Source organism: Procambarus clarkii, chromosome 65 (assembly GCF_040958095.1).
Source record: "Procambarus clarkii isolate CNS0578487 chromosome 65, FALCON_Pclarkii_2.0, whole genome shotgun sequence".
NCBI lineage: Eukaryota > Metazoa > Arthropoda > Malacostraca > Decapoda > Cambaridae > Procambarus > Procambarus clarkii.
In genome coordinates, this window is record NC_091214.1 from 188,639 (window position 1) to 476,996 (window position 288,358).

Here is a 288,358-nt window from a genome sequence, read left to right on the forward strand (position 1 = left end):
AAGAACAGCTAAAAAAATGAAATGAAAAAAATAAAAAAATAAACTATACTTATGAAATGAACAGTATGGTAAACAACACAGCTCAATTTCAATGCAATGTCACACAAAATTATTAAATCAAAATGAAAATAAATTGAAATCTATGAAAATTCAAATTATCAATGCAATCGGAAATATTGAAATAATATCGCAACATAATATAGTGTGGGTTGCTCTTATGTGCAACAGACGGTGCTGTTTTTCAAAAAAGGCATGGTTTTACCTGTCACAAGTGTGGCATCTATACTTATACTCACGAAATGAACGGTATGGTAAACAACATAGCTCAATTGCAATGCAATGTCACAATAACATTTAATAACAATAACATTTAAATATACTTTAAGATATAATCTAGAAGAAAATAAGAACATTGAAACGGTTCATGAACTCGATTTCAATAAAGGACACTATGGGGAACTTTGAAAAACAGTTAATGAGTATAATTAGACAGACTTGTTGCTAGGCAGAGGAGTAAATAATGAGATATATGGCAAATTTTGCAAAATATACGGCACACAAACATTCATACCCAAACAAAGCAAAATGCTAGGTAAGAACAAAGCAGTTGGCCCGTAGGGGAAAGGAGATACCCACAAGACTGGAATACAAGTCATTAACAAGCACACAAGTACTACACCACACAACAACCGCACTACTACCAGAACTGGACGAATCACTACCAAAAAAACACATTGCACATCACTACCAAAACAACACAACACAACACAAGCATTGGCAAAGAATTATAGACCAGTTGCACTAACATCCCACATAATAAAATTATTTGAGAGTGATCAGGAGTCAGGTTACTAGTTTTATAGAGACCAATGACCTCCACAATCCAGGCCAACAAGGATTTAGAGCAGGAAGATATTGAAATACCTCTTACAGCTATCTCTCATGTCCTCTACTTGTACAGTACAGCTACTTGACCATTACGACAAAATCACTGAGATATGAGATAATGATGACACTAACCTCATCTACTCAGACTCCAACCCACTCATATTAAATAATGATGTAAACAATAAATTAAAAAAAAAATCCATTTATTAATGTCAACCAACAAACTCCCACTAAACATAGAAAGGACCTACAACATCTTACTTGGGAGCAAATCAACAAATGCAATTCATCTACAGTTACACAATGTTAACATCAGAAATAAAAAAGATGGTAAGTTCCTTGGTCTATACTTAGATCTGCCCGAAACGCTATGAGTGCTAGTTGCTTTGCAAGAATGAATAACTTCAAGTCATTGTACTCTCCCCCAATGTACCTTCTTGTATATAAAGAAAAAATAAATAAATAAACAAACACATAATAAATCAATACTTACTAAATTTTGTCTATTATGTAGCAAAGAAGCAGGTCTACGGAAGGCTTTTCTGTTGAGTTCGAAGCCCAGATTACTCGTGGTCTCTGAAATAAGTTAAGATTATAAGTATAAAATTTATAAAACCAAATAATAAATCCGGTATTGCACAATTTCAGATGCAGACGTACTGAATGATATATCAGACTGTCAGCATGGTATTCGATCTGGAAGGTCCAGTGTAACGAATTTACTCAGTTTCTATGATCGAGCCACAGAGATCTATAAAGAATTCTGATCAAGAAAGAGATCTAGGGGTGGTTTTAGATAGAAAACTATAACCTGAGGATCATATTAAGAACATTCTGCGAGGGGCCTATGCTACACTTTTTAACTTTAGAATTGCTTTTAAATACATAGGTCAAAAAGTTTTAAAAGTTTTAAAAGTTTTTTAAACCTCTCGTGTATCATGAGTGTGTTAAAGCTTCAGATGGTGCATTCAGATGATGAATATTACCTAGTTCCTTTATCTGGGAAGAATGAACACATATTGGTGCATTCGGATGATAAAAACTAACTACTGTAGTTCAATTGATCAACAGACTGTATATCATATGCAGACTGTATGTGGATCTGCGGGCCACTCCAAACAACAGCCTGGTGGACCAAGCTCCACCAGGCCTAAAGCACAAAGTGATATAGATGTGATAGAGAAACTAGGTCAAATGGAGGAGTAGGTCTGTATATTAAACAGCACCTGACGTGCACAGAGCTACTAAACTCAATGTGGTGGTAGAGTGGTGGGGGGGGGAAACATTGCAGAAAAAAACAAAAATACAATTTGGTCAACAAAACAGCATTGTTTAAAATAGAAGACATGGGTTGACATTTTGGGGGTAAGGTAGGTTACATTGAGTTAATTAGTTAGTACTTAGTTTTTATCTTAAACTGGTTGGGAGAGGTACAGTGTTGCTGTGCTGGTGAAAGAACACCTAAAGGTAAATTAAATAATGATTGCGAATCCACAAGAAGTTGACATAATAGCGCTAGAGATCTGCAATCAGGATGATAAACTTTCCTTAAAGAATTTGACAAACACTTGCTGATAGGACATGAAGTAAATGAAATGTATGTCAAGTTTTGTGAAATATATGATAAAAGCACAACAAAATTTGTACCAAAGGAGAGATGCAGAACTAGGAAAAGGGGTTTGTTCAACAGAAATTGCGAGAGGGCCTGAGACCCAAACACACACAAGTGGAATCGATATATAGCAAGAGGCCAAACCCCCAAACATACAAGCGATGCAAAGATGCGAGAAACAGCAGCAGCATTAAGGAGAGGGACTTAAGGACCATAAATAAAGTGTGAAAATAAACTTGAGTAAATTTTTTTAACTACTCTCGACAGTGAAGAAAAACAAATATTCAGACGATTTGTGTTAGAATCATTAATCTTACACTTTCGGTCATATTCAACAACACAAATACATACACACACATTCCTGTTGCTGTAGCAAGTGAAGAATTACACACACAGATCACAATAACGTGATGCATCAAATGAACAAATCCACAAGGGCCGTGACGAGGATTCGAACCTGCGTCCGGGAGCATCCCAGACACTGCCTTAATCGACTGAGCTACAACAGGGTAAAAGGGTTGAAACCGAAGTTCTACTGAACTTACTGGATCCCATAGCCTCTCCGAGGCACAAACCAGGCTTTTACACAACCCCCCCCCCTGCACCCGAGCTATGTCAACAGGCCGTTCTCCCTCTTCGCCCTTACATCATCACACACAGATCACAATAACGTGATGCATCAAATGAACAAATCCACAAGGGCCGTGATGAAGATTCAAACCTGTGTCCGGGAGCATCCCAGACACTGCCTTAATCGACTGAGCTACGACAGGGTAAAAGGGTTGAAGCCAAACTTCTACTGAACTTCCTGGATCCTTTTACCCTGTTGTAGCTCAGTCGATTTAGGCAGTGTCTGGGATGCTCCCGGGCGCAGGTTCAAATCCTCGTCACGGCCCTTGTGGATTTGTTCATTTGATGCATCACGTTATTGTGATCTCTGTGTGTGATGATGTAAGGGCGAAGAGAAAGAACGACCTGTTGACATAGCTCGGGTGCAGGGGGAGGGTTGTGTACAAGCCTGGTTTGTGCCTCGGAGAGGCTATGGGATCCAGTAAGATCGTCCTTCCTTTCTTCCCTAGAATCTGGATGTAGCAGGTGCTCAATTGTCAAAAGTGAAAAATTTGGTTTATTTAACATACACGCCATAGACCAGCTTGGGAAAAAAAAGTTTGTAAAACCCAGGGGCCATAGACCGGCTTGGGAAAAAAAAGTTCTTAAAACCCAGGGGCCATAGACCGGCTATGAAAGAAAATTTGAGAAAACCCTGGGGCCATAGAACGGCTATTTAATCCCCTTGAACGGATAATCATCTGTATCAAACCTTATTACAGGTAAAACCAGTAGGCAGTCTACTGTATTTTATCAAACCCTTATTAGAATAATAGATCTCGTAATAATTTTGCAAAAATAGTGGCATTTACTATTTTTAAAAGATTATTAAAAAATTTACTGATATGGTGCATTCGGAAGACAAACCCAATTTTTCACTTTTGACAATTGAGCACCTGCTACATCCAGATTCTAGGGAGGAAAGGAAGGACGATCTTACTGGATCCCATAGCCTCTCCGAGGCACAAACCAGGCTTTTACACAGCCCCCCCCCCCTGCACCCGAGCTCAATTGTCAAAAGTGAAAAATTGGGTTTGTCTTCCGAATGCACCATATCAGTAAATTTTTTAATAATCTTTTAAAAATAGTAAATGCCACTATTTTTGCAAAATTATTACGAGATCTATTATTCTATAGAATAATGCATATAAATGCATATATGCATATAAATACAAAACAAGTAAATGTAAATAATTTTACCTTGCACCTAGATCCACCAAGCCTGTATGGCGCGCGTTTCAGTACTTCGGAAATCTAGAACTATCTTGAATCTCTAATCTGCAATGAAACAATACATATTATTGCACTTACCAAAACATGGATGAATGTAGAAAATACAGAACTATTAGCTGAATATCAAATAAATGGATTTAATCTATTTCACACAGATAGATATATTAGATATTATATTATATTCCTTTCCTCCCTAGAATCTGGATGTAGCAGGTGCTCAATTGTCAAAAGTGAAAAATTTGGTTTATTTAACTTACACGCCATAGACCGGCTTGGGAAAAAAAAGTTCGTAAAACCCAGGGGCCATAGACCGGCTTGGCAAAAAAAAGTTTGTAAAACCCAGGGGCCATAGACCGGCTATGAAAGAAAATTTGAGAAAACCCTGGGGCCATAGAACGGCTATTTAATCCCCTGGAACGGATAATCATCTGTATCAAACCTTATTACAGGTAAAACCAGTAGGCAGTCTACTGTATTTTATCAAACCCTTATTAGAATAATAGATCTCGTAATAATTTTACAAAAATAGTGGCATTTACTATTTTTAAAAGATTATTAAAAAATTTACTGATATGGTGCATTCGGAAGACAAACCCAATTTTTCACTTTTGACAATTGAGCACCTGCTACATCCAGATTCTAGGGAGGAAAGGAAAGACGATCTTACTGGATCCCATAGCCTCTCCGAGGCACAAACCAGGCTTTTACACAACCCCCCCCCCCCCTGCACCCGAGCTCAATTGTCAAAAGTGAAAAATTGGGTTTGTCTTCCGAATGCACCATATCAGTAAATTTTTTAATAATCTTTTAAAAATAGTAAATGCCACTATTTTTGCAAAATTATTACGAGATCTATTATTCTATAGAATAATGCATATAAATGCATATATGCATATAAATACAAAACAAGTAAATGTAAATAATTTTACCTTGCACCTAGATCCACCAAGCCTGTATGGCGCGCGTTTCAGTACTTCGGAAATCTAGAACTATCTAGAATCTCTAATCTGCAATGAAACAATACATATTATTGCACTTACCAAAACATGGATGAATGTAGAAAATACAGAACTATTAGCTGAATATCAAATAAATGGATTTAATCTATTTCACACAGATAGATATATTAGACCGTGTATGTTAGGTAATACCTAACATACACGCCTCCACACACACTACATTTGAAATGTAGTCTCAAAAAGACTACATTTCAACAGCAAAGATTACTCCATAAAAAAATAATTAAATTATTGACCAACATGAGAGAGGGTTAGCCAACATGAGAGGGTTGTGTTGATTGCCTGAAAATATTTAAATTGTTTAATGTATTGAATGGCATTTTTCAAGTTGCAACATTTTTTAAATTACTGAACTAGGTTCTAGGCTTTGCTAGGCTTAATTCAATTATTACAGATAAGCCTAACCTAGCCTAGAACCCAGTGGGTTTTCTTCCTATTGGGGAGTGTTGTACATGCCTCGCCTCCACATACACACTAGCACAGCCAGGCCTCGCATCCACATACACACTAGCACAGCCAGGCCTCGCCTCCACATACACACTAGCACAGCCAGGCCTCGCCTCCACATACACACTAGCACAGCCAGGCCTCGCCTCCACAAACACACTAGCACAGCCAGGCCTCGCCTCCACAAACACACTAGCACAGCCAGGCCTCGCCTCCACATACACACTAGCACAGCCAGGCCTCGCCTCCACATACACACTAGCACAGCCAGGCCTCGCCTCCACATACACACTAGCACAGCCAGGCCTCGCCTCCACATACACCAGCACAGCCAGGCCTCGCCTCCACATACACACTAGCACAGCCAGGCCTCGCCTCCACATACACCAGCACAGCCTGGCCTCGCCTCCACATACACACTAGCACAGCCAGGCCTCGCCTCCACATACACACTAGCACAGCCAGGCCTCGCCTCCACATACACCAGCACAGCCAGGCCTCGCCTCCACATACACACTAGCACAGCCAGGCCTCGTCTCCACATACACACTAGCACCGCCAGGCCTCGCCTCCACATACACCAGCACAGCCAGGCCTCGCCTCCACATACACACTAGCACAGCCAGGCCTCGCCTCCACATACACACTAGCACAGCCAGGCCTCGCCTCCACATACACACTAGCACAGCCAGGCCTCGCCTCCACATACACACTAGCACAGCCAGGCCTCGCCTCCACATACACACTACCACAGCCAGGCCTCGCCTCCACATACACACTAGCACAGCCAGGCCTCGCCTCCACATACACACTAGCACAGCCAGGCCTCGCCTCCACATACACCAGCACAGCCAGGCCTCGCCTCCACATGCACACTAGCACCGCCAGGCCTCGCCTCCACATACACACTAGCACAGCCAGGCCTCGCCTCCACATACACACTAGCACAGCCAGGCCTCGCCTCCACATACACCAGCACTGCCAGGCCTCGCCTCCACATACACCAGCACTGCCAGGCCTCGCCTCCACATACTCACCAGCACAGCCAGGCCTCGCCTCCACATACACCAGCACTGCCAGGCCTCGCCTCCACATACACCAGCACTGCCAGGCCTCGCCTCCACATTTAAACCAACCAAGCCCACAAATACGTTAACATGGACCAGCATTACACCGTCTAACATACTCTGTCAGATGTAACAACTAAATTTGTGAATTCAAGACCAAATCTATTGTATAACACAGTGTTAGTACGAGAAAAACATTACTTACATTCGAAGCCGTGTTTTAAAATGGCGGCGGTCTTGTACTGACGCTCCAAACTGTGTGTTCGTTTGCGTATGATGAACGTGTGACAATTTACTACAACAATTATTTAATTATTCTTATTCTTTATTTTACTATTTTTAGGGTACATGAAATTTCAAACTTATTTGAACACAATAATATAATTGCATTGTCATAACCTTTATATATTACGGAAAATACGATGACATGAACGAAGTCAAAGTGAAGTTGAAGTCAAAGTCATTCGCCGAACGTATTAGTCATTTTTTTTCTCCCAAACGATAGGGGATAACAAATCCACAGAGAATATAAGTGTACAGTAAAGTCAATTTTATTCAGGAAAGTACATACATAGTTGATTTACAAACATAATGTTGGATTTATAGATAGAGCTAGTGCATAAAAATACCTAAAGCCAATATAGTAGGCATATAGCATTTCAGGCAACCGGGCAGTATATATGGACCCCTTACTCAAATCTCTGAATATGTTAGATATTAAGTCCCTGCACATACTCTCATGTGTATTTTATATATATAAAACGCTGCACTGTAATGTCAATCCTGACCTTAAAAGCTTCCTAGAAGGTTGTAACAGATCCCATGAGCACCACACCAGAAACAAATACCTATTTGATATTCCAAGAGTACGACTTAGTCAAACTAGAAATGCTTTACAAATCAAGAGACCTCGAATGTGGAATGACCTTCCCAATTATGTTAAAAACTGTACCTCTCCCAACCAGTTTAAGATAAATAAAGATAAATTTATAAGTTAAGAAAAATTCCACAAATCAACAACCCTGTTACTGACCCTGTATTTACCCAAGTCTTTCCTAAATCTAAACTTATCCAATTTATACCCATTGTTTCGTGTTCTATCGTGTGTTGACAATTTTAATACCCTATTAATATCCCCTTTGTTATATCCATTCAGGAAATTGTGGTTGATCTCGAACCCATTGATAATGTGATGACTTATACAGAATTTTGTAACTATATCATCAAGATTGTAACCAGCTTAGCTAAATGTAGTGTGGGGTTCAGTCCCTAAGCCCATATATGTGCCTCTCTAACCATTTAGGTTACAGGGCAAAAACATAAAAACAAAGGTAACTGCAGAAGGCCTATTGGCCCATACCAGGCAGCTCCTATCTATAACAGATAAACACTAAGTACTACCTAATTAACTCAATGTAACCTACCAACCTAACCCCCAAAATGTCAATCCATATCTTTTATTTTAAACAATGCTGTTTTGTTGACCAAATTGTATTTTTACTCTTTTTCTGTCATGTTTCTCCCACCCCTGTTTTTTTCCCTTTTTTCTTATTTTTTCTCAACATAATTCATACTTTAATTAGGCGGATCAGGACATCACCTGATCAAACACATCAAACATCGTTTGACCACCATCAAACACACACATTTCGTGTGTGTTTGACGCTCACTGATATGTACCAGCGTTGTTTTATATATGGTGCTATTCTATCTTACGCTTTGTTGCTCTTTTTTACCTACGGGCTCATAGAACATTCTATTGCGAAAACATTGGCACAAAAATGAATGACGTACATACAATAATAATGTCAGGACAGTGAAATAATTATAAACTTTCAAAGCGCTGTATCGCCCATGTGTCGTCTTGTCACCAATACTGGGTAACAGTTCCGCCACTTCCCACACTCTTGCGGGTGGGCAGCGACCATTATTCTACGTTTATATTCATATCACCGTGTTGGGAATTTCATTGCGAGTACATTGATACCAAAATTAACGCTGTAGGACAAGTGTGGAAGTGATAACAATCCCAAGAGTAAAAACATTTTGTTGCTCTTGGGCACTCACGGCGAGTCATCTACGTAGGTATTTATTGGGTGCTGGTATTCATATAACTTTTGGTGACCGTTTTTGCTGATGTTCTTCTAGAGAATGTTATTGCGAACACGTTGGTACCAAAATGAAATACATAGCTCGAGAACTAAGGTCAGGAGAGTAAAAAGAGTATACACATTTTTGTTTTGACGCTTAATTAAGGTTATTGTGAGTACTCATCGCCTGCCTAGAAACTGGAACTAGTAATTCCATCTATCATCATACTATCATACAAGAGGAGCCACACATCTATGGATCATCCAATAAAACCAGCAGACTTCTAGATGTTACTACTGCTCGGCTTAGACTCGGTTACAAGTATCTCTGGGAATTCTCATTATCTGCTGATGTAGACCTGACCAAATGTAAACTGTGTCAACAAAATTATTCGCACACCCTCCGTCACTATGTGATGGAGTGCGAAAAGATACATGAATTTAGAGACAATTCTATAACCAATGTTCCAGCGATGTGTCAATATTTCATTCAAAATGATCTGCTACCAGAAATTTTAGCCAAATATCCCCAGTTTGCTAACTTAGATAACAACTAAGTGATTGTAACCTATCCACCGCTGCCCACTGGATGGGGGACGGTGTGCAGGACAAACATATAAATTTTGATACTAGCTCTCCACATATGTCAGTTGCTTAACACTTTAGTGCGCACGGCACTAGCTGGAAAACCAAGCGGGTTGTGCGCGCGGCGTTCTGGGCGCTCAAGCGTAAACACAAAAAAGTTTATAATCTTTTCACGCTCCTAACCTCAATTCTCAAGCTACGTTTTTCATTTTGGTATCAATGCGTTGGCAATAAAATTCTCTACAAGATCATATGCATAAAATGTCACCGAAGCATTTGGTATCCCACCACGAAGTAAATAAACACGAAGATGACTCGCCGTGACACCCAAACAGGAAGTAAATGTTCATACTCTTTCGTTTGTTGCCAGCCTCACAGTCATCCTACAGCGCTCATTTTGATATCACTGAACTCGCAATAAAATTCCCCACCCAGACATATGCCTATCAATGTCTAATTATGGTATCGGGTGACCTGCACGAGTGTGGGAACTGGGCGAAGCGTTAGCCGTGATTTCAGCAGGGACGACACTGTTGGGATGCAGTGCTTTGAATGTTTATACTTATTTCACTGTCCTGACATTATTTCTGGAGCTACGTATTTCATTTTTATAGCAATGTGTTCGCAATAGAAAGTTCTATAAGAACATGGGTAGAGTTGGCCAACACAGCATCAAATAAATTTGCGGGGAATAAAATCTTACGCGTGTTTGTACCCGTGAGCGTCAAAAGTTTTTACTTTGCTCACGTTTTTCAAGTTTATACTTGTTTCACACCGTTTTTTTTTTGTATAGTGTTCGACATAAAATTCCCTACACAGACATATGCATATCAAATACAATTCCTTGGAATTCACAGCTGTAGAGATGACGGAAAACACACAACCGGAACCCGCTCTTGACACTCCAACTCACACCCGCAACACCCACAAAAAAAGTTTCTCTTGTTTCGTGTATACTTACTTTAGTTTTCGTGCTACAGTTCTCATTTAGGTATCAAAATATTTCTAAGAAAATACACTACAATACTGAAACAATCTAAGACAATTATGTGTACTTACCAAAGCAAAGACGATTGTAGTAAAATAAGTTGAGCATTTTATCTCCACTCCACCTCCTTCAGGTACTGATTCCTGAAGTTGCTCAACAGATGTTCCTAGGTGGAGTGAAGCTGATGTAGGTGGTTATTTCATGTCCACCCAATATACCCTTTTCCTGTGATAAGTGGTGTAACAAGGTATGACGCAAAGTGGAACATCGCATGTCTTGCACGCTATACCAGTTTCCTTCCTGATACCCGACTTTGAACACACTTCACACCTGCGACGTTTGGGGATTTTTACCAGCTCATGTTTCAATTTATAGTTCAGATCGAGTCTCTGCTATAACAACACGTCGCTGTTGTCTCTGGGTTGGCAATAAACTACTGTCTGAATCGTCGCTCTCACTATTGTTTTCAAACACTAATGTGGAATATGAATTATCTTCATCAGATTCAGCTTCAGCACTAGGTGTAGACGTGAAAAGAGGGCGCCTTACACCCGACGGGCCAGGTGTTGACGGGTCAGCAGCAGGATACACAGGACCAGTGTCATGATTTATGTCTGGAGCATGAACTAGATGTGGAGATGGTGTAGTTGTTGCAGGCCACTCTGCCTTGTCAAATTTCAATAAAGACCAAATAGCAACTTCATGGAACTAGAGCAGAGTTAGTTTCCTTCGATCATCTGTGTTGGCCTTGTACAATGCATAAGCGTTTTGCAATGCCATTTGCAAGAAATAAAATGTTATTTTCTTGGTCCACTTGTAACATTTCCTGGCGAAATGGTAATACTTTGCCATTTGATCAAAGTGGTCAACACCCTTCATGAACTTATTGTAGTCAACAATTGCCTGTGGTTTGTTCACCACAACCTGCTGTAGTCTTACTGTTCCATCTGCCCTGCGAACTCGTTTTCTTTTCTGAACTTTCTTTGTGTCTGCATTGTGTAGGTTGGGCGAGGGGAGAGCCGAGGGGAGGCCGAGGGGAGAGAGATCCGATTGCTCCACGTGACAACAAAACAATGGGCCTGTCACGTGACCCAGTAGGCCGACGTGACTTGCGGCCTACCCGAGAGAACAGGAATTTCATGGCGCGGAGTTTGAAACAAACCCCAAGTAAATCGGATTTAAACTGGATTTTTTACAAATATTTTGAACCGCACCGTAAATTTACGTCGTGATCCGACAAGCGGTTAGGGAAAACGCCTGTAATTCCAAGTCGAAAATCCAGGAAAGTGTTAATTTAGAACCTGAACTTGAGGTCGATCTCGAACCCATTGTTGATGTGATGACTTATATTGAATTTTATAACTAGCTCATCAAGATTGTAACTTGCTTAGCTAAATGAATTGTGGGGTTCAGTCCCTGGGCCCATTATGTGCCTCTGTAACCCTTTCCACAACCGCCCACAAGATGGGTATGGGGTGCATAATGGGGTGGGGTGTCTTGACCAAACGTGCCACATCAAAACCACAAGTTGACATTGAATGTGAATTAACAATGAGACAAGTAAGATTTATACTAATACATTTATACTAACTCTGTTGAGCGTTGACCATTTATACATCAAATCTGTTGATGTGAGCACTTTAGTTTAGTCTGCCGTTTAAAGAAAAAAAGAGCATATCAATGGTATATCACAGAAAACGAATTTATCATAAACTCATGTATTTGTCTTATCATATTGAACTGCATTCATATTTTTAATATATAACAATATGAATATACAAATTTCTCTAAATCCCCTACCATGTTGGAATCTGTGGAAATGAATGAGCAAATGTGCTGGCTGAAGGCGCTGAAGGAAACCACATTGGTTTCATTTTGGATACAAATGTCCATGGAGATTCAAAATGGAAACTAATTATATAGTTGAACCTGCAGAGAGGAGTTTAAGAATCTGTGTTGAGAGTGATGGACACAGCCTTCACAATTATACTTCAGAGAATGTAAACATCTAAGAGTCATTAGAAATATGTGTAGAATAATAAACCCTACATTGTTTGAGTTAGGGAAAACACCATTTGTGATATATAGATACTATAGCTGTTCCTAAAGATTCACCCATTTTGCACCAGCAAGATAACATATAAGATTTTAAGAGTTGACGAATGTTAATATTCTTGTTTGATAAACTGTGAACTTGAGACATAGTTAATAAGAACATTCCAATTATAACACAACAAAAAGTTTTCAGAATCTTTAACACCACTTTCCAGCAACTTATATAATTTATATAAATTATTTTAGGGAATAATACATAAATTATATATTTAAACATGATATAGTGTTTAGTGGAATGCATAAGGAGTCAAATTGTGTTAAAAAGAGCGATTTTTAGAAAATTTGGAAAACTACTTTTTTCTGTTCAAATTATAACTAAATGGATTTTAAAGGTTTCACTCAGCCAATATATATCATTCACAATTTATTAATGAATTTTACAAAAAAACACCATAAATTTTATATTTAAACATGTAAAAACTATTTGTTTTACATTTGGAAGAAAATAATTGTAGAAAAACAATTTATAATTAAACCTTTGTGTTTGGATTTTTTGAGTAAAAGTTTCTCAAAGCTCTCCAGCACCATTCTCAATGCAAATCATTCCCACACCTATGGGAAGAGATAGGCGAACGTTGTGTAGATGATTTGTGTTTGCTGGGTGGGTGGCGGGTGGCGGCTGGTGGTGGGTGGCGGGTGGCGGCGGGAGGCGGCTGGTGGTGGGTGGCGGGTGGCGGCTGGTGGTGGGTGGTGGCAGGTGGCGGCTGGTGGTGGCTGGTGGCGGGTGGCGGCTGGTGGTGGGTGGTGGCGGCGGGTGGTGAGTGGCGGTGGTGGGTGGCGGTGGCTGGTGGCGGCTGGTGGTGGGTGGTGGCGGGTGGCAGCTGGTGGTGGGTGGTGGCGGGTGGCGGCTGGTGGCGGGTGGTGGCGGGTGGCGGCTGGTGGTGGGTGGCGGGTGGTGGGTGGTGGCGGCGGGTGGTGAGTGGCGGTGGTGGGTGGCGGTGGCGGCTGGTGGTGGGTGGTGGCGGGTGGCGGCGGCTGGTGGTGGGTGGTGGCGGGTGGCAGCGGCTGGTGGTGGGTGGTGGCGGGTGGCGGCGGCTGGTGGTGGGTGGTGGCGGGTGGCGGCGGCTGGTGGTGGGTGGTGGCGGGTGGCGGCGGCTGGTGGTTGGTGGTGGTGGGTGGTGGCGGGTGGCGGCGGCTGGTGGTGGGTGGTGGCGGGTGGCGGCGGCTGGTGGTGGGTGGTGGCGGGTGGCGGCGGCTGGCGGTGGGTTGCGGCTGGTGGTGGGTGGCGAGTGGCGGCTGGTGGTGGGTGGCGGGTGGCGGCGGGTGGCGGCTGGTGGTGGGTGGTGGCGGGTGGCGGCTGGTGGTGGGTGGCGGCTGGTGGTGGGTGGTGGCGGGTGGCGGCGGGTGGCAGCGGGTGGTGGGTGGCGGGTGGCGGCTGGTGGCGTCCAGCTGGGACACACCCTTCACCATTGAAGGTCTGAGAACAACTAACCATATGTCTCTCTCACCCACCAGCCCAGTGTTGCCAGCTCGCGCTCTCAAAATGTTTCCTTCAAAGATTGTATATTATCTTTGAACAACAAGTTTGATTATCAAGGAAATAATGCATATATTATTGTCACATTAATACTGTGCAATATCTTATTACATTCCTGCTAAATAATTATAATTTGAAACAGGACAAAAAATCCAACATATATATAAAAACCAACATTAGAGATCACGAGGCCTAGGCCTCGCCTGTGACCACACATCCTGCCTCCCTGGCCTGCTACTCTCTCACACCTCACACTCTTAACTCTCTCATAATCACTCTCACTCTCTTACTCTGTCACTCTTACTCTCTGTCACTCTTACTCTCTGTCACTCTTACTCTCTGTCACTCTTACTCACTGTCACTCTTACTCTGTCACTCTTACTCTGTCACTCTTACTCTCTGTCACTCTTACTCTCTGTCACTCTTACTCTCTGTCACTCTTACTCTCTGTCACTCTTACTCTCTGTCACTCTTACTCTCTGTCACTCTTACTCACTGACACTCTTACTCTCTGTCACTCTTACTCTCTGTCACTCTTACTCTCTGTCACTCTTACTCTCTGTCACTCTTACTCTCTGTCACTCTTACTCTCTGTCACTCTTACTCTGTCACTCTTACTCTCTGTCACTCTTACTCTCTGTCACTCTTACTCTGTGTCACTCTTACTCTCTGTCACTCTTACTCTCTGTCACTCTTACTCTCTGTCACTCTTACTCTCTGTCACTCTTACTCTCTGTCACTCTTACTCTGTCACTCTTACTCTCTGTCACTCTTACTCTCTGTCACTCTTACTCTCTGTCACTCTTACTCTCTGTCACTCTTACTCTCTGTCACTCTTACTCTGTCATTCTTACTCACTCTCAGTCACCCTTACCCATTCATACTCACTCTCTCACTCTTACTCTCATACTCTTACTCTCAATTACTCTTACTCTCAATCACTCTTACTCCCAATCACTCCTACTCCCAATCACTCCTACTCTCAATCACTCCTACTCTCATTCTTACTCTTACTCCCAATCACTCTTACTCTCAATCACTCTTATTCTCATTCTTACTCTTACTCTCACTCTTACTCTTACTCCCAATCACTCTTACTCCCAATCAGTCTTACTCTCAATCACTCTTACTCTCAATCACTCTTACTCTCAATCACTCTTACTCTCATTCTTACTCTTACTCACTCTTACTCTCAATCACTCTTATTCTCATTCTTACTCCTACTCCCAATCACTCTTACTCCCAATCACTCTTACTCTCAATCACTCTTACTCCCAATCACTCTTACTCTCACTCTTACTCTCAATCACTCTTACTCTCAATCACTCTTACTCTCATTCTTACTCTTACTCACTCTTACTCTCAATCACTCTTATTCTCATTCTTACTCCTACTCCCAATCACTCTTACTCCCAATCACTCTTACTCTCAATCACTCTTACTCCCAATCACCCTTACTCTCAATCACTCTTACTCTCAATCACTTTTACTCTCAATCACTCTTACTCTCAATCACTCTTACTCTCACTAACTCTCAATCACTCTTACTCTCACTCTAACTCTCAATCACTCTTACGCACTATTACTCACTCTTTCTCTCAGTCATCCTTACTCACTCTCATACTCACTCTTACTCTGTCACTCTTACTCTCTGTCACTCTTACTCTCTGTCACTCTTACTCTGTCATTCTTACTCACTCTCAGTCACCCTTACCCATTCATACTCACTCTCTCACTCTTACTCTCATACTCACTCTTACTCTGTCACTCTTACTCTCTGTCACTCTTACTCTCTCTCACTCTTACTCTGTCATTCTTACTCACTCTCAGTCACCCTTACCCATTCATACTCACTCTCTCACTCTTACTCTCATACTCTTACTCTCAATTACTCTTACTCTCAATTACTCTTACTCCCAATCACTCCTACTCCCAATCACTCCTACTCTCAATCACTCCTACTCTCATTCTTACTCTTACTCTCACTCTTACTCTTACTCCCAATCACTTTTACTCCCAATCACTCTTACTCTCAATCACTCTTACTCTCAATCACTCTTACTCTCATTCTTACTCTTACTCACTCTTACTCTCAATCACTCTTATTCTCATTCTTACTCCTACTCTCACTCTAACTCCTACTCCCAATCACTCTTACTTCCAATCACTCTTACTCTCAATCACTCTTACTCCCAATCACTCTTACTCTCAATCACTCTTACTCTCAATCACTCTTACTCTCAATCACTCTTACTCTCACTAACTCTCAATCACTCTTACTCTCACTCTAACTCTCAATCACTCTTACTCTCATACTCACCCTTACTCTCAATCACTTTACTCTCACTCTTACTCATTCTGTCACCCTTACTCTCACTCTTACTCTGTCACTCTTACTCACTCTCAGTCACTCTTACTTATACTCACTCTTACTCACACTTACACACTCTCTGGCACTCTCACTCACCTTCAGTCACTCTTACTCACTCTTACCCACTCTCGCTCACTCTTACTCACTCTAGTTAATAAGAACACGCCAATATAAGACAACAAAACGTTTTCAGATTCTTTCTCACCACTTTCCAGCAACTTTTATAATTTATATAAATTATCTTAGGGAATAATACATAAATTATATATTTAAACATGATATTAGTGTTTAGTGGAATGCATAAGGAGTCAAATTGTGTTAAAAAGAGCGATTTTTAGAAAATTTGGAAAACTACTTTTTTCTCTTCATATTATAACTAAATGGATTTTAAAGGTTTCACTCAGCCAATATATATCATTCACAATTTATTAATGAATTTTACAAAAAAACACCATAAATTTTATATTTAAACATGTAAAAACTATTTGTTTTACATTTGGAAGAAAATAATTGTAGAAAAACAATTTATAATTAAACCTTTGTGTTTGGATTTTTTGAGTAAAAGTTTCTCAAAGGCTCTCCTGCACCATTCTCAATGCAAATCATTCCCACACCTATGGGAAGAGATAGGCGAACGTTGTGTAGATGATTTGTGTTTGCTGGGATGTTGGGTATAAAAAATTCGCAATTTCAAACGGCGAATACGTGCATAGAGCATGAATTTGACTCCAAAATATGGCTCAGGCCTCAAAATTGGGATATATGGGATTTTTTTTAAAACTGCAGGGGAGTTTGAGCAAAATGTGACTCACTGCCGCTTTCAGGACTTGGCATATGTTGGGTATAAAAAGACGTAATTTCAAACTGCGAATACGTGCAGAGAGCCAGGATTTGGCTCCAAAATATGGCTCAGGCCTAGATATTGGGATGTTTGTGATATTTTGAAAACTGCTGGGAGGTTTGGGACAAATGTGACCAAACGCCACTTTCAGTACTTTGTATATGGTTGGTATAAAAAAAGTCATAATTTCAAACTGCGAATACGTGCAGAGAGTCAGAATTTGGCTCCAAAATATGGCTCAGGCCTCGAAAGTGGGATATTTGATATATTTTGAAAACTGGAGGGGAGTTTGTGCAAAATGTGACTCACTGCCGCTTTTTGTACTTGGCATATGTTGGGTATAAAAAGTCGTAATTACAAACTGCGAATACTTGCATAGAGCCAGAATTTGGCTCCAAAACATGGCTCAGGCCTCGAAATTGGGATGTTTGGGATATTTTGAAAACTGCATAGAGGTTTGGGACAAATGTGACCGAACGCCGTTTTCAGTACTTCGCATATGTTGGGTATAAAAAAGTCGTAATTTCAAACTGCGAATATGTGCACAGAGCCAGAATTTGGTTCCGAAATATGGCTCAGGCCTCGAAATTTGGATGTTTGGGATATTTTGAAAACTGCAGGGGAGTTTGTGCAAAATGCGACTCATTGCTGCTTTCAGTACTTGGCATATGTTGGGTATAAAAAGTCGTAAATTCAAACTGCGAATACGTGCAGAGAGCCAGAATTTGGCTCCAAAATATGGCTCAGGCCTCGATATTGGAATATTTGGGATATTTTGAAAACTGCAGGGAGGTTTGGGACAAATGTAACCAAACGCCGCATTCAGTACTTGGCATATGTTGGGCATAAAAAGTCGTAATTTCAAACTGCGAATACCGGCAGAGAGCCTGAATTTTGGTCCAAAATATAGCTCAGGCCTCGAAATTGGGATATTTGGGATTTTTTGAAAACTGCAGGGGAGTTTGTGCAAAATGTGAATCACTGCCGCTTTCAGTACTTGGCATATGTTGGGTATAAAAATCGTAATTTCAAACAGCGAATACATGCAGAGAGGCAGAATTTGGTTCCAAAATATGGCTCTAGCCTCGAAATTGGGATATTTGGGATATTTCGAAAACTGCAGGGGAGTTTGTGCAAAATGTGACTCACTGCTACTTTCAGGACTTGGCATATGTTGGGTATAAAAAGTCGTAATTTCAAACTGCGAATAAGTGCATAGAGCCAGTATTTGGCTCCAAAATATGGCTCTGGCCTCGAAATTGGGATGTTTGGGATAATTTGAAAACTGCTGGGAGGTTTGGGACAAATGTGACCAAATGCCGCTTTCAGTACTTTGATTTTGTTGGGTATAAAAAAGTCGTAATTTCAAACTGCGAATACGTGCAGAGAGTCAGAATTTGGCTCCAAAATATGGCTTAGGCGTCGAAATTTGGATGTTTTTGATATTTTGAAAACTGCAGGGGAGTTTGTGCAAAATGCGACTCATTGCCGCTTTCAGTACTTGGCATATGTTGGGTATAATAATTCGTAATTTCAAACTGCGTATACATGCAGAGAGCCAGAATTTGGCTCCAAAATATGGCTCAGATCTCGATATTGGAATGTTTGGGATATTTTGAAAACTGCAGGGAGGATTGGGACATATGTAACCAAACGCCGCATTCAGTACTTGGCATATGTTGGGTATAAAAAGTCTTAATTTCAAACTGCGAATACGTGCAGAGAGCCAGAGTTTGGCTCCAAAATATGGTTCAGGCCTCGAAATTGGAATATTTGGGATATTTTGAAAACTGCAGGGAGGTTTGGGACAAATGTAACCAAACGCCGCATTCAGTACTTGGCATATGTTGGGCATAAAAAGTCGTAATTTCAAACTGCGAATACGTGCAGAGAGCCAGAATTTGACTCCAAAATATAGCTCTGGCCTCGAAATTGGGATATTTGGGATTTTTTGAAAACTGCAGGGGAGTTTGTTCAAAATGTGAATCACTGCTGCTTTCAATACTTGGCATATGTTGGGTATAAAAAGTCGTAATTTCAAACAGCGAGTACTTGCAGAGATCCAGAATTTGGCTCCAAAATATGGCTCTAGCCTCGAAATTGGGATATTTGGGATATTTCGAAAACTGCAGGGGAGTTTGTGCAAAATGTGACTCACTGCCGCTTTCAGTACTTGGCATATGTTGGGTATAAAAAAGTCGCAATTTCAAACTGTGAATTCGTGCAGAAAGCCAGAATTTGGCTCCAAAATATGGCTCAAGCCTCGAAATTGGGGTATTTGGGATATTTTGAAAACTGCAGGGGAGTTTGTACAAAATTTAACTCACTGCCGCTTTCAGGACTTGGCATATGTTGGGTATAATAAGTTGTAATTTCAAACTGCGAATACGTGCAGAGAGCCAGAATTTGACTCCAAACTATGGCTCAGGCCTCAAAATTGGGATATTTGGGATATTTTGAAAACTGCAGGGGAGTTTGTGCAAAATGTGACTCACTGCCGCTTTCAGGACTTGGCATATGTTGGGTATAAAAAGACGTAATTTCAAACTGCGAATACATGCAGAGCGCCAGAATTTGGCTCCAAAATATGGCTCAGGCCTCGTAATTGGGAAGTTTGGGATATTTTGAAAACTGCAGGGAAGTTTGTGCAAAATGTGAATCACTGCCGCTTTCAGTACTTGGCATATGTTGGGTATAAAAAGTCGTAATTTCAAACTGCGAATACGTGCAGAGAGCCAGAATTTGGCTCCAAAATATGGCTCTAGCCTCGAAATTGGGATTTTTGGGATATTTCGAAAACTGCAGGGCAGTTTGTGCAAAATGTGACTCACTGCCACTTTCAGTACTTAGCATATGTTGGGTATAAAAAGTCGTAATTTCAAACTGCGAATACGTGCATAGAGCCAGAATTTGGCTCCAAAATATAACTCTGGCTCGAAATTGGGATGTTTGGGATATTTTGAAAACTGCATAGAGGTTTGGGACAAATGTGACCTAACGCCGCTTTCAGTACTTCGCATATGTTGGGTATAAAAAGTCTTAATATCAAACTCCGAATACGTGCAGAGAGCCAGAATTTGGCTCCAAAATATGGCTCAGGTCTCGATATTGGAATGTTTGGCATATTTTGAAAACTGCAGGGAGGTTTGGGACATATGTAACCAAACGCCGCATTCAGTACTTGGCATATGTTGGGTATAAAAAGTCTTAATTTCAAACTGCGAATACATGCAGAGAGCCAGAATTTGGCTCCAAAATATGGTTCAGGCCTCGAAATTGGAATATTTGGGATATTTTGAAAACTGCAGGGAGGTTTGGGACAAATGTAACCAAACGCCGCATTCAGTACTTGGCATATGTTGGGCATAAAAAGTCGTAATTTCAAACTGCGAATACGTGCATAGAGCCAGAATTTGACTCCAAAATATAGCTCTGGCATCGAAATTGGGATATTTGGGATATTTTGAAAACTGCAGGGGAGTTTGTGCAAAATGTGAATCACTGCCGCTTTCAGTACTTGGCATATGTTGGGTATAAAAAGTCGTAATTTCAAAGAGCGAATACGTGCAGAGAGCCAGAATTTGGCTCCAAAATGTGGCTCTAGCCTCGAAATTGGGATATTTGGGATATTTCTTAAAGTGCAGGGGAGTTTGTGCAAAATGTGACTCACTGCCACTTTCAGGACTTGGCATATGTTGGGTATAAAAAGTCGTAATTTCAAACTGCGAATACGTGCATAGAGCCAGAATTTGGCTCCAAAATATGGATCTAGCCTCGAAATTGGGATATTTGGGATATTTCGAGAACTGCAGGGGAGTTTGTGCAAAATGTGACTCACTGCCGCTTTCAGTACTTGGCATATGTTGGGTATAAAAAAGTCGCAATTTCAAACTGTGAATACGTGCAGAAAGCCAGAATTTGGCTCCAAAATATGGCTCAAGCCTCGAAATTGGGGTATTTGGGATATTTTGAAAACTGCAGGGGAGTTTGTACAAAATTTAACTCACTGCCGCTTTCAGGACTTGGCATATGTTTGGTATAATAAGTTGTAATTTCAAACTGCGAATACGTGCAGAGAGCCAGAATTTGACTCCAAAATATGGCTCAGGCCTCAAAATTGGGATATTTGGGATATTTTGAAAACTGCAGGGGGGATTGGGACAAATGTGACCAAACGCCGCTATCAGTACTTGGCATATGTTGGGTATAAAAAAGACGCAATTTCAAACGGGGAATACGTGCAGAGAGCCAGAATTTGACTCCAAAATATGGCTCAGGCCTCAAAATTGGGATATTTGGGATATTTTGAAAACTGCAGGGGAGTTTGTGCAAAATGTGACTCACTGCCGATTTCAGGTCTTGGCATATGTTGGGTATAAAAAGATGTAATTTCAAACTGCGAATACATGCAGAGCGCCAGAATTTGGCTCTAAAATATGGCTCAGGCCTCGTAATTGGGAAGTTTGGGATATTTTGAAAACTGCAGGGAAGTTTGTGCAAAATGTGAATCACTGCCGCTTTCAGTACTTGGCATATGTTGGGTATAAAAAGTCGTAATTTCAAACTGCGAATACGTGCAGAGAGCCAAAATTTGGCTCCAAAATATGGCTCTAGCCTCGAAATTGGGATGTTTGGGATATTTTGAAAACTGCATAGAGGTTTGGGACAAATGTGACCAAACGCCGCTTTCAGTACTTCGCATATGTTGGGTATAAAAAGTCGTAATATCAAACTCCGAATTCGTGCAGAGAGCCAGAATTTGGATCCAAAATATGGCTCAAGTCTCGATATTGGGATGTTTGAGATATTTTGAAAACTGCAGGGAGGTTTGGGTCAAATGTGACCAAACGCCGCTTTCAGTACTTCGCATATGTTGGGAATAAAAAAGTCGTAATTTCAAACTGCGAATACGTGCAGGGAGCCAGAATTTGGCTCCAAAATATGGCTCAGGCCTCGAAATTGGGCTGTTTGGGATATTTTGAAAACTGCAGGGGAGTTTGTGCAAAATGCGATTCATTGCCGCTTTCAGTACATGGCATATGTTGGGTATAATAAGTCGTATTTTTAAACTGCGAATACGTGCTGAGAGCCAGAATTTGGCTCCAAAATATGGCTCAGGCCTCGATATTGGAATGTTTGGGATACTTTGAAAACTGCAGGGAGGTTTGGGATAAATGTAACCAAACGCCGCATTCAGTACTTGGCATATGTTGGGCATAAAAAGTCGTAATTTCAAACTGCGAATACGTGCAGAGAGCCAGAATTTGACTCCAAAATATAGCTCTGGCCTCGAAATTGGGATATTTAGGATTTTTTGAAAACTGCAGGGGAGTTTGTGCAAAATGTGACTCACTGCCGCGTCCATTACTTGGCATTTGTTGGGTATAAAAAGTCGTAATATCATACTGCGAATACGTGCAGGGAGCCAGAAATTGGCTCCAAAATATGGCACATTCACCGAAATTGGGATGCTTGGGATATTTTGAAAACGGCAGGAGGGATTGAGACAAATGTGACCAAACGCCGCTTTCAGTACTTTGCATATGTTGGGTATAAAAAAGTCGCAATTTCAAACTGCGAATACGTGCAGAGAGGCAGAATTTGACTCCAAAATACGGCTCAAGCCTCAAAATTGGGTTATATGGGATATTTTGAAAACTGCAGGGGAGTTTGTGCAAAATGTGTCTCATTGCCTCTTTCAGGACTTGGCATATGTTGGGTTTAAAAAGTCTTAATTTCAAACTGCGAATGTGTGCAGAGAGCCTGAATTTGGCTCCAAATCATGGCTCAGTCCTAGATATTGGGATGTTTGGGATATTTCGAAAACTGCTGAGAGGTTTGGGACAAATGTGACCAAACGCCACTTTCAGTACTTTGCATATGTTGGGTATAAAAAATTCGTAATTTCAAACTGCGAATACGTGCAGAGAGTCAGAATTTGGCTCCAAAATATGGCTCAGGCCTCTGAAATTGGGATGTTTGGGATATTATGAAAACTGAAGGGGAGTTTGTGCAAAATGTGACTCAATGCCACTTTCAGGACTTGGCATATGTTGGGAATAAAAAGTCGTAATTTCAAACTGCGAATACGTGCATAGAGCCAGAATTTGGCTCCAAAACATGGCTCTGGCCTCGAAATTGGGATGTTTGGGATATTTTGAAAACTGCATAGAGGTTTGGGACAAATGTGACCAAACGCCGTTTTCAGTACTTCGCATATGTTGGGTATAAAAAATTCGTAATTTCAAACTGCGAATATGTGCAGAGAGCCAGAATTTGGCTCCAATATATGGCTTAGGCCTCGAAATTGGGATGTTTGGGATATTTTGAAAACTGCATGGGAGTTTGTGCAAAATGTGACTCACTGCCGCTTTCAGTACTTGGAATATGTTGGGTATCAAAAGTCATAATATCAAACTGCGAATACGTGCATAAAGCCAGAATTTGGCTCCAAAATATGGCTCTGGTCTCGATATTGGGATGTTTGGGATATTTTGAAAACTGCAGGGAGGTTTGGGACAAATGTGACCAAACGCCGCTTTCAGTACTTCGCATATGTTGGGTATAAAAAAGTCGTAATTTCAAACTGCGAATACGTGCAGAGAGCCAGAATTTGGCTCTAAAATATGGCTCAGGCACCGAAATTGGGATGCTTCGGATATTGTAAAAACTGCAGGGGGGATTGGGACAAATGTGACCAAACGCCGCTTTCAGTACTTGCCATATGTCATGTAAAAAAAATTCGCTATTTCAAGCTGCGAATACGTTCAGAGAGCCAGAATTTGGCTCCAAAATATGGCTCAGGCCTCGATATTGGGATGTTGGGATATTTTAAAAACTGCAGGGAGGTTCAGGACAAGTGTAACCAATCACCGCATTCAGTACTTGGCATATATTGGGTATAAAAAGTCATAATTTCAAACTACGAATAAGAGCAGAGAGCCAGAATTTGGCTCCAAAATATGGCTCTGGGCTCGAAATTGGGATATTTCAAAAACTGGAGGGGAGTTTGTGCAAAATGTGACTCACTGCCACTTTCAGGACTTGGCATATGTTGGGTATAAAAAGTCGTAATTTCAAAATGCGAATAAGTGCAGAGAGCCAGAATTTGGCTCCAAAATATGGCTCTGGCCTCGAAATTGGGATATCTGGGATATTTCGAAAACTGGAGGGGAGTTTGTGCAAAATGTGACTCACTGCCACTTTCAGGACTTGGCATATGTTGGGTATAAAAAGTAGTAATTTCAAACTGCGAATACGTGCATAGAGCCAGAATTTGGTTCCAAAATCTGGCTCTCGCCTCGAAATTGTGATGTTTGGGATATATTGAAAACTGCGGGGTGGGGGGGACAAATACGACCAAACGCCGCTTTCATTACTTTGCATATGTTTCGTATAAAAATCGTAATTTCAAACTAGGAATACGTGCAGAGAGCCAGAATTTGGCTCCAAAATATGGCTCAAGCATCGATATTGGGATGTTTTGGATATTTTGAAAACTGCATAGAGGTTTGGGACAAATGTGACCAAACGCCGCTTTCAGTACTTCGCATAAGTTGGGTATAAAAAAGTCGTAATTTCAAACTGCGAATACGTGCAGAGAGCCAGAATTTGGCTCCAATATATGGCTTAGGCCTCGAAATTGGGATGTTTGGGATATTTTGAAAACTGCATGGTAGTTTGTGCAAAATGTGACTCACTGCCATTTTAGTACTTGGCATATGTTGGGTATAAAAATTCGTAATATCAAACTGCGAATACCTGCAGAGAGCCAGAATTTGGCTCTAAAATATGGCTCAGGCACCGAAATTGGGATGTTTGGGATATTTTGAAAACTGCAGGGGGGATTGGGACAAATGTGACCAAACGCCGCTTTCAGTACTTGGCATATGTTGGGTATAAAAAGTCGTAATATCAAACTTCAAATAAGTCCATAAAGCCAGAATTTGGCTCCAAAATATGGCTCAGGCCTCGAAATTGGGATGTTTATGATATTTTGAAAACTGCAGGGGAGTTTCTGCAAAATGTGACTCACTGCTGCGTCCATTATTTGGCATATGTTGGGTATAAAAAGTCGTAATATCAAACTGCGAATACGTGCAGAGAGCCAGAATTTGGCTCTAAAATATGGCTCAGGAACCGAAATTGCGATGTTTGGGATATTTTGAAAACTGCAGGGGGGATTGGGACAAATGTGACCAAACGCCTCTTTCAGTACTTCGCATATGTTGGGTATAAAAAAGTCGTAATTTCAAACTGCGAAAACATGCAGAGAACCAGAATTTGGCTCCAAAATATGGCTCAGGACTCGAAATGGGGATGTTTATGATATTTTGAAAACTGCAGGGGAGTTTGTGCAAAATGTGACTCACTGCCGCGTCCATTACATGGCATATGTTGGGTATAAAAAGTCGTAATAACAAACTGCGAATACGTGCAGAGAGCCAGAATTTGGCTCTAAAATATGGCTCAGGCACCAAAATTGGGATGTTTGGGATATTTTGAAAACTGCAGGGGGGATTGGGACAAATGTGACCAAACGTCGCTTTCAGTACTTCGCAAATGTTGAGTATAAAAAAGTCGTAATTTCAAACTGCGAATACGTGCAGAGAGCCAGAATTTGGCTCCAATATATGACTCAGGCCTCGAAATTGGGATGTTTGGGATATTTTGAAAACTGCAGGGGGGATTGGGACAAATGTGACCAAACGTCGCTTTCAGTACTTCGCATATGTTGGGTATAAAAAAGTCGTAATAACAAACTGCGAATACATGCAGAGAGCTAGAGTTTGGCTCCAAAATATGGCTCAGGCACCGAAATAGGGATGTTTGGCATATTTTGAAAACTGCAGGGGGGATTGGGACAAATGTGACCAAACGCCACTTTCAGTACTTGGCATATGTTGGGTATAAAAAAGTCGCAATTTCAAACTGCGAATACGTTCAGAGAGCCAGAGTTTGACTCCAAAATATGGCTCAGGCCTCGAAATTGGGATGTTTGAAATATTTTGAAAACTGCAGGGGAGTTTGTGCAAAATGTGAATCACTGCCTATTTCAGTACTTGTTATATGTAGGGTAAAAAAAGTCGTAATATCAAACTGCGAATACGTGCAGAGAGCCAGAATTTGGCTCCAAAATATGGCTCAGGTCTCGATATTGGGATGTTTGGGATATTTTGAAAACTGCAGGGAGGTTTGGGACAAATGTAACCAAACGCCGCTTTCAGAACTTCACATATGTTGGGTATAAAAAATTCGTAATTTCAAACTGCGAATACGTGCAGAGAGCCAGAATTTGGCTCTAAAATATGGCTCAGGCACCGAAATTGGGATGTTTGGGATATTTTGAAAACTGCAGGGGGGATTGGGACAAATGTGACCAAAGGCCGCTTTCAGTACTTGGCATATGTTGGGTATAAAAAGTCGTAATATCAAACTGCGAATACGTGCATAAAGCCAGAATTTGGCTCCAAAATATGGCTCAGGCCTCGAAATTGGGATTTTTGAGATATTTTGAAAACTGCAGGGGAGTTTGTGCAAAATGTGACTCACTGCCGCTTTCAGTACTTGTCATATGTAGGGTAAAAAAAGTCGTAATATCAAAATGCGAATACGTGCAGAGAGCCAGAATTTGGCTCCAAAATATGGCTCAGATCTCGATATTGGGATGTTTGGGATATTTTGAAAACTGCAGTGACGTTTGGGACAAATGTGACCAAACGCCGCTTTCAGTACTTCGCATATGTTGGGTATAAAAAATTCGTAATTTCAAACTGCGAATACGTGCAGAGAGCCAGAATTTGGCTCTAAAATATGGCTCAGGCAAAGAAATTGGGATGTTTGGGATATTTTGAAAACTCCAGGGGGGATTGGGACAAATGTGACCAAAAGCCGCTTTCAGTACTTGGCATATGTTGGGTATATAAAAGTCACAATTTAAAACTGCGAATACGTGCAGAGAGCCAGAATTTGGCTCCAAGATATGGCTCAAGCCTCGATATTGGGATGTTTGGGATATTTTGAAAACAGAAGGGAGGTTTGGGACAAATGTAACCTAACGCCGCTTTCAGTACTTTGCATATGTTGGGTATAAAAAAGTCGTAATTTCAAACTGCGAATACGTGCAGAGAGCCAGAATTTGGCTCCAAAATATGGCTCAGGCCTCGAAATTGGGATGGTTATGATATTTTGAAAACTGCAGGGGAGTTTCTGCAAAATGTGACTCACTGCCGCGTCCATTATTTGGCATATGTTGGGTATAAAAAGTCCTAATATCAAACTGCGAATACGTGCAGAGAGCCAGAATTTGGCTCCAATATATGACTCAGGCCTCGAAATTGGGATGTTTGGGATATTTTGAAAACTGCAGGGGGGATTGGGACAAATGTGACCAAACGTCGCTTTCAGTACTTCGCATATGTTGGGTATAAAAAAGTCGTAATAACAAACTGCGAATACATGCAGAGAGCTAGAGTTTGGCTCCAAAATATGGCTCAGGCACCGAAATTGGGATGTTTGGCATATTTTGAAAACTGCAGGGGGGGATTGGGACAAATGTGACCAAACGCCGCTTTCATTACTTGGCATATGTTGGGTATAAAAAAGTCGCAATTTCAAACTGCGAATACTTTCAGAGAGCCAGAATTTGACTCCAAAATATGGCTCAGGCCACGAAGTTGGGATATTTGGGATATTTTGAAAACTGCAGGGGAGTTGGTGCAAAATGTGACTCACTGCCGCTTTCAGGACTTGGCATATGTAGGGTATAAAAAGTCGTAATTTCAAACTGCGAATGTGTGCAGAGAGCCTGAATTTGGCTCCAAAATATGGCGCAGGCCTAGATATTGGGATGTTTGGGATATTTTGAAAACTGCATAGTGGTTTGGGATAAATGTGACCAAACGCCGCTTTCAGTACTTCGCATATGTTGGGTATAAAAAAGTGGTAATTTCAAACTGCGAATATGTGCAGAGAGCCAGAATTTGGCTCCAATATATGGCTTAGGCCTCGAAATTGGGATGTTTGGGATATTTTGAAAACTGCATGGGAGTTTGTGCAAAATGTGACTCACTGCCATTTCAGTACTTGGCATATGTTGGGTATAAAAAGTCGTAATATCAAACTGCGAATACGTGCATAAAGCCAGAATTTGGCTCCAAAATATGGCTCAGGCCTCGAAATTGGGATGTTTGAAATATTTTGAAAACTGCAGGGGAGTTTGTGCAAAATGTGACTCACTGCCGCTTTCAGTACTTGTTATATGTAGGGTAAAAAAAGTCGTAATATCAAACTGCGAATACGTGGAGAGAGCCAGAATTTGGCTTCAAAATATGGCTCAGGTCTCGATATTGGGATGTTTGGTATATTTTGAAAACTGCAGGGATGTTTGGGACAAATGTGACCAAACGCCGCTTTCAGTACTTCGCATATGTTGGGTATAAAAAAGTCGTAATATCAAACTGCGAATACCTGCAGAGAGCCAGAATTTGGCTCTAAAATATGGCTCAGGCACCGAAATTGGGATGTTTGGGATATTTTGAAAACTCCAGGGGGGGATTGGGACAAATGTGACCAAACGCCGCTTTCAGTACTTGGCATATGTTGGGTATATAAAAGTCGCAATTTCAAACTGCGAATACGTGCAGAGAGCCAGAATTTGACTCCAAGATATGGCTCAAGCCTCGATATTGGGATGTTTGGGATATTTTGAAAACTGCAGGGAGGTTTGGGACAAATGTAACCAAACGCCGCTTTCAGTACTTCGCATATGTTGGGTATAAAAAAGTCGTAATTTCAAACTGCGAATACGTGCAGAGAGCCAGAATTTGGCTCCAAAATATGGCTCAGGCCTCGAAATTGGGATGCTTATGATATTTTGAAAACTGCAGGGGAGTTTGTGCAAAATGTGACACACTGCCGTGTCCATTATTTGGCATATGTTGGGTATAAAAAGTCGTAATATCAAACTGCGAATACGTGCAGAGAGCCAGAATTTGGCTCTAAAATATGGCTCAGGAACCGAAATTGGGATGTTTGGGATATTTTGAAAACTGCAGGGGAGTTTGTGCAAAATGTGACTCATTGCCGCTTTCATTACTTGGCATATGTTGGGTATAATAAGTCGTAATTTCGAATTGAGAATACGTGCAGAGAGCTAGAATTTGGCTCCAAAATATGGCTCAGGCCTCGATATTGGGATGTTTGGGATATTTTGAAAACTGCAGGGGGGATTGGGACAAATGTGACTAAACGCCGCTTTTCAGCACTTGGCATATGTTGGGTATAAAAAAGTCGTAATTTCAAACTGCGAATACGTGCATAAAGCCAGAATTTGGCTCCAAAATATGGCTCAGGCCTCGAAATTGGGATGTTTGAGATATTTTGAAAACTGCAGGGGGGATTGGGACAAATGTGACTCACTGTCGCTTTCAGTACTTGGCATATGTTGGGTATAAAAAGTCGTAATATCAAACTGCGAATACGTGCAGAGAGCCAGAATTTGGCTCCAAAATATGGCTCAGGTCTCGATATTGGGATGTTTGGGATATTTTGAAAACTGCAGGGATGTTTGGGACAAATGTGGCCAAACGCCGCTTTCAGTACTTTGCATATGTTGGGTATAAAAAAGTCGTAATATCAAACTGCGAATACCTGCAGAGAGCCAGAATTTGGCTCTAAAATATGGCTCAGGCACCGAAATTGGGATGTTTGGGATATTTTGAAAACTCCAGGGGGGATTGGGACAAATGTGACCAAACGCCGCTTTCAGTACTTGGCATATGTTGGGTATATAAAAGTCGCAATTTCAAACTGCGAATACGTGCAGAGAGCCAGAATTTGACTCCAAGATATGGCTCAAGCCTCGATATTGGGATGTTTGGGATATTTTGAAAACTGCAGGGAGGTTTGGGACAAATGTAACCAAACGCCGCTTTCAGTACTTCGCATATGTTGGGTATAAAAAAGTCGTAATTTCAAACTGCAAATACGTGCAGAGAGCCAGAATTTGGCTCCAAAATATGGCTCAGGCCTCGAAATTGGGATGTTTGGGATATTTTGAAAACTGAAGGGGAGTTTGTGCAAAATGTGACTCAATGCCACTTTCAGGACTTGGCATATGTTGGGAATAAAAAGTCGTAATTTCAAACTGCGAATACGTGCATAGAGCCAGAATTTGGCTCCAAAACATGGCTCTGGCCTCGAAATTGGGATGTTTGGGATATTTTGAAAACTGCATAGAGGTTTGGGACAAATGTGACCAAACGCCGTTTTCAGTACTTCGCATATGTTGGGTATAAAAAATTCGTAATTTCAAACTGCGAATATGTGCAGAGAGCCAGAATTTGGCTCCAATATATGGCTTAGGCCTCGAAATTGGGATGTTTGGGATATTTTGAAAACTGCATGGGAGTTTGTGCAAAATGTGAGTCACTGCCGCTTTCAGTACTTGGAATATGTTGGGTATCAAAAGTCATAATATCAAACTGCGAATACGTGCATAAAGCCAGAATTTGGCTCCAAAATATGGCTCTGGTCTCGATATTGGGATGTTTGGGATATTTTGAAAACTGCAGGGAGGTTTGGGACAAATGTGACCAAACGCCGCTTTCAGTACTTCGCATATGTTGGGTATAAAAAAGTCGTAATTTCAAACTGCGAATACGTGCAGAGAGCCAGAATTTGGCTCTAAAATATGGCTCAGGCACCGAAATTGGGATGCTTCGGATATTGTAAAAACTGCAGGGGGGATTGGGACAAATGTGACCAAACGCCGCTTTCAGTACTTGCCATATGTCATGTAAAAAAAACTCGCTATTTCAAGCTGCGAATACGTTCAGAGAGCCAGAATTTGGCTCCAAAATATGGCTCAGGCCTCGATATTGGGATGTTGGGATATTTTAAAAACTGCAGGGAGGTTCAGGACAAGTGTAACCAATCACCGCATTCAGTACTTGGCATATATTGGGTATAAAAAGTCATAATTTCAAACTACGAATAAGGGCAGAGAGCCAGAATTTGGCTCCAAAATATGGCTCTGGGCTCGAAATTGGGATATTTCAAAAACTGGAGGGGAGTTTGTGCAAAATGTGACTCTCTGCCACTTTCAGGACTTGGCATATGTTTGGTATAAAAAGTCGTAATTTCAAAATGCGAATAAGTGCAGAGAGCCAGAATTTGGCTCCAAAATATGGCTCTGGCCTCGAAATTGGGATATCTGGGATATTTCGAAAACTGGAGCGGAGTTTGTGCAAAATGTGACTCACTGCCACTTTCAGGACTTGGCATATGTTGGGTATAAAAAGTAGTAATTTCAAACTGCGAATACGTGCATAGAGCCAGAATTTGGTTCCAAAATATGGCTCTGGCCTCGAAATTGTGATGTTTGGGATATATTGAAAACTGCGGGGGGGGGGGGGACAAATACGACCAAACGCCGCTTTCATTACTTTGCATATGTTTCGTATAAAAATCGTAATTTCAAACTAGGAATACGTGCAGAGAGCCAGAATTTGGCTCCAAAATATGGCTCAAGCATCGATATTGGGATGTTTTGGATATTTTGAAAACTGCATAGAGGTTTGGGACAAATGTGACCAAACGCCGCTTTCAGTACTTCGCATAAGTTGGGTATAAAAAAGTCGTAATTTCAAACTGCGAATACGTGCAGAGAGCCAGAATTTGGCTCCAATATATGGCTTAGGCCTCGAAATTGGGATGTTTGGGATATTTTGAAAACTGCATGGTAGTTTGTGCAAAATGTGACTCACTGCCATTTTAGTACTTGGCATATGTTGGGTATAAAAATTCGTAATATCAAACTGCGAATACCTGCAGAGAGCCAGAATTTGGCTCTAAAATATGGCTCAGGCACCGAAATTGGGATGTTTGGGATATTTTGAAAACTGCAGGGGGGATTGGGACAAATGTGACCAAACGCCGCTTTCAGTACTTGGCATATGTTGGGTATAAAAAGTCGTAATATCAAACTGCAAATAAGTCCATAAAGCCAGAATTTGGCTCCAAAATATGGCTCAGGCCTCGAAATTGGGATGTTTGAGATATTTTGAAAACTGCAGGGGAGTTTGTGCAAAATGTGACTCAATGCCGCTTTCAGTTCTTGTCATATGTAGGGTAAATAAGTCGTAATATCAAACTGCGAATACGTGCAGAGAGCCAGAATTTGGCTCCAAAATATGGCTCAGGTCTCGATATTGGGATGTTTGGGATATTTTGAAAACTGCAGTGAGGTTTGGGACAAATGTGACCAAACACCGCTTTCAGTACTTCGCATATGTTGGGTATAAAAAATTCGTAATTTCAAACTGCGAATACGTGCAGAGAGCCAGAATTTGGCTCTAAAATATGGCTCAGGCAAAGAAATTGGGATGTTTGGGATATTTTGAAAACTCCAGGGGGGATTGGGACAAATGTGACCAAACGCCGCTTTAAGTACTTGGCATATGTTGGGTATATAAAAGTCACAATTTAAAACTGCGAATACGTGCAGAGAGCCAGAATTTGGCTCCAAGATATGGCTCAAGCCTCGATATTGGGATGTTTGAGATATTTTGAAAACTGCAGGGAGGTTTGGGACAAATGTAACCTAACGCCGCTTTCAGTACTTTGCATATGTTGGGTATAAAAAAGTCGTAATTTCAAACTGCGAATACGTGCAGAGAGCCAGAATTTGGCTCCAAAATATGGCTCAGGCCTCGAAATTGGGATGGTTATGATATTTTGAAAACTGCAGGGGAGTTTCTGCAAAATGTGACTCACTGCCGCGTCCATTATTTGGCATATGTTGGGTATAAAAAATCGTAATATCAAACTGCGAATACGTGCAGAGAGCCAGAATTTGGCTCTAAAATATGGCTCAGGAACCGAAATTGCGATGTTTGGGATATTTTGAAAACTGCAGGGGGGATTGGGACAAATGTGACCAAACGCCTCTTTCAGTACTTCGCATATGTTGGGTATAAAAAAGTCGTAATTTCAAACTGCGAAAACATGCAGAGAACCAGAATTTGGCTCCAAAATATGGCTCAGGACTCGAAATAGGGATGTTTATGATATTTTGAAAACTGCAGGGGAGTTTGTGCAAAATGTGACTCACTGCCGCGTCCATTACTTGGCATATGTTGGGTATAAAAAGTCGTAATAACAAACTGCGAATACGTGCAGAGAGCCAGAATTTGGCTCTAAAATATGGCTCAGGCACCAAAATTGGGATGTTTGGGATATTTTAAAAACTGCAGGGGGGATTGGGACAAATGTGACCAAACGTCGCTTTCAGTACTTCGCAAATGTTGAGTATAAAAAAGTCGTAATTTCAAACTGCGAATACGTGCAGAGAGCCAGAATTTGGCTCCAATATATGACTTAGGCCTCGAAATTGGGATGTTTGGGATATTTTGAAAACTGCAGGGGGGATTGGGACAAATGTGACCAAACGTCGCTTTCAGTACTTCGCATATGTTGGGTATAAAAAAGTCGTAATAACAAACTGCGAATACATGCAGAGAGCTAGAGTTTGGCTCCAAAATATGGCTCAGGCACCGAAATAGGGATGTTTGGCATATTTTGAAAACTGCAGGGGGGATTGGGACAAATGTGACCAAACGCCACTTTCAGTACTTGGCATATGTTGGGTATAAAAAAGTCGCAATTTCAAACTGCGAATACGTTCAGAGAGCCAGAGTTTGACTCCAAAATATGGCTCAGGCCTCGAAATTGGGATGTTTGAAATATTTTGAAAACTGCAGGGGAGTTTGTGCAAAATGTGAATCACTGCCGATTTCAGTACTTGTTATATGTAGGGTAAAAAAAGTCGTAATATCAAACTGCGAATACGTGCAGAGAGCCAGAATTTGGCTCCAAAATATGGCTCAGGTCTCGATATTGGGATGTTTGGGATATTTTGAAAACTGCAGGGAGGTTTGGGACAAATGTAACCAAACGCCGCTTTCAGTACTTCGCATATGTTGGATATAAAAAAGTCGTAATATCAAACTGCGAATACCTGCAGAGAGCCAGAATTTGGCTCTAAAATATGGCTCAGGCACCGAAATTGGGATGTTTGGGATATTTTGAAAACTGCAGGGGGGATTGGGACAAATGTGACCAAAGGCCGCTTTCAGTACTTGGCATATGTTGGGTATAAAAAGTCGTAATATCAAACTGCGAATACGTGCATAAAGCCAGAATTTGGCTCTAAAATATGGCTCAGGCAAAGAAATTGGGATGTTTGGGATATTTTGAAAACTCCAGGGGGGATTGGGACAAATGTGACCAAACGCCGCTTTAAGTACTTGGCATATGTTGGGTATATAAAAGTCACAATTTAAAACTGCGAATACGTGCAGAGAGCCAGAATTTGGCTCCAAGATATGGCTCAAGCCTCGATATTGGGATGTTTGAGATATTTTGAAAACTGCAGGGAGGTTTGGGACAAATGTAACCTAACGCCGCTTTCAGTACTTTGCATATGTTGGGTATAAAAAAGTCGTAATTTCAAACTGCGAATACGTGCAGAGAGCCAGAATTTGGCTCCAATATATGGCTTAGGCCTCGAAATTGGGATGTTTGGGATATTTTGAAAACTGCATGGTAGTTTGTGCAAAATGTGACTCACTGCCATTTTAGTACTTGGCATATGTTGGGTATAAAAATTCGTAATATCAAACTGCGAATACCTGCAGAGAGCCAGAATTTGGCTCTAAAATATGGCTCAGGCACCGAAATTGGGATGTTTGGGATATTTTGAAAACTGCAGGGGGGATTGGGACAAATGTGACCAAACGCCGCTTTCAGTACTTGGCATATGTTGGGTATAAAAAGTCGTAATATCAAACTGCAAATAAGTCCATAAAGCCAGAATTTGGCTCCAAAATATGGCTCAGGCCTCGAAATCGGGATGTTTGAGATATTTTGAAAACTGCAGGGGAGTTTGTGCAAAATGTGACTCACTGCCGCTTTCAGTACTTGTCATATGTAGGGTAAATAAGTCGTAATATCAAACTGCGAATACGTGCAGAGAGCCAGAATTTGGCTCCAAAATATGGCTCAGGTCTCGATATTGGGATGTTTGGGATATTTTGAAAACTGCAGTGAGGTTTGGGACAAATGTGACCAAACACCGCTTTCAGTACTTCGCATATGTTGGGTATAAAAAATTCGTAATTTCAAACTGCGAATATGTGCAGAGAGCCAGAATTTGGCTCTAAAATATGGCTCAGGCAAAGAAATTGGGATGTTTGGGATATTTTGAAAACTCCAGGGAGGATTGGGACAAATGTGACCAAACGCCGCTTTAAGTACTTGGCATATGTTGGGTATATAAAAGTCACAATTTAAAACTGCGAATACGTGCAGAGAGCCAGAATTTGGCTCCAAGATATGGCTCAAGCCTCGATATTGGGATGTTTGAGATATTTTGAAAACTGCAGGGAGGTTTGGGACAAATGTAACCTAACGCCGCTTTCAGTACTTTGCATATGTTGGGTATAAAAAAGTCGTAATTTCAAACTGCGAATACGTGCAGAGAGCCAGAATTTGGCTCCAAAATATGGCTCAGGCCTCGAAATTGGGATGGTTATGATATTTTGAAAACTGCAGGGGAGTTTCTGCAAAATGTGACTCACTGCCGCGTCCATTATTTGGCATATGTTGGGTATAAAAAGTCGTAATATCAAACTGCGAATACGTGCAGAGAGCCAGAATTTGGCTCTAAAATATGGCTCAGGAACCGAAATTGCGATGTTTGGGATATTTTGAAAACTGCAGGGGGGATTGGGACAAATGTGACCAAACGCCTCTTTCAGTACTTCGCATATGTTGGGTATAAAAAAGTCGTAATTTCAAACTGCGAAAACATGCAGAGAACCAGAATTTGGCTCCAAAATATGGCTCAGGACTCGAAATGGGGATGTTTATGATATTTTGAAAACTGCAGGGGAGTTTGTGCAAAATGTGACTCACTGCCGCATCCATTACTTGGCATATGTTGGGTATAAAAAGTCGTAATAACAAACTGCGAATACGTGCAGAGAGCCAGAATTTGGCTCTAAAATATGGCTCAGGCACCAAAATTGGGATGTTTGGGATATTTTGAAAACTGCAGGGGGGATTGGGACAAATGTGACCAAACGTCGCTTTCAGTACTTCGCAAATGTTGAGTATAAAAAAGTCGTAATTTCAAACTGCGAATACGTGCAGAGAGCCAGAATTTGGCTCCAATATATGACTTAGGCCTCGAAATTGGGATGTTTGGGATATTTTGAAAACTGCAGGGGGGATTGGGACAAATGTGACCAAACGTCGCTTTCAGTACTTCGCATATGTTGGGTATAAAAAAGTCGTAATAACAAACTGCGAATACATGCAGAGAGCTAGAGTTTGGCTCCAAAATATGGCTCAGGCACCGAAATAGGGATGTTTGGCATATTTTGAAAACTGCAGGGGGGATTGGGACAAATGTGACCAAACGCCACTTTCAGTACTTGGAATATGTTGGGTATAAAAAAGTCGCAATTTCAAACTGCGAATACGTTCAGAGAGCCAGAGTTTGACTCCAAAATATGGCTCAGGCCTCGAAATTGGGATGTTTGAAATATTTTGAAAACTGCAGGGGAGTTTGTGCAAAATGTGAATCACTGCCGATTTCAGTACTTGTTATATGTAGGGTAAAAAAAGTCGTAATATCAAACTGCGAATACGTGCAGAGAGCCAGAATTTGGCTCCAAAATATGGCTCAGGTCTCGATATTGGGATGTTTGGGATATTTTGAAAACTGCAGGGAGGTTTGGGACAAATGTAACCAAACGCCGCTTTCAGTACTTCGCATATGTTGGGTATAAAAAAGTCGTAATATCAAACTGCGAATACCTGCAGAGAGCCAGAATTTGGCTCTAAAATATGGCTCAGGCACCGAAATTGGGATGTTTGGGATATTTTGAAAACTGCAGGGGGGATTGGGACAAATGTGACCAAAGGCCGCTTTCAGTACTTGGCATATGTTGGGTATAAAAAGTCGTAATATCAAACTGCGAATACGTGCATAAAGCCAGAATTTGGCTCCAAAATATGGCTCAGGCCTCGAAATTGGGATTTTTGAGATATTTTGAAAACTGCAGGGGAGTTTGTGCAAAATGTGACTCACTGCCGCTTTCAGTACTTGTCATATGTAGGGTAAAAAAAGTCGTAATATCAAAATGCGAATACGTGCAGAGAGCCAGAATTTGGCTCCAAAATATGGCTCAGATCTCGATATTGGGATGTTTGGGATATTTTGAAAACTGCAGTGACGTTTGGGACAAATGTGACCAAACGCCGCTTTCAGTACTTCGCATATGTTGGGTATAAAAAATTCGTAATTTCAAACTGCGAATACGTGCAGAGAGCCAGAATTTGGCTCTAAAATATGGCTCAGGCAAAGAAATTGGGATGTTTGGGATATTTTGAAAACTCCAGAGGGGATTGGGACAAATGTGACCAAAAGCCGCTTTCAGTACTTGGCATATGTTGGGTATATAAAAGTCACAATTTAAAACTGCGAATACGTGCAGAGAGCCAGAATTTGGCTCCAAGATATGGCTCAAGCCTCGATATTGGGATGTTTGGGATATTTTGAAAACAGAAGGGAGGTTTGGGACAAATGTAACCTAACGCCGCTTTCAGTACTTTGCATATGTTGGGTATAAAAAAGTCGTAATTTCAAACTGCGAATACGTGCAGAGAGCCAGAATTTGGCTCCAAAATATGGCTCAGGCCTCGAAATTGGGATGGTTATGATATTTTGAAAACTGCAGGGGAGTTTCTGCAAAATGTGACTCACTGCCGCGTCCATTATTTGGCATATGTTGGGTATAAAAAGTCCTAATATCAAACTGCGAATACGTGCAGAGAGCCAGAATTTGTCTCCAATATATGACTCAGGCCTCGAAATTGGGATGTTTGGGATATTTTGAAAACTGCAGGGGGGATTGGGACAAATGTGACCAAACGCCTCTTTCAGTACTTCGCATATGTTGGGTATAAAAAAGTCGTAATTTCAAACTGCGAAAACATGCAGAGAACCAGAATTTGGCTCCAAAATATGGCTCAGGACTCGAAATAGGGATGTTTATGATATTTTGAAAACTGCAGGGGAGTTTGTGCAAAATGTGACTCACTGCCGCGTCCATTACTTGGCATATGTTGGGTATAAAAAGTCGTAATAACAAACTGCGAATACGTGCAGAGAGCCAGAATTTGGCTCTAAAATATGGCTCAGGCACCAAAATTGGGATGTTTGGGATATTTTAAAAACTGCAGGGGGGATTGGGACAAATGTGACCAAACGTCGCTTTCAGTACTTCGCAAATGTTGAGTATAAAAAAGTCGTAATTTCAAACTGCGAATACGTGCAGAGAGCCAGAATTTGGCTCCAATATATGACTTAGGCCTCGAAATTGGGATGTTTGGGATATTTTGAAAACTGCAGGGGGGATTGGGACAAATGTGACCAAACGTCGCTTTCAGTACTTCGCATATGTTGGGTATAAAAAAGTCGTAATAACAAACTGCGAATACATGCAGAGAGCTAGAGTTTGGCTCCAAAATATGGCTCAGGCACCGAAATAGGGATGTTTGGCATATTTTGAAAACTGCAGGGGGGATTGGGACAAATGTGACCAAACGCCACTTTCAGTACTTGGCATATGTTGGGTATAAAAAAGTCGCAATTTCAAACTGCGAATACGTTCAGAGAGCCAGAGTTTGACTCCAAAATATGGCTCAGGCCTCGAAATTGGGATGTTTGAAATATTTTGAAAACTGCAGGGGAGTTTGTGCAAAATGTGAATCACTGCCGATTTCAGTACTTGTTATATGTAGGGTAAAAAAAGTCGTAATATCAAACTGCGAATACGTGCAGAGAGCCAGAATTTGGCTCCAAAATATGGCTCAGGTCTCGATATTGGGATGTTTGGGATATTTTGAAAACTGCAGGGAGGTTTGGGACAAATGTAACCAAACGCCGCTTTCAGTACTTCGCATATGTTGGATATAAAAAAGTCGTAATATCAAACTGCGAATACCTGCAGAGAGCCAGAATTTGGCTCTAAAATATGGCTCAGGCACCGAAATTGGGATGTTTGGGATATTTTGAAAACTGCAGGGGGGATTGGGACAAATGTGACCAAAGGCCGCTTTCAGTACTTGGCATATGTTGGGTATAAAAAGTCGTAATATCAAACTGCGAATACGTGCATAAAGCCAGAATTTGGCTCTAAAATATGGCTCAGGCAAAGAAATTGGGATGTTTGGGATATTTTGAAAACTCCAGGGGGGATTGGGACAAATGTGACCAAACGCCGCTTTAAGTACTTGGCATATGTTGGGTATATAAAAGTCACAATTTAAAACTGCGAATACGTGCAGAGAGCCAGAATTTGGCTCCAAGATATGGCTCAAGCCTCGATATTGGGATGTTTGAGATATTTTGAAAACTGCAGGGAGGTTTGGGACAAATGTAACCTAACGCCGCTTTCAGTACTTTGCATATGTTGGGTATAAAAAAGTCGTAATTTCAAACTGCGAATACGTGCAGAGAGCCAGAATTTGGCTCCAATATATGGCTTAGGCCTCGAAATTGGGATGTTTGGGATATTTTGAAAACTGCATGGTAGTTTGTGCAAAATGTGACTCACTGCCATTTTAGTACTTGGCATATGTTGGGTATAAAAATTCGTAATATCAAACTGCGAATACCTGCAGAGAGCCAGAATTTGGCTCTAAAATATGGCTCAGGCACCGAAATTGGGATGTTTGGGATATTTTGAAAACTGCAGGGGGGATTGGGACAAATGTGACCAAACGCCGCTTTCAGTACTTGGCATATGTTGGGTATAAAAAGTCGTAATATCAAACTGCAAATAAGTCCATAAAGCCAGAATTTGGCTCCAAAATATGGCTCAGGCCTCGAAATCGGGATGTTTGAGATATTTTGAAAACTGCAGGGGAGTTTGTGCAAAATGTGACTCACTGCCGCTTTCAGTACTTGTCATATGTAGGGTAAATAAGTCGTAATATCAAACTGCGAATACGTGCAGAGAGCCAGAATTTGGCTCCAAAATATGGCTCAGGTCTCGATATTGGGATGTTTGGGATATTTTGAAAACTGCAGTGAGGTTTGGGACAAATGTGACCAAACACCGCTTTCAGTACTTCGCATATGTTGGGTATAAAAAATTCGTAATTTCAAACTGCGAATATGTGCAGAGAGCCAGAATTTGGCTCTAAAATATGGCTCAGGCAAAGAAATTGGGATGTTTGGGATATTTTGAAAACTCCAGGGAGGATTGGGACAAATGTGACCAAACGCCGCTTTAAGTACTTGGCATATGTTGGGTATATAAAAGTCACAATTTAAAACTGCGAATACGTGCAGAGAGCCAGAATTTGGCTCCAAGATATGGCTCAAGCCTCGATATTGGGATGTTTGAGATATTTTGAAAACTGCAGGGAGGTTTGGGACAAATGTAACCTAACGCCGCTTTCAGTACTTTGCATATGTTGGGTATAAAAAAGTCGTAATTTCAAACTGCGAATACGTGCAGAGAGCCAGAATTTGGCTCCAAAATATGGCTCAGGCCTCGAAATTGGGATGGTTATGATATTTTGAAAACTGCAGGGGAGTTTCTGCAAAATGTGACTCACTGCCGCGTCCATTATTTGGCATATGTTGGGTATAAAAAGTCGTAATATCAAACTGCGAATACGTGCAGAGAGCCAGAATTTGGCTCTAAAATATGGCTCAGGAACCGAAATTGCGATGTTTGGGATATTTTGAAAACTGCAGGGGGGATTGGGACAAATGTGACCAAACGCCTCTTTCAGTACTTCGCATATGTTGGGTATAAAAAAGTCGTAATTTCAAACTGCGAAAACATGCAGAGAACCAGAATTTGGCTCCAAAATATGGCTCAGGACTCGAAATGGGGATGTTTATGATATTTTGAAAACTGCAGGGGAGTTTGTGCAAAATGTGACTCACTGCCGCGTCCATTACTTGGCATATGTTGGGTATAAAAAGTCGTAATAACAAACTGCGAATACGTGCAGAGAGCCAGAATTTGGCTCTAAAATATGGCTCAGGCACCAAAATTGGGATGTTTGGGATATTTTGAAAACTGCAGGGGGGATTGGGACAAATGTGACCAAACGTCGCTTTCAGTACTTCGCAAATGTTGAGTATAAAAAAGTCGTAATTTCAAACTGCGAATACGTGCAGAGAGCCAGAATTTGGCTCCAATATATGACTTAGGCCTCGAAATTGGGATGTTTGGGATATTTTGAAAACTGCAGGGGGGATTGGGACAAATGTGACCAAACGTCGCTTTCAGTACTTCGCATATGTTGGGTATAAAAAAGTCGTAATAACAAACTGCGAATACATGCAGAGAGCTAGAGTTTGGCTCCAAAATATGGCTCAGGCACCGAAATAGGGATGTTTGGCATATTTTGAAAACTGCAGGGGGGATTGGGACAAATGTGACCAAACGCCACTTTCAGTACTTGGAATATGTTGGGTATAAAAAAGTCGCAATTTCAAACTGCGAATACGTTCAGAGAGCCAGAGTTTGACTCCAAAATATGGCTCAGGCCTCGAAATTGGGATGTTTGAAATATTTTGAAAACTGCAGGGGAGTTTGTGCAAAATGTGAATCACTGCCGATTTCAGTACTTGTTATATGTAGGGTAAAAAAAGTCGTAATATCAAACTGCGAATACGTGCAGAGAGCCAGAATTTGGCTCCAAAATATGGCTCAGGTCTCGATATTGGGATGTTTGGGATATTTTGAAAACTGCAGGGAGGTTTGGGACAAATGTAACCAAACGCCGCTTTCAGTACTTCGCATATGTTGGGTATAAAAAAGTCGTAATATCAAACTGCGAATACCTGCAGAGAGCCAGAATTTGGCTCTAAAATATGGCTCAGGCACCGAAATTGGGATGTTTGGGATATTTTGAAAACTGCAGGGGGGATTGGGACAAATGTGACCAAAGGCCGCTTTCAGTACTTGGCATATGTTGGGTATAAAAAGTCGTAATATCAAACTGCGAATACGTGCATAAAGCCAGAATTTGGCTCCAAAATATGGCTCAGGCCTCGAAATTGGGATTTTTCAGATATTTTGAAAACTGCAGGGGAGTTTGTGCAAAATGTGACTCACTGCCGCTTTCAGTACTTGTCATATGTAGGGTAAAAAAAGTCGTAATATCAAAATGCGAATACGTGCAGAGAGCCAGAATTTGGCTCCAAAATATGGCTCAGATCTCGATATTGGGATGTTTGGGATATTTTGAAAACTGCAGTGACGTTTGGGACAAATGTGACCAAACGCCGCTTTCAGTACTTCGCATATGTTGGGTATAAAAAATTCGTAATTTCAAACTGCGAATACGTGCAGAGAGCCAGAATTTGGCTCTAAAATATGGCTCAGGCAAAGAAATTGGGATGTTTGGGATATTTTGAAAACTCCAGAGGGGATTGGGACAAATGTGACCAAAAGCCGCTTTCAGTACTTGGCATATGTTGGGTATATAAAAGTCACAATTTAAAACTGCGAATACGTGCAGAGAGCCAGAATTTGGCTCCAAGATATGGCTCAAGCCTCGATATTGGGATGTTTGGGATATTTTGAAAACAGAAGGGAGGTTTGGGACAAATGTAACCTAACGCCGCTTTCAGTACTTTGCATATGTTGGGTATAAAAAAGTCGTAATTTCAAACTGCGAATACGTGCAGAGAGCCAGAATTTGGCTCCAAAATATGGCTCAGGCCTCGAAATTGGGATGGTTATGATATTTTGAAAACTGCAGGGGAGTTTCTGCAAAATGTGACTCACTGCCGCGTCCATTATTTGGCATATGTTGGGTATAAAAAGTCCTAATATCAAACTGCGAATACGTGCAGAGAGCCAGAATTTGGCTCCAATATATGACTCAGGCCTCGAAATTGGGATGTTTGGGATATTTTGAAAACTGCAGGGGGGATTGGGACAAATGTGACCAAACGTCGCTTTCAGTACTTCGCATATGTTGGGTATAAAAAAGTCGTAATAACAAACTGCGAATACATGCAGAGAGCTAGAGTTTGGCTCCAAAATATGGCTCAGGCACCGAAATTGGGATGTTTGGCATATTTTGAAAACTGCAGGGGGGATTGGGACAAATGTGACCAAACGCCGCTTTCATTACTTGGCATATGTTGGGTATAAAAAAGTCGCAATTTCAAACTGCGAATACTTTCAGAGAGCCAGAATTTGACTCCAAAATATGGCTCAGGCCTCGAAGTTGGGATATTTGGGATATTTTGAAAACTGCAGGGGAGTTGGTGCAAAATGTGACTCACTGCCGCTTTCAGGACTTGGCATATGTTGGGTATAAAAAGTCGTAATTTCAAACTGCGAATGTGTGCAGAGAGCCTGAATTTGGCTCCAAAATATGGCGCAGGCCTAGATATTGGGATGTTTGGGATATTTTGAAAACTGCATAGTGGTTTGGGATAAATGTGACCAAACGCCGCTTTCAGTACTTCGCATATGTTGGGTATAAAAAAGTGGTAATTTCAAACTGCGAATATGTGCAGAGAGCCAGAATTTGGCTCCAATATATGGCTTAGGCCTCGAAATTGGGATGTTTGGGATATTTTGAAAACTGCATGGGAGTTTGTGCAAAATGTGACTCACTGCCATTTCAGTACTTGGCATATGTTGGGTATAAAAAGTCGTAATATCAAACTGCGAATACGTGCATAAAGCCAGAATTTGGCTCCAAAATATGGCTCAGGCCTCGAAATTGGGATGTTTGAAATATTTTGAAAACTGCAGGGGAGTTTGTGCAAAATGTGACTCACTGCCGCTTTCAGTACTTGTTATATGTAGGGTAAAAAAAGTCGTAATATCAAACTGCGAATACGTGGAGAGAGCCAGAATTTGGCTTCAAAATATGGCTCAGGTCTCGATATTGGGATGTTTGGTATATTTTGAAAACTGCAGGGATGTTTGGGACAAATGTGACCAAACGCCGCTTTCAGTACTTCGCATATGTTGGGTATAAAAAAGTCGTAATATCAAACTGCGAATACCTGCTGAGAGCCAGAACTTGGCTCTAAAATATGGCTCAGGCACCGAAATTGGGATGTTTGGGATATTTTGAAAACTCCAGGGGGGGATTGGGACAAATGTGACCAAACGCCGCTTTCAGTACTTGGCATATGTTGGGTATATAAAAGTCGCAATTTCAAACTGCGAATACGTGCAGAGAGCCAGAATTTGACTCCAAGATATGGCTCAAGCCTCGATATTGGGATGTTTGGGATATTTTGAAAACTGCAGGGAGGTTTGGGACAAATGTAACCAAACGCCGCTTTCAGTACTTCGCATATGTTGGGTATAAAAAAGTCGTAATTTCAAACTGCGAATACGTGCAGAGAGCCAGAATTTGGCCCCAAAATATGGCTCAGGCCTCGAAATTGGGATGTTTATGATATTTTGAAAACTGCAGGGGAGTTTGTGCAAAATGTGACTCACTGCCGTGTCCATTATTTGGCATATGTTGGGTATAAAAAGTCGTAATATCAAACTGCGAATACGTGCAGAGAGCCAGAATTTGGCTCTAAAATATGGCTCAGGAACCGAAATTGGGATGTTTGGGATATTTTGAAAACTGCAGGGGAGTTTGTGCAAAATGTGACTCATTGCCGCTTTCATTACTTGGCATATGTTGGGTATAATAAGTCGTAATTTCGAACTGAGAATACGTGCAGAGAGCTAGAATTTGGCTCCAAAATATGGCTCAGGCCTCGATATTGGGATGTTTGGGATATTTTGAAAACTGCAGGGGGGATTGGGACAAATGTGACTAAACGCCTCTTTTCAGCACTTGGCATATGTTGGGTATAAAAAAGTCGTAAATTCAAACTGCGAATACGTTGAGAGAGCCAGAATTTGGCTCCAAAATATGGCTCAGGCCTCGAAATTGGGATGTTTGAGATATTTTGAAAACTGCAGGGGGGATTGGGACAAATGTGACTCACTGTCGCTTTCAGTACTTGGCATATGTTGGGTATAAAAAGTCGTAATATCAAACTGCGAATTAGTGCATAGAGCCAGAATTTGGCTCCAAAATATGGCTCAGGTCTCGATATTGGGATGTTTGGGATATTTTGAAAACTGCAGGGATGTTTGGGACAAATGTGATCAAACGCCGCTTTCAGTACTTCGCATATGTTGGGTATAAAAAAGTCGTAATATCAAACTGCGAATACCTGCAGAGAGCCAGAATTTGGCTCTAAAATATGGCTCAGGCACCGAAATTGGGATGTTTGGGATATTTTGAAAACTCCAGGGGGGATTGGGACAAATGTGACCAAACGCCGCTTTCAGTACTTGGCATATGTTGGGTATATAAAAGTCGCAATTTCAAACTGCGAATACGTGCAGAGAGCCAGAATTTGACTCCAAGATATGGCTCAAGCCTCGATATTGGGATGTTTGGGATATTTTGAAAACTGCAGGGAGGTTTGGGACAAATGTAACCAAACGCCGCTTTCAGTACTTCGCATATGTTGGGTATAAAAAAGTCGTAATTTCAAACTGCGAATACGTGCAGAGAGCCAGAATTTGGCCCCAAAATATGGCTCAGGCCTCGAAATTGGGATGTTTATGATATTTTGAAAACTGCAGGGGAGTTTGTGCAAAATGTGACTCACTGCCGTGTCCATTATTTGGCATATGTTGGGTATAAAAAGTCGTAATATCAAACTGCGAATACGTGCAGAGAGCCAGAATTTGGCTCTAAAATATGGCTCAGGAACCGAAATTGGGATGTTTGGGATATTTTGAAAACTGCAGGGGAGTTTGTGCAAAATGTGACTCATTGCCGCTTTCATTACTTGGCATATGTTGGGTATAATAAGTCGTAATTTCGAACTGAGAATACGTGCAGAGAGCTAGAATTTGGCTCCAAAATATGGCTCAGGCCTCGATATTGGGATGTTTGGGATATTTTGAAAACTGCAGGGGGGATTGGGACAAATGTGACTAAACGCCGCTTTTCAGCACTTGGCATATGTTGGGTATAAAAAAGTCGTAAATTCAAACTGCGAATACGTGCATAAAGCCAGAATTTGGCTCCAAAATATGGCTCAGGCCTCGAAATTGGGATGTTTGAGATATTTTGAAAACTGCAGGGGGGATTGGGACAAATGTGACTCACTGTCGCTTTCAGTACTTGGCATATGTTGGGTATAAAAAGTCGTAATATCAAACTGCGAATTAGTGCATAGAGCCAGAATTTGGCTCCAAAATATGGCTCAGGTCTCGATATTGGGATGTTTGGGATATTTTGAAAACTGCAGGGATGTTTGGGACAAATGTGATCAAACGCCGCTTTCAGTACTTCGCATATGTTGGGTATAAAAAAGTCGTAATATCAAACTGCGAATACCTGCAGAGAGCCAGAATTTGGCTCTAAAATATGGCTCAGGCACCGAAATTGGGATGTTTGGGATATTTTGAAAACTCCAGGGGGGATTGGGACAAATGTGACCAAACGCCGCTTTCAGTACTTGGCATATGTTGGGTATATAAAAGTCGCAATTTCAAACTGCGAATACGTGCAGAGAGCCAGAATTTGACTCCAAGATATGGCTCAAGCCTCGATATTGGGATGTTTGGGATATTTTGAAAACTGCAGGGAGGTTTGGGACAAATGTAACCAAACGCCGCTTTCAGTACTTCGCATATGTTGGGTATAAAAAAGTCGTAATTTCAAACTGCAAATACGTGCAGAGAGCCAGAATTTGGCTCCAAAATATGGCTCAGGCCTCGAAATTGGGATGTTTATGATATTTTGAAAACTGCAGGGGAGTTTGTGCAAAATGTGACTCACTGCCGTGTCCATTATTTGGCATATGTTGGGTATAAAAAGTCGTAATATCAAACTGCGAATACGTGCAGAGAGCCAGAATTTGGCTCTAAAATATGGCTCAGGAACCGAAATTGGGGTGTTTGGGATATTTTGAAAACTGCAGGGGAGTTAGTGCAAAATGTGACTCATTGCCGCTTTCATTACTTGGCATATGTTGGGTATAATAAGTCGTAATTTCGATCTGAGAATACGTGCAGAGAGCTAGAGTTTGGCACCAAAATATGGCTCAGGCCTCGATATTGGGATGTTTGGGATATTTTGAAAACTGCAGGGGGGATTGGGACAAATGTGACCAAACGCCGCTTTTCAGCACTTGGCATATGTTGGGTATAAAAAAGTCGTAATAACAAACTGCGAATACATGCAGAGAGCTAGAGTTTGGCTCCAAAATATGGCTCAGGCACCGAAATTTGGATGTTTGGCATATTTTGAAAACTGCAGGGGGGATTGGGACAAATGTGACCAAACGCCGCTTTCATTACTTGGCATATGTTGGGTATAAAAAAGTCGCAATTTCAAACTGCGAATACGTTGAGAGAGCCAGAATTTGACTCCAAAATATGGCTCAGGCCTCGAAGTTGGGATATTTGGGATATTTTTAAAACTGCAGGGGAGTTTGTGCAAAATGTGACTCCCCAGCAAACAATTTTAGGTTGCCACAACATATCTGGAAAGTATTTGAAAGTATTGGAAACGTTTGTTTTATCGTATCAGATACGATATTGTGTGTGGACTTAAATAGGTTTCCAAAACTTATAACCAAGACATATGTATCTAACACTAATTTGAGATGTTGTGGCAACTTTACACTCCTAACATGAGTCATTCATAATCCATTCATATACCAATATGAATCTCTTATGAAAGGTTTGAGCCAATAATCTGAACCCTTTTTACATCTTTGTGTTTAAAGTTAAATTTCTTGAAATTAAATTATATTTTATATTATATTATTTTTATTATATTTTATATTATATTATTATTTTCAATTTAAATATTAAAACCAATTTAAGGGTAAAAAAAATCTAATAATTTATATTTCTTTTATTATTTACTAACAATTATAATTATTTACTAACGGAGAGAGGGGAGGCTGTACGGCAGAGAGTGGCGGCTGTGGCGGACAGTGGCGGCGGTGGCGGATAGTGGCGGCGGGCGGACAGTGGCGGCGGGCGGACAGTGGCGGCGGCGGGCGGACAGTGGCGGCGGGCGGACAGTAGCGGCGGTGGCGGACAGTGGCGGCGGGCGGACAGTGGCGGCGGTGGCGGACAGTGGCGGCGGTGGCGGACAGTGGCGGCGGGCGGACAGTGGCGGCGGGCGGACAGTGGCGGCGGGCGGACAGTGGCGTCGGGCGGACAGTGGCGGCGGTGGCGGATAGTGGCGGCGGGCGGACAGTGGCGGCGGGCGGACAGTGGCGGCGGTGGCGGATAGTGGCGGCGGGCGGACAGGGCGGCGGCGGGCGGACAGTGGCGGCGGGAGGACAGTGGCGGCGGGCGGACAGTGGCGGCGGGCGGACAGTGGCGGCGGGCGGACAGTGGCGTCGGGCGGACAGTGGCGGCGGTGGCGGATAGTGGCGGCGGGCGGACAGTGGCGGCGGGCGGACAGTGGCGGCGGTGGCGGATAGTGGCGGCGGGCGGACAGGGCGGCGGCGGGCGGACAGTGGCGGCGGGAGGACAGTGGCGGCGGGCGGACAGTGGCGGCTGTGGCGGATAGTGGCGGCGGGCGGACCGTGGCGGCGGTGGTGGACAGTGGCGGCGGGCGGACAGTGGCGGCGGCGGGCGGACAGTGGCGGCGGCGGGCGGACAGTGGCGGCGGCGGGCGAACAGTGGCGGCGGCGGGCGGACAGTGGAGGCGGCGGGCGGACAGTGGAGGCGGCGGGCGGACAGTGGAGGTGGCGGGCGGACAGTGGAGGCGGCGGGCGGACAGTGGAGGCGGCGGGCGGACAGTGGAGGCGGCGGGCGGACAGTGGCGGCGGCGGGCGGACAGTGGCGGCGGCGGGCGGACAGTGGCGGCGGCGGGCGGACAGTGGCGGCGGCGGGCGGACAGTGGCGGCGGCGGGCGGACAGTGGAGACGGCGGGCGGACAGTGGAGGCGGCGGGCGGACAGTGGAGGCGGCGGGCGGACAGTGGAGGCGGCGGGCGGACAGTGGTGGCGGCGGGCGGACAGTGGTGGCGGTGGCGGACAGTGGCGGCGGTGGCGGACAGTGACGGCGGTGGCGGACAATGGCGGCGGTGGCGGACAGTGGCGGCGGTGGCGGACAGTGACGGCGGTGGCGGACACTGGCTGCTGTGTCTGGCGGGCGGTGGCGGGGTCTGTGATGAGTGGTGGCGGCTGGCGGTGGTGGGTGGTGGCGGCGGTGGTGGTGGGTGGTGGTGGCGGTGGCGGCGGCTGGTGGTGGCGGCGGTGGTGGTGGGTGGTGGTGGTGGTGGCGGCGGCGGCTGGTGGTGGTGGGTGGTGGCGGCGGTGGTGGTGGGTGGTGGTGGCGGCGGCGGCTGGTGGTGGTGGGTGGTGGCGGCGGGTGGTGGTGGGTGGTGGCGGCGGGTGGTGGTGGGTGGTGGCGGCTGTGGTGGGTGGTGGCGGGCGGTGGCGGGCGGTGGCGGGCGGCGGCGGCTGTGGTGGGTGGTGACGATCGGCGGTGGGGGGGGCTGGTGGCGGCTGGCGGTGGCGACTGTGGCAACGGGCGGTGACTGCTGATAGCGGGCGGTGGTGGCGGGCGGTGGCGACTGTGGCAACGGGCGGTGACTGCTGATAGCGGGCGGTGGTGGCGGCTGGTGGCAGGTGGTGGTGCCGGTGGTGGCGGCTGGTGGTGGTGGCAGCTGGTGGCGGTGATGGCGGCTGGTGGTGGTGGCAGCTGGTGGCGGTGATGGCGGCTGGTGGTGGTGGTGGTGGCGGCTGGTGGTGGTGGCAGCTGGTGGCGGTGATGGCGGCTGGTGGTGGTGGTGGTGGTGATGGCGGCTGGTGGCGGGCGGTGGCGGGCGGTGGCGGGCGGTGGCGGCTTGTGGCGGCTGGTGGTGGCGGCGGTGGTGGGTGGTGGTGGTGGTGGTGGGTGGTGGTGCCGGCTGTGGTGGGTGGTGGCGGTGGTGTCGGCGGCGGCTGTGGTGGGTGGTGGCGGCGGCGGCGGTGATGGGTGGTGGCGGCGGCGGTGGTGGTGGGTGGTGGTGGCGGCGGCGGTGATGGGTGGTGGCGGCGGTGGTGGTGGGTGGTGGTGGCGGCGGCGGCTGGTGGTGGTGGGTGGTGGTGGTGGGTGGTGGCGGCGGGTGGCGGTGGTGGGTGGCGGGTGGCGGCTGGTGGTGGGTGGTGGCGGCGGGTGGTGAGTGGCGGTGGTGGGTGGCGGTGGCTGGTGGTGGGTGGTGGTGGGTGGCGGTGGCTGGTGGCGGGTGGGGGTGGCTGGTGGCGGGTGGCGGCTGGTGGTGGGTGGTGGCGGCTGGTGGTGGGTGGTGGCGGGTGGCGGGTGGCGGTGGTGGGTGGCGGTGGCGGGTGGCGGCTGGTGGTGGGTGGTGGCGGGTGGCGGCTGGTGGTGAGTGGTGGCGGGTGGCGGCTGGTGGTGGGTGGTGGCGGGTGGCGGCTGGTGGTGGGTGGTGGCGGGTGGCGGCTGGTGGTGGGTGGTGGCGGGTGGCGGCTGGTGGTGGGTGGTGGCGGGTGGCGGCTGGTGGTGGGTGGCGGCGGCTGGTGGTGGGTGGCGGCGGGTGGTGGGTGGCGGCGGGTGGCGGCGGGTGGCGGCTGGTGGTGGGTGGCGGCTGGCGGCTGGTGGTGGGTGGTGGCGGGTGGCGGCTGGTGGTGGGTGGTGGCGGCGGGTGGTGAGTGGCGGTGGTGGGTGGCGGTGGCTGGTGGCGGGTGGCGGCTGGTGGTGGGTGGTGGCGGGTGGCGGCTGGTGGTGGGTGGTGGTGGGTGGTGGCGGGTGGCGGCGGGTGGCAGCTGGTGGTGGGTGGTGGCAGGTGGCGGCTGGTGGTGGGTGGCGGCGGGTGGCGGCTGGTGGTGGGTGGCGGGTGGCGGCGGGTGGCGGCGGGTGGCGGCTGGTGGTGGGTGGTGGCTGGTGGTGGGTGGTGGCGGGTGGTGGCGGGTGGCGGGTGGTGGCGGGTGGCGGCTGGTGGTGGGCGGCGGGTGGCGGCGGGTGGCGGCTGGTGGCGGCCAGCTGGGACACACCCTTCTCCACTGTAGGTCTGAGTACAACTAACCATATGTCTCTCTCACCCACCAGAACAGTGTTGCCAGCTTGCGCTCTCAAAATGTTTCCTTCAAAGATTGTATATTATCTTTGAACAACAAGTTTGATTATCAAGGAAATAATGCATATATTATTGTCACATTAATACTGTGCAATATCTTATTACATTCCTGCTAAATAATTATAATTTGAAACAGGACAAAAAATCCCACATATATATAAAAACCAACATTAGAGATCACGAGGCCTAGGCCTCGCCTGTGACCACACATCCTGCCTCCCTGGCCTGCTACACTCACACACCTCACACTCTTAACTCTCTCATAATCACTCTCACTCTCTTACTCTGTCACTCTTACTCTGTCACTCTTACTCTCTGTCACTCTTACTCTCTGTCACTCTTACTCTCTGTCACTCTTACTGTCACTCTTACACTCTGTCACTCCTACTCTCTGTCACTCTTACTCTGTCACTCTTACTCTCTGTCACTCTTACTCTCTGTCACTCTTACTCTATGTCACTCTTACTCTGTCACTCTTACTCTGTCACTCTTACTCTCTGTCACTCTTACTCTCTGTCACTCTTACTCTCTGTCACTCTTACTCTCTGTCACTCTTACTCTGTCACTCTTACTCTGTCACTCTTACTCTCTGTCACTCTTACTCTGTCACTCTTACTCTCTGTCACTCTTACTCTCTGTCACTCTTACTCTGTCACTCTTACACTCTGTCACTCTTACTCTGTCACTCTTACTCTCTGTCACTCTTACTCTCTGTCACTCTTACTCTGTCACTCTTACTCTCTGTCACTCTTACTCTCTGTCACTCTTACTCTGTCACTCTTACTCTGTCACTCTTACTCTCTGTCACTCTTACTCTCTGTCACTCTTACTCTCTGTCACTCTTACTCTCTGTCATTCTTACTCTCTGTCACTCTTACTCTGTCACTCTTACTCTCTGTCACTCTTACTCTCTGTCACTCTTACTCTCTGTCACTCTTACTCTGTCACTCTTACTCTCTGTCACTCTTACTCTCTGTCACTCTTACTCTGTCACTCTTACTCTCTGTCACTCTTACTCTGTCACTCTTACTCTGTCACTCTTACTCTCTGTCACTCTTACTCTCTGTCACTCTTACTCTCTGTCACTCTTACTCTGTCACTCTTACTCTGTCACTCTTACTCTCTGTCACTCTTACTCTCTGTCACTCTTACTCTGTCATTCTTACTCACTCTCAGTCACCCTTACCCATTCATACTCACTCTCTCACTCTTACTCTCATACTCCTACTCTCAATTACTCTTACTCTCAATCACTCTTACTCCCAATCACTCCTACTCCCAATCACTCCTACTCTCAATCACTCCTACTCTCATTCTTACTCTTACTCCCAATCACTCTTACTCTCAATCACTCTTATTCTCATTCTTACTCTCACTCTTACTCTTACTCCCAATCACTCTTACTCCCAATCACTCTTACTCTCAATCACTCTTACTCTCAATCACTCTTACTCTCAATCACTCTTACTCTCATTCTTACTCTTACTCACTCTTACTCTCAATCACTCTTATTCTCATTCTTACTCCTACTCTCACTCTAACTCCTACTCCCAATCACTCTTACTCCCAATCACTCTTACTCTCAATCACTCTTACTCCCAATCACTCTTACTCTCAATCACTCTTACTCTCAATCACTCCTACTCTCAATCACTCTTACTCTCAATCACTCTTACTCTCACTAACTCTCAATCACTCTTACTCTCACTCTAACTCTCAATCACTCTTACTCTCATACTCACCCTTACTCTCAATCACTTTACTCTCACTCTTACTCATTCTGTCACTCTTACTCTCACTCTTACTCACTCTGTCACTCTTACTCACTCTCAGTCACTCTTACTTATACTCACTCTTACTCACACTTACACACTCTCTGGCACTCTCACTCACCTTCATTCACTCTTACTCACTCTTACCCACTCTCGCTCACTCTTACTCACTCTAGTTAATAAGAACACGCCAATATAAGACAACAAAACGTTTTCAGATTCGTTCTCACCACTTTCCAGCAACTTTTAAAATTTATATAAATTATCTTAGGGAATAATACATAAATTATATATTTAAACATGATATTAGTGTTTAGTGGAATGCATAAGGAGTCAAATTGTGTTAAAAAGAGCGATTTTTAGAAAATTTGGAAAACTACTTTTTTCTGTTCATATTATAACTAAATGGATTTTAAAGGTTTCACTCAGCCAATATATATCATTCACAATTTATTAATGAATTTTACAAAAAACACCATAAATTTTATATTTAAACATGTAAAAACTATTTGTTTTACATTTGGAAGAAAATAATTGTAGAAAAACAATTTATAATTAAACATTTGTGTTTGGATTTTTTGAGTAAAAGTGTGTCAAAGGCTCTCCTGCACCATTCTCAATGCAAATCATTCCCACACCTATGGGAAGAGATAGGCAAACGTTGTGTAGATGATTTGTGTTTGCTGGGTCATTGCCGCTTTCATTACTTGGCATATGTTGGGTGTAATAAGTCGTAATTTCGAACTGAGAATACGTGCAGAGAGCTAGAGTTTGGCTCCAAAATATGGCACAGGCCTCGATATTGGGATGTTTGGGATATTTTGAAAACTGCAGGGGGGATTGGGACAAATGTGACCAAACGCCGCTTTTCAGCACTTGGCACATGTTGGGTATAAAAAAGTCGTAATTTCAAACTGCGAATACGTGCATAAAGCCAGAATTTGGCTCCAAAATATGGCTCAGGCCTCGAAATTGGGATGTTTGAGATATTTTGAAAACTGCAGGGGGGATTGGGACAAATGTGACTCACTGTCGCTTTCAGTACTTGGCATATGTTGGGTATAAAAAGTCGTAATATCAAACTGCGAATACGTGCAGAGAGCCAGAATTTGGCTTCAAAATATGGCTCAGGTCTCGATATTGGGATGTTTGGGATATTTTGAAAACTGCAGGGAGGTTTGGGACAAATGTGACCAAACGCCGCTTTCAGTACTTCGCATATGTTGGGTATAAAAAAGTCGTAATTTCAAACTGCGAATACGTGCAGAGAGCCAGAATTTGGCTCTAAAATATGGCTCAGGCAAAGAAATTGGGATGTTTGGGATATTTTGAAAACTCCAGGGGGGATTGGGACAAATGTGACCAAACGCCGCTTTTAGTACTTGGCATATGTTGGGTATAAAAAGTCGTAATATCAAACTGCGAAAACGTGCATAAAGCCAGAATTTGGCTCCAAAATATGGCTCAGGCCTCGAAATTGGGATGTTTGAAATATTTTGAAAACTGCAGGGGAGTTTGTGCAAAATGTGAATCACTGCCGCTTTCAGTACTTGTTATATGTAGGGTAAAAAAAGTCGTAATATCAAACTGCGAATACGTGCAGAGAGCCAGAATTTGGCTCCAAAATATGGCTCAGGTCTCGATATTGGGATGTTTGGGATATTTTGAAAACAGCAGGGGGGATTGGGACAAATGTGACCAAACGCCGCTTTCAGTACTTGGCATATGTTGGTTATAAAAAAGTGGCAATTTCAAACTGCGAATACGTGCAGAGAGCCAGAATTTGGCTCCAAAATATGGCTCAAGCCTCGATATTGGGATGTTTGGGATATTTTGAAAACTGCTGGGAGGTTTGGGACAAATGTAACCAAACGCCGCTTTCAGTACTTCGCATATGTTGGGTATAAAAAAGTCGTAATTTCAAACTGCGAATACGTGCAGAGAGCCAGAAGTTGGCTCCAAAATATGGCTCAGGCCTCGAAATTGGGATGTTTGGGATATTTTGAAAACTACAGGGGAGTTTGTGCAAAATGTGACTCATTGCCGCTTTCATTACTTGGCATATGTTGGGTATAATAAGTCGTAATTTTGAACTGCGAATACGTGCAGAGAGCTAGAGCTTGGCTCCAAAATATGTCTCAGGCCTCGGTATTGGGATGTTTGGGATATTTTGAAAACTGCAGAGGGGGATTGGGACAAATGTGACCAAACGCCGCTTTTCAGCACTTGGCATATGTTGGGTATAAAAAAGTCGTAATTTCAAACTGCGAATACGTGCATAAAGCCAGAATTTGGCTCCAAAATATGGCTCAGGCGTCGAAATTGGGATGTTTGAGATATTTTGAAAACTGCAGGGGGTATTGGGACAAATGAGACTCACTGTCGCTTTCAGGACTTGGCATATGTTGGGTATAAAAAGTTGTAATATCAAACTGCGAATACGTGCATAAAGCCAGAATTTGGCTCCAAAATATGGCTCAGGCCTCGAAATAGGGATATTTGAGATATTTTGAAAACTGCAGGGGAGTTTGTGCAAAATGTGACTCAATGCCGCTTTCAGTACTTGTCATATGTAGGGTAAAAAAAGTCGTAATATCAAACTGCGAATACGTGCAGAGAGCCAGAATTTGGCTCCAAGATATGGCTCAAGCCTCGATATTGGGATGTTTGGGATATTTTGAAAACTGCAGGGAGGTTTGGGATAAATGTGACCAAATGCCGCTATTAGTAATTGGCATATGTTGGGTATATAAAAGTCGCAATTTCAAACTGCGAATACGTGCAGAGAGCCAGAATTTGGCTCCAAATTATGGTTCAAGCCTCGATATTGGGATGTTTGGAATATTTTGAAAACTGCAGGGAGGTTTGGGATAAATGTAACCAAACGCCGCTTTCAGTACTTCGCATATGTTGGGTATAAAAAAGTCGTAATTTCAAACTGCGAATATGTGCATAAAGCCAGAATTTGGCTCCAAAATATATGGCTTAGGCCTCGAAATTGGGATGTTTGGGATATTTTGAAAACTGCATGGGAGTTCGTGCAAAATGTGACTCACTGCCATTTCAGTACTTGGCATATGTTGGGTATAAAAAGTCGTAATATCAAACTGCGAATACGTGCATAAAGCCAGAATTTGGCTACAAAATATGGCTCAGGCCTCGAGATTGGGATGTTTGAAATATTTTGAAAACTGCAGGGGAGTTTGTGCAAAATGTGACTCAATGCCGCTTTCAGTACTTGTTATATGTAGGGTAAAAAAAGTCGTAATATCAAACTGCGAATACGTGCAGAGAGCCAGAATTTGGCTCCAAAATATGGCTCAAGCCTCGATATTGGGATGTTTGGGATATTTTGAAAACTGCAGGGAGGTTTGGGACAAATGTAACCAAACGCCGCTTTCAGTACTTCGCATATGTTGGGTATAAAAAAGTCGTAATTTCAAACTGCGAATACGTGCAGAGAGCCAGAAGTTGGCTCTAAAATATGGCTCAGGCCTCGAAATTGGGATGTTTGGCATATTTTGAAAACTGTAGGGGAGTTTGTGCAAAATGTGACTCATTGCCGCTTTCATTACTTGGCATATGTTGGGTATAATAAGTCGTAATTTCGAACTGCGAATACGTGCAGAGAGCTAGAGTTTGGCTCCAAAATATGGCTAAGGCCTCAGTATTGGGATGTTTGGGATATTTTGAAAACTGCAAGGGGGATCGGGACAAATGTGACCAAACGCCGCTTTTCAGCACTTGGCATATGTTGGGTATAAAAAAGTCTTAATTTCAAACTGCGAATACGTGCATAAAGCCAGAATTTGGGTCCAAAATATGGCTCAGGCGTCGAAATTGGGATGTTTGAGATATTTTGAAAACTGCAGGGGGGATTGGGACAAATGTGACTCACTCTCGTTTTCAGTACTTGGCATATGTTGGGTATAAAAAGTCGTAATATCAAACTGCGAATACGTGCATAAAGCCAGAATTTGGCTCCAAAATATGGCTCAGGCCTCGAAATAGGGATATTTGAGATATTTTGAAAACTGCAGGGGAGTTTGTGCAAAATGTGACTCACTGCCGCTTTCAGTACTTGTCATATGTAGGGTAAAAAAAGTCGTAATATCAAACTGCGAATACGTGCAGAGAGCCAGAATTTGGCTCCAAAATATGGCTCAGGTCTCGATATTGGGATGTTTGGGATATTTTGAAAACTGCAGGTAGGTTTGGGACAAATGTGACCAAACGCCGCTTTCAGTACTTCGCATATGTTGGGTATAAAAAAGTCGTAATTTCAAACTGCGAATACGTGCAGAGAGCCAGAATTTGGCTCCAAAATATGGCTCAGGCCTCGAAATTGGGATGTTTATGATATTTTGAGAACTGCAGGGGAGTTTGTTCAAAATGTGACTAACTGCCGTGTCCATTATTTGGCATATGTTGGGTATAAAAAGTCGTAATCTCAAGCTGCGAATACGTGCAGAGAGCCAGAATTTGGCTCTAAAATATGGCTCAGGAACCGAAATTGGGATGTTTGGGATATTTTGAAAACTGCAGGGGGGATTGGGACAAATGTGACTTACTGCCGCTTTCAGTACTTGTCATATGTAGGGTAAAAAAATTCGTAATTTCAAACTGCGAATACGTGCAGAGAGCCAGAATTTGGCTCCAAAATATGGCTCAGGCCTTGAAATTGGCGTATTTGTGATATTTCGAAAACTGCAGGGGAGTTTGTGCAAAATGTAACTCACTGCCGCTTTCAGGACTTGGCATATGTTGGATATAATAAGTTGTAATTTCAAACTGCGAATACAAGCAGAGAGCCAGAATTTGGCTCCAAAATATGGCTCAGGCCTCGATATTGGGATGTTTGGGATATTTTGAGAACTGCAGGGAGGTTTGGGACAAGTGTAACCAAACACCACATTCAGTACTTGGCATATGTTGGGCATAAAAATTCATAATTTCAAACTACGAATACGTGCAGAGAGCCAGAATTTGGCTCCAAAATATGGTTCAGGCCTCGAAATTGGAATATTTGGGATATTTTGAAAATTGCAGGGAGGTTTGGGACAAATGTAACCAAACGCCGCATTCAGTACTTGGCATATGTTGGGCATAAAAAGTCGTAATTTCAAATTGCGAATACGTGCATAGAGCCAGAATTTGGTTCCGAAATATGGCTCTGGCCTCGAAATTGGGATGTTTGGGATATTTTGAAAACTGTGGGGGGGGGGGGGGGTTTAGGACAAATACGACCAAACGCTGCTTTCATTACTTTGCATATGTTTCGTATAAAAAGTCGTAATTTCAAACTGCGAATACGTGCAGAGAGCCAGAATTTGGCTCCAAAATATGGCTCAGGCCTCGATATTGGGATGTTTGGGATATTTTGAAAACTGCATAGATGTTTGGGACAAATGTGGCCAAATGCCGCTTTCAGTACTTCGCATATGTTGGGTATAAAAAGTCGTAATATTAAACTGCGAATGCGTGCATAAAGTAAGAATTTGGATCCAAAATATGGCTCAGGCCTCGAAATTGGTATGTTTGGGATATTTTGAAAACTGCAGGGGAGTTTGTAACAAAATTTGACTCACTGCTGCTTTCAGTACTTGGCATATATTGAGTAAAAAAAGTCGTAATATCAAACTGCGAATACGTGCAGAGAGCCAGAATTTGGCTCCAAAATATGTCTCAGGCACCGAAATTGGGATGTTTGGGATATTTTGAAAACTGCAGGGAGGTTTGGGACAAATGTGACCAAACGTTGCTTTCAGTACTTCGCATATGTTGGGTATAAAAAAGTCGTAATATCAAACTGCGAATACCTGCAGAGAGCCAGAATTTGTCTCTAAAATATGGCTCAGGCACCGAAATTGGGATGTTTGGGATATTTTGAAAACTGCAGGGGGGATTGGGACAAATGTGACCAAACGCCGCTTTCAGTACTTCGCACATGTTGGGTATATAAATGTCGTAATTTCAAACTGCGAATACGTGCAGAGAGCCAGAATTTGGCTCCAAAATATGGCTTAGGCCTGGAAATTGGGATGTTTATGATATTTTGAAAACTGCAGGGGAGTTTGTGCAAAATGTGACTCACTGCCGCGTCCATTACTTGGCATATGTTGGGTATAAAAGTCGTAATATCAAACTGCGAATACGTGAAGAGAGCCAGAATTTGGTTCTAAAATATGGCTCAGGCACCGAAATTGGGATGTTTGGGATATTTTGAAAACTGCAGGGGGGATTGGGACAAATGAGATCAAACGCCGCTTTCAGTACTTCGCATATGTTGGGTATAAAAAAGTCGTAATTTCAAACTGCGAATACGTGCATAGAGCCAGAATTTGGCTCCAATATATGGCTAAGGCCTCGAAATTGGGATGTTTGGGTTATTTTGAAAACTGCATGGGAGTTTGTGCAAAATGTGACTCACTGCCGCTTTCAGTACTTCGGTATAAAAAGTCGTAATAACAAACTGCGAATACATGCATAAAGCCAGAATTTGGCTCCAAAATGTGGCTCAGGCCTCGTAAATGGGAAGTTTGGGATATTTTGAAAACTGCAGGAGAGTTTGTGCAAAATGTGACTCACTGCCGCTTTCAGTACTTGGCATATGTTGGGTATAAAAAGTTGTATTATCAAACTGCGAATACGTGCAGAGAGCCAGAATTTGGCTCCAAATTATGGCTCAGGCCTAGAAATTGGGATGTTTGGGATATTTTGAAAACTGCAGGGGAGTTTGTGCAAAATGTGACTCATTGCCGCTTTCATTACTTGGCATATGTTGGGTATAATAAGTCGTAATTTCGAACTGCGAATACGTGCAGAGAGCTAGAGTTTGGCTCCAAAATATGGCTCAGGCCTCGATATTGGGATGTTTGGGATATTTTGAAAACTGCAGGGAGGTTTGGGACAAATGTGACCAAACGCCGCTTTCAGTACTTCGCATATGTTGGGTATAAAAAAGTCGTAATTTCAAACTGCGAATACGTGCAGAGAGTCAGAATTTGGCTCTAAAATATGGCTCAGGCAACGAAATTGGGATGTTTGGCATATTTTGAAAACTCCAGGGGGGATTGGGACAAATTTGACCAAACGCCGCTTTCAGTACTTGGCATATGTTGGATATATAAAAGTCGCAATTTCAAACTGCGAATACGTGCAGAGAGCCAGAATTTGGCTCCAAGATATGGCTCAATCCTCGATATTGGGATGTTTGGGATATTTTGAAAACTGCAGGGAGGTTTGGGACAAATGTAACCCAACGCCGCTTTCAGTACTTCATATATGTTGGGTATAAAAAAGTCGTAATATCAAACTGCGAATACGTGCAGAGAGCCAGAATTTGGCTCTAAAATATGGCTCAGGAACTGAAATTGGGATGTTTGGAATATTTTGAAAACTGCAGGGGGGATTGGGACAAATGTGACCAAACGCTGCTTTCAGTACTTCGCATATGTTGGGTATAAAAATATCGTAATTTCAAACTGCGAATATGTGCAGAGAACCAGAATTTGGCTCCAAAATATGGCTCAGGCCTCGAAATTGGGATGTTTTTGATATTTTGAAAACTGCAGGGGAGTTTGTGCAAAATGTGACTCACTGCCGCGTCCATTACTCGGCATATGTTGGGTATAAAAAGTCGAAATATCAAACTGCGAATACGTGCAGAGAGCCAGAATTTGGCTCTAAAATATGGCTCAGGCCTCGAAATTGGGATGTTTGGGATATAATAAAAACTGCATGGGAGTTTGTGCAAAATGTGACTCACTGCCGCGCTCAGTACTTGGGTATAAAAAGTCGTAATATCAAACTGCGAATACGTGCATAAAGCCAGAATTTGGCTTTAAAATATGACTCAGGCCTCGAAATTGGGATGTTTATGATATTTTGAAAACTGTGGGGGAGTTTGTGCAAAATGTGACTCACTGCCGCGTCCATTACTTGGCATATGTTGGGTATAAAAAGTCGTAATATCAAATTGCGAATACGTGCAGAGAGCCAGAATTTGGCTCTAAAATATGGCTCAGGCACCGAAATTGGGATGTTTGGCATATTTTGAAAACTGCAGGGGGGATTGCGACAAATGTGACCAAACGCCGCTTTCAGTACTTGGCATATGTTGGGTATAAAAAAGTCGTAATTTCAAACTGCGAATACATGCAGAGAGCCAGAATTTTACTCCAAAATATGGCTTAGGCGTCAAAATTGGGATATTTGGGATATTTTAAAACTGCAGGGGAGTTTGTGCAAAATGTGACTCACTGCCGCTTTCAGTACTTGGAATATTTTGGGTATGAAAAGTCGTAATATCAAACTACGAATACATGTAGAGAGCCAGAATTTGGCTCCAAAATCTGGCTCAAGCCTCGAAATTGGGATGTTTGGGATATTTTGAAAACTGCAGGGAGGTTTAGGACAAATGTGACCAAACGCCGCTTTCAGTACTTGGCATATGTTGGGTATAAAAAGTCGTAATTTCAAACTGCGAATACGTGCATAGAGCAAGAATTTGACTCAGGCTTCGAAATTGCGATGTTTGGGATATTTTGAAAACTGCAGGGGGGTTTGGGACAAATATGACCAAACGCTGCTTTCAGTACTTGGCATATGTTGGGTATAAAAAGTCGTAATTTCAAATTGCGAATACGTGCAGAGAGCCAGAATTTGGCTCCAAAATATGACTCAGGCCTCGAAATTGGGATGTTTGGAATATTTTGAAAACTGCAGGGGAGTTTGCGACATATATGACCAAACGCCGCTTTCAGTACTTGGCATATGTTGGGTATAAAAAAGTCGTAATTTCAAACTGCGAATACGTCCAGAGAGCCAAAAATTTGGCTGCAAAATATGGCTCAGTCCTCGAAATTGGGATATTTGGGATATTTCGAAAACTGCAGGGGAGTTTGGGCAAAATGTCACTCGCTGCCGCTTTCAGAACTTGGCATATGTTGGGAATAAAAAGTCGTAATTTCAAACTGCGAATACGTGCAGAGAGCCAGAATTTGGCTCCAAAATATGGCTTAGGCCTCGAAATTGGGATGTTTGGGATATTTTGAAAACTGCAGGTAGGTTTGTGCAAAATGTGACTCACTGCCGCTTTCAGTACTTGGCATATGTTGGGTATAAAAAGTCGTAATATCAAACTGCGAATACGTGCACAGAGCTAGAATTTGGCTCTAAAATATGGTTCATGCCCCGAAATTGGGATGTTTGGAATATTTTGAAAACTGCATGGGAGTTTGTGCAAAATGTGACTCACTGCCGCTTTCAGTACTTGGCATATGTTGGGTATAAAAATTCTTAATATCAAACTGCGAATACGTGCAAAGAGCCAGAATTTGGCTTCAAAATATGGCTCAGGCCTCGATATTGGGATGTTTGGGATATTTTGAAAACTGCGGAGTTTGGTCACATTTGTCCCAAACCTCCCAGCAGATTTCAAAATATCCTAAACATCCCAATATCTAGGCCTGAGACATATTTTGGAGCCAAATTCTGGCTCTCTGCACGTATTCGCAGTTTGATATTACGACTTTTTATACCCAACATATGCCAAGTAATGGACGCGGCAGTGAGTCACATTTTGCACAAACTCCCCTACAGTTTTCAAAATATCATAAACATCCCAATTTCGAGGCCTGAGTCATATTTTAAAGCCAAATTCTGGCTTTATGCACGTATTGGCAGTTTGAAATTACGACTTTTTTATACCCAACGTATGCCAAGTACTGAAAGCGGCGTTTGGTCACATTTGTCCTAAACCTCCCTGCAGTTTTCAAAATATCCCAAACATCCCAATATCGAGGCTTGAGCCAGATTTTGGAGCCAAATTCTGGCTCTCTACATGTATTCGCAGTTTGATATTACGACTTCTCATACCCAAAATATTCCAAGTACTGAAAGCGGCAGTGAGTCACATTTTGCACAAACTCCCCTGCAGTTTTAAAATATCCCAAATATCCCAATTTTGAGGCCTGAGCTATATTTTGGAGTAAAATTCTGGCTCTCTGCATGTATTCGCAGTTTGAAATTGCGACTTTTTTATACCCAACATATGCCAAGTACTGAAAGCGGCGTTTGGTCATATTTGTCCCAATCCCCCCTGCAGTTTTCAAAATATGCCAAACATCCCAATTTCGGTGCCTGAGCCATATTTTAGAGCCAAATTCTGGCTCTCTGCACGTATTCGCAGTTTGATATTACGACTTTTTTATACCCAACATATGCCAAGTAATGGACGCGGCAGTGAGTCACATTTTGCACAAACTCCCCTACAGTTTTCAAAATATCATAAACATCCCAATTTCGAGGCCTGAGTCATATTTTAAAGCCAAATTCTGGCATTATGCACGTATTCGCAGTTTGATATTACGACTTTTTATACCCAAGTACTGAGCGCGGCAGTGAGTCACATTTTGCACAAACTCCCATGCAGTTTTTAAAATATCTCAAACATCCCAATTTCGAGGCCTGAGCCATATTTTAGAGCCAAATTCTGGCTCTCTGCACGTATTCGCAGTTTGATATTTCGACTTTTTATACCCAACATATGCCAAGTAATGGACACGGCAGTGAGTCACATTTTGCACAAACTCCCCTGCAGTTTTCAAAATATCAAAAACATCCCAATTTCGAGGCCTGAGCCATATTTTGGAGCCAAATTCTGGTTCTCTGCACGTATTCGCAGTTTGAAATTACGATATTTTTATACCCAACATATGCGAAGTACTGAAAGCGGCGTTTGGTCACATTTGTCCCAATCCCCCCTGCAGTTTTCCAAATATCCCAAACATCCCAATTTCAGTTCCTGAGCCATATTTTAGAGCCAAATTCTGGCTCTCTGCACGTATTCGCAGTTTGATATTACAACTTTTTTATACCCAACATATGCGAAGTACTGAAAGCTGCGTTGGGTTACATTTGTACCAAACCTCCCTGCAGTTTTCAAAATATCCCAAACATCCCAATATCGAGGCTTGAGCCATATCTTGGAGCCAAATTCTGGCTCTCTGCACGTATTCACAGTTTGAAATTGCGACTTTTATATACCCAACATATGCCAAGTACTGAAAGCGGCGTTTGGTCAAATTGGTCCCAATCCCCCCTGGAGTTTTCAAAATATCCCAAACATCCCAATTTCTTTGCCTGAGCCATATTTTAGAGCCAAATTCTGGCTCTCTGCACGTATTCGCAGTTTGAAATTACAACTTTTTTATACCCAACATATGCGAAGTACTGAAAGCGGCGTTTGGTCACATTTGTCCCAAACCTCCCTGCAGTTTTCAAAATATCCCAAACATCCCAATATCGAGGCCTGAGCCATATTTTGGAGCCAAACTCTAGCTCTCTGCACGTATTCGCAGTTCGAAATTACGACTTATTATACCCAACATATGCCAAGTAATGAAAGCGGCAATGAGTCACATTTTGCACTAACTCCCCTGCAGTTTTCAAAATATCCCAAACATCCCAATTTCTAGGCCTGAGCCATATTTTGGAGCCAAATTCTGGCTCTCTGCACGTATTCACAGTTTGATAATACGACTTTTTATACCCAACATATGCCAAGTACTGAAAGCGGCAGTGAGTCACATTTTGCACAAACTCTCCTGCAGTTTTCAAAATATCCCAAACTTCCCATTTACGAGGCCTGAGCCACATTTTGGAGCCAAATTCTGGCTTTATGCATGTATTCGCAGTTTGATATTATGACTTTTTATACCCAAGTACTGAAAGCGGCAGTGAGTCACATTTTGCACAAACTCCCATGCAGTTTTCAAAATAACCCAAACATCCCAATTTCGAGGCCTGAGCCATATATTGGAGCCAAATTCTGGCTCTCTGCACGTATTCGCAGTTTGAAATTACGACTTTTTTATACCCAACATATGCGATGTACTGAAAGCGGAGTTTGGTCACATTTGTCCCAATCCCCCCTGCAGTTTTCAAAATATCCCAAACATCCCAATTTCGGTGCCTGAGCCATATTTTAGAACCAAATTCTGGCTCTCTTCACGTATTCGCAGTTTGATATTACGACTTTTTATACCCAACATATGCCAAGTAATGGACGCGGCAGTGAGTCACATTTTGCACAAACTCCCCTGCAGTTTTCAAAATATCATAAACATCCCAATTTCCAGGCCTGAGCCATATTTTGGAGCCAAATTCTGGCTCTCTGCACGTATTCGCAGTTTGAAATTACGACTTTTTTATACCCAACATGTGCGAAGTAGTGAAAGCAGCGTTTGGTCACATTTGTCCCAATCCCCCCTGCAGTTTTCAAAATATCCCAAACATCCCAATTTCGGTGCCTGAGCCATATTTTAGAGCCAAATTCTGGCTCTCTGCACGTATTCGCAGTTTGATATTACGACTTTTTATACCCAACATATGCCAAGTAATGGACGCGGCAGTGAGTCACATTTTGCACAAACTCCCCTGCAGTTTTCAAAATATCATAAACATCCCAATTTCCAGGCCTGAGCCATATTTTGGAGCCAAATTCTGGCTCTCTGCACGTATTCGCAGTTTGAAATTACGACTTTTTTATACCCAACATGTGCGAAGTAGTGAAAGCAGCGTTTGGTCACATTTGTCCCAATCCCCCCTGCAGTTTTCAAAATATCCCAAACATCCCAATTTCGGTGCCTGAGCCATATTTTAGAGCCAAATTCTGGCTCTCTGCACGTATTCGCAGTTTGATATTACGACTTTTTATACCCAACATATGCCAAGTAATGGACGCGGCAGTGAGTCACATTTTGCACAAACTCCCCTGCAGTTTTCAAAATATCATAAATATCCCAATTTCGAGGCATGAGCAATATTTTGGAGCCAAATTCTGGCTCTTTGCACGTATTCGCAGTTTCAAATTACGACTTTTTTATACCCAACATGTGCGAAGTACTGAAAGCGGCGTTTGGTTACATTTGGCCCAAACCTCCCTGCAGTTTTCAAAATATCCCAAACATACCAATATCGAGGCTTGAGCCATATTTTGGAGCCAAATTCTGGCTCTCTGCACGTATTCGCAGTTTGAAATTGCGACTTTTTTATACCCAACATATGCCAAATACTGAAAGCGGCGTTTGGTCACATTTGTCCCAATCCCCCCTGCAGTTTTCAAAATATCCCAAACATCCCAATTTCTGTGCCTGAGCCATATTTTAGAGCCAAATTCTGGCTCTCTGCAGGTATTCGCAGTTTGATATTACGACTTTTTTATACCCAACATATGCGAAGTACTGAAAGCAACGTTTGGTCACATTTGTCCCAAACCTCCCTGCAGTTTTCAAAATATCCCAAACATCCCTATTTCGGTGCCTGAGCCATATTTTGGAGCCAAATTCTGGCTCTCTGCACGTATTCGCAGTTTGATATTACGACTTTTTTTACTCAATATATGCCAAGTACTGAAAGCAGCAGTGAGTCAAATTTTGTTACAAACTCCCCTGCAGTTTTCAAAATATCCCAAACATCCCAATTTCGAGGCCTGAGCCATATTTTGGAGCCAAATTCTTGCTTTATGCACGTATTCGCAGTTTAATATTACGACTTTTTATACCCAACATGTGCGAAGTACTGAAAGCGGCATTTGGCCACATTTGTCCCAAACATCTATGCAGTTTTCAAAATATCCCAAACATCCCAATATCGAGCCCTGAGCCATATTTTGGAGCCAAATTCTGGCTCTCTGCACGTATTCGCAGTTTGAAATTACGACTTTTTATACGAAACATATGCAAAGTAATGAAAGCAGCGTTTGGTCGTATTTGTCCTAAACCCCCCCCCCCCGCAGTTTTCAAAATATCCCAAACATCCCAATTTCGAGGCCTGAGCCAAATTTTGGAGCCAAATTCTGGCTTTATGCACGTATTCGCAGTTTGATATTACGACTTTTTATACCCAAGTACTGAGAGCGGCAGTGAGTCACATTTTGCACAAACTCCCATGCAGTTTTCAAAATATCCCAAACATCCCAATTTCGAGGTCTGAGTCATATATTGGAACCAAATTCTGGCTCTCTGCACGTATTCGCTGTTTGAAATTACGACTTTTTTATACCCAACATATGCGAAGTACTGAAAGCGGCGTTTGGTCACATTTGTCCCAAACCTACCTGCAGTTTTCAAAATATCCCAAACATCCCAATTTCGGTTCCTGATCCATATTTTAGAGCCAAATTCTGGCTCTCTGCACGTATTCGCAGTTTGAGATTACGACTTTTTATACCCAACATATGCCAAATAATGGACACGACAGTGAGTCACATTTTGCACAAACTCCCCTGCAGTTTTCAAAATATCATAAACATCCCAATTTCGAGGCCTGAGCCATATTTTGGAGCCAAATTCTGGCTCTCTGCACGTATTCGCAGTTTGAAATTACGACTTTTTATACGAAACATATGCAAAGTAATGAAAGCAGCGTTTGGTCGTATTTGTCCTAAACCCCCCCCTCCCCCCCCGCAGTTTTCAAAATATCCCAAACATCCCAATTTCGAGGCCAGAGCCATATTTTGGAACCAAATTCTGGCTCTATCCACGTATTCGCAATTTGAAATTACGACTTTTTATGCCCAACATATGCCAAGTACTGAATGCGGCGTTTGGTTACATTTGTCCCAAACCTCCCTGCAATTTTCAAAATATCCCAAATATTCCAATTTCGAGGCCTGAACCATATTTTGGAGCCAAATTCTGGTTCTCTGCACGTATTCGTAATTTGAAATTATGAATTTTTATGCCCAACATATGCCAAGTACTGAATGTGGTGTTTCGTTACACTTGTCCCAAACCTCCCTGCAGTTCTCAAAATATCCCAAACATCCCAATATCGAGGCCTGAGCCATATTTTGGAGCCAAACTCTAACTCTCTGCACGTATTTGCAGTTCGAAATTACGACTTATTATACCCAACATATGCCAAGTAATGAGAGCGGCAATGAGTCACATTTTGCACAAACTCCCCTGTAATTTTCAAAATATCCCAAACATCCCAATTTCGAGGCCTGAGCCATAATTTGGAGCCAACTTCTGGCTCTCTGCATGTATTCGCAGTTTGAAATTACGACTTTTTTATACCCAACATATGCAAAGTACTGAAAGCGGCGTTTGGTCACATTTGTCCCAAACCTCCCAGCAGTTTTCAAAATATCTCAAACATCCCAATATCGAGACCTGAGCCATATTTTGGAGCCAAATTCTGGCTCTCTGCACGTATTCGCAGTTTGATATTAAGACTTTTTTTACCCTACATATGACAAGTACTGAAAGCGGCAGTGAGTCACATTTTGCACAAACTCCCCTGCAGTTTTCAAAATATCTCAAACATCCCTATTTCGAGGCCTGAGCCATATTTTGGAGCCAAATTCTGGCTTTATGCACGTATTCGCAGTTTGATATTACGACTTTTTATACCCAACATATGACAAGTACTGAAAGCGACAGTGAGTCACATTTGTCCCAATCCCCCCTGCAGTTTTCAAAATATCTCAAACATCCCAATTTCGACGCCTGAGCCATATTTTGGAGCCAAATTCTGGCTTTATGCACATATTCGCAGTTTGAAATTACGACTTTTTTATACCCAACATATGCCAAGTGCTGAAAAGCGGCGTTTGGTCACATTTGTCCCAATCCCCCCTGCAGTTTTCAAAATATCCCAAACATCCCAATACTGAGGCCTTAGCCATATTTTGGAGCCAAACTCTAGCTCTCTGCACGTATTCGCAGTTCGAAATTACGACTTATTATACCCAACATATGCCTAGTAATGAAAGCGGCAATAAGTCACATTTTGCACAAACTCCCCTGCAGTTTTCAAAATATCCCAAACATCCCAATTTCGAGGCCTGAGCCATATTTTGGAGCCAACTTCTGGTTCTCTGCACGTATTCGCAGTTTGAAATTACGAATTTTTTATACCCAACATATGCGAAGTACTGAAAGCGGCGTTTGGTTACAATTGTCCCAAACCTCCCTGCAGTTTTCAAAATATCCCAAACATCCCAATATCGAGGCTTGAGCCATATTTTGGAGAGAAATTCTGGCTCTCTGCACGTATTCGCAGTTTGAAATTGCCACTTTTTTTATACCCAACATATGCCAAGTACTGAAAGCGGCGTTTGGTCACATTTGTCCCAATCCCCCCTGCAGTTTTCAAAATATCCCAAACATCCCAATTTCGGTGCCTGAGCCATATTTTAGAGCCAAATTCTGGCTCTCTGCAGGTATTCGCAGTTTGATATTACGACTTTTTTATACCCAACATATGCGAAGTACTGAAAGCGGCGTTTGGTCACATTTGTCCCAAACCTCCCTGCAGTTTTCAAAATATCCCAAACATCCCAATATCGAGACCTGAGCCATATTTTGGAGCCAAATTCTGGCTCTCTGCACGTATTCGCAGTTTGATATTACGACTTTTTTTACCCTACATATAACAAGTACTGAAAGCGGCAGTGAGTCACATTTTGCACAAACTCCCCTGCAGTTTTCAAAATATTTCAAACATCCCAATTTCGAGGCCTGAGCCATATTTTGGAGCCAAATTCTGGCTTTATGCACGTATTCGCAGTTTGATATTACGACTTTTTATACCCAACATATGCCAAGTACTGAAAGCGACAGTGAGTCACATTTGTCACAATCCCCTCTGCAGTTTTCAAAATATCCCAAACATCCCAATATCGAGGCCTGAGCCATGTTTTGGAGCCAAACTCTAGCTCTCTGCACGTATTCGCAGTTCGAAATTACGACTTATTATACCAAACATATGCCAAGTAATGAAAGCGGCAATGAGTCACATTTTGCACAAACTCCCCTGCAGTTTTCAAAATATCCCAAACATCCCAATTTCGGTGCCTGAGCCATATTTTAGAGCCAAATTCTGGCTCTCTGCACGTATTCGCAGTTTGATATTAGACTTTTTATACCCAACATATGCCAAGTAATGGATGCGGCAGTGAGTCACATTTTGCACAAACTCCCCTGCAGTTTTCAAAATATCATAAACATCCCAATTTCGAGGCCTGAGCCATATTTTGGAGCCAACTTCAGGCTCTCTGCACGTATTCGCAGTTTGAAATTGCGATTTTTTATGCCCAACATATGCAAAGTACTGAAAGCGACGTTTGGTCACATTTGTCCCAATCCCCCCTGCAGTTTTCAAAATATCCCAAACATCCCAATTTCGGTGCCTGAGCCATATTTTAGAGCCAAATTCTGGCTCTCTGCACGTATTCGCACTTTGATATTAGACGTTTTATACCCAACATATGCCAAGTAATGGATGCGGCAGTGAGTCACATTTTGCCCAAACTCCCCTGCAGTTTTCAAAATATCATAAACATCCCAATTTCGAGGCCTGAGCCATATTTTGGAGCCAAATTCTGGTTCTCTGCACGTATTCGCAGTTTGAAATTACGACTTTTTTATACCCAACATATGCGAAGTACTGAAAGCGGCGTTTGGTCACATTTGTCCCAATCCTCCCTGCAGTTTTCAAAATATCCCAAACATTCCAATTTCGGTTCCTGAGCCATATTTTAGAGCCAAATTCTGGCTCTCTGCACGTATTCGCAGCTTGATATTACGACTTTTTATACCCAACATATGCCAAATAATGGACACGGCAGTGAGTCACATTTTGCACAAACTCCCCTGCAGTTTTCAAAATATCATAAACATCCTAATTTCGAGGCCTGAGCCATATTTTGGAGCCAAATTCTGGCTCTCTGCACGTACTCGCAGTTTGAAATTACGACTTTTTTATACCCAACATATGCGAAGTACTGAAAGCGGCGTTTGGTTACATTTGTCCCAAACCTCCCTGCAGTTTTCAAAATATCCCAAACATCCCAATATCGAGGCTTGAGCCATATCTTGGAGCCAAATTCTGGCTCTCTGCACGTATTCGCAGTTTGAAATTGCGACTTTTATATACCCAACATATGCCAAGTACTGAAAGCGGCGTTTGGTCACATTTGTCCCAATCCCCCCTGGAGTTTTCAAAATATCCCAAACATCCCAATTTCTTTGCCTGAGCCATATTTTAGAGCCAAATTCTGGCTCTCTGCATGTATTCGCAGTTTGAAATTACGACTTTTTTATACCCAACATATGCGAAGTACTGCAAGCGGCGTTTGGTCACATTTGTCCCAAACCTACCTGCAGTTTTCAAAATATCCCAAACATCCCAATATCGAGACCTGAGCCATATTTTGGAGCCAAATTCTGGCTCTCTGCACGTATTCGCAGTTTGATATTACGACTTTTTTTACCCTACATATGACAAGTACTAAAAGCGGCAGTGAGTCACATTTTGCACAAACTCCCCTGCAGTTTTCAAAATATCTCAAACATCCCTATTTCGAGGCCTGAGTCATATTTTGGAGCCAAATTCTGGTTTTATGCATGTATTCGCAGTTTGATATTACGACTTTTTATACCCAACATATGCCAAGTACTGAAAGCGACAGTGAGTCACATTTGTCCCAATACCCCCTGCAGTTTTCAAAATATCTCAAACATCCCAATTTCGACGCCTGAGCCATATTTTGGAGCCAAATTCTGGCTTTATGCACGTATTCGCAGTTTGAAATTACGACTTTTTTATACCCAACATATGCCAAGTAATGAAAGCGGCAATGAGTCACATTTTGCACAAACTCCCCTGTAGTTTTCAAAATATCCCAAACATCCCAATTTCGAGGCCTGAGCCATATTTTGGAGCCAACTTCTGGCTCTCTGCACGTATTCGCAGTTTGAAATTACGACTTTTTTATACCCAACATATGCGAAGTACTGAAAGCGGCGTTTGGTCACATTTGTCCCAATACTCCCTGCAGTTTTCAAAATATCCCAAACATTCCAATTTCGGTTCCTGAGCCATATTTTAGAGCCAAATTCTGGCTCTCTGCACGTATTCGCAGCTTGATACTACGACTTTTTATACCCAACATATGCCAAATAATGGACACGGCAGTGAGTCACATTTTGTACAAACTCCCCTGCAGTTTTCAAAATATCATCAACATCCTAATTTCGAGGCCTGAGCCATATTTTGGAGCCAAATTCTGGCTCTCTGCACGTATTCGCAGTTTGAAATTACGACTTTTTTATACCCAACATATGCGAAGTACTGAAAGCGGCGTTTGGTTACATTTGTCCCAAACCTCCCTGCAGTTTTCAAAATATCCCAAACATCCCAATATCGAGGCTTGAGCCATATTTTGGAGCCAAACTCTGGCTCTCTGCACGTATTCGCAGTTTGATATTACGACTTTTTTTATCCTACATATATCATGTACTGAAAGCGGCAGTGATTCACATTTTGCACAAACTCCCCTGCAGTTTTCAAAATGTCTCAAACATCGCTATTTCGAGGCCTGAGCCATATTTTGGAGCCAAATTCTGGCTTTATGCACGTATTCGCAGTTTGATATTACGACTTTTTATACCCAACATATGCCAAGTACTGAAATGGCAGTGAGTCACATTTTGCACAAACTCCCATGCAGTTTTCAAAATATCCCAAACATCCCAATTTCGAGGCCTAAGCCATATATTGGAGCCAAATTCTGGCTCTCTGCACATATTCGCAGTTTGAAATTACGACTTTTTTATACCCAACATATGCGAAGTACTGAAAGCGGCGTTTGGTCACATTTATCCCAAACCTCCCTGCAGTTTTCAAAATATTCCAAACATCCCAATATCGAGGCTAGAGCCATATCTTGGAGCCAAATTCTGGCTCTCTGCACGTATTCACAGTTTGAAATTGCGACTTTTATATACCCAACATATGCCAAGTACTAAAAGCGGCGTTTGGTCACATTTGTCCCAATCCCCCCTGGAGTTTTCAAAATATCTAAAACATCCCAATTTCTTTGCCTGAGCCATATTTTAGAGCCAAATTCTGGCTCTCTGCACGTATTCGCAGTTCGAAATTACGACTTTTTTATACCCAACATATGCGAAGTACTGAAAGCGGCGTTTGGTCACATTTGTCCCAAACCTCCCTGCAGTTTTCAAAATATCCCAAACATCCCAATATCGAGACCTGAGCCATATTTTGGAGCCAAATTCTGGCTCTCTGCACGTATTCGCAGTTTGATATTACGACTTTTTTTACCCTACATATGACAAGTACTGAAAGCGGCAGTGATTCACATTTTGCACAAACTCCCCTGCAGTTTTCAAAATGTCTCAAACATCGCTATTTCGAGGCCTGAGCCATATTTTGGAGCCAAATTCTGGCTTTATGCACGTATTCGCAGTTTGATATTACGACTTTTTATACCCAACATATGCCAAGTACTGAGAGCGACAGTGAGTCACATTTGTCCCAATTCCCCCTGCAGTTTACAAAATATCTCAAACATCCCAATTTCGAGGCCTGAGCCATATTTTGGAGCTAAATTCTGGCTTTATGCACGTATTCGAAGTTTGAAATTACGACTTTTTTATACCCAACATATGCCAAGTGCTGAAAAGCGGCGTTTGGTCACATTTGTCCCAATCCCCCCTGCAGTTTTCAAAATATCCCAAACATCCCAATATCGAGGCCTGAGCCATATTTTGGAGCCAAACTCAAGCTCTTTGCACGTATTCTCAGTTCGAAATTACGACTTATTATACCCAACATATGCCAAGTAATGAAAGCGGCAATGAGTCACATTTTGCACAAACTCCCCTGCAGTTTTCAAAATATCCCAAACATCCCAATTTCGGTTCCTGAGCCATATTTTAGAGCCAAATTCTGGCTCTCTGCACGTATTCGCAGTTTGATATTACGACTTTTTATACCCAACATATGCCAAATAATGGACACGGCAGTGAGTCACATTTTGCACAAACACCCCTGCATTTTTCAAAATATCATAAACATCCCAATTTCGAGGCCTGAGCCATATTTTGGAGCCAAATTCTGGCTCTCTGCACGTATTCGCAGTTTGAAATTACGAATTTTTTATACCCAACATATGCGAAGTACTGAAAGCGGCGTTTGGTTACATTTGTCCCAAACCTCCCTGCAGTTTTCAAAATATTCCAAACATCCCAATATCGAGGCTTGAACCATAATTTGGAGCCAAATTCTGGCTCTCTGCACGTATTCGCAGTTTGAAATTGCGACTTTTATATACCCAACATATGCCAATAACTAATAGCGGCGTTTGGTCACATTTGTCAAAATCCCCCCTGGAGTTTTCAAAATATCCCAAATATCCAAATTTCTTTGCCTGAGCCATATTTTAGAGCCAAATTCTGGCTCTCTGCACGTATTCGCAGTTTGAAATTACGACTTTTTTATACCCAACATATGCGAAGTACTGAAAGCGGCGTTTGGTCACATTTGTCCCAAACCTCCCTGCAGTTTTCAAAATATCCCAAACATCCCAATATCGAGACCTGAGCCATATTTTGGAGCCAAATTCTGGCTCTCTGCACGTATTCGCAGTTTGATATTAGACTTTTTATACCCAACATATGCCAAGTAATGGATGCGGCAGTGAGTCACATTTTGCACAAACTCCCCTACAGTTTTCAAAATATCATAAACATCCCAATTTCGAGGCCTGAGCCATATTTTGGAGCCAAATTCTGGTTCTCTGCACGTATTTGCAGTTTGAAATTACGACTTTTTTATACCCAACATATGCGAAGGACTGAAAGCGGCGTTTGGTCACATTTGTCCCAATCCCCCCTGCAGTTTTCAAACTATCCCAAACATTCCAATTTCGGTTCCTGAGCCATATTTTAGAGCCAAATTCTGGCTCTCTGCACGTATTCGCAGCTTGATATTACGACTTTTTATACCCAACATATGCCAAATAATGGACACGGCAGTGAGTCACATTTTGCACAAACTCCCCTGCAGTTTTCAAAATATCATAAACATCCTAATTTCGAGGCCTGAGCCATATTTTGGAGCCAAATTCTGGCTCTCTGCACGTATTCGCAGTTTGAAATTACGACTTTTTTATACCCAACATATGCCAAGTAATGAAAGCGGCAATGAGTCACATTTTGCACAAACTCCCCTGTAGTTTTCAAAATATCCCAAACATCCCAATTTCGAGGCCTGAGCCATATTTTGGAGCCAACTTCTGGCTCTCTGCACGTATTCGCAGTTTGAAATTACGACTTTTTTATACCCAACATATGTGAAGTACTGAAAGCGGCGTTTGGTTACATTTGTCCCAAACCTCCCTGCAGTTTTCAAAATATCCCAAACATCCCAATATCGAGGCTTGAGCCATATTTTGGAGCCAAACTCTGGCTCTCTGCACGTATTCGCAGTTTGAAATTGCCACTTTTTTATACCCAACATATGCCAAGTACTGAAAGCGGCGTTTGGTCACATTTGTCCCAATCCCCCCTGCTGTTTTCAAAATATCCCAAACATTCCAATATCGAGACCTGAGCCATATTTTGGAGCCAAATTCTGGCTCTCTGCACGTATTCGCAGTTTGATGTTACGATTTTTTTATCCTACATATAACATGTACTGAAAGCGGCAGTGACTCACATTTTGCACAAACTCCCCTGCAGTTTTCAAAATATTTCAAACATCCCAATTTCGAGGCCTGATCCATATTTTGGAGCCAAATTCTGGCTTTATGCACGTTTTCGCAGTTTGATATTACGACTTTTTATACCCAACATATGCCAAGTACTGAAATGGCAGTGAGTCACATTTTGCACAAACTCCCATGCAGTTTTCAAAATATCCCAAACATCCCAATTTCGAGGCCTAAGCCATATATTGGAGCCAAATTCTGGCTCTCTGCACATATTCGCAGTTTGAAATTACGACTTTTTTATACCCAACATATGCGAAGTACTGAAAGCGGCGTTTGGTCACATTTATCCCAAACCTCCCTGCAGTTTTCAAAATATTCAAAACATCCCAATATCGAGGCTTGAGCCATATCTTGGAGCCAAATTCTGGCTCTCTGCACGTATTCACAGTTTGAAATTGCGACTTTTATATACCCAACATATGCCAAGTACTAAAAGCGGCGTTTGGTCACATTTGTCCCAATCCCCCCTGGAGTTTTCAAAATATCCCAAACATCCCAATTTCTTTGCCTGAGCCATATTTTAGAGCCAAATTCTGGCTCTCTGCACGTATTCGCAGTTCGAAATTACGACTTTTTTATACCCAACATATGCGAAGTACTGAAAGCGGCGTTTGGTCACATTTGTCCCAAACCTCCCTGCAGTTTTCAAAATATCCCAAACATCCCAATATCGAGACATGAGCCATATTTTGGAGCCAAATTCTGGCTCTCTGCACGTATTCGCAGTTTGATATTACGACTTTTTTTACCCTACATATGACAAGTACTGAAAGCGGCAGTGAGTCACATTTGGCACAAACTCCCCTGCAGTTTTCAAAATGTCTCAAACATCGCTATTTCGAGGCCTGAGCCATATTTTGGAGCCAAATTCTGGCTTCATGCACGTATTCGCAGTTTGATATTACGACTTTTTATACCCAACATATGCCAAGTACTGAAAGCGACAGTGAGTCACATTTGTCCCAATCCCCCCTGCAGTTTACAAAATATCTCAAACATCCCAATTTCGAGGCCTGAGCCATATTTTGGAGCCAAATTCTGGCTTTATGCACGTATTCGAAGTTTGAAATTACGACTTTTTTATACCCAACATATGCCAAGTGCTGAAAAGCGGCGTTTGGTCACATTTGTCCCAATCCCCCCTGCAGTTTTCAAAATATCCCAAACATCCCAATATCGAGGCCAGAGCCATATTTTGGAGCCAAACTCAAGCTCTCTGCACGTATTCTCAGTTCGAAATTACGACTTATTATACCCAACATATGCCAAGTAATGAAAGCGGCAATTAGTCACATTTTGCACAAACTCCCCTGCAGTTTTCAAAATATCCCAAACATCCCAATTTCGGTTCCTGAGCCATATTTTAGAGCCAAATTCTGGCTCTCTGCACGTATTCGCAGTTTGATATTACGACTTTTTATACCCAACATATGCCAAATAATGGACACGGCAGTGAGTCACATTTTGCACAAACACCCCTGCAGTTTTCAAAATATCATAAACATCCCAATTTCGAGGCCTGAGCCATATTTTGGAGCCAAATTCTGGCTCTCTGCACGTATTCGCAGTTTGAAATTACGACTTTTTTATACCCAACTTATGCCAATTACTAATAGCGGCGTTTGGTCACATTTGTCAAAATCCCCCCTGGAGTTGTCAAAATATCCCAAATATCCAAATTTCTTTGCCTGAGCCATATTTTAGAGCCAAATTCTGGCTCTCTGCACGTATTCGCAGTTTGAAATTACGACTTTTTTATACCCAACATATGCGAAGTACTGAAAGCGGCGTTTGGTCACATTTGTCCCAAACCTCCCTGCAGTTTTCAAAATATCCCAAACATCCCAATATCGAGACCTGAGCCATATTTTGGAGCCAAATTCTGGCTCTCTGCACGTATTCGCAGTTTGATATTAGACTTTTTATACCCAACATATGCCAAGTAATGGATGAGGCAGTGAGTCACATTTTGCACAAACTCCCCTGCAGTTTTCAAAATATCATAAACATCCCAATTTCGAGGCCTGAGCCATATTTTGGAGCCAAATTCTGGTTCTCTGCACGTATTTGCAGTTTGAAATTACGACTTTTTTATACCCAACATATGCGAAGTACTGAAAGCGGCGTTTGGTCATATTTGTCCCAATCCCCCCTGCAGTTTTCAAACTATCCCAAACATTCCAATTTCGGTTCCTGAGCCATATTTTAGAGCCAAATTCTGGCTCTCTGCACGTTTTCGCAGCTTGATATTACGACTTTTTATACCCAACATATGCCAAATAATGGACACGGCAGTGAGTCACATTTTGCACAAACTCCCCTGCAGTTTTCAAAATATCATAAACATCCTAATTTCGAGGCCTGAGCCATATTTTGGAGCCAAATTCTGGCTCTCTGCACGTATTCGCAGTTTGAAATTACGACTTTTTTATACCCAACATATGCGAAGTACTGAAAGCGGCGTTTGGTCACATTTGTCCCAAACCTCCCTGCAGTTTTCAAAATATCCCAAACATCCCAATATCGAGACCTGAGCCATATTTTGGAGCCAAATTCTGGCTCTCTGCACGTATTCGCAGTTTGATATTACGACTTTTTTACCCTACATATGACAAGTACTGAAAGCGGCAGTGAGTCACATTTTGCACAAACTCCCCTGCAGTTTTCAAAATATCTCAAACATCCCTATTTCGAGGCCTGAGCCATATTTTGGAGCCAAATTCTGGCTTTATGCACGTATTCGCAGTTTGATATTACGACTTTTTATACCCAACATATGCCAAGTACTGAAAGCGACAGTGAGTCACATTTGTCCCAATCCCCCCTGCAGTTTTCAAAATATCCCAAACATCCCAATATCGAGGCCTGAGCCATGTTTTGGAGCCAAACTCTAGCTCTCTGCACGTATTCGCAGTTCGAAATTACGACTTATTATACCAAACATATGCCAAGTAATGAAAGCGGCAATGAGTCACATTTTGCACAAACTCCCCTGCAGTTTTCAAAATATCCCAAACATCCCAATTTCGAGGCCTGAGGCATATTTTGGAGCCAACTTCAGGCTCTCTGCACGTATTCGCAGTTTGAAATTACGACTTTTTTACACCCATCATATGCAAAGTACTGAAAGCGACGTTTGGTCACATTTGTCCCAATCCCCCCTGCAGTTTTCAAAATATCCCAAACATCCCAATTTCGGTGCCTGAGCCATATTTTAGAGCCAAATTCTGGCTCTCTGCACGTATTCGCAGTTTGATATTAGACTTTTTATACCCAACATATGCCAAGTAATGGATGCGGCAGTGAGTCACATTTTGCACAAACTCCCCTACAGTTTTCAAAATATCATAAACATCCCAATTTCGAGGCCTGAGCCATATTTTGGAGCCAAATTCTGGTTCTCTGCACGTATTTGCAGTTTGAAATTACGACTTTTTTATACCCAACATATGCGAAGTACTGAAAGCGGCGTTTGGTCACATTTGTCCCAATCCCCCCTGCAGTTTTCAAACTATCCCAAACATTCCAATTTCGGTTCCTGAGCCATATTTTAGAGCCAAATTCTGGCTCTCTGCACGTATTCGCAGCTTGATATTACGACTTTTTATACCCAACATATGCCAAATAATGGACACGGCAGTGAGTCACATTTTGCACAAACTCCCCTGCAGTTTTCAAAATATCATAAACATCCTAATTTCGAGGCCTGAGCCATATTTTGGAGCCAAATTCTGGCTCTCTGCACGTATTCGCAGTTTGAAATTACGACTTTTTTATACCCAACATATGCCAAGTAATGAAAGCGGCAATGAGTCACATTTTGCACAAACTCCCCTGTAGTTTTCAAAATATCCCAAACATCCCAATTTCGAGGCCTGAGCCATATTTTGGAGCCAACTTCTGGCTCTCTGCACGTATTCGCAGTTTGAAATTACGACTTTTTTATACCCAACATATGTGAAGTACTGAAAGCGGCGTTTGGTTACATTTGTCCCAAACCTCCCTGCAGTTTTCAAAATATCCCAAACATCCCAATATCGAGGCTTGAGCCATATTTTGGAGCCAAACTCTGGCTCTCTGCACGTATTCGCAGTTTGAAATTGCCACTTTTTTATACCCAACATATGCCAAGTACTGAAAGCGGCGTTTGGTCACATTTGTCCCAATCCCCCCTGCTGTTTTCAAAATATCCCAAACATTCCAATATCGAGACCTGAGCCATATTTTGGAGCCAAATTCTGGCTCTCTGCACGTATTCGCAGTTTGATATTACGATTTTTTTATCCTACATATAACATGTACTGAAAGCGGCAGTGATTCACATTTTGCACAAACTCCCCTGCAGTTTTCAAAATATTTCAAACATCCCAATTTCGAGGCCTGATCCATATTTTGGAGCCAAATTCTGGCTTTATGCACGTTTTCGCAGTTTGATATTACGACTTTTTATACCCAACATATGCTAAGTACTGAAATGGCAGTGAGTCACATTTTGCACAAACTCCCATGCAGTTTTCAAAATATCCCAAACATCCCAATTTCGAGGCCTAAGCCATATATTGGAGCCAAATTCTGGCTCTCTGCACATATTCGCAGTTTGAAATTACGACTTTTTTATACCCAACATATGCGAAGTACTGAAAGCGGCGTTTGGTCACATTTATCCCAAACCTCCCTGCAGTTTTCAAAATATTCAAAACATCCCAATATCGAGGCTTGAGCCATATCTTGGAGCCAAATTCTGGCTCTCTGCACGTATTCACAGTTTGAAATTGCGACTTTTATATACCCAACATATGCCAAGTACTAAAAGCGGCGTTTGGTCACATTTGTCCCAATCCCCCCTGGAGTTTTCAAAATATCCCAAACATCCCAATTTCTTTGCCTGAGCCATATTTTAGAGCCAAATTCTGGCTCTCTGCACGTATTCGCAGTTCGAAATTACGACTTTTTTATACCCAACATATGCGAAGTACTGAAAGCGGCGTTTGGTCACATTTGTCCCAAACCTCCCTGCAGTTTTCAAAATATCCCAAACATCCCAATATCGAGACCTGAGCCATATTTTGGAGCCAAATTCTGGCTCTCTGCACGTATTCGCAGTTTGATATTACGACTTTTTTTACCCTACATATGACAAGTACTGAAAGCGGCAGTGAGTCACATTTGGCACAAACTCCCCTGCAGTTTTCAAAATGTCTCAAACATCGCTATTTCGAGGCCTGAGCCATATTTTGGAGCCAAATTCTGGCTTCATGCACGTATTCGCAGTTTGATATTACGACTTTTTATACCCAACATATGCCAAGTACTGAAAGCGACAGTGAGTCACATTTGTCCCAATCCCCCCTGCAGTTTACAAAATATCTCAAACATCCCAATTTCGAGGCCTGAGCCATATTTTGGAGCTAAATTCTGGCTTTATGCACGTATTCGAAGTTTGAAATTACGACTTTTTTATACCCAACATATGCCAAGTGCTGAAAAGCGGCGTTTGGTCACATTTGTCCCAATCCCCCCTGCAGTTTTCAAAATATCCCAAACATCCCAATATCGAGGCCAGAGCCATATTTTGGAGCCAAACTCAAGCTCTCTGCACGTATTCTCAGTTCGAAATTACGACTTATTATACCCAACATATGCCAAGTAATGAAAGCGGCAATTAGTCACATTTTGCACAAACTCCCCTGCAGTTTTCAAAATATCCCAAACATCCCAATTTCGGTTCCTGAGCCATATTTTAGAGCCAAATTCTGGCTCTCTGCACGTATTCGCAGTTTGATATTACGACTTTTTATACCCAACATATGCCAAATAATGGACACGGCAGTGAGTCACATTTTGCACAAACACCCCTGCAGTTTTCAAAATATCATAAACATCCCAATTTCGAGGCCTGAGCCATATTTTGGAGCCAAATTCTGGCTCTCTGCACGTATTCGCAGTTTGAAATTACGACTTTTTTATACCCAACATATGCGAAGTACTGAAAGCGGCGTTTGGTTACATTTGTCCCAAACCTCCCTGCAGTTTTCAAAATATTCCAAACATCCCAATATCGAGGCTTGAACCATAATTTGGAGCCAAATTCTGGCTCTCTGCACGTATTCGCAGTTTGAAATTGCGACTTTTTTATACCCAACTTATGCCAATTACTAATAGCGGCGTTTGGTCACATTTGTCAAAATCCGCCCTGGAGTTGTCAAAATATCCCAAATATCCAAATTTCTTTGCCTGAGCCATATTTTAGAGCCAAATTCTGGCTCTCTGCACGTATTCGCAGTTTGAAATTACGACTTTTTTATACCCAACATATGCGAAGTACTGAAAGCGGCGTTTGGTCACATTTGTCCCAAACCTCCCTGCAGTTTTCAAAATATCCCAAACATCCCAATATCGAGACCTGAGCCATATTTTGGAGCCAAATTCTGGCTCTCTGCACGTATTCGCAGTTTGATATTAGACTTTTTATATCCAACATATGCCAAGTAATGGATGAGGCAGTGAGTCACATTTTGCACAAACTCCCCTGCAGTTTTCAAAATATCATAAACATCCCAATTTCGAGGCCTGAGCCATATTTTGGAGCCAAATTCTGGTTCTCTGCACGTATTTGCAGTTTGAAATTACGACTTTTTTATACCCAACATATGCGAAGTACTGAAAGCGGCGTTTGGTCATATTTGTCCCAATCCCCCCTGCAGTTTTCAAACTATCCCAAACATTCCAATTTCGGTTCCTGAGCCATATTTTAGAGCCAAATTCTGGCTCTCTGCACGTTTTCGCAGCTTGATATTACGACTTTTTATACCCAACATATGCCAAATAATGGACACGGCAGTGAGTCACATTTTGCACAAACTCCCCTGCAGTTTTCAAAATATCATAAACATCCTAATTTCGAGGCCTGAGCCATATTTTGGAGCCAAATTCTGGCTCTCTGCACGTATTCGCAGTTTGATATTACGACTTTTTTATACCCAACATATGCGAAGTACTGAAAGCGGCGTTTGGTCACATTTGTCCCAAACCTCCCTGCAGTTTTCAAAATATCCCAAACATCCCAATATCGAGACCTGAGCCATATTTTGGAGCCAAATTCTGGCTCTCTGCACGTATTCGCAGTTTGATATTACGACTTTTTTTACCCTACATATGACAAGTACTGAAAGCGGCAGTGAGTCACATTTTGCACAAACTCCCCTGCAGTTTTCAAAATATCTCAAACATCCCTATTTCGAGGCCTGAGCCATATTTTGTAGCCAAATTCTGGCTTTATGCACGTATTCGCAGTTTGATATTACGACTTTTTATACCCAACATATGCCAAGTACTGAAAGCGACAGTGAGTCACATTTGTCCCAATCCCCCCTGCAGTTTTCAAAATATCCCAAACATCCCAATATCGAGGCCTGAGCCATGTTTTGGAGCCAAACTCAAGCTCTCTGCACGTATTCGCAGTTCGAAATTACGACTTATTATACCAAACATATGCCAAGTAATGAAAGCGGCAATGAGTCACATTTTGCACAAACTCCCCTGCAGTTTTCAAAATATCCCAAACATCCCAATTTCGAGGCCTGAGGCATATTTTGGAGCCAACTTCAGGCTCTCTGCACGTATTCGCAGTTTGAAATTACGACTTTTTTACACCCATCATATGCAAAGTACTGAAAGCGACGTTTGGTCACATTTGTCCCAATCCCCCCTGCAGTTTTCAAAATATCCCAAACATCCCAATTTCGGTGCCTGAGCCATATTTTAGAGCCAAATTCTGGCTCTCTGCACGTATTGGCAGTTTGATATTAGACTTTTTATACCCAACATATGCCAAGTAATGGATGCGGCAGTGAGTCACATTTTGCACAAACTCCCCTGCAGTTTTCAAAATATCATAAACATCCCAATTTCGAGGCCTGAGCCATATTTTGGAGCCAAATTCTAGTTCTCTGCACGTATTCGCAGTTTGAAATTACGACTTTTTTATACCCAACATATGCGAAGTACTGAAAGCGGCGTTTGGTCACATTTGTCCCAATCCCCCCTGCAGTTTTCAAAATATCCGAAACATCCCAATTTCGGTTCCTGAGCCATATTTTAGAGCCAAATTCTGGCTCTCTGCACGTATTCGCAGGTTGATATTTCGACTTTTTATACCCAACATATGCCAAATAATGGACACGGCAGTGAGTCACATTTTGCAAAAACTCCCCTGCAGTTTTCAAAATATCATAAACATCCTAATTTCGAGGCCTGAGCCATATTTTGGAGCCAAATTCTGGCTCTCTGCACGTATTCGCAGTTTGAAATTATGACTTTTTTATACCCAACATATGCGAAGTACTGAAAGCGGCGTTTGGTTACATTTGTCCCAAACCTCCCTGCAGTTCTCAAAATATCCCAAACATCCCAATATCGAGGCTTGAGCCATATCTTGGAGCCAAATTCTGGTTCTCTGCACGTATTCGCAGTTTGAAATTGCGACTTTTATATACCCAACATATGCCAAGTGCTGAAAAGCGGCGTTTGGTCACATTTGTCCCAATCCCCCCTGCAGTTTTCAAAATATCCCAAACATCCCAATATCGAGGCCAGAGCCATATTTTGGAGCCAAACTCAAGCTCTCTGCACGTATTCTCAGTTCGAAATTACGACTTATTATACCCAACATATGCCAAGTAATGAAAGCGGCAATTAGTCACATTTTGCACAAACTCCCCTGCAGTTTTCAAAATATCCCAAACATCCCAATTTCGGTTCCTGAGCCATATTTTAGAGCCAAATTCTGGCTCTCTGCACGTATTCGCAGTTTGATATTACGACTTTTTATACCCAACATATGCCAAATAATGGACACGGCAGTGAGTCACATTTTGCACAAACACCCCTGCAGTTTTCAAAATATCATAAACATCCCAATTTCGAGGCCTGAGCCATATTTTGGAGCCAAATTCTGGCTCTCTGCACGTATTCGCAGTTTGAAATTACGACTTTTTTATACCCAACATATGCGAAGTACTGAAAGCGGCGTTTGGTTACATTTGTCCCAAACCTCCCTGCAGTTTTCAAAATATTCCAAACATCCCAATATCGAGGCTTGAACCATAATTTGGAGCCAAATTCTGGCTCTCTGCACGTATTCGCAGTTTGAAATTGCGACTTTTTTATACCCAACTTATGCCAATTACTAATTGCGGCGTTTGGTCACATTTGTCAAAATCCCCCCTGGAGTTGTCAAAATATCCCAAATATCCAAATTTCTTTGCCTGAGCCATATTTTAGAGCCAAATTCTGGCTCTCTGCACGTATTCGCAGTTTGAAATTACGACTTTTTTATACCCAACATATGCGAAGTACTGAAAGCGGCGTTTGGTCACATTTGTCCCAAACCTCCCTGCAGTTTTCAAAATATCCCAAACATCCCAATATCGAGACCTGAGCCATATTTTGGAGCCAAATTCTGGCTCTCTGCACGTATTCGCAGTTTGATATTAGACTTTTTATACCCAACATATGCCAAGTAATGGATGAGGCAGTGAGTCACATTTTGCACAAACTCCCCTGCAGTTTTCAAAATATCATAAACATCCCAATTTCGAGGCCTGAGCCATATTTTGGAGCCAAATTCTGGTTCTGTGCACGTATGTGCAGTTTGAAATTACGACTTTTTTATACCCAACATATGCGAAGTACTGAAAGCGGCGTTTGGTCATATTTGTCCCAATCCCCCCTGCAGTTTTCAAACTATCCCAAACATTCCAATTTCGGTTCCTGAGCCATATTTTAGAGCCAAATTCTGGCTCTCTGCACGTTTTCGCAGCTTGATATTACGACTTTTTATACCCAACATATGCCAAATAATGGACACGGCAGTGAGTCACATTTTGCACAAACTCCCCTGCAGTTTTCAAAATATCATAAACATCCTAATTTCGAGGCCTGAGCCATATTTTGGAGCCAAATTCTGGCTCTCTGCACGTATTCGCAGTTTGAAATTACGACTTTTTTATACCCAACATATGCGAAGTACTGAAAGCGGCGTTTGGTCACATTTGTCCCAAACCTCCCTGCAGTTTTCAAAATATCCCAAACATCCCAATATCGAGACCTGAGCCATATTTTGGAGCCAAATTCTGGCTCTCTGCACGTATTCGCAGTTTGATATTACGACTTTTTTTACCCTACATATGACAAGTACTGAAAGCGGCAGTGAGTCACATTTTGCACAAACTCCCCTGCAGTTTTCAAAATATCTCAAACATCCCTATTTCGAGGCCTGAGCCATATTTTGGAGCCAAATTCTGGCTTTATGCACGTATTCGCAGTTTGATATTACGACTTTTTATACCCAACATATGCCAAGTACTGAAAGCGACAGTGAGTCACATTTGTCCCAATCCCCCCTGCAGTTTTCAAAATATCCCAAACATCCCAATATCGAGGCCTGAGCCATGTTTTGGAGCCAAACTCTAGCTCTCTGCACGTATTCGCAGTTCGAAATTACGACTTATTATACCAAACATATGCCAAGTAATGAAAGCGGCAATGAGTCACATTTTGCACAAACTCCCCTGCAGTTTTCAAAATATCCTAAACATCCCAATTTCGAGGCCTGAGGCATATTTTGGAGCCAACTTCAGGCTCTCTGCACGTATTCGCAGTTTGAAATTACGACTTTTTTACACCCATCATATGCAAAGTACTGAAAGCGACGTTTGGTCACATTTGTCCCAATCCCCCCTGCAGTTTTCAAAATATCCCAAACATCCCAATTTCGGTGCCTGAGCCATATTTTAGAGCCAAATTCTGGCTCTCTGCACGTATTCGCAGTTTGATATTAGACTTTTTATACCCATCATATGCCAAGTAATGGATGCGGCAGTGAGTCACATTTTGCACAAACTCCCCTGCAGTTTTCAAAATATCATAAACATCCCAATTTCGAGGCCTGAGCCATATTTTGGAGCCAAATTCTAGTTCTCTGCACGTATTCGCAGTTTGAAATTACGACTTTTTTATACCCAACATATGCGAAGTACTGAAAGCGGCGTTTGGTCACATTTGTCCCAATCCCCCCTGCAGTTTTCAAAATATCCCAAACATCCCAATTTCGGTTCCTGAGCCATATTTTAGAGCCAAATTCTGGCTCTCTGCACGTATTCGCAGCTTGATATTACGACTTTTTATACCCAACATATGCCAAATAATGGACACGGCAGTGAGTCACATTTTGCAAAAACTCCCCTGCAGTTTTCAAAATATCATAAACATCCTAATTTCGAGGCCTGAGCCATATTTTGGAGCCAAATTCTGGCTCTCTGCACGTATTCGCAGTTTGAAATTATGACTTTTTTATACCCAACATATGCGAAGTACTGAAAGCGGCGTTTGGTTACATTTGTCCCAAACCTCCCTGCAGTTTTCAAAATATCCCAAACATCCCAATATCGAGGCTTGAGCCATATCTTGGAGCCAAATTCTGGCTCTCTGCACGTATTCGCAGTTTGAAATTGCGACTTTTATATACCCAACATATGCCAAGTACTGAAAGCGGCGTTTGGTCACATTTGTCCCAATCCCCCCTGGAGTTTTCAAAATATCCCAAACATCCCAATTTCTTTGCCTGAGCCATATTTTAGAGCCAAATTCTGGCTCTCTGCACGTATTCGCAGTTTGAAATTACGACTTTTTTATACCCAACATATGCGAAGTACTGTAAGCGGCGTTTGGTCACATTTGTCCCAAACCTACCTGCATTTTTCAAAATATCCCAAACATCCCAATATCGAGACCTGAGCCATATTTTGGAGCCAAATTCTCGCTCTCTGCACGTATTCGCAGTTTGATATTACGAATTTTACCCTACATATGACAAGTACTGAAAGCGGCAGTGAGTCACATTTTGCACAAACTCCCCTGCAGTTTTCAAAATATCTCAAACATCCCTATTTCGAGGCCTGAGTCATATTTTGGAGCCAAATTCTGGCTTTATGCACGTATTCGCAGTTTGATATTACGACTTTTTATACCCAACATATGCCAAGTACTGAAAGCGACAGTGAGTCTCATTTGTCCCAATACCCCCTGCAGTTTTCAAAATATCTCAAACATCCCAATTTCGACGCCTGAGCCATATTTTGGAGCCAAATTCTGGCTTTATGCACGTATTCGCAGTTTGAAGTTACGACTTTTTTATACCCAACATATGCCAAGTGCTGAAAAGCGGCGTTTGGTCACATTTGTCCCAATCCCCTCTGCAGTTTTCAAAATATCCCAAACATCCCAATACCGAGGCCTGAGCCATATTTTGGAGCCAAACTCTAGCTCTCTGCACGTATTCGCAGTTTGAAATTACGACTTTTTTATACCCAACATATGCGAAGTACTGAAAGCGGCGTTTGGTTACATTTGTCCCAAACCTCCCAGCAGTTTTCAAAATATCCCAAACATCCCAATATCGAGGCTTGAGTTATATTTTGGAGCCAAATTCTGGCTCTCTGCACGTATTCGCAGTTTGAAATTGCCACTTTTTTATACCCAACATATGCCAAGTACTGAAAGCGGCGTTTGGTCACATTTGTCCCAATCCCCCCTGCTGTTTTCAAAATATCCCAAACATCCCAATATCGAGACCTGAGCCATATTTTGGAGCCAAATTCTGGCTCTCTGCACGTATTCGCATTATGATATTACGACTTTTTTTACCCTACATATAACAAGTACTGAAAGCGGCAGTGATTCACATTTTGCACAAACTCCCCTGCAGTTTTCAAAATATTTCAAACATCCCAATTTCGAGGCCTGAGCCATATTTTGGAGGCAAATTCTGGCTTTATGCACGTTTTTGCAGTTTGATATTACGACTTTTTATACCCAACATATGCCAAGTACTGAAATGGCAGTGAGTCACATTTTGCACAAACTCCCATGCAGTTTTCAAAATATCCCAAACATCCCAATTTCGAGGCCTAAGCTATATATTGGAGCCAAATTCTGGCTCTCTGCACATATTCGCAGTTTGAAATTACGAATTTTTTATACCCAACATATGCCAAGTACTAAAAGCGGCGTTTGGTCACATTTGTCCCAATCCCCCCTGGAGTTTTCAAAATATCCCTAACATCCCAATTTCGGTTCCTGAGCCATATTTTAGAGCCAAATTCTGGCTCTCTGCACGTATTCGCAGTTTGATATTACGACTTTTTATACCCAACATATGCCAAATAATGGACACGGCAGTGAGTCACATTTTGCACAAACTCCCCTGCAGTTTTCAAAATATCATAAACATCCCAATTTCGAGGCCTGAGCCATATTTTGGAGCCAAATTCTGGCTCTCTGCACGTATTCGCAGTTTGAAATTACGACTTTTTTATACCCAACATATGCGAAGTACTGAAAGCGGCGTTTGGTTACATTTGTCCCAAACCTCCCTGCAGTTTTCAAAATATCCCAAACATCCCAATATCGAGGCTTGAGCCATATCTTGGAGTCAAATTCTGGCTCTCTGCAGGTATTCACAGTTTGAAATTGCGACTTTTATATACCCAACATATGCCAAGTACTGAAAGCGGCGTTTGGTCACATTTGTCCCAATCCCCCCTGGAGTTTTCAAAATATCCCAAACATCCCAATTTCGGTGCCTGAGCCATATTTTAGAGCCAAATTCTGGCTCTCTGCAGGTATTCGCAGTTTGATATTACGACTTTTTTATACCCAACATATGCGAAGTACTGAAAGCGGCGTTTGGTCACATTTGTCCCAATCCCCCCTGCAGTTTTCAAAATTTCCCAAACATCCCAATATCGAGACCTGAGCCATATTTTGGAGCCAAATTCTGGCTCTCTGCACGTATTCGCAGTTTGATATTACGACTTTTTATACCCAACATATGCCAAGTACTGAAAGCGACAGTGAGTCACATTTGTCCCAATCCCCCCTGCAGTTTTCAAAATATCTCAAACATCCCAATTTCGAGGCCTGAGCCATATTTTGGAGCCAAATTCTGGCTTTATGCACGTATTCGCAGTTTGAAATTACGACTTTTTTATACCCAACTTATGCCAAGTGCTGAAAAGCGGCGTTTGGTCACATTTGTCCCAATCACCCCTGCAGTTTTCAAAATATCCCAAACATCCCAATATCGAGGCCTGAGCCATATTTTGGAGCCAAACTCTAGCTTTCTGCACGTATTCTCAGTTCGAAATTACGACTTATTATACCCAACATATGCCAAGTCCTGAAAGCGGCAGTGAGTCACATTTTGCACAAACTCCCCTGCAGTTTTCAAAATATCCCAAATATCCCAACTTTGAGGCCTGAGCCATATTTTGGAGTCAAATTCTGGCTCTCTGAACGTATTCGCAGTTTGAAATTGCGACTTTTTTATACCCAACATATGCCAAGTAATGAAAGCGGCATTTGGTCACATTTGTCCCAATCCCCCCTGCAGTTTTCAAAATATGCCAAACATCCCAATTTCGGTGCCTGAGCCATATTTTGGAGCCAAACTCTAGCTCTCTGCATGTATTCGCAGTTTGTTATTACGACTTTTTTATACCCAACATATGCGAAGTACTGAAAGCGACGTTTGGTCACATTTGTCCCAATCCCCCCTGCAGTTTTCAAAATATCCCAAACATCTCAATTTCGAGGCCTGAGTCATATATTGGAGCCAAATTCTGGCTCTCTGCACGTATTCGCAGTTTGAAATTACGACTTTTTTATACCCAACATTTGCGAAGTACTGAAAGCGACGTTTGGTCACATTTGTCCCAATCCCCCCTGCAGTTTTCAAAATATCCCAAACATCCCAATTTCGGTGCCTGAGCCATATTTTAGAGCCAAATTCTGGCTCTCTGCACGTATTCACAGTTTGTTATTACGACTTTTTATACCCAACATATGCCAAGTAATGGACGCGGCAGTGAGTCACATTTTGCACAAACTCCCCTGCAGTTTTCAAAATATCATAAACATCCCCATTTCGAGGCCTGAGCCATATTTTGGAGCCAAATTCTGGTTATCTGCATGTTTTCGCAGTTTGAAATTACGACTTTTTTATACCCAACATATGCGAAGTACTGAAAGAGGCGTTTGGTCACATTTGTCCCAATCCCCCCTGCAGTTTTCAAAATATCCCAAACATCGCAATTTCGGTTCCTGAGCCATATTTTAGAGCCAAATTCTGGCTCTCTGCACGTATTCGCAGTTTGATATTACGAATTTTTATACCCAACATATGCCAAATAATGGACGCGGCAGTGAGTCACATTTTGCAGAAACTCCCCTGCAGTTTTCAAAATATCACCCCCTCCCCGCTCAGCTCGTTGTCGCCGTCTGGGGGCTTAGTGGGCGGCTGCCGGAGTGTGATGCTCCTTGGGACAGTCCTCTGTCCTTTTCTAGCCTTGTGCTCCTGCTGCCGTCCTCTCCAATTCTGCTGGGCATCTTTTCCTTTTCCTTCTGTTTCGTTTTTCTCCCCCCTCTTCTCCTATCTGCTTGCCGTTTCCTGCCGACCTTTTGCTCGTTCTGGTTCTTCCCTTGGACTTCTTCTACTTTGACGCCCGGGTGCTTGAGGAGGCATACTCTTGCACCCGTAGAACTGCAGTACCCGACGTCGAGAGCGAGGGGAACCTTTTATTGTCAATCCCCACTTCGTCACTGAACCCGATCTCGACGGACTGTCGGTTTCTTAAGGTGGCGTTTGTGGGGCGTATACTCACGACGCACCCCTAGGAGGCCCCGACAAGATCGGCGATAGCTTCTTGTTGGGTGTCCTGCCTCTAATTGTGGCTCCATGGTGGGTGTGGGGGCACATTCGTGAGTGAATTCGTAATTTCGTCAAGATGATAACCCCTGTTTCGGCTGCTTCTGGCTTACCTTTTCAGGCTCGTGGGGTGGGCGACCAAGCCCCCGAGTCGGTCCGTATTGGAAGACCGGGCTCTGTAGCCTCCGCTGCATTGGGCCCCGACCTTGCTCCTCCTTTGGCCTCTCTGACTCCTTCCCCTGGCTCCCCTCCCTCCTCTGTGGTTGGGTCGAGCCCCAAGCCCCCAGTGGTGACTACCTCGTCCCCTGGCGCGGCTCCTTCTCTAGTTGTAACTACTGCGCCTTTTAACCCCTCTCTCTCTGGGGGTTCTCACCGCCGTTCTCGTCACGGCCGCCCTCGCTCGATTCCTTCCAGTTCTGCTACCTATCAAGCCTTGTTTGGTCCCGCTTCGTGGGCCAAATATTTTGATCTCCTCCCTCTTGATTCTGCGCCTCCTGACGATTTCTCCCTTCATCGACATCTCATTGATTCCGTGGATGCCTCCATTACTTTTAACCCCACTCGTCTCGGTACGCGTGTCGTTGCTGCTCCTTCTCAGGATGCTGCTTCCCGCTTGGCTGCCTTATCCTGCCTTGGCGAGACCCCCGTTCGGGTCTCGAAGAACGTTCAGTTGAATGCCAGTGTTGGCACTATTTTGCTCCCGCCCCATGTTGCGACCGGTGTTCGGGACCTACGCGACTCCCACGACGATATTCGACATATCCTCGCTGCCCAGGGCCATTCTATTCTCCAGGTGGACACGTTTACTCGTCCCCCTCGTGGTAGTCGCCGTCAACCCCTCCGGGTTGTGAAGATTACCTTTGATGGTAGGACCCTTCCACCCTCTGTCATTCTTGCTGGTGCCAGGTGCTCTGTCCAGGAGTACATTCCTTCTCCTCGGCTCTGCAACAAGTGCTGGAGGTTTGGGCATGGTGCCCTCCGCTGCTCCGGGACTGTCTCTCTCTGTCCTTTGTGTGGTGGCGAAGGTCACTCTAAGTCGGAGTGCGCTTCTCCCCAGGCTCGTTGCCTCAACTGCGGTGAGGCCCATCCTACCTTCTCCCGTGCGTGTGTCCATTACAAGCTTGAGGCAGCCGTCCTCAACTTGAAGCACCGGGAGCGTTTATCTTTTCCTGAGGCGAGGCGCCAGGTTCGCCGGCTCCCGCCTTATGCTAATATCTCTTATGCTCGCGTGTTGCGCTCTTCCTCTCCTCGTCCTTCCCGCCTTCCTCAGACTCACAACCGTTTCCAGGCCTTGGACCCTGATGCGCCCACTGCCCCCTCCTCTGTCCCTTTGGGTTCTCTCCCGAAGGATCCTCCTCCTGGTCCTCTGTCTGGGGTTCCCCTTCCTTCTACCCGGTCTGTCGTGTCTTCTGTGTCTCCTTCCTCGTCCCCCTCCGATCCTCCTTCCCATCCTCTTCCTCCATCTATCGGCTCTCCCCGCCGCCTGTCGGTGCGGGCGGATGTCCATCGCTCTCCTAACGGCCGTCGTGTGTGCTCTCGTTCGGCTTCTCCTGTTGAGACACTGGAATCCGTTGCCCGGTACGTAGTTGCTGGGACACCGGTCTCTTTAAGTCAGAAGCGTAAGCCTGGCTCCTCTCCTTCCTCTTCCCCGGCGGGTAAGAAGGCTTCGCTTTCTTCCTCAGCTCCTCCTCCTGGCTCTGTTGCTCCTTCCACTCCCGTTTCAGTGCTTGCGCCCCCTGTTCCCGCTATGGAGGTTTCTTTGGCCCCTGCTTCCCTTTCGGTTGCTGCTCTTGCTGGGGTGCGCTCCTCTCTTTCTACTCCCCCTCTTCCTGCTGCTGTCCTTGACTGCTCCTCTCCGTTGTCTCCTCCTCCTCCTCCTCCTCCTCCTCCGGACCCTGCCCGCCCACCTCTGATCTGTTCTCCCGTTTCCTTCCCTTCGTCTTTGCTCAGTTTACCCATGCCCCCTAACCCTGACTTTGCTGACCCTGATCCCGACCCTGATATTCTTTAACGTGCTCTGTTGGTCTTTCGCCTTTGTTTCTTCCTTGTTCTCTGTTTTTGTCCTTTCTCTTCTCGTCGTTGTCCATTCTTCAATGGAACGTTCGAGGTTATTACGCCAATTTCCTCGAACTCCAACTTCTGGTTTCGCGGTTTTCGCCCCTTTGTGTCTGTCTCCAGGAGCCGATGCTTGGTGCTCGTCCTGGTCGTTTTCGTGGCTATTCCTTTCTCTCCCCCCCCCCCAGCCATTGCTGGGGCTTCTAATTCTTCTGCTCTCTTGATTCGGGCTGATGTTCCCTTTGTTCCTTTACTTTTTCCTTCGCCTCTCCATTGTTCTGCTGCTCGTATCTTTGTGGGGAAATGGTACACAGTTTGTTCCATTTATCTCCCCCCGAGTGTCCCGCTCTCTCTTCCTGATTTGAAACACCTCCTAGACTCCTTGCCGGAGCCTGTGCTCCTGCTGGGTGACTTCAATTGTCGTCATTCTCTTTGGGGTGACGTTCTGACGAATACCCGGGGTCGCCTCCTTGAGCCGTTTCTCCTCTCTTCTTCCCTGTCTCTTCTGAATTCTGGTGAGCCCACTCATTTGGACTCTCGAACTCGTACCCTTTCTTGTCTTGATCTTTCTCTCTGCTCTTCTTCTCTTTACTTAGATTTCACATGGCAGGTTCTTGATGACCTCCATGGAAGTGATCATTTCCCCATCCTTGTTTCCTTTTTCTCTTTTCGCCCTTCCCTCTCTTTCCCTAGGTGGCAGTTTGCTAAGGCGGACTGGACCCTATTTTCCCTCAGTGCTACTCTCTCTGACCTCTCCCTTCTGCCCCTCTCTCGCGCTCTCCTCCTTTTTCATGACACTGTCTTCGACGCTGCCCTCCGCTCTATTCCTCGCTCTTCCTCTCGGGGTCCACGGAAGTGCGTTCCCTGGTGGAATGCGGACTGTGCTCGGGCTGTCCGCTGTAAGCGTGCAGCCTGGAAGAAGCACCGCCGTAGGCAGACGACCGATTCTTTTCTTTTCTTTCGGAAAGCGAGTGCGGTGGCCCGTAGGGCCATCCGTACGGCTAAACGTGAATGTTGGGCATCTTATGTCTCGACAATTACGTCCGAAACCCCTCTGGCCCAGATCTGGAAGCGTATCCGCAAGATAGCGGGTAAGTTCGTTCCCGATGTTTCACCGGTCCTTCACCTCCATGATACTCTTGTGGCGGACCCGTTGCAGGTCGCTTCCGAACTGGGTTCCCACTTTTCTTCTGTTAGCTCTGGTCTTCATCTTCCCCAATCTTTCCTTCTTCGTAAACCTGTCCTTGAGTCTCGTCCTTTAGATTTCTGCACTCATCTTCAGCTTCCCTATAATGATCCCTTCTCTCTCTCTGAACTTCGTTCTGCCCTGGCCCTCTGCGGTTCTACGGCGGCGGGCTCCGATGGTATTCATTATGAGATGCTTCGCCATCTCCCTCCGAGCACGTCTCAGTATTTACTGAGTCTGTATAATCGGATCTGGGAGTCGTCGTCAGTCCCTGAGGACTGGCTCGATGCCGTTGTCCTCCCTGTTCGCAAACCGGGGTCTCTGGGTACTTCCCCTAAGGACTTTCGCCCTATTGCTCTCACAAGTTGTGTCTGCAAACTCTTTGAACGTATGGTTAACGTTCGTCTGATGTGGTTCCTGGAACACCATCACCTCCTCTCCCCTTCTCAATTTGGTTTCCGCAAGTGCCGCAGCACGACAGATGTCCTGGTGAACTTGGAGGTCTATATACGTACTGCTTTTGCTGCGAAGACCTCCGTTGTTGCCGTCCTTTTTGACCTAGAAAAGGCTTACGACACCACTTGGCGTTATCATATCCTATCTCAACTTCATTCTTTTGGCCTTCGTGGTCATCTCCCTCTCTTTCTCAGCAGCTTCCTCTCTCGTCGTTCCTTTCGGGTGCGCCTTGGTACCGCTCTCTCTCCCTCTTTTCAGCAATACGAAGGTGTGCCCCAGGGTAGTGTTCTGAGCACTACTCTTTTTCTGGTTGCCCTCAATGGTCTTCTTTCCTCTCTTCCTTCTGGTGTCTTCTCCGCTCTCTATGTCGATGATCTTACCCTTTGTTGTCAGGGTGATGATTCGCCTCTCCTTCAACGCCGGCTTCAACTTGCGATTGATGCCGTGTCGTCTTGGGCCACAGGTCATGGCTTCAAGTTCTCTACTTCTAAGACTTGTGCCATGACTTTTACGCGGAAACGGGTTGTTCTTCGTCCCTCTTTGTCACTTTATGGTCATCCCCTTGAATACAAAGATTCCGCGAAGCTTTTGGGGTTATTCCTTGACACTCGTTTGTCTTGGTCTCCCCATATCTCTTACCTCCGTGTTGAGTGCTCTAAGTCCCTTACCCTCCTTCGGGTCTTGTCCCATACTTCTTGGGGGGCAGATAGGCGCACTCTCCTTGCTTTACATTCCTCTCTCGTCCTGTCTAAGCTCGATTATGGTTGCCCTGCTTACTCGTCTGCTTCTCCTTCTACTCTTCGCCGTCTTGATGCTTTGCACCATGCTGGGTTGCGCCTCAGTTCTGGTGCCTTTCGTTCGACTCCCGTCCTTAGCTTGTATGTTGACACTGGCTTCCTGTCTCTCCAGGACCGCCGTGATCGCTACTGTCTTCGCTATCTTGCGCGGTCCTTGCAACATCCTTCCTCTCGTCTCTGTCGTGCTTTAACTTTTACCCCTCCTGCGGTTCCTGTTCCTCTTCACCACCTCCCTCTTTCTGTCCGGTTATCTCGCCTGCAGGATTCTCTTTCCGTTCGTATTTCTGATGTTTCTCCTCGTGTTGTTCCTTCTTTGCCCCCGTGGAGGGTCCCTCTTCCGCGGTTTTGTACATCCTTGACTCGTATCACTAAAGCTTTTACCCCTCCTACAGTTCTAAAACGCCTTTTCCTCGAGCACTTTTCTTCTCACTCCCGCTCCGTTTCTGTCTTCACCGATGGGTCTAAGTCAGCGGACGGTGTTGGCTACTCTGTTGTTTTTCCTGATCGCACTTATATGTGTCGCTTGCCTCCGGAGACTAGCATCTTTACAGCGGAACTTTATGCTATTCTCTATGCTCTTCGTCTCCTGCTTTCTCGTTGTCAGTCTTCCTTTGTGGTTGTTGTTGACTCTCGTAGTGCCCTCATGGCTCTCGGGTGCTTTAATCCAGTTCATCCGGTAGTTGTCGAGATCCAGCATTGGCTGTTTCTCGTTCACAGTAAATTTAAGTCGGTTGAGTTTTGTTGGGTTCCCAGCCATATTGGCGTGTCTTTAAATGAGCGTGCGGATGCTGCCGCTAAGGAAGCTGTCCGCTCTTGTCCCATCTCTCGTAAAGGCATTCCGTATTCCGACTTTTACCCGGTTATCCATTCCTCAGTCCTTACCCGTTGGCAGGCTTCTTGGTTGTCTGTTACTGGTAACAAGCTACGTACTCTTAAATGTTGTGTTTCCTCGTGGCCGTCCTCCTTCCACCGTAACCGGCGGTGGGAAACAGCTCTAGCGAGGTTGCGTATTGGCCATACTCGCTTAACCCATGGTCACTTGATGGAGCGCCGCCCTGCTCCTTATTGTCCTAGTTGCATTGTCCCTCTTACGGTCGTGCATGTCCTTCTTGAATGTCCTGACTTCCAGGACGAGCGTGTGTCTTGCTTTCCGACCGCCCCTCGCGGTCACCTATCCCTCGATAGAATTCTTGGTGACTCGGATACTTTTGATATCGTTCGCCTTATGCGTTTTTGTTCTCGTATTGGCATCCTTGGTGATATTTAGCGCCCTCTGATTATTTTGCGTATTTGATGGTGCTACATAGCCTTCCCGGTTTGGTGCCTTCTTTTGATAATTACTTACTTACTTTCAAAATATCATAACCATCCCAATTTCGAGGCCTGAGCCATATTTTGGAGCCAAATTCTGGCTCTCTGCACGTATTCGCAGTTTGAAATTCCGACTTTCTTATACCCAACAAATGCAAAGTACTGAAAGCGGCGTTAGGTTCCATTTGTCCCAAACCTCCCTGCAGTTTTCAAAATATCCCAAACATCCCAATATCGAGGCTTGAGCCATATCTTGGAGCCAAATTCTGGCTCTCTGCACGTATTCGCAGTTTTAAATTGTGACTTTTATATACCCAACATATGCCAAGTACTGAAAGCGGCATTTGGTCACATTTGTCCCAATCCCCCCTGGAGTTTTCAAAATATCCCAAACATCCCAATTTCTTTGCCTGAGCCATATTTTAGAGCCAAATTCTGGCTCTCTGCACGTATTCGCAGTTTGAAATTACGAATTTTTTATACTCAACATATGCGAAGTACTGAAAGCGGCGTTTGGTCACATTTGTCCCAAACCTCACTGCAGTTTTCAAAATATCCCAAACATCCCAATATCGAGACCTGAGCCATATTTTGGAGCCAAATTCTGGCTCTCTGCACGTATTCGCAGTTTGATATTACGACTTTTTTTACCCTACATATGACAAGTACTGAAAGCGGCAGTGAGTCACATTTTGCACAAACTCCCCTGCAGTTTTCAAAATATCTCACACATCCCAATTTCGAGGCCTGAGCCATATTTTGGATCCAAATTCTGGCTTTATGCACGTATTCGCAGTTTGATATTACGACTTTTTTATACCCAACATATGCGAAGTACTGAAAGCGGCGTTTGGTTACATTTGTCCCAAACCTCCCTGCAGTTTTCAAAATATCCCAAACATCCCAATATCGAGGCTTGATCCATATCTTGGAGTCAAATTCTGGCTCTCTGCGCGTATTCGCAGTTTGAAATTTCGACTTTTATATACCCAACATATGCCAAGTACTGAAAGCGGCGTTTGGTCACATTTGTCCCAATCCCCCCTGGAGTTTTCAAAATATCCCAAACATCCCAATTTCGGTGCCTGAGCCATATTTTAGAGCCAAATTCTGGCTCTCTGCAGGTATTCGCAGTTTGATATTACGACTTTTTTATACCCAACATATGCGAAGTACTGAAAGCGGCGCTTGGTCACATTTGTCCCAAACATCCCTGCAGTTTTCAAAATATACCAAACATCCCAATATCGAGACCTGAGCCATATTTTGGAGCCAAATTCTGGCTCTCTGCACGTATTCGCAGTTTGATATTACGACTTTTTTTACCCTACATATAACAAGTACTGAAAGTGGCAGTGAGTCACATTTTGCACAAACTCCCCTGCAGTTTTCAAAATATTTCAAACATCCCAATTTCGAGGCCTGAGCCATATTTTGGAGCCAAATTCAGGCTTTATGCACGTATTCGCAGTTTGATATTACGACTTTTTATACCCAACATATGCCAAGTACTGAAATGGCCGTGAGTCACATTTTGCACAAACTCCCCTGCAGTTTTCAAAATATCCCAAACATCCCAATTTCGGTTCCTGAGCCATATTTTAGAGCCAAATTCTGGCTCTCTGCACGTATTCGCAGTTTGATATTACGACTTTTTATACGCAACATATGCCAAATAATGGACGCGGCAGTGAGTCACATTTTGCAGAAACTCCCCTGTAGTTTTCAAAATATCATAACCATCCCAATTTCGAGGCCTGAGCCATATTTTGGAGCCAAATTCTGGCTCTCTGCACGTATTCGCAGTTTGAAATTACGACTTTTTTATACCCAACATATGCAAAGTACTGAAAGCGGCGTTAGGTTACATTTGTCCCAAACCTCCCTGCAGTTTTCAAAATCTCCCAAACATCCCAATATCGAGGCTTGAGCCATATCTTGGAGGCAAATTCTGGCTTTCTGCACGTATTCGCAGTTTTAAATTGTGAATTTTATATACCCAACATATGCCAAGTACTGAAAGCAGCGTTTGGTAACATTTGTCCCAATCCCCCCTGGAGTTTTCAAAATATCCCAAACATCCCAATTTCTTTGCCTGAGCCATATTTTAGAGCCAAATTCTGGCTCTATGCTCGTATTCGCAGTTTGAAATTACGAATTTTTTATACCCAACATATGCGAAGTACTGAAAGCGGCGTTTGGTCACATTTGTCCCAAACCTCACTGCAGTTTTCAAAATATCCCAAACATCCCAAAATCGAGACCTGAGCCATATTTTGGAGCCAAATTCTGGCTCTCTGTACGTATTCGCAGTTTGATATTACGACTTTTTTTACCCTACATATGACAAGTACTGAAAGCGGCAGTGAGTCACATTTTGCACAAACTCCCCTGCAGTTTTCAAAATATCTCAAACATCCCAATTTCGAGGCCTGAGCCATATTTTGGAGCCAAATTCTGGCTTTATGCACGTATTCGCAGTTTGATATTACGACTTTTTATACCCAACATATGCCAAGTACTGAAAGCGGCCTTTGGTCACATTTGTCCCAATCCCCCCTGCAGTTTTCAAAATATCCCAAACATCCCAATTTCGGTGCCTGAGCCATATTTTAGAGCCAAATTCTGGCTCTCTGCAGGTATTCGCAGTTTGATATTACGACTTTTTATACCCAACATATCCCAAGTACTAAAATGGCAGTGAGTCACATTTTGCACAAACTCCCATGCAGTTTTCAAAATATCCCAAACATCCCAATTTCGAGGCCTAAGCCATATATTGGAGCCAAATTCTGGCTCTCTGCACGTATTTGCAGTTTGAAATTACGACTTTTTTATACCCAACTTATGCGAAGTACTGAAAGCGGCGTTTGTTCACATTTGTCCCAAACCTCTATGCAGTTTTCAAAATATCCAAAACATCCCAATATCGAGGCTTGAGCCATATTTTGGAGCCAAAATCTGGCTCTCTGCACGTATTCCTAGTTTGAAATTACGACTTTTTATACGAAACATATGCAAAGTAATGAAAGTGGCAGTGAGTCACATTTTGCACAAACTCCCCTCCAGTTTTCGAAATATCCCAGATATCCCAATTTCGAGGCCAGAGCCATATTTTGGAGCCAAATTGTGGCTCTCTGCACTTATTCGCAGTTTGAAATTACGACTTTTTATACCCAACATATGCCAAGTCCTGAAAGTGGCAGTGAGTCACATTTTGCACAAACTCCCCTCCAGTTTTCGAAATATCCCAATTTCGAGCCCAGAGCCATATTTTGGAGCCAAATTCTGGCTCTCTGCCCGTATTCGTAGTTTGAAATTATGACTTTTTATACCCAATATATGCCAAGTACTGAATGCGGTGATTGGTTACACTTGTCCTGAACCTCCCTGCAGTTTTTAAAATATCCCAAACATCCTAATATCGAGGCCTGAGCCATATTTTGGAGCCAAATTCTGGCTCTCTGCACGTATTCGCAGTTTGAAATAGCGAATTTTTTATACCCAACATATGCCAAGTACTGAAAGCGGCGTTTGTTCACATTTGTCCCAATCCCCCCTGCAGTTTTTACAATATCCCAAGCATCCCAATTTCGGTGCCTGAGCCATATTTTAGAGCCAAATTCTGGCTCTCTGCACGTATTCGCAGTTTGAAATTACGACTTTCCTATTCCCAACATATGCGAAGTACTGAAAGCGGCGTTTGGTCACATTTGTCCCAAACCTCCCTGCAGTTTTCAAAATATCCCAAACATCCCAATATCGAGACCAGAGCCATATTTCGGAGCCAAATTCTGGCTTTATGCACGTATTCGCAGTTTGAAATTGCGACTTTTTTATACCCAACATATGCAAAGTACTGAAAGCGGCGTTTGGTCACATTTGTCTCAATCCCTCCTGCTGTTTTCAAAATATCCAAAACATCCCAATTTCGGTGCCTGTGCAATATTTTGGAGCCAATTTCTGGCTCCCTGCACGTATTCGCAGTTTGATATTACGACTTTTTATACCCAACAAATGCCAAGTAATGGACGCGGCAGTAAATCACATTTTGCACAAACTCCCCTGCGGTTTTCAAAATATCCCAAACATCCCATTTTCGAGGCCTGAGCCATATTTTGGAGCCAAATTCTGGCTCTATGCACGTATTCGCAGTTTGATATATCGACTTTTAATACCCAACATATGCCAATTCCTGAAAGTGGCAGTGAGTCACATTTTGCATCAACTCCCCTGCAGTTTTCGAAATATCCCAAATATACCAATTTCGAGGCCTGAGCAATATTTTGGTGCGAAATTCTGGCTCTCTGTACGTATTCGCAGTTTGAAATTACGCCTTTTTTTATACCCAACATATGCGATGTACTGAAAGCGGCGTTTGGTCATATTTGTCCCAAATTCCCCCCCCCCGCAGTTTTCAAAATATCCCAAACATCCCAATTTCGTTGCCTGAGCCATATTTTGGAGAAAAATTCTGGCTCTCTGAACGTATTCGCAGTTTGAAATTGCGACTTTTTTATACCTAACATATGCCAAGCTCTGAAAGCGGCGTTTGGTCACATTTGTTCCAATCCCCCCTGCAGTTTTCAAAATAGCCCAAACATCCCAATTTCGAGGCCTGAGCCAGGTTTGGAGCCAAATTCTGACTCTCTGCACGTATTCGCAGTTTGAAATTACGACTTTTTTATACCAACATATACAAAGTACTGAAAGGGGCGTTTGGTCACATTTGTCCCAAACCTCCCAGCAGTTTTCAAAATATCACAAACATCCCAATATCTAGGCCTGAGCTATATTTTGGAGCCAAATTCTGGCTCTCTGCACGTTTTCGCAGTTTGATATTACGATTTTTTATACCCAACATATGCCAAGTACTGAAAGCGGCAGTGAGTCACATTTTGCACAAACTCCCGTGCAGTTTTCAAAATATCCCAAACTTCCAAATTACGAGGCTTGAGCCATATTTTGGAGCCAAATTCTGGCTCTCTGCACGTATTCGCAGTTTGAAATTACGTCTTTTTATACCCAACATATGCCAAGTCCAGCAAGCGGCAGTGAGTCACATTTTGCACAAACTCCCCTGCAGTTTTCAAAATATCCCATATATCCCAATTTTGAGGCCTGAGCCATATTTTGGAGTCAAATTCATGCTCTATGCGCGTATTCGCCGTTTGAAATTGCGACTTTTTTATACCCAACATATGCCAAGTACTGAAAGCAGCGTTTGGTCACATTTGTCCCAATCCCCCCTGCAGTTTTCAAAATATCTCAAACATCCCAATTTCGACGCCTGAGCCATATTTTGGAGCCAAATTCTGGCTTTATGCACGTATTCGCAGTTTGAAATTACGACTTTTTTATACCCAACATATGCCAAGTGCTGAAAAGCGGCGTTTGGTCACATTTGTCCCAATCCCCTCTGCAGTTTTCAAAATATCCCAAACATCCCAATACCGAGGCCTGAGCCATATTTTGGAGCCAAACTCTAGCTTTCTGCACGTATTCGCAGTTCGAAATTACGACTTATTATACCCAACATATGCCAAGTAATGAAAGCGGCAATGAGTCACATTTTGCACAAACTCCCCTGTAGTTTTCGAAATATCCCAAACATCCCAATTTCGAGGCCTGAGCCATATTTTGGAGCCAACTTCTGGCTCTCTGCACGTATTCGCAGTTTGAAATTACGACTTTTTTATACCCAACATATGCGAAGTACTGAAAGCGGCGTTTGGTCACATTTGTCCCAATACTCCCTGCAGTTTTCAAAATATCCCAAACATTCCAATTTCGGTTCCTGAGCCATATTTTAGAGCCAAATTCTGGCTCTCTGCACGTATTCACAGCTTGATATTACGACTTTTTATACCCAACATATGCCAAATAATGGACACGGCAGTGAGTCACATTTTGTACAAACTCCCCTGCAGTTTTCAAAATATCATCAACATCCTAATTTCGAGGCCTGAGCCATATTTTGGAGCCAAATTCTGGCTCTCTGCACGTATTCGCAGTTTGAAATTACGACTTTTTTATACCCAACATATGTGAAGTACTGAAAGCGGCGTTTGGTTACATTTGTCCCAAACCTCCCTGCAGTTTTCAAAATATCCAAAACATCCCAATATCGAGGCTTGAGCCATATTTTGGAGCCAAACTCTGGCTCTCTGCACGTATTCGCAGTTTGATATTACGACTTTTTTTATCCTACATATATCATGTACTGAAAGCGGCAGTGATTCACATTTTGCACAAACTCCCCTGCAGTTTTCAAAATGTCTCAAACATCGCTATTTCGAGGCCTGAGCCATATTTTGGAGCCAAATTCTGGCTTTATGCACGTATTCGCAGTTTGATATTACGACTTTTTATACCCAACATATGCCAAGTACTGAAATGGCAGTGAGTCACATTTTGCACAAACTCCCATGCAGTTTTCAAAATATCCCAAACATCCCAATTTCGAGGCCTAAGCCATATATTGGAGCCAAATTCTGGCTCTCTGCACATATTCGCAGTTTGAAATTACGACTTTTTTATACCCAACATATGAGAAGTACTGAAAGCGGCGTTTGGTCACATTTATCCCAAACCTCCCTGCAGTTTTCAAAATATTCCAAACATCCCAATATCGAGGCTAGAGCCATATCTTGGAGCCAAATTCTGGCTCTCTGCACGTATTCACAGTTTGAAATTGCGACTTTTATATACCCAACATATGCCAAGTACTAAAAGCGGCGTTTGGTCACATTTGTCCCAATCCCCCCTGCAGTTTTCAAAATATCCCAAACATCCCAATATCGAGACCTGAGCCATATTTTGGAGCCAAATTCTGGCTCTCTGCACGTATTCGCAGTTTGATATTACGACTTTTTTTACCCTACATATGACAAGTACTGAAAGCGGCAGTGAGTCACATTTTGCACAAACTCCCCTGCAGTTTTCAAAATGTCTCAAACATCGCTATTTCGAGGCCTGAGCCATATTTTGGAGCCAAATTCTGGCTTTATGCACGTATTCGCAGTTTGATATTACGACTTTTTATACCCAACATATGCCAAGTACTGAGAGCGACAGTGAGTCACATTTGTCCCAATTCCCCCTGCAGTTTACAAAATATCTCAAACATCCCAATTTCGAGGCCTGAGCCATATTTTGGAGCAAAATTCTGGCTTTATGCACGTATTCGAAGTTTGAAATTACGACTTTTTTATACCCAACATATGCCAAGTGCTGAAAAGCGGCGTTTGGTCACATTTGTCCCAATCCCCCCTGCAGTTTTCAAAATATCCCAAACATCCCAATATCGAGGCCTGAGCCATATTTTGGAGCTAAACTCAAGCTCTCTGCACGTATTCTCAGTTCGAAATTACGACTTATTATACCCAACATATGCCAAGTAATGAAAGCGGCAATGAGTCACATTTTGCACAAACTCCCCTGCAGTTTTCAAAATATCCCAAACATCCCAATTTCGGTTCCTGAGCCATATTTTAGAGCCAAATTCTGGCTCTCTGCACGTATTCGCAGTTTGATATTACGACTTTTTATACCCAACATATGCCAAATAATGGACACGGCAGTGAGTCACATTTTGCACAAACACCCCTGCATTTTTCAAATATCATAAACATCCCAATTTCGAGGCCTGAGCCATATTTTGGAGCCAAATTCTGGCTCTCTGCACGTATTCGCAGTTTGAAATTACGAATTTTTTATACCCAACATATGCGAAGTACTGAAAGCGGCGTTTGGTTACATTTGTCCCAAACCTCCCTGCAGTTTTCAAAATATTCCAAACATCCCAATATCGAGGCTAGAACCATAATTTGGAGCCAAATTCTGGCTCTCTGCACGTATTCCCAGTTTGAAATTGCGACTTTTATATACCCAACATATGCCAATAACTAATAGCGGCGTTTGGTCACATTTGTCAAAATCCCCCTGGAGTTTTCAAAATATCCCAAATATCCAAATTTCTTTGCCTGAGCCATATTTTAGAGCCAAATTCTGGCTCTCTGCACGTATTCGCAGTTTGATATTAGACTTTTTATACCCAACATATGCCAAGTAATGGATGCGGCAGTGAGTCACATTTTGCACAAACTCCTCTACAGTTTTCAAAATATCATAAACATCCCAATTTCGAGGCCTGAGCCATATTTTGGAGCCAAATTCTGGTTCTCTGCACGTATTTGCAGTTTGAAATTACGACTTTTTTATACCCAACATATGCGAAGTACTGAAAGCGGCATTTGGTCACATTTGTCCCAATCCCCCCTGCAGTTTTCAAACTATCCCAAACATTCCAATTTCGGTTCCTGAGCCATATTTTAGAGCCAAATTCTGGCTCTCTGCACGTATTCGCAGCTTGATATTACGACTTTTTATACCCAACATATGCCAAATAATGGACACGGCAGTGAGTCACATTTTGCACAAAACTCCCCTGCAGTTTTCAAAATATCATAAACATCCTAATTTCGAGGCCTGAGCCATATTTTGGAGCCAAATTCTGGCTCTCTGCACGTATTCGCAGTTTGAAATTACGACTTTTTATACCCAACATATGCCAAGTAATGAAAGCGGCAATGAGTCACATTTTGCACAAACTCCCCTGTAGTTTTCAAAATATCCCAAACATCCCAATTTCGAGGCCTGAGCCATATTTTGGAGCCAACTTCTGGCTCTCTGCACGTATTCGCAGTTTGAAATTACGACTTTTTTATACCCAGCATATGTGAAGTACTGAAAGCGGCGTTTGGTTACATTTGTCCCAAACCTCCCTGCAGTTTTCAAAATATCCCAAACATCATAATATCGAGGCTTGAGCCATATTTTGGAGCCAAACTCTGGCTCTCTGCACGTATTCGCAGTTTGAAATTGCCACTTTTTTATACCCAACATATGCCAAGTACTGAAAGCGGCGTTTGGTCACATTTATCCCAAACCTCCCTGCAGTTTTCAAAATATTCAAAACATCCCAATATCGAGGCTTGAGCCATATCTTGGAGCCAAATTCTGGCTCTCTGCACGTATTCACAGTTTGAAATTGCGACTTTTATATACCCAACATATGCCAAGTACTAAAAGCGGCGTTTGGTCACATTTGTCCCAATCCCCCCTGGAGTTTTCAAAATATCCCAAACATCCCAATTTCTTTGCCTGAGCCATATTTTAGAGCCAAATTCTGGCTCTCTGCACGTATTCGCAGTTCGAAATTACGACTTTTTTATACCCAACATATGCGAAGTACTGAAAGCGGCGTTTGGTCACATTTGTCCCAAACCTCCCTGCAGTTTTCAAAATATCCCAAACATCCCAATATCGAGACCTGAGCCATATTTTGGAGCCAAATTCTGGCTCTCTGCACGTATTCGCAGTTTGATATTACGACTTTTTTTACCCTACATATGACAAGTACTGAAAGCGGCAGTGAGTCACATTTGGCACAAACTCCCCTGCAGTTTTCAAAATGTCTCAAACATCGCTATTTCGAGGCCTGAGCCATATTTTGGAGCCAAATTCTGGCTTCATGCACGTATTCGCAGTTTGATATTACGACTTTTTATACCCAACATATGCCAAGTACTGAAAGCGACAGTGAGTCACATTTGTCCCAATCCCCCCTGCAGTTTACAAAATATCTCAAACATCCCAATTTCGAGGCCTGAGCCATATTTTGGAGCCAAATTCTGGCTTTATGCACGTATTCGAAGTTTGAAATTACGACTTTTTTATACCCAACATATGCCAAGTGCTGAAAAGCGGCGTTTGGTCACATTTGTCCCAATCCCCCCTGCAGTTTTCAAAATATCCCAAACATCCCAATATCGAGGCCAGAGCCATATTTTGGAGCCAAACTCAAGCTCTCTGCACGTATTCTCAGTTCGAAATTACGACTTATTATACCCAACATATGCCAAGTAATGAAAGCGGCAAATAGTCACATTTTGCACAAACTCCCCTGCAGTTTTCAAAATATCCCAAACATCCCAATTTCGGTTCCTGAGCCATATTTTAGAGCCAAATTCTGGCTCTCTGCACGTATTCGCAGTTTGATATTACGACTTTTTATACCCAACATATGCCAAATAATGGACACGGCAGTGAGTCACATTTTGCACAAACACCCCTGCAGTTTTCAAAATATCATAAACATCCCAATTTCGAGGCCTGAGCCATATTTTGGAGCCAAATTCTGGCTGTCTGCACGTATTCGCAGTTTGAAATTACGACTTTTTTATACCCAACATATGCGAAGTACTGAAAGCGGCGTTTGGTTACATTTGTCCCAAACCTCCCTGCAGTTTTCAAAATATTCCAAACATCCCAATATCGAGGCTTGAACCATAATTTGGAGCCAAATTCTGGCTCTCTGCACGTATTCGCAGTTTGAAATTGCGACTTTTTTATACCCAACTTATGCCAATTACTAATAGCGGCGTTTGGTCACATTTGTCAAAATCCCCCCTGGAGTTGTCAAAATATCCCAAATATCCAAATTTCTTTGCCTGAGCCATATTTTAGAGCCAAATTCTGGCTCTCTGCACGTATTCGCAGTTTGAAATTACGACTTTTTTATACCCAACATATGCGAAGTACTGAAAGCGGCGTTTGGTCACATTTGTCCCAAACCTCCCTGCAGTTTTCAAAATATCCCAAACATCCCAATATCGAGACCTGAGCCATATTTTGGAGCCAAATTCTGGCTCTCTGCGCGTATTCGCAGTTTGATATTAGACTTTTTATACCCAACATATGCCAAGTAATGGATGAGGCAGTGAGTCACATTTTGCACAAACTCCCCTGCAGTTTTCAAAATATCATAAACATCCCAATTTCGAGGCCTGAGCCATATTTTGGAGCCAAATTCTGGTTCTCTGCACGTATTTGCAGTTTGAAATTACGACTTTTTTATACCCAACATATGCGAAGTACTGAAAGCGGCGTTTGGTCATATTTGTCCCAATCCCCCCTGCAGTTTTCAAACTATCCCAAACATTCCAATTTCGGTTCCTGAGCCATATTTTAGAGCCAAATTCTGGCTCTCTGCACGTTTTCGCAGCTTGATATTACGACTTTTTATACCAACATATGCCAAATAATGGACACGGCAGTGAGTCACATTTTGCACAAACTCCCCTGCAGTTTTCAAAATATCATAAACATCCTAATTTCGAGGCCTGAGCCATATTTTGGAGCCAAATTCTGGCTCTCTGCACGTATTCGCAGTTTGAAATTACGACTTTTTTATACCCAACATATGCGAAGTACTGAAAGCGGCGTTTGGTCACATTTGTCCCAAACCTCCCTGCAGTTTTCAAAATATCCCAAACATCCCAATATCGAGACCTGAGCCATATTTTGGAGCCAAATTCTGGCTCTCTGCACGTATTCGCAGTTTGATATTACGACTTTTTTTACCCTACATATGACAAGTACTGAAAGCGGCAGTGAGTCACATTTTGCACAAACTCCCCTGCAGTTTTCAAAATATCTCAAACATCCCTTTTTCGAGGCCTGAGCCATATTTTGGAGCCAAATTCTGGCTTTATGCACGTATTTGCAGTTTGATATTACGACTTTTTATACCCAACATATGCCAAGTACTGAAAGCGACAGTGAGTCACATTTGTCCCAATCCCCCCTGCAGTTTTCAAAATATCCCAAACATCCCAATATCGAGGCCTGAGCCATGTTTTGGAGCCAAACTCTAGCTCTCTGCACGTATTCGCAGTTCGAAATTACGACTTATTATACCAAACATATGCCAAGTAATGAAAGCGGCAATGAGTCACATTTTGCACAACTCCCCTGCAGTTTTCAAAATATCCCAAACATCCCAATTTCGAGGCCTGAGGCATATTTTGGAGCCAACTTCAGGCTCTCTGCACGTATTCGCAGTTTGAAATTACGACTTTTTTACACCCATCATATGCAAAGTACTGAAAGCGACGTTTGGTCACATTTGTCCCAATCCCCCCTGCAGTTTTCAAAATATCCCAAACATCCCAATTTCGGTGCCTGAGCCATATTTTAGAGCCAAATTCTGGCTCTCTGCACGTATTCGCAGTTTGATATTAGACTTTTTATACCCAACATATGCCAAGTAATGGATGCGGCAGTGAGTCACATTTTGCACAAACTCCCCTGCAGTTTTCAAAATATCATAAACATCCCAATTTCGAGGCCTGAGCCATATTTTGGAGCCAAATTCTAGTTCTCTGCACGTATTCGCTGTTTGAAATTACGACTTTTTTATACCCAACATATGCGAAGTACTGAAAGCGGCGTTGGTCACATTTGTCCCAAACCTCCCTGCAGTTTTCAAAATATCCCAAACATCCCAATATCGAGGCTTGAGCCATATCTTGGAGCCAAATTCTGGCTCTCTGCACGTATTCGCAGTTTGAAATTGCGACTTTTATATACCCAACATATGCCAAGTGCTGAAAAGCGGCGTTTGGTCACATTTGTCCCAATCCCCACTGCAGTTTTCAAAATATCCCAAACATCCCAATATCGAGGCCAGAGCCATATTTTGGAGCCAAACTCAAGCTCTCTGCACGTATTCTCAGTTCGAAATTACGACTTATTATACCCAACATATGCCAAGTAATGAAAGCGGCAATTAGTCACATTTTGCACAAACTCCCCTGCAGTTTTCAAAATATCCCAAACATCCCAATTTCGGTTCCTGAGCCATATTTTAGAGCCAAATTCTGGCTCTCTGCACGTATTCGCAGTTTGATATTACGACTTTTTATACCCAACATATGACAAATAATGGACACGGCAGTGAGTCACATTTTGCACTAACACCCCTGCAGTTTTCAAAATATCATAAACATCCCAATTTCGAGGCCTGAGCCATATTTTGGAGCCAAATTCTGCTCTCTGCACGTATTCGCAGTTTGAAATTACGAATTTTTTATACCCAACATATGCGAAGTACTGAAGCGGCGTTTGGTTACATTTGTCCCAAACCTCCCTGCAGTTTCAAAATATTCCAAACATCCCAATATCGAGGCTTGAACCATAATTTGGAGCCAAATTCTGGCTCTCTGCACGTATTCGCAGTTTGAAATTGCGACTTTTTTATACCCAACTTATGCCAATTACTAATTGCGGCGTTTGGTCACATTTGTCAAAATCCCCCCTGGAGTTGTCAAAATATCCCAAATATCCAAATTTCTTTGCCTGAGCCATATTTTAGAGCCAAATTCTGGCTCTCTGCACGTATTCGCAGTTTGATATTACGACTTTTTTATTCCCAACATATGCGAAGTACTGAAAGCGGCGTTTTGGTCATATTTGTCCCAATCCCCCCTGCAGTTTTCAAAACTATCCCAAACATTCCAATTTCGGTTCCTGAGCCATATTTTAGAGCCAAATTCTGGCTCTCTGCACGTTTTCGCAGCTTGATATTACGACTTTTTATACCCAACATATGCCAAATAATGGACACGGCAGTGAGTCACATTTTGCACCAAACTCCCCTGCAGTTTTCAAAATATCATAAACATCCTAATTTCGAGGCCTGAGCCATATTTTGGAGCCAAATTCTGGCTCTCTGCACGTATTCGCAGTTTGAAATTACGACTTTTTTATACCCAACATATGCGAAGTACTTGAAAGCGGCGTTGGTCACATTTGTCCCAAACCTCACCTGCAGTTTTCAAATATCCCAAACATCCCAATATCGAGACCTGAGCCATATTTGGAGCCAAATTCGTGGCTCTCTGCACGTATTCGCAGTTTGATATTACGACTTTTTTTACCCTACATATGACAAGTACTGAAAGCGGCAGTGAGTCACATTTTGCACAAACTCCCTGCAGTTTTCAAAATATCTCAAACATCCCTATTTCGAGGCCTGAGCCATATTTTGGAGCCAAATTCTGGCTTTATGCACGTATTCGCAGTTTGATATTACGACTTTTATACCCAACATATGCCAAGTACTGAAAGCGACAGTGAGTCACATTTGTCCCAATCCCCCCTGCAGTTTTCAAAATATCCCAACATCCCAATATCGAGGCCTGAGCCATGTTTTGGAGCCAAACTCTAGCTCTCTGCACGTATTCGCAGTTCGAAATTACGACTTATTATACCAAACATATGCCAAGTAATGAAAGCGGCAATGAGTCACATTTTGCACAAACTCCCCTGCAGTTTTCAAAATATCCCCAAACATCCCAATTTCGAGGCCTGAGGCATATTTTGGAGCCAACCTTCAGGCTCTCTGCACGTATTCGCAGTTTGAAATTACGACTTTTTTACACCCATCATATGCAAAGTACTGAAAGCGACGTTTGGTCACATTTGTCCCAATCCCCCCTGCAGTTTTCAAAATATCCCAAACATCCCAATTTCGGTGCCTGAGCCATATTTTAGAGCCAAATTCTGGCTCTCTGCACGTATTCGCAGTTTGATATTAAACTTTTTATACCCAACATATGCCAAGTAATGGATGCGGCAGTGAGTCACATTTTGCACAAACTCCCCTGCAGTTTTCAAAATATCATAAACATCCCAATTTCGAGGCCTGAGCCATATTTTGGAGCCAAATTCTAGTTCTCTGCACGTATTCGCAGTTTGAAATTACGACTTTTTTATACCCAACATATGCGAAGTACTGAAAGCGGCGTTTGGTCACATTTGTCCCAATCCCCCCTGCAGTTTTCAAAATATCCCAAACATCCCAATTTCGGTTCCTGAGCCATATTTTAGAGCCAAATTCTGGCTCTCTGCACGTATTCGCAGCTTGATATTACGACTTTTTATACCCAACATATGCCAAATAATGGACACGGCAGTGAGTCACATTTTGCAAAAACTCCCCTGCAGTTTTCAAAATATCATAAACATCCTAATTTCGAGGCCTGAGCCATATTTTGGAGCCAAATTCTGGCTCTCTGCACGTATTCGCAGTTTGAAATTATGACTTTTTTATACCCAACATATGCGAAGTACTGAAAGCGGCGTTTGGTTACATTTGTCCCAAACCTCCCTGCAGTTTTCAAAATATCCCAAACATCCCAATATCGAGGCTTGAGCCATATCTTGGAGCCAAATTCTGGCTCTCTGCACGTATTCGCAGTTTGAAATTGCGACTTTTATATACCCAACATATGCCAAGTACTGAAAGCGGCGTTTGGTCACATTTGTCCCAATCCCCCCTGGAGTTTTCAAAATATCCCAAACATCCCAATTTCTTTGCCTGAGCCATATTTTAGAGCCAAATTCTGGCTCTCTGCACGTATTCGCAGTTTGAAATTACGACTTTTTTATACCCAACATATGCGAAGTACTGCAAGCGGCGTTTGGTCACATTTGTCCCAAACCTACCTGCATTTTTCAAAATATCCCAAACATCCCAATATCGAGACCTGAGCCATATTTTGGAGCCAAATTCTCGCTCTCTGCACGTATTCGCAGTTTGATATTACGAATTTTACCCTACATATGACAAGTACTGAAAGCGGCAGTGAGTCACATTTTGCACAAACTCCCCTGCAGTTTTCAAAATATCTCAAACATCCCTATTTCGAGGCCTGAGTCATATTTTGGAGCCAAATTCTGGCTTTATGCACGTATTCGCAGTTTGATATTACGACTTTTTATACCCAACATATGCCAAGTACTGAAAGCGACAGTGAGTCTCATTTGTCCCAATACCCCCTGCAGTTTTCAAAATATCTCAAACATCCCAATTTCGACGCCTGAGCCATATTTTGGAGCCAAATTCTGGCTTTATGCACGTATTCGCAGTTTGAAGTTACGACTTTTTTATACCCAACATATGCCAAGTGCTGAAAAGCGGCGTTTGGTCACATTTGTCCCAATCCCCTCTGCAGTTTTCAAAATATCCCAAACATCCCAATACCGAGGCCTGAGCCATATTTTGGAGCCAAACTCTAGCTCTCTGCACGTATTCGCAGTTTGAAATTACGACTTTTTTATACCCAACATATGCGAAGTACTGAAAGCGGCGTTTGGTTACATTTGTCCCAAACCTCCCAGCAGTTTTCAAAATATCCCAAACATCCCAATATCGAGGCTTGAGTTATATTTTGGAGCCAAATTCTGGCTCTCTGCACGTATTCGCAGTTTGAAATTGCCACTTTTTTATACCCAACATATGCCAAGTACTGAAAGCGGCGTTTGGTCACATTTGTCCCAATCCCCCCTGCTGTTTTCAAAATATCCCAAACATCCCAATATCGAGACCTGAGCCATATTTTGGAGCCAAATTCTGGCTCTCTGCACGTATTCGCATTATGATATTACGACTTTTTTTACCCTACATATAACAAGTACTGAAAGCGGCAGTGATTCACATTTTGCACAAACTCCCCTGCAGTTTTCAAAATATTTCAAACATCCCAATTTCGAGGCCTGAGCCATATTTTGGAGGCAAATTCTGGCTTTATGCACGTTTTTGCAGTTTGATATTACGACTTTTTATACCCAACATATGCCAAGTACTGAAATGGCAGTGAGTCACATTTTGCACAAACTCCCATGCAGTTTTCAAAATATCCCAAACATCCCAATTTCGAGGCCTAAGCTATATATTGGAGCCAAATTCTGGCTCTCTGCACATATTCGCAGTTTGAAATTACGAATTTTTTATACCCAACATATGCCAAGTACTAAAAGCGGCGTTTGGTCACATTTGTCCCAATCCCCCCTGGAGTTTTCAAAATATCCCTAACATCCCAATTTCGGTTCCTGAGCCATATTTTAGAGCCAAATTCTGGCTCTCTGCACGTATTCGCAGTTTGATATTACGACTTTTTATACCCAACATATGCCAAATAATGGACACGGCAGTGAGTCACATTTTGCACAAACTCCCCTGCAGTTTTCAAAATATCATAAACATCCCAATTTCGAGGCCTGAGCCATATTTTGGAGCCAAATTCTGGCTCTCTGCACGTATTCGCAGTTTGAAATTACGACTTTTTTATACCCAACATATGCGAAGTACTGAAAGCGGCGTTTGGTTACATTTGTCCCAAACCTCCCTGCAGTTTTCAAAATATCCCAAACATCCCAATATCGAGGCTTGAGCCATATCTTGGAGTCAAATTCTGGCTCTCTGCAGGTATTCACAGTTTGAAATTGCGACTTTTATATACCCAACATATGCCAAGTACTGAAAGCGGCGTTTGGTTACATTTGTCCCAATCCCCCTGGAGTTTTCAAAATATCCCAAACATCCCAATTTCGGTGCCTGAGCCATATTTTAGAGCCAAATTCTGGCTCTCTGCAGGTATTCGCAGTTTGATATTACGACTTTTTTATACCCAACATATGCGAAGTACTGAAAGCGGCGTTTGGTCACATTTGTCCCAATCCCCCCTGCAGTTTTCAAAATATCCCAAACATCCCAATATCGAGACCTGAGCCATATTTTGGAGCCAAATTCTGGCTCTCTGCACGTATTCACAGTTTGATATTACGACTTTTTATACCCAACATATGCCAAGTACTGAAAGCGACAGTGAGTCACATTTGTCCCAATCCCCCCTGCAGTTTTCAAAATATCTCAAACATCCCAATTTCGAGGCCTGAGCCATATTTTGGAGCCAAATTCTGGCTTTATGCACGTATTCGCAGTTTGAAATTACGACTTTTTTATACCCAACTTATGCCAAGTGCTGAAAAGCGGCGTTTGGTCACATTTGTCCCAATCACCCCTGCAGTTTTCAAAATATCCCAAACATCCCAATATCGAGGCCTGAGCCATATTTTGGAGCCAAACTCTAGCTTTCTGCACGTATTCTCAGTTCGAAATTACGACTTATTATACCCAACATATGCCAAGTCCTGAAAGCGGCAGTGAGTCACATTTTGCACAAACTCCCCTGCAGTTTTCAAAATATCCCAACTTTGAGGCCTGAGCCATATTTTGGAGTCAAATTCTGGCTCTCTGAACGTATTCGCAGTTTGAAATTGCGACTTTTTTATACCCAACATATGCCAAGTAATGAAAGCGGCATTTGGTCACATTTGTCCCAATCCCCCCTGCAGTTTTCAAAATATGCCAAACATCCCAATTTCGGTGCCTGAGCCATATTTTGGAGCCAAACTCTAGCTCTCTGCATGTATTCGCAGTTTGTTATTACGACTTTTTTATACCCAACATATGCGAAGTACTGAAAGCGACGTTTGGTCACATTTGTCCCAATCCCCCCTGCAGTTTTCAAAATATCCCAAACATCTCAATTTCGAGGCCTGAGTCATATATTGGAGCCAAATTCTGGCTCTCTGCACGTATTCGCAGTTTGAAATTACGACTTTTTTATACCCAACATTTGCGAAGTACTGAAAGCGACGTTTGGTCACATTTGTCCCAATCCCCCCTGCAGTTTTCAAAATATCCCAAACATCCCAATTTTGGTGCCTGAGCCATATTTTAGAGCCAAATTCTGGCTCTCTGCACGTATTCACAGTTTGTTATTACGACTTTTTATACCCAACATATGCCAAGTAATGGACGCGGCAGTGAGTCACATTTTGCACAAACTCCCCTGCAGTTTTCAAAATATCATAAACATCCCCATTTCGAGGCCTGAGCCATATTTTGGAGCCAAATTCTGGTTATCTGGATGTTTTCGCAGTTTGAAATTACGACTTTTTTATACCCAACATATGCGAAGTACTGAAAGAGGCGTTTGGTCACATTTGTCCCAATCCCCCCTGCAGTTTTCAAAATATCCCAAACATCGCAATTTCGGTTCCTGAGCCATATTTTAGAGCCAAATTCTGGCTCTCTGCACGTATTCGCAGTTTGATATTACGAATTTTTATACCCAACATATGCCAAATAATGGACGCGGCAGTGAGTCACATTTTGCAGAAACTCCCCTGCAGTTTTCAAAATATCACCCCCTCCCCGCTCAGCTCGTTGTCGCCGTCTGGGGGCTTAGTGGGCGGCTGCCGGAGTGTGATGCTCCTTGGGACAGTCCTCTGTCCTTTTCTAGCCTTGTGCTCCTGCTGCCGTCCTCTCCAATTCTGCTGGGCATCTTTTCCTTTTCCTTCTGTTTCGTTTTTCTCCCCCCTCTTCTCCTATCTGCTTGCCGTTTCCTGCCGACCTTTTGCTCGTTCTGGTTCTTCCCTTGGACTTCTTCTACTTTGACGCCCGGGTGCTTGAGGAGGCATACTCTTGCACCCGTAGAACTGCAGTACCCGACGTCGAGAGCGAGGGGAACCTTTTATTGTCAATCCCCACTTCGTCACTGAACCCGATCTCGACGGACTGTCGGTTTCTTAAGGTGGCGTTTGTGGGGCGTATACTCACGACGCACCCCTAGGAGGCCCCGACAAGATCGGCGATAGCTTCTTGTTGGGTGTCCTGCCTCTAATTGTGGCTCCATGGTGGGTGTGGGGGCACATTCGTGAGTGAATTCGTAATTTCGTCAAGATGATAACCCCTGTTTCGGCTGCTTCTGGCTTACCTTTTCAGGCTCGTGGGGTGGGCGACCAAGCCCCCGAGTCGGTCCGTATTGGAAGACCGGGCTCTGTAGCCTCCGCTGCATTGGGCCCCGACCTTGCTCCTCCTTTGGCCTCTCTGACTCCTTCCCCTGGCTCCCCTCCCTCCTCTGTGGTTGGGTCGAGCCCCAAGCCCCCAGTGGTGACTACCTCGTCCCCTGGCGCGGCTCCTTCTCTAGTTGTAACTACTGCGCCTTTTAACCCCTCTCTCTCTGGGGGTTCTCACCGCCGTTCTCGTCACGGCCGCCCTCGCTCGATTCCTTCCAGTTCTGCTACCTATCAAGCCTTGTTTGGTCCCGCTTCGTGGGCCAAATATTTTGATCTCCTCCCTCTTGATTCTGCGCCTCCTGACGATTTCTCCCTTCATCGACATCTCATTGATTCCGTGGATGCCTCCATTACTTTTAACCCCACTCGTCTCGGTACGCGTGTCGTTGCTGCTCCTTCTCAGGATGCTGCTTCCCGCTTGGCTGCCTTATCCTGCCTTGGCGAGACCCCCGTTCGGGTCTCGAAGAACGTTCAGTTGAATGCCAGTGTTGGCACTATTTTGCTCCCGCCCCATGTTGCGACCGGTGTTCGGGACCTACGCGACTGCCACGACGATATTCGACATATCCTCGCTGCCCAGGGCCATTCTATTCTCCAGGTGGACACGTTTACTCGTCCCCCTCGTGGTAGTCGCCGTCAACCCCTCCGGGTTGTGAAGATTACCTTTGATGGTAGGACCCTTCCACCCTCTGTCATTCTTGCTGGTGCCAGGTGCTCTGTCCAGGAGTACATTCCTTCTCCTCGGCTCTGCAACAAGTGCTGGAGGTTTGGGCATGGTGCCCTCCGCTGCTCCGGGACTGTCTCTCTCTGTCCTTTGTGTGGTGGCGAAGGTCACTCTAAGTCGGAGTGCGCTTCTCCCCAGGCTCGTTGCCTCAACTGCGGTGAGGCCCATCCTACCTTCTCCCGTGCGTGTGTCCATTACAAGCTTGAGGCAGCCGTCCTCAACTTGAAGCACCGGGAGCGTTTATCTTTTCCTGAGGCGAGGCGCCAGGTTCGCCGGCTCCCGCCTTATGCTAATATCTCTTATGCTCGCGTGTTGCGCTCTTCCTCTCCTCGTCCTTCCCGCCTTCCTCAGACTCACAACCGTTTCCAGGCCTTGGACCCTGATGCGCCCACTGCCCCCTCCTCTGTCCCTTTGGGTTCTCTCCCGAAGGATCCTCCTCCTGGTCCTCTGTCTGGGGTTCCCCTTCCTTCTACCCGGTCTGTCGTGTCTTCTGTGTCTCCTTCCTCGTCCCCCTCCGATCCTCCTTCCCATCCTCTTCCTCCATCTATCGGCTCTCCCCGCCGCCTGTCGGTGCGGGCGGATGTCCATCGCTCTCCTAACGGCCGTCGTGTGTGCTCTCGTTCGGCTTCTCCTGTTGAGACACTGGAATCCGTTGCCCGGTACGTAGTTGCTGGGACACCGGTCTCTTTAAGTCAGAAGCGTAAGCCTGGCTCCTCTCCTTCCTCTTCCCCGGCGGGTAAGAAGGCTTCGCTTTCTTCCTCAGCTCCTCCTTCTGGCTCTGTTGCTCCTTCCACTCCCGTTTCAGTGCTTGCGCCCCCTGTTCCCGCTATGGAGGTTTCTTTGGCCCCTGCTTCCCTTTCGGTTGCTGCTCTTGCTGGGGTGCGCTCCTCTCTTTCTACTCCCCCTCTTCCTGCTGCTGTCCTTGACTGCTCCTCTCCGTTGTCTCCTCCTCCTCCTCCTCCTCCTCCTCCGGACCCTGCCCGCCCACCTCTGATCTGTTCTCCCGTTTCCTTCCCTCCGTCTTTGCTCAGTTTACCCATGCCCCCTAACCCTGACTTTGCTGACCCTGATCCCGACCCTGATATTCTTTAACGTGCTCTGTTGGTCTTTCGCCTTTGTTTCTTCCTTGTTCTCTGTTTTTGTCCTTTCTCTTCTCGTCGTTGTCCATTCTTCAATGGAACGTTCGAGGTTATTACGCCAATTTCCTCGAACTCCAACTTCTGGTTTCGCGGTTTTCGCCCCTTTGTGTCTGTCTCCAGGAGCCGATGCTTGGTGCTCGTCCTGGTCGTTTTCGTGGCTATTCCTTTCTCTCCCCCCCCCCAGCCATTGCTGGGGCTTCTAATTCTTCTGCTCTCTTGATTCGGGCTGATGTTCCCTTTGTTCCTTTACTTTTTCCTTCGCCTCTCCATTGTTCTGCTGCTCGTATCTTTGTGGGGAAATGGTACACAGTTTGTTCCATTTATCTCCCCCCGAGTGTCCCGCTCTCTCTTCCTGATTTGAAACACCTCCTAGACTCCTTGCCGGAGCCTGTGCTCCTGCTGGGTGACTTCAATTGTCGTCATTCTCTTTGGGGTGACGTTCTGACGAATACCCGGGGTCGCCTCCTTGAGCCGTTTCTCCTCTCTTCTTCCCTGTCTCTTCTGAATTCTGGTGAGCCCACTCATTTGGACTCTCGAACTCGTACCCTTTCTTGTCTTGATCTTTCTCTCTGCTCTTCTTCTCTTTACTTAGATTTCACATGGCAGGTTCTTGATGACCTCCATGGAAGTGATCATTTCCCCATCCTTGTTTCCTTTTTCTCTTTTCGCCCTTCCCTCTCTTTCCCTAGGTGGCAGTTTGCTAAGGCGGACTGGACCCTATTTTCCCTCAGTGCTACTCTCTCTGACCTCTCCCTTCTGCCCCTCTCTCGCGCTCTCCTCCTTTTTCATGACACTGTCTTCGACGCTGCCCTCCGCTCTATTCCTCGCTCTTCCTCTCGGGTCCACGGAAGTGCGTTCCCTGGTGGAATGCGGACTGTGCTCGGGCTGTCCGCTGTAAGCGTGCAGCCTGGAAGAAGCACCGCCGTAGGCAGACGACCGATTCTTTTCTTTTCTTTCGGAAAGCGAGTGCGGTGGCCCGTAGGGCCATCCGTACGGCTAAACGTGAATGTTGGGCATCTTATGTCTCGACAATTACGTCCGAAACCCCTCTGGCCCAGATCTGGAAGCGTATCCGCAAGATAGCGGGTAAGTTCGTTCCCGATGTTTCACCGGTCCTTCACCTCCATGATACTCTTGTGGCGGACCCGTTGCAGGTCGCTTCCGAACTGGGTTCCCACTTTTCTTCTGTTAGCTCTGGTCTTCATCTTCCCCAATCTTTCCTTCTTCGTAAACCTGTCCTTGAGTCTCGTCCTTTAGATTTCTGCACTCATCTTCAGCTTCCCTATAATGATCCCTTCTCTCTCTCTGAACTTCGTTCTGCCCTGGCCCTCTGCGGTTCTACGGCGGCGGGCTCCGATGGTATTCATTATGAGATGCTTCGCCATCTCCCTCCGAGCACGTCTCAGTATTTACTGAGTCTGTATAATCGGATCTGGGAGTCGTCGTCAGTCCCTGAGGACTGGCTCGATGCCGTTGTCCTCCCTGTTCGCAAACCGGGGTCTCTGGGTACTTCCCCTAAGGACTTTCGCCCTATTGCTCTCACAAGTTGTGTCTGCAAACTCTTTGAACGTATGGTTAACGTTCGTCTGATGTGGTTCCTGGAACACCATCACCTCCTCTCCCCTTCTCAATTTGGTTTCCGCAAGTGCCGCAGCACGACAGATGTCCTGGTGAACTTGGAGGTCTATATACGTACTGCTTTTGCTGCGAAGACCTCCGTTGTTGCCGTCCTTTTTGACCTAGAAAAGGCTTACGACACCACTTGGCGTTATCATATCCTATCTCAACTTCATTCTTTTGGCCTTCGTGGTCATCTCCCTCTCTTTCTCAGCAGCTTCCTCTCTCGTCGTTCCTTTCGGGTGCGCCTTGGTACCGCTCTCTCTCCCTCTTTTCAGCAATACGAAGGTGTGCCCCAGGGTAGTGTTCTGAGCACTACTCTTTTTCTGGTTGCCCTCAATGGTCTTCTTTCCTCTCTTCCTTCTGGTGTCTTCTCCGCTCTCTATGTCGATGATCTTACCCTTTGTTGTCAGGGTGATGATTCGCCTCTCCTTCAACGCCGGCTTCAACTTGCGATTGATGCCGTGTCGTCTTGGGCCACAGGTCATGGCTTCAAGTTCTCTACTTCTAAGACTTGTGCCATGACTTTTACGCGGAAACGGGTTGTTCTTCGTCCCTCTTTGTCACTTTATGGTCATCCCCTTGAATACAAAGATTCCGCGAAGCTTTTGGGGTTATTCCTTGACACTCGTTTGTCTTGGTCTCCCCATATCTCTTACCTCCGTGTTGAGTGCTCTAAGTCCCTTACCCTCCTTCGGGTCTTGTCCCATACTTCTTGGGGGGCAGATAGGCGCACTCTCCTTGCTTTACATTCCTCTCTCGTCCTGTCTAAGCTCGATTATGGTTGCCCTGCTTACTCGTCTGCTTCTCCTTCTACTCTTCGCCGTCTTGATGCTTTGCACCATGCTGGGTTGCGCCTCAGTTCTGGTGCCTTTCGTTCGACTCCCGTCCTTAGCTTGTATGTTGACACTGGCTTCCTGTCTCTCCAGGACCGCCGTGATCGCTACTGTCTTCGCTATCTTGCGCGGTCCTTGCAACATCCTTCCTCTCGTCTCTGTCGTGCTTTAACTTTTACCCCTCCTGCGGTTCCTGTTCCTCTTCACCACCTCCCTCTTTCTGTCCGGTTATCTCGCCTGCAGGATTCTCTTTCCGTTCGTATTTCTGATGTTTCTCCTCGTGTTGTTCCTTCTTTGCCCCCGTGGAGGGTCCCTCTTCCGCGGTTTTGTACATCCTTGACTCGTATCACTAAAGCTTTTACCCCTCCTACAGTTCTAAAACGCCTTTTCCTCGAGCACTTTTCTTCTCACTCCCGCTCCGTTTCTGTCTTCACCGATGGGTCTAAGTCAGCGGACGGTGTTGGCTACTCTGTTGTTTTTCCTGATCGCACTTATATGTGTCGCTTGCCTCCGGAGACTAGCATCTTTACAGCGGAACTTTATGCTATTCTCTATGCTCTTCGTCTCCTGCTTTCTCGTTGTCAGTCTTCCTTTGTGGTTGTTGTTGACTCTCGTAGTGCCCTCATGGCTCTCGGGTGCTTTAATCCAGTTCATCCGGTAGTTGTCGAGATCCAGCATTGGCTGTTTCTCGTTCACAGTAAATTTAAGTCGGTTGAGTTTTGTTGGGTTCCCAGCCATATTGGCGTGTCTTTAAATGAGCGTGCGGATGCTGCCGCTAAGGAAGCTGTCCGCTCTTGTCCCATCTCTCGTAAAGGCATTCCGTATTCCGACTTTTACCCGGTTATCCATTCCTCAGTCCTTACCCGTTGGCAGGCTTCTTTGGTTGTCTGTTACTGGTAACAAGCTACGTACTCTTAAATGTTGTGTTTCCTCGTGGCCGTCCTCCTTCACCGTAACCGGCGGTGGGAAACAGCTCTAGCGAGGTTGCGTATTGGCCATACTCGCTTAACCCATGGTCACTTGATGGAGCGCCGCCCCTGCTCCTTATTGTCCTAGTTGCATTGTCCCTCTTACGGTCGTGCATGTCCTTCTTGAATGTCCTGACTCCAGGACGAGCGTGTGTCTTGCTTTCCGACGCCCCTCGCGGTCACCTATCCCTCGATAGAATTCTTGGTGACTCGGATACTTTTGATATCGTTCGCCTTATGCGTTTTTGTTCTCGTATTGGCATCCTTGGTGATATTTAGCGCCCCTGATTATTTTGCGTATTTGATGGTGCTACATAGCCTTCCCGGTTTGGTGCCTTCTTTTGATAATTACTTACTTACTTTCAAAATATCATAACCATCCCAATTTCGAGGCCTGAGCCATATTTTGGAGCCAATTCTGGCTCTCTGCACGTATTCGCAGTTTGAAATTCCGACTTTCTTATACCCAACAAATGCAAAGTACTGAAAGCGGCGTTAGGTTCCATTTGTCCCAAACCTCCCTGCAGTTTTCAAAATATCCCAAACATCCCAATATCGAGGCTTGAGCCATATCTTGGAGCCAAATTCTGGCTCTCTGCACGTATTCGCAGTTTTAAATTGTGACTTTTATATACCCAACATATGCCAAGTACTGAAAGCGGCATTTGGTCACATTTGTCCCAATCCCCCCTGGAGTTTTCAAAATATCCCAAACATCCCAATTTCTTTGCCTGAGCCATATTTTAGAGCCAAATTCTGGCTCTCTGCACGTATTCGCAGTTTGAAATTACGAATTTTTATACTCAACATATGCGAAGTACTGAAAGCGGCGTTTGGTCACATTTGTCCCAAACCTCACTGCAGTTTTTCAAAATATCCCAAACATCCCAATATCGAGACCTGAGCCATATTTTGGAGCCAAAGTCTGGCTCTCTGCACGTATTCGCAGTTGATATTACGACTTTTTTTACCCTAACATATGACAAGTACTGAAAGCGGCAGTGAGTCACATTTTTGCACAACTCCCCTGCAGTTTCAAAATATCTCACACATCCCAATTTCGAGGCCTGAGCCATATTTGGATCCAAATTCTGGCTTTATGCACGTATTCGCAGTTTGATATTACGACTTTTTTATACCCAACATATGCGAAGTACTGAAAGCGGCGTTTGGTTACATTTGTCCCAAACCTCCCTTGCAGTTTTCAAAATATCCCAAACATCCCAATATCGAGGCTTGATCCATATCTTGGAGTCAACTTCTGGCTCTCTGCGCGTATTCGCAGTTTGAAATTTCGACTTTTATATACCCAACATATGCCAAGTACTGAAAGCGGCGTTTGGTCACATTTGTCCCAATCCCCCCTGGAGTTTTCAAAATATCCCAAACATCCCAATTTCGGTGCCTGAGCCATATTTTAGAGCCAAATTCTGGCTCTCTGCAGGTATTCGCAGTTTGATATTACGACTTTTTTATACCCAACATATGCGAAGTACTGAAAGCGGCGCTTGGTCACATTTGTCCCAAACATCCCTGCAGTTTTCAAAATATACCAAACATCCCAATATCGAGACCTGAGCCATATTTTGGAGCCAAATTCTGGCTCTCTGCACGTATTCGCAGTTTGATATTACGACTTTTTTTACCCTACATATAACAAGTACTGAAAGTGGCAGTGAGTCACATTTTGCACAAACTCCCCTGCAGTTTTCAAAATATTTCAAACATCCCAATTTCGAGGCCTGAGCCATATTTTGGAGCCAAATTCAGGCTTTATGCACGTATTCGCAGTTTGATATTACGACTTTTTATACCCAACATATGCCAAGTACTGAAATGGCCGTGAGTCACATTTTGCACAAACTCCCCTGCAGTTTTCAAAATATCCCAAACATCCCAATTTCGGTTCCTGAGCCATATTTTAGAGCCAAATTCTGGCTCTCTGCACGTATTCGCAGTTTGATATTACGACTTTTTATACGCAACATATGCCAAATAATGGACGCGGCAGTGAGTCACATTTTGCAGAAACTCCCTGTAGTTTTCAAAATATCATAACCATCCCAATTTCGAGGCCTGAGCCATATTTTGGAGCCAAATTCTGGCTCTCTGCACGTATTCGCAGTTTGAAATTACGACTTTTTTATACCCAACATATGCAAAGTACTGAAAGCGGCGTTAGGTTACATTTGTCCCAAACCTCCCTGCAGTTTTCAAAATCTCCCAAACATCCCAATATCGAGGCTTGAGCCATATCTTGGAGGCAAATTCTGGCTTTCTGCACGTATTCGCAGTTTTAAATTGTGAATTTTATATACCCAACATATGCCAAGTACTGAAAGCAGCGTTTGGTAAACATTTGTCCCAATCCCCCCTGGAGTTTTCAAAATATCCCAAACATCCCAATTTCTTTGCCTGAGCCATATTTTAGAGCCAAATTCTGGCTCTATGCTCGTATTCGCAGTTTGAAATTACGAATTTTTTATACCCAACATATGCGAAGTACTGAAAGCGGCGTTTGGTCACATTTGTCCCAAACCTCACTGCAGTTTTCAAAATATCCCAAACATCCCAAAATCGAGACCTGAGCCATATTTTGGAGCCAAATTCTGGCTCTCTGTACGTATTCGCAGTTTGATATTACGACTTTTTTTACCCTACATATGACAAGTACTGAAAGCGGCAGTGAGTCACATTTTGCACAAACTCCCCTGCAGTTTTCAAAATATCTCAAACATCCCAATTTCGAGGCCTGAGCCATATTTTGGAGCCAAATTCTGGCTTTATGCACGTATTCGCAGTTTGATATTACGACTTTTTATACCCAACATATGCCAAGTACTGAAAGCGGCCTTTGGTCACATTTGTCCCAATCCCCCCTGCAGTTTTCAAAATATCCCAAACATCCCAATTTCGGTGCCTGAGCCATATTTTAGAGCCAAATTCTGGCTCTCTGCAGGTATTCGCAGTTTGATATTACGACTTTTTATACCCAACATATCCCAAGTACTAAAATGGCAGTGAGTCACATTTTGCACAAACTCCCATGCAGTTTTCAAAATATCCCAAACATCCCAATTTCGAGGCCTAAGCCATATATTGGAGCCAAATTCTGGCTCTCTGCACGTATTTGCAGTTTGAAATTACGACTTTTTTATACCCAACTTATGCGAAGTACTGAAAGCGGCGTTTGTTCACATTTGTCCCAAACCTCTATGCAGTTTTCAAAATATCCAAAACATCCCAATATCGAGGCTTGAGCCATATTTTGGAGCCAAAATCTGGCTCTCTGCACGTATTCCTAGTTTGAAAATTACGACTTTTTATACGAAACATATGCAAAGTAATGAAAGTGGCAGTGAGTCACATTTTGCACAAACTCCCCTCCAGTTTTCGAAATATCCCAGATATCCCAATTTCGAGGCCAGAGCCATATTTTGGAGCCAAATTGTGGCTCTCTGCACTTATTCGCAGTTTGAAATTACGACTTTTTATACCCAACATATGCCAAGTCCTGAAAGTGGCAGTGAGTCACATTTTGCACAAACTCCCCTCCAGTTTTCGAAATATCCCAATTTCGAGCCCAGAGCCATATTTTGGAGCCAAATTCTGGCTCTCTGCCCGTATTCGTAGTTTGAAATTATGACTTTTTATACCCAATATATGCCAAGTACTGAATGCGGTGATTGGTTACACTTGTCCTGAACCTCCCTGCAGTTTTTAAAATATCCCAAACATCCTAATATCGAGGCCTGAGCCATATTTTTGGAGCCAAATTCTGGCTCTCTGCACGTATTCGCAGTTTGAAATAGCGAATTTTTTATACCCAACATATGCCAAGTACTGAAAGCGGCGTTTGTTCACATTTGTCCCAATCCCCCCTGCAGTTTTTACAATATCCCAAGCATCCCAATTTCGGTGCCTGAGCCATATTTTAGAGCCAAATTCTGGCTCTCTGCACGTATTCGCAGTTTGAAATTACGACTTTCCTATTCCCAACATATGCGAAGTACTGAAAGCGGCGTTTGGTCACATTTGTCCCAAACCTCCCTGCAGTTTTCAAAATATCCCAAACATCCCAATATCGAGACCAGAGCCATATTTCGGAGCCAAATTCTGGCTTTATGCACGTATTCGCAGTTTGAAATTGCGACTTTTTTATACCCAACATATGCAAGTACTGAAAGCGGCGTTTGGTCACATTGTCTCAATCCCTCCTGCTGTTTTCAAAATATCCAAAACATCCCAATTTCGGTGCCTGTGCAATATTTTGGAGCCAATTTCTGGCTCCCTGCACGTATTCGCAGTTTGATATTACGACTTTTTATACCCAACAAATGCCAAGTAATGGACGCGGCAGTAAATCACATTTTGCACAAACTCCCCTGCGGTTTTCAAAATATCCCAAACATCCCATTTTCGAGGCCTGAGCCATATTTTGGAGCCAAATTCTGGCTCTATGCACGTATTCGCAGTTTGATATATCGACTTTTAATACCCAACATATGCCAATTCCTGAAAGTGGCAGTGAGTCACATTTTTGCATCAACTCCCCTGCAGTTTTCGAAATATCCCAAATATACCAATTTCGAGGCCTGAGCAATATTTTGGTGCGAAATTCTGGCTCTCTGTACGTATTCGCAGTTTGAAATTACGCCTTTTTTTATACCCAACATATGCGATGTACTGAAAGCGGCGTTTGGTCATATTTGTCCCAAATTCCCCCCCCCCGCAGTTTCAAAATATCCCAAACATCCCAATTTCGTTGCCTGAGCCATATTTTGGAGAAAAATTCTGGCTCTCTGAACGTATTCCGCAGTTTGAAATTGCGACTTTTTATACCTAACATATGCCAAGCTCTGAAAGCGGCGTTTGGTCACATTTGTTCCAATCCCCCCTGCAGTTTCAAAATAGCCCAAACATCCCAATTTCGAGGCCTGAGCCAGGTTTGGAGCCAAATTCTGACTCTCTGCACGTATTCGCAGTTTGAAATTACGACTTTTTTATACCAACATATACAAAGTACTGAAAGGGGCGTTTGGTCACATTTGTCCCAAACCTCCCAGCAGTTTTCAAAATATCACAAACATCCCAATATCTAGGCCTGAGCTATATTTTGGAGCCAAATTCTGGCTCTCTGCACGTTTTCGCAGTTTGATATTACGATTTTTTATACCCAACATATGCCAAGTACTGAAAGCGGCAGTGAGTCACATTTTGCACAAACTCCCGTGCAGTTTTCAAAATATCCCAAACTTCCAAATTACGAGGCTTGAGCCATATTTTGGAGCCAAATTCTGGCTCTCTGCACGTATTCGCAGTTTGAAATTACGTCTTTTTATACCCAACATATGCCAAGTCCAGCAAGCGGCAGTGAGTCACATTTTGCACAAACTCCCCTGCAGTTTTTCAAAATATCCCATATATCCCAATTTTGAGGCCTGAGCCATATTTTGGAGTCAAATTCATGCTCTATGCGCGTATTCGCCGTTTGAAATTGCGACTTTTTTATACCCAACATATGCCAAGTACTGAAAGCAGCGTTTGGTCACATTTGTCCCAATCCCCCCTGCAGTTTCAAAATATCTCAAACATCCCAATTTCGACGCCTGAGCCATATTTTGGAGCCAAATTCTGGCTTTATGCACGTATTCGCAGTTTGAAATTACGACTTTTTTATACCCAACATATGCCAAGTGCTGAAAAAGCGGCGTTTGGTCACATTTGTCCCAATCCCCTCTGCAGTTTTCAAAATATCCCAAACATCCCAATACCGAGGCCTGAGCCATATTTTGGAGCCAAACTCTAGCTTTCTGCACGTATTCGCAGTTCGAAATTACGACTTATTATACCCAACATATGCCAAGTAATGAAAGCGGCAATGAGTCACATTTTGCACAAACTCCCCTGTAGTTTTCGAAATATCCCAAACATCCCAATTTCGAGGCCTGAGCCATATTTTGGAGCCAACTTCTGGCTCTCTGCACGTATTCGCAGTTTGAAATTACGACTTTTTTATACCCAACATATGCGAAGTACTGAAAGCGGCGTTTGGTCACATTTGTCCCAATACTCCCTGCAGTTTTCAAAATATCCCAAACATTCCAATTTCGGTTCCTGAGCCATATTTTAGAGCCAAATTCTGGCTCTCTGCACGTATTCACAGCTTGATATTACGACTTTTTATACCCAACATATGCCAAATAATGGACACGGCAGTGAGTCACATTTTGTACAAACTCCCCTGCAGTTTTCAAAATATCATCAACATCCTAATTTCGAGGCCTGAGCCATATTTTGGAGCCAAATTCTGGCTCTCTGCACGTATTCGCAGTTTGAAATTACGACTTTTTTATACCCAACATATGTGAAGTACTGAAAGCGGCGTTTGGTTACATTTGTCCCAAACCTCCCTGCAGTTTTCAAAATATCCAAAACATCCCAATATCGAGGCTTGAGCCATATTTTGGAGCCAAACTCTGCTCTCTGCACGTATTCGCAGTTTGATATTACGACTTTTTTTATCCTACATATATCATGTACTGAAAGCGGCAGTGATTCACATTTTGCACAAACTCCCCTGCAGTTTTCAAAATGTCTCAAACATCGCTATTTCGAGGCCTGAGCCATATTTTGGAGCCAAATTCTGGCTTTATGCACGTATTCGCAGTTTGATATTACGACTTTTTATACCCAACATATGCCAAGTACTGAAATGGCAGTGAGTCACATTTTGCACAAACTCCCATGCAGTTTTCAAAATATCCCAAACATCCCAATTTCGAGGCCTAAGCCATATATTGGAGCCAAATTCTGGCTCTCTGCACATATTCGCAGTTTGAAATTACGACTTTTTTATACCCAACATATGAGAAGTACTGAAAGCGGCGTTTGGTCACATTTATCCCAAACCTCCCTGCAGTTTTCAAAATATTCCAAACATCCCAATATCGAGGCTAGAGCCATATCTTGGAGCCAAATTCTGGCTCTCTGCACGTATTCACAGTTTGAAATTGCGACTTTTATATACCCAACATATGCCAAGTACTAAAAGCGGCGTTTGGTCACATTTGTCCCAATCCCCCCTGCAGTTTTCAAAATATCCCAAACATCCCAATATCGAGACCTGAGCCATATTTTGGAGCCAAATTCTGGCTCTCTGCACGTATTCGCAGTTTGATATTACGACTTTTTTTACCCTACATATGACAAGTACTGAAAGCGGCAGTGAGTCACATTTTGCACAAACTCCCCTGCAGTTTTCAAAATGTCTCAAACATCGCTATTTCGAGGCCTGAGCCATATTTTGGAGCCAAATTCTGGCTTTATGCACGTATTCGCAGTTTGATATTACGACTTTTTATACCCAACATATGCCAAGTACTGAGAGCGACAGTGAGTCACATTTGTCCCAATTCCCCCTGCAGTTTACAAAATATCTCAAACATCCCAATTTCGAGGCCTGAGCCATATTTTGGAGCAAAATTCTGGCTTTATGCACGTATTCGAAGTTTGAAATTACGACTTTTTTATACCCAACATATGCCAAGTGCTGAAAAGCGGCGTTTGGTCACATTTGTCCCAATCCCCCTGCAGTTTTCAAAATATCCCAAACATCCCAATATCGAGGCCTGAGCCATATTTTGGAGCTAAACTCAAGCTCTCTGCACGTATTCTCAGTTCGAAATTACGACTTATTATACCCAACATATGCCAAGTAATGAAAGCGGCAATGAGTCACATTTTGCACAAACTCCCCTGCAGTTTTCAAAATATCCCAAACATCCCAATTTCGGTTCCTGAGCCATATTTTAGAGCCAAATTCTGGCTCTCTGCACGTATTCGCAGTTTGATATTACGACTTTTTATACCCAACATATGCCAAATAATGGACACGGCAGTGAGTCACATTTTGCACAAACACCCCTGCATTTTTCAAAATATCATAAACATCCCAATTTCGAGGCCTGAGCCATATTTTGGAGCCAAATTCTGGCTCTCTGCACGTATTCGCAGTTTGAAATTACGAATTTTTTATACCCAACATATGCGAAGTACTGAAAGCGGCGTTTGGTTACATTTGTCCCAAACCTCCCTGCAGTTTTCAAAATATTCCAAACATCCCAATATCGAGGCTAGAACCATAATTTGGAGCCAAATTCTGGCTCTCTGCACGTATTCCCAGTTTGAAATTGCGACTTTTATATACCCAACATATGCCAATAACTAATAGCGGCGTTTGGTCACATTTGTCAAAATCCCCCTGGAGTTTTCAAAATATCCCAAATATCCAAATTTCTTTGCCTGAGCCATATTTTAGAGCCAAATTCTGGCTCTCTGCACGTATTCGCAGTTTGATATTAGACTTTTTATACCCAACATATGCCAAGTAATGGATGCGGCAGTGAGTCACATTTTGCACAAACTCCTCTACAGTTTTCAAAATATCATAAACATCCCAATTTCGAGGCCTGAGCCATATTTTGGAGCCAAATTCTGGTTCTCTGCACGTATTTGCAGTTTGAAATTACGACTTTTTTATACCCAACATATGCGAAGTACTGAAAGCGGCATTTGGTCACATTTGTCCCAATCCCCCCTGCAGTTTTCAAACTATCCCAAACATTCCAATTTCGGTTCCTGAGCCATATTTTAGAGCCAAATTCTGGCTCTCTGCACGTATTCGCAGCTTGATATTACGACTTTTTATACCCAACATATGCCAAATAATGGACACGGCAGTGAGTCACATTTTGCACAAACTCCCCTGCAGTTTTCAAAATATCATAAACATCCTAATTTCGAGGCCTGAGCCATATTTTGGAGCCAAATTCTGGCTCTCTGCACGTATTCGCAGTTTGAAATTACGACTTTTTTATACCCAACATATGCCAAGTAATGAAAGCGGCAATGAGTCACATTTTGCACAAACTCCCCTGTAGTTTTCAAAATATCCCAAACATCCCAATTTCGAGGCCTGAGCCATATTTTGGAGCCAACTTCTGGCTCTCTGCACGTATTCGCAGTTTGAAATTACGACTTTTTTATACCCAGCATATGTGAAGTACTGAAAGCGGCGTTTGGTTACATTTGTCCCAAACCTCCCTGCAGTTTTCAAAATATCCCAAACATCATAATATCGAGGCTTGAGCCATATTTTGGAGCCAAACTCTGGCTCTCTGCACGTATTCGCAGTTTGAAATTGCCACTTTTTTATACCCAACATATGCCAAGTACTGAAAGCGGCGTTTGGTCACATTTATCCCAAACCTCCCTGCAGTTTTCAAAATATTCAAAACATCCCAATATCGAGGCTTGAGCCATATCTTGGAGCCAAATTCTGGCTCTCTGCACGTATTCACAGTTTGAAATTGCGACTTTTATATACCCAACATATGCCAAGTACTAAAAGCGGCGTTTGGTCACATTTGTCCCAATCCCCCCTGGAGTTTTCAAAATATCCCAAACATCCCAATTTCTTTGCCTGAGCCATATTTTAGAGCCAAATTCTGGCTCTCTGCACGTATTCGCAGTTCGAAATTACGACTTTTTTATACCCAACATATGCGAAGTACTGAAAGCGGCGTTTGGTCACATTTGTCCCAAACCTCCCTGCAGTTTTCAAAATATCCCAAACATCCCAATATCGAGACCTGAGCCATATTTTGGAGCCAAATTCTGGCTCTCTGCACGTATTCGCAGTTTGATATTACGACTTTTTTTACCCTACATATGACAAGTACTGAAAGCGGCAGTGAGTCACATTTGGCACAAACTCCCCTGCAGTTTTCAAAATGTCTCAAACATCGCTATTTCGAGGCCTGAGCCATATTTTGGAGCCAAATTCTGGCTTCATGCACGTATTCGCAGTTTGATATTACGACTTTTTATACCCAACATATGCCAAGTACTGAAAGCGACAGTGAGTCACATTTGTCCCAATCCCCCCTGCAGTTTACAAAATATCTCAAACATCCCAATTTCGAGGCCTGAGCCATATTTTGGAGCCAAATTCTGGCTTTATGCACGTATTCGAAGTTTGAAATTACGACTTTTTTATACCCAACATATGCCAAGTGCTGAAAAGCGGCGTTTGGTCACATTTGTCCCAATCCCCCCTGCAGTTTTCAAAATATCCCAAACATCCCAATATCGAGGCCAGAGCCATATTTTGGAGCCAAACTCAAGCTCTCTGCACGTATTCTCAGTTCGAAATTACGACTTATTATACCCAACATATGCCAAGTAATGAAAGCGGCAAATAGTCACATTTTGCACAAACTCCCCTGCAGTTTTCAAAATATCCCAAACATCCCAATTTCGGTTCCTGAGCCATATTTTAGAGCCAAATTCTGGCTCTCTGCACGTATTCGCAGTTTGATATTACGACTTTTTATACCCAACATATGCCAAATAATGGACACGGCAGTGAGTCACATTTTGCACAAACACCCCTGCAGTTTTCAAAATATCATAAACATCCCAATTTCGAGGCCTGAGCCATATTTTGGAGCCAAATTCTGGCTGTCTGCACGTATTCGCAGTTTGAAATTACGACTTTTTTATACCCAACATATGCGAAGTACTGAAAGCGGCGTTTGGTTACATTTGTCCCAAACCTCCCTGCAGTTTTCAAAATATTCCAAACATCCCAATATCGAGGCTTGAACCATAATTTGGAGCCAAATTCTGGCTCTCTGCACGTATTCGCAGTTTGAAATTGCGACTTTTTTATACCCAACTTATGCCAATTACTAATAGCGGCGTTTGGTCACATTTGTCAAAATCCCCCCTGGAGTTGTCAAAATATCCCAAATATCCAAATTTCTTTGCCTGAGCCATATTTTAGAGCCAAATTCTGGCTCTCTGCACGTATTCGCAGTTTGAAATTACGACTTTTTTATACCCAACATATGCGAAGTACTGAAAGCGGCGTTTGGTCACATTTGTCCCAAACCTCCCTGCAGTTTTCAAAATATCCCAAACATCCCAATATCGAGACCTGAGCCATATTTTGGAGCCAAATTCTGGCTCTCTGCGCGTATTCGCAGTTTGATATTAGACTTTTTATACCCAACATATGCCAAGTAATGGATGAGGCAGTGAGTCACATTTTGCACAAACTCCCCTGCAGTTTTCAAAATATCATAAACATCCCAATTTCGAGGCCTGAGCCATATTTTGGAGCCAAATTCTGGTTCTCTGCACGTATTTGCAGTTTGAAATTACGACTTTTTTATACCCAACATATGCGAAGTACTGAAAGCGGCGTTTGGTCATATTTGTCCCAATCCCCCCTGCAGTTTTCAAACTATCCCAAACATTCCAATTTCGGTTCCTGAGCCATATTTTAGAGCCAAATTCTGGCTCTCTGCACGTTTTCGCAGCTTGATATTACGACTTTTTATACCCAACATATGCCAAATAATGGACACGGCAGTGAGTCACATTTTGCACAAACTCCCCTGCAGTTTTCAAAATATCATAAACATCCTAATTTCGAGGCCTGAGCCATATTTTGGAGCCAAATTCTGGCTCTCTGCACGTATTCGCAGTTTGAAATTACGACTTTTTTATACCCAACATATGCGAAGTACTGAAAGCGGCGTTTGGTCACATTTGTCCCAAACCTCCCTGCAGTTTTCAAAATATCCCAAACATCCCAATATCGAGACCTGAGCCATATTTTGGAGCCAAATTCTGGCTCTCTGCACGTATTCGCAGTTTGATATTACGACTTTTTTTACCCTACATATGACAAGTACTGAAAGCGGCAGTGAGTCACATTTTGCACAAACTCCCCTGCAGTTTTCAAAATATCTCAAACATCCCTTTTTCGAGGCCTGAGCCATATTTTGGAGCCAAATTCTGGCTTTATGCACGTATTTGCAGTTTGATATTACGACTTTTTATACCCAACATATGCCAAGTACTGAAAGCGACAGTGAGTCACATTTGTCCCAATCCCCCCTGCAGTTTTCAAAATATCCCAAACATCCCAATATCGAGGCCTGAGCCATGTTTTGGAGCCAAACTCTAGCTCTCTGCACGTATTCGCAGTTCGAAATTACGACTTATTATACCAAACATATGCCAAGTAATGAAAGCGGCAATGAGTCACATTTTGCACAAACTCCCCTGCAGTTTTCAAAATATCCCAAACATCCCAATTTCGAGGCCTGAGGCATATTTTGGAGCCAACTTCAGGCTCTCTGCACGTATTCGCAGTTTGAAATTACGACTTTTTTACACCCATCATATGCAAAGTACTGAAAGCGACGTTTGGTCACATTTGTCCCAATCCCCCCTGCAGTTTTCAAAATATCCCAAACATCCCAATTTCGGTGCCTGAGCCATATTTTAGAGCCAAATTCTGGCTCTCTGCACGTATTCGCAGTTTGATATTAGACTTTTTATACCCAACATATGCCAAGTAATGGATGCGGCAGTGAGTCACATTTTGCACAAACTCCCCTGCAGTTTTCAAAATATCATAAACATCCCAATTTCGAGGCCTGAGCCATATTTTGGAGCCAAATTCTAGTTCTCTGCACGTATTCGCTGTTTGAAATTACGACTTTTTTATACCCAACATATGCGAAGTACTGAAAGCGGCGTTTGGTCACATTTGTCCCAAACCTCCCTGCAGTTTTCAAAATATCCCAAACATCCCAATATCGAGGCTTGAGCCATATCTTGGAGCCAAATTCTGGCTCTCTGCACGTATTCGCAGTTTGAAATTGCGACTTTTATATACCCAACATATGCCAAGTGCTGAAAAGCGGCGTTTGGTCACATTTGTCCCAATCCCCACTGCAGTTTTCAAAATATCCCAAACATCCCAATATCGAGGCCAGAGCCATATTTTGGAGCCAAACTCAAGCTCTCTGCACGTATTCTCAGTTCGAAATTACGACTTATTATACCCAACATATGCCAAGTAATGAAAGCGGCAATTAGTCACATTTTGCACAAACTCCCCTGCAGTTTTCAAAATATCCCAAACATCCCAATTTCGGTTCCTGAGCCATATTTTAGAGCCAAATTCTGGCTCTCTGCACGTATTCGCAGTTTGATATTACGACTTTTTATACCCAACATATGACAAATAATGGACACGGCAGTGAGTCACATTTTGCACTAACACCCCTGCAGTTTTCAAAATATCATAAACATCCCAATTTCGAGGCCTGAGCCATATTTTGGAGCCAAATTCTGGCTCTCTGCACGTATTCGCAGTTTGAAATTACGAATTTTTTATACCCAACATATGCGAAGTACTGAAAGCGGCGTTTGGTTACATTTGTCCCAAACCTCCCTGCAGTTTTCAAAATATTCCAAACATCCCAATATCGAGGCTTGAACCATAATTTGGAGCCAAATTCTGGCTCTCTGCACGTATTCGCAGTTTGAAATTGCGACTTTTTTATACCCAACTTATGCCAATTACTAATTGCGGCGTTTGGTCACATTTGTCAAAATCCCCCCTGGAGTTGTCAAAATATCCCAAATATCCAAATTTCTTTGCCTGAGCCATATTTTAGAGCCAAATTCTGGCTCTCTGCACGTATTCGCAGTTTGATATTACGACTTTTTTATTCCCAACATATGCGAAGTACTGAAAGCGGCGTTTGGTCATATTTGTCCCAATCCCCCCTGCAGTTTTCAAACTATCCCAAACATTCCAATTTCGGTTCCTGAGCCATATTTTAGAGCCAAATTCTGGCTCTCTGCACGTTTTCGCAGCTTGATATTACGACTTTTTATACCCAACATATGCCAAATAATGGACACGGCAGTGAGTCACATTTTGCACAAACTCCCCTGCAGTTTTCAAAATATCATAAACATCCTAATTTCGAGGCCTGAGCCATATTTTGGAGCCAAATTCTGGCTCTCTGCACGTATTCGCAGTTTGAAATTACGACTTTTTTATACCCAACATATGCGAAGTACTGAAAGCGGCGTTTGGTCACATTTGTCCCAAACCTCCCTGCAGTTTTCAAAATATCCCAAACATCCCAATATCGAGACCTGAGCCATATTTTGGAGCCAAATTCTGGCTCTCTGCACGTATTCGCAGTTTGATATTACGACTTTTTTTACCCTACATATGACAAGTACTGAAAGCGGCAGTGAGTCACATTTTGCACAAACTCCCCTGCAGTTTTCAAAATATCTCAAACATCCCTATTTCGAGGCCTGAGCCATATTTTGGAGCCAAATTCTGGCTTTATGCACGTATTCGCAGTTTGATATTACGACTTTTTATACCCAACATATGCCAAGTACTGAAAGCGACAGTGAGTCACATTTGTCCCAATCCCCCCTGCAGTTTTCAAAATATCCCAAACATCCCAATATCGAGGCCTGAGCCATGTTTTGGAGCCAAACTCTAGCTCTCTGCACGTATTCGCAGTTCGAAATTACGACTTATTATACCAAACATATGCCAAGTAATGAAAGCGGCAATGAGTCACATTTTGCACAAACTCCCCTGCAGTTTTCAAAATATCCCAAACATCCCAATTTCGAGGCCTGAGGCATATTTTGGAGCCAACTTCAGGCTCTCTGCACGTATTCGCAGTTTGAAATTACGACTTTTTTACACCCATCATATGCAAAGTACTGAAAGCGACGTTTGGTCACATTTGTCCCAATCCCCCCTGCAGTTTTCAAAATATCCCAAACATCCCAATTTCGGTGCCTGAGCCATATTTTAGAGCCAAATTCTGGCTCTCTGCACGTATTCGCAGTTTGATATTAAACTTTTTATACCCAACATATGCCAAGTAATGGATGCGGCAGTGAGTCACATTTTGCACAAACTCCCCTGCAGTTTTCAAAATATCATAAACATCCCAATTTCGAGGCCTGAGCCATATTTTGGAGCCAAATTCTAGTTCTCTGCACGTATTCGCAGTTTGAAATTACGACTTTTTTATACCCAACATATGCGAAGTACTGAAAGCGGCGTTTGGTCACATTTGTCCCAATCCCCCCTGCAGTTTTCAAAATATCCCAAACATCCCAATTTCGGTTCCTGAGCCATATTTTAGAGCCAAATTCTGGCTCTCTGCACGTATTCGCAGCTTGATATTACGACTTTTTATACCCAACATATGCCAAATAATGGACACGGCAGTGAGTCACATTTTGCAAAAACTCCCCTGCAGTTTTCAAAATATCATAAACATCCTAATTTCGAGGCCTGAGCCATATTTTGGAGCCAAATTCTGGCTCTCTGCACGTATTCGCAGTTTGAAATTATGACTTTTTTATACCCAACATATGCGAAGTACTGAAAGCGGCGTTTGGTTACATTTGTCCCAAACCTCCCTGCAGTTTTCAAAATATCCCAAACATCCCAATATCGAGGCTTGAGCCATATCTTGGAGCCAAATTCTGGCTCTCTGCACGTATTCGCAGTTTGAAATTGCGACTTTTATATACCCAACATATGCCAAGTACTGAAAGCGGCGTTTGGTCACATTTGTCCCAATCCCCCCTGGAGTTTTCAAAATATCCCAAACATCCCAATTTCTTTGCCTGAGCCATATTTTAGAGCCAAATTCTGGCTCTCTGCACGTATTCGCAGTTTGAAATTACGACTTTTTTATACCCAACATATGCGAAGTACTGCAAGCGGCGTTTGGTCACATTTGTCCCAAACCTACCTGCATTTTTCAAAATATCCCAAACATCCCAATATCGAGACCTGAGCCATATTTTGGAGCCAAATTCTCGCTCTCTGCACGTATTCGCAGTTTGATATTACGAATTTTACCCTACATATGACAAGTACTGAAAGCGGCAGTGAGTCACATTTTGCACAAACTCCCCTGCAGTTTTCAAAATATCTCAAACATCCCTATTTCGAGGCCTGAGTCATATTTTGGAGCCAAATTCTGGCTTTATGCACGTATTCGCAGTTTGATATTACGACTTTTTATACCCAACATATGCCAAGTACTGAAAGCGACAGTGAGTCTCATTTGTCCCAATACCCCCTGCAGTTTTCAAAATATCTCAAACATCCCAATTTCGACGCCTGAGCCATATTTTGGAGCCAAATTCTGGCTTTATGCACGTATTCGCAGTTTGAAGTTACGACTTTTTTATACCCAACATATGCCAAGTGCTGAAAAGCGGCGTTTGGTCACATTTGTCCCAATCCCCTCTGCAGTTTTCAAAATATCCCAAACATCCCAATACCGAGGCCTGAGCCATATTTTGGAGCCAAACTCTAGCTCTCTGCACGTATTCGCAGTTTGAAATTACGACTTTTTTATACCCAACATATGCGAAGTACTGAAAGCGGCGTTTGGTTACATTTGTCCCAAACCTCCCAGCAGTTTTCAAAATATCCCAAACATCCCAATATCGAGGCTTGAGTTATATTTTGGAGCCAAATTCTGGCTCTCTGCACGTATTCGCAGTTTGAAATTGCCACTTTTTTATACCCAACATATGCCAAGTACTGAAAGCGGCGTTTGGTCACATTTGTCCCAATCCCCCCTGCTGTTTTCAAAATATCCCAAACATCCCAATATCGAGACCTGAGCCATATTTTGGAGCCAAATTCTGGCTCTCTGCACGTATTCGCATTATGATATTACGACTTTTTTTACCCTACATATAACAAGTACTGAAAGCGGCAGTGATTCACATTTTGCACAAACTCCCCTGCAGTTTTCAAAATATTTCAAACATCCCAATTTCGAGGCCTGAGCCATATTTTGGAGGCAAATTCTGGCTTTATGCACGTTTTTGCAGTTTGATATTACGACTTTTTATACCCAACATATGCCAAGTACTGAAATGGCAGTGAGTCACATTTTGCACAAACTCCCATGCAGTTTTCAAAATATCCCAAACATCCCAATTTCGAGGCCTAAGCTATATATTGGAGCCAAATTCTGGCTCTCTGCACATATTCGCAGTTTGAAATTACGAATTTTTTATACCCAACATATGCCAAGTACTAAAAGCGGCGTTTGGTCACATTTGTCCCAATCCCCCCTGGAGTTTTCAAAATATCCCTAACATCCCAATTTCGGTTCCTGAGCCATATTTTAGAGCCAAATTCTGGCTCTCTGCACGTATTCGCAGTTTGATATTACGACTTTTTATACCCAACATATGCCAAATAATGGACACGGCAGTGAGTCACATTTTGCACAAACTCCCCTGCAGTTTTCAAAATATCATAAACATCCCAATTTCGAGGCCTGAGCCATATTTTGGAGCCAAATTCTGGCTCTCTGCACGTATTCGCAGTTTGAAATTACGACTTTTTTATACCCAACATATGCGAAGTACTGAAAGCGGCGTTTGGTTACATTTGTCCCAAACCTCCCTGCAGTTTTCAAAATATCCCAAACATCCCAATATCGAGGCTTGAGCCATATCTTGGAGTCAAATTCTGGCTCTCTGCAGGTATTCACAGTTTGAAATTGCGACTTTTATATACCCAACATATGCCAAGTACTGAAAGCGGCGTTTGGTTACATTTGTCCCAATCCCCCCTGGAGTTTTCAAAATATCCCAAACATCCCAATTTCGGTGCCTGAGCCATATTTTAGAGCCAAATTCTGGCTCTCTGCAGGTATTCGCAGTTTGATATTACGACTTTTTTATACCCAACATATGCGAAGTACTGAAAGCGGCGTTTGGTCACATTTGTCCCAATCCCCCCTGCAGTTTTCAAAATATCCCAAACATCCCAATATCGAGACCTGAGCCATATTTTGGAGCCAAATTCTGGCTCTCTGCACGTATTCACAGTTTGATATTACGACTTTTTATACCCAACATATGCCAAGTACTGAAAGCGACAGTGAGTCACATTTGTCCCAATCCCCCCTGCAGTTTTCAAAATATCTCAAACATCCCAATTTCGAGGCCTGAGCCATATTTTGGAGCCAAATTCTGGCTTTATGCACGTATTCGCAGTTTGAAATTACGACTTTTTTATACCCAACTTATGCCAAGTGCTGAAAAGCGGCGTTTGGTCACATTTGTCCCAATCACCCCTGCAGTTTTCAAAATATCCCAAACATCCCAATATCGAGGCCTGAGCCATATTTTGGAGCCAAACTCTAGCTTTCTGCACGTATTCTCAGTTCGAAATTACGACTTATTATACCCAACATATGCCAAGTCCTGAAAGCGGCAGTGAGTCACATTTTGCACAAACTCCCCTGCAGTTTTCAAAATATCCCAACTTTGAGGCCTGAGCCATATTTTGGAGTCAAATTCTGGCTCTCTGAACGTATTCGCAGTTTGAAATTGCGACTTTTTTATACCCAACATATGCCAAGTAATGAAAGCGGCATTTGGTCACATTTGTCCCAATCCCCCCTGCAGTTTTCAAAATATGCCAAACATCCCAATTTCGGTGCCTGAGCCATATTTTGGAGCCAAACTCTAGCTCTCTGCATGTATTCGCAGTTTGTTATTACGACTTTTTTATACCCAACATATGCGAAGTACTGAAAGCGACGTTTGGTCACATTTGTCCCAATCCCCCCTGCAGTTTTCAAAATATCCCAAACATCTCAATTTCGAGGCCTGAGTCATATATTGGAGCCAAATTCTGGCTCTCTGCACGTATTCGCAGTTTGAAATTACGACTTTTTTATACCCAACATTTGCGAAGTACTGAAAGCGACGTTTGGTCACATTTGTCCCAATCCCCCCTGCAGTTTTCAAAATATCCCAAACATCCCAATTTTGGTGCCTGAGCCATATTTTAGAGCCAAATTCTGGCTCTCTGCACGTATTCACAGTTTGTTATTACGACTTTTTATACCCAACATATGCCAAGTAATGGACGCGGCAGTGAGTCACATTTTGCACAAACTCCCCTGCAGTTTTCAAAATATCATAAACATCCCCATTTCGAGGCCTGAGCCATATTTTGGAGCCAAATTCTGGTTATCTGGATGTTTTCGCAGTTTGAAATTACGACTTTTTTATACCCAACATATGCGAAGTACTGAAAGAGGCGTTTGGTCACATTTGTCCCAATCCCCCCTGCAGTTTTCAAAATATCCCAAACATCGCAATTTCGGTTCCTGAGCCATATTTTAGAGCCAAATTCTGGCTCTCTGCACGTATTCGCAGTTTGATATTACGAATTTTTATACCCAACATATGCCAAATAATGGACGCGGCAGTGAGTCACATTTTGCAGAAACTCCCCTGCAGTTTTCAAAATATCATAACCATCCCAATTTCGAGGCCTGAGCCATATTTTGGAGCCAAATTCTGGCTCTCTGCACGTATTCGCAGTTTGAAATTACGACTTTCTTATACCCAACAAATGCAAAGTACTGAAAGCGGCGTTAGGTTCCATTTGTCCCAAACCTCCCTGCAGTTTTCAAAATATCCCAAACATCCCAATATCGAGGCTTGAGCCATATCTTGGAGCCAAATTCTGGCTCTCTGCACGTATTCGCAGTTTTAAATTGTGACTTTTATATACCCAACATATGCCAAGTACTGAAAGCGGCATTTGGTCACATTTGTCCCAATCCCCCCTGGAGTTTTCAAAATATCCCAAACATCCCAATTTCTTTGCCTGAGCCATATTTTAGAGCCAAATTCTGGCTCTCTGCACGTATTCGCAGTTTGAAATTACGAATTTTTTATACTCAACATATGCGAAGTACTGAAAGCGGCGTTTGGTCACATTTGTCCCAAACCTCACTGCAGTTTTCAAAATATCCCAAACATCCCAATATCGAGACCTGAGCCATATTTTGGAGCCAAATTCTGGCTCTCTGCACGTATTCGCAGTTTGATATTACGACTTTTTTTACCCTACATATGACAAGTACTGAAAGCGGCAGTGAGTCACATTTTGCACAAACTCCCCTGCAGTTTTCAAAATATCTCAAACATCCCAATTTCGAGGCCTGAGCCATATTTTGGATCCAAATTCTGGCTTTATGCACGTATTCGCAGTTTGATATTACGACTTTTTTATACCCAACATATGCGAAGTACTGAAAGCGGCGTTTGGTTACATTTGTCCCAAACCTCCCTGCAGTTTTCAAAATATCCCAAACATCCCAATATCGAGGCTTGATCCATATCTTGGAGTCAAATTCTGGCTCTCTGCGCGTATTCGCAGTTTGAAATTGCGACTTTTATATACCCAACATATGCCAAGTACTGAAAGCGGCGTTTGGTCACATTTGTCCCAATCCCCCCTGGAGTTTTCAAAATATCCCAAACATCCCAATTTCGGTGCCTGAGCCATATTTTAGAGCCAAATTCTGGCTCTCTGCAGGTATTCGCAGTTTGATATTACGACTTTTTTATACCCAACATATGCGAAGTACTGAAAGCGGCGCTTGGTCACATTTGTCCCAAACATCCCTGCAGTTTTCAAAATATACCAAACATCCCAATATCGAGACCTGAGCCATATTTTGGAGCCAAATTCTGGCTCTCTGCACGTATTCGCAGTTTGATATTATGACTTTTTTTACCCTACATATAACAAGTACTGAAAGTGGCAGTGAGTCACATTTTGCACAAACTCCCCTGCAGTTTTCAAAATATTTCAAACATCCCAATTTCGAGGCCTGAGCCATATTTTGGAGCCAAATTCAGGCTTTATGCACGTATTCGCAGTTTGATATTACGACTTTTTATACCCAACATATGCCAAGTACTGAAATGGCCGTGAGTCACATTTTGCACAAACTCCCCTGCAGTTTTCAAAATATCCCAAACATCCCAATTTCGGTTCCTGAGCCATATTTTAGAGCCAAATTCTGGCTCTCTGCACGTATTCGCAGTTTGATATTACGACTTTTTATACGCAACATATGCCAAATAATGGACGCGGCAGTGAGTCACATTTTGCAGAAACTCCCCTGTAGTTTTCAAAATATCATAACCATCCCAATTTCGAGGCCTGAGCCATATTTTGGAGCCAAATTCTGGCTCTCTGCACGTATTCGCAGTTTGAAATTACGACTTTTTTATACCCAACATATGCAAAGTACTGAAAGCGGCGTTAGGTTACATTTGTCCCAAACCTCCCTGCAGTTTTCAAAATCTCCCAAACATCCCAATATCGAGGCTTGAGCCATATCTTGGAGGCAAATTCTGGCTCTCTGCACGTATTCGCAGTTTTAAATTGTGAATTTTATATACCCAACTTATGCCAAGTACTGAAAGCAGCGTTTGGTAACATTTGTCCCAATCCCCCCTGGAGTTTTCAAAATATCCCAAACATCCCAATTTCTTTGCCTGAGCCATATTTTAGAGCCAAATTCTGGCTCTATGCTCGTATTCGCAGTTTGAAATTACGAATTTTTTATACCCAACATATGCGAAGTACTGAAAGCGGCGTTTGGTCACATTTGTCCCAAACCTCACTGCAGTTTTCAAAATATCCCAAACATCCCAAAATCGAGACCTGAGCCATATTTTGGAGCCAAATTCTGGCTCTCTGTACGTATTCGCAGTTTGATATTACGACTTTTTTTACCCTACATATGACAAGTACTGAAAGCGGCAGTGAGTCACATTTTGCACAAACTCCCCTGCAGTTTTCAAAATATCTCAAACATCCCAATTTCGAGGCCTGAGCCATATTTTGGAGCCAAATTCTGGCTTTATGCACGTATTCGCAGTTTGATATTACGACTTTTTATACCCAACATATGCCAAGTACTGAAAGCGGCCTTTGGTCACATTTGTCCCAATCCCCCCTGCAGTTTTCAAAATATCCCAAACATCCCAATTTCGGTGCCTGAGCCATATTTTAGAGCCAAATTCTGGCTCTCTGCAGGTATTCGCAGTTTGATATTACGACTTTTTATACCCAACATATGCCAAGTACTAAAATGGCAGTGAGTCACATTTTGCACAAACTCCCATGCAGTTTTCAAAATATCCCAAACATCCCAATTTCGAGGCCTAAGCCATATATTGGAGCCAAATTCTGGCTCTCTGCACGTATTCGCAGTTTGAAATTACGACTTTTTTATACCCAACTTATGCAAAGTACTGAAAGCGGCGTTTGGTCACATTTGTCCCAAACCTCTATGCAGTTTTCAAAATATCCAAAACATCCCAATATCGAGGCTTGAGCCATATTTTGGAGCCAAAATCTGGCTCTCTGCACGTATTCCTAGTTTGAAATTACGACTTTTTATACGAAACATATGCAAAGTAATGAAAGTGGCAGTGAGTCACATTTTGCACAAACTCCCCTCCAGTTTTCGAAATATCCCAGATATCCCAATTTCGAGGCCAGAGCCATATTTTGGAGCCAAATTGTGGCTCTCTGCACTTATTCGCAGTTTGAAATTACGACTTTTTATACCCAACATATGCCAAGTCCTGAAAGTGGCAGTGAGTCACATTTTGCACAAACTCCCCTCCAGTTTTCGAAATATCCCAATTTCGAGCCCAGATCCATATTTTGGAGCCAAATTCTGGCTCTCTACCCGTATTCGTAGTTTGAAATTATGACTTTTTATACCCAATATATGCCAAGTACTGAATGCGGTGATTGGTTACACTTGTCCTGAACCTCCCTGCAGTTTTTAAAATATCCCAAACATCCTAATATCGAGGCCTGAGCCATATTTTGGAGCCAAATTCTGGCTCTCTGCACGTATTCGCAGTTTGAAATAGCGAATTTTTTATACCCAACATATGCCAAGTACTGAAAGCGGCGTTTGTTCACATTTGTCCCAATCCCCCCTGCAGTTTTTACAATATCCCAAGCATCCCAATTTCGGTGCCTGAGCCATATTTTAGAGCCAAATTCTGGCTCTCTGTACGTATTCGCAGTTTGAAATTACGACTTTCTTATACCCAACATATGCGAAGTACTGAAAGCGGCGTTTGGTCACATTTGTCCCAAACCTCCCTGCAGTTTTCAAAATATCCCAAACATCCCAATATCGAGACCAGAGCCATATTTCGGAGCCAAATTCTGGCTTTATGCACGTATTCGCAGTTTGAAATTGCGACTTTTTTATACCCAACATATGCAAAGTACTGAAAGCGGCGTTTGGTCACATTTGTCTCAATCCCTCCTGCTGTTTTCAAAATATCCAAAACATCCCAATTTCGGTGCCTGTGCAATATTTTGGAGCCAATTTCTGGCTCCCTGCACGTATTCGCAGTTTGATATTACGACTTTTTATACCCAACAAATGCCAAGTAATGGACGCGGCAGTAAATCACATTTTGCACAAACTCCCCTGCGGTTTTCAAAATATCCCAAACATCCCATTTTCGAGGCCTGAGCCATATTTTGGAGCCAAATTCTGGCTCTATGCACGTATTCGCAGTTTGATATATCGACTTTTAATACCCAACATATGCCAATTCCTGAAAGTGGCAGTGAGTCACATTTTGCATCAACTCCCCTGCAGTTTTCGAAATATCCCAAATATACCAATTTCGAGGCCTGAGCAATATTTTGGTGCGAAATTCTGGCTCTCTGTACGTATTCGCAGTTTGAAATTACGCCTTTTTTTATACCCAACATATGCGATGTACTGAAAGCGGCGTTTGGTCATATTTGTCCCAAATTCCCCCCCCCCCCCCCCGCAGTTTTCAAAATATCCCAAACATCCCAATTTCGTTCCTGAGCCATATTTTGGAGAAAAATTCTGGCTCTCTGAACGTATTCGCAGTTTGAAATTGCGACTTTTTTATACCTAACATATGCCAAGTTCTGAAAGCGGCGTTTGGTCACATTTGTTCCAATCCCCCCTGCAGTTTTCAAAATATCCCAAACATCCCAATTTCGAGGCCTGAGCCAGGTTTGGAGCCAAATTCTGACTCTCTGCACGTATTCGCAGTTTGAAATTACGACTTTTTTATACCAACATATACAAAGTACTGAAAGGGGCGTTTGGTCACATTTGTCCCAAACCTCCCAGCAGTTTTCAAAATATCACAAACATCCCAATATCTAGGCCTGAGCTATATTTTGGAGCCAAATTCTGGCTCTCTGCACGTTTTCGCAGTTTGATATTACGATTTTTTATACCCAACATATGCCAAGTACTGAAAGCGGCAGTGAGTCACATTTTGCACAAACTCCCCTGCAGTTTTCAAAATATCCCAAACTTCCAAATTACGAGGCTTGAGCCATATTTTGGAGCCAAATTCTGGCTCTCTGCACGTATTCGCAGTTTGAAATTACGTCTTTTTATACCCAACATATGCCAAGTCCTGCAAGCGGCAGTGAGTCACATTTTGCACAAACTCCCCTGCAGTTTTCAAAATATCCCATATATCCCAATTTTGAGGCCTGAGCCATATTTTGGAGTCAAATTCATGCTCTATGCGCGTATTCGCCGTTTGAAATTGCGACTTTTTTATACCCAACATATGCCAAGTACTGAAAGCAGCGTTTGGTCACATTTGTCCCAATCCCCCCTGCAGTTTTCAAAATATCCCAAATATCCCAATTTCTATGCCTGAGCTATATTTTGGAGTCAAATTCTGGCTCTCTGCACGTATTCGCTGTTTGAAATTACGACTTTTTATGCCCAACATATGCCAAGTACTGAATGTGGCGTTTGGTAACATTTGTCCCAATCCTCCCTGCAGTTTTCAAAATGTCCCAAATATCCCAATATCGAGGCCTGAGCCATATTTTGGAGCCAAATTCTGGCTCTCTACACCTATTCGCAGTTTGAAATTACAACTTATTATACCAAACATATGCCAAGTCCTGAAAGCGGCAGTGAGTTACATTTTGTACAAACTCCCCTGCAGTTTTCGAAATATCCCTAATACCCCAATTTCGAGGACTGAGATATATTTTGGAGCCAAATTCTGGCTTTCTGCACGTATTCGCAGTTTGAAATTGCGAATTTTTAATACCCAACATATGCGAAGTACTGAAAGCAGCGTTTGGTCATATTTGTCCCAAACCTCCCTGCAGTTTTCAAAATATCCCAAAAATCAAAATTTCGAGGCCTGAGCCATATTTTGGAGAAAAATTCTGGCTCTCTGAACGTATTCGCAGTTTGAAATTGCGACTTTTTTATACCTAACATATGCCAAGTTCTGAAAGCGGCGTTTGGTCACATTTGTTCCAATCCCCCCTGCAGTTTTCAAAATATCCCAAACATCCCAATTTCGAGGCCTGAGCCAGGTTTGGAGCCAAATTCTGACTCTCTGCACGTATTCGCAGTTTGAAATTACGACTTTTTTATACCAACATATACAAAGTACTGAAAGGGGCGTTTGGTCACATTTGTCCCAAACCTCCCAGCAGTGGATATCACAAACATCCCAATATCTAGGCCTGAGCTATATTTTGGAGCCAAATTCTGGCTCTCTGCACGTTTTCGCAGTTTGATATTACGATTTTTTATACCCAACATATGCCAAGTACTGAAAGCGGCAGTGAGTCACATTTTGCACAAACTCCCCTGCAGTTTTCAAAATATCCCAAACTTCCAAATTACGAGGCTTGAGCCATATTTTGGAGCCAAATTCTGGCTCTCTGCACGTATTCGCAGTTTGAAATTACGTCTTTTTATACCCAACATATGCCAAGTCCTGCAAGCGGCAGTGAGTCACATTTTGCACAAACTCCCCTGCAGTTTTCAAAATATCCCATATATCCCAATTTTGAGGCCTGAGCCATATTTTGGAGTCAAATTCATGCTCTATGCGCGTATTCGCCGTTTGAAATTGCGACTTTTTTATACCCAACATATGCCAAGTACTGAAAGCAGCGTTTGGTCACATTTGTCCCAATCCCCCCTGCAGTTTTCAAAATATCCCAAATATCCCAATTTCTATGCCTGGGCTATATTTTGGAGTCAAATTCTGGCTCTCTGCACGTATTCGCTGTTTGAAATTACGACTTTTTATGCCCAACATATGCCAAGTACTGAATGTGGCGTTTGGTAACATTTGTCCCAATCCTCCCTGCAGTTTTCAAAATGTCCCAAATATCCCAATATCGAGGCCTGAGCCATATTTTGGAGCCAAATTCTGGCTCTCTACACCTATTCGCAGTTTGAAATTACAACTTATTATACCAAACATATGCCAAGTCCTGAAAGCGGCAGTGAGTTACATTTTGTACAAACTCCCCTGCAGTTTTCGAAATATCCCTAATACCCCAATTTCGAGGACTGAGATATATTTTGGAGCCAAATTCTGGCTTTCTGCACGTATTCGCAGTTTGAAATTGCGAATTTTTAATACCCAACATATGCGAAGTACTGAAAGCAGCGTTTGGTCATATTTGTCCCAAACCTCCCTGCAGTTTTCAAAATATCCCAAAAATCAAAATTTCGAGGCCTGAGCCATATTTTGGAGCCAAATTCTGGCTTTATGCACGTATTCACAGTTTGATATTACGACTTTTTATACCCAACATATGCCAAGTACTGAAAGCGGCAATGAGTCACATTTTGCACAAACTCCCATGCAGTTTTCAAAATATCCCAATTTCGAGGCCTAAGCCATATATTAGAGCCAAATTCTGGCTCTCTGCACGTATTCGCAGTTTAAAATTACGACTTTTTTATACCCAACATATGCGAAGTACTGAAAGCGGCGTTTGGTCACATTTGTCCAAAACCTCTATGCAGTTTTCAAAATATCCCAGGCATCCCAATTTCGAGGCCAGAGCCATATTTTGGAGCCAAATTCTGGCTCTATGCACGTATTCGCAGTTTGAAATTACGACTTTTTATACCCAACATATGCCAAGTCCTGAAAGTGGCAGTGAGTCACATTTTGCACAAACTCCCCTGCAGTTTTCGAAATATTCCAGATATCCCAATTTCGAGGCTAGAGCCATATTTTGGAGCCAAATTCTGGCTCTCTGCAAGTACTCGCTGTTTGAAATTACGACTTTTTATACCCAACATATGCCAAGTCCTGAAAGTGGCAGTGAGTCACATTTTGCACAAACTCCCCTGCAGTTTTCAAAAAATCCTAAATATCCCAATTTCGAGGCCAGAGCTATATTTTGGAGTCAAATTCTGGCTCTCTGCACGTATTCGCAGTTTGAAATTACGACTTTTTATGCCCAACATATGCCAAGTACTGAATGCGGCGTTTGGTTACATTTATCCCAAACCTCCCTGCAGTTTTCAAAGTATCCCAAACATTCCAATATCGAGGCCTGAGCCATATTTTGGAGCCAAATTCTGGCTCTCAGCACGTATTCGCAGTTTAAAATTACGACTTATTATACCCAACATATGCCATGTACTGAAAGCGGCAATGAATCGCATTTTGCACAAACTCCCCTGCAGTTTTCAAAATATCCCAAACAGCCCAATTTCGAGGCCTGAGCCATATTTTGGAGCCAAATTCTGGCTCCCTGCAGGTATTCGCAGTTTGAAATTACGACTTTTTTTATTCCCAACATATGCGAAGTACTGAAAGCGGCGTTTGGTCACATTGACCCAAACCTCCCTGCAGTTTTCAAAATATCTCAAACATCCCAATATCGAGACCTGAGCCATATTTTGGAGCCAAATTCTGGCTCTCTGCACGAATTCGGAGTTTGATATTACGACTTTTTATACCCAACATATGCGAAGTACTGAAAGCGGCGTTTGGTCACATTTGTCCCAAACCTCTATGCAGTTTTCAAAATATCCCAAACATCCCAATTTCGAGCCAGAGCCATATTTTGGAGCCAAATTCTGGCTCTATGCACGTATTCGCAGTTTGAAATTACGACTTTTTATACCCAACATATGCTAAGTACTGAAAGTGGCAGTGAGTCACATTTTGCACAAACTGCCCTGCAGTTTTCGAAATATCCTAAAAATCCCAATTTCGAGGCTAGAGCCATATTTTGGAGCCAAATTCTGGCGCTCTGCATGTATTCGCAGTTTGAAATTACGTCTTTTAATACCCAAAATATGCCAAGTCCTGAAAGCGGCAGTGAGTCACATTTTGCACAAACTCCCCTGCAGTTTTCAAAATATCCCAAATATCCCAATTTTGAGGCCTGAGCCATATTTTGGAGTCAAATTCTGGCTCTCTGCACGTATTCGCCGTTTGAAATTGCGTCTTTTTTATACCCAACATATGCCAAGTCCTGAAAGCTGCAGTGAGTCACATTTGTCCCAAACCTCCCTGCAGTTTTCAAAATATCCCAAATATTCCAATTTCGAGGCCTGAACCATATTTTGGAGCCAAATTCTGGCTCTCTGCACGTATTCGCAGTTTGAAATTATGACTTTTTATACCCAACATATGCCAAGTACTGAATGCGGCGTTTGGTTACATATGTCCCAAACCTCCCTGCAGTTTTCAAAATATCCCAAACATTCCAATATCGAGACCTGAGCCATATTTTGGAGCCAAATTTTGGCTCTCTGCACGTATTCGGAGTTTGATATTATGACTTTTTATACCCAACATATGCGAAGTACTGAAAGCGGCGTTAGGTCACATTTGTCCCAAACCTCTATGCAGTTTTCAAAATATCCCAAACATCCCAATTTCGAGCCAGAGCCATATTTTGGAGCCAAATTCTGGCTCTATGCATGTATTCGCAGTTTGAAATTATGACTTTTTATACCCAACATATGCTAAGTACTGAAAGTGGCAGTGAGTCACATTTTGCACAAACTGTCCTGCAGTTTTCGAAATTTCCCAAAAATCCCAATTTCGAGGCTAGAGCCATATTTTGGAGCCAAATTCTGGCTCTCTGCACGTATTCGCAGTTTGAAATTACGACTTTTTATACCCAACATATGCCAAGTCCTGAAAGTGGCAGTGAGTCACATTTTGCACAAACTCCCCTGCACTTTTCGAAATATCCCAAATATCCCAATTTCGAGGCTAGAGCCATATTTTGGAGCCAAATTCTGGCTCTCTGCAAGTACTCGCTGTTTGAATTTACGACTTTTTATACCCAACATATGCCAAGTATTGAAAGCAGCAGTGATTCACATTTTGCACAAACTCCCCTGCAGTTTTCAAAAAATCCTAAATATCCCAATTTCGAGGCCAGAGCTATATTTTGGAGTCAAATTCTGGCTCTCTGCACGTATTCGCAGTTTGAAATTACGACTTTTTATGCCCAACATATGCCAAGTACTGAATGCGGCGTTTGGTTACATTTGTCCCAAACCTCCCTGCAGTTTTCAAAGTATCCCAAACATTCCAATATCGAGGCCTGAGCCATATTTTGGAGCCAAATTCTGGCTCTCAGCACGTATTCGCAGTTTGAAATTACGACTTATTATACCCAACATATGCCATGTACTGAAAGCGGCAATGAGTCGCATTTTGCACAAACTCCCCTGCAGTTTTCAAAATATCCCAAACAGCCCAATTTCGAGGCCTGAGCCATATTTTGGAGCCAAATTCTGGCTCCCTGCACGTATTCGCAGTTTGAAATTACAACTTTTTTATACCCAACATATACGAAGTACTAAAAGCGGCGTTTGGTCACATTTGACCCAAACCTCCCTGCAGTTTTCAAAATATCTCAAACATCCCAATATCGAGACCTGAGCCATATTTTGGAGCCAAATTCTGGCTCTCTGCACGTATTCGCAGATTGAAATTACGACTTTTTATACCCAACATATGCCAAGTACTGAAAGCGGCAGTGATTCACATTTTGCACAAACTTCCCTGCAGTTTTCAAAATATCCCAAACTTCCCAATTACGAGGCCTGAGCCACATTTTGAAGCCAAATTCTGGCTCTCTGCACGTATTCGCCGTTTGAAATTGCGTCTTTTTTATACCCAACATATGCCAAGTACTGATAGAGGCGTTTGGTCACATTTGTCCCAATCCCCCCTGCAGTTTTCAAAATATCCCAAATATCCCAATTTTGAGGCCTGAGCCATATTTTGGAGTCAAATTCTGGCTCTCTGCACGTATTCGCAGTTTGAAATTACAACTTATTATACCCAACATATGCCAAGTCCTGAAAGCGGCAGTGAGTTAAATTTTGTACAAACTCCCCTGCAGTTTTCAAAATATCCCAAATACCCCAATTTCGAGGCTTGAGCCATATTTTGGAGCCAAATTCTGGCTTTCTGCACGTATTCACAGTTTGAAATTGCGACTTTTTTATACCCAACATATGCCAAGTACTGAAAGCGGCAGTGAGTCACATTTTGCACAAACTCCCCTGCAGTTTTCGAAATATCCCAAATATCCCAATTTCGAGGCTAGATCCATATTTTGGAGCCAAATTCTGGCTCTATGCACGTATTCACAGTTTAAAATTACGACTTTTTATACCCAACATATGCCAAGTCCTGAAAGTGGCAGTGAGTCACATTTTGCACAAACTCCCGTGCACTTTTCGAAATATCCCAAATATCCCAATTTCGAGGCTTGAGCCACATTTTGGAGCCAAATTCTGGCTCTCTGCACGTATTCGCTGTTTGAAATTACGACTTTTTATACCCAACATATGCCAAGTACTGAAAGCAGCAGTGATTCACATTTTGCACAAACTCCCCTGCAGTTTTCAAAAAATCCTAAATATCCCAATTTCGAGGCCAGAGCTATATTTTGGAGTCAAATTCTGGCTCTCTGCACGTATTCGCAGTTTGAAATTACGACTTTTTATGCCCAACATATGCCAAGTACTGAATGCGGCGTTTGGTTACATTTGTCCCAAACCTCCCTGCAGTTTTCAAAGTATCCCAAACATTCCAATATCGAGGCCTGAGCCATATTTTGGAGCCAAATTCTGGCTCTCAGCACGTATTCGCAGTTTGAAATTACGACTTATTATACCCAACATATGCCATGTACTGAAAGCGGCAATGAGTCGCTTTTTGCACAAACTCCCCTGCAGTTTTCAAAATATCCCAAACAGCCCAATATCGAGGCCTGAACCATATTTTGGAGCCAAATTCTGGCTCTCTGCACGTATTCGCAGTTTGAAATTAAGACTTCTTATACCCAACATATGCCAAGTACTGAATGCGGCGTTTGGTTACATATGTCCCAAACCTCCCTGCAGTTTTCAAAATATCCCAAACATTCCAATATCGAGACCTGAGCCATATTTTGGAGCCAAATTTTGGCTCTCTGCACGTATTCGGAGTTTGATATTATGACTTTTTATACCCAACATATGTGAAGTACTGAAAGCGGCGTTAGGTCACATTTGTCCCAAACCTCTATGCAGTTTTCAAAATATCCCAAACATTCCAATTTCGAGCCAGAGCCATATTTTGGAGCCAAATTCTGGCTCTATGCACGTATTCGCAGTTTGAAATTACGACTTTTTATACCCAACATATGCTAAGTACTGAAAGTGGCAGTGAGTCACATTTTGCACAAACTGCCCTGCAGTTTTCGAAATATCCCAAAAATCCCAATTTCGAGGCAAGAGCCATATTTTGGAGCCAAATTCTGGCTCTCTGCACGTATTCGCAGTATGAAATTACGACTTTTTATACCCAACATATGCCAAGTACTGAAAGCGGCAGTGATTCACATTTTGCACAAACTTCCCTGCAGTTTTCAAAATATCCCAAACTTCCCAATTACGAGGCCTGAGCCATATTTTGGAACCAAATTCTGGCGCTCTGCATGTATTCACAGTTTGAAATTACGTCTTTTTATACCCAACATATGCCAAGTCCTGAAAGCGGCAGTGAGTCACATTTTGCACAAACTCCCCTGCAGTTTTCAAAATATCCCAAATATCCCAATTTTGAGGCCTGAGCCATATTTTGGAGTCAAATTCTGGCTCTCTGCACGTATTCGCCGTTTGAAATTGCGTCTTTTTTATACCCAACATATGCCAAGTACTGAAAGCGGCGTTTGGTCACATTTGTCCCAATCCCCCCTGCAGTTTTCAAAATATCCCAAATATCCCAATTTTGAGGCCTGAGCCATATTTTGGAGTCAAATTCTGGCTCTCTGCACGTATTCGCAGTTTGAAATTACAACTTATTATACCCAACATATGCCAAGTCCTGAAAGCGGCAGTGAGTTAAATTTTCTACAAACTCCCCTGCAGTTTTCAAAATATCCCAAATACCCCAATTTCGAGGCTTGAGCCATATTTTGGAGCCAAATTCTGGCTTTCTGCACATATTCACAGTTTGAAATTGCGACTTTTTTATACCCAACATATGCCAAGTACTGAAAGCGGCAGTGAGTCACATTTTGCACAAACTCCCCTACAGTTTTCGAAATATCCCAAATATCCCAATTTCGAGGCTAAATCCATATTTTGGAGCCAAATTCTGGCTCTATGCACGTATTCGCAGTTTGAAATTACGACTTTTTATACCCAACATATGCCAAGTCCTGAAAGCGGCAGTGAGTCACATTTTGCACAAACTCCCCTGCACTTTTCGAAATATCCCAAATATCCTAATTTCGAGGCTAGAGCCATATTTTGGAGCCAAATTCTGGCTCTCTGCAAGTACTCGCTGTTTGAAATTACGACTTTTTATACCCAACATATGCCAAGTATTGAAAGCAGCAGTGATTCACATTTTGGACAAACTCCCCTGCAGTTTTCAAAAAATCCCAAATATCCCAATTTTGAGGCCAGAGCTATATTTTGGAGTCAAATTCTGGCTCTCTGCACGTATTCGCAGTTTGAAATTACGACTTTTTATGCCCAACATATGCCAAGTACTGAATGCGGCGTTTGGTTACATTTGTCCCAAACCACCCTGCAGTTTTCAAAATATCCCAAATATTCCAATTTCGAGGCCTGAACCATATTTTGGAGCCAAATTCTGGCTCTCTGCACGTATTCGCAGTTTGAAATTAAGACTTTTTATACCCAACATATGCCAAGTACTGAAAGCGGCAATGAGTCGCATTTTGCACAAACTCCCCTGCAGTTTTCAAAATATCAAAAACATCCAAATTTCGAGGCTAGAGCCATATTTTGGAGCCAAATTCTGACTCTCTGCACGTATTCGCAGTTTGAAATTACGACTTTTTTATACCCAACAAAATCAAAGTACTGAAAGCGGCATTTGGTCACATTTGTCCCAAACCTCCCAGCAGTTTTCAAATTATCCCAAACATCCCAATTTCGAAGCCAGAGCCATATTTTGGAGCCAAGTACTGGCTCTATGCACTTATTCGCAGTTTGAAATTACGACTTTTTATACCCAACATATGCCAAGTCCTGAAAGTGGCAGTGAGTCACATTTTGCACAAACTCCCCTGCAGTTTTCGAAATATCCCAAATATCCCAATTTCGAGGCTAGAGCCATATTTTGGAACCAAATTGTGCCTCTCTGCACGTATTCGCTGTTTGAAATTACGACTTTTTATACCCAACATAAGACAAGTACTGAAAGCGGCAGTGATTCACATTATGCACAAACTCCCCTGCAGTTTTCAAAAAATCCTAAATATCCCAATTTCGAGGCCAGAGCTATATTTTGGAGTCAAATTCTGGCTCTCTGCACGTATTCGCAGTTTGAAATTACGACTTTTTATGCCCAACATATGCCAAGTACTGAATGCGGCGTTTGGTTACATTTGTCCCAAACCTCCCTGCAGTTTTCAAAGTATCCCAAACATTCCAATATCGAGGCCTGAGCCATATTTTGTAGCCAAATTCTGGCTCTCAGCACGTATTCGCAGTTTGAAATTACGACTTATTATACCCAACATATGCCATGTACTGAAAGCGGCAATGAGTCGCATTTTGCACAAACTCCCCTGCAGTTTTCAAAATATCCCAAACAGCCCAATATCGAGGCCTGAACCATATTTTGGAGCCAAATTCTGGCTCTCTGCACGTATTCGCAGTTTGAAATTAAGACTTCTTATACCCAACATATGCCAAGTACTGAATGCGGCGTTTGGTTACATATGTCCCAAACCTCCCTGCAGTTTTCAAAATATCCCAAACATTCCAATATCGAGACCTGAGCCATATTTTGGAGCCAAATTTTGGCTCTCTGCACGTATTCGGAGTTTGATATTATGACTTTTTATACCCAACATATGTGAAGTACTGAAAGCGGCGTTAGGTCACATTTGTCCCAAACCTCTATGCAGTTTTCAAAATATCCCAAACATTCCAATTTCGAGCCAGAGCCATATTTTGGAGCCAAATTCTGGCTCTATGCACGTATTCGCAGTTTGAAATTACGACTTTTTATACCCAACATATGCCAAGTACTGAAAGCGGCAGTGATTCACATTTTGCACAAACTTCCCTGCAGTTTTCAAAATATCCCAAACTTCCCAATTACGAGGCCTGAGCCATATTTTGGAACCAAATTCTGGCGCTCTGCATGTATTCACAGTTTGAAATTACGTCTTTTTATACCCAACATATGCCAAGTCCTGAAAGCGGCAGTGAGTCACATTTTGCACAAACTCCCCTGCAGTTTTCAAAATATCCCAAATATCCCAATTTTGAGGCCTGAGCCATATTTTGGAGTCAAATTCTGGCTCTCTGCACGTATTCGCCGTTTGAAATTGCGTCTTTTTTATACCCAACATATGCCAAGTACTGAAAGCGGCGTTTGGTCACATTTGTCCCAATCCCCCCTGCAGTTTTCAAAATATCCCAAATATCCCAATTTTGAGGCCTGAGCCATATTTTGGAGTCAAATTCTGGCTCTCTGCACGTATTCGCAGTTTGAAATTACAACTTATTATACCCAACATATGCCAAGTCCTGAAAGCGGCAGTGAGTTAAATTTTCTACAAACTCCCCTGCAGTTTTCAAAATATCCCAAATACCCCAATTTCGAGGCTTGAGCCATATTTTGGAGCCAAATTCTGGCTTTCTGCACATATTCACAGTTTGAAATTGCGACTTTTTTATTCCCAACATATGCCAAGTACTGAAAGCGGCAGTGAGTCACATTTTGCACAAACTCCCCTACAGTTTTCGAAATATCCCAAATATCCCAATTTCGAGGCTAAATCCATATTTTGGAGCCAAATTCTGGCTCTATGCACGTATTCGCAGTTTGAAATTACGACTTTTTATACCCAACATATGCCAAGTCCTGAAAGCGGCAGTGAGTCACATTTTGCACAAACTCCCCTGCACTTTTCGAAATATCCCAAATATCCTAATTTCGAGGCTAGAGCCATATTTTGGAGCCAAATTCTGGCTCTCTGCAAGTACTCGCTGTTTGAAATTACGACTTTTTATACCCAACATATGCCAAGTATTGAAAGCAGCAGTGATTCACATTTTGGACAAACTCCCCTGCAGTTTTCAAAAAATCCCAAATATCCCAATTTTGAGGCCAGAGCTATATTTTGGAGTCAAATTCTGGCTCTCTGCACGTATTCGCAGTTTGAAATTACGACTTTTTATGCCCAACATATGCCAAGTACTGAATGCGGCGTTTGGTTACATTTGTCCCAAACCACCCTGCAGTTTTCAAAATATCCCAAATATTCCAATTTCGAGGCCTGAACCATATTTTGGAGCCAAATTCTGGCTCTCTGCACGTATTCGCAGTTTGAAATTAAGACTTTTTATACCCAACATATGCCAAGTACTGAAAGCGGCAATGAGTCGCATTTTGCACAATCTCCCCTGCAGTTTTCAAAATATCAAAAACATCCAAATTTCGAGGCTAGAGCCATATTTTGGAGCCAAATTCTGACTCTCTGCACGTATTCGCAGTTTGAAATTACGACTTTTTTATACCCAACAAAATCAAAGTACTGAAAGCGGCATTTGGTCACATTTGTCCCAAACCTCCCAGCAGTTTTCAAATTATCCCAAACATCCCAATTTCGAGGCCAGAGCCATATTTTGGAGCCAAATACTGGCTCTATGCACTTATTCGCAGTTTGAAATTACGACTTTTTATACCCAACATATGCCAAGTCCTGAAAGTGGCAGTGAGTCACATTTTGCACAAACTCCCCTGCAGTTTTCGAAATATCCCAAATATCCCAATTTCGAGGCTAGAGCCATATTTTGGAACCAAATTGTGCCTCTCTGCACGTATTCGCTGTTTGAAATTACGACTTTTTATACCCAACATAAGCCAAGTACTGAAAGCGGCAGTGATTCACATTATGCACAAACTCCCCTGCAGTTTTCAAAAAATCCCAAATATCCCAATTTCGAGGCCTGAGCTATATTTTGGACCAAAATTCAGGCTCTCTGCAGGTATTCGCAGTTTGAAATTACGACTTTTTATGCCCAACATATGCCAAGTACTGAATGCGGCGTTTGGTTACATTTGTCCCAAACCTCCCTGCAGTTTTCAAAATATCCCAAACATTCCAATATCGAGGCCTGAGCCATATTTTGGAGCCAAATTCTGGCTCTCTGCACGTATTCGCAGTTTGAATTTACGACTTTTTATACCCAACATTTGCCAAGTACTGAAAGCAGCAATGAGTCGCATTTTGCACAAACTCCCCTGCAGTTTTCAAAATATCCCAAACATCCAAATTTCGAGGCCTGAGCCATATTTTGGAACCAAATTCTTGCTCTCTGCACGTATTCGCAGTTTGAAATTACGACTTTTTTATACCCAACATATGCGAAGTACTGAAAGCGGCGTTCGGTCACATTTGTCCCTAACCTCTATGCAGTTTTCAAAATATCCCAAACATCCCAATTTCGAGGCCTGAGCCATGTTTTGGAGCCAAATTCTGGCTCTATGCACGTATTCGCAGTTTGAAATTACGACTTTTTATACCCAACATATGCCAAGTACAAAAAGCGGCAGTGAGTCACATTTTGCTCAAACTCCCCTCCAGTTTTCAAAATATATCAAATATCCCAATTTCGAGGCCTGAGCCATATTTTGGAGCCAAATTCTGACTCTCTGCATGTATTCGCAGTTTGAAATTATGACTTTTTTATACCAACCATATGCAAAGTACTGAAAGCGGCGTTTGGTCACCATTGTCCCAAACCTCCCAGCAGTTTTCAAAATACCACAAACATCCCAATATCTAGGCCTGAGCCATATTTTGGAGCCAAATCCTGGCTCTCTGCACTTATTCGCAGTTTGAAATTAAGACTTTTTATACCCAACATATGCCAAGTACTGAAAGCGGCAATGAGTCGCATTTTGCACAAACTCCCCTGCAGTTTTCAAAATATCAAAAACATCCAAATTTCGACGCCTAAGCCATATTTTGGAGCCAAATTCTGACTCTCTGCACGTATTCGCAGTTTGAAATTACGACTTTTTTATACCCAACAAAATCAAAGTACTGAAAGCGGCATTTGGTCACATTTGTCCCAAACCTCCCAGCAGTTTTCAAATTATCCCAAACATCCCAATTTCGAGGCCAGAGCCATATTTTGGAGCCAAATACTGGCTCTATGCACTTATTCGCAGTTTGAAATTACGACTTTTTATACCCAACATATGCCAAGTCCTGAAAGTGGCAGTGAGTCACATTTTGCACAAACTCCCCTGCAGTTTTCGAAATATCCCAAATATCCCAATTTCGAGGCTAGAGCCATATTTTGGAACCAAATTGTGCCTCTCTGCACGTATTCGCTGTTTGAAATTACGACTTTTTATACCCAACATAAGCCAAGTACTGAAAGCGGCAGTGATTCACATTATGCACAAACTCCCCTGCAGTTTTCAAAAAATCCAAAATATCCCAATTTCGAGGCCTGAGCTATATTTTGGACCAAAATTCAGGCTCTCTGCAGGTATTCGCAGTTTGAAATTACGACTTTTTATGCCCAACATATGCCAAGTACTGAATGCGGCGTTTGGTTACATTTGTCCCAAACCTCCCTGCAGTTTTCAAAATATCCCAAACATTCCAATATCGAGGCCTGAGCCATATTTTGGAGCCAAATTCTGGCTCTCTGCACGTATTCGCAGTTTGAATTTACGACTTTTTATACCCAACATTTGCCAAGTACTGAAAGCAGCAATGAGTCGCATTTTGCACAAACTCCCCTGCAGTTTTCAAAATATCCCAAACATCCAAATTTCGAGGCCTGAGCCATATTTTGGAACCAAATTCTTGCTCTCTGCACGTATTCGCAGTTTGAAATTACGACTTTTTTATACCCAACATATGCGAAGTACTGAAAGCGGCGTTCGGTCACATTTGTCCCTAACCTCTATGCAGTTTTCAAAATATCCCAAACATCCCAATTTCGAGGCCTGAGCCATGTTTTGGAGCCAAATTCTGGCTCTATGCACGTATTCGCAGTTTGAAATTACGACTTTTTATACCCAACATATGCCAAGTACAAAAAGCGGCAGTGAGTCACATTTTGCTCAAACTCCCCTCCAGTTTTCAAAATATATCAAATATCCCAATTTCGAGGCCTGAGCCATATTTTGGAGCCAAATTCTGACTCTCTGCATGTATTCGCAGTTTGAAATTATGACTTTTTTATACCAACCATATGCAAAGTACTGAAAGCGGCGTTTGGTCACCATTGTCCCAAACCTCCCAGCAGTTTTCAAAATACCACAAACATCCCAATATCTAGGCCTGAGCCATATTTTGGAGCCAAATCCTGGCTCTCTGCACTTATTCGCAGTTTGAAATTAAGACTTTTTATACCCAACATATGCCAAGTACTGAAAGCGGCAATGAGTCGCATTTTGCACAAACTCCCCTGCAGTTTTCAAAATATCAAAAACATCCAAATTTCGACGCCTAAGCCATATTTTGGAGCCAAATTCTGACTCTCTGCACGTATTCGCAGTTTGAAATTACGACTTTTTTATACCCAACAAAATCAAAGTACTGAAAGCGGCATTTGGTCACATTTGTCCCAAACCTCCCAGCAGTTTTCAAATTATCCCAAACATCCCAATTTCGAGGCCAGAGCCATATTTTGGAGCCAAATACTGGCTCTATGCACTTATTCGCAGTTTGAAATTACGACTTTTTATACCCAACATATGCCAAGTCCTGAAAGTGGCAGTGAGTCACATTTTGCACAAACTCCCCTGCAGTTTTCGAAATATCCCAAATATCCCAATTTCGAGGCTAGAGCCATATTTTGGAACCAAATTGTGCCTCTCTGCACGTATTCGCTGTTTGAAATTACGACTTTTTATACCCAACATAAGCCAAGTACTGAAAGCGGCAGTGATTCACATTATGCACAAACTCCCCTGCAGTTTTCAAAAAATCCCAAATATCCCAATTTCGAGGCCTGAGCTATATTTTGGACCAAAATTCAGGCTCTCTGCAGGTATTCGCAGTTTGAAATTACGACTTTTTATGCCCAACATATGCCAAGTACTGAATGCGGCGTTTGGTTACATTTGTCCCAAACCTCCCTGCAGTTTTCAAAATATCCCAAACATTCCAATATCGAGGCCTGAGCCATATTTTGGAGCCAAATTCTGGCTCTCTGCACGTATTCGCAGTTTGAATTTACGACTTTTTATACCCAACATATGCCAAGTACTGAAAGCAGCAATGAGTCGCATTTTGCACAAACTCCCCTGCAGTTTTCAAAATATCCCAAACATCCAAATTTCGAGGCCTGAGCCATATTTTGGAACCAAATTCTTGCTCTCTGCACGTATTCGCAGTTTGAAATTACGACTTTTTTATACCCAACATATGCGAAGTACTGAAAGCGGCGTTCGGTCACATTTGTCCCTAACCTCTATGCAGTTTTCAAAATATCCCAAACATCCCAATTTCGAGGCCTGAGCCATGTTTTGGAGCCAAATTCTGGCTCTATGCACGTATTCGCAGTTTGAAATTACGACTTTTTATACTCAACATATGCCAAGTACAAAAAGCGGCAGTGAGTCACATTTTGCTCAAACTCCCCTCCAGTTTTCAAAATATATCAAATATCCCAATTTCGAGGCCTGAGCCATATTTTGGAGCCAAATTCTGACTCTCTGCACGTATTCGCAGTTTGAAATTATGACTTTTTTTATACCAACCATATGCAAAGTACTGAAAGCGGCGTTTGGTCACCTTTGTCCCAAACCTCCCAGCAGTTTTCAAAATATCACAAACATCCCAATATCTAGGCCTGAGCCATATTTTGGAGCCAAATCCTGGCTCTCTGCACGTATTCGCAGTTTGAAATTATGTCTTTTTATACCCAACATATGCCAAGTCCTGAAAGCGGCAGTGAGTCACATTTTGCACAAACTCCCCTGCAGTTTTCAAAAAATCCCATATATCCCAATTTTGAGCCCTGAGCCATATTTTGGAGTCAAATTCATGCTCTATGCGCGTATTCGCCGTTTGAAATTGCGACTTTTTTATACCCAACATATGCCAAGTACTGAAAGCAGCGTTTGGTCACATTTGTCCCAATCCCCCCTGCAGTTTTCAAAATATCCCAAATATCCCAATTTCGATGCCTGAGCTATATTTTGGAGTCAAATTCTGGCTCTCTGCACGTATTCGCTGTTTGAAAATTACGAATTTTTATGCCCAACATATGCCAAGTACTGAATGCGGCGTTTGGTAACATTTGTCCCAAACCTCTCTGCAGTTTTCAAAATATCCCAAAAATCCCAATATCGAGGCCTGAGCCATATTTTGGAGCCAAATTCTGGTTCTCTGCACCTATTCGCAGTTTGAAATTCCAACTTATTATAACCAACATATGCCATGTCCTGAAAGCGGCAGTGAGTTACATTTTGTACAAACTCCCCTGCAGTTTTCGAAATATCCCAAATACCCCAATTTCGAGGCCTGAGATATATTTTGGAGCCAAATTCTGGCTTTCTGCGCGTATTCGCAGTTTGAAATTGCGAATTTTTTATACCCAACATATGCGAAGTACTGAAAGCTGCGTTTGGTCACATTTGTCTCAAACCTCCCTGCAGTTTTCAAAATATCTCAAACATCCCAATATCAACACCGGATCCATATTTTGGAGCCAAATTCTGGCTCTCTGCACGTATTCGCACTTTGATATTACGACTTTTTATACCCAACATATGACAAGTACTGAAAGTGGCAGTGAGTCACATTTTGCACAAACTCCCCTGCAGTTTTCAAAATATCCCAAAAATCCCAATTTCGAGGCCTGAGCCATATTTTGGAGCCAAATTCATGCACGCATTCGCAGTTTGATATTACGACTTTTTATACTCATCATATGCCAAGTACTGAAAGCGGCAGTGAGTCACATTATGCACAAACTCCCATGCAGTTTTCAAAATATCCCAATTTCGAGGCCTAAGCCATATATTGGAGCCAAATTCTGGCTCTCTGCACGTATTCGCAGTTTGAAATTAAGACTTTTTATACCCAACATATGCCAAGTACTGAAAGCGGCAATGAGTCGCATTTTGCACAAACTCCCCTGCAGTTTTCAAAATATCAAAAACATCCAAATTTCGACGCCTAAGCCATATTTTGGAGCCAAATTCTGACTCTCTGCACGTATTCGCAGTTTGAAATTACGACTTTTTTATACCCAACAAAATCAAAGTACTGAAAGCGGCATTTGGTCACATTTGTCCCAAACCTCCCAGCAGTTTTCAAATTATCCCAAACATCCCAATTTCGAGGCCAGAGCCATATTTTGGAGCCAAATACTGGCTCTATGCACTTATTCGCAGTTTGAAATTACGACTTTTTATACCCAACATATGCCAAGTCCTGAAAGTGGCAGTGAGTCACATTTTGCACAAACTCCCCTGCAGTTTTCGAAATATCCCAAATATCCCAATTTCGAGGCTTGAGCCATATTTTGGAACCAAATTCTGCTTCTCTGCACGTATTCGCTGTTTGAAATTACGACTTTTTATACCCAACATAAGCCAAGTACTGAAAGCGGCAGTGATTCACATTATGCACAAACTCCCCTGCAGTTTTCAAAAAATCCCAAATATCCCAATTTCCAGGCCTGAGCTATATTTTGGACCAAAATTCAGGCTCTCTGCAGGTATTCGCAGTTTGAAATTACGACTTTTTATGCCCAACATATGCCAAGTACTGAATGCGGCGTTTGGTTACATTTGTCCCAAACCTCCCTGCAGTTTTCAAAATATCCCAAACATTCCAATATCGAGGCCTGAGCCATATTTTGGAGCCAAATTCTGGCTCTCTGCACGTATTCGCAGTTTGAATTTACGACTTTTTATACCCAACATATGCCAAGTACTGAAAGCAGCAATGAGTCGCATTTTGCACAAACTCCCCTACAGTTTTCAAAATATCCCAAACATCCAAATTTCGAGGCCTGAGCCATATTTTGGAACCAAATTCTTGCTCTCTGCACGTATTCGCAGTTTGAAATTACGACTTTTTTATACCCAACATATGCGAAGTACTGAAAGCAGCGTTCGGTCACATTTGTCCCTAACCTCTATGCAGTTTTCAAAATATCCCAAACAACCCAATTTCGAGGCCTGAGCCATGTTTTGGAGCCAAATTCTGGCTCTATGCACGTATTCGCAGTTTGAAATTACGACTTTTTATACTCAACATATGCCAAGTACAAAAAGCGGCAGTGAGTCACATTTTGCTCAAACTCCCCTCCAGTTTTCAAAATATATCAAATATCCCAATTTCGAGGCCTGAGCCATATTTTGGAGCCAAATTCTTACTCTCTGCACGTATTCGCAGTTTGAAATTATGACTTTTTTTATACCAACCATATGCAAAGTACTGAAAGCGGCGTTTGGTCACCTTTGTCCCAAACCTCCCAGCAGTTTTCAAAATATCACAAACATCCCAATATCTAGGCCTGAGCCATATTTTGGAGCCAAATCCTGGCTCTCTGCACGTATTCGCAGTTTGAAATTATGTCTTTTTATACCCAACATATGCCAAGTCTTGTAAGCGGCAGTGAGTCACATTTTGCACAAACTCCCCTGCAGTTTTCAAAAAATCCCATATATCCCAATTTTGAGGCCTGAGCCATATTTTGGAGTCAAATTCATGCTCTATGCGCGTATTCGCCGTTTGAAATTGCGACTTTTTTATACCCAACATATGCCAAGTACTGAAAGCAGCGTTTGGTCACATTTGTCCCAATCCCCCCTGCAGTTTTCAAAATATCCCAAATATCCCAATTTCGATGCCTGAGCTATATTTTGGAGTCAAATTCTGGCTCTCTGCACGTATTCGCTGTTTGAAAATTACGAATTTTTATGCCCAACATATGCCAAGTACTGAATGCGGCGTTTGGTAACATTTGTCCCAAACCTCTCTGCAGTTTTTAAAATATCCCAAAAATCCCAATATCGAGGCCTGAGCCATATTTTGGAGCCAAATTCTGGTTCTCTGCACCTATTCGCAGTTTGAAATTCCAACTTATTATAACCAACATATGCCATGTCCTGAAAGCGGCAGTGAGTTACATTTTGTACAAACTCCCCTACAGTTTTCGAAATATCCCAAATACCCCAATTTCGAGGCCTGAGATATATTTTGGAGCCAAATTCTGGCTTTCTGCACGTATTCGCAGTTTGAAATTGCGAATTTTTTATACCCAACATATGCGAAGTACTGAAAGCTGCGTTTGGTCACATTTGTCTCAAACCTCCCTGCAGTTTTCAAAATATCTCAAACATCCCAATATCAACACCGGAGCCATATTTTGGAGCCAAATTCTGGCTCTCTGCACGTATTCGCAGTTTGATATTACGACTTTTTATACCCAACATATGACAAGTACTGAAAGTGGCAGTGAGTCACATTTTGCACAAACTCCCCTGCAGTTTTCAAAATATCCCAAAAATCCCAATTTCGAGGCCTGAGCCATATTTTGGAGCCAAATTCTGGCTTCATGCACGCATTTGCAGTTTGATATTTCGACTTTTTATACCCATCATATGCCAAGTACTGAAAGCGGCAGTGAGTCACATTTTGCACAAACTCCCATGCAGTTTTCAAAATATCCCAATTTCGAGGCCTAAGCCATATATTGGAGCCAAATTCTGGCTCTCTGCACGTATTCGCAGTTTGAAATTAAGACTTTTTATACCCAACATATGCCAAGTACTGAAAGCGGCAATGAGTCGCATTTTGCACAAACTCCCCTGCAGTTTTCAAAATATCAAAAACATCCAAATTTCGACGCCTAAGCCATATTTTGGAGCCAAATTCTGACTCTCTGCACGTATTCGCAGTTTGAAATTACGACTTTTTTATACCCAACAAAATCAAAGTACTGAAAGCGGCATTTGGTCACATTTGTCCCAAACCTCCCAGCAGTTTTCAAATTATCCCAAACATCCCAATTTCGATGCCTGAGCAATATTTTGGAGTCAAATTCTGGCTCTCTGCACGTATTCGCTGTTTGAAAATTACGAATTTTTATGCCCAACATATGCCAAGTACTGAATGCGGCGTTTGGTAACATTTGTCCCAAACCTCCCTGCAGTTTTCAAAATATCCCAAAAATCCTAATATCGAGGCCTGAGCCATATTTTGGAGCCAAATTCTGGCTCTCTGCACCTATTCGCAGTTTGAAATTCCAACTTATTATAACCAACATATGCCATGTCCTGAAAGCGGCAGTGAGTTACATTTTGTACAAACTCCCCTGCAGTTTTCGAAATATCCCAAATACCCCAATTTCGAGGCCTGAGATATATTTTGGAGCCAAATTCTGGCTTTCTGCACGTATTCGCAGTTTGAAATTGCGAATTTTTTATACCCAACATATGCGAAGTACTGAAAGCTGCGTTTGGTCACATTTGTCTCAAACCTCCCTGCAGTTTTCAAAATATCTCAAACATCCCAATATCGACACCGGAGCCATATTTTGGAGCCAAATTCTGGCTCTCTGCACGTATTCGCAGTTTGATATTACGACTTTTTATACCCAACATATGACAAGTACTGAAAGTGGCAGTGAGTCACATTTTGCACAAACTCCCCTGCAGTTTTCAAAATATCCCAAAAATCCCAATTTCGAGGCCTGAGCCATATTTTGGAGCCAAATTCTGGCTTCATGCACGCATTCGCAGTTTGATATTTCGACTTTTTATACCCATCATATGCCAAGTACTGAAAGCGGCAGTGAGTCACATTTTGCACAAACTCCCATGCAGTTTTCAAAATATCCCAATTTCGAGGCCTAAGCCATATATTGGAGCCAAATTCTGGCTCTCTGCACGTATTCGCAGTTTGAAATTAAGACTTTTTATACCCAACATATGCCAAGTACTGAAAGTGGCAATGAGTCGCATTTTGCACAAACTCCCCTGCAGTTTTCAAAATATCAAAAACATCCAAATTTCGACGCCTAAGCCATATTTTGGAGCCAAATTCTGACTCTCTGCACGTATTCGCAGTTTGAAATTACGACTTTTTTATACCCAACAAAATCAAAGTACTGAAAGCGGCATTTGGTCACATTTGTCCCAAACCTCCCAGCAGTTTTCAAATTAACCCAATCATCCCAATTTCAAAGCCAGAGCCATATTTTGGAGCCAAATACTGGCTCTATGCACTTATTCGCAGTTTGAAATTACGACTTTTTATACCCAACATATGCCAAGTCCTGAAAGTGGCAGTGAGTCACATTTTGCACAAACTCCCCTGCAGTTTTCGAAATATCCCAAATATCCCAATTTCGAGGCTAGAGCCATATTTTGGAACCAAATTCTGCCTCTCTGCACGTATTCGCTGTTTGAAATTACGACTTTTTATACCCAACATAAGCCAAGTACTGAAAGCGGCAGTGATTCACATTATGCACAAACTCCCCTGCAGTTTTCAAAAAATCTCAAATATCCCAATTTCGAGGCCTGAGCTATATTTTGGACCAAAATTCAGGCTCTCTGCAGGTATTCGCAGTTTGAAATTACGACTTTTTATGCCCAACATATGCCAAGTACTGAATTCGGCGTTTGGTTACATTTGTCCCAAACCTCCCTGCAGTTTTCAAAATATCCCAAACATTCCAATATCGAGGCCTGAGCCATATTTTGGAGCCAAATTCTGGCTCTCTGCACGTATTCGCAGTTTGAATTTACGACTTTTTATACCCAACATATGCCAAGTACTGAAAGCAGCAATGAGTCGCATTTTGCACAAACTCCCCTGCAGTTTTCAAAATATCCCAAACATCCAAATTTCGAGGCCTGAGCCATATTTTGGAACCAAATTCTTGCTCTCTGCACGTATTCGCAGTTTGAAATTACGACTTTTTTATACCCAACATATGCGAAGTACTGAAAGCGGCGTTCGGTCACATTTGTCCCTAACCTCTATGCAGTTTTCAAAATATCCCAAACATCCCAATTTCGAGGCCTGAGCCATGTTTTGGAGCCAAATTCTGGCTCTATGCATGTATTCGCAGTTTGAAATTACGACTTTTTATACTCGACATATGCCAAGTACAAAAAGCGGCAGTGAGTCACATTTTGCTCAAACTCCCCTCCAGTTTTCAAAATATATCAAATATCCCAATTTCGAGGCCTGAGCCATATTTTGGAGCCAAATTTTGACTCTCTGCACGTATTCGCAGTTTGAAATTATGATTTTTTTTATACCAACCATATGCAAAGTACTGAAAGCGGCGTTTGGTCACCTTTGTCCCAAACCTCCCAGCAGTTTTCAAAATATCACAAACATCCCAATATCTAGGCCTGAGCCATATTTTGGAGCCAAATCCTGGCTCTCTGCACGTATTCGCAGTTTGAAATTATGTCTTTTTATACCCAACATATGCCAAGTCCTGAAAGCGGCAGTGAGTCACATTTTGCACAAACTCCCCTGCAGTTTTCCAAAAATCCCATATATCCCAATTTTGAGGCCTGAGCCATATTTTGGAGTCAAATTCATGCTCTATGCGCGTATTCGCCGTTTTAAATTGCGACTTTTTTATACCCAACATATGCCAAGTACTGAAAGCAGCGTTTGGTCACATTTGTCCCAATCCCCCCTGCAGTTTTCAAAATATCCCAAATATCCCAATTTCGATGCCTGAGCTATATTTTGGAGTCAAATTCTGGCTCTCTGCACGTATTCGCTGTTTGAAAATTACGAATTTTTATGAACAACATATGCCAAGTACTGAATGCGGCGTTTGGTAACATTTGTCTCAAACCTCTCTGCAGTTTTCAAAATATCCCAAAAATCCCAATATCGAGGCCTGAGCCATATTTTGGAGCCAAATTCTGGTTCTCTGCACCTATTCGCAGTTTGAAATTCCAACTTATTATAACCAACATATGCCATGTCCTGAAAGCGGCAGTGAGTTACATTTTGTACAAACTCCCCTGCAGTTTTCGAAATATCCAAAATACCCCAATTTCGAGGCCTGAGATATATTTTGGAGCCAAATTCTGGCTTTCTGCACGTATTCGCAGTTTGAAATTGCGAATTTTTTATACCCAACATATGCGAAGTACTGAAAGCTGCGTTTGGTCACATTTGTCTCAAACCTCCGTGCAGTTTTCAAAATATCTCAAACATCCCAATATCGACACCGGCGCCATATTTTGGAGCCAAATTCTGGCTCTCTGCACGTATTCGCAGTTTGATATTACGACTTTTTATACCCAACATATGACAAGTACTGAAAGTGGCAGTGAGTCACATTTTGCACAAACTCCCCTGCAGTTTTCAAAATATCCCAAAAATCCCAATTTCGAGGCCTGAGCCATATTTTGGAGCCAAATTCTGGCTTCATGCACGCATTCGCAGTTTGATATTACGACTTTTTATACCCATCATATGCCAAGTACTGAAAGCGGCAGTGAGTCACTTTTTGCACAAACTCCCATGCAGTTTTCAAAATATCCCAATTTCGAGGCCTAAGCCATATATTGGAGCCAAATTCTGGCTCTCTGCACGTATTCGCAGTTTGAAATTAAGACTTTTTATACCCAACATATGCCAAGTACTGAAAGCGGCAATGAGTCGCATTTTGCACAAACTCCCCTGCAGTTTTCAAAATATCAAAAACATCCAAATTTCGACGCCTAAGCCATATTTTGGAGCCAAATTCTGACTCTCTGCACGTATTCGCAGTTTGAAATTACGACTTTTTTATACCCAACAAAATCAAAGTACTGAAAGCGGTATTTGGTCACATTTGTCCCAAACCTCCCAGCAGTTTTCAAATTATTCCAAACATCCCAATTTCGAGGCCAGAGCCATATTTTGGAGCCAAATACTGGCTCTATGCACTTATTCGCAGTTTGACATTACGACTTTTTATACCCAACATATGCCAAGTCCTGAAAGTGGCAGTGAGTCACATTTTGCACAAACTCCCCTGCAGTTGTCGAAATATCCCAAATATCCCAATTTCGAGGCTAGAGCCATATTTTGGAACCAAATTCTGCCTCTCTGCACGTATTCGATGTTTGAAATTACGACTTTTTATACCCAACATAAGCCAAGTACTGAAAGCGGCAGTGATTCACATTATGCACAAACTCCCCTGCAGTTTTCAAAAAATCCCAAATATCCCAATTTCGAGGCCTGAGCTATATTTTGGACCAAAATTCAGGCTCTCTGCAGGTATTCGCAGTTTGAAATTACGACTTTTTATGCCCAACATATGCCAAGTACTGAATGCGGCGTTTGGTTACATTTGTCCCAAACCTCCCTGCAGTTTTCAAAATATCCCAAACATTCCAATATCGAGGCCTGAGCCATATTTTGGAGCCAAATTCTGGCTCTCTGCACGTATTCGCAGTTTGAATTTACGACTTTTTATACCCAACATATGCCAAGTACTGAAAGCAACAATGAGTCGCATTTTGCACAAACTCCCCTGCAGTTTTCAAAATATCCCAAACATCCAAATTTCGAGGCCTGAGCCATATTTTGGAACCAAATTCTTGCTCTCTGCACGTATTCGCAGTTTGAAATTACGACTTTTTTATACCCAACATATGCGAAGTACTGAAAGCGGCGTTCGGGCACATTTGTCCCTAACCTCTATGCAGTTTTCAAAATATCCCAAACATCCCAATTTCGAGGCCTGAGCCATGTTTTGCAGCCAAATTCTGGCTCTATGCACGTATTCGCAGTTTGAAATTACGACTTTTTATACCCAACATATGCCAAGTACAAAAAGCGGCAGTGAGTCACATTTTGGTCAAACTCCCCTCCAGTTTTCAAAATATATCAAATATCCCAATTTCGAGGCCTGAGCCATATTTTGGAGCCAAATTCTGACTCTCTGCACGTATTCGCAGTTTGAAATTATGACTTTTTTTATACCAACCATATGCAAAGTACTGAAAGCGGCATTTGGTCACCTTTGTCCCAAACCTCCCAGCAGTTTTCAAAATATCACAAACATCCCAATATCTAGGCCTGAGCCATATTTTGGAGCCAAATCCTGGCTCTCTGCACGTATTCGCAGTTTGAAATTACGTCTTTTTATACCCAACATATGCCAAGTCCTGAAAGCGGCAGTGAGTCACATTTTGCACAAACTCCCCTGCAGTTTTCAAAAAATCCCATATATCCCAATTTTGAGGCCTGAGCCATATTTTGGAGTCAAATTCATGCTCTATGCGCGTATTCGCCGTTTGAAATTGCGACTTTTTTATACCCAACATATGCCAAGTACTGAAAGTAGCGTTTGGTCACATTTGTCCCAATCCCCCCTGCAGTTTTCAAAATATCCCAAATATCCCAATTTCGATGCCTGAGCTATATTTTGGAGTCAAATTCTGGCTCTCTGCACGTATTCGCTGTTTGAAAATTACGAATTTTTATGCCCAACATATGCCAAGTACTGAATGCGGCGTTTGGTAACATTTGTCCCAAACCTCCCTGCAGTTTTCAAAATATCCCAAAAATCCCAATATCGAGGCCTGAGCCATATTTTGGAGCCAAATTCTGGCTCTCTGCACCTATTCGCAGTTTGAAATTCCAACTTATTATAACCAACATATGCCATGTCCTGAAAGCGGCAGTGAGTTACATTATGTACAAACTCCCCTGCAGTTTTCGAAATATCCCAAATACCCCAATTTCGAGGCCTGAGATATATTTTGGAGCCAAATTCTGGCTTTCTGCACGTATTCGCAGTTTGAAATTGCGAATTTTTTATACCCAACATATGCGAAGTACTGAAAGCTGCGTTTGGTCACATTTGTCTCAAACCTCCCTGCAGTTTTCAAAATATCTCAAACATCCCAATATCGACACCGGAGCCATATTTTGGAGCCAAATTCTGGCTCTCTGCACGTATTCGCAGTTTGATATTACGACTTTTTATACCCAACATATGACAAGTACTGAAAGTGGCAGTGAGTCACATTTTGCACAAACTCCCCTGCAGTTTTCAAAATATCCCAAAAATCCCAATTTCGAGGCCTGAGCCATATTTTGGAGCCAAATTCTGGCTTCATGCACGCATTCGCAGTTTGATATTACGACTTTTTATACCCATCATATGTCAAGTACTGAAAGCGGCAGTGAGTCACATTTTGCACAAACTCCCCTGCAGTTTTCAAAAAATCCCAAAAATCCCAATTTCGAGGCCTGAGCTATATTTTGGAGCCAAATTCAGGCTCTCTGCACGTATTCGCAGTTTGAAATTACGACTTTTTATGCCCAACATATGCCACGTACTGAATGCGGCGTTTGGTTACATTTGTCCCAAACCTTCCTGCAGTTTTCAAAATATCCCAAATATTCTAATTTTGAGGCCTGAACCATATTTTGGAGCCAAATTCTGGCTCTCAGCAGGTATTCGCAGTTTGAAATTACGACTTTTTATACCCAACATATGCCAAGTACTGAATGCGGCGTTTGTTTACATTTGTCCCAAACCTCCCTGCAGTTTTCAAAAAATCCCAAACATTCCAATATCGAGGCCTGAGCCATAATTTGGAGCCAAATTCTAGCTCTCTGCACGTATTCGCAGTTTGAATTTACGACTTTTTATACCCAACATATGCCAAGTACTGAAATCGGCAATGAGTCGCATTTTGCACACACTCCCCTGCAGTTTTCAAAATATCCAAAACTTCCCAATTACGAGGCCTGAGCCATATTTTGGAGTCAAATTCTGGCTCTCTGCACGTATTCGCCGTTTGAAATTGCGACTTTTTTATACCCAACATATGCCAAGTACTGAATGCGGCTTTTGGTCACATTTGTCCCAATCCCCCTGCAGTTTTCAAAATATCCCAAATATCCCAATTTCAAGGCCTGAGCTATATTTTGGAGTCAAATTCTGGCTCTCTGCACGTATTCGCTGTTTGAAATTATGACTTTTTATACCCAACATATGCCAAGTACTGAAAGCGGCAATGAGTCGCATTTTGCACAAGCTCCCCTGCAGTTTTCAAAATATCCCAAATATCAAAATTTCGAGGCCTGAGCCATATTTTGGAACCAAATTCTGGATCTCTGCACGTATTCGCAGTTTGATATTACGACTTTTTATACCCAACATATGCCAAGTACTGAAAGCGGCAGTGAGTCACATTTTGCAAAAACTCCGATGCAGTTTTCAAAATATCCCAAACATCCCAATTTCGAGGCCTAAGCCATATATTGTAGCGAAATTCTTGCTCTCTGCACGTATTCGCAGTTGGAAATTACGACTTTTTTATACCCAACATATGCCAAGTACTGAATGCGGCGTTTGGTCACATTTGTCCCAATCCCCCTCCAGTTTTCAAAATATACCAAATATCCCAATTTCGAGGCCTGAGCCATATTTTGGTGCCAAATTCTGGCGCTCTGCACGTATTCGCAGTTTGAAATTACGTCTTTTTATACCCAACATATGCGAAGTACTGAAAGCGGCATTCGGTCACATTTGTCCCAAACCTCTATGCAGTTTTCAAAATATCCCAAACATCCCAATTTCGAGGCCTGAGCCATATTTTGGAGCCAAATTCTGACTCTCTGCACGTATTCGCAGTTAGAAATTACGACTTTTTTATACCCAACATATACAAAGTACTGAAAGCGGCATTTGGTCACATTTATCCCAAACCTCCCAGCAGTTTTCAAAATATCCCAAACATCCCAATATCTAGGCCTAAGTTATATTTTGGAGCCAAATTCTGGCTCTCTGCACGTTTTCGCAGTTTGATATTACGACTTTTTATACCCAACATATGCCAAGTACTGAAAGCGGCAGTGAGTCACATTTTGCACAAACTCCACTGCAGTTTTCAAAATATCCAAAACTTCCCAATTACGAGGCCTGAGCCATATTTTGGAGCCAAATTCTGGCGCTCTGCACATATTCGCAGTTTGAAATTACGTCTTTTTATACCCAACATATGCCAAGTACTGAATGCGGCATTTGGTTACATTTGTCCCAAACCTCCCTGCAATTTTCAAAATATCTCAAACATTCCAATATCGAGACCTGAGCCATATTTTGGAGCCAAATTCTGGCTCTCTGCACGTATTCGCAGTTTGATATTACGACTTTTTATACCCAACATATGCGAAGTACTGAAAGCGGCGTTTGGTCACATATGTCACAAACCTCCATGCAGTTTTCAAAATATCCCAAACATCCCAATTTCGAGGCCAGAGCCATATTTTGGAGCCAAATTCTGGCTCTATGCACGTATTCGCAGTTTGAAATTACGACTTTTTATACCCAACATATGCTAAGTCCTGAAAGTGGCAGTGAGTCACGTTTTGCACAAACTGCCCTGCAGTTTTCGAAATATCCCAAATATCCCAATTTCGAGGCTAGAGCCATATTTTGGAGCCAAATTCTGGCTCTCTGCACGTATTCGCAGTTTGAAATTATGAATTTTTATACCCAACATATGCCAAGTACTGAAAGTGGCAGTGATTCACATTTTGCACAAACTTCCCTGCAGTTTTCAAAATATCCCAAACTTCCCAATTACGAGGCCTGAGCAATATTTTGGAGCCAAATTCTGGCGCTCTGCATGTATTCGCAGTTTGAAATTACGTCTTTTTATACCCAACATATGCCAAGTCCTGAAAGTGGCAGTGAGTCACATTTTGCACAAACTCCCCTGCAGTTTTCAAAATATCCCAAATATCCCAATTTTGAGGCCTGAGCCATATTTTGGAGTGAAATTCTGGCTCTCTGCACGTATTCGCCGTTTGAAATTGCGTCTTTTTTATACGCAACATATGCCAAGTACTGAAAGCGGCGTTTGGTCACATTTGTCCCAATCCACCCTGCAGTTTTTAAAATATCCCAAATATCCCAATTTCGAGGCCTGAGCTATATTTTGGAGTCAAATTCTGGCTCTCTGCACGTATTCGCAGTTTGAAATTACAACTTATTATACCCAACATATGCCAAGTACTGAAAGCGGCAGTGAGTCTCATTTTGCACAAACTCCCCTGCAGTTTTCGAAATATCCCAAATATCCCAATTTCGTGGCTAGAGCCATATTTTGGAGCCAAATTCTGGCTCTATGCACGTATTCGCAGTTTGAATTTACGACTTTTTATACCCAACATATTCCAAGTACTGAAAGCGGCAGTGATTCACATTATGCACAAACTCCCCTGCAGTTTTCAAAAAATCTCAAATATCCCAATTTCGAGGCCTGAGCTATATTTTGGACCAAAATTCAGGCTCTCTGCAGGTATTCGCAGTTTGAAATTACGACTTTTTATGCCCAACATATGCCAAGTACTGAATTCGGCGTTTGGTTACATTTGTCCCAAACCTCCCTGCAGTTTTCAAAATATCCCAAACATTCCAATATCGAGGCCTGAGCCATATTTTGGAGCCAAATTCTGGCTCTCTGCACGTATTCGCAGTTTGAATTTACGACTTTTTATACCCAACATATGCCAAGTACTGAAAGCAGCAATGAGTCGCATTTTGCACAAACTCCCCTGCAGTTTTCAAAATATCCCAAACATCCAAATTTCGAGGCCTGAGCCATATTTTGGAACCAAATTCTTGCTCTCTGCACGTATTCGCAGTTTGAAATTACGACTTTTTTATACCCAACATATGCGAAGTACTGAAAGCGGCGTTCGGTCACATTTGTCCCTAACCTCTATGCAGTTTTCAAAATATCCCAAACATCCCAATTTCGAGGCCTGAGCCATGTTTTGGAGCCAAATTCTGGCTCTATGCATGTATTCGCAGTTTGAAATTACGACTTTTTATACTCGACATATGCCAAGTACAAAAAGCGGCAGTGAGTCACATTTTGCTCAAACTCCCCTCCAGTTTTCAAAATATATCAAATATCCCAATTTCGAGGCCTGAGCCATATTTTGGAGCCAAATTTTGACTCTCTGCACGTATTCGCAGTTTGAAATTATGATTTTTTTTATACCAACCATATGCAAAGTACTGAAAGCGGCGTTTGGTCACCTTTGTCCCAAACCTCCCAGCAGTTTTCAAAATATCACAAACATCCCAATATCTAGGCCTGAGCCATATTTTGGAGCCAAATCCTGGCTCTCTGCACGTATTCGCAGTTTGAAATTATGTCTTTTTATACCCAACATATGCCAAGTCCTGAAAGCGGCAGTGAGTCACATTTTGCACAAACTCCCCTGCAGTTTTCCAAAAATCCCATATATCCCAATTTTGAGGCCTGAGCCATATTTTGGAGTCAAATTCATGCTCTATGCGCGTATTCGCCGTTTTAAATTGCGACTTTTTTATACCCAACATATGCCAAGTACTGAAAGCAGCGTTTGGTCACATTTGTCCCAATCCCCCCTGCAGTTTTCAAAATATCCCAAATATCCCAATTTCGATGCCTGAGCTATATTTTGGAGTCAAATTCTGGCTCTCTGCACGTATTCGCTGTTTGAAAATTACGAATTTTTATGAACAACATATGCCAAGTACTGAATGCGGCGTTTGGTAACATTTGTCTCAAACCTCTCTGCAGTTTTCAAAATATCCCAAAATCCCAATATCGAGGCCTGAGCCATATTTTGGAGCCAAATTCTGGTTCTCTGCACCTATTCGCAGTTTGAAATTCCAACTTATTATAACCAACATATGCCATGTCCTGAAAGCGGCAGTGAGTTACATTTTGTACAAACTCCCCTGCAGTTTTCGAAATATCCCAAATACCCCAATTTCGAGGCCTGAGATATATTTTGGAGCCAAATTCTGGCTTTCTGCACGTATTCGCAGTTTGAAATTGCGAATTTTTTATACCCAACATATGCGAAGTACTGAAAGCTGCGTTTGGTCACATTTGTCTCAAACCTCCGTGCAGTTTTCAAAATATCTCAAACATCCCAATATCGACACCGGCGCCATATTTTGGAGCCAAATTCTGGCTCTCTGCACGTATTCGCAGTTTGATATTACGACTTTTTATACCCAACATATGACAAGTACTGAAAGTGGCAGTGAGTCACATTTTGCACAAACTCCCCTGCAGTTTTCAAAATATCCCAAAAATCCCAATTTCGAGGCCTGAGCCATATTTTGGAGCCAAATTCTGGCTTCATGCACGCATTCGCAGTTTGATATTACGACTTTTTATACCCATCATATGCCAAGTACTGAAAGCGGCAGTGAGTCACTTTTTGCACAAACTCCCATGCAGTTTTCAAAATATCCCAATTTCGAGGCCTAAGCCATATATTGGAGCCAAATTCTGGCTCTCTGCACGTATTCGCAGTTTGAAATTAAGACTTTTTATACCCAACATATGCCAAGTACTGAAAGCGGCAATGAGTCGCATTTTGCACAAACTCCCCTGCAGTTTTCAAAATATCAAAAACATCCAAATTTCGACGCCTAAGCCATATTTTGGAGCCAAATTCTGACTCTCTGCACGTATTCGCAGTTTGAAATTACGACTTTTTTATACCCAACAAAATCAAAGTACTGAAAGCGGTATTTGGTCACATTTGTCCCAAACCTCCCAGCAGTTTTCAAATTATTCCAAACATCCCAATTTCGAGGCCAGAGCCATATTTTGGAGCCAAATACTGGCTCTATGCACTTATTCGCAGTTTGACATTACGACTTTTTATACCCAACATATGCCAAGTCCTGAAAGTGGCAGTGAGTCACATTTTGCACAAACTCCCCTGCAGTTGTCGAAATATCCCAAATATCCCAATTTCGAGGCTAGAGCCATATTTTGGAACCAAATTCTGCCTCTCTGCACGTATTCGCTGTTTGAAATTACGACTTTTTATACCCAACATAAGCCAAGTACTGAAAGCGGCAGTGATTCACATTATGCACAAACTCCCCTGCAGTTTTCAAAAAATCCCAAATATCCCAATTTCGAGGCCTGAGCTATATTTTGGACCAAAATTCAGGCTCTCTGCAGGTATTCGCAGTTTGAAATTACGACTTTTTATGCCCAACATATGCCAAGTACTGAATGCGGCGTTTGGTTACATTTGTCCCAAACCTCCCTGCAGTTTTCAAAATATCCCAAACATTCCAATATCGAGGCCTGAGCCATATTTTGGAGCCAAATTCTGGCTCTCTGCACGTATTCGCAGTTTGAATTTACGACTTTTTATACCCAACATATGCCAAGTACTGAAAGCAACAATGAGTCGCATTTTGCACAAACTCCCCTGCAGTTTTCAAAATATCCCAAACATCCAAATTTCGAGGCCTGAGCCATATTTTGGAACCAAATTCTTGCTCTCTGCACGTATTCGCAGTTTGAAATTACGACTTTTTTATACCCAACATATGCGAAGTACTGAAAGCGGCGTTCGGGCACATTTGTCCCTAACCTCTATGCAGTTTTCAAAATATCCCAAACATCCCAATTTCGAGGCCTGAGCCATGTTTTGCAGCCAAATTCTGGCTCTATGCACGTATTCGCAGTTTGAAATTACGACTTTTTATACCCAACATATGCCAAGTACAAAAAGCGGCAGTGAGTCACATTTTGGTCAAACTCCCCTCCAGTTTTCAAAATATATCAAATATCCCAATTTCGAGGCCTGAGCCATATTTTGGAGCCAAATTCTGACTCTCTGCACGTATTCGCAGTTTGAAATTATGACTTTTTTTATACCAACCATATGCAAAGTACTGAAAGCGGCATTTGGTCACCTTTGTCCCAAACCTCCCAGCAGTTTTCAAAATATCACAAACATCCCAATATCTAGGCCTGAGCCATATTTTGGAGCCAAATCCTGGCTCTCTGCACGTATTCGCAGTTTGAAATTACGTCTTTTTATACCCAACATATGCCAAGTCCTGAAAGCGGCAGTGAGTCACATTTTGCACAAACTCCCCTGCAGTTTTCAAAAAATCCCATATATCCCAATTTTGAGGCCTGAGCCATATTTTGGAGTCAAATTCATGCTCTATGCGCGTATTCGCCGTTTGAAATTGCGACTTTTTTATACCCAACATATGCCAAGTACTGAAAGTAGCGTTTGGTCACATTTGTCCCAATCCCCCCTGCAGTTTTCAAAATATCCCAAATATCCCAATTTCGATGCCTGAGCTATATTTTGGAGTCAAATTCTGGCTCTCTGCACGTATTCGCTGTTTGAAAATTACGAATTTTTATGCCCAACATATGCCAAGTACTGAATGCGGCGTTTGGTAACATTTGTCCCAAACCTCCCTGCAGTTTTCAAAATATCCCAAAAATCCCAATATCGAGGCCTGAGCCATATTTTGGAGCCAAATTCTGGCTCTCTGCACCTATTCGCAGTTTGAAATTCCAACTTATTATAACCAACATATGCCATGTCCTGAAAGCGGCAGTGAGTTACATTATGTACAAACTCCCCTGCAGTTTTCGAAATATCCCAAATACCCCAATTTCGAGGCCTGAGATATATTTTGGAGCCAAATTCTGGCTTTCTGCACGTATTCGCAGTTTGAAATTGCGAATTTTTTATACCCAACATATGCGAAGTACTGAAAGCTGCGTTTGGTCACATTTGTCTCAAACCTCCCTGCAGTTTTCAAATATCTCAAACATCCCAATATCGACACCGGAGCCATATTTTGGAGCCAAATTCTGGCTCTCTGCACGTATTCGCAGTTTGATATTACGACTTTTTATACCCAACATATGACAAGTACTGAAAGTGGCAGTGAGTCACATTTTGCACAAACTCCCCTGCAGTTTTCAAAATATCCCAAAAATCCCAATTTCGAGGCCTGAGCCATATTTTGGAGCCAAATTCTGGCTTCATGCACGCATTCGCAGTTTGATATTACGACTTTTTATACCCATCATATGTCAAGTACTGAAAGCGGCAGTGAGTCACATTTTGCACAAACTCCCCTGCAGTTTTCAAAAAATCCCAAAAATCCCAATTTCGAGGCCTGAGCTATATTTTGGAGCCAAATTCAGGCTCTCTGCACGTATTCGCAGTTTGAAATTACGACTTTTTATGCCCAACATATGCCACGTACTGAATGCGGCGTTTGGTTACATTTGTCCCAAACCTTCCTGCAGTTTTCAAAATATCCCAAATATTCTAATTTTGAGGCCTGAACCATATTTTGGAGCCAAATTCTGGCTCTCAGCAGGTATTCGCAGTTTGAAATTACGACTTTTTATACCCAACATATGCCAAGTACTGAATGCGGCGTTTGTTTACATTTGTCCCAAACCTCCCTGCAGTTTTCAAAAAATCCCAAACATTCCAATATCGAGGCCTGAGCCATAATTTGGAGCCAAATTCTAGCTCTCTGCACGTATTCGCAGTTTGAATTTACGACTTTTTATACCCAACATATGCCAAGTACTGAAATCGGCAATGAGTCGCATTTTGCACACACTCCCCTGCAGTTTTCAAAATATCCAAAACTTCCCAATTACGAGGCCTGAGCCATATTTTGGAGTCAAATTCTGGCTCTCTGCACGTATTCGCCGTTTGAAATTGCGACTTTTTTATACCCAACATATGCCAAGTACTGAATGCGGCGTTTGGTCACATTTGTCCCAATCCCCCTGCAGTTTTCAAAATATCCCAAATATCCCAATTTCAAGGCCTGAGCTATATTTTGGAGTCAAATTCTGGCTCTCTGCACGTATTCGCTGTTTGAAATTATGACTTTTTATACCCAACATATGCCAAGTACTGAAAGCGGCAATGAGTCGCATTTTGCACAAGCTCCCCTGCAGTTTTCAAAATATCCCAAATATCAAAATTTCGAGGCCTGAGCCATATTTTGGAACCAAATTCTGGATCTCTGCACGTATTCGCAGTTTGATATTACGACTTTTTATACCCAACATATGCCAAGTACTGAAAGCGGCAGTGAGTCACATTTTGCAAAAACTCCGATGCAGTTTTCAAAATATCCCAAACATCCCAATTTCGAGGCCTAAGCCATATATTGTAGCGAAATTCTTGCTCTCTGCACGTATTCGCAGTTGGAAATTACGACTTTTTTATACCCAACATATGCCAAGTACTGAATGCGGCGTTTGGTCACATTTGTCCCAATCCCCCTCCAGTTTTCAAAATATACCAAATATCCCAATTTCGAGGCCTGAGCCATATTTTGGTGCCAAATTCTGGCGCTCTGCACGTATTCGCAGTTTGAAATTACGTCTTTTTATACCCAACATATGCGAAGTACTGAAAGCGGCATTCGGTCACATTGTCCCAAACCTCTATGCAGTTTTCAAAATATCCCAAACATCCCAATTTCGAGGCCTGAGCCATATTTTGGAGCCAAATTCTGACTCTCTGCACGTATTCGCAGTTAGAAATTACGACTTTTTTATACCCAACATATACAAAGTACTGAAAGCGGCATTTGGTCACATTTATCCCAAACCTCCCAGCAGTTTTCAAAATATCCCAAACATCCCAATATCTAGGCCTAAGTTATATTTTGGAGCCAAATTCTGGCTCTCTGCACGTTTTCGCAGTTTGATATTACGACTTTTTATACCCAACATATGCCAAGTACTGAAAGCGGCAGTGAGTCACATTTTGCACAAACTCCACTGCAGTTTTCAAAATATCCAAAACTTCCCAATTACGAGGCCTGAGCCATATTTTGGAGCCAAATTCTGGCGCTCTGCACATATTCGCAGTTTGAAATTACGTCTTTTTATACCCAACATATGCCAAGTACTGAATGCGGCATTTGGTTACATTTGTCCCAAACCTCCCTGCAATTTTCAAAATATCTCAACATTCCAATATCGAGACCTGAGCCATATTTTGGAGCCAAATTCTGGCTCTCTGCACGTATTCGCAGTTTGATATTACGACTTTTTATACCCAACATATGCGAAGTACTGAAAGCGGCGTTTGGTCACATATGTCACAAACCTCCATGCAGTTTTCAAAATATCCCAAACATCCCAATTTCGAGGCCAGAGCCATATTTTGGAGCCAAATTCTGGCTCTATGCACGTATTCGCAGTTTGAAATTACGACTTTTTATACCCAACATATGCTAAGTCCTGAAAGTGGCAGTGAGTCACGTTTTGCACAAACTGCCCTGCAGTTTTCGAAATATCCCAAATATCCCAATTTCGAGGCTAGAGCCATATTTTGGAGCCAAATTCTGGCTCTCTGCACGTATTCGCAGTTTGAAATTATGAATTTTTATACCCAACATATGCCAAGTACTGAAAGTGGCAGTGATTCACATTTTGCACAAACTTCCCTGCAGTTTTCAAAATATCCCAAACTTCCCAATTACGAGGCCTGAGCAATATTTTGGAGCCAAATTCTGGCGCTCTGCATGTATTCGCAGTTTGAAATTACGTCTTTTTATACCCAACATATGCCAAGTCCTGAAAGTGGCAGTGAGTCACATTTTGCACAAACTCCCCTGCAGTTTTCAAATATCCCAAATATCCCAATTTTGAGGCCTGAGCCATATTTTGGAGTGAAATTCTGGCTCTCTGCACGTATTCGCCGTTTGAAATTGCGTCTTTTTTATACGCAACATATGCCAAGTACTGAAAGCGGCGTTTGGTCACATTTGTCCCAATCCACCCTGCAGTTTTTAAAATATCCCAAATATCCCAATTTCGAGGCCTGAGCTATATTTTGGAGTCAAATTCTGGCTCTCTGCACGTATTCGCAGTTTGAAATTACAACTTATTATACCCAACATATGCCAAGTACTGAAAGCGGCAGTGAGTCTCATTTTGCACAAACTCCCCTGCAGTTTTCGAAATATCCCAAATATCCCAATTTCGTGGCTAGAGCCATATTTTGGAGCCAAATTCTGGCTCTATGCACGTATTCGCAGTTTGAATTTACGACTTTTTATACCCAACATATTCCAAGTCCTGAAAGCGGCAGTGATTCACATTTTGCACAAACTCCACTGTAGTTTTCAGAATATCCCAAATATCCCAATTTCGAGGCCAGAGCTATATTTTGGAGTCAAATTCTGGCTCTATGCACGTATTCGCAGTTTGATATTACGACTTTTTATACCCAACATATGACAAGTACTGAAAGTGCCAGTGAGTCACATTTTGCACAAACTCCCCTGCAGTTTTCAAAATATCCCAAAAATCCCAATTTTGAGGCTTGAGCCATATTTTGGAGCCAAATTCTGGCTTCATGCACGCATTGGCAGTTTGATATTACGACTTTTTATACCCATCAAATGCCAAGTACTGAAAGCGGCAGTGAGTCACATTTTGCACAAACTCCCATGCAGTTTTCAAAATATCCCAATTTCGAGGCCTAAGCCATACATTGGAGCCAAATTCTGGCTCTCTGCACGTATTCGCAGTTTAAAGTTACGACTTTTTTATACCCAACATATTCGAAGTACTGAAAGCGGCTGTGATTCACATTTTGCACAAACTCCCCTGCAGTTTTCAAAAAATCCCAAATATCCGAATTTCGAGGCCTGAGCTATATTTTGGAGCCAAATTCAGGCTCTCTGCACGTATTCGCAGTTTGAAATTACAACTTTTTATGCCCAACATATGCCACGTACTGAATGCGGCGTTTGGTTACATTTGTCCCAAACCTTCCTGCAGTTTTCAAAATATCCCAAATATTCCAATTTTGAGGCCTGAACCATATTTTGGAGCCAAATTCTGGCTCTCTGCACGTATTCGCAGTTTGAAATTACGACTTTTTATACCCAACATATGCCAAGTACTGAATGCGGCGTTTGTTTACATTTGTCCCAAACCTCCCTGCAGTTTTCAAAAAATCCCAAACATTCCAATATCGAGGCCTGAGCCATAATTTGGAGCCAAATTCTAGCCCTCTGCACGTATTCGCAGTTTGAATTTACGACTTTTTATACCCAACATATGCCAAGTACTGAAAGCGGCAATGAGTCGCATTTTGCACACACTCCCCTGCAGTTTTCAAAATATCCAAAACTTACCAATTACGAGGCCTGAGCCATATTTTGGAGCCAAATTCTGGCGCTCTGCACGTATTCGCAGTTTGAAATTACGTCTTTTTATACCCAACATATGCCAAGTACTGAAAGCAGCAGTGAGTCACATTTTGCACAAACTCCCCTGCAGTTTTCAAAATATCCCAAACTTCCCAATTACGAGGCCTGAGCCATATTTTGGAGTCAAATTCTGGCTCTCTGCACGTATTCGCCGTTTGAAATTGCGACTTTTTTATACCCAACATATGCCAAGTACTGAATGCAGCGTTTGGTCACATTTGTCCCAATCCCCCCTGCAGTTTTCAAAATATCCCAAATATCCCAATTTCAAGTCCTGAGCTATATTTTGGAGTCAAATTCTGGCTCTCTGCACGTATTCGCGGTTTGAAATTATGACTTTTTATACCCAACATATGCCAAGTAATGAAAGCGGCAATGAGTCGCATTTTGCACACTCCCCTGCAGTTTTCAAAATATCCCAAATATCAAAATTTCGAGGCCTGAGCCATATTTTGGAACCAAATTCTGGATCTCTGCACGTATTCGCAGTTTGATATTACGACTTTTTATACCCAACATATGCCAAGTACTGAAAGCGGCAGTGAGTCACATTTTGCAAAAACTCCGATGCAATTTTCAAAATATCCCAAACATCCCAATTTCGAGGCCTAAGCCATATATTGTAGCGAAATTCTTGCTCTCTGCACGTATTCGCAGTTGGAAATTACGACTTTTTTATACCCAACATATGCGAAGTACTGAAAGCGGCGTTCGGTCACATTTGTCCCAAACCTCTATGCAGTTTTCAAAATATCCCAAACATCCCAATTTCGAGGCCTGAGCCATATTTTCGAGCCAAAATCTGGCTCTATGCACGTATTCGAAGTTTGATATTACGACTTTTTATACCCAACATATGCCAAGTACTGAAAGCGGCAGTGATTCACATTTTGCACAAACTTCATTGCAGTTATCAAAATATCCCAAAACTTCCCAATTACGAGGCCTGAGCCATATTTTGGAGCCAAATTCTGGCGTTCTGCATGTATTCGCAGTTTGAAATTACGTCTTTTTATACCCAACATATGCCAAGTCCTGAAAGCGGCAGTGAGTCACATTTTGCACAAACTCCCCTGCAGTTTTCAAAATATCCCAAACATCCCAATTTTGAGGCCTGAGCCATATTTTGGAGTCAAATTCTGGCTCTCTGCACGTATTCGCCGTTTGAAATTGCGTCTTTTTTATACCCAACTTATGCCAAGTACTGAAAGCGGCGTTTGGTCACATTTGTCCCAATCCCCCCTGCAGTTTTCAAAATATCCTAAATATCACAATTTCGAGGCCTGAGCTATATTTTGGAGTCAAATTCTGGCTCTCTGCACGTATTCGCAGTTTTAAATTATAACTTATTATACCCAACATATGCCAAGTCCTTAAAGCGGCAGTGAGTTACATTTTGTACAAACTCCCCTGCAGTTTTCAAAATATCCCAAATACCCCAATTTCGAGGCTTGAGCCGTATTTTGGAGCCAAATTCTGGCTTTCTGCACGTATTCACAGTTTGAAATTGCGACTTTTTTATACCCAACATATGCCAAGTACTGAAAGCGGCAGTGAGTCACATTTTGCACAAACTCCCCTGCATTTTTCGAAATATCCCAAATATCCCAATTTCGAGGCTAGAGCCATATTTTGGAGCCAAATTCTCGCTCTATGCACGTATTCGCAGTTTGAAATTACGACTTTTTATACCCAACATATGCCAAGTCCTGAAAGTGGCAGTGAGTCACATTTTGCACAAACTCCCCTGCAGTTTTCAAAATATCCCAAATATCCCAATTTCGAGGCCAGAGCTATATTTTGGAGTCAAATTCTGGCTCTATGCACGTATTCGCAGTTTGAAATTACGACTTTTTTATACCCAACATATGCGAAGTACTGAAAGCGGCGTTTGGTCACATTTGTCCCAAACCTCCCTGCAGTTTTCAAAATATCTCAAACATCCCAATATCGAGTCCTGAGCCATATTTTGGAGCCAAATTCTGGCTCTCTGCACGTATTCGGAGTTTGATATTACGACTTTTTATACCGAACATATGCAAAGTACTGAAAGAGCGTTTGGTCACATTTGTCCCAAACCTCCCTGCAGTTTTCAAAATATCTCAAACATCCCAATATCGAGACCTGAGCCATGTTTTGGAGCCAAATTCTGGCTCTCTGCACGTATTCGCAGTTTGATATTACGACTTTTTATACCCAACATATGACAAGTACTGAAAGCGGCAGTGAGTCACATTTTGCACAAACTCCTCTGCAGTTTTCAAAATATCCCAAACATCCTAATTTCGAGGCCTGAGCCATATTTTGGAGCCAAATTCTGGCTTTATGCACGTATTCGCAGTTTGATGTTATGACTTTTTATACCCAACATATACAAAGTACTGAAAGCGGCAGTGAGTATCATTTTGCACAAACTCCTATGCAGTTTTCAAAATATCCCAAACATCCCAATTTCGAGGCCTAAGCCATATTTTGGAGTCAAATTCTTGCTCTCTGCACGTATTCGCCGTTTGAAATTGAGACTTTTTTATACCCAACATATGCGAAGTACTGAAAGCGGCGTTTGGTTACATTTGTCCCAAACCACTATGCAGTTTTCAAAATATCCCAAACATCCCAATTTCGAGGCCAGAACCATATTTTGGAGCCAAATTCTGGCTCTATGCATGTATTCGCTGTTTGAAATTACGACTTTTTATACCCAACATATGCCAAGTCTTGAAAGTGGCAGTGAGTCACATTTTGCACAAACTCCCCTGCAGTTATCGAAATATCCCAAATATCCCAATTTCGAAGCTAGAGCCATATTTTGGAACCAAATTCTGGCTCTCTGCACGTATTCGCTGTTTGAAATTACGACTTTTCATACCCAACATATGCCAAGTACTGAAAGCGGCTGTGATTCACATTTTGCACAAACTCCCCTGCAGTTTTCAAAAAATCCCAAATATCCGAATTTCGAGGCCTGAGCTATATTTTGGAGCCAAATTCAGGCTCTCTGCACGTATTCGCAGTTTGAAATTACAACTTTTTATGCCCAACATATGCCACGTACTGAATGCGGCGTTTGGTTACATTTGTCCCAAACCTTCCTGCAGTTTTCAAAATATCCCAAATATTCCAATTTTGAGGCCTGAACCATATTTTGGAGCCAAATTCTGGCTCTCTGCACGTATTCGCAGTTTGAAATTACGACTTTTTATACCCAACATATGCCAAGTACTGAATGCGGCGTTTGTTTACATTTGTCCCAAACCTCCCTGCAGTTTTCAAAAAATCCCAAACATTCCAATATCGAGGCCTGAGCCATAATTTGGAGCCAAATTCTAGCCCTCTGCACGTATTCGCAGTTTGAATTTACGACTTTTTATACCCAACATATGCCAAGTACTGAAAGCGGCAATGAGTCGCATTTTGCACACACTCCCCTGCAGTTTTCAAAATATCCAAAACTTACCAATTACGAGGCCTGAGCCATATTTTGGAGCCAAATTCTGGCGCTCTGCACGTATTCGCAGTTTGAAATTACGTCTTTTTATACCCAACATATGCCAAGTACTGAAAGCAGCAGTGAGTCACATTTTGCACAAACTCCCCTGCAGTTTTCAAAATATCCCAAACTTCCCAATTACGAGGCCTGAGCCATATTTTGGAGTCAAATTCTGGCTCTCTGCACGTATTCGCCGTTTGAAATTGCGACTTTTTTATACCCAACATATGCCAAGTACTGAATGCGGCGTTTGGTCACATTTGTCCCAATCCCCCCTGCAGTTTTCAAAATATCCCAAATATCCCAATTTCAAGTCCTGAGCTATATTTTGGAGTCAAATTCTGGCTCTCTGCACGTATTCGCTGTTTGAAATTATGACTTTTTATACCCAACATATGCCAAGTAATGAAAGCGGCAATGAGTCGCATTTTGCACACTCCCCTGCAGTTTTCAAAATATCCCAAATATCAAAATTTCGAGGCCTGAGCCATATTTTGGAACCAAATTCTGGATCTCTGCACGTATTCGCAGTTTGATATTACGACTTTTTATACCCAACATATGCCAAGTACTGAAAGCGGCAGTGAGTCACATTTTGCAAAAACTCCGATGCAGTTTTCAAAATATCCCAAACATCCCAATTTCGAGGCCTAAGCCATATATTGTAGCGAAATTCTTGCTCTCTGCACGTATTCGCAGTTGGAAATTACGACTTTTTTATACCCAACATATGCGAAGTACTGAAAGCGGCGTTCGGTCACATTTGTCCCAAACCTCTATGCAGTTTTCAAAATATCCCAAACATCCCAATTTCGAGGCCTGAGCCATATTTTCGAGCCAAAATCTGGCTCTATGCACGTATTCGAAGTTTGATATTACGACTTTTTATACCCAACATATGCCAAGTACTGAAAGCGGCAGTGATTCACATTTTGCACAAACTTCATTGCAGTTATCAAAATATCCCAAAACTTCCCAATTACGAGGCCTGAGCCATATTTTGGAGCCAAATTCTGGCGTTCTTCATGTATTCGCAGTTTGAAATTACGTCTTTTTATACCCAACATATGCCAAGTCCTGAAAGCGGCAGTGAGTCACATTTTGCACAAACTCCCCTGCAGTTTTCAAAATATCCCAAACATCCCAATTTTGAGGCCTGAGCCATATTTTGGAGTCAAATTCTGGCTCTATGCACGTATTCGCCGTTTGAAATTGCGTCTTTTTTATACCCAACTTATGCCAAGTACTGAAAGCGGCGTTTGGTCACATTTGTCCCAATCCCCCCTGCAGTTTTCAAAATATCCTAAATATCACAATTTCGAGGCCTGAGCTATATTTTGGAGTCATATTCTGGCTCTCTGCACGTATTCGCAGTTTTAAATTATAACTTATTATACCCAACATATGCCAAGTCCTTAAAGCGGCAGTGAGTTACATTTTGTACAAACTCCCCTGCAGTTTTCAAAATATCCCAAATACCCCAATTTCGAGGCTTGAGCCGTATTTTGGAGCCAAATTCTGGCTTTCTGCACGTATTCACAGTTTGAAATTGCGACTTTTTTATACCCAACATATGCAAAGTACTGAAAGCGGCAGTGAGTCACATTTTGCACAAACTCCCCTGCAGTTTTCTAAATATCCCAAATATCCCAATTTCGAGGCTAGAGCCATATTTTGGAGCCAAATTCTCGCTCTATGCACGTATTCGCAGTTTGAAATTACGACTTTTTATACCCAACATATGCCAAGTCCTGAAAGTGGCAGTGAGTCACATTTTGCACAAACTCCCCTGCAGTTTTCAAAATATCCCAAATATCCCAATTTCGAGGCCAGAGCTATATTTTGGAGTCAAATTCTGGCTCTATGCACGTATTCGCAGTTTGAAATTACGACTTTTTTATACCCAACATATGCGAAGTACTGAAAGCGGCGTTTGGTCATATTTGTCCCAAACCTCCCTGCAGTTTTCAAAATATCTCAAACATCCCAATATCGAGTCCTGAGCCATATTTTGGAGCCAAATTCTGGCTCTCTGCACGTATTCGGAGTTTGATATTACGACTTTTTATACCGAACATATGCAAAGTACTGAAAGAGCGTTTGGTCACATTTGTCCCAAACCTCCCTGCAGTTTTCAAAATATCTCAAACATCCCAATATCGAGACCTGAGCCATGTTTTGGAGCCAAATTCTGGCTCTCTGCACGTATTCGCAGTTTGATATTACGACTTTTTATACCCAACATATGACAAGTACTGAAAGCGGCAGTGAGTCACATTTTGCACAAACTCCTCTGCAGTTTTCAAAATATCCCAAACATCCTAATTTCGAGGCCTGAGCCATATTTTGGAGCCAAATTCTGGCTTTATGCACGTATTCGCAGTTTGATGTTATGAATTTTTATACCCAACATATGCCAAGTACTGAAAGCAGCAGTGAGTCACATTTTGCACAAACTCCCCTGCAGTTTTCAAAATATCCCAAACTTCCCAATTACGAGGCCTGAGCCATATTTTAGAGTCAAATTCTGGCTCTCTGCACGTATTCGCCGTTTGAAATTGAGACTTTTTTATACCCAACATATGCGAAGTACTGAAAGCGGCGTTTGGTTACATTTGTCCCAAACCACTATGCAGTTTTCAAAATATCCCAAACATCCCAATTTCGAGGCCAGAACCATATTTTGGAGCCAAATTCTGGCTCTATGCATGTATTCGCTGTTTGAAATTACGACTTTTTATACCCAACATATGCCAAGTCTTGAAAGTGGCAGTGAGTCACATTTTGCACAAACTCCCCTGCAGTTATCGAAATATCCCAAATATCCCAATTTCGAGGCTAGAGCCATATTTTGGAACCAAATTCTGGCTCTCTGCACGTATTCGCTGTTTGAAATTACGACTTTTCATACCCAACATATGCCAAGTACTGAAAGCGGCTGTGATTCACATTTTGCACAAACTCCCCTGCAGTTTTCAAAAAATCCCAAATATCCGAATTTCGAGGCCTGAGCTATATTTTGGAGCCAAATTCAGGCTCTCTGCACGTATTCGCAGTTTGAAATTACAACTTTTTATGCCCAACATATGCCACGTACTGAATGCGGCGTTTGGTTACATTTGTCCCAAACCTTCCTGCAGTTTTCAAAATATCCCAAATATTCCAATTTTGAGGCCTGAACCATATTTTGGAGCCAAATTCTGGCTCTCTGCACGTATTCGCAGTTTGAAATTACGACTTTTTATACCCAACATATGCCAAGTACTGAATGCGGCGTTTGTTTACATTTGTCCCAAACCTCCCTGCAGTTTTCAAAAAATCCCAAACATTCCAATATCGAGGCCTGAGCCATAATTTGGAGCCAAATTCTGGCGCTCTGCACGTATTCGCAGTTTGAAATTACGTCTTTTTATACCCAACATATGCCAAGTACTGAAAGCAGCAGTGAGTCACATTTTGCACAAACTCCCCTGCAGTTTTCAAAATATCCCAAACTTCCCAATTACGAGGCCTGAGCCATATTTTGGAGTCAAATTCTGGCTCTCTGCACGTATTCGCCGTTTGAAATTGCGACTTTTTTATACCCAACATATGCCAAATACTGAATGCGGGGTTTGGTCACATTTGTCCCAATCCCCCCTGCAGTTTTCAAAATATCCCAAATATCCCAATTTCAAGTCCTGAGCTATATTTTGGAGTCAAATTCTGGCTCTCTGCACGTATTCGCTGTTTGAAATTATGACTTTTTATACCCAACATATGCCAAGTACTGAAAGCGGCAATGAGTCGCATTTTGCACACTCCCCTGCAGTTTTCAAAATATCCCAAATATCAAAATTTCGAGGCCTGAGCCATATTTTGGAACTAAATTCTGGATCTCTGCACGTATTCGCAGTTTGATATTACGACTTTTTATACCCAACATATGCCAAGTACTGAAAGCGGCTGTGATTCACATTTTGCACAAACTCCCCTGCAGTTTTCAAAAAATCCCAAATATCCGAATTTCGAGGCCTGAGCTATATTTTGGAGCCAAATTCAGGCTCTCTGCACGTATTCGCAGTTTGAAATTACAACTTTTTATGCCCAACATATGCCACGTACTGAATGCGGCGTTTGGTTACATTTGTCCCAAACCTTCCTGCAGTTTTCAAAATATCCCAAATATTCCAATTTTGAGGCCTGAACCATATTTTGGAGCCAAATTCTGGCTCTCTGCACGTATTCGCAGTTTGAAATTACGACTTTTTATACCCAACATATGCCAAGTACTGAATGCGGCGTTTGTTTACATTTGTCCCAAACCTCCCTGCAGTTTTCAAAAAATCCCAAACATTCCAATATCGAGGCCTGAGCCATAATTTGGAGCCAAATTCTGGCGCTCTGCACGTATTCGCAGTTTGAAATTACGTCTTTTTATACCCAACATATGCCAAGTACTGAAAGCAGCAGTGAGTCACATTTTGCACAAACTCCCCTGCAGTTTTCAAAATATCCCAAACTTCCCAATTACGAGGCCTGAGCCATATTTTGGAGTCAAATTCTGGCTCTCTGCACGTATTCGCCGTTTGAAATTGCGACTTTTTTATACCCAACATATGCCAAATACTGAATGCGGGGTTTGGTCACATTTGTCCCAATCCCCCCTGCAGTTTTCAAAATATCCCAAATATCCCAATTTCAAGTCCTGAGCTATATTTTGGAGTCAAATTCTGGCTCTCTGCACGTATTCGCTGTTTGAAATTATGACTTTTTATACCCAACATATGCCAAGTACTGAAAGCGGCAATGAGTCGCATTTTGCACACTCCCCTGCAGTTTTCAAAATATCCCAAATATCAAAATTTCGAGGCCTGAGCCATATTTTGGAACTAAATTCTGGATCTCTGCACGTATTCGCAGTTTGATATTACGACTTTTTATACCCAACATATGCCAAGTACTGAAAGCGGCAGTGAGTCACATTTTGCAAAAACTCCGATGCAGTTTTCAAAATATCCCAAACATCCCAATTTCGAGGCCTAAGCCATATATTGTAGAGAAATTCTTGCTCTCTGCACGTATTCGCAGTTGGAAATTACGACTTTTTTATACCCAACATATGCGAAGTACTGAAAGCGGCGTTCGGTCACATTTGTCCCAAACCTCTATGCAGTTTTCAAAATATCCCAAACATCCCAATTTCGAGGCCTGAGAAATATTTTGGAGCCAAAATCTGGCTCTATGCACGTATTCGAAGTTTGATATTACGACTTTTTATACCCAACATATGCCAAGTACTGAAAGCGGCAGTGATTCACATTTTGCACAAACTTCATTGCAGTTATCAAAATATCCCAAAACTTCCCAATTACGAGGCCTGAGCCATATTTTGGAGCCAAATTCTGGCGTTCTGCATGTATTCGCAGTTTGAAATTACGTCTTTTTATACCCAACATATGCCAAGTCCTGAAAGCGGCAGTGAGTCACATTTTGCACAAACTCCCCTGCAGTTTTCAAAATATCCCAAACATCCCAATTTTGAGGCCTGAGCCATATTTTGGAGTCAAATTCTGGCTCTCTGCACGTATTCGCCGTTTGAAATTGCGTCTTTTTTATACCCAACTTATGCCAAGTACTGAAAGCGGCGTTTGGTCACATTTGTCCCAATCCCCCCTGCAGTTTTCAAAATATCCTAAATATCACAATTTCGAGGCCTGAGCTATATTTTGGAGTCAAATTCTGGCTCTCTGCACGTATTCGCAGTTTTAAATTATAACTTATTATACCCAACATATGCCAAGTCCTTAAAGCGGCAGTGAGTTACATTTTGTACAAACTCCCCTGCAGTTTTCAAAATATCCCAAATACCCCAATTTCGAGGCTTGAGCCGTATTTTGGAGCCAAATTCTGGCTTTCTGCACGTATTCACAGTTTGAAATTGCGACTTTTTTATACCCAACATATGCAAAGTACTGAAAGCGGCAGTGAGTCACATTTTGAACAAACTCCCCTGCAGTTTTCTAAATATCCCAAATATCCCAATTTCGAGGCTAGAGCCATATTTTGGAGCCAAATTCTCGCTCTATGCACGTATTCGCAGTTTGAAATTACGACTTTTTATACCCAACATATGCCAAGTCCTGAAAGTGGCAGTGAGTCACATTTTGCACAAACTCCCCTGCAGTTTTCAAAATATCCCAAATATCCCAATTTCGAGGCCAGAGCTATATTTTGGAGTCAAATTCTGGCTCTATGCACGTATTCGCAGTTTGAAATTACGACTTTTTTATACCCAACATATGCGAAGTACTGAAAGCGGCGTTTGGTCACATTTGTCCCAAACCTCCCTGCAGTTTTCAAAATATCTCAAACGTCCCAATATCGAGTTCTGAGCCATATTTTGGAGCCAAATTCTGGCTCTCTGCACGTATTCGGAGTTTGATATTACGACTTTTTATACCGAACATATGCAAAGTACTGAAAGAGCGTTTGGTCACATTTGTCCCAAACCTCCCTGCAGTTTTCAAAATATCTCAAACATCCCAATATCGAGACCTGAGCCATGTTTTGGAGCCAAATTCTGGCTCTCTGCACGTATTCGCAGTTTGATATTACGACTTTTTATACCCAACATATGACAAGTACTGAAAGCGGCAGTGAGTCACATTTTGCACAAACTCCTCTGCAGTTTTCAAAATATCCCAAACATCCTAATTTCGAGGCCTGAGCCATATTTTGGAGCCAAATTCTGGCTTTATGCACGTATTCGCAGTTTGATGTTATGACTTTTTATACCCAAAATATGCCAAGTACTGAAAGCAGCAGTGAGTCACATTTTGCACAAACTCCCCTGCAGTTTTCAAAATATCCCAAACTTCCCAATTACGAGGCCTGAGCCATATTTTGGAGTCAAATTCTGGCTCTCTGCACGTATTCGCCGTTTGAAATTGAGACTTTTTTATACCCAACATATGCCAAGTACTGAATGCGGCGTTTGGTCACATTTGTCCCAATCCCCCCTGCAGTTTTCAAAATATCACAAATATCCCAATTTCAAGTCCTGAGCTATATTTTGGAGTCAAATATTGGCTCTCTGCACGTATTCGCTGTTTGAAATTATGACTTTTTATACCCAACATATGCCAAGTACTGAAAGCGGCAATGAGTCGCATTTTGCACAAACTCCCCTGCAGTTTTCAAAATATCCCAAATATCAAAATTTCGAGGCCTGAGCCATATTTTGGAACCAAATTCTGGATCTCTGCACGTATTCGCAGTTGGAAATTACGACTTTTTTATACCCAACATATGCGAAGTACTGAAAGCTGCGTTCGGTCACATTTGTCCCAAACCTCTATGCAGTTTTCAAAATATCCCAAACATCCCAATTTCGAGGCCTGAGCCATATTTTGGAGCCAAAATCTGGCTCTATGCACGTATTCGAAGTTTGATATTACGACTTTTTATACCCAACATATGCCAAGTACAGAAAGCGGCAGTGAGCCACATTTTGCACAAACTCCCCTCCAGTTTTCAAAATATACCAAATATCCCAATTTCGAGGCCTGAGCCATATTTTGGAGCCAAATTCTGGCGCTCTGCACATATTCGCAGTTTGAAATTATGTCTTTTTATACCCAACATATGCGAAGTACTGAATGCGGCATTCGGTCACATTTGTCCCAAACCTCTATGCAGTTTTCAAAATATCCCAAACATCCCAATTTCGAGGCCAGAGCCATATTTTGGAGCCAAATTCTTGCTCTCTGCACGTATTCGCAGTTTGAAATTATGACTTTTTTATACCCAACATAAACAAAGTACTGAAAGCGGCGTTTGGTCACATTTATCCCAAACCTCCCAGCAGTTTTCAAAATATCCCAAACATCCCAATATCTAGGCCTAAGTTATATTTTGGAGCCAAATTCTGGCTCTCTGCACGTTTTCGCAGTTTGATATTACGACTTTTTATACCCAACATATGCCAAGTACTGAAAGCGGCAATGAGTCACATTTTGCACAAACTCCCCTGCAGTTTTCAAAATATCCAAAACTTCCCAATTACGAGGCCTGAGCCATATTTTGGAGCCAAATTCTGGCGCTCTGCACTTATTCGCAGTTTGAAATTACGTCTTTTTATACCCAACATATGCCAAGTACTGAAAGCAGCAGTGTGTCACATTTTGCACAAACTCCCCTGCAGTTTTCAAAATATCCCAAACTTCCCAATTACGAGGCCTGAGCCATATTTTGGAGTCAAATTCTGGCTCTCTGCACGTATTTGCCGTTTGAAATTGCGACTTTTTTATACCCAACATATGCCAAGTACTGAATGCGGCGTTTGGTCACATTTGTCCCAATCCCCCCTGCAGATTTCAAAATATCCCAAATATCCCAATTTCAAGGCCTGAGCTATATTTTGGAGTCAAATTCTGGCTCTCTGCACGTATTCGCTGTTTGAAATTATGACTTTTTATACCCAACATATGCCAAGTACTGAATGTGGCGTTTGGTTACATTTGTCCCAAACCTCCCTGCAGTTTTCAAAATATCTCAAAGATCCCAATATCAGGACCTGAGCCATATTTTGGAGCGAAATTCTGGCTCTCTGCACGTATTCGCAGTTTGATATTACGACTTTTTATACCCAACATATGCAAAGTACTGAAAGCGGCGTTTAGTCACATTTGTCCCAAACCTCTATGCAGTTTTCAAAATATCCCAAACATCCCAATTTCGAGGCCAGAGCCATATTTTGGAGCCAAATTCTGGCTCTCTGCACGTATTCACAGTTTGAAATTACGACTTTTTATACCCAACATATGCCAAGTACTGAAAGCGGCAGTGATTCACATTTGTCCCAATCCCCCCTGCAGTTTTCAAAATATCCCAAATATCCCAATTTCGAGGCCTGAGCTATATTTTGGAGTCAAATTCTGGCTCTCTGCACGTATTCGCAGTTTGAAATTACAACTTATTATACCCAACATATGCCAAGTCCTGAAAGCATGGGTGAGTTACATTTTGTACAAACTCCCCTGCAGTTTTCAAAATATCCCAAATACCCCAATTTCGAGGCAAGAGCCATATTTTGGAGCCAAATTCTGGCTCTATGCACGTATTCGCAGTTTGAAATTACGACTTTTTATACCCAACATATGCCAAGAACTGAAAGCGGCAGTGAGTCACATTTTGCACAAACTCCCCTGCAGTTTTCAAAATATCCAAAACTTCCCAATTACGAGGCCTGAGCCATATTTTGGAGCCAAATTCTGGCGCTCTGCACGTATTCGCAGTTTGAAATTACGTCTTTTTATACCCAACATATGCCAAGTACTGAATGCGGCATTTGGTTACATTTGTCCCAAACCTCCCTGCAGTTTTCAAAATATCTCAAACATCCCAATATCGAGACCTGAGCCATATTTTGGAGCCAAATTCTGGCTCTCTGCACGTATTCGCAGTTTGATATTACGACTTTTTATACCCAACATATGCGAAGTACTGAAAGCGGCGTTTGGTCACATATGTCACAAACCTCCATGCAGTTTTCAAAATATCCCAAACATCCCAATTTCGAGGCCAGAGCCATATTTTGGAGCCAAATTCTGGCTCTATGCACGTATTCGCAGTTTGAAATTACGACTTTTTATACCCAACATATGCTAAGTCCTGACAGTGGCAGTGAGTCACGTTTTGCACAAACTGCCCTGCAGTTTTCGAAATATCCCAAATATCCCAATTTCGAGGCTAGAGCCATATTTTGGAGCCAAATTCTGGCTCTCTGCACGTATTCGCAGTTTGAAATTACGATTTTTTATACCCAACATATGCCAAGTACTGAAAGCGGCAGTGATTCACATTTTGCACAAACTTCCCTGCAGTTTTCAAAATATCCCAAACTTTCCAATTACGAGGCCTGAGCAATATTTTGGAGCCAAATTCTGGCGCTCTGCATGTATTCGCAGTTTGAAATTACGTCTTTTTATACCCAACATATGCCAAGTCCTCAAAGCGGCAGTGAGTCACATTTTGCACAAACTCCCCTGCAGTTTTCAAAATATCCCAAATATCCCAATTTTGAGGCCTGAGCCATATTTTGGAGTCAAATTCTGGCCCTCTGCACGTATTCGCCTTTTGAAATTGCGTCTTTTTTATACCCAACATATGCCAAGTACTGAAAGCGGCGTTTGGTCACATTTGTCCCAATCCACCCTGCAGTTTTTAAAATATCCCAAATATCCCAATTTCGAGGCCTTAGCTATATTTTGGAGTCAAATTCTGGCTCTCTGCACGTATTCGCAGTTTGAAATTACAACTTATTATACCCAACATATGCCAAGTACTGAAAGCGGCAGTGAGTCTCATTTTGCACAAACTCCCCTGCAGTTTTCGAAATATCCCAAATATCCTAATTTCGAAGCTAGAGCCATATTTTGGAGCCAAATTCTGGCTCTATGCACGTATTCGCAGTTTGAATTTACGACTTTTTATACCCAACATATGCCAAGTCCTGAAAGCGGCAGTGATTCACATTTTGCACAAACTCCACTGCAGTTTTCAGAATATCCCAAATATCCCAATTTCGACGCCTAAGCCATATTTTGGAGCCAAATTCTGACTCTCTGCACGTATTCGCAGTTTGAAATTACGACTTTTTATACCCAACAAAAACAAAGTACTGAAAGCGGCATTTGGTCACATTTGTCCCAAACCTCCCAGCAGTTTTCAAAATATCCCAAACATCCCAATATCTAGGCCTGAGCCATATTTTGGGGCCAAATTCTTGCTCTCTGCACGTTTTCGCAGTTTGATATTAGGTCTTTTTATACCCAACATATGCCAAGTACTGAAAGCGGCAGTGAGTCACATTTTGCACAAACTCCCCTGCAGTTTTTAAAACATCCCAAACATCCCAATTACGAGGCCTGAGCCATATTTTGGAGCCAAATTCTGGCGCTCTGCATGTATTCGCAGTTTGAAATTACGTCTTTTTATACCCAACATATGCCAATTTCTGAAAGCAGCAGTGAGTCACATTTTGCACAAACTCCCCTGCAGTTTTCAAAATATCCCAAACATCCCAATTTCGGTGCCTGAGATATATTTTAGAGCCAAATTCTGGCTCTCTGCACGTATTCGCAGTTTGAAATTACGACTTTTTCATACCCAACATATGCCAAGTACTGACAGCGGCGTTTGGTCACATTTGTCCCAATCCCCCCTGCAGTTTTCAAAATATCCCAAATATCCTAATTTCGAGGCCCTAGCTATATTTTGGTGCCAAATTCTGGCTCTCTGCACGTATTCGCTGTTTGAAATTACGACTTTTATGCCCAACATATGCCAAGTACTGAATACGGCATTTGGTTACATTTGTCTCAAACCTCCCTGCAGTTTTCAAAATATCCCAAACATCCCAATATCGAGGCCTGAGCCATATTTTGGAGCCAAATTCTGGCTCTCTGCACGTATTCGCAGTTTGAAATTACAACTTATTATACCCAATATATGCCAAGTCCTAAAAGCGGCAGTGAGTTACATTTTGTACAAACTCCCCAGCAGTTTTCGAAATATCCCAAATACCCCAATTTCGAGGCCTGATCCATATTTTGGAGCCAAATTCTGGCTTTCTGCACGTATTCGCAGTTTGAAATTGCGAATTTTTTATACCCAACATATGCCAAGTACTGAAAGCTGCGTTTGGTCACATTTGTCCCAAACCTCCCTGCAGTTTTCAAAATATCTCAAACATCCCAATATCGAGACCTGAGCCATATTTTAGAGCCAAATTCTGGCTCTCTGCACGTATTCGCAGTTTGATATTACGACTTTTTATACCCAACATATCACAAGTACTGAAAGCGGCAGTGAGTCACATTTTGCACAAACTCCTCTGCAGTTTTCAAAATATCCCAAACATCCTAATTTCGAGGCCTGAGCCATATTTTGGAGCCAAATTCTGGCTTTATGCACGTATTCTCAGTTTGATGTTATGACTTTTTATACCCAACATATACAAAGTACTGAAAGCGGCAGTGAGTCACATTTTGCACAAACTCCTATGCAGTTTTCAAAATATCCCAAACATCCCAATTTCGAGGCCTAAGCCATATATTGGAGCCAAATTCTAGCTCTCTGCACGTATTCGCACTTTGAAATTACGACTTTTTTATACCCAACATATGCGAAGTACTGAAAGCGGCGTTTGGTTACATTTGTCCCAAACCACTATGCAGTTTTCAAAATATCTCAAACATCCCAATTTCGAGGCCAGAACCATATTTTATAGCCAAATTCTGGCTCAATGCATGTATTCGCTGTTTGAAATTACGACTTTTCATACCCAACATATACAAAGTACTGAAAGCGGCAGTGAGTCACATTTTGCACAAACTCCTATGCAGTTTTCAAAATATCCCAAACATCCCAATTTCGAGGCCTAAGCCATATATTGGAGCCAAATTCTAGCTCTCTGCACGTATTCGCAGTTTGAAATTACGAATTTTTATGCCCAACATATGCCACGTACTGAATGCGGCGTTTGGTTACATTTGACCCAAACCTTCCTGCAGTTTTCAAAATATCCCAAATATTCCAATTTTGAGGCCTGAGCCATATTTTGGAGCCAAATTCTGGCTCTCTGCACGTATTCGCAGTTTGAAATTGCGACTTTTTTATACCAAACATAAGCAAAGTACTGAAAGCGGTGTTTGGTAACATTTGTCCCAAACCCCCCCTGCAGGTTTTCAAAACATCCCAAACATCCAAATTTCGAGGCCTGAGCCATATTTTGGAACCAAATTCTGGCTCTCTGCACGTATTCGCAGTTTGATATTACGACTTTTTATACCCAACATATGCCAAGTACTGAAAGCGGCAGTGAGTCACATCTTGCCCAAACTCCCCTGCAGTTTTCAAAATATCCCAAACTTCCCAATTACGAGGCCTGAGCCACATTTTGGGGTTAAATTCTGGCTCTTTGCACGTATTCTCCGTTTGAAATTGTGACTTTTTTATACCCAACATATGCAAAGTACTGAATGCGGTGATTGGTCACATTTGTCACAATCCCCCCTGCAGTTTTCAAAATATCCCAAATATCCCTATTTCAAGGCCTGAGCTATGTTTTGGAGTCATATTCTGGCTCTCTGCACGTATTTGCTGTTTGAAATTATGACTTTTTATGCCCAACATGTGCCAAGTACTGAATGCAGCGTTTGGTTACATTTCTCCCAAACCTCCCTGCAGTTTTCAAAATATCCCAAATATTCCAATTTCGAGGCCTGAACCATATTTTGGAGCCAAATTCTGGCTCTCTGCACGTATTCGTAGTTTGAAATTATGTTTTTTTATACCCAACATATGCCAAGTAATGAATGCGGCGTTTGGTTACACTTGTCCGAAACCTCCCTACAGTTTTCAAAATATCCCAAACATCCCAATATCGACGTCTGAGCCATATTTTGGAGCCAAATTCTGGCTCTCTGCACGTATTAGCAGAATGAAATTACGACTTTTTTATACCCAACATATGCGAAGTACTGAAAGCGGCGTTTGGTCACATTTGTCCCAAACCTCTATGCAGTTTTCAAAATATCCCAAACATCCCAATTTCGTGGCCAGAGCCATATTTAGGAGCCAAATTCTGGCTCTCTGCACGTATTCGCAGTTTGAAATTGCGACTTTTTTATACCAAACATAAGCAAAGTACTGAAAGCGGTGTTTGGTAACATTTGTCCCAAACCCCCCCTGCAGGTTTTCAAAACATCCCAAACATCCAAATTTCTATGCCTGAGCCATATTTTGGAACCAAATTCTGGCTCTCTGCACGTATTCGCAGTTTGATATTACGACTTTTTATACCCAACATATGCCAAGTTCTGAAAGCGGCAGTGAGTCACATTTTGCACAAACTCCGATGCAGTTTTCAAATTATCCCAAACATCCCAATTTCGAGGCCTAAGCCAAATATTGGAGCCAAATTCGTGCTCTCTGCACGTATTCGCAGTTTGAAATTACGACTTTTTTATACCCAACATATGCGAAGTACTGAAAGCGGTGTTTTGTCACATTTGTCCCAAACCTCTATGCAGTTTTCAAAATATCCCAAACATCCCAATTTCGAGGCCTGAGCCATATTTTGGAGCCAAATTCTAGCTCTATGCACGTATTCGCAGTTTGAAATTACGACTTTTTATACCCAACATATGCCAAGTACTGAAAGCGACAGTGAGTCACATTTTGCACAAACTCCCCTCCAGTTTTCAAAATATACCAAATATCCCAATTTCGAGGCCTGAGCCATATTTTGGAGCCAAATTCTAACTCTCTGCACGTATTCGCAGTTTGAAATTACAACTTTTTTATACCCAACATATACAAAGTAATGAAAGTGGCGTTTTGTCACATTTATCCCAAACCTCCCAGCAGTTTTCAAAATATCCCAAACATCCCAATATCTAGGCCTAAGTTATATTTTGGAGCCAAATTCTGGCTCTCTGCACGTTTTCGCAGTTTGATATTACGACTTTTTATACCCAACATATGCCAAGTACTGAAAGCGGCAGTGAGTCACATCTTGCCCAAACTCCCCTGCAGTTTTCAAAATATCCCAAACTTCCCAATTACGAGGCCTGAGCCACATTTTGGGGTTATATTCTGGCTCTTTGTACGTATTCGCCGTTTGAAATTGTGACTTTTTTATACCCAACATATGCAAAGTACTGAATGCGGTGATTGGTCACATTTGTCACAATCCCCCCTGCAGTTTTCAAAATATCCCAAATATCCCTATTTCAAGGCCTGAGCTATGTTTTGGAGTCATATTCTGGCTCTCTGCACGTATTCGCTGTTTGAAATTATGACTTTTTATGCCCAACATGTGCCAAGTACTGAATGCGGCGTTTGGTTACATTTCTCCCAAACCTCCCTGCAGTTTTCAAAATATCCCAAATATTCCAATTTCGAGGCCTGAACCATATTTTGGACCCAAATTCTGGCTCTCTGCACGTGTTCGTAGTTTGAAATTATGTTTTTTTATACCCAACATATGCCAAGTACAGAATGCGGCGTTTGGTTACACTTGTCCGAAAACTCCCTACAGTTTTCAAAATATCCCAAACATCCCAATATCGACGTCTGAGCCATATTTTGGAGCCAAATTCTGGCTCTCTGCACGTATTCGCAGTTTGAAATTACAACTTATTATACCCAACATATGCCAAGTACTGAAAGCGGCGTTTGGTCCCATTTGTCCCAATCCCCCCTGCAGTTTTCAAAATATCCCAAACAGCCCAATTTCGGTGTCTGAGCCATATTTTGGAGCCAAATTCTGGCTCTCTGCACGTATTAGCAGAATGAAATTACGACTTTTTTATACCCAACATATGCGAAGTACTGAAAGCGGCGTTTGGTCACATTTGTCCCAAACCTCTATGCAGTTTTCAAAATATCCCAAACATCCCAATTTCGTGGCCAGAGCCATATTTAGGAGCCAAATTCTGGCTTTATGCACGTATTCGCAGTTTTAAATTACGACTTTTTATACCCAACATATGCCATGTCCTGAAAGTGGCAGTGAGTCACATTTTGCACAAACTCCCCTGCAGTTTTCGAAATATACCAAATATCCCAATTTCGAGGCGAGAGCCAAATTTTGGAGCCAAACTCTGGCTCTCTGCACGTATTCGCTGTTTGAAATTACGACTTTTTATACCCAACATATGCCAAGTACTGAAAGCGGCAGTGATTCACATTTTGCACAAACTCCACTGCAGTTTCCAAATATCCCAAATATCCCAATTTCGAGGCCTGAGCTGTATTTTGGAGTCAAATTCTGGCTCTCTGCACGTATTCGCCGTTTGAAATTGCGACTTTTTTATACCCAACATATGCCAAGTACTGAATGCGGGGTTTGGTCACATTTGTCCCAATCCCCCCTGCAGTTTTCAAAATATCCCAAATATCCCAATTTCAAGTCCTGAGCTATATTTTGGAGTCAAATTCTGGCTCTCTGCACGTATTCGCTGTTTGCAATTATGACTTTTTATACCCAACATATGCCAAGTACTGAAAGCGGCAATGAGTCGCATTTTGCACACTCCCCTGCAGTTTTCAAAATATCCCAAATATCAAAATTTCGAGGCCTGAGCCATATTTTTGAACCAAATTCTGGATCTCTGCACGTATTCGCAGTTTGATATTACGACTTTTTATACCCAACATATGCCAAGTACTGAAAGCGGCAGTGAGTCACATTTTGCAAAAACTCCGATGCAGTTTTCAAAATATCCCAAACATCCCAATTTCGAGGCCTAAGCCATATATTGTAGAGAAATTCTTGCTCTCTGCACGTATTCGCAGTTGGAAATTACGACTTTTTTATACCCAACATATGCGAAGTACTGAAAGCGGCGTTCGGTCACATTTGTCCCAAACCTCTATGCAGTTTTCAAAATATCCCAAACATCCCAATTTCAGAGGCCTGAGCCATATTTTGGAGCCAAAATCTGGCTCTATGCACGTATTCGAAGTTTGATATTACGACTTTTTATACCCAACATATACCAAGTACTGAAAGCGGCAGTGATTCACATTTTGCACAAACTTCATTGCAGTTATCAAAATATCCCAAAACTTCCCAATTACGAGGCCTGAGCCATATTTTGGAGCCAAATTCTGGCGTTCTGCATGTATTCGCAGTTTGAAATTACGTCTTTTTATACCCAACATATGCCAAGTCCTGAAAGCGGCAGTGAGTCACATTTTGCACAAACTCCCCTGCAGTTTTCAAAATATCCCAAACATCCCAATTTTGAGGCCTGAGCCATATTTTGGAGTCAAATTCTGGCTCTCTGCACGTATTCGCCGTTTGAAATTGCGTCTTTTTTATACCCAACTTATGCCAAGTACTGAAAGCGGCGTTTGGTCACATTTGTCCCAATCCCCCCTGCAGTTTTCAAAATATCCTAAATATCAAAATTTCGAGGCCTGAGCTATATTTTGGAGTCAAATTCTGGCTCTCTGCACGTATTCGCAGTTTTAAATTATAACTTATTATACCCAACATATGCCAAGTCCTTAAAGCGGCAGTGAGTTACATTTTGTACAAACTCCCCTGCAGTTTCCAAAATATCCCAAATACCCCAATTTCGAGGCTTGAGCCGTATTTTGGAGCCAAATTCTGGCTTTCTGCACGTATTCACAGTTTGAAATTGCGACTTTTTTATACCCAACATATGCAAAGTACTGAAAGCGGCAGTGAGTCACATTTTGCACAAACTCCCCTGCAGTTTTCTAAATATCCCAAATATCCCAATTTCGAGGCTAGAGCCATATTTTGGAGCCAAATTCTCGCTCTATGCACGTATTCGCAGTTTGAAATTACGACTTTTTATACCCAACATATGCCAAGTCCTGAAAGTGGCAGTGAGTCACATTTTGCACAAACTCCCCTGCAGTTTTCAAAATATCCCAAATATCCCAATTTCGAGGCCAGAGCTATATTTTGGAGTCAAATTCTGGCTCTATGCACGTATTCGCAGTTTGAAATTACGACTTTTTTATACCCAACATATGCGAAGTACTGAAAGCGGCGTTTGGTCACATTTGTCCCAAACCTCCCTGCAGTTTTCAAAATATCTCAAACATCCCAATATCGAGTCCTGAGCCATATTTTGGAGCCAAATTCTGGCTCTCTGCACGTATTCGGAGTTTGATATTACGACTTTTTATACCGAACATATGCAAAGTACTGAAAGAGCGTTTGGTCACATTTGTCCCAAACCTCCCTGCAGTTTTCAAAATATCTCAAACATCCCAATATCGAGACCTGAGCCATGTTTTGGAGCCAAATTCTGGCTCTCTGCACGTATTCGCAGTTTGATATTACGACTTTTTATACCCAACATATGACAAGTACTGAAAGCAGCAGTGAGTCACATTTTGCACAAACTCCTCTGCAGTTTTCAAAATATCCCAAACATCCTAATTTCGAGGCCTGAGCCATATTTTGGAGCCAAATTCTGGCTTTATGCACGTATTCGCAGTTTGATGTTATGACTTTTTATACCCAACATATGCCAAGTACTGAAAGCAGCAGTGAGTCACATTTTGCACAAACTCCCCTGCAGTTTTCAAAATATCCCAAACTTCCCAATTACGAGGCCTGAGCCATATTTTGGAGTCAAATTCTGGCTCTCTGCACGTATTCGCCGTTTGAAATTGAGACTTTTTTATACCCAACATATGCCAAGTACTGAATGCGGCGTTTGGTCACATTTGTCCCAATCCCCCCTGCAGTTTTCAAAATATCACAAATATCCCAATTTCAAGTCCTGAGCTATATTTTGGAGTCAAATATTGGCTCTCTGCACGTATTCGCTGTTTGAAATTATGACTTTTTATACCCAACATATGCCAACTACTGAAAGCGGCAATGAGTCGCATTTTGCACAAACTCCCCTGCAGTTTTCAAAATATCCCAAATATCAAAATTTCGAGGCCTGAGCCATATTTTGGAACCAAATTCTGGATCTCTGCACGTATTCGCAGTTGGAAATTACGACTTTTTTATACCCAACATATGCGAAGTACTGAAAGCTGCGTTCGGTCACATTTGTCCCAAACCTCTATGCAGTTTTCAAAATATCCCAAACATCCCAATTTCGAGGCCTGAGCCATATTTTGGAGCCAAAATCTGGCTCTATGCACGTATTCGAAGTTTGATATTACGACTTTTTATACCCAACATATGCCAAGTACAGAAAGCGGCAGTGAGCCACATTTTGCACAAACTCCCCTCCAGTTTTCAAAATATACCAAATATCCCAATTTCGAGGCCTGGGCCATATTTTGGAGCCAAATTCTGGCGCTCTGCACGTATTCGCAGTTTGAAATTATGTCTTTTTATACCCAACATATGCGAAGTACTGAAAGCGGCATTCGGTCACATTTGTCCCAAACCTCTATGCAGTTTTCAAAATATCCCAAACATCCCAATTTCGAGGCCAGAGCCATATTTTGGAGCCAAATTCTTGCTCTCTGCACGTATTCGCAGTTTGAAATTATGACTTTTTTATACCCAACATAAACAAAGTACTGAAAGCGGCGTTTGGTCACATTTATCCCAAACCTCCCAGCAGTTTTCAAAATATCCCAAACATCCCAATATCTAGGCCTAAGTTATATTTTGGAGCCAAATTCTGGCTCTCTGCACGTTTTCGCAGTTTGATATTACGACTTTTTATACCCAACATATGCCAAGTACTGAAAGCGGCAATGAGTCACATTTTGCACAAACTCCCCTGCAGTTTTCAAAATATCCAAAACTTCCCAATTACGAGGCCTGAGCCATATTTTGGAGCCAAATTCTGGCGCTCTGCACTTATTCGCAGTTTGAAATTACGTCTTTTTATACCCAACATATGCCAAGTACTGAAAGCAGCAGTGTGTCACATTTTGCACAAACTCCCCTGCAGTTTTCAAAATATCCCAAACTTCCCAATTACGAGGCCTGAGCCATATTTTGGAGTCAAATTCTGGCTCTCTGCACGTATTAGCCGTTTGAAATTGCGACTTTTTTATACCCAACATATGCCAAGTACTGAATGCGGCGTTTGGTCACATTTGTCCCAATCCCCCCTGCAGTTTTCAAAATATCCCAAATATCCCAATTTCAAGGCCTGAGCTATATTTTGGAGTCAAATTCTGGCTCTCTGCACGTATTCGCTGTTTGAAATTATGACTTTTTATACCCAACATATGCCAAGTACTGAATGTGGCGTTTGGTTACATTTGTCCCAAACCTCCCTGCAGTTTTCAAAATATCTCAAAGATCCCAATATCAGGACCTGAGCCATATTTTGGAGCGAAATTCTGGCTCTCTGCACGTATTCGCAGTTTGATATTACGACTTTTTATACCCAACATATGCAAAGTACTGAAAGCGGCGTTTGGTCACATTTGTCCCAAACCTCTATGCAGTTTTCAAAATATCCAAAACATCCCAATTTCGAGGCCAGAGCCATATTTTGGAGCCAAATTCTGGCTCTCTGCACGTATTCACAGTTTGAAATTACGACTTTTTATACCCAACATATGCCAAGTACTGAAAGCGGCAGTGATTCACATTTGTCCCAATCCCCCCTGCAGTTTTCAAAATATCCAAAATATCCCAATTTCGAGGCCTGAGCTATATTTTGGAGTCAAATTCTGGCTCTCTGCACGTATTCGCAGTTTGAAATTACAACTTATTATACCCAACATATGCCAAGTCCTGAAAGCATGGGTGAGTTACATTTTGTACAAACTCCCCTGCAGTTTTCAAAATATCCCAAATACCCCAATTTCGAGGCAAGAGCCATATTTTGGAGCCAAATTCTGGCTCTATGCACGTATTCGCAGTTTGAAATTACGACTTTTTATACCCAACATATGCCAAGAACTGAAAGCGGCAGTGAGTCACATTTTGCACAAACTCCCCTGCAGTTTTCAAAATATCCAAAACTTCCCAATTACGAGGCCTGAGCCATATTTTGGAGCCAAATTCTGGCGCTCTGCACGTATTCGCAGTTTGAAATTACGTCTTTTTATACCCAACATATGCCAAGTACTGAATGCGGCATTTGGTTACATTTGTCCCAAACCTCCCTGCAGTTTTCAAAATATCTCAAACATCCCAATATCGAGACCTGAGCCATATTTTGGAGCCAAATTCTGGCTCTCTGCACGTATTCGCAGTTTGATATTACGACTTTTTATACCCAACATATGCGAAGTACTGAAAGCGGCGTTTGGTCACATATGTCACAAACCTCCATGCAGTTTTCAAAATATCCCAAACATCCCAATTTCGAGGCCAGAGCCATATTTTGGAGCCAAATTCTGGCTCTATGCACGTATTCGCAGTTTGAAATTACGACTTTTTATACCCAACATATGCCAAGTACTGAAAGCGGCAGTGATTCACATTTTGCACAAACTTCCCTGCAGTTTTCAAAATATCCCAAACTTTCCAATTACGAGGCCTGAGCAATATTTTGGAGCCAAATTCTGGCGCTCTGCATGTATTCGCAGTTTGAAATTACGTCTTTTTATACCCAACATATGCCAAGTCCTCAAAGCGGCAGTGAGTCACATTTTGCACAAACTCCCCTGCAGTTTTCAAAATATCCCAAATATCCCAATTTTGAGGCCTGAGCCATATTTTGGAGTCAAATTCTGGCCCTCTGCACGTATTCGCCTTTTGAAATTGCGTCTTTTTTATACCCAACATATGCCAAGTACTGAAAGCGGCGTTTGGTCACATTTGTCCCAATCCACCCTGCAGTTTTTAAAATATCCCAAATATCCCAATTTCGAGGCCTGAGCTATATTTTGGAGTCAAATTCTGGCTCTCTGCACGTATTCGCAGTTTGAAATTACAACTTATTATACCCAACATATGCCAAGTACTGAAAGCGGCAGTGAGTCTCATTTTGCACAAACTCCCCTGCAGTTTTCGAAATATCCCAAATATCCTAATTTCGAAGCTAGAGCCATATTTTGGAGCCCAATTCTGGCTCTATGCACGTATTCGCAGTTTGAATTTACGACTTTTTATACCCAACATATGCCAAGTCCTGAAAGCGGCAGTGATTCACATTTTGCACAAACTCCACTGCAGTTTTCAGAATATCCCAAATATCCCAATTTCGACGCCTAAGCCATATTTTGGAGCCAAATTCTGACTCTCTGCACGTATTCGCAGTTTGAAATTACGACTTTTTATACCCAACAAAAACAAAGTACTGAAAGCGGCATTTGGTCACATTTGTCCCAAACCTCCCAGCAGTTTTCAAAATATCCCAAACATCCCAATATCTAGGCCTGAGCCATATTTTGGGGCCAAATTCTTGCTCTCTTCACGTTTTCGCAGTTTGATATTAGGTCTTTTTATACCCAACATATGCCAAGTACTGAATGCGGCAGTGAGTCACATTTTGCACAAACTCCCCTGCAGTTTTTAAAACATCCCAAACATCCCAATTACGAGGCCTGAGCCATATTTTGGAGCCAAATTCTGGCGCTCTGCATGTATTCGCAGTTTGAAATTACGTCTTTTTATACCCAACATATGCCAATTTCTGAAAGCAGCAGTGAGTCACATTTTGCACAAACTCCCCTGCAGTTTTCAAAATATCCCAAACATCCCAATTTCGGTGCCTGAGATATATTTTAGAGCCAAATTCTGGCTCTCTGCACGTATTCGCAGTTTGAAATTACGACTTTTTCATACCCAACATATGCCAAGTACTGACAGCGGCGTTTGGTCACATTTATCCCAATCCCCCCTGCAGTTTTCAAAATATCCCAAATATCCTAATTTCGAGGCCCTAGCTATATTTTGAAGTCAAATTCTGGCTCTCTGCACGTATTCGCTGTTCGAAATTACGACTTTTATGCCCAACATATGCCAAGTACTGAATACGGCATTTGGTTACATTTGTCTCAAACCTCCCTGCAGTTTTCAAAATATCCCAAATATTCCAATTTCGAGGCCTGAACCATATTTTGGTGCCAAATTGTGGCTCTCTGCACGTATTCGTAGTTTGAAATTATGACTTGTTATACCCAACATATGCCAAGTACTGAATGCGGCGTTTGGTTACACTTGTCCCAAACCTCCCTGCAGTTTTCAAAATATCCCAAACATCCCAATATCGAGGCCTGAGCCATATTTTGGAGCCAAATTCTGGCTCTCTGCACGTATTCGCAGTTTGAAATTACAACTTATTATACCCAACATATGCCAAGTCCTAAAAGCGGCAGTGAGTTACATTTTGTACAAACTCCCCAGCTGTTTTCGAAATATCCCAAATACCCCAATTTCGAGGCCTGATCCATATTTTGGAGCCAAATTCTGGCTTTCTGCACGTATTCGCAGTTTGAAATTGCGAATTTTTTATACCCAACATATGCCAAGTACTGAAAGCTGCGTTTGGTCACATTTGTCCCAAACCTCCCTGCAGTTTTCAAAATATCTCAAACATCCCAATATCGAGACCTGAGCCATATTTTAGAGCCAAATTCTGGCTCTCTGCACGTATTCGCAGTTTGATATTACGACTTTTTATACCCAACATATCACAAGTACTGAAAGCGGCAGTGAGTCACATTTTGCACAAACTCCTCTGCAGTTTTCAAAATATCCCAAACATCCTAATTTCGAGGCCTGAGCCATATTTTGGAGCCAAATTCTGGCTTTATGCACGTATTCTCAGTTTGATGTTATGACTTTTTATACCCAACATATACAAAGTACTGAAAGCGGCAGTGAGTCACATTTTGCACAAACTCCTATGCAGTTTTCAAAATATCCCAAACATCCCAATTTCGAGGCCTAAGCCATATATTGGAGCCAAATTCTAGCTCTCTGCACGTATTCGCACTTTGAAATTACGACTTTTTTATACCCAACATATGCGAAGTACTGAAAGCGGCGTTTGGTTACCTTTGTCCCAAACCACTATGCAGTTTTCAAAATATCTCAAACATCCCAATTTCGAGGCCAGAACCATATTTTATAGCCAAATTCTGGCTCAATGCATGTATTCGCTGTTTGAAATTACGACTTTTCATACCCAACATATACAAAGTACTGAAAGCGGCAGTGAGTCACATTTTGCACAAACTCCTATGCAGTTTTCAAAATATCCCAAACATCCCAATTTCGAGGCCTAAGCCATATATTGGAGCCAAATTCTAGCTCTCTGCACGTATTCGCTGTTTGAAATTACGAATTTTTATACCCAACATATGCCAAGTACTGAAAGCGGCTGTGATTCACATTTTGCACAAACTCCCCTGCAGTTTTCAAAAAATCCCAAATATCCCAATTTCGAGGCCTGAGCTATATTTTGGAGCCAAATTCAGGCTCTCTGCACGTATTCGCAGTTTGAAATTACGACTTTTTATGCCCAACATATGCCACGTACTGAATGCGGCGTTTGGTTACATTTGACCCAAACCTTCCTGCAGTTTTCAAAATATCCCAAATATTCCAATTTTGAGGCCTGAGCCATATTTTGGAGCCAAATTCTGGCTCTCTGCACGTATTCGCAGTTTGAAATTGCGACTTTTTTATACCAAACATAAGCAAAGTACTGAAAGCGGTGTTTGGTAACATTTGTCCCAAACCCCCCCTGCAGGTTTTCAAAACATCCCAAACATCCAAATTTCGAGGCCTGAGCCATATTTTGGAACCAAATTCTGGCTCTCTGCACGTATTCGCAGTTTGATATTACGACTTTTTATACCCAACATATGCCAAGTACTGAAAGCGGCAGTGAGTCACATCTTGCCCAAACTCCCCTGCAGTTTTCAAAATATCCCAAACTTCCCAATTACGAGGCCTGAGCCACATTTTGGGGTTAAATTCTGGCTCTTTGCACGTATTCTCCGTTTGAAATTGTGACTTTTTTATACCCAACATATGCAAAGTACTGAATGCGGTGATTGGTCACATTTGTCACAATCCCCCCTGCAGTTTTCAAAATATCCCAAATATCCCTATTTCAAGGCCTGAGCTATGTTTTGGAGTCATATTCTGGCTCTCTGCATGTATTTGCTGTTTGAAATTATGACTTTTTATGCCCAACATGTGCCAAGTACTGAATGCGGCGTTTGGTTACATTTCTCCCAAACCTCCCTGCAGTTTTCAAAATATCCCAAATATTCCAATTTCGAGGCCTGAACCATATTTTGGAGCCAAATTCTGGCTCTCTGCACGTATTCGTAGTTTGAAATTATGTTTTTTTATACCCAACATATGCCAAGTACTGAATGCGGCGTTTGGTTACATTTGTCCGAAACCTCCCTACAGTTTTCAAAATATCCCAAACATCCCAATATCGACGTCTGAGCCATATTTTGGAGCCAAATTCTGGCTCTCTGCACGATTTCGCAGTTTGAAATTACAACTTATTATACCCAACATATGCCAAGTACTGAAAGCGGCATTTGGTCCCATTTGTCCCAATCCCCCCTGCAGTTTTCAAAATATCCCAAACAGCCCAATTTCGGTGTCTGAGCCATATTTTGGAGCCAAATTCTGGCTCTCTGCACGTATTAGCAGAATGAAATTACGACTTTTTTATACCCAACATATGCGAAGTACTGAAAGCGGCGTTTGGTCACATTTGTCCCAAACCTCTATGCAGTTTTCAAAATATCCCAAACATCCCAATTTCGTGGCCAGAGCCATATTTAGGAGCCAAATTCTGGCTCAATGCATGTATTCGCTGTTTGAAATTACGACTTTTCATACCCAACATATACAAAGTACTGAAAGCGGCAGTGAGTCACATTTTGCACAAACTCCTATGCAGTTTTCAAAATATCCCAAACATCCCAATTTCGAGGCCTAAGCCATATATTGGAGCCAAATTCTAGCTCTCTGCACGTATTCGCTGTTTGAAATTACGAATTTTTATACCCAACATATGCCAAGTACTGAAAGCGGCTGTGATTCACATTTTGCACAAACTCCCCTGCAGTTTTCAAAAAATCCCAAATATCCCAATTTCGAGGCCTGAGCTATATTTTGGAGCCAAATTCAGGCTCTCTGCACGTATTCGCAGTTTGAAATTACGACTTTTTATGCCCAACATATGCCACGTACTGAATGCGGCGTTTGGTTACATTTGACCCAAACCTTCCTGCAGTTTTCAAAATATCCCAAATATTCCAATTTTGAGGCCTGAGCCATATTTTGGAGCCAAATTCTGGCTCTCTGCACGTATTCGCAGTTTGAAATTGCGACTTTTTTATACCAAACATAAGCAAAGTACTGAAAGCGGTGTTTGGTAACATTTGTCCCAAACCCCCCTGCAGGTTTTCAAAACATCCCAAACATCCAAATTTCTATGCCTGAGCCATATTTTGGAACCAAATTCTGGCTCTCTGCACGTATTCGCAGTTTGATATTACGACTTTTTATACCCAACATATGCCAAGTTCTGAAAGCGGCAGTGAGTCACATTTTGCACAAACTCCGATGCAGTTTTCAAATTATCCCAAACATCCCAATTTCGAGGCCTAAGCCAAATATTGGAGCCAAATTCGTGCTCTCTGCACGTATTCGCATTTTGAAATTACGACTTTTTTATACCCAACATATGCGAAGTACTGAAAGCGGCGTTTTGTCACATTTGTCCCAAACCTCTATGCAGTTTTCAAAAAATCCCAAACATCCCAATTTCGAGGCCTGAGCCATATTTTGGAGCCAAATTCTGGCTCTATGCACGTATTCGCAGTTTGAAATTACGACTTTTTATACCCAACATATGCCAAGTACTGAAAGCGACAGTGAGTGACATTTTGCACAAACTCCCCTCCAGTTTTCAAAATATACCAAATATCCCAATTTCGAGGCCTGAGCCATATTTTGGAGCCAAATTCTAACTCTCTGCACGTATTCGCAGTTTGAAATTACAACTTTTTTATACCCAACATATACAAAGTAATGAAAGTGGCGTTTGGTCACATTTATCCCAAACCTCCCAGCAGTTTTCAAAATATCCCAAACATCCCAATATCTAGGCCTAAGTTATATTTTGGAGCCAATTTCTGGCTCTGCACGTTTTCGCAGTTTGATATTACGACTTTTTATACCCAACATATGCCAAGTACTGAAAGCGGCAGTGAGTCACATCTTGCCCAAACTCCCCTGCAGTTTTCAAAATATCCCAAACTTCCCAATTACGAGGCCTGAGCCACATTTTGGGGTTATATTCTGGCTCTTTGTACGTATTCGCCGTTTGAAATTGTGACTTTTTTATACCCAACATATGCAAAGTACTGAATGCGGTGATTGGTCACATTTGTCACAATCCCCCCTGCAGTTTTCAAAATATCCCAAATATCCCTATTTCAAGGCCTGAGCTATGTTTTGGAGTCATATTCTGGCTCTCTGCACGTATTCGCTGTTTGAAATTATGACTTTTTATGCCCAACATGTGCCAAGTACTGAATGCGGCGTTTGGTTACATTTCTCCCAAACCTCCCTGCAGTTTTCAAAATATCCCAAATATTCCAATTTCGAGGCCTGAACCATATTTTGGACCCAAATTCTGGCTCTCTGCACGTATTCGTAGTTTGAAATTATGTTTTTTTATACCCAACATATGCCAAGTACAGAATGCGGCGTTTGGTTACACTTGTCCGAAAACTCCCTACAGTTTTCAAAATATCCCAAACATCCCAATATCGACGTCTGAGCCATATTTTGGAGCCAAATTCTGGCTCTCTGCACGTATTCGCAGTTTGAAATTACAACTTATTATACCCAACATATGCCAAGTACTGAAAGCGGCGTTTGGTCCCATTTGTCCCAATCCCCCCTGCAGTTTTCAAAATATCCCAAACAGCCCAATTTCGGTGTCTGAGCCATATTTTGGAGCCAAATTCTGGCTCTCTGCACGTATTAGCAGAATGAAATTACGACTTTTTTATACCCAACATATGCGAAGTACTGAAAGTGGCGTTTGGTCACATTTGTCCCAAACCTCTATGCAGTTTTCAAAATATCCCAAACATCCCAATTTCGTGGCCAGAGCCATATTTAGGAGCCAAATTCTGGCTTTATGCACGTATTCGCAGTTTTAAATTACGACTTTTTATACCCAACATATGCCATGTCCTGAAAGTGGCAGTGAGTCACATTTTGCACAAACTCCCCTGCAGTTTTCGAAATATCCCAAATATCCCAATTTCGAGGCCTGAGCTGTATTTTGGAGTCAAATTCTGGCTCTCTGCATGTATTCGCTGTTTGAAATTACGACTTTTTATGCCCAACATATGCCAAGTACTGAATGCGGCGTTTGGTTACACTTGTCCCAAACCTCCCTGCAGTTTTCAAAATATCCCAAACATCCCAATATCGAGGCCTGAGCCATATTTTGGAGCCAAATTCTGGCTCTCTGCACGTATTCGCAGTTTGAAATTACGAATTTTTTATTCCCAACATATGCGAAGTACTGAAAGCGGCGTTTGGTCACATTTGTCCCAATCCCCCCTGCAGTTTTCAAAATATCCCAAACATCCCAATTTCGGTGCCTGAGCCATATTTTGGAGCCAAATTCTGGCTCTCTGCACGTATTCGCAGTTTGAAATTACGACTTTTTTATTCCCAACATATGCCAAGTACTGTAAGCGGCAGTGATTCACATTTTGCACAAACTCCCCTGCAGTTTTCAAAATATCCCAAATATCCCAATTTCGTGGCCAGAGCCATATTTTGGAGCCACATTCTGGCTTTATGCACGTACTCGCAGTTTTAAATTACGACTTTTTATACCCAACATATGCCATGTCCTGAAAGAGGCAGTGAGTCACATTTTGCACAAACTCCACTGCAGTTTTCGAAATATCCCAAATATCCCAATTTCGAGGCTAGAGCCATATTTTGGAGCCAAATTCTGGCTCTCTGCACGTATTCGCAGTTTGAAATTACGTCTTTTTATACCCAACATATGACAAGTACTGAAAGCGGCAGTGAGTCACATTTTGCACAAACTCCTCTGCAGTTTTCAAAATATCCCAAACATCCTATTTTCGAGGCCTGAGCCATATTTTGGAGCCATATTCTGGCTTTATGCACGTATTCGCAGTTTGATGTTATGACTTTTTATACCCAACATATACAAAGTACTGAAAGCGGCAGTGAGTCACATTTTGCACAAACTCCTATGCAGTTTTCAAAATATCCCAAACATCCCAATTTCGAGGCCTAAGCCATATATTGGAGCCAAATTCTAGCTCTCTGCACGTATTCGCACTTTGAAATTACGACTTTTTTATACCCAACATTTGCGAAGTACTGATAGCGGCGTTTGGTTACATTTGTCCCAAACCACTATGCACTTTTCAAAATATCCCAAACATCCCAATTTCGAGGCCAGAACCATATTTTGGAGCAAAATTCTGGCTCTATGCATGTATTCGCTGTTTGAAATTACGACTTTTCATACCCAACATATGCCAAGTCCTGAAAGTGGCAGTGAGTCACATTTTGCACAAACTCCCCTACAGTTATCGAAATATCCCAAATATCCCAATTTCGAGGCTAGAGCCATATTTTGGAACCAAATTCTGGCTCTCTGCACGTATTCGCTGTTTGAAATTACGAATTTTTATACCCAACATATGCCAAGTACTGAAAGCGGCTGTGATTCACATTTTGCACAAACTCCCCTGCAGTTTTCAAAAAATCCCAAATATCCCATTTTCGAGGCCTGAGCTATATTTTGGAGCCAAATTCAGGCTCTCTGCACGTATTCGCAGTTTGAAATTACGACTTTTTATGCCCAACATATGCCACGTACTGAATGCGGCGTTTGGTTACATTTGACCCAAACCTTCCTGCAGTTTTCAAAATATCCCAAATATTCCAATTTTGAGGCCTGAGCCATATTTTGGAGCCAAATTCTGGCTCTCTGCACGTATTCACAGTTTGAAATTGCGACTTTTTTATACCCAACATAAGCAAAGTACTGAAAGCGGTGTTTGGTAACATTTGTCCCAAACCCCCCCCCCTGCAGGTTTTCAAAACATCCCAAACATCCAAATTTCGAGGCCTGAGCCATATTTTGGAACCAAATTCTGGCTCTCTGCACGTATTCGCAGTTTGATATTACGACTTTTTATACCCAACATATGCCAAGTTCTGAAAGCGGCAGTGAGTCACATTTTGCACAAACTCCGATGCAGTTTTCAAAATATCCCAAACATCCCAATTTCGAGGCCTAAGCCAAATATTGGAGCCAAATTCTTGCTCTCTGCACGTATTCGCAGTTTGAAATTACGACTTTTTTATACCCAACATATGCGAAGTACTGAAAGCGGCGTTTGGTCACATTTGTCCCAAACCTCTATGAAGTTTTCAAAATATCCTAAACATCCCAATTTCGAGGCCTGAGCCATATTTTGGAGCCAAATTATGGCTCTATGCATGTATTCGCAGTTTGAAATTACGACTTTTTATACCCAACATATGCCAAGTACTGAAAGCGACAGTGAGTCACATTTTGCACAAACTCCCCTCCAGTTTTCAAAATATACCAAATATCCCAATTTCGAGGCCTGAGCCATATTTTGGAGCCAAATTCTAACTCTCTGCACGTATTCGCAGTTTGAAATTACGACTTTTTTATACCCAACATATACAAAGTACTGAAAGTGGCGTTTGGTCACATTTATCCCAAACCTCCCAGCAGTTTTCAAAATATCCCAAACATCCCAATATCTAGGCCTAAGTTATATTTTGGAGCCAAATTCTGCCTCTCTGCACGTTTTCGCAGTTTGATATTACGACTTTTTATACCCAACATATGCCAAGTACTAAAAGCGGCAGTGAGTCAAATTTTGCCCAAACTTCCCAATTACGAGGCCTGAGCCACATTTTGGAGTTAAATTCTGGCTCTTTGCACGTATTCGCCGTTTGAAATTGTGACTTTTTTATACCCAACATATGCAAAGTACTGAATGCGGTGATTGGTCACATTTGTCACAATCCCCCCTGCAGTTTTCAAAATATCCCAAATATCCCTATTTCAAGGCCTGAGCTATGTTTTGGAGTCAAATTCTGGCTCTGCACGTATTCGCTGTTTGAAATTATGACTTTTTATGCCCAACATGTGCCAAGTACTGAATGCGGCGTTTGGTTACATTTGTCCCAAACCTCCCTGCAGTTTTCAAAATATCCCAAATATTCCAATTTCGAGGCCTGAACCATATTTTGGAGCCAAATTCTGGCTCTCTGCACGTATTCGTAGTTTGAAATTATGTTTTTTTATACCCAACATATGCCAAGTATTGAATGTGGCGTTTGGTTACACTTGTCCGAAACCTCCCTACAGTTTTCAAAATATCCCAAACATCCCAATATCGACGTCTGAGCCATATTTTGGAGCCAAATTCTGGCTCTCTGCACGTATTCGCAGTTTGAAATTACAACTTATTATACCCAACATATGCCAAGTACTGAAAGCGGCGTTTGGTCCCATTTGTCCCAATCCCCCCTGCAGTTTTCAAAATATCCCAAACATCCCAATTTCGGTGTCTGAGCCATATTTTGGAGCCAAATTCTGACTCTCTGCACGTATTAGCAGAATGAAATTACGACTTTTTTATACCCAACATATGCGAAGTACTGAAAGCGGCGTTTGGTCACATTTGTCCCAAACCTCTATGCAGTTTTCAAAATATCCCAAACATCCCAATTTCGTGGCCAGAGCCATATTTTGGAGCCAAATTCTGGCTTTATGCACGTATTCGCAGTTTTAAATTACGACTTTTTATACCCAACATATGCCATGTCCTGAAATTGGCAGTGAGTCACATTTTGCACAAACTCCCCTGCAGTTTTTGAAATATCCCAAATATCCCAATTTCGAGGCTAGAGCCAAATTTTGGAGCCAAATTCTGGCTCTCTGCACGTATTCGCTGTTTGAAATTATGACTTTTTATACCCAACATATGCCAAGTACTGAAAGCGGCAGTGATTCACATTTTGCACAAACTCCACTGCAGTTTCCAAATATCCCAAATATCCCAATTTCGAGGCCTAAGCTGTATTTTGGAGTCAAATTCTGGCTCTCTGCACGTATTCGCTGTTTGAAATTACGACTTTTTATGCCCAACATATGCCAAGTACTGAATGCGGCGTTTGGTTACACTTGTCCCAAACCTCCCTGCAGTTTTCAAAATATCCCAAACATCCCAATATCGAGGCCTGAGCCATATATTGGAGCCAAATTCTGGCTCTCTGCACGTATTCGCAGTTTGAAATTACGAATTTTTTATTCCCAACTTATGCGAAGTACTGAAAGCGGTGTTTGGTCACATTTGTCCCAATCCCCCATGCAGTTTTCAAAATATCCCAAACATCCCAATTTCGGTGCCTGAGCCATATTTTGGAGCCAAATTCTGGCTCTCTGCACGTATTCGCAGTTTGAAATTACAACTTAATATACCCAACATATGCCAAGTACTGAAAGCGGCGTTTGGTCACATTTGACCCATTACCCCCTGCAGTTTTCAAAATATCCCAAACATCCCAATTTCGGTGCCTGAGCCATATTTTGGAGCCAAATTCTGGCTCTCTGCACGTATTCGCAGTTTGAAATTACGACTTTTTTATTCCCAACATATGCGAAGTACTGAAAGCGGCGTTTGGTCACATTTGTCCCAAACCACTATGCAGTTTTCAAAATATCCCAAACATCCCAATTTCGTGGCCAGAGCCATATTTTGGAGCCAAATTCTGGCTTTATGCACGTATTCGCAGTTTTAAATTACGACTTTTTATACCCAACATATGCTATGTCCTGAAAGTGACAGTGAGTCACATTTTTCACAAACTCCACTGCAGTTTTCGAAATATCCCAATTTCGAGACTAGAGCCATATTTTGGAGCCAAATTCTGGCTCTCTGCACGTATTCGCTGTTTGAAATTACGACTTTTTATACCCAACATATGCCAAGTACTGAAAGCGGCAGTGATTCACATTTTGCACAAACTCCACTGCAGTTTCCAAATATCCCAAATATCCCAATTTCGAGGCCTAAGCTGTATTTTGGAGTCAAATTCTGGCTCTCTGCACGTATTCGCTGTTTGAAATTACGACTTTTTATGCCCAACATATGCCAAGTACTGAATGCGGCGTTTGGTTACACTTGTCCCAAACCTCCCTGCAGTTTTCAAAATATCCCAAACATCCCAATATCGAGGCCTGAGCCATATATTGGAGCCAAATTCTGGCTCTCTGCACGTATTCGCAGTTTGAAATTACGAATTTTTTATTCCCAACATATGCGAAGTACTGAAAGCGGCGTTTGGTCACATTTGTCCCAATCCCCCATGCAGTTTTCAAAATATCCCAAACATCCCAATTTCGGTGCCTGAGCCATATTTTGGAGCCAAATTCTGGCTCTCTGCACGTATTCGCAGTTTGAAATTACGACTTTTTTATTCCCAACATATGCGAAGTACTGAAAGCGGCGTTTGGTCAGATTTGTCCCAAACCACTATGCAGTTTTCAAAATATCCCAAACATCCCAATTTCGTGGCCAGAGCCATATTTTGGAGCCAAATTCTGGCTTTATGCACGTATTCGCAGTTTTAAATTACGACTTTTTATACCCAACATATGCTATGTCCTGAAAGTGACAGTGAGTCACATTTTTCACAAACTCCACTGCAGTTTTCGAAATATCCCAATTTCGAGGCTAGAGCCATATTTTGGAGCCAAATTCTGGCTCTCTGCACGTATTTGCTGTTTGAAATTACGACTTTTTATACCCAACATATGCCAAGTACTGAAAGCGGCAGTGATTCACATTTTGCACAAACTCCACTGCAGTTTTCAAAATATCCCAAATATCCAAATTTCGAGGCCTGAGCTATATTTTGGAGCCAAATTCAGGCTCTCTGCACGTATTCGCAGTTTGAAATTACGACTTTTTATGCCCAACATATGCCACGTACTAAATGCGGCGTTTGGTTACATTTGTCCCAAACCTCCCTGCAGTTTTCAAAATATCCCAAATATTCCAATTTTGATCCCTGAACCATATTTTGGAGCCAAATTCTGGCTCTGCACGTATTCACAGTTTGAAATAACGACTTTTTTATACCCAACATATGCGAAGTACTGAAAGCGGCGTTTGGTCACATTTGTCCCAAACCTCCCTGCAGTTTTCAAAATATCTCAAACATCCCAATATCGAGACCTATGCCATATTTTGGAGCCAAATTCTAGCTCTCTGCACGTATTCGCAGTTTGAAATTGCGACTTTTTTATACCCAACATATGCAAAGTACTGAAAGCAGCGTTTGGTAAAATTTGTCCCAAACCCCCCCCTGCAGTTTTCAAAATATCCCAAACATCCTAATTTCGAGGCCTGAGCCATATTTTGGAGCCAAATTCTGGCTCAACAAAATTTCAAACTACGAATACGTGCAGAGAGCCAGAATTTGGCTCCAAAATATGGTTCAGGCCTCGAAATTGGAATATATGGGATATTTTGAAAATTGCTGGGAGGTTTGGGACAAATGTAACCAAACGCCGCATTCAGTACTTTGCATATGTTGGGTATAAAAAAATTGCAATTTCAAACTGCGAATATGTGCAGAGAGCTAGAATTTGGCTCCAAAATATGGCTTAGGTCTCGATATTGTGATGTTTGAGATATTTTGAAAACTGCAGGGAGGTTTGGGACAAATGTGACCAAACGCCGCTTTCAGTACTTCGCATATGTTAGGTATAAAAAAGTCGTAATTTCAAACTGCAAATACGTGCAGAGAGCCATAATTTGACTCCAAAATATAGCTCAGGCCTCGAAATTGGGATATTTGGGATATTTTGAAAACTGCAGTGGAGTGTGTGCAAAAAGTGAATCACTGCAGCTTTCAGTACTTGGCATATGTTGGGTATAAAAAGTCGTAATTTCAAACAGCGAATACGTGCAGAGAGCCAGAATTTGGCTCCAAAATATGGCTCTAGCCTCGAAATTTGGATATTTGGGATATTTCGAAAACTGCAGGGGAGTTTGTGCAAAATGTGACTCACTGCCACTTTCAGGACTTGGCATATGTTGGGTATAAAAAGTCGAAATTTCAAACTGCGAATACGTGCATAAAGCCAGAATTTGGCTCCAAAATATGGCTCTGGCCACGAAATTGAGATGCTTGGGATATTTTGAAAACTGCATAGAGGTTTGGGAGAAATGTGACCAAACGCTGCTTTCAGTACTTAGCTTATGTTGGGTATAAAAAAGTCGTAATTTCAAACTGCGAATACGTGCAGAGAGCCTGAATTTGGCTCCAATATATGGCATAGGCCACGAAATTGGGCTGTTTGGGATATTTTGAAAACTGCATGGGAGTTTGTGCAAAATGTGACTCACTGCCGCTTTCTGTATTTGGCATATGTTGGGTATAAAAAATCGTAACATTAAACTGCGAATACGTGCATAAAGCCAGAATTTGGCTCCAAAATATAGCTCAGGACTCGAAATTGGGATATTTGGGATATTTTGAAAACTGCAGGGGAGTTTGTGCAAAATGTGACTCACTGCCGCTTTCAGTACTTGTCATATGTTGGGTATAAAAAGTCGTAATATCAAACTGCAAAAACGTGCAGAGAGCCAGAATTTGGCTCCAAAATATGGCTCAGGTCTCGAAATTGGGACGTTTGGGATATTTTGAAATCTGCGTAGAGGTTTGGGACAAATCTGACCAAACGCCGCTCTCAGTACTTCGCATATGTTGGGTATAAAAAAGTCGTAATTTCAAACTGAGAATACTTGCAGAGAGCCAGAATTTGGCTCTAAAATATGGCTCAGGCTTCGAAATTGGGATGTTTGGGATATTTTGAAAACTGCAGGGGGGGATTGGGACAAATATGACCAAACGCCGCTTTCAGTACTTGGCATATGTTGGGTATAATAAGTTGTAATTTCAAACTGCGAATACGTGCAGAGAGCCAGAATTTGACTCCAAAATATGGCTCAGGCCTCGATATTAGGATGTTTGGGATATTTTGAAAACTGCAGGGAGGTTTGGGACAAGTGTAACCAAATGCCGCATTCAGTACTTGGCATATGTTGGGTATAAAAAAACAATATTTCAAACTACGAATACGTGCAGAGAGCCAGAATTTGACTCCAAAATATAGCTCAGGCCTCGAAATTGGGATATTTGGGATATTTTGAAAACTGCAGTGGAGTTTGTGCAAAAAGTGAATCACTGCCGCTTTCAGTACTTGGCATATGTTGGGTATAAAAAGTCGCAATTTCAAACTGCGAATACGTGCATAAAGCCAAAATTTGGCTCCAAAATATGGCTCTGGCCACGAAATTGGGTTGTTTGGGATATTTTGAAAACTGCATAGAGGTTTGGGACAAATGTGACCAAACGCCGCTTTCAGTACTTCGCATATGTTGGGTATAAAAAAGTCGTAATTTCAAACTGAGAATACGTGCAGAAAACCAGAAATTGGCTCTAAAATATGGCTCAGAAACCGAAATTGGGATATTTGTTATATTTTGAAAACTGCAGGGGGGGGATTAGGACAAATGTGACCAAACGCCGCTTTCAGTACTTGGCATATGTTGGGTATAATAAGTTGTAATTTTAAACTGCGAATACGTGCAGAGAGCCAGAATTTGGCTCCAAAATATGGCTCAGGCCTCGATATTGGAATGTTTGGGATATTTTGAAAACTGCAGGGAGGTTTGGGACAAGTGTAACCAAACGCCGCATTCAGTACTTGGCATATGTTGGGTATGAAAAAACAAAATTTCAAACTACGAATACGTGCAGAGAGCCAGAATTTGGCTCCAAAATATGGTTCAGGCCTCGAAATTGGAATATTTGGGATATTTTGAAAATTGCAGGGAGGTTTGGGACAAATGTAACCAAACGCCGCATTCAGTACTTTGCATATGTTGGGTACAAAAAAATTGCAATTTCAAACTGCGAATACGTGCAGAGAGCTAGAATTTGGCTCCAAAATATGTCTTAGGTCTCGATATTGGGATGTTTGAGATATTTTGAAAACTGCAGGGAGGTTTGGAACAAATGTGACCAAACGCCGCTTTCAGTACTTCGCATATGTTGGGTATAAAAAAGTCGTAATTTCAAACTGCGAATACGTGCAGAGAGCCATAATTTGACTCCAATATATAGCTCAGGCCTCGAAATTGGGATATTTGGGATATTTTGAAAACTGCAGTGGAGTGTGTGCAAAAAGTGAATCACTGCCGCTTTCAGTACTTGGCATATGTTGGGTATAAAAAGTCGTAATTTCAAACAGCGAATACGTGCAGAGAGCCAGAATTTGGCTCCAAAATATGGCTCTAGCCTCGAAATTGGGATATTTGGGATATTTCGAAAACTGCAGGGGAGTTTGTGCAAAATGTGACTCACTGCCACTTTCAGGACTTGGCATATGTTGGGTATAAAAAGTCGTAATTTCAAACTGCGAATACATGCATAAAGCCAGAATTTGGCTCCAAAATATGGCTCTGGCCACGAAATTGAGATGCTTGGGATATTTTGAAAACTGCATAGAGGTTTGGGACAAATGTGACCAAACGCTGCTTTCAGTACTTTGCATATGTTGGGTATAAAAAAGTCGTAATTTCAAACTGCGAATACGTGCAGAGAGCCTGAATTTGGCTCCAATATATGGCATAGGCCACGAAATTGGGCTGTTTGGGATATTTTGAAAACTGCATGGGAGTTTGTGCAAAATGTGACTCACTGCCGCTTTCAGTATTTGGCATATGTTGGGTATAAAAAGTCGTTACATTAAACTGCGAATACGTGCATAAAGCCAGAATTTGGCTCCAAAATATGGCTCAGGACTCGAAATTGGGATGTTTGGGATATTTTGAAAACTGCAGGGGAGTTTGTGCAAAATGTGACTCACTGCCGCTTTCAGTACTTGTCATATGTTGGGTATAAAAAGTCGTAATATCAAACTGCGAAAACGTGCAGAGAGCCAGAATTTGGCTCGAAAATATGTCTTAGGTCTCGATATTGGGATGTTTGAGATATTTTGAAAACTGCAGGGAGGTTTGGGACAAATGTGACCAAACGCCGCTTTCAGTACTTCGCATATGTTGGGTATAAAAAAGTCGTAATTTCAAACTGAGAATTCGTGCAGAGAGCCAGAAATTGGCTCTAAAATATGGCTCAGGCACCGAAATTGGGATGTTTGTTATATTTTGAAAACTGCAGGGGGGGGATTAGGACAAATGTGACCAAACGCCGCTTTCAGTACTTGGCATATGTTGGGTATAATAAGTTGTAATTTTAAACTGCGAATACGTGCAGAGAGCCAGAATTTGGCTCCAAAATATGGCTCAGGCCTCGATATTGGAATGTTTGGGATATTTTGAAAACTGCAGGGAGGTTTGGGACAAGTGTAACCAAACGCCGCATTCAGTACTTGGCATATGTTGGGTATGAAAAAACAAAATTTCAAACTACGAATACGTGCAGAGAGCCAGAATTTGGCTCCAAAATATGGTTCAGGCCTCGAAATTGGAATATTTGGGATATTTTGAAAATTGCAGGGAGGTTTGGGACAAATGTAACCAAACGCCGCATTCAGTACTTTGCATATGTTGGGTACAAAAAAATTGCAATTTCAAACTGCGAATACGTGCAGAGAGCTAGAATTTGGCTCCAAAATATGTCTTAGGTCTCGATATTGGGATGTTTGAGATATTTTGAAAACTGCAGGGAGGTTTGGGACAAATGTGACCAAACGCCGCTTTCAGTACTTCGCATATGTTGGGTATAAAAAAGTCGTAATTTCAAACTGCGAATACGTGCAGAGAGCCATAATTTGACTCCAAAATATAGCTCAGGCCTCGAATTTGGGATATTTGGGATATTTTGAAAACTGCAGTGGAGTGTGTGCAAAAAGTGAATCACTGCCGCTTTCAGTACTTGGCATATGTTGGGTATAAAAAATCGTAATTTCAAACAGCGAATACGTGCAGAGAGCCAGAATTTGGCTCCAAAATATGGCTCTAGCCTCGAAATTGGGATATTTGGGATATTTCGAAAACTGCAGGGGAGTTTGTGCAAAATGTGACTCACTGCCACTTTCAGGACTTGGCATATGTTGGGTATAAAAAGTCGTAATTTTAAACTGCGAATACGTGCATAAAGCCAGAATTTGGCTCCAAAATATGGCTCTGGCCACGAAATTGGGATGCTTGGGATATTTTGAAAACTGCATAGAGGTTTGGGACAAATGTGACCAAACGCTGCTTTCAGTACTTTGCATATGTTGGGTATAAAAAAGTCGTAATTTCAAACTGCGAATACGTGCAGAGAGCCTGAATTTGGCTCCAATATATGGCATAGGCCACGAAATTGGGCTGTTTGGGATATTTTGAAAACTGCATGGGAGTTTGTGAAAATGTGACTCACTGCCGCTTTCAGTATTTGGCATATGTTGGGTATAAAAAGTCGTTACATTAAACTGCGATTACGTGCATAAAGCCAGAATTTGGCTCCAAAATATGGCTCAGGACTCGAAATTGGGATGTTTGGGATATTTTGAAAACTGCAGGGGAGTTTGTGCAAAATGTGACTCACTGCCGCTTTCAGTACTTGTCATATGTTGGGTATAAAAAGTCGTAATATCAAACTGCGAAAACGTGCAGAGAGCCAGAATTTGCCTCGAAAATATGGCTCAGGTCTCGAAATTGGGATGTTTGAGATATTTTGATAACTGCAGGGGGGATTGGGACAAATGTGACCAAACGCAGCTTTCAGTACTTCGCATATGTTGGGTATAAAAAAGTCGTAATTTCTAACTGAGAATACGTGCAGAGAGCCGGAATTTGGCTCTAAAATATGGCTCAGGCACCGAAATTGGGATGTTTGGGATATTTTGAAAACTGCAAGGGGGATTGGGACAATTGTGACCAAACTCCGCTCTCAGTACTTGGCATATGTTGGGTATAATAAGTTGTAATTTCAAACTGCGAACACGTGCAGAGAGCCAGAATTTTGCTCCAAAATATGGCTCAGGCACCGAAATTGGGATGTTTGGGATATTTTGAAAACTGCAGAGAGGTTTGGGAGAAGTGTAATCAAACGCCGCATTCAGTACTTGGCATATGTTGGGTATAAAAAAACTAAATTTCAAACTACGAATACGTGCAGAGAGCCAAAATTAGGCTCCAAAATATGGTTCAGGCCTCGAAATTGGGATATTTGGGATTTTTTGAAAACTGCAGGAGAGTTTGTGCAAAATGTGACTCCCTGCCGCTTTCAGGACTTGGCATAAGTTGGGTATAAAAAGACGTAATTTCAAACTGCAAATACGTGCAGAGCGACAGAATTTGGCTCCAAAATATAACTCAGGCCTAGATATTGGGATGTTTGGGATATTTTGAAAACTGCTGGGAGGTTTGGGACAAATGTGACCAAACGCCGCTTTCAGTACTTTGTATATGTTGGGTATAAAAAAGTCGTAATTTCAAACTGCGAATACGTGCAGAGAGTCAGAATTTGGCTCCAAAATATGGCTCAGGCCTCGAAATTGGAATATTTGGTATATTTTGAAAACTGGAGGGGAGTTTGTGCAATATGTGACTCACTGCCGCTTTCAGTACTTGGCATATGTTGGGTATAAAAAGTCGTAATTTCAAACAGCGAATACGTGCAGAGAGCCAGAATTTGGCTCCAAAATATGGCTCAGGCCTCGATATTGGGATGTTTGGGATATTTTGAAAACTGCAGGGAGGTTTGGGACAAGTGTAACTAAACACCGCATACAGTACTTTGCATATGTTGGGCATAAAAACTCGTAATTTCAAACAGCGAATTCGTGCAGAGAGCCAGAATTTGACTCAAAAATATAGCTCAGGCCTCGAAATTGCGATATTTGGAATATTTTGAAAACTGCAGTGGAGTTTGTGCAAAATGTGAATCACTGCCGCTTTCAGTACTTGGCATATGTTGGGTATAAAAAGTCGTAATTTCAAACAGCGAATACGTGAAGAGAGCCAGAATTTGGCTCCAAAATTTGGCTCTAGCCTCGAAATTGGGATATTTAGGATATTTCGAAAACTGCAGGGGAGTTTGTGCAAAATGTGACTCACTGCCACTTTCAGGACATGGCATATGTTGGGTATAAAAAGTCGTAATTAAAAACTGCGAATACTTGCATGAAGCCAGAATTTGACTCCAAAATATGGCTCTGGCCACGAAATTGGGATGTTTGGGATATTTTGAAAACTGCATAGAGGTTTGGGACAAATGTGACCAAACGCCGCTTTCAGTACTTTGCATATGTTGGGTATAAAAAAGTCGTAATTTCAAACTGCGAATACGTGCAGAGAGCCAGAATTTGGCTCCATAATATGGCTCAGGCACCGAAATTGGGATGTTTGGGATATTTTGAAAACTGCAGGGGGGATTGGGACAAATGTGACCAAACGCCGCTTTCAGTAATTGGCATATGTTGGGTATAGAAAAACATAATTTCAAACTACGAATACGTGCAGAGAGCCAGAATTGGGCTCCAAAATATGGTTCGGGCCTCGAAATTGGAATATTTGGGATATTTTGAAAACTGCAGGGAGGTTTCGTACAAATGTAACCAAACGCCGCATTCAGTACTTGGCATTTGTTGGGCATAAAAAGTCATAATTTCAATCAGCAAATACGTGCAGAGAGCCCGAATTTGAATCCAAAACGTAGCTCAGGCCTTGAAATTGGGATATTTGGGATATTTTGAAAACTGCAGGGGGGATTGTGACAAATATGACCAAACACCGCATTCAGTACTTGGCATATGTTTGGTAAAAAAAAAAATCGCAATTTCAAACAGCGAATACGTGCAGAGAGCCAGAATTTGACTCCAAAATGTGGCTCAGGCCTCGTAATTGTGAAGTTTGGGATATTTTAAAAACTGCAGGGGAGTTTGTGCAAAATGGGACTCACTGCCGCTTTCAGTACTTGGCATATGTTGGGTATAAAAAGACGTAATTTCAAACAGCGAATACGTGCAGAGAGCCAGAATTTGACTCCAAAATATGGCTCAGGCCTCGAAATTGGGATATTTGGGATATTTCGAAAACTGCAGTGGAGTTTTTGCAAAATGTGACTCACTGCCGCTTTCAGTACTTGGCATATGTTTGGTATAAAAAGTCGTAATTTCAAACGGCGAATACGTGCAGAGAGCCATAATTTGGCTACAAAATATGGCTCTGGCCACGAAATTAGGATGTTTGGGATATTTTGAAAACTGCAGTGGAGTTTGTGCAAAATGTGAATCACTGCCGCTTTCAGTACTTGGCATATGTTGGGAATAAAAAAGTCGTAATTTCAAACTGCGAATACGTGCAGAGAGCCAGAATTTGGCTCCAAAATATGGATCAGGCACCGAAATTGGGATGTTTGGGATATTTTGAAAACTGCAGGGGGGATTGGGACAAATGTGACCAAACGCCGCTTTCAGTACTTCGCATATGTTGGGAATAAAAAAGTCGTAATTTGAAACTGCGAATACGTGCAGAGAGCCAGAATTTGGCTCCAAAATATGGCTCAGGCCTCGATATTGGGATGTTTGGGATATTTTGAAAACTGCAGGGAGGTTTGGGACAAGTGTAACCAAACGCCGCATTCAGTACTTGGCATATGTTGGGCATAAAAACTCGTAATTTCAAACAGCGAATTCGTGCAGAGAGCCAGAATTTGACTCCAAAATATAGCTCAGGCCTCGAAATTGGGATATTTGGGATATTTCGAAAACTGCAGGGGAGTTTGTGCAAAATGTGACTCACTGCCACTTTCAGGACATGGCATATGTTGTGTATAAAAAGTCGTAATTTAAAACTGCGAATAAGTGCATAAAGCCAGAATTTGGCCCCAAAATATGGCTCTGGCCACGAAATTGGGATGTTTGGGATATTTTGAAAACTGCATAGAGGTTTGGGACAAATGTGACCAAACGCCGCTTTCAGTACTTCGCATATGTTGGGTACAATAAGTTGTAATTTCAAACTGCGAATACGTGCAGAGAGCCAGAATTTGGCTCCAAAATATGGCACAGACGTCGATATTGGGATGTTTGGGATATTTTGAAAATTGTAGGGAGGTTTGGGACAAGTGTAACCAAACACCGCATTCAGTACCTGGCATATGTTGGGTATAAAAAAACATAATTTCAAACTACGAATACGTGCAGAGAGCCAGAATTTGACTCCAAAATGTGGCTCAGGCTTCGTAATTGGGAAGTTTGGGATATTTTGAAAACTGCAGGGGAGTTTGTGCAAAATGTGACTCACTGCTGGTTTCAGTACTTGGCATATGTTGGGTATAAAAAGACGTAATTTCAAACTGCGAATACGTGCATAGAGCCAGAATTTGGCTCCAAAATATGGCTCAGGCCTCGAAATTGGAATATTTGGGATATTTTGAAAACTGCAGGGAGGTTTAGGACAAATGTAACCAAACGCCGCATTCAGTACTTGGCATATGTTGGGCATAAAAAGTCATAATTTCAAACAGCGAATACGTGCAGAGAGCCAGAATTTGACTCCAAAATGTGGCTCAGGCTTCGTAATTGGGAAGTTTGGGATATTTTGAAAACTGCAGGGGAGTTTGTGCAAAATGTGACTCACTGCTGGTTTCAGTACTTGGCATATGTTGGGTATAAAAAGACGTAATTTCACACTGCGAATACGTGCATAGAGCCAGAATTTGGCTCCAAAATATGGCTCAGGCCTCGAAATTGGAATATTTGGGATATTTTGAAAACTGCAGGGAGGTTTAGGACAAATGTAACCAAACGCCGCATTCAGTACTTGGCATATGTTGGGCATAAAAAGTCATAATTTCAAACAGCGAATACGTGCAGAGAGCCAGAATTTGACTCCAAAATGTGGCTCAGGCTTCGTAATTGGGAAGTTTGGGATATTTTGAAAACTGCAGGGGAGTTTGTGCAAATGTGACTCACTGCTGGTTTCAGTACTTGGCATATGTTGGGTATAAAAAGACGTAATTTCAAACTGCGAATACGTGCATAGAACCAGAATTTGGCTCCAAAATATGGCTCAGGCCTCGAAATTGGGATGTTTGGGATATTTCGTAAACTGCAGTGGAGTTTTCGCAAAATGTAACTCACTGCAGCTTTCAGTACTTGGCATATGTTGGGTATAAAAAGTCGTAATTTCAAACGGCGAATACGTGCAGAGAGCCAGAATTTGGCTACAAAATATGGCTCTGGCAACGAAATTAGGATGTTTGGGATATTTTGAAAACTGCAGGTGAGTTTGTGCAAAATGTGAATCACTGCCACTTTCAGTACTTGGCATATGTTGGGAATAAAAAAGTCGTAATTTCAAACTGCGAATACGTGCAGAGAGCCAGAATTTCTCTCGAAAATATGGCTCAGGCACCGAAATTGGGATGTTTGGAACATTTTGAAAACTGCAGGGGTGATTGGGACAAATGTGAACAAACGCCGCTTTCAGTACTTCGCATATGTTGGGAATAAAAAAGTCGTAATTTCAAACTGCGAATACGTGCAGAGAGCCAGAATTTGGCCCCAAAATATGGCTCAGGCCTCGATATTGGGATGTTTGGGATATTTTGAAAACTGCAGGGGAGGTTTGGGACAAGTGTAACCAAACGCCGCATTCCGTACTTGGCATATGTTGGGCATAAAAACTCGTATTTTCAAACAGCGAATTCGTGCAGAGAGCCACAATTTGACTCCAAAATATAGCTCAGGCCTCGAAATTGGGATATTTGGGATATTTTGAAAACTGCAGTGGAGTTTGTGCAAAATGTGAATCACTGGCGCTTTCAGTACTTGGCATATGTTGGGTATAAAAAGTCGTAATTTCAAACAGCGAATACGTGCAGAGAGCCAGAATTTGGCTCCAAAATTTGGCTCTTGCATCGAAATTGGGATATTTGGGATATTTCGAAACCTGCAGGGGAGTTTGTGCAAAATGTGACTCACTGACACTTTCAGGACATGGCATATGTTGGGTATAAAAAGTCGTAATTTAAAACTGCGAATACGTGCATAAAGCCAGAATTTGGCTCCAAAATATGGCTCTGGCCACGAAATTGGGATGTTTGGGATATTGTGAAAGCTGCATAGAGGTTTGGGACAAATGTGACCAAACGCCGCTTTCAATACTTCGCATATGTTGGGAATAAAAAAGTCGTAATTTCAAACTGCGAATACGTGCAGAGAGCCAGAATTTGGCTCCAAAATATGGCTCAGGCACCGAAATTGGGATGTTTGGATATTTTGAAAACTGCAGGGGGGATTGGGACAAATGTGACCAAACGCCGCTTTCAGTACTTGGCATATGTTGGGTATAATAAGTTGTAATTTCAAACTGCGAATACGTGCAGAGAGCCAGAATTTGGCTCCAAAATATGGCTCAGACGTCGATATTGGGATGTTTGGGATATTTTGAAAACTGTAGGGAGGTTTGGGACAAGTGTAACCATACGCCGCATTCAGTACTTGGCATATGTTGGGTATAAAAAAACATAATTTCAAACAACGAATACGTGCAGAGAGCCAGAATTTTGCTCCAAAATATGGTTCAAGCCTCGAAATTTGAATATTTGGGATATTTTGAAAACTGCAGGGAGGTTTGGGATAAATGTAACCAAACGCCGCATTCAGTACTTGGCATATGTTGGGCATAAAAAGTCATAATTTCAAACAGCGAATACGTGCAGAGAGCCAGAATTTGACTCCAAAACATAGCTCAGGCCTTGAAATTGGGATATTTGGGATATTTTGAAAACTGCAGGGGGGATTGTGACAAATGTGACCAAACACCGCATTCAGTACTTGGCATATGTTGGGTATAAAAAAGTCGCAATTTCAAACGTCGAATACGTGCAGAGAGCCAGAATTTGACTCCAAAATGTGGCTCAGGCCTCGTAATTGGGAAGTTTGGGATATTTTGAAAACTGCAGGGGAGTTTGTTCAAAATTTGACTCACTGCCGCTGTCAGTACTTGGCATATGTTGGGAATAAAAAAAAGTTGTAATTTCAAACTGCGAATACGTGCAGAGAGCCAGAATTTGGCTCCAAAATATGGCTCCGGCACTGAAATTGGGATGTTTGGGATATTTTGAAAACTACAGGGGGGATTGGGACAAATGAAACCAAACGCCGCTTTCAGTACTTCGCATATATTGGGAATAAAAAAGTCGTAATTTCAAACTGTGAATACGTGCAGAGAGCCAGAATTTGGCTCCAAAATATGGCTCAGGCACCGAAATTGGGATGTTTGGGATATTTTGAAAACTGCAGGGGCGATTGGGAGAAATGTGACCAAACGCAGCTTTCAGTACTTTGCATATGTTGGGTATAAAAAGTCGCAATTTCAAACGGCGAATACGTGCAGAGAGCCAGAATTTGACTCCAAAATGTGGCTCAGGCCTCGTAATTGGGAAGTTTGGGATATTTTGAAAACTGCAGGGGAGTTTGTGCAAAATGTGACTCACTGCCGCTTTCAGTACTTGGCATATGTTGGGAATAAAAAAAAGTCGTAATTTCAAACTGCGAATACGTGCAGAGAGCCAGAATTTGGCTCCAAAATATGGCTCAGGCACTGAAATTGGGATGTTTGGGATATTTTGAAAACTGCAGGGGGGATTGGGAGAAATGTGACCAAACGCCGCTTTCAGTACTTGGCATATGTTGGGTATAAAAAGTCGTAATTTCAAACGGCGAATACGTGCAGAGAGCCAGAATTTGACTCCAAAATGTGGCTCAGGCCTCGTAATTGGGATGTTTGGGATATTTTGAAAACTGCAGGGGGGATTGGGACAAATGAAACCAAACGCCGCTTTCAGTACTTCGCAGATACTGGGAATAAAAAAGTCGTAATTTCAAACTGCGAATACGTGCAGAGAGCCAGAATTTAGCTCCAAAATATGGCTCAGGCACCGAAATTGGGATGTTTGGGATATTTTGAAAACTGCAGGGGGGATTGGGAGAAATGTGACCAAACGCCGCTTTCAGTACTTGGCATATGTTGGGTATAAAAAGTCGTAATTTCAAACAGCGAATACGTGCAGAGAGCCAGAATTTGGCTCCAAAAATTGGCTTTAGCCTTGAAATTGGGATATTTGGGATATTTCGAAAACTGCAGGGGAGTTTGTGAAATATGTGACTCACTGCCACTTTTAGGACATGGCATATGTTGGGTATAAAAAGTCGCAATTTAAAACTGCGAATACGTGCACAAAGCCAGAATTTGGCTCCAAAATATGGCTCTGGCCAAGAAATTGGGATGTTTGGGATATTTCGAAAACTGCATAGAGGTTTGGGACAAATGTGACCAAACGCCGCTTTCAGTACTTCGCATATGTTGGGTATAAAAAAGTCGTAATTTCAAACTGCTAATACGTGCAGAGAGCCAGAATTTGGCTCCAAAATATGGCTCAGGCACCGAAATTGGGATGTTTGGGATATTTTGAAAACTGCAGGGGGGATTGGGAGAAATGTGACCAAACGCCGCTTTCAGTACTTGGCATATGTTGGGTATAAAAAGTCGCAATTTCAAACGGCGAATACGTGCAGAGAGCCAGAATTTGACTCCAAAATGTGGCTCAGGCCTCGTAATTGGGAAGTTTGGGATATTTTGAAAACTGCAGGGGAGTTTGTGCAAAATGTGACTCACTGCCGCTTTCAGTACTTGGCATATGTTGGGAATAAAAAAAAGTCGTAATTTCAAACTGCGAATACGTGCAGAGAGCCAGAATTTGGGTCCAAAATATGGCTCAGGCACTGAAATTGGGATGTTTGGGATGTTTTGAAAACTGCAGGGGGGATTGGGACAAATGAAACCAAACGCCGCTTTCAGTACTTCGCATATATTGGGAATAAAAAAGTCGTAATTTCAAACTGCGAATACGTGCAGAGAGCCAGAATTTGGCTCCAAAATATGGCTCAGGCACCGAAATTGGGATGTTTGGGATATTTTGAAAACTGCAGGGGGGATTGGGAGAAATGTGACCAAACGCCGTTTCAGTACTTGGCATATGTTGGGTATAAAAAGTCGTAATTTCAAACAGCGAATACGTGAAGAGAGCCAGAATTTGGCTCCAAAATTTGGCTCTAGCCTCGAAATTGGGATATTTAGGATATTTCGAAAACTGCAGGGGAGTTTGTGCAAAATGTGACTCACTGCCACTTTCAGGACATGGCATATGTTGGGTATAAAAAGTCGTAAACCTGCAGGAGACAGGTTTGGCGTGATATCAACCCCCAAGTCTTTTTCCTTCTCTGACTCCTGAAGAATTTCCTCTCCCAGATGATACCTTGTATCTGGCCTCCTGCTCCCTACACCTATCTTCATTACATTACATTTGGTTGGGTTAAACTCTAACAACCATTTGTTCGACCATTCCTTCAGCTTGTCTTGGTCTTCTTGAAGCCTCAAACAGTCCTCTTCTGTTTTAATCCTTCTCATAAGTTTAGCAGCGTCCGCAAACATTGAGAGAAATGAATCGATACCCTCCGGGAGATCATTTACATATATCAGAAAGAAGAGAGGACCGAGTACAGAGCCCTGTGGGACTCCACTGGTGACTTCACGCCAATTGGAGGTCTCACCCCTCACCGTAACTCTCTGCTTCCTATTGCTTAGATACTCCCTTATCCACTGGAGCACCTTACCAGCTACACCTGCCTGTCTCTCCAGCTTATGTACCAGCCTCTTATGCGCGCGCACACACACACACACACACACACACACAAACACACACACACACTCTGACCTACGGAGACTGCCCAAATATGTATACTAACAGCAGCAGCAGTTGGTGTTCCCAGGCAGGTCACCCATCCAAGTACTAACCAAAGTCAACGGTGTTTAACCTGACAGATGTATGGGAGGAGACGCAGTGTTCTCAAGGTGATAGGTAGGTAGGTAGTATGGCCGTTGCTATTGTATACAAGTAGTAAGTAATCACATGTGAGTGAGTGAGTGAGTCAAGATAATGGTAACTGCGGCAGGCAGGCAGGCGGAGGATACTCACACATAGCAGCCAATTCTCCATTAATGATAGTACTTATTGCAACTATTTAGTCAAATTAACCAACAACAAATGGACTACTACTACTACTACTACTACTACTACTACTACTACTACTACTACTACTACTACTACTACTTCTACTACTACTACTACTGTTGCTCCAAAATAGAAATGTTGGGATGCCACCGCTGCCATAGATCTCGCACAAGTTGCTGCTGACAAATGACTCATCTTAGGCCTTGCATATGCTCTCTTAGGCTTCATTTAGTCAATACTTGTAACATCATTGAGGCGGGGGACAGGCAGACAGGCACTTTATACATGTTAGGCTTATAGTGGTCTCCAACACCCACCACCCCACAAGGTCCAACTAGTGACTAACCCTCACTCACTCACCACGCCCCAAGTAGCTAGCTTACTAACTCCTGGATACATATTTACTGCTAGGTGAACAGAGACATTCGGTGATAGGAAAGGCTACCAACAATTACAGCCCTACTTCTACAAACCTACCCTAAACCAACCTAACCTAATCTAACCTAACCTAACCTAATCTAACATAACCTAACCTAACGTAACTAACTCCTGGATACCTATTTACTGTTAGGTGAATAGATGTATTCGGTGATAGGAAACGCTACCTACAATTACAGCCCTTCTTCTATTTCTATTTCTACAAACCTAGCCTATTTCCTAGCCTAAACTAACCTAACCTAAGGTAATCTAACTAACTCCTGGATACCTATTTACTGCTACGTGAACAGAGAAGACACGCTACCAACAATTACTGCCCTATTTCTATTTCAACAAAAATAGCCTATTTCTTAGCCTAAACTAATCTAACCTAATTAAACCTAACCTAACCTAATGTAACCTTACCTATATATATACTTCACTACTCACTAACATCATCACTACCACACTACTCACTAACATCATCACTACCTCACTACTCACCATCATCATCACTACCTCACTACTCACAATCACTACCACACTACTCACTAACATCATCACTACCTCCCTACTCACCATCATCATCACTACCTCACCATCATCATCACTACCTCTCTACTCACCATCATCATCACTACCTCACCATCATTATCACTACCCCTCTACTCACCATCATCATCATTACCTCACTACTCACCATCACTACCACACTACTCACCATCATCACTACTTCTCTACTCACCACCATCATCACTACCTCTCTACTCACCATCATCATCATTACCTCCCTACTCACCATCATCATCACTACCTCACCATCATCATCACTACCTCTCTACTCACCATCATCATTACCTCCCTACTCACTATCATCATCACTACCTCACCATCATCATCACTACCTCTCTACTCACCATCATCATCATTACCTCACTACTCACCATCGTCATCACTACCTCACCATTATCACTACCTCTCTATTCACCATCATCATCATTACCTCACTACTCACCATCACTACCACACAACTCACCATCATCACTACCTCACTACTCACCATCATCATCACTACTTCTCTACTCACCACTATCATCATTTCCTCACTACTCACTAACATCATCACTTCCTCACTACTCACCATCATCACTACTCACCATCATCTCTACCCACCATCATCACTACCACTACTCATAAACATCATCACTACCACACTACTCACCATCATCACTACCACACTACTCACTATCCTCATCACTACCACACTACTCACGATCATCACTACCCACCATCATCATCACTACCTCTCTACTCACCATCATCATCATTAACTCACTACTCACCATCGTCATCACTACCTCACCATTATCACTACCTCTCTACTCACCATCATCATCATTACCTCACTACTCACCATCACTACCACACTACTCACCATCATCACTACCTCACTACTCACCATCATCATCACTACTTCTCTACTCACCACCATCATCATTTCCTCACTACTCACTAACATCATCACTTCCTCACTACTCACCATCATCACTACTCACCATCATCTCTACCCACCATCATCACTACCACTACTCATAAACATCATCACTACCACAATACTCACCATCATCACTACCACACTTCTCTTAACCATCATCACTACCTCACTACTCACAATCATCATCACTACCTCACCATCATCATCACTACCTCACCATCATCATCACTACCTCACCATCATCATCACTACCTCACCATCATCACTACCTCGTTATCATCATCACTACCTCACTACTCACCATCATCACTTCCACACTACTCACCATCATCATTACCTCACTACTCACCATTATCATCACTACACTACTCACCATCATCATCACTACCACAATACTCACTATCATCATCACTACCACAATACTCACTATCAACATCACTACCACACTACTTAGCAACACCATCACTACCTCACTACTCACCATCATCATCACTACCTCACTACTCACAATCATCATCACTACCACACTACTCATTATCATCACTTTTATCATTTATCACCATCACTACCTCACTACTCACCATCATCATCACTACCTCACTACTCACTATCATCATCACTACCACACTACTCACCATCATCATCACTACCACACAATTCACTATCATCATCACTACCTCACTACTCACCATCATCATCACTACCTCACTACTCACTATCATCATCACTACCACACTACTCACCATCATCATCACTACCACACAATTCACTATCATCATCACTACCTCACTACTCACTATCATCACTACCACACTACTCATTATCATCACTACCACACTACTCACCATCATCACTACCACACTACTCACCATCATTATCACTACCTCACTACTCACTATCATCATCACTACAACACTACTCACCATCATCACTATCATCACTTCTATCACTACTCACCATCAACATCACTACCACACTACTTAGCAACACCATCACTACCTCACTACTCACCATCATCATCACTACCACACTACTCACCATCATCATCACTACCACACTACTCACTATCATCATCACTACCACACTACTCACCATCATCATCACTACCACACTATTCACTATCATTATCACTACCACACTACTCACCATCATCATCACTACCTCACTACTCACCATCATCATCACTACCTCACTATCATAATCACTACAACACTACTCACCATCTTGAGGTTATCTTGAGATGATTTCGGGGTTTTAGTGTCCCCGCGGCCCGGTCCTCGACCAGGCCTCCACCCCCAGGAAGCAGCCCGTGACAGCTGACTAACACCCAGGTACCTATTTTACTGCTAGGTAACAGTGGCATAGGGTGAAAGAAACTCTGCCCATTGTTTCTCGCCGGCGCCTGGGATCGAACCCAGGACCACAGGATCACAAATCCAGCGTGCTGTCCGCTCGGCCGACCAGCTCCCCATCACCGACCATCATCATCACTACCACACTATTCACTATCATCATCACTACCTCACTACTCACCATCATCATCACTACCACACTACTCGCTATCATCACTTCTACCACTTCTCACCATCATCATCACTACTCACTATCATCACTACCACACTACTCACCATCATCATCACTACCACACTCTTCACTATCATCACTACCACACTAACCATCATCATCACTACCTCACTACTCACCATCATCATCAATACATCACTATCATCATCACTACCACACTACTCACCATCAGCATCACTATCACACTATTCACTATCATCACTACCTCACTACTCACCATCATCATCACTACCACACTACTCACTATTATCACTTCTCACCAACATCACTACCTCACTACTCGCCATCATCATCACTACCACACTACTCACCATCATCATCACTACCACACTTCACTATCATCATCACTACCTCACTACTCACCATCATCACTACCACACTACTCACTATCATCACTTCTCACCATCATCATCACTACCTCACTACTCACTATCATCATCACTACCACACTACTCACCATCATCATCACTACCACACTATTCACTATCATCACTACCACACTATTCACTATCATCATCCCTACCTCTCTACTCACCATCATCATCATTACCTCACTACTCACCTTCATCATCACTACCTCACCATCATCACTACCTCTCTACTCATCATCATCATCACTACCTCTCTACTCACCATCATCATCATTACCTCACTACCACACTACTCACCATCATCATCATTTCCTCACTACTCACCATCATCATCACTACCTCACTATCATCATAACTACCACACTATTCACCATCATCATCACTACCACACTTCACTATCATCATCACTACCACACTACTCACCATCATCACTACCACACTACTCACCATCATCATCACTACCACACTTCACTATCATCATCACTACCTCACTACTCACCATCACCATCACTACCACACTTCACCATCATCACTACCACACTTCACCATCATCACTACCACACTTCACCATCATCATCACTACCACACTTCACCATCATCATCACTACTACACTATTCACTATCATCATCACTACCTCACTACTCACCATCACCATCACTACCACACTTCACCATCATCACTACCACACTTCACCATCATCACTACCACACTTCACCATCATCATCACTACCACACTTCACCATCATCATCACTACTACACTATTCACTATCATCATCACTACCACACTACTCACCATCATCACTACCTCACTACTCACCATCATCACTACTCACTCTCACTACCACACTACTCACCGAGTAGTGTGGTAGTGATGATAGTGAGTAGTGTGGTAGTGATGATGGTGAGTAGTGTGGTAGTGATGATGTTTATGAGTAGTGTGGTAGTGATGATGGTGGGTAGTGATGATGGTGAGTAGTGATGATGATGATGATGGTGAGTAGTGAGGAAGTGATGATGTTAGTGAGTAGTGAGGAAATGATGGTGGTGAGTAGAGAAGTAGTGATGATGATGGTGAGTAGAGAGGTAGTGATGATGGTGAGTAGTGTGGTAGTGATGGTGAGTAGTGAGGTAATGATGATGGTGAGTAGAGCGGTAGTGATAATGATGGTGAGGTAGTGATGATGATGGTGAGTAGTGAGGTAATAATGATGATGGTGAGTAGAGAGGTAGTGATGATGATGGTGAGGTAGTGATGATGGTGAATAGTGAGGTAGTGATGGTGATGGTGAAAAGTGATGATAGTGAGTAGTGTGGTAGTGATGATGATGGTGAGTAGTGTGGTAGTGATGATGATGGTTAGTAGTGAGGTAGTGATGGTGATGGTGAGAAGTGATAAAAGTAATGATAGTGAGTAGTGTGGTAGTGATGATGGTGAGTAGTGAGGTAGTGATGGTGTTGCTAAGTAGTGTGGTAGTGATGTTGATGGTGAGTATTGTGGTAGTGATGATGATGGTGAGTATTGTGGTAGTGATGATGATGGTGAGTAGTGTAGTGATGATAATGGTGAGTAGTGAGGGAATGATGATGGTGAGTAGTGTGGTAGTGATGATGGTGAGTAGTGAGGTAGTGATGATGATGGCGAGGTAGTGATGATGGTGAGGTAGTGATGATGATGGTGAAGTAGTGATGATGATGGTGAGGTAGTGATGATGATTGTGAGTAGTGAGGTAGTGATGATGGTTAAGAGTAGTGTGGTAGTGATGATGGTGAGTAGTGTGGTAGTGATGATGGTGAGTAGTGAGGTAGTGATGATGGTTAAGAGTAGTGTGGTAGTTATGATGGTGGGTAGTGATGATGGTGAGTAGTGTGGTAGTGATGATGATAGTGAGTAGTGTGGTAGTGATGATGGTGAGTAGTGTGGTAGTGATGATGATGGTGAGGTAGTGATGATGATGGTGAGTAGAGAGGTAGTGATGATGATGGTGAGGTAGTGATGATGATGGTGAGTAGTGTGGTAGTGATGATGTTAGTGAGTAGTGTGGTAGTGATGATGTTAGTGAGTAGTGAAGTATATATATAGGTAAGGTTAGATTAGGTTAGGTTAGGTTTAATTAGGTTAGATTAGTTTAGGCTAAGAAATAGGCTCTTTTTGTTGAAATAGAAATTGGGCAATAATTGTTGGTAGCGTGTCTTCTCTGTTCATGTAGCAGTAAATAGGTATCCAGGAGTTAGTTAGATTACCTTAGGTTAGGTTAGTTTAGGCTAGAGAATAGGCTAGGTTTGTAGAAATAGAAATAGAAGAAGGGCTGTAATTGTAGGTAGCGTTTCCTATCACCGAATACATCTATTCACCTAACAGTAAATAGGTATCCAGGAGTTAGTTACGTTAGGTTAGATTAGGTTATGTTTGTTTTGACTAGGAAATAGGCTAGGTTTGCAGGTTAAGTTAGGTTAGTTTAGGCTAGGTTTGTAGAAATAGAAAAGGGGCTGTAATTGTTGGTAGCCTATCTAACCTAACCAAGGAACCTAACCAACCAACCTAACCAGCCAACCTAACCAAGCAACCTAACCAACCATCCTAACCAGGGAACCTAATCAACCAACCTAACCAAGGAACCTAACCAAGGATCCTAACCTAACCCAACCAACCGAACTAACCTAACCAACCAACCTAACCTAACCTAACCAACCAACCAACCTAACCAATGTAACCAACCAACCTAACCAACCAACCTAAGCAACCAACCTAAGCAACCTAACCTAACCAACCAACCTAACAAACCAACCTAACTAACCAACCAACCTATCCAACCAACCTAAGCTATCTAACCTAACCAACCAACCTATCCAACCAACCTTGGCTATCTAACCTAACCAACCAACCTAACCAAGCAACCTAACCAACCAACCTAACCAAGCATCCTAACCAACCAACCTAACCTAACCAACCAACCCAACCAACCTAACCTAACCAACCAACCAACCTAAACAACGTAACCAACCACCCTAACCAACGTAACCAACCAACCTAACCAACATAATAATGTAACCAACTTAACCTAACCAACCAACCTAACCAACCAAACCTAACCAACCTAACCAACCAACCAAACTAAGCAACCAACCTAACCAACCAACCAACCAACCTAACTAACCAACCAACCTAATCAACCAAACTAAGCTATCTAACCAACCAACCTAGCTAACCAACCAAACTAACCAACCAACCTAACCAACGTAAACTATCTAACCTAACCAACCAACCTAACCTAACCAACCAACCTAAGCTATCTAACCTAACCAAGCAACCTAACCAAGCAACCTAACCAAGCAACCTAACCAACCAACCTAACCTTACCTAACCAACCAACCCAACCTAACCTAGCCATCGTAACCAACCATCCTAACCAACGTAACCAACCAACGTAACCAACCAAACCTAACCAACCAACTAACCTAACCAACCAACCTAACCTAGCGTAACCAACCAACCAACCAACGTAACCAACCAATGTAACCAACCAACCTAACCAATGTAACCAACCAACCTAACCAACGTAACCAACCTAACCAACCAACCTAAGCAACCAACCTAACCAACCAACCTAACCAACCAACCTAACCAACCAACCTAACCTAACCAACCAACCAACCAACCTAACCTAACCAACCAACCAACCAACCTAACCAACATAACAAACCAACCTAACTAACCAACCAACCTAACCAAACAACCTAAGCTATCTAACCTAACCAAGAAACCTATCCAACCAACCTATCCAACCAACCTTAGCTATCTAACCTAACCAACCAACCTAAGCTATCTAACCTAACCAACCAACCTAAGCTATCTAACCTAACCAACCTAACCTAACCAACCTAACCTAACCAACCTAACCTAACCAACCTAACCTAACCAACCAACCAACCTAACCAACCAACCTAACCAACCAACCTAACCAAGCAACCTAACCTAACCAACCTAACCAACCTAACAAACCTAACAAACCAACCTAACTAACCAACCTAACCAAACAACCTAAGCTATCTAACCTAACCAACCAACCTATCCAACCAACATTAGCTATCTAACCTAACCAACCAACCTAAACTATCTAACCTAACCAACCAACCTAAGCTATCTCACCTAACCAAGCAACCTAACCAACCAACCTAACCAAGCAACCTAACCAACCAACCTAACCAAAGAACCTAATCAACCAACCTAACCAAGCAACCTAACCAACCAACCTAACCAACCAACCTAACCTAACCTAACCAATCAACCAAACTAACCTAACCTAACCAACCAAACTAACCTAACCAACCAACCAACCTAACCAACGTAACCAACCATCCTAACCAACGTAACCAACCAACCTAACCAACTTAATAACGTAACCAACTTAACATAACCAACCAACCTAACCAACCTAACCAACCTAACCTAACCAACCTAACTAACCAACCAACGTAAACTATTTAACCTAACCAACCAACCTAACTAACCTAACCAACCAACCTAAGCTATCTAACCTAACCAAGCAACCTACCCAAGCAACCTAACCAACCAACCTAACCAAGGAACCTAACCAACCAACCAACCTAACCAACCTAAGCTATCTAACCAACCTACCTAACTAACCAACCTAACTAACCAACCAACCTAACCAACGTAAGCTATCTAACCTAACCAACCAACCTAACCAACCAACCTAACAAACCAACCTAACCAACCTAACTAACCAACCAACCTAACCAACCAACCTATCCAACCAACCTTAGCTATCTAACCTAAGCTATCTAACCTAACCAACCAACCTAAGCTATCTAACCTAACCAACCAACCTAAGCTATCTAACCTAACCAACCAACCTAAGCTATCTAACCTAACCAACCAACCTAAGCTATCTAACCTAACCAACCAACCTAAGCTATCTAACCTAACCAACCTAAGCTATCTAACCTAACCAAGCAACTAACCAACCAACAAAACCAAGCAACCTAACCAAAGAACCTAATCAACCAACCTAACCAAGCAACCTAACCAACCAACCTAACCTAACCAAAGAACCTAATCAACCAACCTAACCAACCAACTTAACCAACCAACCAAACCAACCAACCAAACCAACCAACCTAACCTAACCAACCAGCCCAACCTAACCTAACCAACCAACCAAACCAACCAACCTAACCAACCAACCTAACCAACCAACCTAACCAACCAACCAACCTAATCTATCCAACCAACCAACCTAACCAACCTAACTAACCAACCAACCTAAGCAATCTAACCTAACCAACCAACTTAAGCTATCTAACCTAACCAAGCAACCTAACCAACCAACCTAACCAAGCAACCTAACCAACCAACCTAACCAACGTAAGCTATCTAACCTAACCAACCAACCTAACCAACCAACGTAAGCTATCTAACCTAACCAACCAACCTAAGCTATCTAACTTAACCAACCAACCTAAGCTATCTAACCTAACCAACCAACTTAACCAAGCAACCTAACCAACCAACCTAACCAAGGAACCTAACCAATCAACCTAACCAACATAAGCTATCTAACCTAGCCAACCAACCTAACCAACCAACCTAACCAACCAACCTAACCAACCAACCTAACCAAGCAACCTAACCAACGTAAGCTATCTAACCTAGCCAACCAACCTAACCAACCAATCTAACCAACCAACCTAAGCAACCAACCTAAGCAACCAACCTAAGCAACCTAACCTAACCAACCAACCTAACCAACCAACCTAAGCAACCAACCTAAGCAACCTAACCTAAGCAACCTAACCTAACCAACCAACCTAAGCTATCTAACCTAACCAAGCAACCTAAGCTATCTAACCTAACCAACCAACCTAAGCTCCTAAGCAACGAACCTAAGCAACCAACCTAAGCAACCTAACCTAACCAACCAACCTAACCGAAGAACCTAATCAACCAACCTAACCAAGCAACCTTACCAACCAACCTAACCAAGCAACCTAACCAACCAACCTAACCAAAGAACCTAATCAACCAACCTAACCAAAGAACCTAATCAACCAACCTAACCAAGCAACCTAACCAACCAACCCAACCTAACCTAACCAACGTAATCAACCATCCTAACCAACGTAACCATCCAACGTAACCAACGTAACCAACCTAACTAAGCTATCCAACCAACCAACCAACCTAAGCTATCCAACCAACCAACCAACCTAAGCTATCCAACCAACCAACCTAACTAACCTAACCAACCAACCTAAGCTAACTAACCTAACCAACCAACCTAACCAACCTAAGCTATCTAACCAACTAACCTAACTAACCTAACCAACCAACCAACCTAACTAACCTAACCAACCAACCTAAGCTATCTAACCTAACCAACCAACCTAAGCTATCTAACCTAACCAACCAACCTAAGCTATCTAACCTAACCTGAGCAACCTAACCTGAGCAACCTAACCTGAGCAACCTAACCTGAGCAACCTGACCTGAGCAACCTGACCTGAGCAACCTAACCTGAGCAACCTAACCTGAGCAACCTAACCTGAGCAACCTAACCTGAGCAACCTAACCTGAGCAACCTAACCTGAGCAACCTAACCTGAGCAACCGAACCTGAGCAACCGAACCTGAGCAACCTAACCTGAGCAACCTAACCTGAGCAACCTAACCTAAGCAACCTAACCTGAGCAACCTAACCTGAGCAACCTAACCTGAGCAACCGAACCTGAGCAACCGAACCTGAGCAACCTAACCTGAGCAACCTAACCTGAGCAACCTAACCTGAGCAACCGAACCTGAGCAACCGAACCTAACCAACCAACCTAAGCAACCTAACCTGAGCAACCTAACCTGAGCAACCTAACCTGAGCAACCTAACCTGAGCAACCTAACCTGAGCAACCGAACCTGAGCAACCGAACCTGAGCAACCTAACCTAAGCAACCAACCTGAGCAACCTAACCTGAGCAACCTAACCTGAGCAACCTAACCTGAGCAACCTAACCTGAGCAACCTAACCTGAGCAACCTAACCTAACCAACTAACCAACCTAATTATGTTATTATATTATTATTATTATTATATTATTATTATTATTATATTATTATTATTATTATATATTATATTATTATATTATTATTATTATATATTATATTATTATTATACAACCTTATTATATTATCAACTCCCTTCTTATTATCTGACACAAACCTTCGGTTCGTGTCAGAGTCCATGAGTGTCCGTGTGCGTGTCCGTGTGAGTGTCCGTGTCCGTGTATCCAAGGGGTTTTGGGTCCAGGAAGCTATTTGTGTCGACCCAAATTGCCTCCCTTCTCCCCACCTGAAATCCAGGTGGATTGAAAGACCTGCCCGAGGTCAGTGGATCCAGGTATCCGTCCGTGGCCCCCCGGACTTCAACCCTTCCCCACATTCCAAGGAGTCGGTCAATCAATCTTCGGCTATCCAGAGAATCTATCGAAACTGATGCTCCTACAGGAGGGGACACACAGAGAAATCTGTGCCCTGTACTTGCAACCGTTCCGACAGGCTCGAACGCAGATCTATCCGGATTAGGAACTTGTTCTATCCGACTAGGCCACGCTGGAGTTGCCTTCTGAATCAAATCTGGCACTTGTATTTATATCTCATAGCAAGGTTAGTTAGTGTCTATTTATCAACAGTTGCAATGATTGATATGTGAAGTTGTTAATTTGTGTTGACAGTAAGAAATACCTGATAGCTTTGTTTGATAAGGTTGCAGTCCCGTGAGGCAGTTTTATGAATGAATATTGGAGAATTTAGGCTAACTGACATGTGTGTGTGTGTGTGTGTGTGTGTGTGTGTGTGTGTGTGTGTGTGTGTGTGTGTGTGTGTGTGTGTGTGTGTGTGTGTGTGTACTCACCTAGTTGTGTTTGCGGGGGTTGAGCTCTGGCTCTTTGGTCCCGCCTCTCAACCGTCAATCAACAGGTGTACAGATTCCTGAGCCTACTGGGCTCTATCATATCTACACTTGAAACTGCGTATGGAGTCAGCCTCCACCACATCACCTCCTTATGCATTCCATTTGTCAACCACTCTGACACTAAAAAAGTTCTTTCTAATATCTCTGTGGCTCATTTGGGCACTCAGTTTCCACCTGTGTCCCCTAGTGCGTGTGCCCCTTGTGTTAAATAGATCTTTATCTACCTTATCAATTCCCTTCAGAATCTTGAATGTGGTGATCATGTCCCCCTTAACTCTTCTGTCTTCCAGCGAAGTGAGGTTTAATTCCCATAGTCTCTCCTCGTAGCTCATACCTCACAGCTCGGGTACTAGTCTGGTGGCACACATTTGAACCTTTTCCAGTTTAGTCTTATCCTTGACTAGATATGGACTCCATGCTGGGGCTGCATACTCCAGGATTGGCCTGACTTATGTGGTATACAAAGTTCTGAATGATTCTTTACACAAGCTTCTGAATGCCGTTCGTATGTTAGCCAGCCTGGCATATGCCGCTGATGTTATCCGCTTGATATGTGCTGCAGGAGACAAGTTTGGCGTGATATCAACCCCCAAGTCTTTTTCCTTCTTTGACTTCTGAAGAATTGCCTCTCCCAGATGAAACCTTGTATCTAGCCTCCTGCTCCCTACACCTATCTCCATTACATTACATTTGGTTGGGTTAAACTCTAACAACCATTTGTTCGACCATTCCTTCAGCTTGTCTAGGTCTTCTTGAAACCTCAAAAAGTCCTCTTTGGTTTTAATCCTTCTCATAATTTTAGCAGCGTCCGCAAACATTGAGAGAAATGAATCGATACCCTCCGGGAGATCATTTACATATATCAGAAACAAGATAGGACCGAGTACAGAGCCCTGTGGGACTCCACTGGTGACTTCACGCCAATCGGAGGTCTCACCCCCTCACCGTAACTCTCTGCTTCCTATTGCTTAGATACTCCCTTATCCACTGGAGCACCTTACCAGCTACACCTGCCTGTCTCTCCAGCTTATGTACCAGCCTCTTATGCGCACACACACACACACACACACACACACACACACACAGGAAGCAGCCCGTAGCAGCTGTCTAACTCCCAGGTACCTATTTACTGCTAGGTAACAGAGGCATTCAGGGTAAAAGAAACTCTGCCCATCGTTTCTCGCCGGCGCCCGGGATCGAACCCGTAACCACACGATCACGTGTCCAGCGTGCTGTCCACTCGGCCACCGGCTGTGTGTGTGTGCGTATGGGCGTTAATCTACGACTGTAATATGACTCACTGGCTGCTGGCGTCATCCAAAAGGCTGACTCACTTAAGGCTGAACTGGACACCGTCCATCCAAGACTTAGTAAAGACTGTCTTAGTGACCTTAAAGACCCCCTCCCCCCCCCCCCCCGCAGGTCCAGGCTGAGGGCAACACAGCTCGTGGCAGTTGCAACAGCATAAAACCATCTTAGTATAATTGTTTGCAACATTACCATGAGTTTACCAACACTGTTTTACCCATTCACATGCATTTTGAACCCCATTGCCATACTTTTTTACCCTATTCCCATACTTTTTTACCCCCATTGCCATGCATAATAATCATTGCTTAAAAACATATATTTGAAGGAAATTAAGACTTAATTATTGGTAGCATTTGCAAGTAAAAGGTTATACAAAACAAATAATAGGGTGAAAGACAGACTGTTTTAGCGTGAAGAAACAGCTTCAGCGTCAAGAAACAAAAACAGCTTCAGCGTCAAGAAACAAAAACAGCTTCAGCGTCAAGAAACAAAAACAGCTTCAGCGTCAAGAAACAAAAACAGCTTCAGCGTCAAGAAACAAAAACAGCTTCAGCGCCAAGAAACAAAGACAGCTTTAGCATGAAGGAACAAAAACAGCTTCAGCGTGAAGAGTGAAAGAGATAGAGGCCCCAAGAGACTCCACACCTTAAAATATATATAAGATAAATTTTAAAATACAACTGTAGCTCTTCCAAACCACTTTTATTTTGGTGTAGTGGCTAAACTGTATGAACCAAACCCAGCAATATTAGAAGCATGGACACCAACACCCAAATAGAACAAGTAGCGGGAAGACATTTGAAATTGAATTATTTGACGGTTGACAATACCGTTAACCGTCATGGTTCAAATTTGAAAGGAGGTAGGGATTTAAAATTTAATTATTTAACGGTCTAAAAATACACCATAACGATAGACGTGGATATATATATATATACACTGAGAAGTATAACTCCCCTTTTTTGCTGTATACTGAGAGTATACTTTAGTCCAGTATACTTGTGGTCACCTTAAGAACCTTGCAGATAGGCCTTAGGCCTTAAAGACAAGCGTCAATGTAAGGATGACATGTGCAGCCACAGATGTACTTGTAGCAGACATGGAGAATGTCTCCAGTAGCCTCTTCCCCCTCACAACACTATTCTAACAACTCCGCCCAATGAACTTTTCAAAATAATTAGTTCTACCCTTACCCATTTTCCCTCATAAAAAGGCCTAGTTATCTCATCAGAAGTAACAAGACTTTTCATAATGTTGTACTTAGAATCTATAGACTATAAATTACTCATTACTTTACTCCGTGTCATAGAAAACGGCGTGAAGGTTTGTGGGTGCCTACCATTTGCATAAACAGCAAACCAATTTCGTTTTTTGTTGGTCCTGTTGATTCTTCCTAATTTTCTATTGCTTTCCTTATTTGCAATAAATTATTGTTTTGGTGGATATGTTGAGATTACTGAGCTGTCTGTCATGAGTGTGGGGTGGGGGGAGGGAGGAGCTGGGCCGCCTACAGCCACTCCGACTGTCCCACCACTCGGCTGTTAAAGGCTTTGTCTCAGGTTAGTGTGGGTCACCCAGGTGTGGGAGGAGACACAGGTGTGGGTGTTGGTGCAGGTGTGGGAGGCCATGTAGGTGTCGAGGACCACAGATACTAGGGGGGGGGGGAAATGACGATGATGGGTGTGGCATGTGATATTGGTACATATGAGGCTGGGTGTTTAGAAATATGTGGTTTTGGGGGGTGAGTGAACTGTGAGGGTGAGAGTGAGTGAACTGTAAGAGGGCTGAGTGAGAGTGAGTGACTGTGAGAGAGGGTGAGTGAGAGTGAGTGAACTGTGAGGGTGAGAGTGAGTGACTGTGAGAGAGGGTGAGTGAGAGTGATTGGACTGTAAGAGAGGGTGAGTTAGAGTGAATGGACTGTGAGAGGGGTGAGTGAGTGGGTGGAGGATGGCGTGAAAGGTCAGCAGGTGAGAGGGTCCACAGCAGTTTCCCCTCACCCTCTCCCCTTTCCCCTCATCCACCTACACTTTCATCCTCATCCAGCCTCATCCACCTGCCTCTTCACTCCAGGACCCCCCCCCCACTCGTCTGCCCTTTCCTCATAACTCCTCATCTACCATCTGAGGCCAGTGGCACTCACCTCCCCCCCCTACATCTGAGTGCCTCACACACACTTGTATGCCGCTAGCAGGTGTGTGTGTGTGTGTGTGTGTGTGTGACGTGTGTATGAAGCCCTCATGTATGCTGCCCTCACGTCTATGCTTCCCATATGAGTATGCTGCACAGGCACATGTGCAGTCTGCGAGCCTGTCACCCACGCTCCTATGCCTCATGACTCTCGTGAGGTACACATACACACACACTCATATTTGGCCAACACACTCATGCCGCCCACATACTCATGCCGCCCACATACTCATGCCGCCCACATACTCATGCCGCCCACGTACTCATGCTGCCCATGGACTCATAGCACCGCCAAACCCATGAGTGTTCATCAATAAACACTCGGGCGTAATAGACGCATTCCAGCACATATGTACGCCCGCACATACGTACACCCGCACGTACGTACGTCCGCACATATGTACGCCCACACGTACACACTGGGAAGCATACACGAACCTCCCTCTCAGACCACCTCGGTAGTTATCTAAATATTTGCGATGGTCCGAAAGCATATTACGGTTTCAGTGATAGCCTACTGACAAACAGGGAAATGAACCTTTGTCCTAAACAGAAATTATTCTCAAGTTATACATTTATTGTAATATAAATCCAGACGGAACACCACGAGCGAAGCTCTCGTCATGTAAGTACATTTAGGTAGTTACGCACACACACACATATATGTAAACAAAACACATAGCCTGTTATACAGGAATTGTAGGTTTATATCTATAGATGACTGGAAGGAAAAGAGACCACGTGGTTTAAGCTGTATATATGTTGTTGTTATTGAGTTAGGGGCGACGACGATCGTGGGATCGGATGCGCCCCGGCGTACCCGTGAAGGGTGAATCGCAAAGCCAGGAAAGGCAAAATGCCAAGCCAAAACGCGAAACGAGTGACGCCAAGCACTAGAAACTAATATGCCACACGACAAAGCTACGCACAAAGGGAGAGGCAGAAGCACATAATAGAACAGGGCAAACAAACAGCCAGAAGGGCACACAGCATGTCAGAGCAAATACACAGGAAATCAGAGCACAAACTTGCCCGGGAACTTGGCCCGCGGGAACCTTACATTGAACGCCTCCCAGAGCACCCATTGCCAAGGGTCTCGTCCATCCACCGGGGACGCCATAACATCCGGAACCGGGGCAACAAACACCTGCAAACTGGGGACCCAGATGGTAGTACTCATGAGGCGAGAAGTCGCCACTCGCCCCCACAGGAAGGGAACTTGCCCCCCACGAAAGCACTCCGGTCCGTCAGACAGCAGTAACTCGGCAATCTTCGACCAGTGACCCGGTGGCATCACAGACGCCGGCAACACGTCCCCCAGGGCCCCAACGCGCACCCGCACCACAGGGGTACCCGCGGCCCCGGGCACACCACCAGACGACAGCAGGGAACCCGGACGGTGCGCATCCTTCCGTAACGTCACCACCAGGCCACGCCCAGCACCAGAGTCCACACCATCCCTGGCAGCGGAAGCCACCACCCCCCACTGTGGAGAATCACCCGGCGGAGAAAGAACCGAAGGCACGTCCGAGACACAGGCACCAGCACCGGCAGGCACATGGACCTCCGCCACCACGAACCGCGGTGACATCGACGCATCCGTATCCACACCGTCAACACCCGAAGCCCTACAGTCACTGAAGTCACCAGCGTCTGCCCAGGAAGAAGACGAACGCCGGGAACGTTTGGGCACCAGCCGGATATCGTCAGAGCCGGTAAGTGACCCAGAAACACGGGTACCACGAGCCGAAGGAACCGACGCCAGGACGGCAGCAGCCTCTACCACAGGGGGAACCGGACCCTACACAGCAGGAGGCTCCGCAGCCACCCCAGCACCCAGCACATCCGGGACCCGAGTCACGGACACAGGGCCAGGCGCAGCATCAGAAGACGAGGGAGAAGACAGCGACGTCACACAGGGAGCTCCAGGAAGGCCCACGGGAGCAGCTGGGACAGCGACAGGATCAGACAGACCAACCGACGGTATCTCAAGAACCGGAGGAGGGACGGCAACAACCGGAGGAGGGTCGGCAACAACCGGAGGAGGGACGGCAACAACCGGAGGAGGGACGATAACAACCGGAGGAGGGTCGGCAACAACCGGAGGAGGGACGGCAACAACCGGAGGAGGGTCGGCAACAACCGGAGGAGGGTCGGCAACAACCGGAGGAGGGTCGGCAACAACCGGAGGAGGGACGGTAACAACCGGAGGAGGGACGGCAACAACCGGAGGAGGGACGGCAACAACCGGAGGAGGGACGACAACAACCGGAGGAGGGACGGCAACAACTGGAGGAGGGACGGTAACAACCGGAGGAGGGACGGTAACAACCGGAGGAGGGTCGGCAACAACCGGAGGAGGGACGGCAACAACCGGAGGAGGGTCGGCAACAACCGGAGGGTCGGCAACAACCGGAGGAGGGACGGTAACAACCGGAGGAGGGACGGCAACAACCGGAGGAGGGACGATAACAACCGGAGGAGGGTCGGCAACAACCGGAGGAGGGACGGCAACAACCGGAGGAGGGACGGTAACAACCGGAGGAGGGTCGGCAACAACCGGAGGAGGGACGGTAACAACCGGAGGAGGGTCGGCAACAACCGGAGGAGGGACGGCAACAACCGGAGGAGGGTCGGCAACAACCGGAGGAGGGACGGTAACAACCGGAGGAGGGTCGGCAACAACCGGAGGAGGGACGGTAACAACCGGAGGAGGGTCGGCAACAACCGGAGGAGGGACGGTAACAACCGGAGGAGGGTCGGCAACAACCGGAGGAGGGACGGTAACAACCGGAGGAGGGTCGGCAACAACCGGAGGAGGGACGGTAACAACCGGAGGAGGGTCGGCAACAACCGGAGGAGGGCTGTACTTGCTGGTGCAGTTGCTGTTGTGGCTGTGCTTGCTGGTACAGATGCTGTTGTGGCTGTACTTGTTGGTACAGATGCTGTTGTGGCTGTGTTTGCTGGTACAGATGCTGTTGTGGCTGTGTTTGCTGGTACAGATGCTGTTGTGGCTGTGTTTGCTGGTACAGTTGCTGTTGTGGCTGTGTTTGCTGGTACAGATGCTGTTGTGGCTGTGTTTGCTGGTACATATGCTGTTGTGGCTGTGTTTGCTGGTACAGTTGCTGTTGTGGCTGTGTTTGCTGGTACAGATGCTGTTGTGGCTGTGTTTGCTGGTACAGATGCTGTTGTGGCTGTGTTTGCTGGTACAGATGCTGTTGTGGCTGTGTTTGCTGGTACAGATGCTGTTGTGGCTGTGTTTGCTGGTACAGATGCTGTTGTGGCTGTGTTTGCTGGTACAGTTGCTGTTGTGGCTGTGTTTGCTGGTACAGATGCTGTTGTGGCTGTGTTTGCTGGTACAGTTGCTGTTGTGGCTGTGTTTGCTGGTACAGATGCTGCTGTGGCTGTGTTTGCTGGTACATATGCTGTTGTGGCTGTGTTTGCTGGTACAGTTGCTGTTGTGGCTGTGTTTGCTGGTACAGATGCTGTTGTGGCTGTGTTTGCTGGTACAATTGCTGTTTCATTGCATTGTTGGTGGTGGTGTTGACGCATCAAGTACCTGCTGCTGTCCTTGTATATGTTTTCGTGTTTGTTGTTGCTGTTGGCTATTTTGGGAGTGTTAATGTCCGCATGTGTGCGTGTGTGCTCACCTGGTTGTACTCACCTAGTTGTGCAAAGAGCTCTGGCTCTTTGGTCCCGCCTCGCAACTGTTGATCAACCGGTGTATATAGATTCCTGAGCCTACTGGGCTTGATCATATTTACATTATAAACTATGTATGGAGTCAGCTTCCACCACATCACTGCCTAACCTATCTAGGTTTTTGTGTGTGTACGTACGAATGGTTATCTAATTTTTTTTTTATCTTTATTTAAAAAAATACAATATAAATTACATATACATAATTGTTACAAGGCAATTATACATTACAATTCTTAGTGAACAAGTGTTTCAGTAGTACAGAACAAGATCTTTAAAAAAAAAAAAACTGAATGTTATACTTATTTACCTATAAACGATTTACAAAAATTGGAGAATAAATTTACATTAATACAGGGGAAATTATTACATATATATATATTTTATATAATTCTCAGTAAACAAATTTTCCATATCACCACCGATCATGAGCCTTAAACCCCAAATGTTATACCTGGTCCTGCCTCGCAAGAACTTCAATATTTTGTCTACTGAGTAACCTTCCTGCCTGCCTATCCACACACAAAAAATGTAACCAGAAAGTAACATAATTATTGTATTCCTAATTTTCTTGCATTTTATGTCAATATGAAACATTAAAAACCTCATTAACTCCACTCTAATACTTGGTCCACATAAAGCTTTAAGAGTGTCTCTAATCCAGTTTACAAGAACAACTTTCTGCTTACAGAAATAAAATATATGCATATTATTTTCAATTTCAGTACATTGGTCACACCTATTGTTGTCCTTAATGCCCAACATCAACAACCTATCATTAGTAGGGAGGGTCTCATGAATATAGCGATACAACAGCTCACGTTGTTTTGGGGCAATAAATTTAACATGAAGGTTTGCCCATATTACTTGCCAGCTAAAGAGTGGATATGCCTCCTCTACTCTAGGAACTATATTTGGTAGTATAACATCATACACTTGTTTACTGTTCATCATTAAAAAACCTTCAATATTACAAATCTCCCTGAGAACATCAATTGCAAAAGTGCGGTGAAATAAAGGCAAGGTCAGTATACTCTGGCATATGTATCAAATAGCTAACACGTAATTTACAATAGTAATGTCCTAGTGCATTTACACTATCCCTCTGCATTATCTCCTCTCTAAAAGTAACACATAAGATTGCCAATGACTTATGGTACACATTCAGTATTCCTATTCCACCGTTTTTCTTACCTTTACATAGGGTAGTTCGTTTAATTGGTTGGTATCTACCATACCATACATATCTAAAAATAGTTTTGTCAATCTCTATAGCACTTTTTTTGTCTATTGGAAAGTTGTGAGACAAATACCACACTTTAGACAAAATTTTGCAATTGATTATTACAGCCTTCTGAAAGAGGGTCAATTTCCTATTTGACAACATATTCGTTGCAACTATTATATTCCCACATAGTACTTGCCAATTCGTAACCAATGTTGTTTCATATGTTTTACCCTGGCATATCCCAAGAGCTTTAATAGACTTCACTACCTTGAACCATGAACCTGTCCAGTTAACCTTATTACACCAACTGCCAAGTCCCATCATACACGTTTTGTTCTTGTTAATAACAGCACCTGTCGCTCTTTCAAAGTTGTCTAACTCATTCTGAACATTCACCACCGAGTCTTCTGTCGACACAAAAATAGTTGTATCGTCTGCATAACCAACAACAGGAAGTGTCATAGCATTAGGAAGACGAGGTGGAACAATAAAGTCATTGCTTTTTATTGCCAAGTACAGTGGCTCTTGAAATATAACATACAAAATCATTGAAAGGGGACATCCCTGACGTACAGATCGTTCAACTGAAAATGGTTTACTTAAGACACCATTGATACAGACGCTGCTCCGACACTGTTTATAAAGCATACGGATCCAATCAATAAATTCTTGTGCCACTCCTACCCTATCCAATATTTCTAATACAAACTGAACATCAACACGGTCAAAGGCTTTCGACCAGTCGAGGTTTATCATGGAGGAAGGAACATTATTCTCAGACACATAATACACAACATCCCTAATTACATTATTACAATTGATTATGGATCTTCCAGGCACACCACATAACTGTTCCTTTGATATAATTTTATCCATTGCAATCCTAAGTCTATTTGGCAACAGTTTCGATACTATTTTATAATCCTGGTTTAGTAGGGAAAGTGGCCTCCAGTTCGTTAGAATATGCATATCACCCGTTTTAGGTATCATCTTAATAATCCCATGAGATTGTGACATGCTAAGCTTCCTATGCTGTATGCTATACTGCACCACTTGTACAAAGTCTTTACCAATGACATCCCATAGATAGAAATAAAATTCCGCCGGGAACCCATCACAGCCAGGTGATTTACCTTTCTTTAAACTCTTGACCACACTCCACACTTCCTGCTTATCTACATTTGCCAGTAATGACGTGTTGTCATCCTGGGTTAAAACCCGTGTACATTTTCCAAGGAAATACTCCCGCATACCTTGGTCTACGTTCAATTTTTGTACAATTTCTCTAATTCACCCCGAACATAACATACAATCCCATCCGTATATGTCATATCCGTCCCATCACCTGCTTTAATACTAGTCACAAGTGCTGTACCCTTGTTATTCTTGGCTTTACTTAACAAATAAGGAGAGAGTTTCTCACCATACATCCTATCATTAATCTGGAGGCGAACATTGACTCCTTCAGATATATCATCCCTCAGTTTGTTAATTCTGTCTTTTAAAATGGTAATTTCTTCATACTTGTCTAATCCCATATTGAGCTTTACATAAAGTTGTTTTAGTCTGTGTTGGAATAAGTTTAACAGACCATATTTTTCAGCAGCCTTTCGTTTGGATACTTTCACGAAGAAACTTTTGCATGCAACTTTACACATGTCCCACCACTCCAACAGACATCTGAACTTATGTTGTTGCCCAACCAGATGTTCCCACAATACTTGAAAATTATCAATTACATCTCTACTCTGCAACAGACTGCAATTGAGCTTCCATGACCCTGTCCCCACTTTAACCTGATCGTCAATAACAAGCTTCACCACAACCATACAGTGATCTGAACAGCTGACCTGAACAGTACTGCAAGAACTAATTTTATCATGTAACGAGTGCATATATATTCTGTCAAGCCTAGAACCATAATTCTGGCGAACATATGTGTATTCATATACACCTCCGTTAATGCTATTTGCATCCTTTAGACCAATACATTTCAAAAGTGTAATTAAAGCAGGAGATACACATGCGTTCGACTGAATGCTACAATCTCTCATAGAAGTGACACAATTAAAGTCGCCACCAAAAATAACGTTACGTGTATCATTTCTGAAAAAATATAATAACTCGTTAGAGAACAAGTCCTCCCTCTCTTTCCTCCTGCGGGTGCCAGAGGGAGCATACACATTAAGTACAGGAATTATTGTGTCAAAAAAGGAAATCCTCGCATATAAAACATTACCATTATCATCCATTTCAGTATTAAGAACCTTGATGTGGGCTCGCTTAGCAATCAATATCATCGTACCACCTTTCAACAAGGTCGTTGGATTTATCAATATTTCAAAGAAATCAAGCAGCACATCAAGTTTCTTAACATCTTGTACATTGTGTTCTTGCACTAAAAGTACATCCAAATTATGTTATTTAAACAATGATAACAGCTGCAACTGTTTATTTCTACAATTGAGCCCATTAATGTTCAAAGTAGCACAATTAAAATTAATAGGCTTTCCGAATGTAATTTTGAGAGAAACCAAAATTACTCGTTATCCATCATTATCTCACTTGACACTATCTTAGTGTCATCTTTCCCTTTTCGAAATCTAAGTTTAATATTTGCACTCGCGTCTCGATTCTGTTCATGTTCCACAAGATCCCACCATGTCTTATCACTGTTCTCTCTACCATGATCTTCACTCACCGGTTGTACTGTGCCATCGCTACGTTTCAGTGACTCTTTGGGGCCTTGGTCACGGTGAACTTTAACGGCAACAACCTGCTCAATTTTTTCAGAGACTTTTAATTTAGCGGCGTAGTCCTTCATACGTTCCAGATCAATACTCCGAGTAATTTTTTTTCGTTTCTTCACAAGACTGGTTACAGAACCAGCCTTCACACCCATAGCCTTCACACCCCCAGCCTTCACACCCCCAGCCTTCACACTACCCCTACCCTTTCTATCATACCTTACTGAAGAGGGTGGAGTTGCCCTCTGCACAGACATTTCTACATCACTATCCTCCATGGTGTCATCCTCTACATCCAGTTGACAACCAATTACTTGTTCCATCGTCACCTCACCAAGGTCAGCACCACCGCCAGCCTCGCAGCTCTTCGCAGCGTCAGCACCTATGTTATGGGCGTCCACATGTACCGTGTCCAGACTTACGTCACCCTCACCAGGGTGACGTCTGTACCCTCCTTGTCTGCATTACCATTATCGTCCTGAACTAAGTTACCTTCACCGGCCTCATTCGCACTGGGAGTCACTTCCACAGACGTTTCACTTACAGAGTTGCGGGTTACTTCATCTACCTCACCTGGAACTACAGTATTTACAACATTGGGTTCATTTCCTGATACACTATCCTCTATTAATGGCGGAAAGTCATGTTCATGAAAAATGTTGATCCGCTCCGATGCCTCCACCTGGCAGGCAGCAGCCATGTGACCAGTACGCCCACACTTAAAACAAGTTTGCATTTGGCCATTGTATATAAATTTAATATAATGACCTGCTACTGATATTGATGAAGGAATATTACGGCGAAGTTCCATCTTTACTGTTCGTGTTCCATTAAAACACCCTCTCCCTGGGCCATAGGTATATTTATTAAAACGAACATTGTCCACTTTCCCATATTGTTCCAGTATGTGTACAATAGTTCCATTCAACATTTCAAATGGCGCATCCCTCACAGAAACGTATGTAAACGTTTTGCTCAAATTAATCACTTGTACTGATCCTTTCCCATTAGGTAAACTTATAATGTCATCATCATACTTCTTAAGAAACTCTGAAAACGCCACACGCCACATTGTTTTCAAATTTCAACACCACCCTGTTCCTTGGCAGTGGTTGGTAACCAAATATTTCTTCCTGCTTGATCTGTAACACATCGAAGATCGTGGTGGATACAAGGTCGGGAGCAGCATGACAACTAAACTTGAGTCCTACAGACTCCTTCCGCTTTAGTGGAGGTGTGTAGGAGCCCATGATGGCACATATACCACCCCCAGCGTGACGTTATCCGCCCATCCGTCAACACGCCGGCCAACAGCGACGACAAACACGTCCACCCACCAGACGCCAGTAGCAGAGCGAATCAAAACACGTCTGCTCACTACCACGTCCACGACGAGACTTCCAGGTTAGGTTAGGTTAGGTTAGATACTGAATAATACCTACGCTACTACTCCTTTTCCGAGTGGATGGAGCAGTCCTAGGTTTGAATTTATTGGACTTGTTCAAAGTCGATTTTGGTTTGACTGAGCTGTCAATGTTAGGTTGTTTAGACTCATGTTTAATCTTATCATGAGTTTTCAACTTGTTAACTGTTATTCTTAGTCCCTCGAATATTTGCTCGAGAGTGAAAAACTCGGTTTTATATTGTGAGCAGATTTCTGCTAAAATACTTCGAGGTAATTTCCTCTGTAAAAGTAACTTGATTGACCATTCTTAGGCTGGTTCATCAACTTTAGCACCTAAGGCCTTCACTAGAGACTACTTCTAGCCTGAAGCTTTGAAGTGAGTCTGGTCGGTTACTTGGTGCATTCAGATCCAGTAACTGGTAATACAGGTTAGCTATACTTAACTCCTTGTTGCAATAATTCAACTTTAGCAGTTTTATAGCTTCCTCATAATTACAATCAGTGAGAGCTAGGTTATTTATGACCTTTTTAGCCTCCCCTTTGAGAAGACTGATTAGGTAAGAGAATTTAGAAACTCTGTCAAGAGAAGTTTTTTTTATGTATATGAACTTCAAATGAAGTCCAAAATGTGTCCCAATTTTCCTCATCCAGCCATGCAAATGTAGGTAAGTCTAAAGTAGGTAGACGAACCTCAGGTAATTGATTACTGGATTGAGACATAGTATTATTTGCACTGGATTTATGTTGACTTACTATATTGGATAGTATGTCAAGTTTATCTTGAGTCTCATCTTCATACTGAGAAATTTCTGCTAGAGTTTGATCTATTTCATCAGGATCAGTTTCAGCTGCATTCAGTAGGTTGAGATAAGACTGGCTTGTAGATCTGACTTGATCAAATTTGAGATCAGCTACTCTCAATGATGTTTCTAATTGATGGTAATCAATGGGAGTTGCTTTGGACAAAGTATCAGACGTATTAATCAGTCTGGTTAAATGACCTTTAAGACCAATATAGGTTCTCCTTAACTGTTCAGGAGTAGCCATGGTGGCTTTAAGTCCAAGTTTCAAAGGACTTGAATAAGTATTGCTAATGTAGCTTGGGTACTGGCTCATTAGTTGACAAGTAAATTGAATATAGCCTAAATTAGTCTGGCTAAATGTCAGCCTTCCTCATTCGAGGTTAAATGTACCTACCTAACAATAAGTAGCTAAGGATTTTGAGCAGTGCTTGAATGTCACCATTAGACTTTCCTCTGGCTAGCTCTTCATTATCATCATTAGATGTAATAGTGATCATTCAGCAGCACTCAAAATTCATACACACAAATAATGAATACACAAAATAATTAATATGTATATACTGTGATGGGAAAGTGTTGGAGTGTAGATGTTTGGCAGTCCTCCAATGACAGGTGTCAATGCCTAGTCACACTTACAAAAAAAAAAAAATAGACTGCTTGCCTGTTTGTCTGTTTGTGGTAAAGTAAGGGAAGACACGCAAAACACAAAGTATGAACATTGAAACTTTAATTAATATAGAAAACAAAAATATAAACAAAGACAATCCCTTGGTAATGTACAGTGCAAAAGAACAAGTCAAAAACAATATAACATAAATGAATAATAGGGATGAAGTTACTCTACACTAATATAATGTTAAAGGTGAAAAATAATCAGGTGCTGAGAATATTAGCGCTAGCTGCAAAACATCCAGCTGATACACAGCGTATCAGTTAGTTGTTCACTGCTTGAGAGCACAAGGATATTCTGACTTCAATGGCTGGATCAAGCCCAGACATTGACTCAGGTAGAGGGCGCTGAGGTGCAGTATGCAGGTGTGCAGTCGGCGAGTCACCAATCAGGAGCAGGCAGGCTGGGAAGGGTAGTTGGCTGGTTGATGACGAGCCGGCGTGGAGGGAGTGGAGTAGGGGTGAGTCTTGGATACGTTTTGCCTCCTGGTCAAAACGTTTTGTGCTACTAGGAGACGTATCTTGAAGGTAGCATCTTATTTTTTAATAAAATGCGTAACTTCATGTAGAGAAGAGCAGGCTCAATCTCTCTTGAAAGAGATTATTGTCACAACTCTCCCCCGAAGCCTGCACTTACGGGTGAAGTTACGTCTTCAGGTGGTAGAGTAGTAGGTGGAGTTGTCTCTACTTCATAAACTCTGGAGAGGGCGTCTGCTATGATGTTGTCAGAACCTTTGATGTAGAAGATCTCTAGGTTGAAATTCTGCAGATATAAAGCCTATTGTAGAAGCCGTTGATTGTTGAATTGGGTTTGCTGCAGGAAGCGTAGGGGATTGTGGTCCAAGTAGATGGTGGTAGACCGAGCACCTTGCAGGTATGATTCAAAGTGCTGCAAGTTCAGGACGATGGAGAGTAGCTCCTTTTCGTGCTGTAATTCTTCTGGTGTGTTTTTAACTTGTAGCTGTAGTAGCTAACAGGTGGAATCTCCTCGCCTCGTTGTTGCATCAGGACACCCCCGATGCCGGTACCACTGGCGTCGACATGGAGGATGAAAGGCTTCGTGATATCTGGCGAGGCAAGAATAGGATTAGAACAGAGCAGGAATCTTTTTGTTCAAAAGCAATGGTCTGCTGAATGGTCCAATTATACCGTTGCTTGGGGCTGGTTAAAGTGATCAAAGGTGTCGCCACCGTACTAAAATTCTTCACAAACCTACGGTAGTAGGAGGCAAGACCAAGGAAGCACAGGAGCTGCTTCCTGGTGGTAGGCTGTGGGTAATGCTGGATGGCTTAGGAATGTATGTTTAACGGAGCTATGCTGCCACTCCCTATCTCATGACCAAGATAACGCACTTTACCTTTAGCAAAGGTGGACTTGCCCAAGTTAATGGTGAGGCCGGCTGTCAGGAGCTTGGCAAACAATCGTTGCAGCTGGAGCAGATGTTCGCTCCAGGTGTTGGTTGCCACAACGATATCATCCAAGTAGGCGTAGGTGTTATCTAAGCCCTGGATGACGTGGTTGACAGCTCGCTGGAAGGTGGCCGGGGCATTACATAGTCCAAATGGAAGGCGTTCGTATCTGTAAAGGCCAAAGGGAGTGGTAAAGGCAGATATTTCCTTAGCTCGCTTTGTCAAACATTCTTGGTAGTATCCCTTGAGTAAGTCTAACTTTGATAGATACCGAGCATTACCAATGGTGTCAAGGATGTCATCTATTGTAGGTACTGGATAAGCATCCTTGATAGTCACAAGATTCAATTTCCGGTAATCGGTACACAGCCTCACTTTACCGTGCGGTTTCGGCACCAAGATGCAGGGTGAGGCCCAAGGGGACTCACAAGGGGTGGCCAGCCCATGATCCAGGAGGTACTGTACTTCAGCACGCATGACTTCCTTTTTGCTCGGGCTGATTCGGTAGAAAGGTTGACGAATCGGCCGGGTGTCAGGGAGCAGCTGGATGACGTGCTGAACCACATTACACTCCTGTGGATCATCGCTGAACAACTTCTGATGCTCCTTGAAGATTCTGATGAGAGGAACACTATTACTGTCCTTTATACTGCTTCAGGAGGTTGACGTGGCACAACTGGGTCTTCCGCCGCCTATCTGGACTCTCAAGAACGTAGTTGTGATTGTTCCTGCACTCTTTGATGTGGTAAGGTCCTGAAAACTTGTTTTGCAATGGAGAACCTGGGATAGGAAAATATGCCAACACGAAGTCTCCTGGTTTAAATTTCCTTAGTTTGCTGCGTTGGTCAAAATTAGTCTTCATCCTCTCCTGAGCTTTCAATAGATTGTCATTAGCAAATTTACGTACTCTCTCTAGAATGTGTTTTAAGTTTTGAAGAAACTGGGGCACATTCTGAGGGTCACTGAAGGTGGCATTACGTAGAGAGTCTTTGAAAGCTTTGAGACGAGTATGGCACTTACGTCCGTAGAGCATCTCATAAGGAGATACTCATAGAGACTCATTGGGGAGACTTCTGAAAATGCACATAATGAGGTCAAGTTGTTTATCCCAGTCCTTCAAGGTTTCATTGCAAAATTTCTTTAGGAGTGCTTTAATAGTCTGATGACTACGTTCAAGAGAACCCTGTGAAGCAGGATGATACGGGCTGGACAGTACCTGTGTGATGTTGAACTCCTCCAGTGTCTTCTTGAAGAGATCACTGGTGAAATTGGTGCCACAGTCACTTTGAACCTCTCTTGGAAATCCATACTGGGTGAAGATCTTCATTAGCTGTTTCACCACAGCAGCAGCCGTAATGTTCTTTACTGGAACTGCTATGGGGAATCTGGTGGTAGGACACAAGATAGTTAGTATATAGGCGTTGCCAGAACTGGTCCGGGGTAAAGGACCAACACAGTCTATGAAGAATCTGTGGAAAGGCTCCGCAGGCACCTGAATAGGAGTCAATGGGGCCTGGGGAATAGAGATGTTAGGTTTACCTGCCATCTGACATGTATGACACTGTTGCACGTACTTTTTGACGTCCTTAACCATACCTGGCCAGTAGTAGTCTTATCGGATTCCGTGGTAGGTTTTGTTAAAACCATAGGGAGAAAGAGCTCCGTGGGCCAAGTGTAGAATATCGGGCCGTAGGCTGGTGGGAATCACTAGTTGTTCGACATTTGCCCAGTCGTCGTCCTCCTTCAGCTTACTGGGTCTGTACCTGCGGTAGACCAACTGATTCTCCAGGAAGAAGCCAGGGATACTGTCAGGTTGAGTCTCAGCCTGGAAGAATAATGGTGTTAATGATTGATCTTCCCTCTGTAACTTACGGAACTCCAAACTGGTAAGATTTGGTGGTAGATTCTGAGGGTCTTGAAAGACAGCGGTAGCAGTAGAGTCAGCTGGTTGCAGCCGTGCAGCTTGTGCACGGGTGGTCACCAAAACCGGAGAAACGTTATCACTTTCTTGGACCTTGGTGAGACACTCTGGTGTAGTGAGGCACTCTGGTGTAGTGAGGCACTCTGGTGTAGTGAGGCACTCTGGTGTAGTAAGGCACTCTGGTGTAGTGAGGCACTCTGGTGTAGTGAGACACTCTGGTGTAGTGAGACACTCTGGTGTAGTGAGACACTCTGGTGTAGTGAGACACTGGTGTAGTGAGACACTGTGGTGTAGTGAGACACTCTGGTGTAGTGAGACACTCTGGTGTATGTTATGATCCCAGGCAGCCGAAAAACGAGTCTCCCCTTTGAGAATTATTCTATCGAGCCTGACCTGACTAGAAGGTCTAGGAAATATAGACGTGATAACACAGATGTAAAATAGTTGGTCGGATTTAATAAACAATTTGAGATTATGGGCAGTGAATAAGAAAATAGATAAATGACTGGTTAGGAGATGTGGATAATTTGCTGGAGGCGTGAGGCTCGCTTCTGGAGGGCTTTGAGCTCACTTGAGTGCCAGACATCGTAGGGGGAAGCCATGCTCCATATGAGCTCCCGTCAGAAAGGAACCCGTAGTGATATATCTCCAAGAGAGGAGAAGTGTGCAGACGTTCCAGCTGTGGAATCGAGCTGAGAACGTTGTGGTCTCAAGTCCTGGACGGCGAGGAGTGTTTATTAAGCCACCCAGAGACATTATCGTGGGCCGTGGGAGTGCCCTGACCAGACTCCGTCAGAGGGAGGAGCGCCCTCCACTAGGCATTTGTGGTAAGCATGATTTAAGCCAGTCTATAGCGATTACTTGTAGTTGGTCGTGTGCCCAGCGACAGTAGCAATGTTTATTGATAAGTTAGACATGTTTGATAAGGCAGGAGGCCTAAAATAAGAGAGTGGAGAGGGAGGAACATCTTGGAGGGCGGAGCGACGTCCATCTCCTCGGAGCTCTGTCAGGTGACTGAGAGAGCCCAGCTCCTGGCGGCGGAGGACCCTCCCAGAGTGAGTGAGGCTCGCCGGGCGAGGTGGAGCATGGACCAGCCCAAAGTGGGGGAGTCCACTCTCACAGTATGTAGAGAGCAGATAGATGTTGAAGGCAAACATATTGTGTGGTTATTTTTGTTTGTGTTTAAGGGGAAACGTTTTTATTGGAGTATCAATGGGTTGCAGGTTTGTCTTTGGGGAAGAAGTTGCTGAGAACTTCGAAGCCAGCACAGAGGGAGTAGTTGATGAGACTCCAAGGGAGTGGAGGAGAGGACCTCGAGCTGTGAGGAGAAGCAGTGAAGAGGAGTGTCACGTGCTTCCGAAGAGGTGGTGGAGCACCATAGTTGCTCGAGAGAACTTCTTGGTGTAGCAGCCGGGAGAGCTGTGGAGGACCCTAGCAGAAGGGTGAAGCACCATAGTTGCTCAAGAAAAATTTCATGGTGTAGCAGCCTGGAGGAGCTGCAGAGGATCCTGGTAGTTAAACCGGGGAGAACCTGAAGAGATCAGGGTAGTGAACTTCCAGATGTGGAAGGGAAGTTCAAAATGATTACTTGTAGGGAGGTGATAGAGTGGTTGGATGTCATTAGCGTGCAAGACGCAGTGAAAGGCGAGTGATTGTTTGCCATTCTTGTGCCGAGGAGCGTTTATACTGAAGCATAGAGTTACAGTCGTAAGCTGGATTACCTACAGATGTATGTGTTCTAGGACTGATAGGGTGATCGATTAATCATTGTTGTGTATCAAGGAACATTTATACTGATATATATATATGTTATTGCATTCATACGCTGATTTTTCTTGTACATGTTTATAGATATATATTCTCTTGCTGACAGTGCAACATTGTATTAAAAGACTTGATCTACTTGAGGAGGTTGGTAGTATTAGGTGGTGAATCAGGAGATAGGATACCACTTGATAAGCAGATGATAGAGTTCTGATGGTGTTGGAGTGCAACCTGACTGTAATAGTATAGTATAGGATTCATTATTATTATATGTGTGTATGTATTGTGTATGTGCTTTGTCCAGTAAATGTATTCAAATTTGCAGGTGTTTGCCCTTGTCCTAGTGAGGCTTCCCAGGATGTAGTAAAGAAGGAGAGAGAGAGAAAGAACCAAGAACCACTGCTGTAGACAGGGTAGAAGGTAATACTAATAAGTCAAAGGAGATTGAGGAGATCATATCACATAAAGAGAGAGTGGGGAGTCACAGCGGCTCGAGTGGGTGTGTGCACGTGACAACGAGGCTAAGTGTTGGAGCTGCATCCCCTAAATGTGTGACGTAGAGCCCCTCTCCAAGAGCCAGAGGCGCCCAGTGTGATATCCTAAGAACATAAGAACAAAGGCAACTGCAGAAGGCCTATTGGCCCATACGAGGCAGCTCCTGTTTATAACCACCCAATCCCACTCATATACATGTATAACCCATGCTTGAAACAATTGAGGGACCCCACCTCCACAATGTTACGTGACAATTTGTTCCACAAATCAACAACCCTGTTACTGAACCAGTATTTACCCAAGTCTTTCCTAAATCTAAACTTATCCAATTTATACCCATTGTTTCGTGTTCTGTCTTGTGTTGATACTTTTAATACCCTATTAATATCCCCTTTGTTATGTCCATTCACCCACTTGTAAACCTCTATCATGTCACCCCTAACTCTTCGCCTTTCCAGTGAATGCAACTTAAGCTTTGTTAATCTTTCTTCATATGAAAGATTTCTAATTTGGGGAATTAACTTAGTCATCCTACGCTGGACACGTTCAAGTGAATTTATATCCATTCTATAATATGGCGACCAAAACTGAACTGCAAAATCTAAATGGGGCCTAACTAGAGCAAGATATAGCTTTAGAACCACACCAGGTGTCTTGTTACTAACGCTGCGATTAATAAATCCAAGTGTCCGATTTACCTTATTACGACCATTTATGCATTGATCCTTTTGTTTTAAATTCTTACTAAACATAACTCCCAGATCCCTTTCGCAATCCGACGTCGCAATCAGTCGGTCAGGTGAAGTCACAGTGAGAGGTTGTGTTAACCGGAGCTCCTGAGTGTTGTTATATTATCATTGCAATATGGAAGTTGTAGTTAAGGACCTGGTGACTCTAGTGGGAGCCCTGAGGACAGAGTTGGACTTTCTGCGGGAGGAGGTGCGTCAGCTGAAAGAACAACGAGAAGTAACGAAGGAGGAGACCAGCAGTAAAGGGACCTCGTCTTGGAGAGTTGTGAAAGACAGGGGCCTTAAGAAGACTTTGATAAAGCCGCCTTCAAACGCCATAGCAACTTCTAATTCATTTGACGTTTTGGAGGACGAGTGCTGTGGAGAGACTGTGGATCGCGCAAAAGGGAAAGCAACGAAGAGAAAGGAAGCGCAGGCCCCTCAGAAAGTAAAGGAAGTACCTAAGCAAACATTAGTTGTGGGAGATTCCCAGATAAGGTATTTGGATAGAACGTTTTGTGCTAGAGATAGGGGGAACAGGTTAAGGGTTTGCTATCCCGGAGCTGGCATTGGTGATATTATAAACAACATGAATGATATTATGGCTGGTAATGGGAACAATCCCATTATTTGCATTAGCGTGGGAGGAAATGATGTTGGTCGAGTTAGGAGTGAGGAACTGATTCAGAGGTATAAAACAGCCATAGAGTTAGTTAGGAGCAAGGGAGGAATCCCGATCATATGTGGCATTCTTCCAAGAAAGGGAGTGGGAAATGAATGGATATCGAGGGCACTTGGTGTCAATTGCCGGCTGGAAAGATATTGCAAATCAAATGCAATATCTTTCATAGACAACTGGGAACACTTCTATGGAAGAAATGAAATGTATGCTCGTGATGGGGTGCATCTATCGAGAGCTGGGGTTGTTGCTGTTGCGAACTCGTTAGAAGAAGTGGTTAGAGGTGTTTGTTTGGGTTTAAACTGTTAGTAGATAGAGGTATGGGAATTGATTTGGAGGAAGGAGGTAATAAAAGTATGTGTTTGTGGGAGAAAGGAATTGGCAAAACGATCAGGGAAAGAGAAGGTCCGCAAAATAACAATTCACTTAGGGTATATTACACTAACAGTAGAAGTCTAAGAAATAAAATTAACGAATTAAATGCTCTTGTCTGCACAGAAAAAATAGATATTATTGCACTTACCGAAACGTGGATGAATGTAGAAAATAGAGAACTATTAGCTGAATATCAAATATATGGATTTAAACTATTTCACACAGATAGATATATTAGACGAGGAGGTGGAGTAGCCATATATGTTAGGGACAATTTGAAATGTAGTCTCAAAGAGGGAATCAAAACAGAGCCACACACAGAAACTATTTGGATTGAATTAAACGAAAAAGCTAATAATATGGAAGCAAAGCATCTATGGGATGAAATATCTAGAGCATCTAGATCTAACAGTATTTATGTCATGGGTGACTTTAATTTTAGCGGAATAAACTGGTTGAACAAAACAGGGAATAGTGAAGCAGAAGATTTTCTAGAATTAATTGACGATTGCTTTCTTACGCAACACATTAAGGAACCAACACGGGAAAATAATATTTTAGATTTAGTGTTAACTAACAGGGAAACGCAAATTAATGACATCGAAATAGGGAGTGAGCTAGGGAGCAGTGATCACAAAGAAATCAGATTTAGCATAGAATGGAATAGACCAGTAGGAGAAAATTCTGTTAAAGTGCCAGATTTTCGAAAAGCTGATTTTAATAGCCTAAGAAATTTTTTGGGTCAAATTGATTGGAAAGTCTTGGGTATGGGGTGTGGGCCGGTCTTGGAGCGAGACATGAACCCAGCGATAGGTGACTTAAATGGGGATTTCGATGTGGATTCAATATATAACTTATTTAAGAATATTCTAAACAAAGCACAGGAACGTAGTATACCATACAAATTGAATAGATCGAATACTAATGACCCAAAGTGGATAACAAAGAATTTGAAGAACCTTATAGGTAAAAAGAGAGCTTGGTACAAAAGGATTAAAAATGGGGAGGTCACTTTAGAACAGGAATTCGTACAACTGGTTAGAAATGTTAAAAAAGAGATAAGGAAAGCAAAAAGAAACTATGAAGTTCGCATAGCAGGGCAAGCAAAGACAAATCCTAAAGGGTTTTTTCAGTTATATCGTACTAAGACTAGGGAAAGGATAGGTCCATTAAAAACTGAGACAGGTCAAATAACAGATAGTGATGAAGAGATGAGTAGTATTTTTAATAAATATTTTGTATCTGTATTTACTAAAGAGGAACTTAACAAAATGCCTTCAGCCGAACAAGTCTATGTGGGTCGGGACGAGGACAGGTTGACGAGTTTAGCAGTTACCAGGGAGGATGTTCTTAAACAAATAGTAAAACTCAAACCAAACAAATCCCCAGGGCCGGATGAAGTGTTTGCCAGGGTGCTTAAAGAATGTATAGAGGAGCTTTATGACCCACTGTCAACCATATTTAATAAATCAATAGAGTCAGGCAGAGTGCCAGAGTTTTGGAAAGTTGCTAATGTGATACCAGTTTTTAAGAAAGGAGATAGATCACTTGCGTCTAACTATCGACCAATTAGCCTAACGTCTATTGTGGGAAAGTTACTCGAATCTATAATAGCAAATAAAATTCGTCTTCATCTTGAAAAATATAAATTAATAATTGAGTCGCAACATGGTTTTATAAATGGCCGTTCATGTTTAACAAATTTGTTATCTTTTTATTCTAGCATTGTTGAGGCAGTTGATAGTGGTAAGGATTGCGATGTTGTATACCTTGACTTTAGCAAAGCTTTTGATACAGTGCCACATGAAAGACTGATTAAAAAGATAGAGTCTCATGGTATTGGGGGTGCTGTATTAAGCTGGATCAGGGCATGGCTATACCAAAGGAAACAGAGAGTTAGTATAAATGGAATCAAGTCAGAGTGGGAAAATGTTGTAAGTGGAGTGCCTCAAGGCTCTGTCCTGGGACCTCTGTTGTTTATAATATATATAAATGATTTAGATTCAGGTTTGAGTAGCAACATTTGCAAATTTGCCGATGATACGAAAATCGGTAGGGAAATTAATTCGGAGGAGGACTCACTATCACTTCAAGTTGATCTAGATAGGGTTTTGAAATGGTCAAAGGATTGGCAGATGCAGTTTAATGCTGATAAATGTAAAGTTCTGAGGTTAGGTAATGATGATAGAGTTACAAGATACGAGCTAGATGGTGTTGTGATTGCGAAGTCGGATTGCGAAAGGGATCTGGGAGTTATGATTAGTAAGAATTTAAAACAAAAGGATCAATGCATAAATGTTCGTAATAAGGCAAATCGGACACTTGGATTTATTAATCGCAGCGTTAGTAACAAGACACCTGGTGTGGTTCTCAAGCTATATCTTGCTCTAGTTAGGCCCCATTTAGATTATGCAGTTCAGTTTTGGTCGCCATATTATAGAATGGATATAAATTCACTTGAACGTGTCCAGCGTAGGATGACTAAGTTAATTCCCCAAATTAGAAATCTTTCATATGAAGAAAGATTAACAAAGCTTAAGTTGCATTCACTGGAAAGGCGAAGAGTTAGGGGTGACATGATAGAGGTTTACAAGTGGATGAATGGACATAACCGGGGGGATATTAATAGGGTATTAAAAGTATCAACACAGGACAGAACACGAAACAATGGGTATAAATTGGATAAGTTTAGATTTAGGAAAGACTTGGGTAAATACTGGTTCAGTAACAGGGTTGTTGATTTGTGGAACCAATTGCCGCGTAACATTGTGGAGGTGGGGTCCCTCGATTGTTTCAAGCACGGGTTGGACAAGTATATGAGTGGGATTGGGTGGTTATAGAATAGGAGCTGCCTCGTATGGGCCAATAGGCCTTCTGCAGTTACCTTTGTTCTTATGTTCTTCTTATGTTCTATATTAAGCTGGATTAGGGCATGGCTATACCAAAGGAAACAGAGAGTTAGTATAAATGGAATCAAGTCAGAGTGGGAAAATGTTGTAAGTAGAGTGCCTCAAGGCTCTGTCCTGGGACCTCTGTTGTTTATAATATATATAAATGATTTAGATTCAGGTTTGAGTAGCAACATTTGCAAATTTGCCGATGATACGAAAATCGGTAGGGAAATTAATTCGGAGGAGGACTCACTATCACTTCAAGTTGATCTAGATAGGGTTTTGAAATGGTCAAAGGATTGGCAGATGCAGTTTAATGCTGATAAATGTAAAGTTCTGAGGTTAGGTAATGATGATAGAGTTACAAGATACGAGCTAGATGATTGTTGTGATTGCGAAGTCGGATTGCGAAAGGGATCTGGGAGTTATGATTAGTAAGAATTTAAAACAAAAGGATCAATGCATAAATGTTCGTAATAAGGCAAATCGGACACTTGGATTTATTAATCGCAGCGTTAGTAACAAGACACCTGGTGTGGTTCTCAAGCTATATCTTGCTCTAGTTAGGCCCCATTTAGATTATGCAGTTCAGTTTTGGTCGCCATATTATAGAATGGATATAAATTCACTTGAACGTGTCCAGCGTAGGATGACTAAGTTAATTCCCCAAATTAGAAATCTTTCATATGAAGAAAGATTAACAAAGCTTAAGTTGCATTCACTGGAAAGGCGAAGAGTTAGGGGTGACATGATAGAGGTTTACAAGTGGATGAATGGACATAACCGGGGGGATATTAATAGGGTATTAAAAGTATCAACACAGGACAGAACACGAAACAATGGGTATAAATTGGATAAGTTTAGATTTAGGAAAGACTTGGGTAAATACTGGTTCAGTAACAGGGTTGTTGATTTGTGGAACCAATTGCCGCGTAACATTGTGGAGGTGGGGTCCCTCGATTGTTTCAAGCACGGGTTGGACAAGTATATGAGTGGGATTGGGTGGTTATAGAATAGGAGCTGCCTCGTATGGGCCAATAGGCCTTCTGCAGTTACCTTTGTTCTTATGTTCTTCTTATGTTCTATATTAAGCTGGATTAGGGCATGGCTATACCAAAGGAAACAGAGAGTTAGTATAAATGGAATCAAGTCAGAGTGGGAAAATGTTGTAAGTAGAGTGCCTCAAGGCTCTGTCCTGGGACCTCTGTTGTTTATAATATATATAAATGATTTAGATTCAGGTTTGAGTAGCAACATTTGCAAATTTGCCGATGATACGAAAATCGGTAGGGAAATTAATTCGGAGGAGGACTCACTATCACTTCAAGTTGATCTAGATAGGGTTTTGAAATGGTCAAAGGATTGGCAGATGCAGTTTAATGCTGATAAATGTAAAGTTCTGAGGTTAGGTAATGATGATAGAGTTACAAGATACGAGCTAGATGATTGTTGTGATTGCGAAGTCGGATTGCGAAAGGGATCTGGGAGTTATGATTAGTAAGAATTTAAAACAAAAGGATCAATGCATAAATGTTCGTAATAAGGCAAATCGGACACTTGGATTTATTAATCGCAGCGTTAGTAACAAGACACCTGGTGTGGTTCTCAAGCTATATCTTGCTCTAGTTAGGCCCCATTTAGATTATGCAGTTCAGTTTTGGTCGCCATATTATAGAATGGATGTAAATTCACTTGAACGTGTCCAGCGTAGGATGACTAAGTTAATTCCCCAAATTAGAAATCTTTCATATGAAGAAAGATTAACAAAGCTTAAGTTGCATTCACTGGAAAGGCGAAGAGTTAGGGGTGACATGATAGAGGTTTACAAGTGGATGAATGGACATAACCGGGGGGATATTAATAGGGTATTAAAAGTATCAACACAGGACAGAACACGAAACAATGGGTATAAATTGGATAAGTTTAGATTTAGGAAAGACTTGGGTAAATACTGGTTCAGTAACAGGGTTGTTGATTTGTGGAACCAATTGCCGCGTAACATTGTGGAGGTGGGGTCCCTCTGATGTTGTTAGAGGAAGATATATGTATCCGTTCCCAAGCCAGTATTGGCTATCAAGGGATGAGATCCGTGACGCAAGTAACTTAATGGGAGTAGGGAAAGAAAGCTAAGAACTTAATATTATATAATGTCCGTCACCAATAAATAATATATAAAACGGTTACACAAAGGTGGGGGGGGGTATTACCACTATACAAGGGGATTAATCCATAATCGTGGTCTGCTGCTGAAGACGCTGGTGCCACACCACTTGGTGCTGAGTCCTTGGCGCTTTCTTCGTGGCCTCACGACGTGTCCTCTGAGAATGCCGAGCCTACCCGGGCCACAGGTCAGCCAAAACGCAGGTCCACTGGGGGCACCGTCGTGGAGGCCGTCAACCACACGTCCAGCTGGTCTGCTGGCAGGTACTGAGCCACCAAGGCTGGTACGGCCACTCCACGAACGATATAAGGGGTACGCCCTAGACAGGAGTCTCGTGTGATATCACAAATCACCCTCCTGTCCTCAATACCCCAGTGGATGATCGTCTCCAACAGTCGGTCCCGGGTAAATCCTTTCACTGCCACTCCACTGGCAGGCTAACACACCACAGTGTTCTTCCGGGGGGACGACGTCACAACAGCTGCAACAAACTTCACAGTATGGAGACTGGCTGCCTCGGGTAGACTGTCTCCACTTCCATCACAGTGGTCCCAGGTCGGCTCTGTAAGCAGACACGTCATCAATAACCGGGACACTAATACACCTCACTTCCGGGCTCGGGCACAAACACCTGACGTATCCAGTCCATAGATGGCGCTGTCGTCGGAGCACCACCTCACCAGAGGTCAGGAGCGACGGTGTTGAGCGCTGAACCAGACTGGAAACTGGTCCTCGAGGCCAGTACACGCTGTCCTCACCAGGTGTCGTCGTCCACTTGGCGGGGGTTTCGGGAGCTGACCCACAGATGGCGTGGTTGTCACTGCTCCAGGCTCGGACGCTGGATCCGGGTTCGTAACACCTCCCCACCAAAAAGAATTTGGTTTGGGGTTCTATAAAAAGAAACACAAACCAAATTAGTACGACGACATAACTCCAAATGGACACACATGCTTTATAATCTGGGATGGCGAGGCTGTCTCGTCTACAGAACTGTACTGAGGAACCCTGGCACAAAGGGAACTTGTAGATAGAAGGCAATGATCTGCCTGATATAATCGTCCACATCTCCACTGCGATGTCAAGCAGGGGCATCATCTCACACCTCTCTAGTAAGGATCCGTGTAGACACGATCTGGGGTGACTCGACACTTCTCTGCGTCGTGGCACCGATGACGGCTGATCACAGACGGCATTTCTGGTACCGGTCCGATGGTCCTTCAGGGAGACAGGAACCTGGAATACAGGAGTCTGATAATTCAGAGTGATTGCGACAGTGGGCAAGTCAGTACTTACTGCATACTCTTCTACTAGGCTTAAACCTAGTTTCCACAGGGCTGCTCGTACGTCGCAGATGGCATTCGCTCTGCCACCGTCAGGTCGACCAACGTTCCGTATAACGCTGTTTTGAGGCTCAGCTATCACGCGGGGGGTGTCAACCTGCCGGAAACAGTCACTCATATTATCATATGTCGTACCTCCTGTATCAACCATCACCTTCCAGGTCCCTTCTTCAACTGCAACACTTGCAGTACAAATCTCTAATCCCTGGGACCTTTTCACGATGTTCATGGGAGCCATCATTCTTCGGGTCGTCCACTGATCCTCACTGAGAACACAAACGAGAATAAAACAAAATACTGCTAGGAAACATTTGGTCATCTGAGGGATAAGCTTCCTGAACTTGTCATGTCCATAGCCGGCAACATCCACAAGCCTGGCTTGGACCGAAGAGGGCACTAGACCTTTTGAACACACCTCACATACCTCTGAAGTCTGGGGAATCTCTGGCTGGTTCACTACATGCTGTAACTTGCCATACCGCAAGCACACATCCGCCTTCGCTCCAGACTCGTTGGTATCCGTGGGTGCCTGCACACGAGGCCTCTCTTCTAGCTCAGGTACCTCTGCCTTCTTAACCTCATGTTCCTTGTCGAGAGAAGAATTAGAAGTCTCTGCTAGAATATCGTCGATCTGCGGGTGAGAGGACAAATTAAACACAGTTACATCCGGGTCTGTCTTTACCTGGACATTACCATTGCCTGTAGACACCTCAGACTTTGATGTTCTGGCTGACTCGTCCGCTATCTTGGGATGATTGGTGCTCCAATCGGTCACCAAGTCGTTGGCTAGTACCACGTCAATCCCAGCCACAGGGAGGGTATCGACTACTGCCAACGCACATGTGCCGCTGAAATAAGGCGAGTCGAGATGTACTAACACTAAGGGGGCGATATACTGCGTCCTAGGAAACCCAACCAGGACAACCTGTTGTCTCCCGTCAATGCTTACTCCCTCGGGTAACGAGCTCTTCACGATCAGGGACTGGGCTGCTCCACTATCTCTGAGCACTACAACCGATCTACCAGTATGATCACTCGATACATACCCACCTGAAGTGTGAGGGGAAAACAATCTGGGTTCGTCCTGCGTAGTCGTCGACTGGCTTCCTGCTGGTGGTGTAACACAGCTCATCATCATCACCTCCCTACGTGCGCTGCCACCTCTTCTGCCTCGGCACCTAGCAGCTATATGCCCTTTCTGCCCACAAGTCCAGCACACCATATTCCTCCTCGGGCTCCGGTGTTTCGGACTGCTAGGACTTGTTCTTCGGGGGCTACTTGGGGGCGTCTTCTTAGCGCTTTGTGGGACGGGTCTTTCCTCTTCGTCATTTGGTCTGTCGAACCGGCGCTGGTAATTCCTTGGGACGTACTTAGCAGACGGCCTATGAGTCAGGATGTACTCTTCAGCCATGGTGGCTGCTGCACTCAAGGTCTCTACCTGCTGTTCCTCTAAGTACGTCTTGAGGTCTCCAGACAAACAATCCTTGAAGTCCTCGAGCAGAATCAGCTGCTCGAGGTCTTCCTTGGTCTCCACCTTCCGAGAGGTACACCATTCTTGGAAAAGTCGCTCCTTGATCGTGGCGAACTCTGTGAAAGTGTGCTCCGAAGTCTTCTTCAGGTTTCTGAACTTTTGCCTATATGCCTCAGGTACCAATTGGTACGCCATGAGCACCACTTTCTTCACCTTGTCATAATCGATGGAGTCGTCAAGGGATAACGTAGAGTAGGCGATTTGGGCCTTCCCAGTCAAGACTGACTGTATCATGATAGCCCAATTCTCCCTTGGCCACTCCAAAGAGGCAGCGACTTTCTCGAAGGCTGCAAAGAATTTTGACACTTCCTTCTCATGGAATTTGGGGACCATTTTGATGTTGCGTACCGGATCGAAGCTACTGGTGTCCGTTGTTTGCCTCCGACCACCGCCTAATCGCAAAACTTCTAGTTCATGTTGTCTCTCTCTTTCCTTTTTGTCTCGTCGTTCTTGTCTGTCTCGTTCCTCTCTTTCTCGCTCTCGTTCTTCTCTCTCTCGTTCTCGTTCTTCTCTCTCTCGTCTCTCTTCTCTTTCTCGTTCTTCTCTCTCTCGTTCTCGTTCTTCTCTTTCTCGTTTCTCTTCTCTTTCTCGTTCTTCTCTTCTTTCTTCTCTTTCTCTCTCTTCTCTCTGTCGTTTCTCTTCTCTTTCTAATTCTAAACGCCTCATCGCCAATTCTTTTTCTTTCATCTCCATTTCTTTATCTTGTCTCTCTCGTTCCATTTCTAATTTCTTCCATTCTATTTCACGATTGATCTCTAGGGCACGCATTTTGACTGTTAGGAAGCTGATATTAAGCTCGCCTGCATCACTGTCAACGTCGCTGCCCTTATCTTCTTTTTCCGTGGAAGCTATGTCTGCACTTTCCTTTGTACTAGGAGTCTCGCCTTCCTGTTTCTCTTCTGCCTTCAGGTGCCGGTGAACCTTGGACAAGATCTCCACACGGGAATCACTGGCACGGATCTTGATCTCCAGGTAGGCGCTCACTAGTACAAGTTCCGGTTTGCTCAGATACTTTAATCTGGCAAGACAATCCTCTCTGTTCAGAAAAGCCTGAACTTCGTCCAGATCATCGATGGTAGCTTTGTCTGCCATTGTCACAGATGGAACACTTAGCACTTAACACACTGCTTACACGTTAGCACTTAACACACCGAGCACTGTTCTACGCCAATATTGCACTTTATCGCACTAAACACTGCACTTGCCAATATTGCACGTAATCACTTCGGGCACCGCACTACCCAATATTGCACTGAATCCAAGCGAACACTTCGCTCTACAATATTGCACTGAATCACTGAGCACCGCACTAGTCAATATTGCACTTAATCGCTTAATCACAGCGAGCACCGCACTGCACAATATCGCACTTAGTCACTCTGAGCACCGCACAGGACGTATAGCGTCACAATCGTCACACACAGGGGGAATTATATACAGGGATTACGCCACTTCACCACCCCTGTCAAACATACTTAACAAGGGGATGGATCCCGCTGGGGATGCCAATTATGTTACGGCCCTCTCGGGACGCAACGGGGTCCTTACTCTGATGTTGTTAGAGGAAGATATATGTATCCATTCCCAAGCCAGTATTGGCTATCAAGGGATGAGATCCGTGACGCAAGTAACTTAATGGGAGTAGGGAAAGAAAGCTAAGAACTTAATATTATATAATGTCCGTCACCAATAAATAATATATAAAACGGTTACACAAAGGGGGGGGGGGGTATTAACACTATACAAGGGGATTAATCCATAATCGTGGTCTTCTGCTGAAGACGCTGGTGCCACACCACTTGGTGCTGAGTCCTTGGCGCTTTCTTCGTGGCCTCACGACGTGTCCTCTGAGAATGCCGAGCCTACCCGGGCCACAGGTCAGCCAAAACGCAGGTCCACTGGGGGCACCGTCGTGGAGGCCGTCAACCACACGTCCAGCTGGTCTGCTGGCAGGTACTGAGCCACCGAGGCTGGTACGGCCACTCCACGAACGATATAAGGGGTACGCCCTAGACAGGAGTCTCGTGTGATATCACAAATCACCCTCCTGTCCTCAATACCATAGTGGATGATCGTCTCCAACAGTCGGTCCCGGGTAAATCCTTTCACTGCCACTCCACTGGCAGGCTAACACACCACAGTGTTCTTCCGGGGGGACGACGTCACAACAGCTGCAGCAAACTTCACAGTATGGAGACTGGCTGCCTCGGGTAGACTGACTCCACTTCCATCACAGTGGTCCCAGGTCGGCTCTGTAAGCAGACACGTCATCAATAACCGGGACACTAATACACCTCACTTCCGGGCTCGGGCACAAACACCTGACGTATCCAGTCCATAGATGGCGCTGTCGTCGGAGCACCACCTCACCAGAGGTCAGAAGCGACGGTGTTGAGCGCTGAACCAGACTGGAAACTGGTCCTCGAGGCCAGTACACGCTGTCCTCACCAGGTGTCGTCGTCCACTTGGCGGGGGTTTCGGGAGCTGACCCACAGATGGCGTGGTTATCACTGCTCCAGGCTCGGACGCTGGATCCGGGTTCGTAACATACGTGAACAGAGAAGACACGCTACCAACAATTACTGCCCTATTTCTATTTCAACAAAAATAGCCTATTTCTTAGCCTAAACTAATCTAACCTAATTAAACCTAACCTAACCTAATCTAACCTTACCTATATATATACTTCACTACTCACTAACATCATCACTACCACACTACTCACTAACATCATCACTACCTCCCTACTCACCATCATCATCACTACCTCACCATCATCATCACTACCTCTCTACTCACCATCATCATCACTACCTCACCATCATTATCACTACCTCTCTACTCACCATCATCATCATTACCTCACTACTCACCATCACTACCACACTACTCACCATCATCACTACTTCTCTACTCACCACCATCATCACTACCTCACCATCATCATCACTACCTCTCTACTCACCATCATCATTACCTCCCTACTCACCATCATCATCACTACCTCACCATCATCATCACTACCTCTCTACTCACCATCATCATTACCTCCCTACTCACTATCATCATCACTACCTCACCATCATCATCACTACCTCTCTACTCACCATCATCATCATTACCTCACTACTCACCATCGTCATCACTACCTCACCATTATCACTACCTCTCTACTCACCATCATCATCATTACCTCACTACTCACCATCACTACCACACTACTCACCATCATCACTACCTCACTACTCACCATCATCATCACTACTTCACTACTCACCACCATCATCATTTCCTCACTACTCACTAACATCATCACTTCCTCACTACTCACCATCATCACTACTCACCATCATCTCTACCCACCATCATCACTACCACTACTCATAAACATCATCACTACCACACTACTCACCATCATCACTACCACACTACTCACTATCATCATCACTACCACACTACTCACCATCATCACTACCCACCATCATCATAACTACCACACTACTCACTATCATCATCACTACCTCACTACTCACCATCATCACTACCACACTACTCACCATCATCACTACCACACTTCTCTTAACCATCATCACTACCTCACTACTCACAATCATCATCACTACCTCACCATCATCATCACTACCTCACCATCATCATCACTACGTCACCATCATCATCACTACCTCACCATCATCACTACCTCGTTATCATCATCACTACCTCACTACTCACCATCATCACTACCACACTACTCACCATCATCATTACCTCACTACTCACCATTATCATCACTACACTACTCACCATCATCATCACTACCACAATACTCACCATCATCATCACTACCACAATACTCACCATCAACATCACTACCACACTACTTAGCAACACCATCACTACCTCACTACTCACCATCATCATCACTACCTCACTACTCACAATCATCATTAATACCACACTACTCATTATCATCACTTTTATCACTTATCACCTTCACTACCTCACTACTCACCATCATCATCACTACCTCACTACTCACTATCATCATCACTACCACACTACTCACCATCATCATCACTACCACACTATTCACTATCATCATCACTACCTCACTACTCACCATCATCACTACCACACTACTCACTATCATCACTTCTCACCATCATCATCACTACCTCACTACTCACTATCATCACTACCACACTACTCACTATCATCACTACCACACTACTCACCATCATCACTACCACACTACTCACCATCATTATCACTACCTCACTACTCACTATTATCATCACTACCACACTACTCACCATCATCATCACTATCATCACTTCTATCACTACTCACCATCAACATCACTACCACACTACTTAGCAACACCATCACTACCTCACAACTCACCATCATCATCACTACCACACTACTCACCATCATCATCACTACCACACTACTCACTATCATCATCACTACCACACTACTCATCATCATCATCACTACCACACTATTCACTATCATTATCACTACCACACTACTCACCATCATCATCACTACCTCACTACTCACCATCATCATCACTACCTCACTATCATAATCACTACAACACTACTCACCATCATCATCACTACCACACTATTCACTATCATCATCACTACCTCATTACTCACCATCATCATCACTACCACACTACTCACTATCATCACTTCTACCACTTCTCACCATCATCATCACTACTCACTATCATCACTACCACACTACTCACCATCATCATCACTACCACACTATTCACTATCATCACTACCACACTAACCATCATCGTCACTACCTCACTACTCACCATCATCATCAATACATCACTATCATCATCACTATCACACTACTCACCATCACTATCACACTATTCACTATCATCACTACCTCACTACTCACCATCATCATCACTACCACACTACTCACTATTATCACTTCTCACCATCATCACTACCTCACTACTCGCCATCATCATCACTACCACACTATTCACTATCATCATCACTACCACACTACTCACCATCATCATCATTACCTCACTACTCACCATCATCATCACTACCACGCTACTCACCATCATCATCACTACCACACTTCACTATCATCATCACTACCTCACTACTCACCATCATCACTATCACACTACTCACTATCATCACTTCTCACCATCATCATCACTACCTCACTACTCACTATCATCATCACTACCACACTACTCACCATCATCATCACTACCACATTATTCACTATCATCACTACCACACTATTCACTATCATCATCACTACCACACTATTCACTATCATCATCACTACCACACTACTCACCCTCACCACTTTCTCACCATCATCATCACTACCTCACTACTCACCATTATCATCACTACCTCACCATCATCATCACTACCTCTCTACTCACCATCATCATCATTACCTCACTACTCACCTTCATCATCACTACCTCACCATCATCACTACCTCTCTACTCACCATCATCATCACTACCTCTCTACTCACCATCATCATCATTACCTCACTACCACACTACTCACCATCATCACTACCTCACTACTCACCACCATCATCATTTCCTCACTACTCACTATCATCATCACTACCTCACTATCATCATCACTACCACACTGTTCACCATCATCATCACTACCACACTTCACTATCATCATCACTACCACACTACTCACCATCATCATCACTACCTCACTACTCACCATCATCATCACTACCACACTACTCACCATCATCATCACTACCACACTTCACTATCATCATCACTACCTCACTACTCACCATCACTACCACACTTCACCATCATCACTACCACACTTCACCATCATCACTACCACACTTCTCCATCATCACTACCACACTTCACCATCATCACTACCACACTTCACCATCATCATCACTACCACACTTCACCATCATCATCACTACCACACTTCACCATCATCATCACTACCACACTTCACCATCATCATCACTACTACACTATTCACTATCATCATCACTACCACACTACTCACCATCATCACTACCTCACTACTCACCATCATCACTACTCACTATCACTACCACACTACTCACCGAGTAGTGTGGTAGTGATGATAGTGAGTAGTGTGGTAGTGATGATGGTGAGTAGTGTGGTAGTGATGATGTTTATGAGTAGTGTGGTAGTGATGATGGTGGGTAGTGATGATGGTGAGTAGTGATGATGATGATGATGGTGAGTAGTGAGGAAGTGATGATGTTAGTGAGTAGTGAGGAAATGATGGTGGTGAGTAGAGAAGTAGTGATGATGATGGTGAGTAGTGAGGTAGTGATGATGGTGAGTAGTGTGGTAGTGATGGTGAGTAGTGAGGTAATGATGATGGTGAGTAGAGAGGTAGTGATAATGATGGTGAGGTAGTGATGATGATGGTGAGCAGTGAGGTAATAATGATGATGGTGAGTAGAGAGGTAGTGATGATGATGGTGAGGTAGTGATGATGGTGAATAGTGAGGTAGTGATGATGATGGTGAGAAGTGATGATAGTGAGTAGTGTGGTAGTGATGATGATGGTGAGTAGTGTGGTAGTGATGATGATAGTGAATAGTGTGGTAGTGATGATGATGGTGAGTAGTGAGGTAGTGATGGTGATGGTGAGAAGTGATGATAGTGAGTTGTGTGGTAGTGATGATGGTGAGTAGTGAGGTAGTGATGGTGTTGCTAAGTAGTGTGGTAGTGATGTTGATGGTGAGTATTGTGGTAGTGATGATGATGGTGAGTATTGTGGTAGTGATGATGATGGTGAGTAGTGTAGTGATGATAATGGTGAGTAGTGAGGTAATGATGATGGTGAGTAGTGTGGTAGTGATGATGGTGAGTAGTGAGGTAGTGATGATGATGGCGAGGTAGTGATGATGGTGAGGTAGTGATGATGATGGTGAGGTAGTGATGATGATGGTGAGGTAGTGATGATGATTGTGAGTAGTGAGGTAGTGATGATGGTTAAGAGTATTGTGGTAGTGATGATGGTGAGTAGTGTGGTAGTGATGATAGTGAGTAGTGAGGTAGTGAAGATGGTTAAGAGTAGTGTGGTAGTTATGATGGTGGGTAGTGATGATGGTGAGTAGTGTGGTAGTGATGATGATAGTGAGTAGTGTGGTAGTGATGATGGTGAGTAGTGTGGTAGTGATGATGATAGTGAGTAGTGTGGTAGTGATGATGGTGAGTAGTGTGGTAGTGATGATGTTTATGAGTAGTGGTAGTGATGATGGTGGGTAGAGATGATGGTGAGTAGTGATGATGGTGAGTAGTGAGGAAGTGATGATGTTAGTGAGTAGTGAGGAAATGATGATGGTGGTGAGTAGAGAAGTAGTGATGATGGTGAGTAGTGTGGTAGTGATGGTGAGTAGTGAGGTAATGATGATGATGGTGAGTAGAGAGGTAGTGATAATGATGGTGAGTAGAGAGGTAGAGAGGTAGTGATGATGATGGTGAGGTAGTGATGATGATGGTGAGTAGGGAGGTAGTGATGATGTTAGTGAGTAGTGTGGTAGTGATGATGTTAGTGAGTAGTGAAGTATATATATAGGTAAGGTTAGATTAGGTTAGGTTAGGTTTAATTAGGTTAGATTAGTTTAGGCTAAGAAATAGGCTATTTTTGTTGAAATAGAAATAGGGCAGTAATTGTTGGTAGCGTGTCTTCTCTGTTCATGTAGCAGTAAATAGGTATCCAGGAGTTAGTTAGATTACCTTAGGTTAGGTTAGTTTAGGCTAGAGAATAGGCTAGGTTTGTAAAAAATAGAAATAGAAGAAGGGCTGTAATTGTAGGTAGCGTTTCCTATCACCGAATACATCTATTCACCTAACAGTAAATAGGTATCCAGGAGTTAGTTACGTTAGGTTAGGTTAGCTTAGATTAGGTTATGTTTGTTTTGACTAGGAAATAGGCTAGGTTTGCAGGTTAAGTTAGGTTAGTTTAGGCTAGGTTTGTAGAAATAGAAACAGAAAAGGGGCTGTAATTGTTGGTAGCCTATCTAACCTAACCAAGGAACCTAACCAACCAACCTAACCAACCAACCTAACCAAGCAACCTAACCAACCATCCTAACCAGGGAACCTAATCAACCAACCTAACCAAGGAACCTAACCAAGGAACCTAACCAAGGATCCTAACCTAACCCAACCAACCGAACTAACCTAACCAACCAACCTAACCTAACCTAACCAACCAACCAACCTAACCAATGTAACCAACCAACCTAACCAACATAACCAACCTAACCAACCAACCTAAGCAACCAACCTAAGCAACCTAACCTAACCAACTAACCTAACAAACCAACCTAACTAACCAACCAACCTAACCAACCAACCTAAGCTATCTAACCTAACCAACCAACCTATCCAACCAACCTTGGCTATCTAACCTAACCAACCAACCTAACCAAGCAACCTAACCAACCAACCTAACCAAGCATCCCAACCAATAAACCTAACCTAACCAACCAACCCAACCAACCTAACCTAACCTAATCAACCAACCAACCTTATCAACGTAACCAACCATCCTAACTAACGTAACCAACCAAACTAACCAACGTAATAACGTAACCAACTTAACCTAACCAACCAACCTAACCAACCAAACCTAACCAACCTAACCAACCAAACAACCTAAGCAACCAACCTAACCAACCAACCAACCAACCTAACTAACCAACCAACCTAATCAACCAAACTAAGCTATCTAACCAACCAACCTAACTAACCAACCAAACTAACCAACCAACCTAACCAACGTAAACTATCTAACCTAACCAACCAACTAACCTAACCAACCAACCTAACCTAGCGTAACCAACCAACCAACGTAACCAACCAACCTAACCAATAAATCCAACCAACCTAACCAATGTAACCAACCAACCTAACCAACGTAACCAACCTAACCAACCAACCTAAGCAACCAACCTAAGCAACCTAACCTAACCAACCTAACCTTACCAACCTAACCTAACCAACCAACCTAACCAACCAACCTAACCAACCAACCTAACCTAACCAACCAACCTAACCAACCTAACAAACCAACCTAACTAACCAACCAACCTAACCAAACAACCTAAGCTATCTAACCTAACCAACAAACCTATCCAACCAACCTATCCAACCAACCTTAGCTATCTAACCTAACCAACCAACCTAAGCTATCTAACCTAACCAACCAACCTAAGCTATCTAACCTAACCAACCTAACATAACCAACCTAACCTAACCAACCTAACCAACCTAACCTAACCAACCAACCAACCTAACCAACCAACCTAACCAACCAACCTAACCAAGCAACCTAACCTAACCAACCTAACAAACCTAACAAACCAACCTAACTAACTAACCAACCTAACCAAACAACCTAAGCTATCTAACCTAACCAACCAACCTATCCAACCAACATTAGCTATCTAACCTAACCAACCAACCTAAACTATCTAACCTAACCAACCAACCTAAACTATCTAACCTAACCAAGCAACCTAACCAACCAACCTAACCAAGCAACCTAACCAACGAACCTAACCAAAGAACCTAATCAACCAACCTAACCAAGCAACCTAACCAACCAACCTAACCAACCAACCTAACCTAACCTAACCAACCAACCAAACTAACCTAACCTAACCAACCAAACTAACCTAACCAACCAACCAACCTAACCAACGTAACCAAACATCCTAACCAACGTAACCAACCAACCTAACCAACGTAATAACGTAACCAACTTAACCTAACCAACCAACCAAACCAACCTAACCAACCTAACCTAACCAACCAAACCAACCAACCAACCTAACTAACCAACCAACGTAAACTATTTAACCTAACCAACCAACCTAACTAACCTAACCAACCAACCTAAGCTATCTAACCTAACCAAGCAACCTACCCAAGCAACCTAACCAACCAACCTAACCAAGGAACCTAACCAACCAACCAACCTAACCAACGTAAGCTATCTAACCTAACCAACCAACCTAACTAACCTAACCAACCAACCTAACCAACCAACCTAACCAACCAACCTAATCAACCAACCTAACCAACCTAACTAACCAACCAACCTAACCAACCAACCTAACCAACCAACCTAACCAACCAACCAACCTAACTAACCAACCAATGTAAACTTTTTAACCTAACCAACCAACCTAACTAACCTAACCAACCAACCTAAGCTATCTAACCTAACCAACCAACCTAACCAACCAACCAACCTAACTAACCAACCAACGTAAACTATTTAACCTAACCAACCAACCTAACTAACCTAACCAACCAACCTAAGCTATCTAACCTAACCAAGCAACCTACCCAAGCAACCTAACCAACCAACCTAACCAAGGAACCTAACCAACCAACCAACCTAACCAACGTAAGCTATCTAACCTAACCATCCAACCTAACACACCTAACCAACCAACCTAACCAACCAACCTAACCAACCAACCTAACCAACCTAACTAACCAACCAACCTAACCAACCAACCTATCC